Source organism: Panthera onca, chromosome D4, assembly GCF_046562875.1.
Source record: "Panthera onca isolate mPanOnc1 chromosome D4, mPanOnc1 haplotype 2, whole genome shotgun sequence".
NCBI lineage: Eukaryota > Metazoa > Chordata > Mammalia > Carnivora > Felidae > Panthera > Panthera onca.
This window is the reverse complement of record NC_138351.1, coordinates 67,918,036-68,206,393: the sequence shown is the minus strand read 5'-3', so window position 1 is coordinate 68,206,393 and position 288,358 is coordinate 67,918,036. Positions and strand designations below refer to the sequence as shown.

The 288,358-nt window shown below is 39.0% G+C and overlaps 2 long non-coding RNA genes across 3 annotated transcripts; one reads left to right on the top strand and one right to left on the bottom strand.

Moving 5' to 3' along the window:
- Window positions 1–77,607: 77,607 nt before the first annotated feature.
- LOC144614043 (uncharacterized) lies at window positions 77,608–258,772 on the bottom strand. The gene is made up of 3 exons (XR_013551576.2): window positions 258,366–258,772; window positions 90,723–90,905; window positions 77,608–77,896 (listed from the first exon to the last, which is right to left on the bottom strand). It is a non-coding gene; the product is annotated as an uncharacterized LOC144614043 (long non-coding RNA).
- On the top strand, window positions 134,252–160,223 carry LOC132663118 (uncharacterized). 2 transcript variants are annotated; one of them, XR_009602912.3, is made up of 4 exons: window positions 134,252–134,411; window positions 136,132–136,337; window positions 157,081–157,211; window positions 160,052–160,223. It is a non-coding gene; the product is annotated as an uncharacterized LOC132663118 (long non-coding RNA). The 2 variants fall into 2 exon arrangements; XR_009602913.3 differs by lacking the exons at window positions 157,081–157,211; window positions 160,052–160,223 and adding an exon at window positions 144,953–145,387 and having other exon boundaries at window positions 134,256–134,411.
- Window positions 258,773–288,358: the final 29,586 nt, after the last annotated feature.

Genomic DNA, 288,358 nt, shown 5'->3' with positions numbered 1-288,358 from the left:
TTTCTGGGGATGGGACTGAGGAATTAGTATATTTGTTATGCTCCCAGATAATTCTGATTCAGTAGGCTTGGCCTCTACTGGTTTCTGTAACTATTGCTGTGATAAAAAGTTTAGTACATCTTTAGGAGAAACAATTCCTTAGTTCTAAAACCCAGAAGGAATTTGCCACAGATGTGTCTTTATTCAGGACATTTGATTAGCACAGTAGATAAAACTGGCAGAAGTTTTGTTCCTTAGATGCAGAAATGTTTATGTGGACACATCTTCTATCTACCTGCAGTCAGCTCAAGGCCAGAACCCTAAGTATATGCCTGGTGATGGCATTTCTTCTGGGGCTACATTTAGGGCATTCAGGCTGAACTTCTAATCTATGCCCGGCAATGCACTAAGGGTGATAGCAGCCCCACTAAACACAGGCCAAAGCCCCTCCCTACAATCTCATGCAAGTTAAACCCCCTTCTAAAAAACAAACAAAAAACCAACGAACAAAAAAGTACAGGGATGATAGTATTTTTCAATACAGACAACTTAGATTTTCTCAATCTTATACAATATGTGAAACAAAAATGGCTTCAGAAAACATTACAATTTTCAATGATGAATACCACAATCCAAATACAACCTCTGTCCTTGCCTTACAAATGCAGCTTGAAGGCAAGTCAGCTAGACCTCTTTTCCAACCAGATGCCCCCACTAAGCCCCTCCTGTCTACATGAGAGAAGCTGCTGCTGTTGTCTCAAACGGGACAGCAGTGTATTTAGTAGATAGTACGTGGCAGTGGGGACACTAGACTGGGCCTTGAATTTACTAACTGCACAACCTTGAAATGTTAGGTAAACCTGATTGCCATCTGTAAAATAGAATAACAGTGACCCATCTGACAGGGTTGGAGGATCAAGAAGACAAAGGATATGGAAGGTCTAAGTAAGCAGTACAAACAGGATGTGTATTATAAGATGTGGTTCTGTGTTCCCCGGAGCTGGCAGGTAGAAGGGATTTGTCCTGCCTGAAGATATCAGACAGCACTTTCCTTCAGAAAGAAGGTTTTAACTGAGTCTTTAGGGTAGGTACAAGTTTTCTAGGAGAACAAAGGAAACATATGTGGGAATTAAAAAAAAAAATCCTGATTTCAGGAATCAGGCATGTCAATTGACATGAATGGTTTTAAATGTGCATTTTGAGGGATAGGAAGTTTAGTTAAAGAAGTGGGAGGTGACTACTAATGAAGGAGTTTGTAACTCTGTACTGAGAAGGCCTTTCCATTGAACATTCTGAAGGACCAATGGAGGCTTCATGATGGAGAACGGCATGGTCAGATTTGGATGTAGAAAGGTCACTCTGGAAATACCGATTAAGATGGCCTGGAGCAGAATGGGACTGAAGGCAAGAAGACCAACAACTGGAGGGGGTGTTGTAGGAATACCGGTAAGGAAAGGCAGGGGCAATGGTGATAGAGTGGATGCTACTATTTGAAAGATGCCAAGAAGGCAAAAAAAGGCAGGACTCAGTGACTAACTGGATGGGGCAGGTAAAGGACAAGGAGGAATCAAGGCTGTCTCCCAGGTTATAAGTACAGGTGAATGACTAAATGATTTGCACACTGACCAGGAGAGAAAGGAAAGAAGATTAGCAAATTTAAGAGTAAGTGGATGTGGGAGATAGTGAATTTGGTTTGAGACTTGTTGAGTTTAGAGTACCTATGAAAATCCAGAATGTCCAGTAGCTGTATGGACATGTATGTCTCTGATTTATTGGGGAAAAGCTCAAGGGAAAAGAATCTCATTATGTGGAAGCTAAGAGTAGTTACTCGATGTCAGGATGTTCTTAGAAGTAAGTTTGTTACTAGAAAATACAGTGGTTATTTTCAGAAATTGAACTGCTTTGAGGACCATGTTTCTTTCCTCATTAACTAAGATCTGTGCTCAGATCCACACACCCAGTGATGCTCAACCATATTCTTGAGGCTCCAAAAAAAACTCAAAGGCATTTCAGCTATGCCATGTGCAAGGTGAGATGACTCTAGACCATGGTAAAGGATCCAGACATGGTCAAGTGAGACACTGTACATGAAATTGCTGTGAAGTCCCTCAAGAAATAGGTGTTTCTTCTCTCTTTCCTGGTTTCCTAATAGAAGAGCAGCCCACAGCAATATGATTAGAAGTTGAGTAGCCCAGAGAGTCATGCCCAGCACAGCGCCTCACCTACAGTAGTTACACAATGAATGTCTGGTAAATAAACTGCTGAAATGAAGACACACATAAATCAAACAGAATAAACATCCCAACAGGGCTGGAGGAGGCTAAAAGAACTTTCGTTCCCTAGTTAGAAGTGATTTCCAAAGGTGGGGCATTCAGATTTTAGTCAATGGTGGCATTGCAACCTGGCCACATCCCCAGGTAACCACTAGGGGCACTGAGAGTGGGAAATTGAAATTTTCTTTCTTTCACCATGGAAGCTAAATAATCAAAGAAGGGGTGAGTGGGTGCGGCTTCTTTTAAACGGTGGTGAAATGCTATATCAGGTCATAAACCTGTGGGATAGTTTAGTGACTGTGTTTAAATGGATGCTTCTCATTGCCTTATGAGATCTGGAAAAGCCATAAAAATTCATGGCCTACTTGTGGCTGAGCTCTAATAAAGGAATAATCGGTGCTTTAAGCGAGGGGTAATGGGAGGTACAGTGGGAGATTTACTGGAGCAATAATGGCTGCAGAGAGAGTAAGTTTTTCATGCCAATTACGCCGACAGACAACAGAGCAAGACTTTCCTGACACACACTTGCAATCTTATTCTATTAAGTGACAAGATAGGGTCCTTAGTTCTTCCTTCTCCTGCACTTCCAGGAATCAAAGGCTTGGAGTTTTACTCAGGGCTCCTATCACCAAAGTTAGTAAATCTCCAGCAAGGTTCCTGTAGTAGACCACTAGGTAAAATGGAAAAGAACCTGGGTTTCAGATTAGGAAGAACTTCAGTTTTAATCCCAACTCCTGTCACTTACTGGGTATTTATTATTGCCCCTAATTATTCCTTCCCAATTATTCATCCCTACTCATTGCCATGGACTTCAGGTATCTCTCTGTGGGAAAAGCACTCACTCCTATCCCCTTAACTTCAAGCGTGGCCATATGACTTGCTCTCGCCAATGGAATGTGAGATGAAGTAACATATGCCACAATCCAGAAGAGTTTTAAGAGCCTCTGGGAGCGTTGGCCGTTGCTCTTTTCTCTCTTTCATGAGAATAACGTACCCCCAATCCAGACGGTTTTTCAGCCTGGGTTCTGAAATAAAGGAGACACGTGGAGCACAGCCAGAGCTGCCATCAGCCACTGTATTGGGAATGGGATACGATTAAGAATTGAAGTCTTGTTGTTCCAAGACGCTGAGACATTGGAGGTGTTTGTTACCTCAGCATAATATAATGAAAGCTGACCAATACATGGAGAGATTTTGGAAAAACACTTAACTTGACTGAGCTTTGTGTTCCCCAAAATGGTGGCAATACCCTCACTTTGCATGACTATATGTTGGTCAAATGAGATGCTAGCGCTACACACGACAGAGAAGTTGTTCAATTAATGGCGGGTATTATTCAAATTTGCTACTCAATTAGGGTGACAGAAGAAGTTAAGTTACTTTCTCAACATGAGCCCTCCTGGTTAGCTACGTTTCAATGGGGAGTCCCGGGCCAATGTGGCAATCAGTGGCAAATTAGACATTTATGACACTCTTGTTCCAGGATCAGGGAGAAAGGGCCTCTCAGATCTTTTCATTACAGCCTTCACAAGCTGTGAAAGATATAGCAGCAGGTTTGCTTTCACCCCATTACACGTCCAGTCGATGGAACGCTGCCTCTTCCTTACCTGGGGTGACAGTCAGGCAGCTGAAAGCTGGCTCCTGAGGCCCTTTGCACATGGCCACACTGCTATGAAAGTCAGGGGGGCTGTGCTCACTGCAATCACAGTAATAGTACCTCCAGTCCAGCCATTCATAGTTCATAAAGCCTCCATAGGTTTCATTTTGATTTTCACAATAGCTGTATGAGATTTTTGCTCTCTCACTCATGTATTCAACCAACAGAATGACAGCTATGTAGCCTCTGCCTCCATGGAGGTAGGTATCATTGTATTATTGCCAATTTATGAACTAGTGATTATGTTTATTCAGCAAGTATTACTTTGCATCTACAGTATGCTGGGCACTGAACAAGTCAATGAAGATACCCAAATGAACAAAGCCTAATAATCCCTACCCAAAAGGAGCTCACAGTTGCCAAGAGGAAGCAGACATGTGAACCGCCATTCTGAAATGTTATATCATAGCAGAAGTGTGACCAGAGAGACATAACCAATTGTGTGGGGGACACAAAGGAGAGAGACTGAGTCTGCCTGAAGAATCCAGGGCCTGGTTCCGAGAGAGCACTGGGAATTTCCCAGGTAGTTGAAAGTGGAACAGAACGAGCAGCAGTGGAAACAGTGTAGGGGATGGGAAGAGTGTTTTTGTGCCCAGGTGGAGCATGGGGTTGGTTAGAGTAATGAAGAGGGATGAAAGCCAGTAGGTAGGAAGAAAGTGAGTTGTAAAGAAAGTACAAAGGAATTTATCTTTATTCCATAGGTAATGGTGAGGTTTTACATAAAGTGTTATAAATAGAGAGCTATCATGATCGCATTTTTTAAAGAGACCGCTCTGTTGGAAGTAAGACTAGAATAAAGGAAACCAGTTAAGAGGTTAATTCCAAAATCCAGAGTTCTGAATTAAACTGTGTGTTCACTCCAACACCGTGTGTGTGCTATTACTGCTGGGGACTTGTACTCCTAGGGAAACGTCACTCTTATGTCCTATATCAACTCTGCCTTTCCTTTGGGAAAAGCAAGCACTTAATAAATGATCCATCCATTTAGCTAATCATATTCTTCTATTAGTGGGACAAGCACTTCCCAGATTTCTCAGCTACTCTCTATGGTTATCCCTAGGTCAGGATTATCAGGGTAATCAGCCCAGACTTGATTATCCATGGCAAACTAACATGTGCCCTGAGCACCAAAAAAGCAGAAATTAAAAAAAAAAAAAAAATGTATGTGTAGATATGTTTTTAAATCATCATAGAAAAACCAGAACTTTGTTGGATTTGGCTATACTTATTTTGTAACTTACCTTTGTTTTCAATTGCATGTAATGTGGAGAACAGTGGTGGGGGTGGAGGTGGAACATTGTAATCTTTTTAGCACTTAAGTCTTCCAAAGGTCTAGGTCTGGCGCTGATGATGCCCTCTTTTCTCTGGTTGCATTGCTGGCTGCCAGAGGCATTTCCTCCCTTGGAACTCCTTTCTAGAGAGTTTTTAGACACTGCAATGAATTGGATTCATCATTCATAGCAACCTCTCCCAGGACATCACCTCTCCCCTTAGTAAGGCTGCACAAGGGAATATGGCTAGCAACTCTCACTGCCTAATTCATCTTTAAGTTTACTTGAGCAACAGAATTGGAACCACAGTATATCAGACTCTGGTTACCCAACAGCAGTATTAAATTGGGTTCTCTACACTTTCAGCACTGGAAGGTCTTGGTGATTATCGTGGGGCAGGTTTCTTAAGATGCAGGCAAATTACTCCTAACTAGAGCAATCCCAATTATGCTTCCAAGAGGTTGTGACTGGAGGCCCTTTTCTTCCAGGGGAAGGTCAACGCCATAGAGGGAGGCTCACAGGAGTGAGCAGTTCCAGAAACAGTGAAAGTTGTTGCTGTTCCCAAAATGGTTCCCAAACACTGGGACAACCCAGCAGTCTAATCCCACTATGAAACAGAACTCAGAAAGGTCTATTCAGAATCTCTAGGTCAGGGTGGCTCAAAATCACACTTTAAGGTTTCTCCACTAATTCAGTCTTTCATCTCTGGTCACAAGCAATGAGGTTTCCAACAAAGTTGTCTGAGAAAATAAAGATATGTATTGATCATTCACTATGTGCCAGGCATATGCTAAGTATTTTATACACATTATTTCATTTACTCTTCATATCTATGGGGCATAAACTATTGTTATTATATTATTATTATTGTTATTATTATTTCTATTCAACAGATAAAATTGAGACACAGTGATCTGGGTGACTAGATCCAAGTCATATAGCAAGTAAGTTTTAGAGCCCAGGCTGCAACTTAGGAAGCGGAACTCTAATGCACCTTCCTGACCATTTTGTTAACTTCTTCTTCCTACATAAGAGCTTAACTTGATCTTTTCTTCCAATTTACAAATATTTGTAAACTGCAATCCCATCCTCAATTTGTAGGTGAGGAAACAGAGGTGAGAGAGGTTAAGTGATTTGCCTCAGTCACACAATGAGTTACAGCAGAGCTAGAACTGAGGTACAAATCATCACCTCCTTGATTTCTTAACTCGAAATCCTCACTTAACCTAAACTAGTCCTAAGATTATTTTATCCTCTCAAGGGAAAGAAAAAAATAGAGGCAAAGAGGAGGAGGGGGGAACATTTTTTTAGTTCTTTTTAAGCATCAACTAATCCGTTAGGCACTTTAAATCCAACATCCATTTATTCAAGCAACAATCTGTTGAGGTTGGTGCTACTGTTCGTATTTTCCAAATGAGAAAACAGAGGCTCACAGAAGTTAGGGAAACCTGCCCGAACTTACCCAGATAGTGAGTGATGGAGCTGAGACTCTAGACCATATCCCAGATACCCATGCCCCTCTGCCAAGAATCTAATAGTGGGCTTGCTCCTTGCAGGTGTGCATTTATTTTGTACCTGCTTTTACTAGGTCCTCAATAGGATTAAGGAATGAACTGGGTCTTGAATCAGCACAGACAATCTTCTTCCATCATTCCCTCACTAGATTGGCCACTGTGATTTAAATTGAATTTTTAAACAGTTTCCCCAAGGCGCTGGGTCAAATGGCTTCTGATGTTCTGGGAAGATTCCTCCTCCTACTTCTATTCCCTGACTTCTCACCTGGGCACAGCAGTGAGAAGCCTCACAATTTATTTAAAGGTCACCCACCAGAGAAAACATCTTCTAGACCTTGGTTTGAAATTGCTGGGTGAGCCAGGTCACACTTTCGGTACAGTGAATGTGTTAAATTATTTCCCAAGTATTTGGGGGTATAATACAGCAACAGAAGCCTCTCACCAGAAACCTTCCCCCCCAACTTTGAAATTTGTGTGTACAACAGAGAAATTTTTCTGGTTTTGATGCCCTTACACAAATTGTCAACATACTGTATCTTTTTTCACAGCTCTTTGATGTACTTGAAGGGGTTTTTTCCCTTGAACAAGAAACCACAACTCCAAATGTGTTTAAAACAGAAGCCCCTAAACATCTGAAGTTCAGTTCAGAATTCCTAAGCAGAAACTTGGCAAGAAGTCCTAACTTAAATTAGGAAAAAAAACAAAACAAAACTTCTTCCATCCATGAAGTATCAAATGTATACTTCCCAATGCAAATCAGACTTCACATCCATGTCATGCTGGCCTTCCATTTTACTCAATGCTTTTTCCCCACAGAATTTAGACTTTTGACTCATTTCAGAAGCACAATAAAGACCATTTGGATGTATCACTCTCATCTCAAACTTGACAAGCCCAAGTCTTGACCTCTAATCTTTTCTCCGCCCAATGCCTTCTGCTTTCTTCTTCATTTCCTCAAACAGCCCTAGACATAGATTCTCTTATGGGTAGAAAGTGGGCCTTAATTATCTTTACATGCTTAATACCTAGGCAGTGCTCATATACAGGCTATGCTCAATAAGTATTTGTTCAATGAACAAATTTATGAGGTGTCTCCTCTTCCCTCTCCTTCACCTATATACCATATCTCTTCAAAGTTCTTGCCTTGTAAAAGGCAAAGTTCTTGCCTTTTACAATATGAGTGCCCAAGGGCCAAATATGACCCATCTGGTCAGGGTACAGCCAATTTAAGATTTTTACGAAAAACAAACAAACAAACAAACAAACACGTAGAATCAGCCAGAAATAGAAACTAAGAGGCCAGGGGCTCCCAATAATTGTGTATCTGAGTGCAGATTAGGGTCATTCTACAAGATGTGAACCAGGAGTCATTGTCATTGACTCCAGCTATAATTTTAATCAGTACATAGTAAGTTCCTGTACAAGACCAAGATGAAGTTTGATGAATCATTCCAAAGGATTTCTTACCCAAGAATAAGTATGTACCATATCATTAACATAAACCTCTTAAGAGTAGAATCCATAAAGCCCCTTTTAAGTTCCTAACGTGTTTTGTACATGGAAGCTACTTACCAAAATACCTCACTTGAGTTACATGGCCAAGCTAATCATAAAGCCATTAGCCCTCTTCTATGCTAAAATTTATTATCAAGAAGAAATTAATCAGCTTCATTCAATTCTACAATAAATACATACCTTTACTTCTTTACCTTCAGCTATTTATCCTTTCCCTTTAACATATGTCATTAATCTTACGGTTACCACTGTGGTTCAGACTTATCTGTTCCACTAGATCAGAGGTTCTTAACCTAAGGTCTACAGTATAAAGAGAGACTACAGGCTTTCCACAAGTACAGCTAAGGGCCCAGAAGCAAGAAAGCAGCATTAATTAATTTCAAGCTGACATGAGTCTAGAGAACCTTAAGCACACTGATGAGAATAAGAAGATACTAGAAGAAAGACACACGAAGTTTACTACGAACTAGGCTTAGTTCTAGGCACTGAGGAAAAAGCAGTGAACAAAGTTCCTGCCCTTCTGGGGCTTCCATTCTGATGAGGGCAACAAATAGCTACTAAAAAATAAGTACATACCATGTCAGCTGGTCATGAGTGCTATGGAGAAGAATGAAAGAGATAAGGGAAGAGAATTCTATAAAACTGTCATTTTCTACAGGGTAGCTAGAGAAGGCTTTGCTGAGCACAGATTTGGTGGAAGTGAGAGAATTGGACATGCGATAACATCTGGGGAAGAAAAGCTTTGGGGCAGGGGAAACAACTGGTGCTAAAAATTCAGTTTAAAAACTTCAAATTATATAGGTTCTTAGAGATAATCCATTACAAACCTGTTCCCTCAACATCCCCCGCCCCCCACCAACATTACACTGATGAGGAGAGTGAGTCTTAAGAGTTTAATAGTCAACGAAAGGTCATGCTTTTAACAAGTGATGAATCAAGACTTAGACTAATGTCCCTTTATTTTCCTACCACATTTCTCTACCCACCTCATCCAGTCCTTTCCAACAGTATGTCAACATAAGGTGGGAGTGACATATATTTAGTGCTGCAACCCAGAGCTTTGGCTTCCTGTTGTAATCTACAGATGATATTAATGACTCACATGATATCCACCCCCCCCATCTGAGCCCCATCTACCTCCCTAGAATTCCTCTCACACTGTCAATAGTGACTTAGCTATAGGGCTATACATGAGGCCTTCTAAATACCCAGTTATGGAATCTTCTGCTCCCACTTCCTTCTCTGCAAGACAAAAAAAGAAAGAAATGGAGTTTCCTCCACTGAGAGAGATTTACTACCACCACACCATTAAAAAGTTTTGTTTCCCTTTCATTTATTTGCTTAGTATTTCATGAGAAGGTCTTGACTTATCCTTTTTCAATAATTGAGCTTAGCAACCAGCTTAAGACACTTCGGGATTTATTTTCAAATTTTAAAATTTATTTCTAAGAAAAGCAGAGTTGACAGAGAGCAAGAAGGGATGATCCAACTTAGCCACAAAAGTAATTTTCAGCTCTTTGCTTCTACCTTAAAAAAAGACTAGAAAGTTTGGAAAAATCCTTCCATAGCTTGATGTTTCATTTAAATTCTGAAAATGACAATCTAGCTTCAAGATTCAACCTAGTTACTACTTCCTTCAAGAAACCCTCTATGAACAAACCCACTCCCCAAATCTGTGCTCCTCCGAAATTCCATTCATACCTTTAAGATAGCACTAACCATACTGTATTCTGTTAATTGCTTTGCATGTCTCTCCTTTCCCACCAGGTTCTCGGCACCCATCACAGTGGGGAGGTAGAAAGGAAATATCTGATGCACATATATTCCAAACTAACTCAAGACACAGTCTAGCAAAAAATTTCTTTGCTGCTAATTGGTTGAGTAACCTGAAGAGAAATAGCTTGGGTGTCAATACTAGGATTCCATGCACACTGCTGGTTTATGAGGACAGCAGAATAGAGTGTTCTAAACTGAGACCGAAAATGTATGATGCTCATTTAACTATACACACATTATACCTCAAACCTGGACAAGTGAAAATAAACATTTCTTGGATCTACACCTATTTTCAAAAAAGCTCATATAGTCACTCCTTGCTCTGGATACATTTAACTATTTGGTACACCATGTAATTTTATTTAGGCCTTTTAGTGAAATAATACAGTAATGTAATGTGTGGCAAGTACCATGACAGATGGGCACCACAGTATCAGGACCCTAACTGCCTGTGAAAGACAGTGTTCCAGTGTCTATCCTCCACTCCCATAGTTTCTCCACTGCCTGTCAAATGAAATGCATTTGTGCTGTTTGTGTTTTCTGCATTGCAGTTTCCTTTCTCTATATTAACTGCTTGTGATTCCACAGCTATACAGAGCACGTGGTATATACTCCAGGGTTAACGATGTTTAATTTATTTAGGCATAGAAAGAAAATCCTGGGATGAGATATGACCCATAGCCATCACCCCTGAGGCAGTATCAAGGAAGCTGATTCAAGAGGGAGGGAGGCAAACCATAAGAGACTCTTAAGGACTGAGAATAAACTGAGGGTTGATGGGGGGTGGGGAGGAGGGGAAAGTGGGTGCTGGGCATGGAGGAGGGCACTTGTTGGGATCAGCACTGGGTGTTGTATGGAAACCAATTTGACGATAAATTATATTTTAAAAAAAAAGGAAGCTGATTCATCATCTCCAACTCTTTCTCTACTCGCTCCACCTCTCACCCTATACACTTATTAAAGGAGTCCAGCTTTAAGTAACTGTCGATTAGACACAGTGATATCCCCCTAGAGTAGCTGAAATATCCTAAATCTCTTCCATGTCATGACTCTATTGGAACATTGCTTTTGGCGTATTTGGTTTTGTCTGGCATGCTTTTTAAAGAATTCAGCCACTGGTCATGTCAAGGAACATCTGTACACCTGAGTTTTTGATCTCCAACACATAAGACACTGGAATTATATTTTTATGTCTGAGGAACATTAATCGATGATGAGCTTCATGTTGGCAAATGACTTTAAGAATACTCGGTATGAAAAATTAATATCAGAAGTTTGACTTAGGGTATTAATTGTCACTGATATTTTATCAGGGCATTTCAGACTTCTGCAAATGGAGATACAAAGAAGGAATGTCCCCGGGCAGAAGAGCAAATGATGAAGGCAGCATGGAGTACATAAGGGAGTAACAGAATTTAAACTATTCAGAACCTCAATCCATGAGTATTTTTTTGAGCACCCATTATAAGCTAGAACTTGTGCATATATAAAATCATATAATAGCACATATAAACATAGGATATAATTATGAGTTATTCTAGAGTAACTTAAAGTGTGGGAGATCCAAAGGAATGTTTGACCACCTCTCTAAAGAACTGGACTTATCCTGAGCAACATTTTCCAGGAAACTTTTGGGTGAGAGCAGAAGAATCGGGAGCTTTGACACTGACTGTGTTTACCCAAATCATCTGTCTATTTCACAAAGTTTTAAGTTTCACATTAAGCCATACTTATGTTCAAGCATTGGACTTTCCATTATCCAAGTTAAATGACATCCTTCTAGTTGTTTGAGATTTTTTTATATCTAATGTTGATATAAAACATAGTCTTTATTGTTCCTTCAAGGTTTGTGTCATCTGCAATTTTAACAAATACATCATAACCTATCTATCTCTTGACAAAAAAGATACTGGCTCAGGCCAGATCAAGGACCCGAAGCTTCACCATTTCATCAGGGATCTCCCTCCTGTTAGCCAGTGCAACACTCTTTGGGTACTATCCATTATACACCCACCAAATTGAAAGCCATCAGGCTCCATTTTCATCCTCACTTTAGGATTTTACAAAATACCTAGGTCAAATATTCTACAGTTATGTCTATAAGATTTAATAAATGGCCAAGTTTTTGTCTGCAAAATGAAATGAAGGTGATACAGCATAACGTAACATTAGGGATTATTGCTAACGCCCATGGACCACCACACTTTTTTTAATTGCTTAAAATTTTTCTTTTAATCTATTTAAAAAATCAGAACTATCTTCAAATATTCTAAAGCTTTTGGAAATCAAGCTATTAACTCGGTCACTTAGTACCTCTTTGCTCTCCACATTCCTCAAATGTGGCTGACAGCACATTCATCTGCAGTCTTGCTCAGCTCAGCCATCAGGCAGGCCTGTGGCTCCATCTGGGCAGAAGGCTCAATGTCCTTTATAGAAAGCTAATACTCCTTTGGAGTCACTTTATCTTGATTGGGCTTCCAGATCCTCCTCTTAATGTTTGTTCCTCCCTTTCCTGACTTTTTAAATTTTAAACTACTGATTTGGTAAGAAGTTGAGGGAACATTTTATAATTTATTCAGTTGAAAATTGACATCTTGCTCTTAAAAATAAATAAACAAAAGAAGAAATGACACCGAAGCTAACGTACTTAAAAAACAAAGGTGATTCAACCAATCCAGACAAAGGAACTTATTTGAGTAGAAAGATGGAAAGGGGAATGTATTTTTAGACAGAGTACTTTAATTTGCAGGAAATTCCCTCTACAGTTGGTGAGTTTGTCAATGTAACAAGAAGGGTGGAGGCCGTCCCTCCCAAGATGATCTGAGGAATAATGGTGAGCAACCAGGTAGCTGATGCAGTGCGAGAAGGCCTGTCGTTCACGCTTCTTCCTACTCAGAAGGATCTGCCCTGTTCATCTGTCAGTTCAGCAAAAGCTCTGTCTGTGACGGCCAGAAGCCTGGCGGTAAGTCAATATGTTCCCCTTGAGACAAGGAAAATTCCGCAGGTCAGACTTGCTAGGCCAGTAGACTACAAAAAGCGCCGAGTGCATACAAATGCTGTAGTAAATTAAGATAATGATATTGGCTGTTTATTGTAGATAAAACATAAATCTGTAAAAGAAGCATCTAGGAGATTCCAGCGCCCAGTGTATCAACATCAGAAAGAGCAGTTATGATTGTCAAGAAAAAAAAAAATCCAGGGCCTGACTAACATTTAGAGATATAAAGCTTTCATATCCTTCAGTCTTCTTTCCTTTGTGATTTCCACAGGATTTTCATTTCCAGAGATATTATACTACTTGCTTTCAAAGGAATTCAATATTTTCATTCAGAAAAGTAATTTCACAGAAAGTAACACAGAGTGATGTCCTGGGTATTCATTTTCAGAGCCAATCTTACAAAGTCAATTTGTGCTGCAAGGAGCTGGGGCAACATGAAAAGGTGCAAATCCTGTGTATCTGGGTTTCTATGGTCTTCTACTTCCTTCCTGTCCCCCCCATGCAGAATGCCTTGGACACCCCATAAGCATTTGAAAAGAACTGTCTGGCATTAAAAACAAAATGCGCTGCCGACTCCCTTAATAACATCACCCAGCATAACCCAAAGACATTGATCCCGAGGCCAGGACTAGATTATGGCTCCATCCCTTCTGCCCTGTAGTAAAAGTCATATCGCCATAACCATCTCAATCATTCTGTTTATTTTCTCCACGTTGTTTGAGAAATTAGAGGAGAAAGCAGCAAGTCTAAGGTGAAAGACGAGGAGATGAGTTACTTGCTCAGGCACTTCTGTGCAGATAAAAAGCTAATCCTGATAAAACCAAGACTGAAATCCTTCCAGCCCACATAAAGTCAAGGTCAGACAACATTACCCAATCAAGTTGAAAGCGGATCGGTTTTCTGAAGTGAGTCAGAGCCTGACAGAGGGACAGAGGTAGACGGAGGAAGGATGAGGGGGAAGAGCGGAGAAAGGAGGAGAAAAGCACCCGGATAGAGGTGAACAGATGGACTGACAGTGAATGGGAGACAGAGATGGAGGGGGGAAAAAGGAGTTCCTTTTCCTATTCCTGCTTCTTGACATATTTCAGGATCAAAAGGAATAAAAAAAAAAGCCTTCAAGTTTCTCATCAGACATTTGGGGTGATGGAAGCGCAAGGTCCAGCTGCCAATGGGTGTTTTTCCTAGGGTTTTTCAAGTCAGCCGCATGCCCTAACCTTGAGGACGTTGTTTATTCCTGGTGGAAAGATAAGCCAGCCAGACCCGGCCCCACCCCCCCATCAGAGCAGAGTGGGCATTACCAGTGAACAAAGAAAGAGTGCTGTACAGCAACAAGCATTTGGTTTTGATTAGAGGATATTCAGGGACTGTGCAAGTTCTATTAAAATAAGCACAAAACCATTTTAAAGGGCTTTTTCTTTTCTTTCTCTTTCCCCCCTCGGTTTATATTGTTAATCTTTCTTCCTGGACGGCTCCTCACAAATGCCTTTTGTTTTCTTGTGTGATTCTACGTGCCAGGACTCTAAGAAGGGAGGACGGAGGTCCTGTTCTGGCATGCTTTCAAGTCTCTTCCATAGGAGATGAAGGCTTGTTGCTGTGCCTTCAAGGGTATAAATTTAGAGGCCGCCAAACCATCCGGAGGTAATTCAAATGCTGGTAAATGCTGGAATCCACCCTGGCCCCCTGCTCATATGAATACCCTGGCACTTACCCCACTCAGAGGAAACGAAACCAATTTGGGAACGCGAAGAGAGAATAAACATGCAATTAAAATGGTCATTTCTCCTGGTTTCTTCCTTTAGTTCTTTTTTTAACACTGCATCCCATTCTATAATCTGATGATGAATCGGGCCTGGTTAATTATAACAACATACAAAAGATCGCTGTCTTTTCCCCCACAGTGGTTATACCAGCCTTGAATATTTTGGGGTGGGGGTGGGATGGGGTGCAGGGGGTGACAAGGAGTGGAGACAGAGGTGGATAAACTTCAAGAGAAGCCCTCATTTTGGAAGAGCCGCTATTTTTATATTGTTTGCAAACCCTTTGCCACAGTGCACATTACAGAAATGGCACTTTTCCTTTCAATTTATCTATCTTCCTCCTTTATACATAGATAGACAAATAAAAATGAATCTTTCCAAAGGCAGCATGCATGCCACTTCTATATATTCTCCAGATAGCTTATTTTTATTCAGCTTAAAGCATAACCTATCATTTGTATTCAAGATTCCATCCAGCCTCTCTCTCTCTCCAAGCAAGTCTTCAAGAAGCCCTGCTGCCCTGCTTTGTTCCAGAGACTCTGCTAAAGGCCAAAAGATGGAGATAGCACACCCATCTGGTTTGTTTTCACATCCTAAGAGAAGGGGTTGAGAGAGCCCCCTCCAGTGGAAGGAACAAGGTGGTTGGGAATAAGCGTTGCCATCTTCTCTTTGTTTGTTTGTGATCAGCTTCTTGTGCACCTCTCAGGAAGACTCTTAACATCCATGGGGAAATAACACCACTAAATGAAGCTCACCCAGCAAAAGAGAGAATCCGTGTCAGTGCTTTGAAATACTTACACTTAAAGGTTCCATTTCAGTGTCAAAAAAAAAAAAAGTAAAGGAAAAAACAGGAGCATCTCCCTTCTCTCTTCATCCATTTTGTTGCTGTTGTTCCCCTTTCCCCTTCGACATAATTTTAACAGTGTGTGAATTTTATATGTTATCAACCTTAAAGCATCTGCTAGAAAATAACAGCCAACCTGTGTATGAAATAGGAAAAGATTCCATGTCAGAGAAAAATTAAGATCTTGATGCCTCATCGTTTCCATAATATTACCATCATGCCTGGTGAATAAATACCACAGGAATACCAAACAGCGGTGAAGCAAAAATGAATATTGAAATTTATAAAATGGCCAGTGTCCAAAATAGTAATGTTCACAGGGACGTGTTTTGACATCTGAGATAACCTCTATTTGCCTTCAGAGCTGAGCATGCTTGATTTGGTGGGACTGATTCAAACAAACGCATTATTACAATGAATTTCAAACTGTTCTCTTCTTTGTTACCCCTTCAATTTTTACAATTACCAGCACCCCAAATGGAGAACAATAAGGAGCTGAAAGAACAAAATTTGACGTCACACAATTTGGGGCTAGAATCCCTGTCTATCTCTCTCCAACAATGTAGCTTTAGGAACTTGAATTAATCTTTCTGAGCTTCAGCTGGTATCTATAGAGAAACCAACAGACCCATTCGTACAGGGCAGTGATGAGGATTAAATAATAATATACATTACAGATGACATAAAAAGTAATGATAATTATCATAGCTAACATTTATTGCATACTTTAAAATGTATCAGTCACTGTTTTAAGAGTCTTACACATATTAGCTTATTAACTATGAGATAGGGTTATTGGGATGATTAAATGAGTTAATTCATGTAAATGAAGAATTATGTTTATGCCTAGCACATGGCAAATGCACTATAAATGGTCATTATAATGATAATAATGTAATCCGCACAACCTTCTAAAAATGGAATTGTGATTAGGCCTTTTACACAGGTGAGGAAACTGAGGCATGGAGCTGTGAAGTGACTTACCCAATATTACAGATTAGGAAACAGTGGAAAGATTCAAGGAGTCTACTCCCAAAGCCTATAATACCACTGTGTTACATGTAAAAGCTCTTTATGTAATATAAACTATGATATGTAGATATGTATATATGTGCTTACATGTATGTGTGTGTATATAATATATACAGAAATACACAGCTGATTTCCCACAGTAAAAAGTGAAATATTCTGAATAAGTTTCTACTACCTAGTCCAACCCCACAAGTAAGGAATTAAAGTTGTGACTGGTGCCTGGCCTGATTTATATTCTAAAATCATCATATTCCCTTCTCAGTACCCTTCCTGCCCATATTTTCCTTTCTGGCTGATGGGGGTTGTTCAGCTGGGCTTTGTTCAAGTTACAAAGCAGCAACAATTACATGAGGGAGTCCAGGAGCATGTTAACCACAAAAAAACAGTTGTCATAAACACTGTGCATCTTAATGCAGTGCTTCAGTCTTTACGTAAGATTAATTAAAGAGCAGATGTTCAGTCATACCCTGCGTTAGGTATGGTTATCTTTGAGATTCCAGCTCCTCCATTTGCTGGGTTTTAATTTGCATCATTATGCATTTTGAGCCTGGGGCATGAGTAGTCAAGTGGTAAACATTAGCTATACTGCACTGTATTTCCAAATGCACCTTCACTATTAGGCTGACTAATAGAATTCGATTCTATTTTCAGCCGAATCCTCTCAATTTTCATTTGCTTTTGACAAGTTACATGGCAGGAGGAAAGAGCAAGGGAAAATGAAGGAGAGAGGCGGCTACTGCACTGTTTGTGCACAGGCCTCAAGTCAGCAAGACAGCCCCCTTCTGTTGGGTTTTGACCATGCACACAAAATAGCCCCCAACATCACCTTCTTTTCACACAGCTGTGGCAGCTCTTAAATTTTCCCTCCCATTCTTCTCTTAGTGGTTGACACTCTAGATAGAGCAAGAGGTCTCTGCTGCGTTGTTAGGAATTGGAGGCACTTTAGTGAATTCTGATTTTCGAAAATGCAACTCCTGAAAATTGATGTCAAAAAATTTTTCAGGCCAAGATCAAAGTACGATATGAATTAATTTGTCATTATAACACAACCCCACTTGCCAGGCATTTCAGGCCAGGGTTTGGGAAAGGCAGCAGATATCTGGGTTGACAATTTCATTTAAAGGACAGAGAGCTTTCTGCTTTCTTTTCATTGGTATCTTGATTTAATGAACACACAAACAGACCATCGCCATATGCTCCAAATACCAGCTTGCTGTTCTTCAAGAAGCAGCTTGGGAAAATGCCAAGGCAAGAAGCTTGGAAGAAACTTGAAAAGGCTTCAAGACATATCTTTGTAGCCTGGGATAGCAAATGCACCAGTGATTAATTACGCTGGGGTTGGACGTGAATAGGAATGCCAATAAGGCGTTCGTAGCACTGCAATAGTGGGCATGTTGGCCTGATAATAGAATCCTTCCTGTTTTGATTTCCCAAGTTTCCTTTCTGTTGGTAACACATTCACATGCGGGTCAGAGATATAAGGTGGCAATGTCATGCTGCTTCTCATTACAGAATCATTAGATCAGGTGTGACCACAATCAAGGAAGAAGTGTCCCTAGGAAATGGGAACTCCAGAATTTGTGCCAGAGAATTCCTGTCTGAAGAGAAATCCACGACTGTGACTTCCTGTAGAAATCCTCCACTGTTTCCCCGCCCCCCCAGATATTCAAAAACAGTGTAGGGGGTGACTTTACTGTGTTGGCAACACTACTTACAGAATCTTCCCTAGATGATTTTGAGAAATGATTCTCCTCCTTCAGAATCCAGAGTTGGAGTTTGCTGAGGTTTTTAGAGTAAGAAAGGTCATTTTCTTTTGCTTTCTTAGAAGAAGATGGAGGAGGAGGGCGGGAGGAATATGAAGGCAAGGGGCTTTTTATCCAGAGCACAAAGCTTAATTGAACACTACAATGGGAAGAACTTGTCTGGATGGTAAAATTTCAAGTACCAGAACCCAGAAAAGCTCGTTTGAAAATGACAATTTCAACTCAAGTCTTGAAGCCTAGGTAATCTACTTCTAAATTCAACCTGTAGGTTTCATCCATTCATTGTAGGTATTTCCCCCTCTGATGATTGGCCCATGTGCATACTGAATGGCTTCCATTACCTACAAAACATATCCTAGAATCCTCCACCTTTCAGTATGGTCCTTTATGACCTGACCCTGACATACAAATCCAGACTCAGCTCCCATCTTTCCGCCCTACATTCCTACACCCTACATTCCACACTACTTTCCACCCTACATTCCTCTTATCACACTGCTTGTAATAGGCTCAAGGGTGCCGGCTCCTTTAACTGTGAGCTTTTGCACATTTGTTGCCTCTACCTGCAATTCCCTTCACCACACTGTCTTCCCAGGAAAAATTCTGGTTATATCCTTTACCTACCTCCTGGGATTTTGTCCCAAATTTCTAACAGTTCTATATCTTTCCTTCAGTGACCCAAGAACACCAAACATATTTCTGGCTTGACTCATCTTTCCTTCCAAATGTCCTGCAGTTTGTAATCCCCAATCCCTATCAGTGGCACTTAAGGTGCTACTAACCATAAGACCACTAAACACTCAAAATACTGATTTTGTATTTGCCCATGTGTTCCCTTCTAACACACTGGTAGCCCGTCACTGGATCATTTCTGAAGCATCTACTTCCAGAATCACTCTCATATCCAAAATCTTTACACCCTACCTAAATTGTCTCCCAGGCTTTCCCTCTCTGTTGTCTCTTCCCTACTTCAAATATTGGTTTTATTTCACATAACCTATTGTGATAATTACCTAATTGGTCTTGTTTCTTTCCAGTTTTTCTTTTTCTATCCACTTTGCCTTGAGCTACAGGATTAAATTGTTATATTTAAGTATTCATTCATTCATTTGATATGTATGAGCATATTAAGAACAGAATTCCCATATCCATTTAAAGTGTCAATCAGTGATTGGTACTTAGCCACTTTTAAATAAGTGAGTATTAAGTAAATAACTAAATGAATAAATCAATGAATAGGGCATACAATGTACTCAGAGAGAGAAGAGTTATAATATCATCAGAAGCTAAATAATAATAAAAAGATACTATAGAATACTTCAGGAAAATCTGTAATTGATTGTCAGATGAAAGATATTAAAATTCTGGGCTAATGTAATCAGGGAAACCCTTAGAAAAGGTAAGGGAGAAAAAAGAAAAATCAAGATTTACTGGGCAAATATTACACACCCAGCCCTATACTAGGTAAATTGCATACATTCTTTTATTTAACCCTCACAAAAACCCTATGAGTAAGCCTATCCTATAGATAAATCAACAGAGGTTTCTGGAGGTTAAATACCCTGCCAAAGGTCATCCAGCTAGAAAAAGTTAGAACTGAAGTTTGAAGAAAGGGATGGGTGGTTCCAACGCCTACATCCTTCCACAGGGCTAAGCTAGAAAAGAAAAGGTAGATGAGAAAACATTTCAAAGAAGACTAGATAAGCCTTGGTTATCGGTTTGACATGGCAGACCTCAGTAAAGGAAAGGTCAAAATTTATTTTCAAATTTGGATCAGAATGTCCATAGGAGGATTCCAGGAAATGTGAAAGGGGTGCCACTTTTAATCAGAAAGGAATTTACTCATAGTAAGTTTGATGAGAAACTCTTGCCACTAACTCTAGGTTGCATACATTCGGTCAAGGTCTTCATGGGTTTCACAGTACCTGCAGGAAATTGGATAAAAGTGGAAGGAAGGAAGGAAGGAAGGAAGGAAGGAAGGAAGGGGGAGGGGGAGTGGGAGGGAGAGAAAGAGAGAAAGAGAGAAAGAAAGAAAGAGAGAAAGAAAGAAAGGAAAAGAAAAGAAAGAAAGAAAAAGGAAGGAAGGAAGGAAGGAAGGAAGGAAGGAGAAAAGGAGGGAGGAAAGGAAGAAGAAAGACAGACCCTCAGAACCATGAACTCACTGAGGTGTTTTGTTTTTTGTTTTTTGGTTTTTTGGGGTTTTTTTTTTTTTTTTTTTTTTGGTGTTCCTGGTCAGATTATGGCCTGATGCAATCAGTTTCATTGGTAAAAACAAGTCTGAGGTGCAACAATGTGGATGGAGCTAGAGAGTATTACGCTAAGTGAAATAAGTCAGAGAAAGACAAATACCATACAATTTCACTCATATGTGGAATTTAAGAAACAAAACAGGTGAACATAGGGGAAGGAAAAATAAAAAGAGAGAGGGAAGCAAATCATAAGAAACTCTTAACTACAAGAGAACAAACTGAGGGTTGATGGAGGGAGGTGGATGGAGGATGGGCTAAATGAGTGATGGGGATTAAGGAAGGCACTTGTTGTGATGAGCGCTGGGTGTTATATGTAAGTGATGGATCACTAAATTCTACATCTGAAACTAATTTCATCATATATGGTAAATAACTAGAATTTAAATAAAAAAGTTGGGGGAAAAAAAAAAGAACAAGTCTGAGGAGGTTATGGGTGGTTTAGTAAGATCACTTACAGCCAGGCAGGACTTCATACTACCCTTGGGACAGTGTTCCATCCAGTATCCAAATTTTGCCTCAGGTACTTCAGATCAGCACTTCTAGAGCCCACCCCCCGCTCTTGCACCAACAAGAACCTCATTCCATTGTTAGAACAGCTGAATAGAAAACTGCCTTTATTTTATTTATTTACTTTGTTTTTTAGAATCAAAATCTATCTTCTTAGGACATTCATCTACTAGTCCTATCTCTGCTAATCATTTGAAACATAATAGCTCTTCCTATATTTCATTACAGTCTTTGTATCTCCCTACAATCTTTTCTTTTCCAGGCTAAAATGGTAGGGTTTGTTCAAAGGGACAAAGAACAAGCTCGAACACACACAAACTTACTGTGTATTTTTATCTGACCTATTAACTTTACCTTACAATTAAGGACGTTGAGTATTAATCAAGGTCAACAATATGCCCAAGCTTACAAGGTTCAGAAGCAAAGGAGCAAGAATTCAAACTCAGGTCTGTGTGATACCCAAACCCCTATTCTTTCTATTACAAATTGCTGTTTTCAACTTTCTCATTGGATATTTATTTACAGATAATCTCTTTCCCCTTCTAAATTTTAAGTAACTCAAAGAACACTTAAATATATTTAGTGACAAAAACATATTTGTAAGGAAGGAAATAATTATGTCTGATATCACCTGTAAGAAAAGTTATTACAGGGGTGCCTGGGTGGTTCAGTTGGTTAAGCATCTGACTCTTGATTTGGGTTCAGGTCATGATCTCACGGTTTGTGAGATCCAGCCCCACGTCAGACTCTGTGCTGACAGCATTGAGCCTGCTTGAGATTCTCTCTCTCCACCCACCCCTTTCTCTCTGCCCTTCCCCTGCTCATGCATGTGAACTCACTCTCTCTCTCTCTCTCACTCTCTCTCTCTCTCTCAAAATAAATAAATATTAAAAAATAAGAAAAGCTATTACATTACATTTAGCTGTGAGCCTCCCAGCACTAAAGGCAAAAAGAGAAGTAAAACTATAGATACAAAGTTTTCACCAAAGGATATTAAAAACAAAAAATAAAAACAAAAAACCCCAACCAGTTCACGAGAAGAGAGAAATGTTTTCCTGGCACTGCATTCTGAAAAGAATTCTAAAAAGCATTTATCACATAGCTGTAAGAAGAATTCATCACTTCGATGTTGAGTAAAACAACAGATGATGTCTTCAAAGTGGCTTTACAGAAGATAAAACAACAGTCTTCACACAGCTATTTCTTGTAAAGATTCTTATTAAAGCAAAGAGGAGAATACTAAATTGCCACTCGGTGATGGCAATTCTAAATGGACAAAGCCAACATAATCTACAAGCATGCATATAAGAACAGCCCCCCCCACCCCAAATTGAGGAATGGGCTCCTGTTATTGGTGCAGATTGAGTTAGAACCCTTGAGAGGTTTACCCTGCTCTGGCTGGAAGCTATATAAAAGAAATGTCCTCACATACATGCTTTGATAATCTCATTTTCTGCTGAGTTGAATGTTTCCATTACCTGGCCTTTCAGTTTGGATGTCCAAATGGTTACTTCCCGCTTTTTCTCTTTATCATATTGTCCAAGTTGCCAATTTCAACTCTTGGCACTGTGTTTCTAAGAATGGATCTTCTCCCAAAAGACCCTTCTACTTGATGAGCACTAGGACCTTCCTTCTTCAGGTTCTGCTCCAGCCAGAGAGACACAGGCAGTCTAGTAGGCACATGGTCAGCAAATCCCTTAGAGAATTTCTCAAAAAGCAATCAATTCAACTGTGCTCTGGGAGACAACTCTAGAAATCAATTCCAGACTGAGTTTTCTGGCAGCACTGAGGGTGCAGTTCCTCTGTGTGGCTGAACGAAGCAAATTCCATCGGCTTTTGATATGAGACATTCCAGTGGCACAATTGACATTCTGTTAGGGTAATTATAGAATCTGACTTATACTTTCCCAGATGAAGGGGCAAGGTAGGCTATGAAAGTACTTGCAGATACAATCAAAATTTTCTTAAAAAGAAGGTTTAGTACCACTTAAGAGCTTAAATAAATCCCTTGGCTTCAGAACATGGGAGAGATATCTGTCCCCCTCACTGCCTTTGTTTTTGTTTCAGTTGAAAAACATTAACAAAATTCTAAATAAAATCAGAAATTTACCTACAGTCCACCATCCATCCATCCCCATCAGATTCATCCTTTGTCCATGTCGAAATACAAACATAATTTTTACATTACAATTACTGCATACACATACTTTTACATTCTGTTTTGGTTTTTTCCCACTCAGCTTTATAAACACTTCTCCTATGACATGGTCACCACATGGTTTTCATAATTTTCACTTTTGATGCAGCTACACTTCCATTAAGCAACCGCATTATGATTGGATTAACCATTCTACTATAGAGAGTTAAATTATTTATATTATTTGGTCGTTACCACATGACAAATTCAAAGAAGTCATATTTTTATTTTTTATTTTTTAAGAAGTCATATTTTTAAATCAAACTATATAATACCACCTTTATATCTTGTCAAACTTATTTTCACAATGATAATTCCCATTTATACACTCAGCAGCAGCATATGAAAATATCACTTTTCCCACAGCCATGCCAAAACTGGAGAGTATAGGGTAGCACACGTGCATGTATTTAGTTAAGTGGCCGAGAAATTTGTAACAACTGTCATCATAATAGGTATAACAGCAATATTGCCAATCAAACAGCTCTCCCCTTCCTCTTGCTACAGTGCCCAGATTTTGTCCTGGTTTCTACCCCTCTTCCATGTGGTTCAGAAATAAGTACTGATTAATCAAGGACAATCTTTAAAATCCCATTTAGGTGCTAATAAGAGCTAAGAAGCCCACCCCAGAGCTTCTAGGAAGCTCTTTACTCCTATAAAGGGTTTCTTTACTCCTAGAGAAAACAAATGAAACAACTGAACATACTCGATAGTCTGTATCAAACTGGTAACATAACCATTGTATCCTGTAACTTTTGAATATACTTTTGACTATATTCTTAGTGTCATATATTATAAAAACAAAATGAACTAAGAAGAAATCTTGAAATTTACTTAGGGTTTTTTTGTTTTTGTTTTTTTTTTTAATCACAGGGATGTTGGTATTAGAGTTTTCAGTTTAGACACACACACACACACACACACACACACACACACACACACACTGTTGACCCTTGAACAACACAGGGGTTAGGGGCACCAAACTCCCCCACGGTAAAAAACCTGCACATAATTTTTGACTCCCCCAAAACTTAACTACTAATAGCCTACTGTTGACCAGAAGCCTTACCAATTATATACACAGCTGATTAACACATATTTGCATGTTACACGTATAATATGCTGTATTCTTATAATAAAGTAAGCTAGAGAAAAGAAAATGTTATTCAGAATATCATGAGAAAGAGAAAATACACATATAGTACTTTACTCTAAAAACAAAAAATCAAGGTATAAGTGGATCTGTGCAATTCAAACCCATGTTGTTTAAAGGTCAACTATATATATATATATATATATATATATATATATATATATATATATATATATACACACACACACACACACACACACACACGTGTGTGTGTGTATATATACACATATATATATATATATACACACACACACACGTATATATATATATTTCATATCTGTAATTAGAAACCAAGATGTTCACTTGGTTTCTAATGTGAACATTAGAAACTTACTTTTGTAAGTTTGTAAACTAAGGTAGTGTAATGTTGGATTTGAATTGGAAATATCAGTACAAATTTAGATTATATAGATTATAGATGTTTTCGTGTGAATATATATCCTAGCTCTTTCCTATCCAAGTGCTAACCAGGCCCGACCCTGCTTAGCTTCAGGCACGTTCAGGGTTGTATGGCCGTAGACTAGCTTTTTCCACTAAAAGATAAAAGGAATGATAAGCTGTCATCAATAAACACACCCAACAACATATCTTATGGTTTTTTTATAAATTAAAAAAAATATTTTTAATGTTTATTTTTGAGAAAGAGAGAGAGAGAGACAGAGGGTGAGCGGGGGAGGGCAGAGAGAGAGGGACACACAGAATCCGAAGAAAGCTCCAGGCTCTGAGCTGTCAGCACAGAGCCCCACACAGGGCCCGAACTCACAAACTGGGAGATCATGATCTGAGCTGAAGTCAGATGCTCAACCAACTGAGCCACTCAGGCACCCTGACATATCTTGGTTTTTAAATGCCAGTCCCGGGGCGCCTGGGTGGCGCAGTCGGTTAAGCGTCCGACTTCAGCCAGGTCACGATCTCGCGGTCTGTGAGTTCGAGCCCCGCGTCAGGCTCTGGGCTGATGGCTCGGAGCCTGGAGCCTGTTTCCGATTCTGTGTCTCCCTCTCTCTCTGCCCCTCCCCCGTTCATGCTCTGTCTCTCTCTGTCCCAAAAATAAATTAAAAACGTTGAAAAAAAAATTAAAAAAAAATAAATAAATGCCAGTCCCTACCTAAGGGAACAATGGCTTCTTACAGAAATGGCTAATCTATGTCTGGCACCAAAAAAGGACAAGATTAATCTTAGATACCTTACTGTGCAGAAAGCAAAGGAACTCTCAGAGACTAAAGGGATAATATCAAGAGCACAGAGGAACCAACTTGAAGGAGTTCCAAGTAGCAAAATCTAGGACAATTTAAGTATCGAAGAGAGTAGTCACTGTAATTGATTATAACCTACTAAATTAAAACTAAATGTATGAATCCATTGTAACATTGAAGTAAAAGCAGAAGTGCTCCTCTTTACAGAAAAACACTAATATATATGAAAGGAATGATAGAATTAGAGCCTTGCTATTTTATAACCCTCAATGCAATTAATAATCCATTCAAGTAAGTATTTTCCATGGATGCTAAAATCATTAGCTGAGGAAGAACATGATGACTAAGTATTATCCTCCTCCCTGAAATTAATTACTGAAATCTGAAGGGAATAGAATACACCTTTGTAATGGGGAGTTAGGGCTGTCATCACCTTAACCAGCTTATCAAACTTAACATCATCAATGGTAGGACCTCTTGACATTATGCCTTCTATGCTGCAACACGCAGTAGATGCCATTACCCATTAAGTTATCTAGCTGAAAACCATCTAAATCTATCCAAGGCATTAGGCCTGATATCTGGATATACAGTAAATAGAGGAAAGAGTTAGATGACCATAAGGAAACACTCCGATAAATACAGAACATGGTACTTATTACAAGGCCTGAATTCTTCAAAACATTAGTGTCTTAAAAAATAAAAAAAGTGGGGGTACTGCCTTGGATTAAAAGAGACTAAAGCCTCATAAACAAATGCAATGGCACATAATCATCGGATCCTGGATTAAAAACAAAAAAGATAGATACAAAGGATATTTGAGGGCCAATGGAGAATTTGAATCTGCATTAGGTTTGAAATGATATTATGGAATTATTGTTAGTTCCCCTTAAGTCTGATGAAAGCCTTTATGTAGGATATTATCCTTATTTTTAGGAGATACATGCTGAAATATTTAGAATGAAGTGTCATGATACCTCCAACTTAATTTCAAATGGCTTGGCAAAAAAGACTGTTCTTTCAATTTTTCTGTATTCTTGAAAATTTTCACGATAAAAAGTTCATGAAATAAAGGAGAGATGGATAAGAAAAAAATAATCTGTCTCCCTCCACGAGATGTTATCATTTCATTGCCATAATCAGGAGAACTATAGTGATATACTGAGAAGAGCACAGGGGGAAAAAAAAAGTAGAACCTGGTCCTTGATTTCTCGAGCCCCTGAATTAATCAATGTTATAGCCATCCTACCTAATGGTTCCTTATTGTATCAATTATAAATTATTTTTATTATTTAAACTAGTTGAGGTTTTGTAATTTGTAGACAAAAGTATTTTAATAGGATAAGTAGCAGACAATAAAAGCTTACCATGTGGCAGTCCCCATAATAAATGCAGTTATGTACAGTATCTTTCAACATTTTACATCCATTAGAAATAAGTACTATTGTTGTTCCCATTTTCTTCAGATTTGGAGGTCAAAGTAAAGAAAGGTAAGTCTTGTTGAAGGTCACAGAGCCATTAAGTAATCCAGCTAGAACTGAAACATAAGCATCTAGCAATACTTTTCCACTAAGAACCAGACACTTATATTGTTGCCCACTTGACATGCTCATTTGAGTCATGAATGAACTTTTTTTAAAAGTTTATTTATTTATTTTGAGAGAGAGAGAGAGAGAGAGAGCGTGCGTGAGCACAAGCGGGGGAGGGATAGGGAGAGGGGGAGAGAGAGAATCCCAAGCAGGCTCTGTGCTGTCAGCATGGAGCCCGACTAGGGGCTCAATCTCACGAACCAGGAGATCACGACCTGAGCCAAAATCAAGAGTCAGATGCTTAATCGACTGCACCACCAGGTGCCCCTGAACTTCTTGAATTTAAATTAACATGGTCTAAATAATATTCATGATTCCTCTACAAAACATGCTTCTCTACCCAATTGTGCAAGACTAAGCCATAGACATATCCCTTGCTCCCTTTGTCTTCCTACACAAAATCCTATCTATAAGAAAATCAATTCTCTTCTACGACAAACATATACCCAAAATCTGTTTTCTTTTTTGTATCCCAATTGCTACGATCTTGATTAGAAGGTTCCACTACCTCTTTATTTCTTATACAACTACAGTAAGCTCTTAACGGATCTCTATTCATTCAGTTTTGCTCCCTGCATCATTTCTCTACAACAGCCAGAGTGACCTTTCCCTGCTATGAATGATGTGATCATATCACCACCATGGTTAATGCCTCCAATAACTTACCATTAACGTTTGAATCCAAACTTATTACAATGGTCAATAAGGCCCCACAGTATCTCTCCCCTGCCTTTCTCTCCAACATCATCTGGAACTACTTTCCCCCAAGTTCCCTACACCACAGCACGCATACCTTCTTTCTGTTCCTCAAATACAAACGCAGTCTTACACTTAGGGGCTTGACACTTGATCTTCTCTACACCTGAAACCCGGTGCCCCAAATATTTTCATTATTGGATCCTTTGGGGGCATTCAAGTCTCAGCTCAAGTGTCTTTTCAGAGAGGTCTTCTCTCATCACTCAGCACACTTGATACAAAGTGCTCACAATCACTTTCAACTGACTTTGTAAAAGTTAGTAACATTTCAAATGATCTTGTTCACCCATTTTTCTTTTTTTAATGTCTCCTTTCTCTCTTTCCAACAAGTATGTAAGGTAAATGAGAACAGGAATATTGTTTGTCTTATTCACCACTTTATCCTTTGTTCCTAGAATAGTGCATGGCACATAGTAAGATGTTCAGTAAGTATCTGTTAACTGAATGAATAAATAAAATATTCAAAGGCTCTTAACAACCACACTTTGGCATCTCTCCATAAAATAATATGTATCTACCATATCGATCCAGGTTGCTTTTCCTTGAATGCATATACTCTAGTTTCTCAAAGTTTCCCTTGTAGTGTTGTAGTCAGAGAGCAACAAAGAGCAGTAATCTCTCCCACAATTTTTTTTTAACCATACAGATTATGTTTTCTTTTATTTTTTCCCTTATTACTTAGAAGATGAATATTCAAATTTTAAGTTATATAAGTTTCATAGAAAATATGTTTTCCTGATATTGCTTTAATTTTCAGCATTAAGAATAAGACACACACATACACTGACATTTATACTCAATGTATGATGAGGAAATCAGCATAGTATGATATCCTCTTACTTATTAAATCCTACTTTTTGGTAGTATATAGAATTTTTGTCCTAGGCTACTATCATTATACTAGTATTTTCACTCTGTGTATTTGCCCTTTCAAGAACCATTTAAGATATTTATATTACAGCTTTTCTTTTCTTTATTTTGATTCATCTCAGAGATATCTGGAATATATCTCCAAGTAGTTTTTCAAGAAAGATAAATGAGAAAAGTATTTCCCTTGTCTTTGCCTGCTTGAGAATGTCTTTCCATAGCTTTCATACAAATGTCATAACTTAGCTAGGCCACAAGCTTTTCTTCCATAGTTATATAGATATATCTCTACTGTTATAAAAGATAATGTGTCGGAACAGCCTGGAATTTATTCCTTTTTGGATGGCCTCTTATTTTACACAAATATTTGTGGCATTTTTGTTTTTACTTGAAATTTTAAAACATTTCGAGAATGTGTCTACATATTTATTAATTGCTTTTCATTAACTGTTTGATAACCATTAACTTATTTTGACCTAGGGTAAACATCAGCAAATATTTTCTATAAAATGCCAGATAGTAAATATTTTAGTCTTTGAGGGTCATATGGTCTGTCACAACTAGTCAACTGTGCCATTCCAGAGCTTTTCTTCACACCACCACAGTTTTCTTTCTGGGATTGCTACAAGAATGAACGAACTGAGGAGTCCATGGTGAAGAGGCTTGAGGAGGAAATGTATGTTATTTCAAGCCGCAGATGACACTAAAATCTAGCTACTGATAGCTAAGCAGGAAACTGAAGTCACTGAATAAGGAAAGGACATTCAAATGTGTTTAAAGAACCAAAGGGCAGCAACCAGTTCTAGATAGAATTTGGAAAAATGTGAATTTGAGGACAGAAAGCAGAGGGTAAGACAAATGTACAGTTAAGTGGTTCTAGGAGGCACCAGGGACAAGTGTGCTTGGATGAGGCTTTTATTCAATCTAGCTATGTTTCCATCTTAAAGGATGGGATTGTTATCCATCAATAGTCCCTGTTTAAATATCTTCAAGACCCCCATAACTTATGAGATAAAATTCAAATGACTCAGCATGAAATCAAGACTCTGACCAATCTGATCCCAACTACCTTTTTTGTAACTTAACATCTGCCTTTCTCTCCCCTCCATGCACCATATACTCCATTGAATAGCCCATTTCCTTAATGTATCAGACTTTTACAACTCCATGTGTTTTTCTTCCTCAAATATTTTTTCTTCCCCTCCTTGTCTAGAAAAATAAATCTACTTACCTTTCAACATTCAACTTTAACGTCCCCTTATAAATGAAATCTTTCCCCAATATAATATACTCAACTGTGTTAAAAAAAAAAATCCACTCCCAGTATTACCCTGGAATTACTTTAGATTTCATCTAAATCCACTCATTTAAGACAATGATTCTAACTAATGGTTTATCCTTAAGCCATTTCATTTCTTCACTTGAAATTTTAAAACATTAGTATGTCCTGGTATTTCCACAAAGCCAACTGTTTTGGGTGTTGCATAACTGACCACCTAAATATAAAAAAAAGACATGTGCTTAAGTAATACAGCGGTATTATTTATAAGAACAAATGAAAAATGCCAGCAATTTTATTCAAGAAAGTACAGAGAGTGTTTAAATAAACTGTGGTAACTTGCCACATGAAATATTATACAACCACTGAAAAACATGATTTTTAATATATATGTTTTTATATACCAAAATTTTAAAAACGGTTGCTTCCAGCTGATGAATTATAGTTGAATTTTTTTCCTTTTCACTCTTTTGCATATTTGAAATTGTTGATAACAGTATGTATGTTATTGTCTAATAGAACAAAGTATTTTTATTCACCTAATAGAACAAGGATCATAATCTGTAATATCTAAAATTCTCCATTGACCTGCTAGAAGTACTTGATTTACCTTTAAAGGCTCCAACACTTGTGTATATGTGAACATGTCTGGTCATTTATATGTTGACTCTGTTGCTCTCATCTCAAGGAGGGTGTCCTGGATTGATGAGTTTATTATTCTTGATCCGTGACTCTATGACTTCAGCAAAAAATGAGGGGGAGGAAGCTATTTTGGATTTAGGTATTCCCATTACCTGAAGTTCTTATGGCCTGTTTTATATGTTTGCTTTTTTTTTATGTAAGGGAACCTTAATCTTAGCAGTTTCCCTCTGCCCTCAGAAACATACTTGGAAATACATTGAGCAAAGCACTATACTGGATACCACTCATGTAGCACTTCAGATTCTCAGGCCCTCACCTCTATTTCTAACAATTGTTTTATCAATAAAGACGTAAGCCAGCTTCCCCCTCCCCCCAGATGGAAACTTACACTTGGACCTCTCACTTCCTGCCTTTCAGAGTTCTGAGACTCATGGGAAACTACTTGGTACTCATTCATGTACAAACCAGAGTATGGGAGGGTTAACACCTTTATGGACAATACTCCAACCGATGAGAAAGGGAATAATGTATAAATGCTCCTCCCTTTCTTCCCCCAAGTAGGTATTTCTCAATGGATTCAATAAGGGTCTCAGAAGATACTGCAGCATGAAGCAATTAGCAACTAACCAACATAGGCCAAAATAATCATACACCCTACCATGGGCTTTCTCTTCCTCCATGTTTCATGCCTCTAAACCTTACTACTACTCTCTGTGATCATATTCATTTATTAGATTTTGGATATTTTTAAAGATTTTCTATGTACAAAATTATATCATTTTCAGATAAAGACAATTTTTTGTCTTCCTTCCAAGTCTGCAGGTCTTTTATTTCCCTTTCTTGTCTTATTGAATTGTCTAGAACCTTCAGTGTAGTGTTGAATAGAAATAAAAGCAGACATCTTTGCCTAGCTCCTGATCTAATGTTTCACTGTTAAACATGTTTGCTGTGAGCTTTTCATTGTGACATTTTTTTTAACCACGTAAAATAAATGCATCTTATTGTAAGTAAATTGTGCTTCTGTAGAGTTTTTTTAAGGTAACCTGCTTAAAGAAATAAAGACAGTTTCAAACAAGCAAAAACTAAGAGATTATGTTACTAAGATACCTGCACTAAAAGAAATACTAAAAAGAATTTTTTCAGACTAAAGGCAGATGGTATCAAATGAAAATTTAGATTTAAGAAAGGAATGGAGGACATCAATATTGCTAAATATAAAAGATTGGACTTTTCTTCTCTTAATTTCCTTAAAAGATAACTAATTATTATAAACAATTGTATCATGGGGTTTACAATATACATAACTATAAATAAATGACAAAAGTAGCACACATATGTCGTCATAAATGGAATTATTTTAAATGATTCTTATATTGTATATGAGTGGCATAGCATTAACTTTAAGAACACTGTGATAAGTTAAGGATACACAACGAAAACCCTAGAGTTACCACTAAAAACATATTACACAGAGGCATGGCTAAAAGCTATTAAAGGAATTAAGATAGTATATTAGAAAAAAAAACAATTAGGGGCACCTGGGTGGCTCAGTCAGTTAAGCATCCGATTCGGCTCAGGTCACGATCTCACAGTTCGTGAGTTCAAGCCCTGTGTTGGGCTCTGTGCTGACAGCTCAGAGCCTGGAGCCTGCTTCACATTCTGTGTCTCCCTCTCTCTCTGCCCCTTCCCTGCTCATGCTCTATTTCTGTCTCAAAAATAAATATACATTAAAAAAAAATTTTTTTTTAAAGAAAAAAAACAATTAACCAAAATAAGGTAGAAAAAACTATAAAACACATGAAGCAAATAGAAAATAAATCACAAATGACAGACCTTAACATAAACATTTCAGCAATTTCATTAACTATAAATGGATAAAACATTTTAATTAGAAGGCAAAGGTTGTCAGACTGGATTTTAAAAAGTAATATATAAGTATATATAGTTTACAAGTAACAAGCTGTCAGTAAAAAAGATAGACAAGTTAAAGTAAACACATGAAAAAATATGTACATGCAAACACTGAGCATAACAAATCTTGGGTACTCAAATTCCTGTCTCAAGTTCTGCTTCTTAGAGAACCTGACCTAAGATAAGCCCCAAATTATGATATAGGGTCCATAAGTCATTCAAATGTTTTGATCTGATAATTGTACCTAGCATTCATTTGATCATAAGTAACTTATTATAGTTATTCAAAGACCACATATGTATGATTTCCTAATATTCAAGCACTTTCTGTAAGTTTGAGGCACTTTCCAAAACACTGAGCACCTTTGGACTGGCTCTTAAAGTAATGATATGATCACGTACTGTTATTAAATTACGTACCACGTCCCAGCACATCTGTATGACTGGAGAGAACTTATACAGGTCCTGAACCTTCTTCCAACTGTAATGAATTCCCAGATTGCATTTTTATCCTTTCACCATTTGATTTGGCTGTCTAACAAGGAAGTTTTGAGCAGGTGGGACTGGCACATTGCCTGCCCATGGAGACATTCTAGTCATAAATGAACTGGAGCTTTGGGATGCTATCAGAGAAAATCCCTGAGTATCTTTGCAGACAACTGGATGAAATCTTTCCCAGTTTTTCACAGGACAAGTCTCCACTGGCAAATTTTCTGTGAAACATGGACATATGACATATTCAGGTTGTCTTTCCCTAAACAAATTTGGGCTTATGACATACCTTTTCATTGGGGAAAATAGAGATAATCCTTTATCTTTGCCAAAAATTTCACCATTTCTGATGTTCTTCACTCCTTGTAGATCCAGATTTTCATCTGTTGTCACTTATCTTTAGACTAAAGTTCTCTTAGCATTTCTTATTGAACAAGTCTTTTGCCTCTCACCCAAATCATCTCAGCCTTTGCTTACCTGAAAATGACTTTATTTCACTTTCACTGGGGGAGGGGGGGCTGATTATTTTTAAATCAACTTTATTGTGGTATAATTTGTTCATATATTAGTGTTTCTAGTTGATCCTGTATGAGGACAGAACCCATGACTTATTCTGAAAGGGCAGCATAGCACAGTGGTCCAGAGCTCAAACTCAAAAGCCAAATGCCTAAATCTGAATCTCAGCTCCACAACAACCTCTAGGGCAGATAACAACCTCTCAATGCCTCAGCTTCCTCATATTCCAAATGAGAAAAATAAAAACAGTAGCTACTTCAAATAATTGCTTCAAAGATGATGTGAACTACTACATGTAAAAATCTTAGGACAATGTGTGGCACACAGGAATCACTATATAAATGTTTGCTATTATTGTTATTATTACTAATCTCTATGTCCCCAGCAACTAATAGAATGTTTATATCTTAGTAAATCCTATTTCAGGCTTTGGCCTCACTTTCCTCTCCTCCATTAACTTTTTATATCCAGATAAATATCCAAATGAATCTTTCCCACATCCCCAAGTAAGATGTGCTCTGTCCCTTCCATAACTCTTGGGATTTTTGCCTGACCCTCTTTTAAAGCACTCAGCATACTTTATGCCAGATTGTGCTTTTCAGATCTGGGTCACCCATTCATATATTTCACCACAGTCATGAAGGATGAAAAGAGCCCAGGACAAATCATCATTGAACCTAAGACACAGATACCCTGGCTGCTAACCTGCCTTTGTCTCATGCCTGAGGGCAGATATGTGGGTTTCTGCTTTGGACTCTGTATTTGAATCCTTGGGTTAATAATCAGCCTAGTACTCCAGTTCTCTGTCTACAACACCAAAACGAGACATGGCCCTTATCTCTAGTCTGGACTGCAACACTGGCAACCTGATGCTGACTCCCTGCCCCACCTCTAGGCACCACCCACCAGTGAAAACCCTTTGGCCAGATAGTACTCCTTGATATAAACATCTGATGATGAAAATAACTTGCCGAAAAAGCTTCAATGTCTTCTTTCTGAAAGAGAAGTGCACCCCTAACTTGGTACCAATGTCCTTTTTGCCCTTCCTACTTCATCTGCCACCAATCTCTTCATGTGCCTCAAATTCTAGCCACTCTGAGCTCCTTAGAGATCCTGCTACATTTTTTGAGAGATAAAGGGGAGAATAGAGAGTAGCCTGTAGCTTTATATTTGCAATACGATGTATCTATGATACCTTTATCAATATATCTATGATACCTATGATACCCTTAAAATTTACCCAATTCCTATGTATCCTTTACAACACTCACCAGTTATCACACTTAACACCAAAGACATGTTCAAAAATTTAGCTAGTGCCTATGCCTCTATTATAAATGTTCACTAGTTAGCAACTTTTCAGGTGAAAAACATGTGCAAAGGGGAGATTTAGCAATGCAGGATTTAGCAAATTAGGTGAGCTCAGGCACACCCAAAAGAGCAAAGCACGGATCAGCTATTTCTTCTTGTAGATCAATGAGCTTTCTGTGGCTATGAACCATTTCAGTGTTCTAGATCTGCAAGCCCATGACTGAGGTCAGTATATACACTTATGCTACCATGTCCAGAATCTAAACAAGTGATACTCACAGTCAGAATATTTCCTAGTTAAAAGCTATTGCTCCAAAGGTGTAAAAGAACCAAGAGAGAGTGATTACCCACAAGTCATCACATACCCAGCCCTGAGCAATACTTTCCCCTATTAAGGGAAGATATGAGTTGCCACAATTCATCATAAACCTTTATAAAATCTCTTTTCTTCAAATGTGCTCTGTTGCCAGGCACTATGTCTGACAGTTCCTCACTTTTTCAAGTGAGGGGCTCGATAATTTCTCCATTCCTGGCCTCAGCTTCAGTTAGTATAAATGAGGCAAGTCTTTAAAAAGGCATCAAGAAATGATGGCTGTCTTCTCCTCCCTAACTGCATCCCCACATCTGGCTTCCATCATGATAACAAATAAGGCTCTTGGTAGCTGAACACTCCTGGTGTGAGACCAGTGAAAATAAAATCCCATGTTTCTATGATGCCTGACACTTCAAAGTAGAGAGTGGTTATCAATAGGTTAATACATTTATTGTTAACTTGGGTTTGATTCTTCTTAACTTACGGTTGAGAGAGAAATGACAATAACAGCCATCAAAAGGAGAGCTGGGATTTATCTGCGATAAGATGCAGGAGCTGGGCACAGGCAAAGAAAAATTCTGCTGTATCAACTGGGCTGATCTGTTTACCTCACTCAGCTGGTAAAGTTTCATGTCTTCCCCTTGGCCACCATTATTAGCCAGGTGCAACAGCACTTTTGAATCACAGCTGCTTCTGCTCTCTCAGGTGTTGTGTTTGATCCAGCAGCTGATGCCTCAGAGGTTGGAAGGTGTTGGTACCTTTGTACCCCAGAGGTTGAGATTACTGCATGGAATCAATGCCATCTAGGACTATGGATAATTCTGAGATTCAATTTCACTCAATTGTCAGATATGAGCAAGTATCCCATCAATGGTAACATTTCCTTATTTGTAGGCAGAGACTCAAAAAAGAAACGTCTTCTAAACACCTACTGTGTGAGTACTGTGATGGATGGATGGATGGATGGATGGATGGATAGATAGATATAGATATAGATATATAGATATATAATTTCCTTTGACCCTCATAACAACTCGGTGAAGTCAATGGTATTAGCTCCTTATTAGAGAAGCAATATCTGAGATTCAAAAATGGTAAATAACTTGGACAAAGTCACACAGTTTCTAAGTGAAGACTTGGATTTAATTTAGGGATGTTTAATACAGTTGGATCTTAGGAACTTTAGGAACCTGTTGGGTAAAGCCTTTTGCTTGGATCTTCTGGGTATGGAGGACTCAGGGTTTCCCCTTGATGGATTTCTGGGAGGTGGTACAATTTAAGAAATAGTAAATGCAGAATGAGCAGGGGTTTGTGAACAACTGAGTCCCTCAGTTATTCCAAGCCGTCGCCCAAATCACCTCCACAGCATCTGAGCTGAACACAAAGAGGCATATGAGTGATTAAATCAAAGCAGATTTGACTGCCCATGAAATAACTGTAGACACAGTGTAGCCTGAAGATCTAGCCATCATCTCCTTTTCCTGTCTTCAGAGAAAGTATATTATCTACAAAAATTCTCTATTCTTCCTTTCCTCTTTTTTCTCTTCTTTCTTTCTTGAATTCTTCTATTATTTTTTTCTTCCTTACTTTTGCTCTAATTCATTCTTCATGAACAGATTCTTATTAAACATTCCATGTACACGGAAGTCTTCTATTTATAGTGATGAACTATGCCACTATTGCCATCCAAGAACTATCACTCTGATTTGAGTAATAAGCCATAAATGTAATACAAGATGAAAAGTATTACTTGCCTTAAGAGAAGATTGGAAATATATGTTGTGGGGTAAAAGGAGGATGGACTCAACTGGAGGATGGACTTTAAAGGATGGATGAAATAAATCAATAGGACATACACATATAAAAATAAAGGGGAAAGGAACATGGCAAAGGTTCTCTGCTAGGCAAAATAATGCCCCACACCCAAAGATATCCACATTCTGTTGATGCCCCAGATCCTGTGAATATATTAGGCTACTCAGCAAAGGGGAATTAAGGTTGCTAATCAGGTGACTTTAAAATAAGAAGATGATCTTGGGTTATCTGGGTGGATCCAAAACAGGCCTTAAAGGTGGAAGATGGAGCCAGAAGGAGAGAATCAGAGCAGGAGATGTGATTACAGAAGCAAGGTCAGAGAGAGGCTACATTTCTGGTTTTGAAAATCAAAGGAGACAGTTATGAGTCAGTACATGAGGGTAGCTTCTAGAAGCTATAAAAGGCAAGGAAATAGATTCTCTCCTAGAACCTCCAGAAGGTCCAGAAAGAAAGTGTTGCCCTGTCAACACAACACTTTGATCATAGCCCAGGGAGACCTATGGCAGACTTCTGACCTCCAGAACCAACAGATAATAAATGTTTATTGTTTTAAGCTACTAAGTTGGTAGTGATTTGTTACAACAGAAAATGGAAAACTAATACAGGAGAAATCACACAGTAGAAGGATGGAGATTTAATCTTATTTTTTATAGCACAAAGCCCACAAAGGAGGAGATGAGCCTTAGGAGGCATGCAAGAATGTAGCTAAGATGGGCAATAGTGAGCCACTGGGTTTTTAAAAAAAGAGAGATGTGATCAGATTTGCATTTAAAAATGATCATTGTGGCATTTGTGTGAAGAAGAAGTGAAGGGAGCATGTCAGCAATATCAGTTAGGAAGTTGTTGGAATAATTTAGGCAAGAGTGATGAGGCCTCAGGAAGAACAATAGAGTAGGATGAGGTTAAGAGTAGTCATTCATTCATTTACTTATTATTTCATTCATTCACATATTATTTCATTCATTCAACAAATTATTTTTGAGTGTTTGCTATGAGCCAGGCATTGTTGCAGGAGTTGAGGATATAGGTAAGTACATGGCTGATACTCTAATCCTCCCATCAGACCTTATAGTCTAATGGGTACAGAAAGACAATAAACAAATAAGTATATGTTAGGGGGTGATAAGATTTCTGAAGAAAACTGGAGTGGGTAAAAAGAACTAGAGAAGACAGGTGTGGACAAGGGACTATGCAGTGGGACTTTGGGGAAGCCCTCTCTGAGAAGTTTGAGCACAGACTTGAAAGAAGAGAAGAGAACCAAGAAATATTCTGGGGCAGAGCCTTCCTGGCAGAGAACAGAAATAGAAGTACATTTGATTTGAAAGTAAATCAAATAATAGAAGTATATATCCTTTGTAAAGTGAGGAGGCGGGTGTGGGTAGAGGAAAGTGAACAAAGATGTGTATGGTCTGAGCTGAGGTCAGAGACATGGAGCGGGGGCATCTCTTGCACAGCCTCATAGATCCTTGTGAAAGCTCTGGCTGCCAAATAAAATAAATTCATTCTGCTTTTAGGATTGATAGGACTAGGAAACTGTTCAAGCAGAGAGCCAAGAGCCACTGAATAATGACAGTCTTCTCCTATGGCTTCAGTTGTTGGATTCATCCTGAGCAAATCAGAAGTTCCCATGGCACCCACTGAAAGGAATTTCCCCCACTCAGCAGAACTTGAGAAACATGAGTTGAGCTATATGCCACCTCAGGATCACCCAAATCCAGCTGGACTACAATGTGGGTGCTTTGCATGAGAGAATTCCCATGGGTTTTCCAAGTTTTTTTTCATGAATAAAAACAAGATTAGCCAGTACATCAACAGAGAAAATTTGGATCCCCAAACAATGTACATTTGTGTGAAAAGAGACAAACCAAGAATCCAGTTCAACTTGCAACTAGAAGATATCCTACAGCAATGATGGCACCAGAGATGGTCTTGGATGTGTCTCTTAACTTTTCTAAGTCTCACTTTCCAGACTGAAGAAAGGAGTATTATTTAGTTTCCAAGAGATCATCTGGTCTCTTCAAGGACCTGTGCTTCTACCCTGAAATAAAGGCCTCAAATATATTCACTAAACAGTCAGGCATGCGGAAAAGGAGGAAAAAGCAGGAATCTTCAATCTCTAGGATTTTATGTGGCCTGGTATTCTGATATTATAGAGCAAGAAAAGAAAATCATTTTAGTGATAACAGCACAGACCTGTGTTTTAGTTTCAATTCCATTTCCTACTGCCATGTCAGCCCCTATAAATCCTGTTATAAAATAAGACAGGGTGGAAATACACAAATGCATAATAATGACTATGTGCTTTGGAATGCATTATTTCACCTCTCCGAGGCTCATATCATCATCTGTAAATTGGGGATATTAATATCTACTCAATGATATTATTGTGAGGATTAGAGAAAATGAATACCGTAAATGCTAACCAGATCCTTTACCATTTAAAGATGCAAAAATGGAAGAAAAAAGGGTATTAATGTTACTTTAAATTGAAAATTAAATGTAAGAATTCCATTAGACGTTGAAAACTACACTAATCCTGTTGAGAAATAGCACATTAAAGATACTAGCTCGGGGGAGAGGGGAAAGACAAATTCAGGTTCTCCACAGTTGCTCCTAAAGAGGTAAAGGTCTTAGATGCAAAATCTCTCAAACAGTTGACCTAAGATTTGAGGGAGAGTGCTTTCTTGTTCTCTAATCCTTAACTCCTACCCAGACTTCTTATTACCTCACCAGGATTCCCTTAACACCAATTGAGAACCACAGGCCTAAGGGGAACTCAGGGATTGTTCAATGTAACACTGATTTAATCTAGCATGTATACATCCACCAACAATCTCTGGTGAGAGAGGGGCAAAGTGGCCAGTGGGATCTGTCCCTTTGCTCTTACCTGCCCAGTTCCCTATTGCAGGCTGTGGTAGGGGGGCTGATCCCGAAGCCTACATTTCCCCAGCACCTGTGTGATCTGCCCTTGGCCAACAGGAGGCATTGGCAGGAAATGAAAGAGCAGGAGGAATAGACAAGCCAAGGTATTTCTCCCTATTTCTCTCTTTCTGCTAAAGGAAAAATCAAAAAAACAAAACACCAAACCTAGAATCAGTGATGTCCCTTCCATGGGTCCAGCTCCTACCCGGCGACCCCAGCCCCTGCGCTCTGGCAGCAGTGCCTCCATCCTCTGTCACTCCAGTTTATAGATGGAAGAAGCTTCTTTTGTTGGAAGGTGGGTTGCTTTGCTCTCCTCTGTTTGGTTTTGCAGCTTTTCTGTTACCTGTGTAAGCAGCTCTCTACATTAATTTCCCTGTGATTTTAATGCTTGGAGTGATTTCCTTCCTGGTTGGACCCTAGCTGATATACCACACTGAGAGTTGGCTGTGACCAGGACAGGTTTGGATGCGCTCAAAGTGGTCTCATAAACAGCAGCATCCCAGGGGCTGTGCCACACTCCAGGGTCTGTCTGTGGTAAAGTTGGTCCAAAAATTCACTCTTGTCAGGGATCCTTAGATAACTTAAACTCTAGGAAGTACACAAGTACACTCACACCTAAACTAGTAAGACTTTGAAAAATAAATTACAATATCCGTTTTAAAATTCTGATGAGAAATAGAATTGTCATGTGGACCAGAACAATCTCGTCAGTAGGACCCACACAGTTTCTCCCTACAAGAGACCTACATGGAAGCCTAATCACAATCAGAGGGCAATATGAAAAGACCAGAAGTAGAGGAGCTTATGTGTTTAAATGCTGAATAGCATCGGGCTCCGAAAGTCCATAGTATCCATTGCTGCATTAGAGATAGCCTTGACAATCCGTCAATGGTAACTTACTGGGAAATGCATACCAACAGGATGGATAGATTCTACCCTCATGGAGCGTACAGTAAGTCTCCACATCCAGTGGCCATTCCCTGGAGAGTACTAGAACAGGGACCACCCACATCCACCTCTGTGACTGCTTCACCTATACCTCCATGGCTGACCATCCCCAATTCCAATGAACACACTGATGCTTTGGGTCTCTGTCATCAGAAAAAAATGTCAATCATTCCTCAGTAGGAAATGGGCATGGTCTTAGGTGAGGAAGATCCCAGGATGGGGCCTCCCCAGCCTCTCCCAAGGGAGAAAGGGCTCCTGGAGAAATTACCTAAACAAGTTAATCTAAACAGCTGCCTGTTGGAAAGGCAGGCCACACGTGGCATGAAACACCATTCCCCAAGTGTAATACTGAGCAAATAGGGCCATTCCCCCTCTAGGAACCTAAAGGAACCATCAGAAGCTCAGGGTTTGTATGGTTTTTGATGACCACAGTTCAGGGCAACTGCAGAGAGACAACTTCTATTCCTGCACATATATACACACGTACACATACTTACATGCACAGTCATACACACATCCTGAAATAACAGCAGGGTCACCTCAACAGTGAAAAAAAAAAAAACACTCAGTACCATTTACCGAACAGCATCATACATGACACTCACTCATCAGAAAACTGGGACTTCTAGAAGACTAGTTATATTCCCCACATCTCTCTCCACGAGGCACCTGAAAGCAGCAGAATTTTACCACCCTCTATGCTGATCCATAATATATTAATCTGTAGTTTAAGACTCAAAAGACAATTTTACTACTTCAAGGCCAAATTTGGGGGAGGAGAGGAAAGAACACCCAGGGGCACTGGTAAACAAATTCTTTTTAAAAAAAAGTCTTTAATTTTTAGCCTTTTATAATTTCTATCACATAAATACTCCATCCATGGCTGACTTAAAGCTACCAAAGTGTCATCAACCAACTTGAAAATTTCCTTAAAATTTAACAAACTTCTCTCTCATGAAAACAAACAAGGTCTGACACACGACTGGAACACCTATCCTCCAAAATGAACCATCATCCCCCAAAATAAACCACAGCAGGAGCTCAGGAAAATCCACCTACGCTTAAAATTCACTTGTAGTTTTCTCTGCTATCTAGAGTTATGGAGAAAAATTCTCACCATTGTATGGAACTCAAGCCTATCTCATCCAGAGATTATGCTTATTTGCCTGCTTATTTATATCTTCTTTTTTCAATAAAAAACTTTAAGGTGGATTACCTAAATATATTCAATATAAAAGTAGATAAAACTGAATTTAAAGTAAGTAGATGAACAAAGTGAGACAAAGAGAAAATGAAAGTTTTAATAGTAATAGAAAATGAAATCAGGAGTGAGCTTAGCACACGAAATCTATGGTATAAGGCTTTCTGGGCCATTCAGAGTGCATGCAGAAAGTTCAGTGGGAACAGACAGACATTCTATGATGAGCCACTCACAGGAGCTCTTATGCCCAGATAACAGTGGATCCAGCCATCTGTACAAAATGATATGGCAACTGGGTCTCAGTAGGTCAGTTTGGACATTAATGTTACACCCAGGATTTCTATGGAAAGGTGCTGAATGCATCTAGTGTCCCACTCTCTGCCTGCAGAGGTACTTGGCAGTCTAATGATCTCCCATTGCCCTGTCAATTTGTCAGAATTGCTGTTCTGGAGCAAAACCCAATCTCCAGGAACAGGCTCGCTAGGGGCACTCTCTGGATGGTGAATTCATCAAGCCCCCTCCAAGTCAGACTGGCAGCCTATGAGAGCTGTGATCCAGCTCTGCACAGACAGTGCCTGTCAAGCAGAACAGTGGCCCATGTTTTCTCCAGCTGCCAATAACCCAGAAGAGCCAGAAAATCAATTCTTGGGGCATGGATGAGCAGAGAGGCCAGAGAATAAAAGAATCATTCAAAATAGACATAAATCTGGGTTTCAGTGACCTATGGTCATTGAATGCCTAGGATAGAAATTCTGGCAGGCTTTTTATGTATTTGTGATGAAGTTCTGATATTAGCTCCAACCTGGCTCCCCAGAGCCCTTGGGGAGACCCTCAAGGGTCTCCTCCATGTAGAACTCTTTCTCCGTGTTGGCTCAATTATCAGGGTCAGTTGTAAGTTCCTGCTTAATCAAAAAAAAAAAAAAAAAAAAAAAAAGCATATACCTGGCATAGGGTTTGTTATTGAGCAAAGAGTTGAATGGAAGCCTCACATCTGACTCTGCCAGGCATCCCAGGCCCCCCAAGCCTCAGTGGGATCTTTATGGCAAGGTCCTAATCTTTCTGGGGTCCAGTCTGGGTTACAGCCCACTTTCCCAAGATTATGACCATGGGGCTCCTAGGTGACTCTCACCCCCATACCCCACACCCTTGTGCTCAGTCAGGCCTGGTACATAATGAGCTTGCCAAACTCTCTGGGCTCTGTGCCTTCCTGCTTGGCTGTACTTCCAGAGCCAATCTCTGTAGCCAGGACAGTTTCCTCAATGGTCTTCATCTCATGCCAGGCCCAACCCACTTTCATGCCTTCTCTGAATCTAAATATGCAGATAAGACCCCTAGAGTGATGCTTTGGGGAAACTGCATTAATCAGGCAGTGGTCCATCAACCTTTAGGGGACCAGTTCATGGCAAAGGAACAAATATGCAATCCTGAGAATTCCATATGCTGAATATCCGTGGGAATTGGCAGAACCTGCTCAGTGGTGTATGCCCAGCCCTCAGAGAACACTTTCCCTCTCTAGTTACCATTCAGCCACATCCAGCCACAAATGTCTTATGAGCAGCGCATCAAAGCTATCCAGGCCTCAGTTAGAAGGCAAAGATTTCCTTTGGAGAAAGCTTTGGTGTTGTAAAAGAAGCAGAGGGCTTAGGACAATCAAAACTGAGTTCAAAAGACAATTCCATTTATTAGATGTGTGAATTTACATAAGAAAATGTCTCTAAATTTCAGTTTCTTCATCTGTAAAGTGGGAATAGTAAAATATCTTTCTAACTATATTGAGTCAATGTTTAAAAGAGAAAATACGTATAAAAATCCTTCATCAACTGAAAGCATAATACAATATTATGATATTTATACATGACTTCTCACAGAGATCATTAAGACTATAAAATGCAAAGTGTATTTAATAAAGTTTCAGTGGTGCCTGGGTGGCTCAGTTGGTTAAGCATCCAACTTCAGCTCAGGTCATGATCTCGCGGTTTGTCAGTTCCAGCCCACGTCAGGCTCTTTGCTTACAGCTCAGAGTCTGTAGCCTGCTTTGGATTCTGTGTCTCCCTCTCTCTGTTCCTGCCCTGCTCACACTCGGTCTCTGTCTCTCTCTTTCTTTCAAAAATAAACATTAATAATTTTTTTGAGTAAAAATAAAGTTTCAGCTTCAGCTAACTCTTCTACAGATAAAAATAATAAAATGTATTAAAAATGGTTTTTAAGAGCACTGGAGAAGAACACAAGCTGGAAGAAATTGGATGGGAGATCAATCCTTGTAAGATAGAAGGGTACTGCTGAGATGTGTGAGCTAGCAGCTTTTTACCCATGGGCATGTCCCAATCCCTGTAGCGCAGGGTGGTAGAAAACTACAGTCTTGTTGCTACCTTGAGGTTTTAGAGAACAAAGTACTTAGTTGGCAAAACTGATGAAGACGTCAGTGTTGGTGGGGCATGGAGGAAGGGGGTACTGCAGAAGAGATCCTGGAAAGGAGAGAGCTACAGAGGCAGTGCAAAAATCTGCAAATAAATCCTGTTAAAAGTATTGGTTGACTGCTGAACATGGAAAAATATAGAAGCTGAAAGCTGAAATAATTGGGTATAGATTTCAACTATTTCCTTTCCAAAGAAGACAACGCTTGGAGTGAAGTTCAGCCAAGTTAATTAAACAAATAAAAACACTCTTCAGAAAAAAAAAAAGAACAAAATCCAGAGTCTCTACAATATATCTTTCACACTGTACACATATAATAAAAAAATTACTAGACACCCAAAGAAACAAGAATGTATGACCTATATTTCAAAGAAAAGTGGTATGTTCAAGAAATTCTAAGAAATATGTCATAGTAAGTCAAGAATAGGGAAAATTAGCAAATAGCAACTACAAAAAAAGAAACAGCAAACATTGGAACTGAAACCATGAAACAGAATCCTAAAAATATCAGAGAAAATAAATAGTAAACGCAAGGACAGATGAATTAAAATTATCCAAACTAAAGAACAGAAAGGAAAATTTTTGAATAAAAATTAACAAAAAATTTAATGACCTGTGAGACAGTATCAAGCAATCTAATACAGTTATAATTGGGGTTTCAAAAAAAAGTCAAAAAGAATGGAACAGAGAAAAATGTAGTGGTCAAAAATTTCCCAAATTACTCGAGAAAGTTCAATTTACAGGTGCAAGAAGTCCAGTGAACCCCAAGCAGAATCATATGACACCATACCAAATGCTTGGATCCCAAGATAAAAAGTCTTAAAAGCAGCCAGAGAAAAAGCATACATTATGTACACAAGCATAATGGTAAGAATACTGCTAACTTCTTATCAGAAATCATGAAGCTCAAAAGGCAATGGAATGACATCTTTAAAAAGATGAAAGGGGGGCGCCTGGGTGGCGCAGTCGGTTAAGCGTCCGACTTCGGCCAGGTCACGATCTGCGGTCCGTGAGTTCGAGCCCCGCGTCAGGCTCTGGGCTGATGGCTCGGAGCCTGGAGCCTGTTTCCGATTCTGTGTCTCCCTCTCTCTCTGCCCCTCCCCCGTTCATGCTCTGTCTCTCTCTGTCCCAAAAATAAATAAAAAACGTTGAAAAAAAATATTAAAAAAAATAAATAAATAAAAAAATAAAAAGATGAAAGGATAAGAATGACAACCAAGAATTCTATACCCAGTAAAATTATTTTAAAAATATAAAGAGAAAATGAAGATATTTTCAGATGAACAAAAACTGAGAGAATTAGCAGCCACGATATTTATTTGTGCAAAATATTCTAAAAGAAGCTCTTTTGGCTAAGGGGCAATGACACCACATAGAAATTTAGACAGTTCAACAAAGAATAAGTAGCACTAAATATTGCACAAATATGAAAGAAAATTTTACCTTTCTTTTCTTCAAAAATGTGACTGTTTAAACAAAAATTATAATATTTTGTTGTGGTGTTTATAGTATATATAAATTGTAAAATGTGTATATGTTATATGTGTTTATAACACAGAGGATGATGACATCAACGTTGCAAGTTTCCTATGCTTCATGTGAAGCACTAAAAAGTTAACATTGTGCAGTTAAAGATGCATTAGTAATCACCACTTAAAAGCTGAACAATCAGTTAAAGATATGAAAAGAGGTATGGTTAAAAAGCTACTAAACTAAAATAGAATATTAAATATTGTCTGGGGCACCTGGGTGGCTCAGTCAGTTAAGCATCAGACTTCAGCTCAGGTCATGATCTTACAGTTTGTGAGTTCAAGCCCCACATCGGGCTCTGTGCTGACAGAGAGCCTGGCACCTGCTTCAGATTCTGTGTGTGTTTCTCTCTCTCTGACCCTCCCCTACTCATGTGCTGTCTCTCAAAAATAAACATTAAAAATTTTTTTTTTGAAATTGTCTGATTAACTCTAAAGCAAGGCAATAAAGGTGGAATAGAAAAACGAAAACACAGTTGTAACAAATAGCATGATCTAATTCAATAATATCAATTCTTATAGGAATATACATTAGCTAAACCCTCAAATAAAAGGCAGAAATTGGTAGATTGTATAAAAAGTCAAGACTCAACTATATGCTGTTTACAAAATACCAAGATACAGGAGTGCCTGGGTGGCTCAGTTGGTTAAGCATCTGACTTCAGCCTAAGTCACAATCTCACTATTACTGAGTTCAAGCCCAGCTTCAGGCTCTGTGCTGATAGCTGACAGCCTGAAGCCTGTTTCAGAGTCTGTGTCTTCCTCTCTCTCTCTGCCCCTCCTCCACCCACACTCTGTCTCTGTCTCTCAAAAATAAAAAAAAAAAAAAAAAAATTTTAATGCCAAGATAAAATAGAGCAAAGCAAATCCCATGACTATACCTAACTTTAAGGTGAGTGCAAAAGTACAACCTAACCATGTGCTAAGATAGTGGAAAAGCAGATATCTGTGAACATAAACTCTCTCCGTCCTGCAGATAGATACCATCAATGCTGGTAAAGAGAAGGAAAGAGCTTCAAGTCTCTTGCACACCAGACACCCACTGTGCACCCAGCTGGCTACAATCCCTAGGGTGCATTATGTCCATGGTTCCTATGCCAAGTCCAGTCCCCAATGAAATCCATTACTGAACTAAGGGTGGCATTGTCACAAACCAGTGGGGTTCAAAATAGATTGGAAATGCTGTTCTTTCTTCAGTTGCCAGAGAGATAGGTAACTGGCCCAGCCCAACCCTTAAGAATCCACCATTAGTTTTTATAACTTCCCTAAGCATTTGAAAGTGGGACTTACCCCAGCATAATCATGGGTACAGTGTTGGTGTTTTAAGAGAATTATTTTTTTAATGTGTATTTCTTTATTTGGAGAAAAAGAAAAAAAGAGAGAGAACGGGGGGGGGGGGGGTCAGAGAGAGAGGGAGAGAAAGAATCCCAAGCTGGCTCTGAACTGTCAGTGTGGAGCTCGACACTTGACATGAACTGTGAGATCATGACCTGAGCCAAAATCAAGAGCTGGAAGCTTAACTGACTGAACCACCCAGGCACCCCTTAAGAGAATTACTTTATTAATCATCTCCTCCATGACTGGTATCTCACAGAAAGAATTATATTAGTTATTTTCACAGGAAGAATTTAATATACAAAATTGTAATCCAAGTAAAAAAATTATGAACTAGGTATCTCAAAAAACAAAAAGATACACTAAGGTATCACAGAGATAGCAAACGCAAAAAGAGCTACTACCCTTAGGACAGGAGGAACAAAGGGAAAAAATAAAATGAAAATTTAGAAGTGTGGATAAGGGTCCCAAGAATGGATGAAGGTCCCACAGACCTTCAGATCTCTGAGGTTAGGGGTGCCCTCTGCTTGGCTGTGTCTGAAAAAGATGCCATGCAGCTGGTTCTTCAAGTGGTGGAAAAACTGGATTCAGCTGCTGCTGCAGAAACACCCTGTTGCTGTGGAGGTAAAGAAGGAAGCCTGAGGTGACCCACCAAAACCCCACAGGGAAAAGATTCCTGCCTTGCAGCCTGACTTTGGCTCCCCCTATTGACAAAACCTATTATGGTGCCTGGTGGCAAAGCAGAAAAGAGGTGTACAGGCTCCCAGTCGCAGCTTCACAAACCTGAGTGGAGACTGAGTTTGGAGTTGAGACAATAGTTTAATTATCTGACCCAGCTAGGCTACGGCAAGTCCAGCAGTGACTACTGGGGTGGATTTCCCAGGCAGGGAACTTGATATGGGAACTGGAGAAAAGGCTTTCCTAGAACATTTGGGAGCAGACTGAATCAAAGGGAGATTGAGTCCAAGTGAGTGTGCCAGGGCCACAAAGTGGGAAGCCAGACTGCATATTAGGACAAGAGGGACTGTGGAGCTGGTGTTGGGAGAGGAAATTGCAGAAGCCTGGTAAATTTGGGAGCATAGCAAGCCATGGGGGGTATAGATGGTAATGAAATAAGAAGACACAGAAATTTGCAGAACCTAGATGTCAAAAGTCTCTCTGGGATGGCTGTACGCTGGTGGGAAGGTCAAAGGCATGGTTTGAATAGGGTGCCATAAATTGAGACAGAGAGAAATAGCCTTTATTCATCTATTTAACAGTCAGCCTTATTTTGTGTTTTAGAGGGTAAGAGGTATATAAATAAGTCCATGTGTGCACACAGGCATGCATGCAAATGCATGCATACATGGATGTGTATCCCAGGGGATTGTTTCAGAAGAACACTGTAACACTGATGCATGGGCAATATGTATGTATTTATTATGGCTGGTGACAAGAATTGGGTCTTAATGGAGAAGGTGATTGTTATTCATGATTTCCAAATGGTTAACTAGATCCAGAGGATTTGCATTAAACTAAGTCATTCTCCTTCCATGCTTGCTGGACATGATCGATGGAAACGTCAAGTCCCATGAGATCTCTGAGCTCACATTCTCTCTCTTTCTACTAGAATTGGGGCATTTTTCCCATACCATTTTTGCTCTGAGTCTCATTTCCACAAACAGTGCTGGTGATAGGTCTACGGATTTGATCTTCAATTTCTGACTTCTTTTAAAGGGCATTGTATCTTCATCCTAAAGCAGATATTGTTCTGGCATCCAGAAAAAAAATAAGGATAGGAGACAGCAGGTGACTCTGAATGTGAAATACAAGATTTCACACAATCATGGATTTTCATGCAGAAAGTACTTCAGGGATTACTGAGTCCAGTGCTTTCAAACTCTGTTTTAAACAGAAGACCTCTTTACATTAGACTTTGGAACTGGTCATTTCTTGAGTGAATAAATGAATAAACAAGGCAAAATATGTGATGGAGGACTTTTCAAGTATGAGAAATTACAGGATCAAAGATATCAGAGTCACGATATCGTCCAGGGTTCTCTGAAATTCAATATTCTTGAAGCCAAGGTGCAAGGGAGAAAGAGGGAAAGGTGAAGAATGAACTTACTTCCCTCATTTCAACTTAATCCTATGGCTAATGGTTGAAGAACCAGTGACAGATTTTAAGCAAAGGAGATAAACAATCACATTTGAATTTCAAATATATTACTTCAAGACTGTACCAAAAAGGGGGTGGGGGTGGAAGGGACTTTGCAATAATCAAAATGAGAAATGAAAAAGCCTATACTAGAGTAGTGGAAGTGGGTAGCTAGGAATAGGAAGAACAAACTCTGGAGATATTTAGAAGGTAGTTCTAAGTGGCTGACTGAGTGGAGACAAGGCAGACAGGGACATTAGCAGAGTCTGAGATGACCTCCAGGTCTCCAGCCTATACTGCTGAGCTAATGATGGTCTTCCCTAAACTCAGGAGCCAAGGAGAAGCGGGGGTACAATCACAATGTTTGGTTTTAGATATGTTAAGTTACGCTTACTACGGGAACACTGAAGGCAAAACTAAAACATGAAAAAGCCAACATAACATACTGGTAAGCTTCTGGATGGGATGGCAATATAAACAGATTGACTGGGAGACAAGACATAAAGTAGAGGTAGCACCAAGTGTGGTCACCTAAGTTCCAGACAAATCCATTATCAAAGCCAGCAGAGATGACTAAGAGGCAAGGCCTAGCAACAAGGGAACATCTCATTGGGTTAGCACCAATGTCTACAGAATTGCCCTAGTGACCTGGACCTTCCTCCAATTCATCCTCTTTATGGGATCTTAAAGACCCAGGAGTGCATCCTCTGCTTCTGAGGAAGAATATGAGGAAAGCTCAGCTTTATCTATTCCAGTGCCTCTGCATTCCATTTCCAAGAGAGCACATAACTATTAAGCTGGAAAAGGATGTCTCCATCTCAAGGGAGATGGAGCTGTGTGGGTAGTGACTTTGGCGAGCAGTCCAACCTCAGAGGAGTGTGAATTACCACCCGCACACACAGAGTGGCTCTCCTCGACTGCCTGCCAAGGAAGGGATGGTTCTCAACCAAATCAGTCTGTGGCTGCCAAAAGCTCTTGTGAGGGCCCAGTTTTCCAGCAGGAAACGTAACCTGAATTGGAAAACATGAGTGTAAGCTGGAAAACAAACAGCTCAAAATATCTGTGTCCTGAAATGAACTGTAAGCCATTCTGTCTCCAGAACTGAATCCACTTAGTCAAAGGAGCACAGGGTTAAGGGAGCCAGCAGAAGGGAGGGAGAGAGGAAGGAAAGACCAACTGATGAAAGGAAGGAAAGAAAGAAGAAAATTTAGAACAAAAAGAACATTGAGCCTCTGCTATATGCCAGGATCTGTGCTGGGAGGTCCACATTCATTTTCCTATGAAGTCTCTCCACAATGTCATGATGCATGGAGACACTGGAGGCCCTGAGGTTAATTAACATACCTAAGATCACATCATTAGAATGCAGCAGAGCTGGAATTTGAACTCAGATTCAATGACTCCAAAATTAACATGCTTTCACTAAACTCTTTTGCACCCCAAAAGAGGGAAAGCAGAAAAGCGTTATTGGAAACTGCCTTGGAAAAGGCTTCCTGAGTCCCTGCTGGATGGAAAAAAGATTGAGGTTTTAGAAGGAGCCAGCATCAGAGAATTCCTAGTCCCTGAATTGGGGTTATAAAGAGTAGCTTGAATAATTAATAGAAAGCCTACAGGACAACTGTTCTTTCCTAGAAAACCTTCCCTTCTCATCTCCCCTTTTTCTCTGATTTTCCCTGCCCTCTGAGGCTCTGTGTGAGCCATCTGAATATGCACTTTCACATATGGTGCTTATACATGAAACTCTACAGGGTCAAAGAATTTAAGCAATTTGTCAAGCCACCTGACTGATAAATGACAGCACTGAGATTTAAATTCAGGTCTTCCAATTCTTTATTCCAAGCAATTTCTACTGCATAATAGCTGTCTCTACATGTAACTTCAACAAGGAGATGCAAGATAAACACTGACCATTAATTTGTCAATTCCAGCTGCTGGGGTATTTGAGTGACCACTAATCCATTGGTAACTTCACAGAAACACTGAGAAGGACAGGCCAGTGTTTATGAGGAAATGATTATTAAAGTATGTTAAAAACCATCAGGTTATATGCAAATAAAAGCAATAAATATCATTTAATAATGGATTCTTTTTGCTTGGTACCCAAAACTATATTTATTAGTTCAAATGTGGTCACTGGAAAATACTGCAAAGATAAAATACTCAGTTATCCATTTAAGAAATCACTGCCTTTTCTAAAGCCTGTTGTAAACATTAAATGTATTGTCCCAAGTCACAAATCTAGAAGATGGTGAAGCAGAAATACAAACCCCAGCAACTGTAGTTAAAGCCACTTCATAGCAAGCCAATGAAATAGATGACGTCATTATATATGTTTCCATTGTATAAACAAGGTAATAAGAAGTTGTGCACAGGACTCAGAACCAGTAAGCAGTGGAGCAGAGATTTTCATTCAGGTTGTTTGACCACAGGTTTGATGGAATTAACCATGATCCTACAGCTGATGCCTTACCTGATAAAGAGAAGACAGAAAAATACAGGACCAGTTTCTCTTTGGAATTTGTAAAACAGCAGAGAATTTCAAGGTGTTACTATCATTGCCCATGACATCATCAACTATCTGTTCCTTAAACCTACCCCTCTTGTCTATTTCCACTCAAAACACCTTAATTCAGGGCCATCATGCCTCCCCTAGACAGCATGTTATATCCTTCCCTTCTACAACACATTCCCCACATTGCCACAGGAGGAATCTTTTAGAAACGTGGATCTAATCATGTCACTCCTCCACTTCAAAACTCTCACTAGCTCCCTATTTTCTTTAAGAAAATGCCTAGAGCCATATTCCCAGCCTCTACTCTGCCCTGTGATGACTCTCGGATCTTGGCTCATGCTGCTTCTTCATACCCCTCACAATTTCTGTTCCTGACACACTGGACCACTTCCAGTTCTAGGATTTTGCAAGGCTGTTTCTTGCCTCTGTATCTATGCTTACAATGCTCTCTTTGGCTGGGATATTTTCTCTCCCCTTATATATGTCTGGCAAACTTCTAGCCAAGATACCCCCTCTTTAAGATCCTCTCTTTTTCAAACCCTCAGAATTCCAGTCATTCCTTGGGTTGCTTTTGAGCTAATCATATACCTCTGTTATTGTGCATGGTACTTATGTCTCCACAACCAAACTGGGGCAACCTCAAGGTAGAGACCCTATCTTAATCATCTTTGGGTTCTCAGAGCCTAGCATAAGGGTTCAATAAGTGCTTGTCAAAATGAATTTAGCTAACGTCTGTTTCTTCCTTATGAGTCCTCAATCAAGACAATAAACTGCCCCCTCAGGTAGAGAAAATGTGTTTTCCTTTACTGCTTTCCTCCCTGCCTCCCTTTCTTTCTCTCCATTTCCTCTCCTCTGCTCCTATGCACTCTGAAGAGATGAGAAACAAGAGGCTGGATGAAAAAGTACACTCAAAAGCCTTTTCCAAATACCAGTTTGTATGATTTCTTCCATGTCTGTAAGAGAGAGACAGAGAAACAGAGAGAGGGGAGAGGGTGGAGGGCATGCCACTGGCAGTGGGTAGAAGTCTCTCCACCGGGCCAAGATCTCACACTGTGTTTAATGGCAAGCCTACTTTGGGGGACGATGGAGACGGGGAGCAATAGATTGACTGCTGTGTGTACCAATTTCAAATTGCTAGCTAGACCTTTAGCTAACACTAGTGTTTCATGTTGTAAATCCAGTGTTACCACGTGAAATAGTCAGGAAGTACACCTCTGCCAGAGACAGAGTAATTTGTTATCGGCTGGAGTGAGAAGCTGACACAGTTACCTCACAGAGATGTTTTTATTCAGATGTGCAGCCTTCCCTAGATTAACCGTGACTGTCCCGTCTCCTTGGTGACATACACTCCGAGCAATAGCTCCGTGGCCACTGCTATTGCACTTTTGAGGGTAGGCCCGTACCTGCTATCCAGTTTCTGACTTTGCCATCTTAGCTGTTACATGATGACGGTAAAGGAAGGTAATCTGGAGAAGTGTGGGACTCAAAAGAGGTCTCTGTCTCTGGTCTTATCTACCTTCAATCCATCTTCCAGTGTGTTTTGCTGAAACTCCAACCTGAACGTATCATCCCTGTTCAAATTCCCTCAATGATTCCTATTGTGCTCAGGATGAAGTTCAAGCTTCTTAGAAGAGCATGTGTGCCTATGTGTAGTCTGGCCTCTGCTTACTTGTCCACTCTTGTTTCTGACTTTTGGATCCTGTAAACATCAAACTATTTGTCAGTTTCTGCACGTATTGTTTTTGTCTCTATCCCTTTGTTTAGGCAGTTCCTTCTGCCTAGAGTACCCTTTCCTATACCCTCACCTCTCACCCACTGTGCTTAGCAAACTTCTACTTATTATTTAAGGCTTAACTAAAGCATCAACTCTTCCACTTTCTTCTAACCCTCTGGATTAATTCATTTATTTCAGGCTCCCCTAGTCTTTTTACATTTTTCCACATGTGTTACACTGAGCTGGGAAAGCAGTATAGTGATTAAAAGTAGAGGAAGTACCAAAGGGAATATTAGGGTACACTGGCAATAAAGGGGACACTGTATGTAGAGTATGTAAAATCAGTTTTAAAAAATACACTAAGAAATTTATGTACCTGAAATTATAACATTCTCAGTGGTAAAATACTTTCACCAGGGCAGCCCGTTCCCACTTCTACTCCTGGTTAATAACGCAAGGTCTAAAGTGACAACACTTAGATCCCTCATACAATAGCACATACGGCCTTGGGCACATCTTATCTTACTGTGTCTAGCTCCCTCCTCTGTAAAATGGGGACAAGAAAACCAACTGCCTAGTTTTACTGCATGAGACAATACAGGTAAAAAACTTAGAACAGTAACTGGGATTAAGTAATCATTCCATAAATATTAACTGTTATTTGCTGATGAGCCTGTAGTCTTCTCTTGGGTTAAAGCTCCCTCACTAGCTTAAAAGCTCTTTGAGAATTTCTCTTGCTCACTGTTACATACACTCTGCCTAGCATAATAAGCATTTGTTGAATGAGTAAATGAATCCTATTCATCTTTGTGAGGCTAGTGCATTGCAGATTATGTGAACTGGAAATAGGTGCTCAGTAAATGTTTGTTGGATGAATGGGTGGTTGAATGAAAAAATAGTTCGTAAGAGAAGAAGAAACTTGCAAAGCTTAAAGTGACCCTAAAGAGACAGAAAATGGGATTAAAAAAAAAAAAGTAGACAAAAGTTGATAGTGAGAGTGAAGGAGAGATCCAAAGTTAGTTCTCCTTAGACTGTTCCAGAAGGTTGGGCCTAATGAAATGTAGGTCTATGGAAACTAAAGAGTCACATAAGCCAGTTGCACGACTGTAGAACCCTAGAGTTAGGGAAGGAAAATCCATCACATCATCGGCTCCAGGAAAATAGGAGCAGTGAAAAAATGCTCAAGAGAAAGATTTTCTCACACTCTAAGCCCCACATTAGGACCCGAAACATGGCTATGAAGAGGAAAATGGGGATCTGCCTGTTTCTTATTCTAGCCACTGTCTTTAAAAAAAAATTTTTTTTAATGTTTATTTATTTTTTGAGAGAGAGAGAGAGAGAGAGAGAGAGCGAGCATGAGCAGGGGAGGGGCAAGGAGAGAGGGAGACAGAATCCAAAGCGGGCTCCAGGCTCTGAGCTGTCAGCAGAGCCTGACACAGGGCTCAAACTCACCAAATGCGAGATCATGACCTGAGCCGAAGTTGGATGCTTAACCAACTTGAGCCCTCCAGGCTCTCCCAGCCACTGTCTTTTTTTTTTTTTTTTTCCAGGTTTAAAATGATTTTTAATTTTAATTTTAATTTTTTTAACATAATTTATTATCAAATTGGCTTCCATACAACACCCAGCCACTGTCTCAATGTTAGGTTTTATTTATTTATTTTTTTAAATTTGGTCAGCAAAGCTCACTCCCATAATTCTTTGCATCTAGTTCTTGAATGATGTATGACTAAAGTATGATTAGTATATGGATTACTTTCAGATTCTCCAGGGTGAGACACCTCTAAACCCAGTGAGATATTCATAAAACTCTAGATTGGAGCCGTTAGCAGAAGAGATAAAGATAATGCTTTCAAGTAACTCGAGCAACATTTAGAATTTCCTTCCAGGGGCGCCTGGGTGGCGCAGTCGGTTAAGCGTCCGACTTCAGCCAGGTCACGATCTCACGGTCCGTGAGTTCGAGCCCCGCATCAGGCTCTGGGCTGATGGCTCAGAGCCTGGAGCCCGTTTCCGATTCTGTGTCTCCCTCTCTCTGTCCCTCCCCCGTTCATGCTCTGTCTCTCTCTGTCCCAAAAGTAAATAAACGTTGAAAAAAAAAAAAATTTAAAAAAAAAAAAAAAAAAAATAGAATTTCCTTCCAAAATATCATCTCATTATTTCTTAGCCTTAATAAGTAGGAAGAATGGGCCATATCTGGGCTCTGGGTAAACTTTGCTAGATCATATGTCATCACCATGATTCCAAAGGACCTTAACAGACCGAATTCAAACCAACAAAATAAGATCCAACGTAAAAAAGTCCAAAGCGTGGTTGACATTTATATTAGACAGAAAAAAGCCTGCCCAAGCAGCTACAGTTCCAACTGTGATCCTGATGTTTCCACCCAGTGACCCAAATTCTGTCCCTTGGAGGCCAAGAGGAGTAATTTACTCTGTATATACACCACAGCCCACCAGCAAACGTGATAGCTCTCACATGCTGCCAACCCAACCCACTAAGGCTTATCTTTTCCAGAGGTAAATAACCCCAGTTCCTTCAGCTAGTCCTCACATAAGAGTTTTCTATCTCTTCTTGCAGTTTAAATCAGAAAAGAAAAGGAGCTTCTGAAATGAATTGGACTGACTGAAATAATTCCAGTATCTTTCAAATGTTCCACATCTAAAATGTGAGGAATCATTAATATATTTTGTCTGGTCATCCATTCAATGAAATACCTTCCTCCACAGTAATTTTGTTTGAACCTCATCTGCTAATGACAGGTCACTATCTTCCAAAGCACTTGTTGGAAAGAATGGACAGATGAGGTATTGTTTCTTTGGCTATTATAGAGAAACTCAAGATAACATTGGCTTTAACAAGCCAGTAGTTTATTTTTCTAAGTAGACGGTCCAAATCTGATATGGCACCTCTCATGAGGGATCCTTGTTCTATTTATCTTTCATTCTGCTGTCTTCAACATGCAGTTTCTATATCATGGTATAAGAGTATAAGGTAGATTTTTTGGCTCCTGTTGTCATATGAGTTTACATTCCCACTAGCAAGAATGAGAAAGGAGGAAAGGGGGATGTATGCCCCTTCCTTTTCAGGGTATAACCAGAACTTGACATCATAATTCCTGCTCCATTCCAGTTGATCAGAAATCAGTTATATTCCATATATTGCTCAAAGGAAGTCTTTATTCCAGACCATCATAGACCTTTAAAAAAAAAAAATCAAAGGTTCTACTACAATGAAAATGAGAGACAATTGATATTGGAGGACAACTAGCAGCTTCTGCCATACATCGTTTAAAACTTTTCCCCATATTTCGGTAAAGCTGCCTCTCTGTTGTTTTACAACTAAAATTTTTTTATTCTCTGGAGATAAAACCATCAAGGTTATGGTCTTCAAAAAATTAAATGAAAGTATCATGTAGCTTCCCCTTAATAAATCTTTACCTTGCCAAGAAAAGCAAACCTCCATTTTGTTGTTTCTTCTGTAATGTGTTTTCTGCATACATCCACATCCTCGCCACATCCTTCTTGTCTCTTTTAAATCAACATTTCTCCCATAGAGTTCTTGCCATATACCTCTAAGATCACACTTAACAATCAAATTCCACAAATATGTATTTATTACTGATATTTTCCCAAAACTATGCTAAGTATTGGCAATAACTCAAGGAAGACATGACTTTTAACCTCAAGGATTTTTTAGGTCGAGTGCCTATAACTGATCATCAGACAACTGATTCATAATGATCTTACAGTCAACCCAATCCTCCTGGGTATTTCTCACAAGAACAACAATTAAGTCATGCCTGCATCATTCTAAACTTAGATAATTGACTTTTTTACTTAATTGAGGGGTGTGATGTCCAGCTATGTTGTACTTTACCTTAGTTTTCAGCTCATTATTCCATCATTGGGAACTTGGATTGTGTTCTTGGATATTATACCACCACTCCCACTTTTATGGGTTTTGAAATTTTCCTTTGATAGACATGTTTGGAGAAATCACTGATATAGGTATTTTGTACGAATCCTATTTAGGTAGGATTCCAAGTATAACATCTATTGCTTAGAAGAAGGTAGAAAAAGAAATCATAATTTTAAAATATCAGGAATTTTTTTTCTGTGCATTCTTTCTTCTTTTGTTAAATATAGTATAAAATAATCCTGACAGAAGGAATGGTTGTGCAGGTAATTAGCCAATGCCAACTGAATTCAGCCCATAAGATTCCAAAGCCCACTGGCAAACTAGTGCCAGTGATACTCCATATTAATAGCTGGTAATGTTAGTATAACTCTAGGAATTATGTGAGTTTTACCCTCATCAACAGAGGCTTCTCCCATGCTCCATCTCCTCTTCTGAAAAGAAATGCAAATAAATGCATTGGGAATGCATCGTAGCCTGGCAAGTTCTCAAATTCTAAAACAAAAACAAAAACAAAAACAAAGTATACTTCCCCTGTTTTTGGGTCATGAATGAGGAACCAACCAGAAGTTGAAAAATTCTTATCATCAGCCATGGGCCTGCCTCTTTTCATCTGGACTCAGATTTGCAAGGTGGAGCCAAATACAAGTCTTGTTCCATTGCCTCCACTTCCTGGTGTTATCACAATCATTCCCTGCCCATGTCATCCATGTGACAGGAAAGGCAGTAGCTAAACACAGTCCCTCACACACACCCCAGAATAATTTAATAGTATCATGCAGAAGAAGGAAGGCAGCCATGATTTCACCAATGGGAGAAATCCTTTATACGTTTACATCCTCATGTGTAAATTGGTGAACCCCTTACCTGAGGGAGGGAAAAAAAGAAAAAAGATCCTTCCATCATTCTTCTTGGAGAAAAGGCAGAACACAGGAAGAGAATTAAGTTGAGGTGAGAGGTGGGGGGGGGGGGGGGAGTCAGAAAGAAAGTGGGGAGGGAGAAAGGGGGAAAGGGAGGAAAAGGGAGGGGAAGAGAGGGAGAAAGGGAGGGAGGGAGAGAGAGGGAGAGAGGGAAAGAGGGAGAGAGGGAGAGGGAGAGAGGGAGAGGGAGGGAGGGAAGGAGGGAGGGAGGGAGGGAGAGAGAGAGAGAGGGAGGGAGAGAGAGAGAGAGGGAGGGAGAGAGAGAGAGAGAGAGAGATTGACTCACAGACTAGGCAAGTGAAGAAATAATCCATTCCCTTGCTAATAAGAGAATGGGAAAGGCACTTGGCAGAGAGCATTCAGGGGAAAGTACATCCTTTCACTGCAGCTAATAAAAGCTGTACATTTTAGGTGACCTTTGCACAGTAAAAGACATAGAGAGTGAAAAGTTCCTGCAAATAGAAATAAACGCCCCATAGAAGGAAGTGACATCCCAGAGCAGACCTACTTGGAGCAACCACAGCTGAGGACACACAGTGTTCTTGACAGTGGCCTGCAATCAACCTCAAGTCCCTTGGGGCTATACCCAGTGGAACCAGGATAACTCATTCATGTTGAATACCTACTATGTACTAAGTACTGTGCAATAAAATCATCAATCCATGCTGGACCACAGCAGTGACAATTCTCTTTGCGGGCCACATTGATAGATGCCAACCAACAAAAGCAACTGAGACGGATTCCCAAGGAAAACAGGCACTTAAAGAACACTGCTTTGTCAGGGCATGTTTGGGCAGGCTGCCTGCCAGTTACATTCACAAAACATTGTTGCTACCTTTTGTTTTTTTTTTTCCTTTTTTTTTCTTTTTAACTCCCTGAAGTATATTCACAGTGTTTGTGAGAAGAAGAAACAGAAATTAGAGAATAACATTTATGGATAGTATAGAAGTACATCTCCATGACTTGAGGTTTCTGGTAGCGGCAAAGATGTATGGCAAAAATAAAACTGGATTAGAGGTCATGAGACCATTTGAGACTTTATTAATTATTAAATGAGATACTGTCTGCAAAACTCTAGCATGTGTTTTGGAGAAGAATAATTACTCAAGATATTGTAGCCATTGGTATAGTATTATTACTGTTGATTATTATTCCATGATTTCTGAGGCCATTACATATGATCCCAATTTTATAGGGGTTCATTTCCCAGGGATGAATTGGGAAAAATGAGGGAAGAGAATTCTCCTTCCTAAGCAAAAAGTATATAGAAAAAAATGCCAAGAAAAGTATAGACGACACCCTTATAACAAATACTCAGGAAAGCCAGCAATCTTTTATATCCAAGTTCAGATAAGTAAACTAAGATATCAGCATGCCTGGGCTGGGATCATGTCACACATCAAAGGAGGTGAACAGTGGACTCCAGAGTGACTTATGGGTTAGACCTTGCACCAAGAAAGGGGAGAGAAGACTAGTAGGCAGGGGGAAGAAATTTTTCAGCTTTAAACTCACTATAAGCTTCAAGCCTAGCTACCCTAACAGCAGCCTAGTCGCAGACAACAGAAGTCATTATATCTGGCTTGAGCAGAAAGATCTACATAGGGGGCAGTAAAAAGCTCACAGAACTTATTGAATGCACGGGGCAATAAAATTGAATGCTACCAAACTTGGAACTACATTGCCAGCAGAAATGTCCAACCACGCTACTGAACATCCATAGCAGACACCACCATTGTTGCTGTCAAAAGGGACCAGAAAGCAGAATTTCCACTACAGATGCCCTATGAGAAACAAATGCTTCTACCATAAGATTTGGTCTCATACATGTTTTCCAAATCTCCTAAAATTGCATGGGCTTAGTAGAATCTAGAGAACCTATAAAATCTTAACTGCAGGGTAAGGTCAGAATGTAGCTTTTAGCTTTCCAGCCCCTATCATACAGAAAAGAAGAAAGGTATGGGAAGTAGATGTTGAATAAACTAATCTGTAGCATCTACCCCACTGACATCAGATTTCGAAACTGAGTTGCTTTTTAAGGCAACTGGTTATTAAATCTGGAAATCCGTCTTCATGACAAATGGCCTGGAATTTTTCCAGGACTTGGAATGGCCTCATAAAATGAGTGTTACCATGAACTTGATGGACAGAGATCCAGAAGTGTAGAGAAAAGCATAAAATTTGTCATTTTACTGGACTCAGTAAGGCTTAAGCACAGGATCCACTGGGTATTTTCAATACTGAAAACTGCTCAGGTCGTCTGGATGGCTCAGTTGGTTAAGCATCTGACTCTAGATTTTTGGCTCAGGTCATGATTTCATGGTTCATTAGATTGAGTCCGTGTTGGGTTCTGCGCTGACAGCACGGAGTCTGCTTGAGATTCTCCCCCTTCGCTGCCCCTGCCCTGCTCATGCTCGCTCACTCTCTCTCTCAAAATAAATAAATTTTTAAAATAATTAAAAGAAAATAAAACGGCTCATGTGCCTTGCCTTTTTACTAATGGTACTCTAAAGTTGGAGGCATGGATGTAGATCAGTATACCTCAAAATAAGTCTTGCACAACACCCTCATCAATATGACTTGGGACATTTGTTAAAATAAAGGTTATTGGGCCCCATCCCAGACTCTGAAGCAGAATATCTGCATTAGTGGGAACCACTTATCTGTATTTTGATACAGGTCCCCATGCTCATAGAGTCTAGACTCAGAGTACAGTGGAAACTCCCAGTTATTCCCATAGAAATTTACCTCCAAGAACTTAGAAGGTAGGTCTAGAAATTTTGAAGTAGGAATATAGTTGGAAACTCTCTTCTGGCCTGGTGAACTTGAGGACCACAATAGAACTAAGATTGAAAATATACTGAGACTCAGTTAAAAAAAATGCATAATTTTTTGAAGTTACATTAGCATCTTGCCATATCTTAGGTACCAAAAATATATAAATCAAAATTGAATTCGTACTAATCCAAATGTTGCATGCAAAATGCCTCACTCAGTTTCAGGAATAAGGTCATGGGCTTGGAACATTGTTTACAGGTGTCTCCAAGGAGATGGCATTAAAACATTTATACCTGGTGTACCCTGTATTTATATGCAAACTAGCCTCTATGCTGTTTTCTCGTGAATTTTTTTTTTGTAGGGTTAAAAACAAGTAAGACCAACTTCTAGCACATAGAAGTATTTTCACATGGTAAATTTTATGAGAACTAGAGAAAACAAAAAAATTTGTTAATACTGCGAGTTTAAATTAGCCTTTTCCAAATCTGTTAGGAGATCTAAATCCCTCGGTATGCAACTAAAATCACTCAACATTTATTGAAAACCTACTGTGTGCCAAACTCTTTCTAGATGCTTTCTCATATGATATCTTATTTAATCTTTAGAACAGTCCTATTAAGTAATTTGAATTCTGTTTCACAGTTGAGAAAACCAAAGGACCAAGTGAGTAATGTGCCACAGAGCAAGGAAGAAATGAAGTCAGGACTTTCTGACAACAAATCCAGTGTTCCTTCCACTCTATCACTCTTCTTAATTAATACTAAATACATATTATTTAATAATTAATACTAACAACCCACTATGTCTTACAGCCAAGTACATTTTTATTAAGGACATTATCTCATTTGATCCTAGTAACAGCACTCAAGGCCTGGCAGAGAATGATGTTACCATTTCACACTGCAAAAACAGAAACCCCAGGAGATTTAGTAACTCCACATGGGTCACAAAGCTTATGGCTGCAAAGCCAGTACTTGAGCCTTATTCTTCTAATTCCAAATATATGTTCTATTTACTACCTCAGAGTTCAGGAAAGGGGAATTAAAATTCTGTGTACCTAGTTTATCATCTGCTAGACATGTTACATACATGAGTTCCAATCCTCACCACAACCCTGAAAACTAGGAAGTAGACCCATGTCACAGGAAGTATAAACAATGGCTTAAAAGGGGTTTAAGTTAATCAGTGTTGGAACGGATTCCAACCCCAAACTGTGAGATACAGATACAGTTGCACAACACACGCCCGCGCGTACTCACATACACACACACACACACACACACACACACACACACACGGTCATTCAAAGTGGAGAAGACTATGATAAAGTACAAATAGTTCTTAACAGACCTTTCTATTTGGAAACTCCTAGTTTAGATCACAAAAATGTTCTAAATCATTATCCTTAAGAATTAACATAGAACAAGCAAATGTACTCAAAAATCTCTCCATAGTATCAAAATTGTACCTGAAGGAAGAAGAAACCTGAAAGAGGAAGAAGAAGAAGTTGGGTCATTCTAAAAGCACTTGGCCATGCCTATGAATGTCTACTGCCAGGATAACTTCAAATAACTATGTCCTTCATGTCATTTACCCACAGTCATTCTTAGAGGCAATATCCTTGAGTATCAAGTTTTGAACAGACATATAAAGTCAATGAGGCCCTGTGCTCAGAACTACTTGCAAATGAATAGAAAATTGGGTAGGTAGAAGAACTTGTGTACTGAATGAAAACAGCATGCCGGCCAATACTTTCACAGACACTCTGAGAAGTACAATTGCTATAAAATGCATGAAGTTTTACCCAAGAAGGAGCAATAAAGCATTTTCCTTGTTAACCAATAGCTCAGCAGGTAAGAATAATAGTCATTGAGACTTATACATACTTTTTAACAGCATACAAAACATTTTCATACATAAAGTTCATTTGATTTTTAGATTATAAAACATTTAATCCCTTTTCTGCCTATAGTAGGCTTTCAATAAATGCTAGTTACAATGAACTAAATTGAACACAGTTAAGAATTGTTACCCTTCTTAAAAACATGAGAAAATAGATGCTCAGTAAGGTTAAGTAACTTGCCAGGTGTCAAATATAAGCTTTAAATGTTAGTAAGTTCTACTCCTTAGTGGATCTTTTAGAATCTAACTCCATATTGTTATCACAGAGTAACATTAAGTCATATGATATACGTCAAAACTGGGTATTTTTCCATTAAGGTACCTATCTATCTTACTCAGAAAACCTGGATTTGATTAATTTTGGTTTCTAGAATAGAACCCCTGAAGAATTTAAATCCGGATTTTTTTGAGTGATCCATAGGTCTGAGTACGTTGTTTTCATCAAACATCCATTATCTCATGGCCCAGATTTCCATAATTAAATGAGGTCAAATGAGAATATATGCAAACTGAAAAGTATTGTGTTAATATCAGCTGCTATCAGTGAGATGTATTTCTCTCATAAACACAGGTGACAGTGAAACAAAGAGCTTCTTTTATAACAGAAATAAAAAAAATGGTCAGAAAAAACGATGTATTATTATACATTTTGGACACAAAAATTCAAAGATAAATATAATTGGTAATATCACTTTTGTATTAGACTACACTGAAAAATGGGTTGAAAGTTTGGAGTTTGATGTTTAAAGGGACAGTCAAACGTTGCAAGCATGGAGAACGTTTAGCGATTTCAGTCCATTATGAAAATCAAAGATTTACCCAGACACAATCCTCTTAAAATATGATCATGTGGTGCTCACATTTTAAGACTCAGCTTTCTTGACGTCTTCAATCTTTAAAAGGCTGTAACTTTAAAAAGGGAGTGGGGAGGGTTAAAGGTACTTGGAATGAATATATGATATATTCGAATACAGTGGCTATTTATTGAATGTGTTCTAGGTTACAGACGACAGCAAAAAATCCATTATATCCCCACTTTATATGTGAGGAAACTGAGACTTAGACTGGCTAATACACTTGTCCAAGATGATGAAGATAATAATTAACAAAAACACAAATTAAGTTCAAGTATTCCACTGTTGTGTCCTATATTCATTTTTTCTAAACTTTTCTTTAAATTTCAAAAGGATCCTGAGAACCTTAACAGAAGACCATGGGGGAGGGGAAGAAAAAAAAAAGGTTAGAGAGGGAGGGAGCCAAAACATAAGAGACTCTTAAAAACTGAGAACTGACGGTTGATGGGGGGTGGGAAGGAGGGGAGTGTTGGTGATGGGTATTGAGGAGGGCACCTGTTGGGATGAGCAATGGGTGTTGTATGGAAACCAATTTGACAATAAATAAATAAACAAATAAACAAACAAATAAATATCAAAAGAGACCAATCTGGATAGGTCCAGAACACCAACACTAAGAGTCCTTTGCTCTTTTTATTGTTTTGTTATTAATACAATTATTTTTAACATTTGCTTCTACTTAATTTCTCAATTACCCTATTTTGCACATCTATTTAAAGATTAACACATTAAAACCAACATAACAAAGAGACTTCTGGTATTAAGATGCCTTCTTCTTTCATATATTACTCCCAAAGTAATAAGAAACATGAACAACAGGATTCAAAGTCTTTTTTTTTTTAGCAAAATTTAGAAACATCTATAATCCCAAACCACTGTATATGATTAAGAGATGTCAAGATGTGGGATTAGCTCAAGAAAAGAAGCTTGCAGGAGCAGATCTTAAACATGTCAGGGGAGTACAATCACCAAAACAGATGGTGCACTAAAAAAAGCAAAAAAACAATAATCACATCTTTGAAAAAATATGAGATGCCCAGGCCATGTAAAGTAGCAGGAAATAAGCAAGGACATAGACATTCCATTTTTACAAGAAACAGTCTATTGATGAATTGTAATGGAAGGAAAAGTCAAACACTGAGAAAGTAAAAATGTATACAGACTTAAACAACTATCACACACACACACACACACACACACACACACACACACACGGAGGAGAGAGAAAAAAGGGAGAAACAGAGAGATTTTCACTTCACTGTGAAACAGGGAGACTCCTATTCATCTGCAATAGAGATTGGTTCCTTTCTCATAAACTTCCTACACATACAATCCAAGAACTCAATAATTCATTTTATTCAAAAGTAAACTATAGTCAAGAAGAACCAAAGATTCTTTATGAAAAAGAAAGAAATGTACAAAAATTGCTTTTTCTTTCTCACAAAAAAATGCATATATAAAAAGACTCACAAGAAAATGCTGTTTACAGGCAGAGCAAAATCATGACAAAATTTATTGCAATGAATCAGAGTATTAAAAAAATCAAAGAACTCATAGTAGAGATACAAGAGCTTAGGGAATATGTGGTGAAATGACAGAAGAAAGTAAAATATAAGAGGTCAGAGCTAAGAAAAGAAGATAAAGGAAAAATAAAGGCATGAAATTAATAAATACCATTATATAAATAGTGCACAAATGCAATTATTTTACATAAAAATGAATAGGATCTTATGAAAACATAGTAAAGGGGGATGAAACTGCAAAAAGTAAACAAAACTAAATGGAAATAATTCAGTAAAATACCTTGGAGAAAAATTATATTGATGAAAAATAGACTAATGAGATCTTTCATACCTATGATCAGTGTTCCTAAAAAAGAAAACAAAATACATTTTAAAAAATGAAGATATATTAAAAGAAAATCTCCAAAAAGAAAATAATACTTGAATCCAAATATTAAAATAGTCCATTCTGGGGGTGCCTGGGTGGCTCAGTTGGTTGAGTATCCCACTTTGGCTCACATCATGATCTCATGGTTTGTGAGTTTGGGCCTGCATCACGCTCTCTGCTGTCAGTGCAGAGTCCACTTCAGATCCTCTGTCTTCCCTCTATCTCTGCCCCTCACCCACATTCTCTATCCCTCTCTCTCTCTATCTTTCTCTGTCTCTCTCTCAAAAATAAATAAACATTAAAAAAAAATTTAAATAGTCCATTCTGTCTGAGAAAAAACATATTACGGGACAAGTAACTACAAACATATCTCAATAACGTTATCACATTTCAAAACAAAAGAAACTTCAGTCAGTAGAACATCTCGGGGCTGTGAGTTCAAGCCCCATGTTGGGAGTAGAGTACTTAAAAAAAAAAAAAAAAAAAGAATAAAACATACTAAGCAAATTGCAGGTTTCTCAATGGCAATTTTCAAGAACAGAATACAGTAACACTATGTTTAAAAAATCCTAGAGGAGGCACGCCTGGGTGGCTCAGTCAGTTAAGTGTCCAACTTCAGCTCAGGTCATGATCTCATGGTTCATGAGTTCAAGCCCCACGTCAGGCTCTGTGCTGACAGCTCAGAGCCTGGAGCCTGCTTCTGGTTCTGTGTCTCCCTCTCTGACCCTCCACTGCGTGCTCTCTTTCTCTCTCTCTCTCTCTCTCTCTCTCTCTCTCTCTCTCTCTAAAAAATTAATAATAAAAACACTAAAAAATTAAAATTAAAAAAATAATTTAAGAAATCCTAGAGGAAAATTTAAATAATTTATGTATAAAGACAAGAGAAAAACATTTTGAACTTATAAAACCAAAATATATATAAATTATATAGAGAGGAAAAACCTAAGCTAATTAAGAAAAGCATTGTAAAACTATTACAAGAAGTCTGGCAGTGGTCATTGGATTCAGGTAACCACAAACCTAAGTCTAAACAATTCTAGACTTGTATAATCCGGTATATTTTACAAGGATTTTTGTAAAATCCTTTTACACTATCATAGTGTAAAATACATAATATTCTACGTATTTTGTAAATAGTAGTAAAATAGTGTAAAATAAATGTTGTAAACTATTGCAATGTAGAGATAATATAAATAGCATATACATAGCATATAAATATATAGCACATATAAATATATTACATTTATATATAAATATATGTATATATATTTAAACACCAGAAGAACCAAAAAAGAAAACTGAATAAAGGTAGGAGAATAAAGGTACTTTCATCATTGTTTAATAGATACTGTCTTTAAGAAATAGAGAATTAAGTATATTATCAAAGTTATAAGGAAGATAATAGAACTTAAAACAGATTATAAACCTGAACAATTATTTAAAAACACAGATTATTTGATAAAGAGAAAAAATAATAAAAAAACAAAAAAAATAAAACCAGATTATTTGAAAAAAAGATTTTTAAAAAGAATCATTTAAAAAGAATGCATGCTATATGGTTTTATTCAAAATTAAGACTAATGTATAAAGCTATTAATGTAAATAGGACAAGTCATATATTAGGTATAAAAAAACTAAAACTAAAACTAAGACACAAAATATAACTATATATACTATATACAGAGAAGATGTTATGTGTAAATTATATATTCAAGTAGATAACCTTATAACTTAATAATATGTATATTCATATATAATAATCTTAACAATTAATAGACAAGCCAAATAAAAATGGGCAAAGGATCTGAATAGACATTTCTCCCAACAATATATACAAATGGCTGGTAAAAGCTAAGAAATGCTTAACATCACTGGCCAATATAGGGACACCAAATTAGAACCACAGTGAGATGTCACTTCATACTCACTAGGATGGCTATTATAAAAAAGAGAGACACAAGCAAGTGTAAACAAATAGGTGGAGAAATTGAGACCCTCATACATTGCTTATGGGAATTTAAAATGATGCATCCACTTTGGAAAGAAGCTTAGCAGTTTCTCAGATGTAAACATAGGGTTACATATGATTTGAGCAATTCCACTCCTAGGTATCTACCCAAGAAAAAATGAAAACATATGTCCACAAAAAGACTTGTACACAAATGTTCATAGTAGCATTATTCCTAATAGCCAACAGTGGAAACAACCCAAATATCCATCAGCTAAAGAATAGATAAATAACATGTGGTATATACATAAAATGAATATTATTTGGCAATAAGAAAGACTGATGTACTGATACATGTACAAGATGGATAAAAGTTGAAAATATGATGTTAACTGAACGAAGCCAGTCACAAAAGACCATATACTGCATTCCATTTATATGAAATGTCAAGAATGGACAAATTCATAGAGACAGAAAGTAGTTTGGTGGTTACCTAGGCACTGGAAGTAGGGGAAGGTTGGAGAGAAATGGGGAAGTGATGCTAATGAATATATGATTTCATTTTGATGTGATGAAATGTTCTAAAATTGTGGGGATGGTTGCACAACTTTCTGAATACACTCAAAACTATTTGAAAACTTTAAATGGGTAGATTGTATGGTGTGTTAATTACATATAATAAATTGATTAAAAAAGATAAACCATTAGTTCATTTAGTTCTTAAAAACAGGATGGGGGAGGGGCGCCTGGGTGGCTCAGTCGGTTAAGCGGCCGACTTCGGCTCAGGTCATGATCTCTCAGTCTGTGAGTTCGAGCCCCGCATCGGGCTCTGTGCTGACAGCTCGGAGCCTGGAGCCTGTTTCAGATTCTGTGTCTCCCTCTCTCTGACCCTCCCCCGTTCATGCTCTGTCTCTCTCTGTCTCAAAAATAAATAAATGTTAAAAAAAAATTTAAAAAAAAAAAAAAACAGGATGGGGGAAACAGAAGTATACAAATGGAAAATTAGGATGAGGAATTGACTACAAATAGAAGAGTTTAAAAGATTATAAAAGACTATTTTGCTTGACTATACAAATTAACTTTATTTTTCTCTACTTTTTAAAATATTTTTTAACATTTATTTATTTTTGAGAGAGAGAGAGAGAGAGAGAGAGAGAGAGAGCGCGAGCGCAACCAGGGGAAGGGCAGAGAGAGGGAGACACAGAATCCGAAGCAGGCTCCAGGTTCTGAGCTGTCAGCCCAGAGACCGACGAGGGGCTTAAACTCACAAGCTGTGAGATCATGACCTGAGCCAAAATCAGACACTTAACTGACTGAGCCACCTAGGTGCCACTCAAACATATTTAAAACCAGCATAATGAAATTGGTGTGTACTTGTGCATGAATAGAGAGTTTAGAAAAAAAAATACATACAGGAATTTAGTATATAATGATGTGGTCATATAGGGATATGACGGATTAATTCAATAAATGAGTAACTTCTAGAGAAAATAAGAACTCTCCACATAAATGTTTTACATGGTACCTTACCACAAATAAATTACAGATGAATAAAGGCTTAACTATAAAAACTGAAACCACAAAATTCCACACAGAAAACATAGAACTTTTAAAATAATCTTAGAGTAGAAATATCCTCAGTATGATATGAAACCCAGAAATCATGAAAGATTGCTATGTTCTTTAAAATTTTTTGTATACTAAATAAACAATAAAGTTAAGAGACAAAAATGGGGAAGGGATAAATAACACCCGCAAAGGTTATTTTTTTGTGCATATAAAGAGAGCTTCTGAAAATCAAGAAAATGACCTACAGTCTAATATAAAAGTTGACCAAGAACACGAACATGCTCACAATAAAGGAAGTATAAAATTTCAGACATATGAAAATATGTTCAAACTCACAATAAAATAAATTCAAATTACAACTAACATGAGATAGCATTCAGCTGGAAAAAAAAATAAAACCTCTTCTAAAAATCTGTCTTTTTCAGGGGATGGGAAAATAGGGAAACTCTCCTATTTTGTTGGTAGGTATTTGGCACACAATTTGAAAATATATATTTAAAAGATACAATTTAAAAAACACAATCCTGGGGAACAAATTCTAAACTGCAAACTGCTAAACACTGCTGAGGGAAATTATGCATTGCATGAATAGATTTACCATGTTCAATGGATTAGAAAACTCTATTTTGTTAAGAGGATAGATTCCCTAAGTTGATCTATAAATTTAATGCAATGTTTTCTTTTTTTTTAATTCCAAAATTTTTGTGGAACAGCAAAGACAAAGCTAGACTAAACAAAACAATCTTGAAGCTAAAGAACTAAGTTGGGGGATTATAATCAAGACTGTATAGTATTGGCATAAAGAGAGTTAAAGAAAAATGGAGCAGAGGACCCAAAGACGGACCCATTAATAAATGGACAGTTGATTTCAATAATGATGCCAATGTAATTCAATGAGAAAAGAATGGCTTTTCAACAAGTTGCTGGAACAACTTTAAAAAGATATGGGAATATTTCACTTAGCATAATACTCTTTAGCTCCATCCACATCATTACAAATGGCAAGACTTCATTCTTTATTTTATGGCTGAATAATATTCCATTGACAAATACCACACGATTTCACTCATGTGTGGCATTTGGGAAACAAAACAAATAAGCATGGGGGGAAAAAAAAGAGAGAGAGAGGCAAACTGAGAAAAAGGCTCTTAACTATAGAGAACAAACTGATGGTTACCAGAGGGGAAATGAGTGGGGGGTGAGGGAGGGATGGATGGATGAAATAGGTAATGGATATTAAGGAATGCCCTTGTGATGAGCACAGGGTGATGTAGAAAAGTGGTGAATCACTATATTGTACACCTGAAACTAACGTAACACTGTATGTTAACTAATTGGAATGAAAAACCTTTAAAAAATATATGGGAATAAAAAGCACTTCAAAACCTCCTTCACACCATACACAAACATTAATTTGAGATGGATCACTGACCTAAATGTAAAGTCAAACTATAAGCTATCTAGAGGAAAACGTGGAGTAATAGGATTACAAACTTGGGGCATGAAAATATTTCTTAGTAAGAACACAATATACTATAATCATAAAAGAAAAAAATATTGATAAGACTAAATTTCACAAAAATAAAATCATCTATTCTTCAAAAAACATTGATGAGAAAATAAAAAAGAGAAGCCACAGACTGGGAGGAAATATTCACAAAAAATATACCTGACAAGAGACTGGTACCTAGAAAATATTTTTAAAAGCACTCAAATCAATAGCAAAAAGATAAACTTTCCCAATTTTTTAAATGGCAAAAAAAAACCTTCAACAGACATTTCACAAAAATAGAAATATATATGCCAATAAGCACATCAATAGGTACTCAACACCATTAGCTGTCAAGAAAATGCAATTTAAAACCACAGTGAGATACCATTTCATATTCACTCAAGTAAATAATATTTAAAATAACACCACCAAACATTGTTGAAAATGTGGAAAAACTTGAACTCTCACACATTGCTGGTGGGAATGTAGAAACTGTTCGGCAGTTTATAACAAAGTTAAACATACAGTTAGTCTATGACCTAGAAGTTCTATTCTACATGTTTACCCAAGAGGAATGAAAACATATACCTGCTATAAAATTTTACAAGAATGTTCTTAGCAGCTTTATTAATAATATTCTCAAATTGTAAATGACTGAAATGTCCATCAAGAAGAGAATGGGTAAAGTTGTGATATACTTATAAAATGGAATACTACCTAGTGAGTAGAAGTTTTCATACTGTATGATTCCATTTATATGAAGTTCAAGAATAGGCAAAACTCATCTACAGTTAGAACTAAGACAGTGTCTACTAGGGACATAAGGATTGACTAAAAAAGGCACAAAGGAAGCTTGAGGTGATGAAAATGCTTGACATCTTGATTAGAGTGGTGAGTAACGTGGGTATATACATTTCTCAAAACTTATCAAATTGCACACTTAATATATAAGCATTTTACTATATATAAATTTTACCTCAATAAAACAAACCAACGAAGTGAAAATATATACATATACTTTCATAGGGTTTATCCTAAAGTATAGTGTTCACTGAAATACACTGAAAACACCCTAAATATCTACAAATATCCACAACGGAACACTATGAGGTCATTAAAAAGGAGGCACTACAACTGATAAAGAATGAGCTTCAATATATGAAATATTAAGTTTAAAAGGCAAAGTACAGAACAATGCAATATGCTTATCACGTGTATTTTAAAAATGCACAGAAAATACCTAGAGGGATACAAAAGAGATCAAAAACCGTTGTCCAGGGTACCTAGAGTAGGAAAGACTTATTTTCAATATTTTGAACTGTGTATCACTGAGCATATGTAGTTATATGGTTTTTTTAAGTAATGATTTAACTATGGTTTTTAAAACTTTTGCAAAATAAAATGCACTTACATCGTTTATAGACCTGACACTGAATATGTGTCAAATGAGAGGTCACAACTAAGTATAAAGAACGTTCAAAGAGCAAGGGATGAGTTTCTACGCTGATGGAAAATCAAGGAAGACTTCACACTGGAGGGAGGATTTGTAATGGAATTTTGAAGCAAGAGTCCTATTTTGACAAGAATGAAATAGAATGAATCAGAAGCAGTATCCAAATGGAGGAACTGACACAGCAAATACAAGGCTATGGGGAACCTGGGCTGTGTTTGGAAACCGGGCACTGAAAATTATGTTTGATAAAATAAATGGCAAGCCTTAGCCTGAGTACTGAAGGCTCATTCAATATACTTTATTGATTTGGTTATAACCCTCAACCCTGTTTCTTCTACACTTACACAGCACTGACTTCTTTTCCATCAGAGAAAGAAAATCAAAAGGGATGGTCAAAGAATAGGGGAAAAAAAGAGGAAGAGGAGAGAAAGAGCTTTAGAAAAGTTAGAACGAAATGTATTGGAAGGGAAAGTGAAGCAAATTTAAAAATTGAGGAAAATAAAGGTTTTGTAGATGTTAGTTTTGCTGATTCAAACCCAGAAAAGAAATAAGAGGAGAAAGGCAGCTGCTTTCTTAGGACCTGTGGTAGGTAACCAGACACTAGGGGATATAAGGACCAAAGACCTATTAAATAACTGGTTTCCATCTGCAGTTACAAATGAAGAAAGTGGATCAGACAAACCAGGGATTAGGTTTCCAGGAGTGACAGATGAGGGCAGATAAAATCAGAGTGGAAATTAAAAGTCTTTGGTAATTAAGAAGACACCAAGATCTCAAAAAGCAAGAAACCTATAAAAGGAGGAGAATCCAACATGTGAACAAGACTTGGCAGACCAGTCTTGAATTCATTCATCCGAGCTCACCGGCCTGGCAAAAGCTGTGTCTCTTAAATGAATTAAATGAATTCAAATGAATTGTATGTACAGAGATGAGCTCGGAGACCCCGGGCTACTCGTCAGCTCATGGTTGTCAGGTTGCAGAATCCCACCTCTGTCCCAAGAGAAGGCCTATCTCAGGAACTGTGCCTTCTCTTATGTGAACATTTGTTCAAACTTAGAAAGGCCATGGGACACTCTGTCTAGTCTTTCACGTCCTTTGAAACTCGTCTCTCGGATGTGCTAGGAAGATGTCTAAAGGAATAAAATAATACATTCACTCACTGACTCAATCACTCACTCATAACAAACATCTGTTGGTTACCAATAGGTGCCTGGTACTCTGCTAAGTACTGATGAAATAAAGATAAATCAGATTAATCATCATCGAGGCAAGCCAATCTAGTGGGAGAAGAGAAATAATAGATAAAGCAGACATAAAAAAATGTTAATTATAAAATCTAGATGCTGGGGATATTTCCTTTGTTGTACATTGCTTTCAATTTTGTTGTAAATTGGAAAGCCTTTATAATAAAATGTTGAAAAAACAAATTATAAGTGACAAGTGCTATTGGCATTTAACCCAAAGTGAGGACATCATCATTTTTCTAATGCAACTTAATAGATGCAACACAGAAAGAGGTTTATGGTCTATGGTCAAGTAAGCTTGGTAAACATTGGGTTAAACATGTTTCTTTACTGCTTCATTTATTGATACCTCTAAGATGTTCTATATGCCTTAGATCAAATACGTAGAGTTTTCCAGGGTTACTGGACTCTAAGCCTTTTTTTCACTGGGCATTTCTCAGCACACATGTTTTAAGCAATGGACAATGGGAGATGCTAGATTAAGGATTAATTCCCCCGAGCTACCGCTGTCCTGCAGAAATGTAATGAGGTCACTCAGGTGGTGCCAGGTGTACTGCACATGGGGAAGCCTTTCTCAGCTCATAGTCAGAACAGGAATTTACTCTCTCATGTATAGTGATTTAAAGCACACACTCCAGTATTACAGCACCATGACCATTCATAGAAACACTGGGTGATGGCCTTCTAAGATATGAAGAACAGAAACACAAAAATGAACTGATTTAAAAACAACAACAACTTCCTTCAAACAAATACATAAGCAAAGTCTAAGAACCTTGAAAATATTTAGTGAAGAGCCTTGAAAGGAGAAAGAAGCATCTCAGTCCAGAAGGACACATAGGAGAGGAAAAGCAGAACTGGAACAATGCAAACAGCAAGGTTACTTTTTTTTTGGTTCCACTGGCTTAGAGTCTTTTCATGGAGAACTAGAGATGAATATCAGAACCCTGCAGAATTATACTTGAGTAGGACTGTGTAGTAAAAAATACATAATTCTCCACAAGAAGACATTTTCAACAAGTCCTTTTGTTCTTTTTCAAAGTCCCAAATGAAAGAACCCATCTAGGTATTGTGTAAGGTAAGCCTATGCCTGCATTGACAGGAACCTGCCAGACAATATGTGTTAAATTTTGCTGCACAGAGTGGGTATACGAAGTAAAAAGATGACTTCAGAGAATGCTCTCTTAACAAGCTGAACTTCTCTCTTGTAATGCTACGTCCTACATGATAATAGAAGTATTACAAATATCACCCTTTATTATAGTTCTTTGTTTATATTTGCACATAACTATGTGCATAGCATAGTACATGAAAATTATATGTGTATGCATTAGTCTCCCTAATCAAACAGTGGGCTCAGAAGATGGGACTGCATTTTTTTCATTTTTGTATCCCATGTGCAAATTCCGAAGGTCCTGGTACGCCGTTCTAAAGAGCTTGGATCTTATCCCAAGAGCAACTGGAAGCACTAGAGGCTTTTAAATAAGGTCAGTTTTTAATAGGACTAGATTTGCATTTAGAAAGCCCTTTGGCTGGATTGTGGAAAGTAGATTAGAGGCAAGAAGCCAGGTGGCAGGCAGGCCAGTGAGAAGGCTACTGCAGTCTCACAAGGTAAGAGATGGGGAAGGCTGAAGCCAGGGCACTGGCACAGAGAAGGGGACAGCTGGAAGCATGTCGGAGGTAGAATGGGCTGGATTGGTAACTCATGAGATGCTGGAGATAAAGAAGGTACAGCCTTAAATGACAGATGTTTCTAATTTTGGGGATGCCAGTGACTGAAAAGAGGATTCCTGAAGGGAGGACTGGGCTGGGAGAGAAAAGAAATTAACGTGTTCCTCAGAAACAGTGCTTGTTTGGAAAGCGAGGTACTGTGCTAACACAGAGAAATAGAGACAGTCTCTAACTTATCACCAGGCTAGATTCCAACTGTTTATAAATTTCAATCGCTTATAAATTGAAATCTATTTTCCCAAAGAAACAACACTATAGATCCTGATTGGACCTAAAGGCTATGGACTGTCCAGCGACCACAGAGCACAGTATCATTTCTACAAGAGAGAGGACAGTATTGTAAAAGCCCTGGGCACATGGGGGGAAAGGCTTAGGACCTAGATCCAGGTCCGCCACTGACTAGCCTCATCATCTGCCTCCTTAGTTTCTCTATCGATAAAATGAAGATTGAAAGAAATGCTCTGCTTATCTGGGAGGGTTGTTGTAAAGCTCGGGGAGACGGTTTATAGGAAAATATTTTGTATACTGTAATATGCCTTTTAAAGGTAAAATTTGAAAGCAGCCATTCAGTTATCTGATACTCCTAAGGGGTAAATGATTCTGGGTAGCTGGGTTTGAAACATGGTGGAGAGTTTACTCCTTTAAGCATGAAGGTAATTTTTTCTGAAATTCTAACCAGTTTTTAGGCATGGGAAGCTTTCCAAAATACTACTTCTGTTACAGAGCACACTGAACTGAAGACTTGTTGAGTAAATTGCACAGTTAATGTGGTGACCTTATCCTCACGTGACCACTCCTTTTCATTCTCCTCTATTCCCTTCATCTTTCACATCTCTTAAATGTGGAAGAGCCCAAGGAGTTAAGCATTAGACCTATTTACTTCTCTATCTGTGCTCACTTCCAACATGATCTCATTCAGTCCCATGGCACTAAATTCCATCCATATATTGATGACTTTCAATTTTACATCTTCAGTTTTACCACTTTCTTACGCTTCAGTATCATAAATCCTACTGCTTATTCAATGTTTTCCTTATATGTCAACTAAGTATCCCAAATTTAACATGTCCAGAATGATTCTTACCCATACTCCAACTATAAAACCCACTGCCCTCTCAGACTACCGAATGTCAATCAATGGCAGCACCAGTTGGCCGTTTGCTCTGACATCCTTGGAGTCAGCCTTGACCCCCTTTTCCTCACACTCTGTATCCAATCATCAATACTGCCTTCAAGATCAATTCACACTGTAACCGCTTCTCACCATCTCCACTGCTACCTCCCTAGCCAAACAACCATCATTTGTCCTAGAGATTATTGTAAGAGCCTCCTAATGTTCCCTCTTGTAATCTATTCCCCAATAAGCATCCAGTATGGCCATATTTGTAAAGCATGTCACTCCTTTGCTCAAAACCCTCCAAAGACTTAGAATAAAATCTGAAGTTTTTTTCATGCTCTAATAGGCTGTGGTAATCTGACCAACCTCTACTCCTAGGACACAGCATGAATCTTGGCTCAGAGCCTATGTTCATATGGTTTCCTTTCCCTGAAACTCTCCTCTGATACCTACAAGGCTCACACTCTCACTTCATCCCATTTCTCTGCTCAAATCTCATGTTATCAGAGAAACCCCTCTGCCTTCCTTCAAAAGCAGTGCCACCACCCTCCAACTCCATCATTCTCTCTTCCACTGCTGGGCTTTATTTCACTCAACAGCATTTTAACAACACCTGCACATTATTTGTGTATTTGTATATATTTCCATGGTACATGTGGTTCATGGATTGCTGCCAGTCTGCAAACTGTTACCAGTCTGCAATGAGAAAAAGAAAAAAATCCTTTAAAACTTATTTAGCAATTTGACAGATGAAGTTTATGTCTGTAGATTTAATAATAAAAAGTTAGGCCTTGTGCTTTGCATTTATTTTTTTCAAAATATCAGTCGGTAAGAGATTGGAAAATTTCAAAACAGCCCTCAAGAGATAGGAAAAGTAAAAAACAGGAAAAAAAAAAAAAAAAAAAAAACCCCAGCCCTCCACCGAAGGTTGTGCAAAAAGGGCTGGTTTACTTCACCCCCTGGATTGTGAGTTCCAAGACAGCACGATTACATTTATCAAATATTTACTAAGCATCTGCTACGTCCCTGGTCCTGTACTGATCTCTGGGGTCCAAACTTAAATAAAACATAGACAATGCCCTCTTGGAACTCACAGTTCATTGAAGGACAGAAATGCAAAAATCCAATGGCAGTAATATCAAACTCCAGCGGTGCAGACAAGATACATACCATTCAAAACTGACAAGTTTCTATATTTTCACACCTGAAAAAAAATAACCAACAGTGCAAGTGTGTAATTAACAGGGAATAAGTGCTCACAGAGAGATTTATGGGGGAGTTCCTGGGCTACACTCATATATGTCTCCCTCCCAACTCAAGTACTTTCGTGCTTCTTCCCTTAGCATCATTGTGCATATTATATATGTGTTCATTTGTTCATTGTTCACCTCAGTGGTACTCCATGGATCAGAGCCTATTTGTTACCAGGCTCAGACAAGGTAACTCACGTCCATTCTTTCTGCCATTCACACACATCGCATCCATGATCCATGTCCAGAGAGGAATTTTCTGTTTCCTGTGTTGGTCTGGCAAAGGGGAAGAGCTCCTGCTAAGTGGCAGAGGTTGTAAGCAGGATGCAGGAGGACAAATCACTGCTGAAATCCAAAAGCCTACAAACATCTGACAATGCCAGACTGTAGCTGGGAAACTTTTGTTTACTTCATGTTCTCTGGACCACAGTAAAGAAAAAAAATCACAATTCCTCCTAGTACTATCTCATGGAACAGGGTATCTCATTCCACTGAAAACGAAGTCACCTCACTCTCTCCACTGCAAGCGTTGAGGTACTTGAAGGGAGGTCACCCAGCTTCCATAAGTTTCTCCATCTCCCAAACACGCAACACACATTTGGTACAGTGCCATGCAACCTGAGGACCCTCAACAATCAGGTATTTTAACACTTGTTTAAATTCTGTTGCTTTCCAAAAAAATGATTTGAGATCATTACAATCAAAAAGATAGAAATAAGGATTTATTGATCAATTCATGTTGCATAGCCTTTTGATGATTTAATCTTCACAGTGGCCCAGGAAGGGAAGAAAGGTATGCTCATTTTACAAATGAGGAACTAGGGTAAGAGAAGCTAGCTGGAGAGACCAAGCTTCAAATCATGTTGGTCTTATTCCAGGGCTATGGACTTAAGTAGGGCCCTGGAAAGCAAAATAGGAGGAAAATATGAAAATAATAAGGACCATTAGAATAGCTACAACTACATTATAGTTGGCTACAAATGATTTTTGTTTCAAAATACCTAATAGCTAAGGCATCACAAAAAAGAAGGAGGAGGAAAAAGAGGAGAAAAAGGAGGAGGAGGAAGAGAGGAAGAAGAGAACAGAGGGAGGGAAGGGAGGAAGAGGACAAAGAGGAAGCTAATTTTCCTAACATCTATATCAGAAAAAGAGAAAGCACTAAGTTTCTCAAGGCAAAATTTCTCCTATAAAACTTTAAATAAAAGATAATAAGCTGAAGAAAAATTGTGGCTGTCAACAAATGTATCCATTTATTCAACATTTGAGTGTCTTATACATGTGGCATCAGGCCAGATGCTGAAGTTCTTGGGATATAAAGGCAAACGAGAGTTCCTGGTCTCACAGAGCTTAGACTTCTAAAACAAACACCAGGGCTATGTCTCTTCTCAATAACATTAATGTTATTTTCAAATAACAGTTCTTGAAATCAAAATATTTGAATCTCCATAATATTACGGGAATAATGATAAATGGGCTACAGTGAGATCTCTTGGTGAGTTCTTAAGCTAATAAAGCCAAAGGACATAGAATTTTGTAGGAGCTAATTTGACCCAAAGCTAAAATATAGAGCAGTGGATAGAAACCATGTCCCTTTACCCTATTTTCCACAGATAGTACATTTCACAGCCTTGCCTAATTGAGGTCATAGCCCTGACTCTTACCCATGAACAGGGTTTTCTGTGTTGCTGATGGAAGGAGAATCCATTTTGTTTTAGAAGCCAAATTAGTGGCTAGAACTGTTATCAAGCTCTGAAACTTGAGAACCCAAATCAATTTCATTTAAATGGTTTATAAGCAAATTCACACTAAAATTCCTCATTTCTCTTTTGCTACTTTAGTTCTCTCCCATCGTTACCCCAACCAAAACACACAACAGGATAAAAAATATTTTATAGTACTGCCTAAGAAATGGAGCTTTGATTGGATTAGGACATTGTGATCATTGCCTCCTTCATTTTAGGGGGATCCCTTCCCTCTATTACTCCATACTTCAGTTTACTACTGAACTAGAACTATAATCACTCATTCACTAAATAGTAAATGAGTACTTAATGTGTACCAGGCACTATACTAGTGCTAGAGATGCCTTCAGGAAGCTTACTATCTAATGGAAGAACTGGGCAAGCATGCAATTAAAATATGATAACCAAGTTTCTGTAACAGAAATGGAACTAAGCTGTGGAGCCCAAAGAGAGAACGTAGTGATGATTGTTATATATTGTACAATGATCATACCATCACAATAAAAAGCGGGATGTAGAACAGATGTTATAAAATCTTACATTTTCAACAAAAGAAAGCATGTTTATTTCCTTGTTCCCTTCCTGCCTTTATCTACGTTCAGATATAGTTGAATTCCCTAGGATGCTTATAATTTTTATTTTTATTTGTTATATATTTGGAATGTCTATGTATTGCTGTTTTATAATTATCACATAATAGCCTTCTAAATCAATTTATTATAATCTTCATATCAATTTCTCCATTGTTGGATACTTAGATTATATCTAAAATCTCTCTAGTATAAATGAACGATAGTAAATATCTTCCTTTTTCCTTTTATCATATTTCCCCCCAGGATAAGTTCACAGAAACAAAATTCCAAATTCCAAATGTCTAAACATTTTATAATTATTCCTTCACATTTGCCATATTGCTTTCTAAAGGTTTGTATTCATCTATCGTGCCACTGTTAATGGGTGTAGATAACTGCAATCTTGAGCAGTAATTTTTCCAAATTATTGGTACTTTAATAGGTATAAGAATACAAGTTCTTTGCTAAACTAGTATGGTTTAATAATTCCCAAAACTTTTTGGCTCAGTCGGTTAAGCGTCCGACTTCGGCTCAGGTCATGATCTCGCGGTTCGTGAGTTCAAGCCCCGCGTCAGGCTCTGTGCTGATGGCTCAGAGCCTGGAGCCTGTTTCAGATTCTGTGTCTCCCTCTCTCTCTGACCCTCCCCCATTCATGCTCTGTCTCTCTCTGTCTCAAAAATAAATAAAGGTTAAAAAAAAATTAAAAAAAAAAATAATTCCCAAAACTTTTATATATTCATCTTTTGAGGATCTTCAGATTTTTTAACTTGTATGTAATCTTTTCATAATTAAGATACTATTATCATGTTAGCTATAAATATTTTCTCATGATACACTGATATCCTTTTTTTTTTTTTCTTGAACAGATATTCTCAGATGGCCAAATGGGACTATCTATAACTCTGATTTAACATAATATCTCAAAACCTACATCACTCCAGAATGTAATATTCATTTCCATTTTATGTTATACTCTCTGACTAGGTTTTTAATGGTGTTTACTATTCTCTAATTAATATGTAATAATTTTTACTGTATATGTTTGGTCCAAGAAAATTTACTTAACCTCCTTGTACCCAAATATTTTTTATTTTTCCTTATTTCTTATGTAAAAAGTTGCATACAGTTTGTGTTGTAAAATGTTTTCTTTATATATTTTTCTCTTTTTTCTTTTTGGTATTTCTTTTACTATTTAAGAGGTTTTCAGGGTGCCTGGGTGGCTCATCGGTTAAGCGTCAGACTTTGGCTCAGGTCATGATCTCACAGTTTGTGGGTTCAGGCCCCACATCGGGCTCTGTGCTGACAGCTCAGAGCCTGGAGCCTGCTTCAGATTCTGTGTCTCCCTCTCTCTCTCTCTCTCTGCCCCTCTCCCACTCTGTCTCTTGCTCTCAAAAATAAATAAAACATAAATAAATAAATAAACAAACAAATAAATAAATAAATAAGAGGTTTTCCATTTTTGTTCTAAGAGCTACCATTGTATAATACTTTTTTAATCTTTTTCCTTCACTCCCTTCTATTTTGTTTTTCACCTTTAAATCTATCCCTGGGGGAACCTGGTTGGGCGAGTCCGTAAGCACCTGATCCTTGATTTCATCTCAGATCATGATCTCAGGTTATGAGATCAAGCCAAACATCAGGCTCTGTGCTGAGCATGGAACCTGCTTGAGATTCTCTCTCTCCCCTTTTGCCCCACCTTCCAGGCTCTAGATAGATAGATAGATAGATAGATAGATCGATCCTCTCTCAGATTACCTATGGTTCAATTATCAAGCTTTTTTTCTTTAATTTTGTCTTGTTTTCTTTCTCTTCTCCTGTGTTTTAGTTATGCTACTTCATAGTATTATCCTACATCAATTTTTGGCTTTAGATCTTCATCTGAAATCTACAATGAGATATATTTAATGCTCACCAATGTGCCAAACTTACCCTAGTCATAGCTCCCTTGAATGAAGTTCATCCTCTATTACGATGCCTCAGAAAGTGCTCATAAACACACTATTTCCTAAGTTCTTACATGTTTAAAACTGTTTTCCCTTAGCCTTGATTTGTAATAAGTGCAAGTTGACCGGATATAAAATCTTACACTAACACTTTATTTCCTTAAGTCCCTTGAAAAGAGTGTCCACTATTGTCTTTGTATTTTGCTGTTGAGAATAGGGATGCCCTGAATTTTTCCATTAAATGACTTGCCTTTTAATCTGGAGGCCTATATTTTAAAATGTGCTGTTAAAGGGGCACCTGGGTGGCTTAGTCGGTTAAGCATCTGACTTTGGCACAGGTCATAATATCGAGGTTTGTGAGTTTGAGTCCTATGTTGGGCTCTGGACTGACAGCTCAGAGCCTGGAGCCTGCTTCAGATTCTGTATCTCCCTCTCTCTCTGCTCCTCCCCTGCTCATGCTCTGTCTCTCTCTCACTCTCTTTCAAAAATTAATAAACATTTAAAAAATAAAATTACAAAATATAAAAAATGTGCTATTAAAGACTTTGAGCCAGAGTTGACTATTCTGGGTCAGTTTTCCCAAGTATGTAATCTGTCTTTTCAATATACAGGTTTAGGTCTTTTTTCTTAGAAAGTTTTCTTTGATTATAATTTCAAATATTTGTTCTGTTCCATTGTCTTAATTTTCTAGAAATTCCAATTATAGATATTTTGGATCTTCTTTACCTATCTTCTAGATCTATTACAATTTGTTTCTACAATTTAAACTTCTACTTGTTATTATTTTCTTGGCTCCTTTCTTTCCTTTCCATACTCCTCTTCCTATGTTTTCAGTTGAATCTATTCTCCTTAAGCACCTTGAATTTTATCTTCATTTCTGAGAAGATTTTGTCTCTTTCAAATTCTTTTTGAGTTTATTCAATAAAATCTCCTCTCTTTTTGGATATTCTGTCCATATTAATTCTGGGCTTTTGAATTTTTGATTTGAGGAAGATTTTCATATCTACTTGCTTAAGGATATTCAATTCAGGTTGGGGTAATGTGTTAAAGCTTTCCTGTGCTTCATGATTGGTTTGGGGGAGGAATTTTCTTTTCTGGTTTTCTTCTCATCTATTAGATTCCATTTCCTATTAATTTTTCAATGTCATTTATTTTCCTGACCTGCAATAATTGGTTTATGTAGGCAGAAGTGATGGCTTTAGATGCCTTACCAAATCTCCTAATTCAAGAGTACCCTCTTCTGCTAGTGAAGTTGGTTTAACAATGGTCCCTAAATCAAAGGTTACTTTTATTTGGATGTGCATAAGAGTGTGTCTTCTGATTTTATGATCATCTTTTGTTTCTGTAGTATGTTTTATTTACATAGCTTGTTCTCTTCTTTCCATTTACGACCAAGCCTCCAAGAAACATCTCCTCCCTCCAAACCATTCCCTCCTTGCCAAAAGCAGTGACTTTTCAAACTGCTGCTCTTAGTCCCATGTACTTAAAATTCTCTAATTTTTTAAATTCTCCAGTAACCAGTATTCCAATGCATATGTCTCAGACCCATTCTCAGTATTTTCCCACTAAGGGTAGCTCTTGTTCTTTATAAGGGCAATTTCATTTGATTCCACCATTGTTAGGATCCCCCACCCCAACTCTTCCTTCTTTTTGATGCAGTCTCTACCTACCTCTTCTCTAGCACAGACTTCAGAGTGTTCCTGGGCATTGGAATATTGATTTCCTTATGTATTAGTTTCCTACTGCTGCTGTGTCCTATAACACAGAAACTTGGTGGCTTAAAACAATACATAGTTCTCATCTTATTGTTCTAGAGGTCAGAAGTCCAGAGTGGGAAGCTTTGAACATTTTCCCAAGAAAAAAGACCAGATGAATTCTGGGAGCTGTGGAAATTCTGGAGATATGGAGGCTTTCATGAGCCTCTTCCTGTACTCTCCTAGTACAGGAAGCTAAAATATCCTGAATAATCACCCAAATCCTCAGAAGAGGCATAAAGAAGGAATAGAATGCATTATTTTCTTTTTTAAAAAAATTTTTTTAACGTTTATTTATTTTTGAGACAAAGAGAGACAGACCATGAACGGGGGAGGGACAGAGAAAGAGGGAGACACAGAAACGGAAGCAGGCTCCAGGCTCTGAGCCATCAGCCCACAGCCCGACGCGGGGCTCGAACTCACGGACCGCAAGATCATGACCTGAGCTGAAGTCGGACGCTTAACCGACTGAGCCACCCAGGCGCCCCAAATGCCTTATTTTCTAAAGAGCTGACAAAGATCCAAGCCTTGACTCAAAATGATCAGAGCATTTATCACCATCTAAGGTGTTATATAATTTATGTATTAACATGTATTATTATAGTCTCTTACTCTCCACTAAAATGTGAAGTTCTATAATGTTTTTGTCTATCTTAATCCCAGACGTGCCCTGACAGCCTAGAAGAGTGCCTGGAATATGGTAATTATGCACTAACACACTCACTGAATGATGATGATGGCTCTATCTTGCCCTGGTGAGCTGGTCTCATCTATCACTCTTCTCTTGTTCTCTATGCTCCAGCCATGCTTGCCTTCTGGCTGTTTCTCAAATGCATCACTCTCATTCCTCCCTCAGTCCTTTTGTGCTTGCTTTCCCTTCACCTAGAACAGGCTTTGCCCATATTTCCACATGGCTTATTTCCCTACTGCATTCAGAGAATACTTTCCAGGCCCCCCTGCTGAGTGTGTGCTCTGTTATACCATAACACTATTCACCAAATACCCATTTCCCTCTCTAAGGTTCTCTACCCAGTGGGGCAATAATAAAAGTCAGGAGCTTAATTTGCTTTCCTCAAAGAAATGTAAACAGAAGTGATGCGTGCTACCTCCAAGAAGAAGCCTTAAGAACCAGCCAATGGTTTATTGTATTTCTTTTCTCTCTGCCACCATGACAAGAAATACCCTTGATTGAGACTGCTATTAGTCTGAATCCTGCAGTAAAAATGTGGACCAGGGGTGCAGCAAACCCATGGTAGACATGTTGCAGGAGTGAGGAATAAGCTTCTTATTACAAGTTACTGATATTTGGAGCATGTTTGTTACTACATCAGAACTTATCCCTTTACCCTACATGGCATTTATCATTACCTGAAATTATAATATGCTTTTATCTGATTACTTGTTCAGGATCTCCCACTGGAATGTAAGCTCGTAAGGATAAGGACTTCGTCTTTTTTATTATACTGCCATCACTTAAAATAGTACTGTAGAAGCTCCATAAATATTCACAGAATTTACTAATGAAGCTTTATGCTTAAGGGTAGCTAGTGCTAGTGGCTCCAACATGTATCTATACTGTGCATATAGATAGATTGGAGCTGCTAGGTCTCTCTCTCAAGAGAAAGAGTATATAGAGAGAATGCTAACCCAACAGTATCTTCCCATCCCAAACTTCATGCCCCACACTGGTGTAAATGGAGTAGTGTATCTGGATAAATTCATCCCTGACAAGGGGCAGGCAAGAGAAGGTGCCCATCCCACTCTAATCCACACCAATAAGAGAAGGTATAGTTATTGTACCTGGGAGTGTCCTCCTACCTAAGATCCCCAGTTTTACTTGAGCCAAGCTCTCCTCCCTGATTTTTCCTTTTATATTGGGACATACAAATACCACATGGGGCATAGGGTATGCTATCTTTGCTTCAGTCCTGTTTTTTATTAATGGTGTTGGGGAATAAGGAAGTCTCTCTTCCTTACTTGCAACAAGGTTAGTAGTTCTCAAGGAAGTTGTCAGGATTCAAGGAAGGATGAAAGGAAGGGAGGAAAGGAAAGGAAAGGAAAGGAAAGGAAAGGAAAGGAAAGGAAAGGAAAGGACAGGAAAGGACAGGAAAGGAGAGAGAGAGAAGAAAGAGAAAGAAAGATAGAAGGCAACATCAATTTTGTTTAATCTAAACCCTAACACAAGAGAAAATCGCTTGTTTACTTAATGTAATTATAGAGGCTAAACTTATAAGGCCTCAGGAGAGACAGTGAAAAATAATCTATCCTTCCCCCCCCCCCCTTTCCCACAAAATCCCATACTCATGTTCAAAATGTTCTATACCCTCCCTTCCAAGGGACAGACATCCTCCACTGCTCACTCCCAGTGACAGGGAACCAACTCTCCCAACCAATCTTTGGAGAGTTGTGACTGCTGGAATTTTCTTCCTTGAATTTAGCTAAAATCTATGCTCCAGACTGTTTCATACATCATCCCTACCTCTAATCCCTGACACCATAATCAGTCTGATCCCTCCCTGTGGGCCAACTGTTAGGCGAACTGGAGGAATCAACTTCACTTTCCCAGAGAAAGGCACCTCTAAAAAGATACTTTATAAAATAAGTAGTAGTAAGTCATGTGAAGAAGAAAGAAACCTTGTAAAAGGCAAAGGGAATGGTACATGCTTCTGCCCAGAAACAAGTAATAGTGTGGCAAGTTCCAAGGACTGAGAGACATTTAATGTTGCAGCAATACTGTTTCTGTAGGGAAGAAAGGGGAAGGCAAGGAATAAGCCTAAAGAGGTAGGATTATAAAGGTGGTGTTTTTTTTTTTTTAATATTTATGTATTCTTGAGAGAGAGAGAGAAAGAGCGCGCAAGTGGGGGGGAAAGGCAGAGAGAGAGGATCCAAGGTAGGATCCGTGCTGACAGACAAGAGCCCAAGGCAGGGCTTGAACCCATGAACCACGAGATCATGACCTGAGCCGAAGTCGGACGCTTAACCAACTGAGCCACCCAGGCACACCTGGATTATAAAGGTATTCATAGCTACTTTTAAGAAGTTTGGATTTTATCCTATGAACACCAAGTCCTGTTTAAAGTAGAGGAGTAACTTGATATACATTTTAGGAAGATCACCTTCACCATAATGTGGAGAATAGACTAGATGAGAGTAGGATATAAGACAATTAGAAGAGACCTTTTAGGGGGGAGGAGCCAAGATGGCGGAACAGCATGGAAGCTTTTTGTGTGTCTCACGTCTGTGAAATACAGCCAGACCAACACTAAACCATCCTACACACCTAGAAAACCGATTGGAGGATTAACACAACAATCTGCACAACCTGAACCACAGAATTCAGCAGGTACGCGACATGAAGAGCTGAACTTGGGGAGCAAGAAGAAGAGACCTTTTAGGAAGCTCTTGTAGCAATTAGGGTTCAAGATGATGGTGGCCTGGACAAGGAAAATAGCAACAAGAGAGACAGAAGTTGATAGAAATAAGGATACTTGGGAGCTAGAATTGACACAACTTTTATTCTCTGTGAGAATGAAACTCTTATACAGAAATTCTCTCAGAGCCTTAGTGTATATTCTGTTGGGTCAAAAGCCTGACATTCACTCTTCAAGGCTGGTGTTTCTGTACTATTTCCTCACCTCTCTTGGGCTTCAGTTCCCTGACTACTGTTTGTTCATTCTATCCAAATCAGTCCAGATGCATTCTCCTTGGCAAAGGAAAACAAACACAGGAAGTGAGGACTCTGCTGCTCTGTCAGGGTAACATGTCCCTATCAGTATTCACATAATTGACAATGAGCCAGAATAAGACTCTATGTGGGAGGGTGATGGTTGTCAAAAAAAAATTTACAGAACACAAAAACATAAAAGTATTTTTCTTTTATATTTCAAACAATGCTTCAGCATACAGATAAAAGATTACCAGATGTTATGTAAATTTAACAGTGTTTGGGCTTCTTTCATCTCAGTTCCAGGAGACAGTAGAGGGACATGGGTATCATAGACTTGGATCTGAATCTCAACTATATTCTCTTAAAAGCAGTGTGACCTTGGACAAGTCATGTAACTTCTTTTCTCCTGTGAAAAGCAGGGTAATAAGCCAGCTCATTATAATTGAGACAACTAATGAAGATAAAATGCTGAGCGTAGTGCCTGCTGTCCAACAGTCCTCAGTAAACAGTGGGAATGGTGGTCACTGTTGATGATAACTGCAAGGTTAAGTCATTTTCAAAGATCCATTATACTTAATACCAAGAGCATAAGATTGTGCCAAGCCAAGATCTTCTTAATTTTCCTGGAGTCAACTCTAGGTAGACTGAGGTGTGTTTTCTTCGCTCTCTGAAAGTGGCCTAGTGCTTTCACAGGTGTAGCTGGTCTTGAGGACAAGCGAGCCTCAGCCCTGGCCTGCGCACCTGAGATATGTCCCAGGTGTGTCTCATGGTACCACCATGGCCTGGGCTTCTCTCTGCCTTCGTAATTGGACTGATTCTCTACTAGGACTTTAGCTATTATCCTCATCACCTTTTCCTGAACTCCTAGGTCCCCTGACCAGTTACACCATCCTTCAGCTCCCTCTCAAAAAATCACCCGCCTCTCATTTCCTTAGGGGCCCATCATCTATTTCATCTTCTAAAGCTCCAGTTTCATAGCCTTTTCCCTGGGAGAAAAAACTGGCTATGGAGTTAGCATCCACAGGTATTTAAGATGTAAGAGACCAGAGATCATAAAGCTTCAGTAAAGTAACACTGTGTTAGGAATTACCCTAACTTCATTCTAACTCTGTTCTCTTGGAGGTGACGTAATGGAGTGAAGAGCCCTAACTTGGGAATTATGCAGACGTGTTCAATTCTACTTATGAACTCTGAGACCTCCCTGAACCTATTTACTCATTTGAAAAATGAATAACAAGAGTACTTAGTACTTCATGGGCTCATTGTGAGAATTAAATAAGACATTTAACGGGCTTAGTAGATCTCTTACATATTATGCACTTAACTAAAGGAAGCTTCTCCTATTCTATGATCATGACTCCTAGAATCATTGAACAGGTGGTTAGAGTCAGTCCTCTTTTTGGGGGGTGGGGGAGAAAGAGAGAAAGAGAGAAAGAGAGAAAGAGAGAAAGAGAGAGAGAGAGAGCAAGTGGGGTAGGGCTAAAGAGAGAGGGAGAGAAAGAATTTTAAACAGGCTCCACACCCAGCTCAGAGCCTGACACAGGGCTTGATCTCACAACTGTGAGGTCATGACCAGAGTTGAAATCAAGAGTCAGACACTTAACTGACTGAGCCACCCAGGCACCCTGAATCCAGTCCTCTTAATGGCCTATAATTCACAACTCTTTTTTTATCCCCATAAGTTAAACATGATTTGACCTCTCTAAGGAAATGTCTATTAGCTTTGTCTGAAAGTTCTCTGCACCTCCATCTCTATAAAAGCTCAAAGCAAAGATATCATTGCATACTAAACTAAAACAATGGCAGGGACAACTGGGTGGCTCAGTCGGTTAAGCGTGTGACTTTCGCTCAGGTCATGATCTCGCGGGATCCTGAGTTCAAGCCCCACGTCAGGTTTTGTGCTGATAGCTCAGAGCCTGGAGCCTGCCTCAGATTCTATGTCTCCCTCTTCTCTCTGCCCTGCCCCCTCCCCTCTCAATAACAAACATTAAAAGAAAAAACTTAAAAACTATGGCAGCATGACTACAACTGTGTGCACATTACTGTTGACAAAGTACTCAATCTTCTTGGAACCTTACCACCACTCTGAGTAATAAAGAGAGCAAGGGTCATCATGCCTGCTTAGAAAGAAGACCAAGAGAGGTTAGGTGACTTGCACAAGTTCACACAGCTAGAATAAGGCAGAACCAGGACCAGAATCAAGGTCTTATAACTTCCAGTAATGTCCCTTAACTCCTAAGTTTGAACTCCTCTACCTGGAATTGGCCAACTGTTTGGCCCAGGGCTTCTGGGTTTGATGGCCTCATAGAAAGTATACAGGCCTACAGCCTGTATGCTGACCATGCTTGGCCTCCGGGTACACTGACAAAGCAGAAGAAAGAGGAGAGAAAGGAAAGGGAACAAGGAATTTCAAAACTCCAAAGACCTGAGCATGCCAACTCCTCATTCTAAATAAGAAAACCATCCCTCTCCTGAGGACACTCTGAATTCACAACAGACCCAAAAACAAAATGCAAAGGGGAAAATTAATTTAGGAGACGATTTGAAACAAGAGTATGGATTCATCATTGCTGGGTTTTACTACCATCATTAATTCATTAACATTCATTGAGCACCTACCATGTGGAAGAGTCCATACTAAATTCTGGGAATCAGAAAAGGAAAAGATGTAATTCTTATTTTGAGGACAATTAAATATACTCTGTCTGTCTGTCTCTCTCTCTCACACACACACACACACACACAAATACACACTCATTTATATTTATGAGAAATATTAATTGATATGAGCAAAGCACTATAATTTACATATAAGCACTTTATATCTTAATTAACCCTGTGAGCATAGGCCCTGTTATTATCCCTATTTTATATATGAAGAAACTGAATCTCAAAGAACTTAAGGAATTTTCCCAGGGTCTAAGTAATATAGCTAGGTCTTGAAGCCAGGCAACCAAATTCTCATATCCATGCTCTAGCCTACTCTAATGGAAGGAGACAAACTCCTAAACAAAGAAGTTCCCCCCAAATATTTCAAAGGATGACAGGTCAGTTCCACCTGGCCAGTGAGGGACCCTAGAGCTGAGGATGGAGCCCACGCACCTGAGAATGGTGTTCTCTCAGGTTACAGACTTAATAGAAGGTATGAAAGAAATTCATGAGTGGAGCTGTTGGAATTCTGTGTCAACTGTCCAGGCAGTATCATATCTCTTCTCTGAATTTTTCAAAGCACCACTTCTTAATGAATCTGCAGCAGCCCCAGCCGGGGTGATTGCAGACAGGGCACTAAAGAAAGAAAAGCAGGAGTGAGAGGGAGGGGGTTGAGACAGCATGGAGAGACACTTTAGTTTCATTCCTATTGAATCTGTTCTTTATCTTTCAAAGCTGGAACAAGCAATCCAATCCATACAGCCTTTTCCCCCCTCCAATAAATTGCATTTAAAAAAAAATCAACTGGTGCAGGATTTATTGATCTGAATTGACAGTGAACCGCACAAATTCATACAAAAGAGTTTTCTCATTACAGAGTCATTTAAAGGACTTGTTAGTTCAGAGCATTCATTGTAAAGTTCACCTACAGTATTTTTTTTTAAAAAGCCAAAAAAATGTATAAAATTGAGCCTGCGCTATGTTTTTATTTCTGTCAATTGGATTTTTTCAGCATATTCTTTCAGCCATGTTCTCTTCAATTTGGTAGACAAAACCAGAAGGCACAACCTTGGCAATTTTTTTTTCCAAGAGGCAGCAACAGAAAACCAGGAGTTTTAGCCAGTCAACACTTGAAACCGAGTGCTAGAACTGATCAAAAGCAGTCTCTATGGAAAAGTGTGGTTTTGTCTGCAGGTCCCCCTCCATGTGGAAATGAAGTAGTTTGTCATCAAGGGTGGTTTGTTGGGTTTCTCAGCCTTCATATGGAATGTCACTCTACCATCTGCTCTTCTAGCTTTTGCCAAATGTAAAGCTCTGCCCCCAGCCACATACACTAAGGCTTATCAGACAGTTTCAGTCTGATCGGTCATAGTTTGGCCCCTAACAGAAGCCTCCAAGTATGTAGAGTAGATATTCATACTACAAAAACATTCCTTTAGGCATTTTGCCACAGGGTCAAGAAACAACCAGAGGCTCCACAAACAATCACCGATTTGTCCTGAGTTGCCCTTCAATGACATTACCACTGTTTTCATGGAGGGATCCTAGCAGGAATATCCATTCTACTTATTGCTACATTTGTCAGAAGAAGAGTTAAGGACACAGACTCCAAAGTCAAGCTGCCTGGGTGTCATTTTTGGCTCTCCCACCTACTAGTTGTATGTCCTTGATGAGTTATTTAATCTCTTAGGTTAAATATATAAACATACCTACACACACACACACACACACACACACACACAAACACACACTTACAGGAGCTCCTAGTTCAATAAATGCAAGTTATTAGACTTAATCATGCTTGTAAAAGCTCTTGTGTAGGACACTGTATATTCAACTATTATATGTCTCTAATATTAGGTCCTCCATGAGTTTTTTTTAAGAATTCAATGTAAAGAGGGGCGCCTGGGTGGCTCAGTCGGTTAAGCGTCCGACTTCGGCTCAGGTCACTATCTCGCGGCCCGTGAGTTCGAGCCCCGCATCGGGCTCTGGGCAGATGGCTCAGAGCCTGGAGCCTGTTTCCGATTCTGTGCCTCCCTCTCTCTCTGCCCCTCCCCCGTTCATGCTCTGTCTCTCTCTGTCTCAAAAAAAAATAAACATTAAAAAAAAAAATTAAAAAAAAAAAATAAAAAAAAAGAATTCAATGTAAAGAAAATAGAGTATCTACCAAGCATCATAGCTTTGTCACATTGAAGAGCTCTGTAATCTAACCTAGTTCCCATTTTGCCTTTATAGAAAGGAATCTCAAATCTAAATGTGATGATAGCTTGTATTTGATTCGTCATGGCTGATATATTTATTGCACCTCCCTAATATTAGGATTTGATGCCCTGCTGTAGAATGCTTCAAGGTCATTTTGGGAAGAATCTACTTGACTGTTAGTTTCTTAGTTGCAAAGTGCCTACCATTCCTATTTGTATACACCATATCTAAGCACAGAGAACAAAATAGGTGTTCATAAATATCTATCAATTTTCATGTTTGAGAAAATTTAAGAAAACAAAAGACACTCAAAAGATAGAGCTTGAATTAGCATTAATATTGTTCAAGGGGAAATGAAAGCAATTTGTGCCTTCCTCAAAACCTCCCTGTTTACTGCAATTAAAAACATGTTTTTACTATAGAGTAAAGAGTTCAAGTAATGAGCTACTTGAGGGTCTTCATCTTATTCATCTTTCTTTTCTCACATCTAGCCTGGTGGTTAACACATTTGTGGTAAAGGTAATGAAAATATATATATAAAATTTTAAAAAATGACTATGAGTAATGGTTGGTTAGTAAACTCCCCAGAATGAAATAAAACTTACACTTCACATCAAGCACATCGCATTATAATGACTCAATGGATGCGGTTAGAATGAGTTCAAGCCATTCTTAGTTAATCTAAGAGAAAGATAAAGAGGAAGATAATAGGAAAAAGGGAGCAGGAAGCTGTCTCTGACCACATTTGTTCAGTCAATAAATATTTCTTAAGCGCCTTCAATATGCCAAGCATCGTTCTAAACACAGCATTACAAGAGTGAATGAGTCAAAGGATCTGTTCTTACAGAGCTTTGGCCCCAGTGGAGACAAAATAAACAAGGAAACAGTGGAATAAATAAGATAAGCTTGGATAATAAATGCTATGAGGAAAATGAAACTGGATTACATGATGAAGAATAACTGATATGTAAACGTGGGTAATTTTAGATAGGGAGTCTACAAAGGTCTCCTGGTCTCTATTTGAGCACTTCTTTAAAAAAATTTTTTTTAATGTTTTATTTTTTGAGACAGAGAGAGACAGAGAGTGAGCAGGGGAGGGGCAGAGAGAGAGGGAGACACAGAATCTGAAGTTTATTTATTTATTTTGAAAGAGAGAGAGAAAGAAAACAGGGGAAGGGCAGAGAGGGAGAGAGAGAATCCCAAGCAGGCTCTGCAATCATCAGTGTGGAGTTCAACGTGGGGCTGGATCCCATGAACCAGGAGATCATGATCTGAGCTGAACCTCCAGTAGTAGGAAGACACCCTCTGGACTGGCTGGAGAATAAGTGGAGCCATTACCTTGTCCCAATTCCTCTCATTGCAGTTCAGAAAAAAACCTAGAGAATGCTGACCTGGGCCAATTCCAGATCACTGGTGAATTATAGGCAGATGTGACTCAGGAACAGCCCTATGGAAGAAACGTGCAGGACAAGCCATGTGGGAAGGACATAGAGCTACTAAGCTCTTGGAGCATGTCTTTCTCGCTGCACCTCTAGGTACTTGCCACTTTAGAGTGAGTTCAGTGTGCTGTGCTGTCCACACAGGGCCCCCACATGGGGCTCAAACCCACAAATGGTGAGATCATGACCTGAGCCAAAGTCAGAGGCTTAACCGACTGAGCCACCCAGATTTTTATTTGAACAATTTTTATTATAATATCATTGGGCTATGACAATCTCTCCTACATTTATCTCTCAAATCTGCAACTGAAGTATGATAGATCATAGTCTCAAGTACCTGTAGGACTCAAAAAATTTTGCTGGATTAAAATTTTTTTAATGTTTGTTTATTTTTGAAGGGGGTAGAGGGGCAGACAGAGGAGACAGAGGATCTGAAGCAAACTCCACCAGAGAGCCTGATGTGGGGTTCGATCTCACAAACTGTGAGATCATGAGAGCTAAAGATGGACACTTACTGACTGGGCCACCCAGGTGCCCTGGATTAAAAAAATTTTAAGGAAGTATTTACTCTACTTGGAGGACACTAAAGAAGGAAAAAAAAATTTTTTTCATGGGAGGGAAAGAGGGGTTGAATCAGGACAAGCTTCAGAAGCAGGGTAAGGAAAGGCACAGAAACAGGAAATTACATACCATATTTAGGAAACAACTGTAGTTTAGGGGTAGCATGGCTGGGGTAGGTACTAGAAGGTTCATTGGTAGAGGCTGGTTGTAGCAAGGTTGTGAAAAGACATGATTGCCATGTTTGGACTTTCTCCTTCAGGCAATGTGGGAGCCGTCAGAGATTTTACAGCAAACAAGGTCTCTAGAAGGCAGAAAAATCACCCTGGCAGCTGAGAAAGAGATCAAAGAAAGGGAAAGAGAGGTGCCTGGGTGGCTCAGTCCCTTAAGTGTTCAACTTCAGCTCAGGTCATGATCTCGGAGTTCGTTGGTTCGAGCCCCGCGTCAGGCTCTGTGCTGACAGCTCAGAGCCTGAAGCCCACTTTGGATTCTGTGTCTTCCTCTCTCTGTCCCTCCTCCACTTGCACTGTGTGTCTCTCTCTCTCAAAAGTAAATAAACATTAAAGCATAGAAAGAAAGAAAGAAAGAAAGAAAGAAAGAAAGAAAGAAAGAAAGAAAGAAAGGGAAAGAGACAACAGAAGGGGAATCAAGACAAAAGTAGCTACAACGACCTAGTTGAGAAAAGAAGAGGGGCTGGGCTAGGCTGTGGCAGCATGGATAGAGGGATACTATGTAGATTCAAGAATATTAATGAAGGGCACCTGGGTGGTTCAGTCAGTTAAGTGTCTGACTCTTGATATTGGCTCAGGTCATTATCTCACAGTTCACAAGACTGAGTCCTCGTCAGGCTCTGTGCCGAGGGTGGAGCCTGCTTGGGATTCTCTCTCTGTCCCTCACCTTCTCATTCTCTCTCTCAAAATAAACAAACATATTTTTAAAAGAGATATGAAACAGAATCAATAGGATCAATAGAATCAGCTGTACCTGAACCAATTGCCTCTAGCTCAGAGGAACTGGAAAGGGTTGCTCAGCAGTTGCCAGCTCAGAGAACTTCATTTACTCATGGTTTGCCCATACGAGAGGTTGAGATACATAAAATGTGTTAAGAAAACCAATACCTTGAGCAAGTGGCAATTCTGTCAACAAATATGGAATCATTTTCCTTTCGGTTTATATGAGAGCCTGAACCAGGAAGAATCCAAAACACTTTTTGGGTCAGCAACCAGCATGGACTTTTACTCTCAGTTGGCCAGTTTGACATGGAGCCTTTTTATCTAAGAATGTCAGCCATGGAACTGTGCAGGCTAACTCCCATCTTCACAAGAAGAGTTTGTCTGCACAGCAGTGGTTTGCAACTTAATATTTTGCATAAAAATTCATGAGGTGCAGTATCCATTTCAGCTATGTTATAAAGTAGTAAAAGGAAGAAAGAGGGAGGAAAAGAAAAAGTTCAGCCCTGCACGCAGATAGGGTTCATTTTGAGTGATGATTGCGAGCCATCCTTGGAAATTACAGATGCTACTTGGTTCACTATTATTTTGCAGCATCTCCAGTAATCTTCCATGATCATTTATAACAGCATGTCTGATGACTTTCAAAACGTAACGGGAAAGGGTACTTCTGTGAAGCATGTCTACTCAAAGGAAAAATCAATCTTGGCTGCTGAGGGAGTGAACTTTGTACCACCACGATTAGACAGTTAGAGATTTCAACATATAAAAATAGGAATGGCAGGGGTCCAGTCCTCCGACGTATATGTGTGTATAATGTGTGTTCCAGTTGCTTGAACGGTTTGTGATTTCTCCTTTCATCCAAACAAAACACAACATGTGTCAAGAATCCAAATTGGCATACTCCAATAGAAAATATTCATGAACTCCTTAATAATAACTACTAATGTTTACATAATGCCTTTACAGTTTGCTAAGTACTTGTCACACACCTGAGCTGCTGATCATCAAAAAACACCTCACACTTTCCAACCTTCTTTTCTTCTCTGACAACCAGTCCTATTACCTGGAATCTTCTCCCCAAACATCTCTGCCCCTGTACTTTAAGGGTAAGCTTAAAATTTCCCTTCCTGTAGCACACTCTCAGGCTATTTTAACCCTTACAATGAAGATATATTCTATATTGTGTAATGATCTCAAAAGGCAGTGTAGTGTGGAAATTTAGCAATATTCAGCACCAGATGACTGAGGCTCAAAGGCTAGTTTTACAATTTATTAGCTGTATGACCTGGGCCCATCTTTAAACCACAAAACAGGTGTCAAATTGTTATGTACTTTGTATGATTTTTATTTTATGTAGGTCAAAAGAGATGTTATATATAAACCTGTTTTGTAATCCTAATTGATTATGTAAATATTAAGTATTAGTATCCTACTATATTTACCTCAGAGGGCTACTATGAGGACTAAGTAATTGATGTAAGCACTCAATCCAGGGCCTGGCACATAAATGCTCAATTAATGAGACTATTGGATATTATTTACTTGTTGATTTATTTAGCAGATCTGAATTAGGCACACATTATGTGCAAAACATTGTAATGGATGTAGTGCCTTGCCTCATCTTCTATATAATGCACTGTGGAGGGAAAAAACATTGTTGTAAATAAACAGGACAACATAGTGACTAGGAACAATGGCTCTAGAATCAGATCACCTAGGCTCTAAGCCTAATTCCAACTCTTTAGAACTGTGTGACCATGGGCACGTTACTTACACTGTCTGTGACTCAGTTTTCTTATCTGTAAAATGAGGAAAATGGTAGATCCTTAAATACATGTTTGTCATAAAGATTATGCAAATTAATCCATAGCAACAGCCCCAAATGGTGTTTAGCACATGGAAATTGTTCAGTAAGTGTTAGGTATTATTATACTCTTCCAGGATAACGACCTCAGAAATCGGTTTTTTTGTGTATTAGGGAAAAAAATGTAGTAAGGAATGTACTCAATTATTCATTCTTTGAATCCATCCCACTGCTCTTAATTCACCTCTCTGCCTCCATTCTTGTCCTCTCCCAATGCACCGTCGTGTTCTAACTAGTCAACCTTCTAAGACATCAAGCTGATCATGTTAAAACCTGCAATGTATCCTTAACCTGCTTACAGCTTTCCATTCCCTGGCTTCACAGTTCTCTGCAGCTCCTCTTCTACAATTTATCTCAGCCAACTCTCCAGACTGTTGTGGTTGCAGAGCCACGGAGATGACTTGGGAGAAATTAACCCATCCCCTCCAGTAATTTTCAGTGACCAAATAACTTCATTTTTAATATGGGCAACAGATAGCTTATCAATTTTGTGTCAAGATGCTAGGCAAATTCAGCTTCAAGGTAAGTTCTCTGGTTTTCTTCCAACAGATTATCTCCCTCAAACCTCTCCTATGTAAAAACTCTGAAGCCATCATGCTTAATTGCCTGCCCACTCAAGCCATTTCCTCTCACACCTCCCTATCATTTGTCCAAGCGATTTCTTTTCTCTGGGATCCCACCCCCACCATCAACAACAATGCCCATTTATCATTTCTAGACTCAACTCAATTATCTTCTCCTCTAAGAAGACTCTTAGGACTCTCCAGGCAGATTCAGTCATTCTCAACAGTTTATACTTGGTGGAATATCCCTATAATATGTCCTTCCCAAAGGAAGACTTGGCTCATTATTTTTGGCACCTTGTACAACCACATACCTACTAAATACTCAATAAGTACTAGTCTAAGTCAATATTTGGAAGATCAGATTATCCACATAGAAAGCTTTGAATAATAGAATTCTAAAAATCACAAAACTTCAATGATGTCAACAATGCTGGTCAATGTTAGATTTTTTTGTTTAGTATCTTTATAATAATAATGAAACTCTCAGGGTGCCTGGGTGGCTCAGTCGGTTAAGCGTCCGACTTCGGCTCAGGTCACAATCTCATGGTCCATGAGTTCGAGCCCCACATCGGGCTCTGTGCTGACAGCTCAGAGCCTGGAGCCTGCTTCAGATTCTGTGTCTCCCTCTCTCTCTCTGCTCCTCCCCCGTTCATGCTCCGTCTCTCTCTGTCTCAAAAATAAATAAACATTTTAAAATAATAATAATAATGAAACTCTCATGGGGCGCCTGGGTGGCTCAGTCAGTTAAGCATCCAAAGCTTGGTTTAGGTTCAGGTCATGATCTCGAGATGCATGGGATCAAGCCCCACATCTGGCTCTGCGCTGACAGCATGGAAGCTGCTTGGGATTCTCTTTCTCCTTCTCTCTCTGCCCTTTCCCCCACTCACATACACGTGCTCTTGTTCTCTCAAAATAAATAAACCTATAAAAAAAAAATGAAGCTCTCCAAAAGCCAAAATAGCCCCATTAATACATGATGTCAGTAACATTGTTATCACCATTCAAAAACACATTAGCATTCTAAAATAGTCATCTCTGTAATGGGTGCTAAGTATATGGAGATGTTAAAGTAGCCAGCTTTTCTGAACAACAACAAAAATCGAAAGGATCTAAGAAAAAGAACAATCGGTAAAAATACCTACTGAGTAGTTATGATGTTTCAAGACTGTATCTGGTACAACACATGGATTATCTCACTTTCACCTTACAAAAAGTCTGTATGCTAGATATTTTTACCTCCATTTGATAGATGAAAAAACTGTGTCTTGGAGAAGTCAAATAACTTGCCCAAAGTCACAACTAGGGAAAGGGAAATCAGAATTTGAATCTGACTGTTTTAAGAAACTATTATACTACCAATTTCAAGAATAATTTCTACCATGATGATATATAGTTTCAAGTCTCCAGGTAGGAACTCTTAGTCTGGACATATGTGAGAAGTACCAAAACATGAGCAAGAAGCATTTAAGGACTTTCCGAATTGTCTCTTAAACTCCAGCCCCTTTCTTTTTGTGAAATATTGGCTTTCTTTCGAAGGTTAGCTTCACTGATAGTTGTTCCAGATCTAAGTCATACATGCCTTCTCCACACCAAGTCATACTATACATTATTTTTTAAACACATCACCTTAGCACACCATTTCAATTGCTGATAAGACTGGGGAGATGGATTGGGGCAAAGTGGTGAAGGGCCTTGAGAATTTAACTAAAAAGTTATCTTCCTATTCTGGAGGGTCCTATTACATTGAAAGTTTCTGAGCACAGAAATGACATATACACAGCAAGATTGTAGAATATAAATCTACCAGCAGTACAGAGATAGATAAGAAAGGTAAGGAGAGTAGCTCAAAGGAAATAGTGTATTATGACCCCCCAGAAAACAAAAACAAAACACTAGAGAATTGGTAGCAGAAATGGAATAAGTGGAGAAATATTAAAAGACACTGTAAAAGTCTAGATGATGCGGAAGAAAAGCAGAAGTAGAGACAAAGATTGACTTTGATGCTGGGGTAAGGATTTTGAACTGCATTTGGACTATTTTTCCTAAGGTGATGGGAAAATAGCCAATTGCTGTGTCTGCAAATCACTGGAGTTTTGACATAGGAAGCAGGAAGATAGATGGGTCAATGGGTATCAGTTGAGTGGCTGAGATTTCTAGGAAAGTCAGGGTAGAGAAGGAATTCAAGGATAAATCCTTGAAGATGACTCCATTCAGAAGACTCAGTGATCCAGTCAACAAACGTCTGTTGAACACCAGCTATATGGCAGGCACTGTTCAGAGTCCAGAGATACAGCAGTGAGCAAAGCCTCAGGCCTCCTGCTGTTCACAATAGAGTCTGAGAAGGAATAGCCAGAGAGGTAGAGAAAAAACCAAGATGCTATAATAATCAGCTCAATAAAAAGTTTCAAAAAGGAATTTGTGGTCAACCACATCAACTTACAGTCTATCCTTCTCACTAGAAATTCAGAAAAAAATGAAACTACGCATGTTCAAGGTGTAACAACGTTGCCCAAAAGTTCTTCTCCAGACCCCATATTTGGACTATTAGAACCATCCACCAGAAAGGCTGAAAGTAGTTGAAAATAAAAAGCAGGTCTTTGAAACCTCTTTAGGATAGACTATTATAGGTTCATCAAAGTATTGTCTCTGACTACTCAAGTAAAGTCCCCAAAATGGAACAGGACACTAACCAGGAGGGGAGAAAATACACAGGCTGAAGAAATCCAAAATGTGACTTGTCTCAAGCAATTTTTATGCTTTAACAGGAATTTAATCCATATGTTCCAGATTCTTTTACATTCTAAAAAATGTCAGCACGTAAAAGCTCTTTGATGTCCAGAGATCTTTCCAATTCTTTTCACGAGACTTGTTAAGTCATATCACTTCCAAATTGGAAGTTGTGTTTTACTCAGAGTAAACAAGCTCACACACCAGCAACCCAGAGTTTGGGTCAAGGAAGAAAAGACAAAACCCTCAGTAAACATGTAGAACATAAAAATAATAATTTCCTTCCTTGACGTATGTGGTCCACATGTAAGCGGGGCATCAATCAGTTAAGCACAAAACCAGACAATAAAGCAAGTGCATAGTGTTTAAGACCAGCTGCTACAGGCAGAGACAAGGGTGTGGAGAGTGGCCAGAGAAAACACACTTGATAGTGGGACTCATGAAGTAATCACAGAGTAAATGACTTTTAAGAAATGTAAGGAAAAAATTATTTAAGCCAACACTCACCCCAGAAATTGTTTCATCCACTGAAAGCCAGAGAGAGAGAGTGCTATAAAGACCCTCCCTTCACAACAGTGCAGAGAAGGAGGCATTTTGTAATAAGAATTTCACAAAACAAGTTTTCCTGAAAGAATATTCTGCCTCTAGGATTTTCACAGATTTGTGCAATAGCAAATGAAAACAGAAATCATTGGAGAAATAGAAATCCACGAAGAAATCTTTACTGTATAGATTGAACTTAAGCAATTTCATTCATAAGGATTAAAAACTGTGACATCAGTATTGAGAATCTGCCAAGCAGCTTCTGTTTCTCCATTGAAACTGAAAACAGAAACAAACTGATGCAATTGTAAGGTTGGCTCAGCCATCTACAGAATGAGTGTGGCAAGAGGCACTGGTGATGTACCATTGTGCATTATAGTGTGTATCATTTCCTTTAGAACAATTCTTTTTTTTTATGTTTAAAAATATTTTTAATGATTATTTATTTTTGAGAGAGAGAGAGAGAGAGATGAGGGAAGGGACAGAGAGAGAAGCCCAAGCAGGCTCCACACCATCAGTACAGAGCCTGATGTGGGGCTCAAACTCACAAACCGTGAGATCATAACCTGAGCTGAAATCAAGAGTCAGACACTTAACCGACTGAGCCACCCAGGTGCCCCACAATTCTGGCTTTCTGTAGGACGCCAAGATACTATGCTTTTTCACTGGTCAATTCTGAAATTTTCTGTTTTATAGGGAAGAAATGTTTATTATTTTTAACATCCCACTACCGTCTATGGAGGGCCTAACAAATCAAGAGCCCATGTTGCCAAAACTGGTACCCAAATATTAGCTAGGACAGAGCCAAACGGCTCAGCATAAGTGGTAAAAATCTGAGGATGAGAGATCTGGGAAGGGGAAGAAAGGAGCCAGTGAGATGGGGCAAAGTCTGGGCTGGGAGAAACTTTTTTGATAATAAACATGGAAAGACTTGAGAGGATAGACATGTCTTCAAGACTTGACCTGAGTCACCTGCTGTGCACAATTCAGTATGACCCTATGATTCTATTTCAAGTAGCATCTGACAAAGGAGTGGAATGTTGTGTCAAAATGGGCAAGGAGCTAAAGAAAAGGCAAAGCAGATACTAGGGACTAGAGCCACCCAGCTTGTATCTGGAAAGAGTAACTTCTTTCCCTACCACCTGTTCCTAACCTGGGTCACGGCTCTGATAGGAAGAAAGATGCAGGGGGATATCGAATGTAGACTTCATGACCAAGGGGCTCTGTTTCTATGGACAACACTGGAACTCTTATCAATTACATTCAAACCATGGCTATCAGCTGTGATATTTAGTGATCACCAGAGTTCCTAACACACAGTAATGACTATGTGAATATTGAGAATGTTGAGGGAACGAATGAGCCAAGAAAATAATCAGTCTGTGTGAACTAACAAGGAGCAATAGAATCCACAAAGAGTTAAATCCACAGATGCAACAGAACAAAAGGAAAATAGAGTATCCGTTGCCTTGCTACTCAAAGTGTGGTTCATGGGCAGCACTGGCATCACCTGGGAGCTTGTTAGAAATGAAGAACCTCAGGCTTTACTCCAGACCTTTGAATCTCATTGTACATTTTAACATAGTTTCCAAGGGAATCATAGGCCCACTGATCTAGACCATAAACAGGACAGGCAATACGAAAGCCCCACCTGACTAAGAGGGTAATCACCACCATAATGAGGAGGCATTGGTGGTTACTCCTAGACCACCCTGTGGCAATGCCTGTATATTATTTATCTGTCACTCTGAAGGGTGAATTCTATCTGCCACAAAAACTCTCCTTTTCTCTTCACAAATGCCCAAGGAAAGAAGAACTTATTTGGATAATAAGAGAGGTAGGTAGGTATGTAGGTAGGTAGATAGATAGGGTTGTTTCCCATTCTGATATCTCAGTATACATTTGCAGTGGTCAAATCAGCAGTCTAGGAAAAAAGTACGTACTGCCAGATATATCGCTTACATTATCACTGTTAGTACTGGTAACTGTAACAACAATAAGAAGAGCTAACTGCTATCCCGCGAACATAGGCATCCAGTGGGTACAGCCACACTTCCCATGGTTTCCACATTTGATCCTCTTAAGAACCCTGTGATGTAGGTTCTTTTCTTACCCTCACGTAATCCTCCAGCACCGTGGCATGGGTATTTTTGTGCAGTTACAGATATATTACAGTGACAGATACGTAAGAAAACAGCAATTAAATCCTAAGAAGTTCCTGTATTCAAACCCAGACATCCCTGTCTCCAGTACCTGCACTTTTCCCAATAGAATGTGTGGCCCAACAATAGCCAAAGCAGATGCAAAGGCAAGCATCTCTCCTTGAGTAACAGTTCCTAGGGGCCTCTTGCTGATGGGCGGCTGCACCCACAGCACCAACCCCCAAATACTCCGAAACCAGATTCATAGGAGCTTGAAGTTGTTTTCTATGTCAGTGTACAAAGTGATGGGAATGGAAACCGCACTGAAACGATTTTGTCTTAAGATGACAGAAGCAGAGAGTGAGCTATGCACATCCTCCAGGTGTGGGCTATGATTCTCCAGCGACACATGGGACATAGCACCTACAATCTCTGGGTGCTCTTAACACCTTTGGGGACCAGTTCCTTACTCTCCTTCCCTGGAGAGTGTGCTCAGTTCTCCTTCTGTCTAAGTCTGAGGACTATAATTTCTAAGGATAAGTCTTCTTTTAGTGTCTTACTTTGTCCTAGGCAAGTGGCTCAGATTCTGGCAGTGAAGCAGAGTAGCGAAGCTGCTGATGGGGATCCTGAGGGATCAGAGGGAAAAAGGCTTGTAAGAGGCTACATCAGATGGCTTCATTCCAAATTCCTTAACTGCCCTATTTTCCTGTTTCCCTGTCTATGAAATAGGATCTATTTTACCTTAGCTGGAAGCAGTGCTAAGTACATCAATCAGAGTGGAGCCTAGTAAGTACTAAAGGAAGAAATTCTTTTTATCCAAACTTGGTTGTTTTATATTCTTTGTGTCAGAGGCACTGATTGCCCAAGACACTCACATCACTCTGAAAGGGAGTCATGCAAACTGCAGCTGGAACTCCCAACTCAGACAGTTCTGCAAGCTGGCACCAAATGCCCCTCTTGCACAACCACTAGTGTCAGTAAAAGCTTTATTAAAGAAAAAAATAGGTGTGTATTAGTTTCCTAGGGCTGCCATAACAAAATACCACAAACTGAGTGACTTAAAACAACAGAAATTTATTGTCTCAGCAGTCTGGAGGCTAGAAGTTTTAAAATCAAGGTGTCAGCAGGGGAATCCTTTATTGCATCTGGTGGTTTGCTGGCCGTCTTTGGTATTTGCTGGCTTGCAGCTACATCACTCCAAATTCTGCCTTTGGCATCTCATGATATTCTCCCTGTGTGTCTGTATCTTCACACGGCCCTCTTCTTATAAGGATGCCAGTCATACTGGATTAGGGATCCAACCTACCCTCGCGTGACCTCATCTTCACTAATTACAACTGCAATGATCCTATTTCCAAATAAGGTCACATTCTGCCATATCAGGAGTTAGGACTTCAACATTATCTGTTTTGGAGGACACAGTTCAATTCATGACAGGATAGATTCCAAATACTATGCAACACAACAGTTAATGACTCCAAACTCCCTAACATCCCCAAAGTGCATTCCCTTTCATAGGGAGTCATAGTCCTCAGACTAGCTTGAGTTCACACAGACCAGTTACTCCCCAGCCTGGTGAAGAAAGGCAGGATGATGCAAGGAGTAGGAAGAGTCTGGATGTGGGAGTCACAACAACCTGCATTCTAATGCCAGCCAGATTCAACATTTTATATGCTAGGGAGCAGAGGCAAGTCAGTTGACTTCTTTGAGCCTCCACTTCCTCATCCTTAAAATGTAGACAGTAATGAACTATAGCATTCATTATAGGTCCTCACCCATATTCCCTTGAACCTCCCACCTGCCGGCATCTTCACTTACTTGTCTAAGGATTTCTCTGTCCACAAGAGCCCCCTCTGCTCACCCATGGCGGGCCACAAGGACTGAATAATTAACATGCTCAGAGTGCAGCCCTCAACCAATGAGCAAAAGGAACCAGTGCATTAAACACCTTCGCTTCCTCACACGGTAGCTGTGACAACGCTGAGGCACCTGTCCCACACTGGTTCCCAAGTTGCCCAGCAGGATTAGCCCCCGTTGCCCACATTGTTAACTTACTTCTCAACACACCCTTAACTGGCTACCTCCCCTTCCCTGCTCACTTCCTCACTCCTTCCCAGTATTTCCTGGGACCACTTCTCAAACTACTTGTACTTGAACCTTGTCTTACAGCCTATTTCTAGGAACACCACCTTGGGGCAATGTATTTTCCTTTGCAGAATTATTAGGAGAGTAAGAAATCATATAGGTGAAAAACATGATATGTGGTAGGGGCCCAGTAAATGGGGGCTATTAAAATAAGGCATTTCGGGGCGCCTGGGTGGCTCAGTCGGTTGAGCGTCCAACTTCGGCTCAGGTCATGATCTCACGGTCCGTGAGTTCGAGCCCCGCGTCGGGCTCTGTGCCGACAGTTCGGAGCCTGGAGCCTGCTTTGGATTCTGTGTCTCCCTCTCTCTCTGACCCTCTCCCGTTCATGCTCTGTCTCTCTCTGTCTCAAAAATAGATAAATATTAAAAAAAAATTTTTTTTTAATTAAAAAAAAAAATAAGGCATTTCCATTCAAGAGGGATTATAATATTTGTGAGGGGCAATGATACAACAAACTATTGGCTGCTACTAGAAACATACTCTCTTTTTCATATATGAATGTAACTAAACCCATTTCCAACAAGGGTTAAAGTGAATTTTCTTGCAGAAAAGAATAAGAAAAGGGGAGAAAGGGAAGGAAAGGGGGGGGGAGAAAAAAGAAAAGAAAAAGAAGTTATTTTCTTTCATCTTGTTCAAATTCTGACTCCATCACTTACTAAGAGTGTGCCTTTGGAAAACTTTCTGAAGCTAATATTAACTATCATGAGAAGTTTTAAGTGGTAGAGCTGTGAATCCTCAAGAAAGATACATAATATCTCTAAGCCTCAATTTCTTCACCTGACTTGTTCAAGGTCACACAGGCATTATGGGATGGAGCCAGCAGTTGAACCCAGGCAGCCTGAATCTAAAGCCTACACATTTAGCCACAACATTATATTCCTTCCCTCATATGAAGCGCATTTAATCACCCAGCTGGGACCTGCATTTAAATCATTCAAACATGAAATTTTTAAGGAATAAGATGCCTTTGCATTGAAGTTAATGTACTTTCTGAGGTTTCTATAGCAACAAAAATCTAAAATCACCTCTGGTGGCATTACTTACAAAAGAAGAGAGAGGTTCCTGCTGACCCTTTATCAAAGAATTTGTTTCTTCAGGACAGGTCTAGCCACATGGAAGAGAATTGTGCGATGGAGTCTCAAAGATGTGATTGCTCCACTTGACTCTGAGGGTTGTACATTAATATAATCAATAAATAGTTTTGAACACTTATGTGCTGGACCAAAGACGTTAAAATATTGTTTCTTTTCTCAAGGAACTCACAGTCCAGTAGAAAAGACAAATGTATTACAAGTGCCAAGACATCACATGACCTTATTAGTGATACAGGAGAGCCAAGTGCAAAATGCAATGGGAGTCGACAAAGGTAAAAACGTAATTGGCTGGAGAATCAAGGAAATCTTCCCAAAGAGGGAAAAATTGAGTGTCTATTCTCCAGATGAAAGGCAAACCAATCATTAACAAACGCCATCTTGTTTTTCCCTCTTTCTCTATCCTGCATTCCCCATTCCCGCATTTGAGCTTCCTGGGATCACCTCCCAAATAAACTACCTGCACACAAGGGCTTGTCTCTGAGTCTGCTTCTCCAGGGGAACCCAAACTAAGATGACATCAATCAGGTTGATTCATTCAATTTCCTGGATACATAATTTACAGTTAACTCAAGGTGATGGGCCCTTCAGGATTCATTAAAGCAAGTTCATGTGCATTACAGGATTCAGAGTAAAAATCCCCAGCAAAGTGAGTGGCCCAATACTGGTCCCTGATCACTTCCCTCTTTCTTGTAGGAGCTAAACTTGAGTTCATTTTCAGTTCTTAGTGACCAAGCCAAAGCAAGAGCTCAAGAGCACATCCCCTACATCCCTGAGCATCCTCCTGTCAGGAGCCATGGGAGGCAGTCCTTCACCTTCGCTGACTGAGTTACAGGTCACTGTGGTCCCTCCGCCACCATCCCAGGATGCTCCAGGGACAGCCATTAGGAATTGTCACAGGGAATGTTTGGAGGCATTGCTCACCACACCCTCTGTGCCCTTCACATGGGGTTCTACCAAAATAGTGCTCCAAAACAGTGTTTGGGAAAGTTTTGTTTGTTTCGAATGACTGAAATACTATTCTATGTGGGTTATAACATCCACAATGCTGATCGTATTTTCCTTCTCACTTCTGCCAACACAAGCTTGGCATCAAATCTGAAGTTCACCCACAGTCAAAATCCTTTGTCACAGTAAGTGAGCTTATGTTCTTTCTGTTACCAAACTTCATATTTCACTTCTTTCCATTCTTCTGTTCTCCTCATTCTGATTTCTAGTTTATAATGTTTTATTGAAAGTGACCTCATAATCATAATCAACTGTCTCAGATCTTTTGTGGAATTCAAAGACTGTTTTGAGTCTGTTTTGAGACTGTTTTGTCTGTATATGTAAAAACTACATTCAGTAAGAGGAGCAGGACAGTGACCAGGGTAGCCAGGCTCCCCAGCACCACAGAGCTTACTTTCAGGGGGAAGAAGGTGGAATATAAATAGATTATGGGGTAAATTTCTGGCACAACAAAATTTGTCCACCAAATGGGCACTTTTTCTTTTCTGCCAAGAAAAAAGAAAAAGACTTACTATGTTTTCAATTTTGTCTTTATTACAAGGACCCTTGAACAGTGTTTAGTGCTTAATTCCTATAATTCATCTCGGGATCCTAATACAATTACCTCTTCATTTTTTCTAACTTATTGCTGATGTTTTTTCGGACTATCCTGTTTTGTATGATTTAATTTTGTAGCCCGTCATAAATTATTCTCTGCAAGAGTAAGAATACATACCTTAATAAATTGGTGCTTTCCCTTCAGCCCTGAATTGTCAGTGTCTATGTTATATGGCATTTTCCTTATAAAACAAACCAACTCAGTTCTGTAACAAGCTCCAATAACCTGCAAACCAGAGCCCAGGCTATCAGTGCTGACTTGAGGGGAGAGAGAATGGCACCCAGATAAGATAGCAGCATTCTTTCCTTGCCTACAACTGCAAGCATCTCTTCAGGGAGAGCAATTAATTCAAGTCTGGAACCCATACTCAGGTGATCAGAGAAAGAGTACCTGGAATGGTAAAAACCCTGAAAACAATGCCTTGGAAGGAACTGATGAAATGACTGGGGAAATTTAACTTGGAGAAGAAAACATTCACTAGAGAAATCCAGTCTTCAAATATCTGAAGAGGCAGTAGATTTGTTATACATGGCTCAGCGGAGCAAAGGTGGAATCACATGTGGAAGCTTCAACTATGAACAAGGAAGAACTTTTTAATAGAGAAGTGTCATGCAACCACACAAGCCTGTGACTTCCTGCACCCTATATGACTCAGACTGGCTCCTCTGCTGGCTTTTTGTTTCTTGCAACAAGATCTAGGAAACCACTCTGTGATACTTTCCTCTTTAATGATGCTTCAAGAAGTAATGAGTTCCTCATCATCAAAAGTAATCAAGCAAAAGTTGGACAAGCACTTGGTGAGGATGTTGCTGACAAAAGTTAAGTATTTCTCAGGTATCTCTCAAAGCTCTGGGATCTGAAGGTATGAGCTTCAAGAGGAGGGAAGCAAACTTCTCCCAAGAGTCTCAGTCTTTGATTAGATCAAGATGTGTTGCCTCGCTTCTCACACTCTGCATAAGCCTTCTCAATTTTGTAAGTACATTCCTCTCACCCCCTATTCCAATACATTTCTCACATGAGGTGGAACAGATGCTGGGGTAATGCTGACTAAAAATAAAAGCAAGGGGAGGAAAAAAAACCCCTATTTCACAATAAATATCTCACCAAAAATTTTATATCCTGAATGGATTTGGCAGCAAAAGAGCAGCTGCTGCCTGGTTTGTGGGTCTTCCTTCTCTCACTTTTATAACCTGATTAATATGCCAATCAGATTTTTGTAATCAGGAGCAGGGGACATTAACCTCATAAAGCACGTAAAATGAATCTTCTCTCAATAAAGAAGGATGTATTTCCTGAATTGGTCTCTTTGCTCTTTTTTTTACTTCCAACTGCATTGGGAATCCAGCCTGTTAGAGACGACCAAAAATCCTTGCCACCTGCCAGTGCTCTGGCCCTTGAAGTAGCATACTGGTATTCTCACCCTTGCTCTGATGGACCAGACAGCAGCACCACAAGGACCCTGACTGCACTAGGAGACAGTGGTACCCACTGAAGCTGTCCCAAGAGACTACAGGCCTGAAAAGGGTCTTAATACTCTCTAGATTTCTCTAGCCATCCAAACCAAATAAGGATACATTGGAAAGGTGGGTTCCAAGCGGCTACACTAATTTCTGAACCTTACTGAGTTAGGCCATCATTATGGGGCCTTCAGACCTTCACATAGAAGCAATAATTAAGCACTGTTAGGTACAAGGCACCGAGAGAACTCTAAGGATCAACAGATGTGCAGCTACTCTCAAGAAGCTTATAATCTATAGGAAAAGATATACACACCACTAAGTTTAAAAAGGCAAAATCAAAAGTGGCAGGGGATACAGAAGCATTATGGATAAAATGAATAGGAGCTCAGAGCAGAGAAATAATAGTTCTGTATCGTGGGAGAGAAGAGAGAGACATTGAAAAAGGAGGTGCATTCTGGAATAAAGTGCCATTCAGTCAGGTCTTGGAAATGAGTAAGATTTGGGCAGTTGAAGAGAGGAAGAAGGTTGTGGTAAAGGATGAGAGAGAGAAGAACCAAATGAAGGAAAAGTCATGAATAAAGACAAGGGTAGGGAAGCTCAGAACATGTGTTCTGATGGTGAAGTGAACCAATTTAAGTAAAGCATAGGGCAGAAGAGCGAAAAGAGAGGAAGGGGAACCTGGAGCCAGAGAATGGAATAGAACTTCCAGCATTTACTTTCTATAATTTTACGACAGGTCATTAATCTCTGTAGTTATCAGTCTACCCTGTTGGCCACTCAATACCGCTCATTCCTGAATATCTTCCAACTCTGCAAAAAAAAAAAAAAAAAAAAAAAAAAAAGGGCGGGGTGTACCTCAGGTCAGCTCCAGGACTGCAGACCTTGCAACATGCTGCCCCCCCCATTTGACCACTGGATACATGGGATCTATGGTTTCCTTTGAAATCATTCAGCAGTGAGTGAGTGAGTGAGTGAGTGTGTATGTGTGTGTGTGTGTGTGTGTGTGTGTGTGTGTGTGGAGTATGTATGTGTAAAGTACATTTGGCAAAATGTGGACAGTTGCTGGATCCACGTGATGGGTATATGTGTGCTCATTATTCTAATCTCCCTGCACACATTTGTTAATTATGAAACGGTTTTAAAGACAGACCTTATAAAAGGTTAAAAAAATAAATAATTAAATCCCAATTTCCAGCCTAAGAATCCTCCAAGGAACTCATTCCCAGCAGTGTCCCGCCAGGTTGTCCCAATCCCTGACTTTTGCGTATAACCAACCCCAAGTCCATGCTGTGCTCCAGCTGGGGGTGGCTGGGATCCTTGGTCACGTCTCTGTGATGCCTGCGGTACAACTGCAGAGTTAACAGGCAACAAAATATAATCATATGTGGGAGGCGAAAAGAGCAGAGCAGTTTGCCATTTGTTCATTTTCACAAGTTGTAGGCGCTTTCAATGGCAAAAATATTCATGGGGTTAAGAATCAGCTTGTTTGGTAAACTGCAATTAGCATGAACTGGGTCTCCTCAGCTTCTGGAAAAGGGATAAATATAGATGTCGATACTTTCTGTGGGAAGACAGAGCCCCAAGCTTCTATTTTAGAATCTCAGAAAAAATGTCTTTGTAAAGGGGCATCCCAGACAGGAAGGAAGGCCTTGGCTCCACATCCACTCTGAAGATGGTGGGGAAATGCCGTGTTTTGGTCTGCTGGCTCAAGAGCCCAGGGCCCAGAATGTGCCCTCGACAATCTCTGAAGGAAGCATGCTCGACAGACAGAAGGCACGGAGGTTACACATGGGCTCTGGGAGCCAGAGAGCCTGCGTGTGATCCCTGCTCTGCTGCTCATGAGCCGTGTAACTGTAGCTGAACACAAGTTAATCTGTCTGTGCCTCCGTTTCCTCATCTGTAAAATGGATACGGGATCTGGCGGCATAAAGTAAGTAGTATGTATGTATTAGCTGCCGTTATTCTTTCATCTTTCAAAAAGCAAAAAAGACATTCACATTGATCTACCAGCTAATGCACAGACTTTACTTGACTTTTGCCAGTTTTTTCACTATTGTTCTTTTTCCTGGTCCAGGATCCAATCCAGGATCCCACACTGCATTAAGTCCTCATGTCTCTTTGGGGCCTCCTCCAGTCTGGGGAAGAGTTTCTCAGTCTTTGTCTTTCATAACCTGGGCACTTTTAAAGAGAACTGCACAGTTATTCTGTGGAATGTTCCTCAGTTTTGGCTTGTTCTATGTTTTTGATGATTAAATTGAGATTATGTTATTTGGGCAAGAATATTGCAGAAGTGATGCTGTGCCCTTCTCAGTGCATCATATCAGGAGGTAGAGGACGTCAATACATCTTATCCTTGCGGGGGGGCGGGGGGGGGTGTGGAGGAGGGGGGTGATTCTAGGTTATTGATAGGTTAACATGGTGTCTGCTAAGTTTCTCCATTTGGAAAGTGACTAGTCTCCCCTGTGTAATTAGTAAGTATTTTACGGGGGAATACTTTGAGACTATGCAAATGTCCTATTTCTCAGCATACTTTTTCCTACTACCTTTAACATCTATCAATGATTCTTTCCTTCCACAATTATCAATGTGGTGCTTCCCTAATGATGATCTATTTCTATCATTTCTGTTACATTTATTAATTGGAATTCTACTTTAAAAGAGCTGTCCTTTCTCTCGCATTTATTTTTATTTTTATTTTTTTTCATGTTTTTATTCATTTTTGAGACAGAGAGCATGAGCAGGGGAGGGGTAGAGAGAGAGGGAGACACAGAAGCAGGCTCCAGTCTCTGAGCTGTCAGCACAGAGCCTGACGTGGGGCTTGAACTCATGAACCGCGAGATCATGACCTGAGCTGAAGTCAGACACTTAACCGACTGAGCCACCCAGGTGCCCCTCCTCTTGCATTTGTTGATGCAATTATTTATATACATATCACTCATGGATATTTATCCTTTAGGTTAAAATCCATTGCTTTGTTATTGTTATTGATGTTGCTTAAATCACCCATGTTTTTGGGGCATTAGGAGTTAGTTCAAGCTGGGTCCTGTGTCTCTTTAATTTCATTATAATTAAGTCAAATGTTAACATTAGGGAAAACAGTGAGGTGTATACAGGAACCCTATACTATTTTGCAACTGTTCTATAAGGCTAAAACTATTTTAAAATAAAAAGTTATTCAAAAGTTAAGAGGGACTTGAAGGAAGTATGAAGAAATCTTCTGGAGCACCGGTGATGTTCTATTTTTATCTTGTGTTGGCCCCATGGGTGTATTCAGTTAGTAAAAATTCATCAAGCTGTACTTTTATGATTTACATATTTTTCTGTGTTTGTTTTGCTTTAGCAAAAAGTTTTTAAAAGGAGATAATAGAGCTTTGTAAATATTGTTTGAAGATAATTTACCTATAAAGATATGGTAACAGAAGATAGGCAGGGATTCCTATAGAAGTAATCTTGTCAAGTTTCAAACCATCCTTGATAACCACTGGGGAAATCGTCAGTCAGGAGGAGCTAAGATCTGGGTTTCCATCTGGGTCTTCCTCAAACATCTTTTGCTGTCACTTTGTTCTCTGCTGTCTTCCAAGTCATTTGCATTTTTTAAGGTGATCCATGTTGGTTTCCATCCAGCTGGTCACCTCCTTGGACCAGAGCCAAATATTATCAGGTCTCAATTTCTCTATCTATAACTCCCTGCTGCTCCATCTGTAGGCTATAAAGACCGTCTGTTTTGCATTTTCAAAAAACTCACATTGATTTCTCCAGTTATAGATATTACTTATTGATAATTTCAATTAATTGCTCCTTCATCTCTGTTGCCACAGCCCTCTGTATACAGCTCTATTAAAACATGCATTATATTGTTTCTGTAGATTACAAACTCCTCAAAAGAAAGGATTTAGTCTCCCCCATACCCGTGTCTCCAGCAATGTATCAGGGCCTCCCCCCACAGCAACTGACTTCATCAGAGTGGGCAAAGAAGAGGACCAGGAGAGAGCGTTAACAAAATGAAATTCACAACAAAATGAAAGTCACAATCTTTTATAACCTAATATTGAAAGTAACACGCTCACATTCAAGAAGAGAGAATTACATAGGGGCAGGCGTACTAGGAAGCAAGGCTCATTGGGACCATGTCAGAAGATGCCTACCACGAATGAGATTAAAAGAAGGTAATAAAGTATTGGTAGCTTTAGAAATCTTTTATTGAAACTCTTGGTTGCTCTGCTTCTTCATTCATATTGACACCTATCTGCACCCAAATACAGCTTATTGCTTGTTTCTGTTACAAGCACATGAAAAGTGTTTTGATGGTTCAGGGTGATTGCAAACCATATAATACATTTCTCAAAAATTGTTTCCATGAATTCCCTTCTTGTTATATTACATTGTCTCTCAGCAACCCATGTTTCATCTATTCATTATTAATAATCATGTCATCAAAGATAATGATATAACAGGTTATAACTCAAAATCATAATCTATGTGTTTCAGCATATTTCTCAGTTCTTTTGCTCCCTCACTCTTAGCTGAGGGCATTTTCCCCCTACTCTGCCTTCACCAAAGCACAAATAAAGGTACAAAGAAACCCCTGATCTAAATACAAATTTTTGCATGCATGTATTTTTACTTCTGAAGACTATATTTGCCTGAGAAATAGAAATAGAAGGATGAGAAGGTAGAGGAGAGACTGAAAATGGAGAGGAAGGAGTGGAAGCAGTTAAATATGAATGAAGAAAGACCTGTCAACTTGAAAGCCAGGTTGAGACTCTGCACTGATTTCTTTTCAAGTATGGACACTCCAGTGCCCAACGTATTTGTAAGCTCCCTGAGTAGAGAGTACTCTGTATTTTACCTTTGACACCTTGTGAAGGAGCAGGATTTGAAAGGAAAACCTTGCTCCCTGAACAAAGTAGAACCCTACTAAACCAGTTGAGGATTAACCTCTATGAGCTGAGGCAGCAGTGAAAGCAATACTTGTTATCATAATAACACCAGTAGTAGTAACTACCACTTTCAAGGCATTTTCTCATCTATATTATCTGGATAGGATTATTTCTTGCTAATGCAAAGGCTGATAAGTAACTCTCCTTGAACCTGTAGCTATGCCCTCTGAAACACCTAGCATCCAAGGTCAGCACAAGTAGGAGAAAAGACAGAGGAAGTATACTGGTTCTTATTGGCTTTGACCCAAATGGATTGACATTAGTTCTGCTCACATTTCATTGGCTGGCATTAGTCTCATGCTCAGAACTTACCTACAAAAAAGGAGATTGTAGATGAGAACACGATATTTGGTGAGCACTAACCCATCATCTTATATGATCACCTAAGCATCGGTGAAGCTCTGGGAATTTAAACAACATGTCCAAGATCATGTATTAATGAGTGACTATATCCCTAATTATTTTTCTATGTTCTGCACTTACTTACATCTCAAAATCTCTTTGGCTCAGATCACATTCTTTCTGTCTTACTAATCTCTATGCTTCACAAAACCAAAATGCTGGTCAACACCACAGGTAATGTCATGCTTACCTAAGGTCACATATGCAGTTGTTAGAAACTATTCTTGTGAGCCACCAGAAAAGTCATATAATTGTCTAAATATGGTGCCATTCATTTGTGAATAGTAAAGGGCATCTGTAGCTAAAGACCCCAGTCTGTGAAAGAAATAAAAATATCCAAAGTTTCAAAGGGAAAGAAACATTTTTTTCATGAAAAAATGTTAAAACATTTTCCTGGCCCATCAATCACAATGACATAGGCTTTAATTATTCAAAAAGAAATTTTATTTCTGGAATCAAAGATTTGGATCTTTCTTCACAAGGTAAAAGTTTTGAGATATTCACTCTGCTGAGTGCTCTGTAAGATTTACTCTGACCTTATTAGAATTTAACACTCTGTAAGATAAATTGATGCCCATGCTTCAGAATAGGAAGGCTCTCTCAATCTATTTTCCAGAAAAACCATCATAAACCACAAATCAGATCATGTCACTCCTTCTGCTTAAAAAACTCCTTGGCTTCCTTGCTGGACACTTTTGGTTGACTACTCAATCTCCATTCTTTCCCCTTTTTCCTAGCTAACCAAACCTAGATTTTATTCAAGCATTAGGCAGATAATGTATTCAGGAAGAGCACATCCCTCCCAAATTCCAGGGTATGATTAAAAATACCTTATGTCAATCACTCCCCATTCAAATGCTTACTTTTCCAACCTCACTATGTAGCCAGCTAGGGACAAGCATGTGATATAGCTTTTTTCAGGGAGACATAAGGGGAAGTCATCCGGAAAATGTCCAGGAAAACTGATACAAACTCAAAAAGAGAGGTTTCCAGCACTATCTCTTCCCCTTTCTTCCTACCTTGAAAATAATTTTGTAAGAGGTGATGCAAGAGAAACAACAGGAAGATCCTGAGCTATTGCAGATATTGTTCAGATGCTGCACCAATTGGAGTGATCTCTAGACTTCTTGCTCTATGAGAAAATTAAATGTCTGTATTACTTAAGCCATTGTCAGCTGGACAGTCTGTTACTTGTGACCTAAAACATTCCTAATTGATAAACTACAAGTACCTAAAGAAGAAAAAAATGGTCTTCAAGTTCTCTATCAATCTGGTCCCAATCTACTCCTTCAGCCTCACCTTCAGCCACTGTCTTCATCTCATGAACCCATACTCCATAATGAACTAAAATCAGTTCCCTGGTTTACCATGGATCATTATGCTTCCTTGAGATTACATACATCCATCCCTCTCCCAGGACTTTTCTTCTTCCCTTCTCCATCGAAGTCTTCCTTAAAGATCTCAAGTCAAATGGCACCTCTTCCTGTATTCTCTCCTGACTCCAGCATGCAGAATTAACTTCTTCCTTCAATAATATTCCATAAAACCTTTTAAAAACCTCTAGCATGTTCTTAGTTGCTCATTTGCCTGATAGTTTACCTGCCTGCCTCTCTTACTAGACCAAAAGCTTCTTAAGGGCAGAGACTATCATTCTTTTACTTCTGCTTAGTCCACACCTAGCATAGTCCCCATGGAGGATTCCTGATAAATACTTACCAAATTAAAAAGAATCATCAGATGCCAAATTGTTGACTTTCCCCCCAGAATCGATAGGATCTTTTAAGATTAACCTGTCTATCCCCCTCATTTCACAGATGAAAAAAAAAGTGAAACCCTGCAATGACCCAGACTTTAGTGTCAGAACAGGTGTGGAACATAAACCTTCTGATGTTCAGGGCACTAAGATTTTTTTTCCATTTCTCAGTTTCTAGGCTGAAGCTATTTTTTAGTTTGACCGCTTTATTCAACTCTGGTGACATGACCTTCCCCCAGCTTTAGCTTTACCAGTCATAGAAATAATTTTCCATAAATCCTAGTTTAAGCACAAGGAAGAAGAGAGAAATGTCAGAAAGTAAAAAAGAATACATCCTAGCTTGGAAATCAATCATCTTTAGGATCACACTAACCTAGCAAGCCCTCTGCCTTACCAGAGACTTTCTGGCTTGCAATCCACATTTCCTACACTGGGCCTAGAAGCCATCCCGGACCTTCAACCAGAATGGGTGGGGTTTGTTACCTTGCATATTTCTGAATAGTCAAACTCCTCTCCTGAAAGCAGCTGAACTAAGCCCTCTGGCCTACCAACCACTATCTGATTTCCTATTTCAGACTGAAAAGAAAACACAGAAACAATAATGACACATAATCTGACATATTGTGCCTGGAGACTCCTGCTACCCCACCCACCCCACATGAGAGCACTTGGATGCTGAGTTCAACCAGATATTCTTTTACCTCTGATACTAACTCCTAGCATGCTAAGCTCACCCAAGATGAGGCAGGAAGGAGTGGTGATGGCATTCTGGAAGGGCTTTGTCTAGGATCAGTATGTATTCGTGTATTCAACAAAAATTTATATCTCTCAACATCACTAGTCATTAGAGAAATGGAAGTCAAAACCACAATGATATCACCTCACACCCATCATGATGGCTACAATCAAAAGAACAGAAAGCAAGTGTTGGCAGGGATAAGAACATAAAATGGTGTAACCATTATGGAAAATGGTACAGTGGTTCCTTAAAAGATTAAAAACAGAATTACTACATGATCCCACAATTCCACTTATAGATATATATCCAAAAAAGTTAAAGCAGGATCCCAAAGAGGTATTTGTACATCCATATTCAAGGGAGCACTATTCACAATAGCAAGAGTAGGAAGCAATCCAAAAGTCCACCAACGGGTGAATGTACTTAAAAAAAAAAAATGGTATATATATATATAATGTAATATTACATAGCCTTTAAAAAGAAGGAAATCACACCACATGCTGTAATATGGATGAACATCAAGGGCATTATGCTAAGCAAAATAAACCAGTTACAAAAGGACACATATTGTATGATTCCACTCACATGAAGGATCTAAGGTAGTCAAATTCTCAAAAACAGAAAACACAAAGGCAGTACCAAGGATTGTTTTTTACCTACTGCTTCCTCTCCATCTATACTTTCCTTCTGCAATATCATATATTTGTATGTTGGGTCTCTTGAATGTCTGCCCCTGTCACTTTTTCTTTCAAGCTTTCCTTATTTTTATCTTTTTGATTAAGTATTTGTAACACGAATGACTGGTGCCCTGCTTCACATCCACTTGGCCAATCTCTGATGCCAACTGCAGCTGCAATGGACAGTGCCATGTGTGCTCAAACTCGCCTTGTGCTGACAAGCTGTCCACTTCAACCACTGCTCACATCTTGAAATACAGAGGAATTAACGTTCCCAGGGGCACCCCTCAATTAATGGGGAATGGAAGACAGTAGTTAAATGCTCTAGACTCCTTTCCTTCAGGGGCTCAATTCCAGGAAGAATTCTGTATAGTTCTCAAGAGGTCTCAGTGGAATTGAGTCTCGTTGCCCACAGCAGAGACTTCAACAATGCATCCTCATATTGGATTTTACTCGTCCCCTGTTTTATTCTCTGTCCTATCTCACTCCGGCTGTCAGGAATCATCTCCAAAACACACTGCCTGCACCCAAGTCCTTGTCTCTGTTTCTTATTTGGAATGACTAGGTTGGAGGGGAGGGAGAAGGAGAGCCGAACCAAAGAAATGTTTTAAGATAATTCTTTTATTTATCTCTCCAGATCATTAATCTGGACCTCAACATTAATCATCCTCTCCTTTAACTCAAATAGTCTAATTTTTACCTCAAAAATTAAGTTATAGGGGCGTCTGGGTGGCTCAGTCGGTTAAGCGTCCGACTTCGGCTCAGGTCATGATCTCAGTTCGTGGGTTTGAGCCCTGCGTCTGTGCTGACAGCTCAGAGCCTGGAGCCTGTTTCAGATTCTTTGTCTCCCTCTCTCTCTGCCCCTCCCCTGTTCACGCTCTCTGTCTCAAGAATAAACAAACATTAAAAAAAAATTAAGTTATAAAGAAGGTTATATCTTTCCCCCTCTGTCATTCCCTCTGTCTCATTCAATAATCATCCATCTCCTCTCGTAGATTTATTTCACCATGTTTGTGTCCTAATTGTTCATCTGATTTCTTCTCTCCTTTACTGATTGCTGGGGCTCATCAACCCTAAATGTTAGGATATCCTCAATTAGGGGAATCTGAAAGAAGGTAAAAGCTCAAGGTATATCTTATCCTATGGACTTGTGGTTTAAGAGCAGGCTATCAGCCTCCACAGAGGCTGCTAGCAGAAGCCTCTCTACTCTCAGTTCTACCAAAACTCCTTCAACATGGAGAAAAGGAAAGAGAGCCCACTCCTTTCAACTTCCTCCTGCCCTTTTGTAGGTTAAGGAAATGCGCACACTGCCATGAATTGCTACTAGCTTTTTTCAAATGTCCAAAGATCTCTGAAAAACAGCCTCTTCCCAGAACCAACAATCTCCTTTCCTCATCTTCGATCTCTGATTATTTCTCTGGGTGACTTCCCAAAAAACAGGAGAAATCCCATCAATTTCTTTCAAAGTACCTCAGCAGAGCCTAAGGCCTTATCCATACCCAGTCACTGAAAGATCCTGGCACCTGGTTAACTCAGAAGAAATAAACGTACTTGTGGTTGGAGTGGAAGAACTAGAGATATTTTCAGGTCTCAATGTTACTAATCCCCTACTCTCAGTTATGGATGATAAGTAAGCCTTTGGACTCGATGAAGTCATCTACAGAGTGAATACAAATAAAAAGAAGCCTGGGGGCAGGGGGTTCTGGAGCATGAAAACATTTAGAGGACAAAGAGAGGGGAAAACTTGTCAAAAATAATAAATAAGATATTTATTTAAAACTGTATTTTATTAATACAGTATTTAATACAGTATAATACGTATTTAAATAAGATATTTATTAAAAACTGTATTTTATTAATAAAAATATAGAGAGGTAGCCATCACAACAGGCTAAAAGATAAAAATCATATGATCATATAAATAAATATAGAGAAAGTATTTGACAAAATCTAACACCCATCCATGATTTAAGGCTTTTTTTTTTAAAATAAACTAGAAATTAAAGGGAACTTATTCAACTTGATAAAGAATATCTACAAAAACCCTATACCTAATATCACACTCACTGATGAGACTCTAAGCTTTCCCACTAAGATCAGGTACAAGGCAAGGGATTCTCCTACCACTCCTTTTCAATACTGTACTAAAAGTCCTTGTTAGGGTAATAAGGCCAGAAAAGGAAAAGGGGTGTCTGGGTGGCTCAGTTGGTTGAGCGCCCGACTTCGGCTCAGGTCATGATCTCGCAGTTTGTGAGTTCGAGTCCTGTGTCGGGCTCTGCGCTGACAGCTCAGAGCCTGGAGCCTGCTTCGAATTCTGTGTCTCTTTCTCTCTCTGCCCCTCCCCTGCTCATACTCTGTCTTTCTCTGTCTCTCAAGAATAAAAATGTTAAAAATTTAAAAAAATAATTAAAACAAATAAAGTTTAAGAAAAGGAAAAGATACACAGATTGGAAAGAAAAACATAAAACTTTGTTTGCAGATGATATCATCTGTGTAGAAAATATAAAAGAATCTACCAAAAAAAAATACCCTCTTGGAACAAATTAGTGCAGCATAGAAGGTTAATACACAAAAGTCAACTGCTTTCTTATATACCAGCAATGAACAAATAGCATTTAAAATAAAAAACACACAACACCATTTACATTGGTAACCCCCAAAAACGAAATACTAAGGTATAAATTTAACAAAATATGTATGAGATCTATATGAAGAAAACTACAAAACTCTGATGAATGAAATAAAAGAAGAATTAAATAAGTGGAGAGGTATTCCATGTTCATGGATAGAAAGGCTCAATATTGTCAAGATGCCAATTCTTCCCAATTTTATGGATTCAACTCAATCTCAATCAAAATCCTAGCCAGTTATTCTTTTTCAGATATTGACAAACTAATTCTAAAGTTTATAGGGAAATGCAAAAGACCCAGAATAGTTAACACAATATCAAAGGAGAACAAAGTTGGAAGACTGACACTACTTGATGTCAAGACTTACTATAAAGCTACAGGAATCATGACAGCATGGTATCGGCAAAAGAATAGGCAAATAGATCAAGGAAATAGAATAGGGAGTCCAGAAATAAACCTACATAAATGTAGCCAACTGACCTTTGACAAAGTAGCAAAGGCAATAAAATGGAGCAAAGATAATCTTTTTAATAAATGGTGCTGAAACAACTAGGTATCCACATGCAAAAAGTAAATTTAGGCACAGACCTTATACCCTACACAAAAATTAACTCAAGATGGATCACAGACTTAAATGTAAAATGCAAATGTATAAAACTCCTAGAAGATAGCATAGATTAAAACATAGATTACTATTGGGTATAGTGACAACTTTTGAGATACAACATGAAAGGCATGATCCAAGCAAAAAATAATTAATAAGCTAGACTTCATTAAAATAAAAAATGCCTGCTCTGCAAAGGATAATACCTAGATAATGAGAAGACAACCCACAGTCTAGGAGAAAATATTTGCAAAGGATCCATCTGATAAAGGACTGTTATCCAAAATATATGAAAAACTTTTAAATTTCAACAATAAGAATAATCCAATTTTAAAAAGAGCCAAAGAGTTTCACAGGCACATCACCAAAGAATATATACAGAAGAAAGAAAGAAAGAAAGAAAGAAAGAAAGAAAGAAAGAAAGAAAGAAAGAAAGAAAAGATGCTCAATATCATGTCTCATTAGGGAAATGCAAATTATAACAACGAGATACCACTACACATCTATCGGAATATGCAAAATTCAAAACACTGACACCACCAAATACTGGTGAAGATGTGGAGCAACAAGAACTCTCATTCACTGCTGGTGGGAATGTGAAATGGTCCAGCCACTTTGGAAGACAGTTGACAGTTTCTTACAAAACTAAACATATTCTTACCATACAATCCTACAATTGTGCTCCTTGATATTTACCCAAAAGAGGTGAAATCTTATGTCCACACAAAAACTGAGCATGGATATTTATAGCAACTTTATTCCTAACTGCCAAAACTTAGAAGCAGCCAAGATGTCCTTCAGTAGGTGAATGAATAAATAAACTGTACTATATCCAGACAATGGAATATTGTTCAATGCCAAAAAGGAAATGAGCTATCCAGTCATGAAAAGACATAAAAAAGCTTTAAATGTATATTACTATGTAGAAGAAATCAATCTGAAAATGCTACATACATGACTCCAATTAGATGACATTCTGAAAAAGGTAAAACTATGGCAACAAGAAAAAAGATAAGTAGTTGCCAGGGGTAGAGGGAGAGATGAATAGGTGGAACACAGATGATTTTTAAGGCAATGAGACTACTCTATATGATACCATAATGGTGGATACATGTCATTACACATTTGTCCAAACCCATAGAATGTATAACACCAATAGTTAGCCTTAAGGTAAACTACAGACTTTGGGTAATTATGATGTGTCATCATCAATTAGAACAAATGTCCCAACCCTAGTGGGAGATGTTGATAATGGGGGAGGTTACACACATGGAGAGGGAGGGGGAATGTGGGAAATCTCTGTACTTTCCTCTCAAGTTTGCTATGAACCTAAAACTACTCTAAGAAATAAAATCTTAAAAAAAAAAATAGAGAGGGATAGGTAGCATTGAGAATTGTGTCAGCAAAGAGGTCCTCAGAGGACTCAATTAATACAATAAGTGACTCTTCAACCTTAGATAGTACAAGACAGAAAAGAGGAGAAACAAAACTGCAACCATCAGTGAAATTAATTCAGCTACCTTCCCTTGGCAGAAAAAGCAAGCTGCAAAGGAAATAGCTCATGCATTTAATGAATGAAGAGCACATCAGCCAAGCAACCTAGGGGACAGCGCCTGTGTCCACACAGACAAGAGAATAGTCCAGGTCCTGGATGGGGAATCCAGTCATTTGCAAGACTCAGTGAATACAGGGAAACCCCGATAAAATTGGGAGTCCAAAGATAGGAATAAAGATATCACCAAGGCCCCCTTTACCAAGGTAAAAAACACAGTACTTGTTTGAAGAGTGGGAAAATAATGAGTTTATATGGAATTCCAACTTCTATACTTCTTAGCACTACATATATAAGGTATAGCATATTTAATGTTTATTAAACTGAAGAGTCTGGTAAAGGTACTTTCTTTATATTTCAGATAATCACAGGAGAACTAGGAAAGGCAAAGATGCTACCCAAAAATATTCCATGAAAATATTTACTTGAATGAATTCATAAAAACTGTGAATGATCAGGCATGCTACAAAATAATTTTTAAAAATAGAACTTCCCAGTTTAAAATCACCTTTGCTTACCTAATTTAAAGCAATCCTTAAAACATTCCTGTGTGAAAAGTAGTCAGATATCATAAATATCCCCCATTTTATAAATGAGGAAATTAAGGTTTAGAGAAGTTCAATGACTGACTCTAGGTTACTTGCTAAGTGACAGAGCTGGGACCAAAACCCAGGGCTGGCACTGCCTCTGCCGAGGAAAGCATGGAAGGAAGGGTAATGACTTCTAATTGAAATGTCTACCAAGAGTGTGATGAGCTAGTGTGGGTAACGGCTGCCCCGACTCAGGCTGGGCCGGCATCAGGCCAAGAGCAGCCTGCTTCCCAAGCATTCCTTCACTTGTTCAAGAGATCATGAAAATTAAATTGGGCTATAACCAGGCCTTAATTCCCCACCCTTGATGTGAGGAGCCATATTTGTCTCATTAGCCTAGGTCATAAACTCCAGCAGGAGGGAGAAAAGGAGGCAGCAGATGAAAGTGAGGGAGGGAAAGGGAGACAACTGTATGAAGAGAAGGCAAGGTGGAGGAAAGCAAGAGGTTCATGAAGGACAAGTACACCTCCTTCCATTAGGGGTGCTCTCCTCCCTGGCATAATCATAATTGTATTTTAAGTACACGTAGCTGTTTGTAGTTTTCTAAACAATTGTGTGTGCTCTCTCATTTGATCCTCATTATCTTCCTGGGAGTCAGGGCTGAGAGGACCAATTCCACTTTAGCAGGAAAGGGATGAGGCTCTGAGAAACTGACAGGCTTGTCCAACTAGCAGACCCAAGGCCAGTAAAGCCTGTTTTTTTCCTCCTACTCTGTAAACAGCAGGCCACAGTCTAAATCCCCTTGAGCTACACAGGGGCAAAAGGTAGAGCTCCAGTATTCTTTTGAACATACCATGCTGCCTCTCTTGTACCTTTCAAATCACAGAAACATACTGAATGAGGATTTTTATTTCTACAGAGCAATAGGAGTTTGGGTATAATCGTTCTATTACTGAATAGTCAAAAACCCAATGGATTGTCCCTCTTCTTTGATCTATGTTGGAACATGAACAAATTGCCTTATTGATTAAGCTAATGTGGGTCAAGAGTAGGAACTTAGAATTATTTTTGTTTAGTTTACAGATATCTCTGCCATAATGGTATGAATTAGAGAAACTTGATCTAAATCAAGCATGAAAGTCTTGGCTTCAAATTACATCTTTTGGATGTTTGCCTTCCACATAAAAGAAATATAATGATTGACTATCTCCAAAGAATAAAGCTCTTCAGAGAAACAGAACAAATACACTTCTAGAAAGATAATGAAGTGCTATACAATGATATGGGCTGTCAAATACAAGAATTCAAATTTGGTCTCTACCATTTAGTGGACAGTATATCATGGATAAGACAGTAATAAAGAGCATAGATTGGGATTCAAATAGATCTAGGTCCAAATACTGGCCCTATCATCTCAGGAAAGTGATACTGGACCTCTCAAAACTTTTAATCCCACCATCTATACAGTGGGGATAATCATGCCTGTTTTACTTGATTATGCTGAACAAATGGTAACTATCACTATTAAGGCACATATATTCTTCAATGGAAATAGGTTTTATTATATCCTTTGCCTAAATGGCAAACCTTGGGACTTAAATAGCTCAGCTATACCACATAAGGTTTTTTCCAATAAAAATAATGATTGGACATCACCCCTTTTTTATTTTTTGCATTGGTACCAATTTGGTGAGTGCTTCTAAATTTACCTACCCTAGATAATAAACATAGATTATATTTCTGCTTCAAGTAGATAGAGTTCACACTATACATATGATACTAGTAAACTTCTATTGGATTGTGTTGGAAAACGATAGGACTTAGTCTATTGAAACAGGTTTCAAAGGTTTGGAAGAAAAATAAAATATTCAATAAATGTCTTTTAAAAGGAATTGTTAAGAATTTAGTTGGAAGTTTTAGTTTATGGCAAAGCATAAGCTTCCCATACCTAAGTAGTTCCACTGTAGTCTCTGAGGTTAATGCAGCATTTTATGGGATTTTTATTTGTTTTTTGTTTGTTTGTTGGTAATGAAGAGATTGGCCCATATTCATTAGGCTAAATCTTCAAAGAAAAATCAGTTTGTCAACACGCATTCAAATACAATTTTGGAATCTCCTCAAAAAAATCTTCCAATAACCAGAGGTAGTATACAACAACCTTCATGGCTGGCAGAATTTCCATGTACCTTCTAAGGAAATAATTTAAATGACCTCTACACAAACGAAATCCAAAGATGCTCAGGCCCCAAAGCTCTGATTCTTGGGAGAATTACAAAGGTATAAAAAAAGCCCCCTCTACCTACTGATCACTCAGTTATTGCATGTTGTTCTCCATTCACTGAGCTAGAACAAGATTGCTAGAACTTGTTCTAGCTGACTGTGTGTCCTTTGGAAATTCAGTTCAAATGTTACTGTTTCTTCTCTTAAAAAGAATTACTTTTTGAAGCAAAATAGTATAAAATTCCAGAGTCAGAATGCCTGGATTTGGATCTCAGATACCCACAGCTAACATATGCAAGTCAGAATTCTAAGATAGGAAGGGAGGGAGGGAGGGAGGGAGGGACAAACATATGCGCGCACACACACATATTTATGTATAAAATGGTATTTGACACATATAACAACTCTATAAAGTAGATACTTGTATTGTTCCCATTTTACAAATGAAAAAAATGAGGCACTGAAAATTTAAGAGACTTTCCCAGGATCACATAGCAACTATTAGAACTAGAATCCAACACTGGCAACCTGGGTCCATCCTGCTCTTCTCCCTCTCAAAGTCAGTTACTTACCAGATGAGTAGCTTCACATGGGCAAGGTACTCAACCTCTCTATGCCTCATCTGGTATGTGGAGATGACTATAGATCACTAACATATAGCAGACGTGTAGGATTGTTAAATGGATTAACAAAGATATTTCCTATCTTTTTCTTAGCATAGTCCTTGGCACCTAGTAAATGCTCAACAAAGACTATGCATTATTTGTAATACTATCTTCTGGGTGAGGTCAGGAACATTTTATTCATTCACTCATGTATGCTGCCGAGCAAGTCATTAAACCTCTCTGAGACTTCATTTCTTCATCTGTAAAATGGGATCATATAATATCAACATCACAGAATTATCCTGGCACACAAAAGACATTCATCAAAATACTTGATTAATTAGTGGAATCTCTTCATGCAGTATCTAACACAGTGCCACATGGAAATAAGCACTGCAATAAAAACTTCTTGATCATAGCAATCCATAATGTAAAAATGATAATATTGCCTCCTCCTCTTCCCTGGAGATCTGTGAGGATAAATGAGACAAGCTCTAGGATAGAGATTGTTAGGAGAAAGGTGCTTTATAAATCTAAGAGGTTGCTATTAATGATCATCATCATAATAATAAATTTGGTATTGGAGAAATCATAACTCATCATGCATTACTCCTCAAGGGAAGCCTATCAAGGCCTCCTTCAATGACACAGTGGCAGCTGGTGCCTGAGGCTTTGAATCTACGGAAATATGAGAGGGAAGACAGTGATGTTAACAGAGAGAAATCAGAGAGGAATTTGAGCTGGCTATGTAAAGAGGACCTTCTCTTCCATGCCCTCCTGCCTCCCTATCCTCCACACTTCTCATACCAGGTCTCCAACCAGGTCTCTGGGAACACCAGAGCTTAGGTTCTGATCTTCAATTTCACAGGCCCCAGAACTCAAACACGTCCATACATCTGAGCCTATCAGAGTCTTAAAGGCACTACCCTACAGGGAAGTCTCAGAGAACCAGGCAAGCTGGGCAGGGAGTTTCCTCATGGTAGCCTGATACAAAACTCTCTATTCAGCAAGCCACAGTTTCAGCTCCAAAGCCAAAAGATGGCCCATATTGGAGAGATGAAGACAAAACTAGTATCACATCATAAAGGCAAGAGCATACAAATCTGAACAAGAATCCAGCTACCCTGCTTAGACTCGTGTGGTAGGCTCTGTTCCCAGTAAAACAGAAGGCTCTCAGAAGGGACACGTAAGGGTTAAAGAAGATAGAGTCCATGATGTGTCTAGCAGAGCAACTGACCCAAAAGCCCTCAGGTAATGATAGCAATCATCACTGGGGTTTCTGTGCTGCTAGTATTTTTATTTTGATTATTCAAATAAAAGAATGTGTAGCAAAGCCAGGCTAAAATGAGAAAAAAGGAATAGTCCAGTCAGCTGATCAGATGAAGCTACCCCCATATGTTCCATAATTTGGTCAACAGTGTCCTTAAAGGAATTGCATCAGGCTGGACAAACTTGCCCAACTCAAGAGACACTGATACAGAGACCGGACACAAATATATTCATTATAGATTCAGATGTCCATTTCCAGTAACCAAGCTGTATCAAGTACACAAGAAACCAAATTAGCTATTGAAAGATGACTTGGTGAGCATGAGATCATAGAAAATTGGAGGGTCCAGTGGGATATTTATCCAGGTATGTCAAAGCTAAATAGATTCTCTCCTACAATAGACTCCACCTCCTAAATGATCTGAATATTGGTCACTCATGTCAAGTATGTGACATTCAGATACTTCTGTTTTACAGAAAACAGAGGCTTGGAGAGGTTGCCACACAAGCCTAAGCAGGACAGCTACATTTCTGTTCATATCTGTATACTCTTGGCCATTATGATGTGATGCTACCTAATATGTCTCCTTCCAGTGTTCAGAGCTGAAGCCTTAACTCCCCCTCCCCCAAATCCACATAGAAACTTCTCTCTATAAAGTTTTGAAGTCAACGAAACCTGGATTTGATTCCGTGATTCACCAGTGACAAGCTGTGTGACCTTGGAAACATCTCAACTTATCTGAACTTCAGTTTGCTGATCCATAAAATAGTGGTAATAGCCTACCTCATAGGCTACTGTGATGCTTAGCAAGAATGTATATAAATACTTAGCACAGTGTCTGTGTGATTATTGTTATAGTAGCTACTACTTAATTCTATTAAACCCACTCTTTCTTCAATTTCTGTGATTCTAGTCCTAAACACAAATTCTAAACACAGTGATTTACAACTGTTCTGCATCCACTCCCATGTCCACTCAATCACACAAGTATAAACACATCTCTGGGGCTGGCCATGTCCAAAGATAGTTCAATTCATTGATTCTTTAATGATTTTGAGATACTTTACCTTCAGAGGGTGACCTCATTACCTAATTCTGAGGACATCTCACTATAACTGATGTGTGCAGGGAAAAGAAGAGGCATTCTGAAGACCCAGAGGAATGCAAAGGACTGAATATTCTGCCAACACCATGCAGCTTTCGCTCCATAAACTGTAGCCATTTCTATTTTTCTGCCCAGAGCATTTTCTTCTTCCCTAAGACCAGCCCTAGTTTGAAAGGACGATTGTTTTCCCTTGCTACTCTTAGTCAAGCAGCCAGTACTAACAGGAGCGTTAGAAGGATCATCTACAGTGATGTCACATTTTACTTTGGATAAAATGTCCCAGATAGCACTTTTCCCAGTGTCTTTGAACAGTCACTCTCTATTTCCAAATGCATGTGAGCTCTCTTCAATGAAGAAACACATTAACAGCAACCTCTCTATCCCCTCTAGGTTGCTTGTAAGCCTTCCTGTGTTTTCAATCTTCATAGAGCTCCAAAATCAACTGTGTTGAGTGATGCGAATACCAGGCTTCTCATTTCAGTAAGGAGATGGCTGGATTGGAGACTGTGAAGATTAATAAAAAGAAAAAAATCTACACCTAGAAAAACCACTGGTTTGAGAAAAAAGTAGAGCATGATAAAGATGATGATTCAAAAAAAAAAAAAGAGGATGATATAAAATATTCCCTTCTTATCTAGAGTGGTGAAAAACTAGTGTAGGAGCAGGGCGATGCTGACCTGCTCTTTCATAACACTGGTGATAAGCAACAGGGATTCGGAATGGGGAGCGTGTTACAGCAAAGCACAAGGTTGGAGGTTTGGGATTCAGATCACAGAGAATGGGGTTGTTGATTTAAGTGATGTGGAGAAAATGGAGAAGGTATTGCTTAAAGCAGTAACCAATGTTGTTTATTTGGGATACGAGCTAGAGAATATTATTATGGCAGAGAAAAGAAGTTATCTCTTGTGAATTGTCTTGAATTATGGGGGGAACAAGAGAGGCTCACTGAGTATGACATTTAGAATTGCAATTTCTAAGCAGAGCACCATGTCTGATATATCATTTATTGTCTCTGTCTCTATCTTTCCAAAGCTGCATTAAGGACAGATGTGAACCTCACTTCCCTAGGTCTCCATTTTCACATTGATTTGGAGGACATTTATTTTCCCTTCTCAACAGAATCATATATTTTCCCCTCTCTGAAGGTTTAGTTCATCACTAAATATTCAGGTCTAGGAAGAGATTTTCTTTCCTCTTTGTGCATGATTTGTCTCTCTCTGGAGCTGAGCTCCTTTGGTTGAAAACAAGAATCTATACAAACAAAGGGTACAGGTGAAGAGATAGTGTGGGTGGATGAGCAGAGGGAAGGTTTCTCCAGTTGTGATGGAAATTTGCACTTGAGTCTTCCCATTTTAGCTGATTTTACAGGAAGGAAGAAACAATGCTCATCCGATCAGGTATCAGATCCTGCTGGCTTGAAGATTCAAAAGGCAGTTTCAATTACCATGCAGTGTACTCCTACTTCCCACTGAAAAAGCAGTATGCATATTGCAGATTTTCTTGGTTGCTCTTTGAAGATGAAGTTTCCACACCATCCCCCCTGCATTTCAGGTAGAAATGAACTGATTCCAGAGACAGACATTCAAATTTCAGAGAATCAATGAATTTTTTACCTGGAAAGAATCAATATACCCATTTTTTGGTAGCTGGACAAACTGAGATATCAGAAGGTACTTGACCCAGTCAAGGCAATATATTTTTACAAGTGGTTGTATGTGTATATTTATGTGTTTTCTGTAGCACTTTGGAATTCTGTTTTCAGGATGTGTGTTGGGAACCTCACACTTAGCACAGGGTCTTTGCCCTAGAAGTAGCACACAACCCTTTCTTGCATGGTCTTCCCACCTTCCCACCTGGGGAACCCACCTAGGGCTCTGTGAAGGGGTACAGGTACAGCTGCCTTCATATATCTAAATGGAAAAAGACTTTCCCTCTGTTCTCATTATTCTGCATCCCACACAAACACACTAGCCACTCCCTCCCCACTTCTTTTAATTCCTTCTGTACACTGAGCCTTCTGAAACAAAAGCCTGCAAAGTCTGTTGTCTTCTAGAAACTTCTGCTTTTAGCCCTACAGCTAAAGCTCTGGAGAAAAGAGATCATAAGACACAAATTAATATCTCAACAAATTATTCTACTACACTTGTCTTGTAGACTCCTGCCCCTGAGGCTTTGTTCATGCTGTGCCTTCTACCAGGAAAGTTCTTTCCTCTTCTCCCCTAGCTCTCCAAGTTTTGCTATCCCTCTATTGTCCAGGAAGCCCTCCTTGACCTCTTCACACAATTCCTAAGGCCTTCCGTCTTTATTATTTCATGTCTCAAACCCATGTGACTTTTTTCCAATCAGATTGTTAGTTCCCTAGGGGCTCTTTTGTGTCCCCCAGATTACCTAACATACCAGTCTAGCCAGTCACATGACTTCAGGTGAGGTTGGGTTTGCATCCTAAACAAATTATTTTTCCTCCCAAGACATCATAATAACCTCAGACTGCGGCTGGTAATATTTTTCCTCAAAAGCTTTATTAAAGCTTAATTGGTTTTTTTTTCTGATTATATAGATGACATTCTCATTGTAAAAAAGAATTCAAAACTACATAGTACGGTAACAGTGGGATGGAAAAGGTTACATGAATTCTACCTTCTTTACGTAAGGACCATTAACATGTTCTTCACCATCTTTCATATACCTGTTGATGACTCTATATGTGTATTTTTATATATACAGGATTTTACATTTTATATAAATGGGGTTATTTCATACATACTGTTTTTAAGTGGAGAATATTAAAGACCATGTGCAAAAGCATCAAGCAACATTAGTAAGTAAAAATACTAGTTTAATTGGAACTTCAATAAATAGTTTAAAATGAATAAAAAGTGTTTCCCATAAAATGTGAGGAAGAAAGGAAAGCAGAAGATGTCTCCAAGACCATTTTCCTGTCTTTAGGCACAACTTCACTGAAATATTCCACTTAAATTGGCCCAGGGGCCAAAGTAAGTGGCACAAAGAACAAATGAACATTCTAATTGGAAATTCTATACCCGACAGATTTCTTCAGCCTAAAGTGGCTTTCAGACATTGCACATATTCTCAGTTCACCAGCTGGAAGCACTGAATGGGATGGACAGAGCTATACAACTTGGGTAAAATATTTACCAAAGTCAAGACAAAGTGACCAGACTGATGTGTATCTTCTCTGGATATCTTATAGAGGAGACCCCAGCTGCTAAAACCCAGTAAAGAACTGGGGTGCTTTCGGGGTGCCTGGGTGGCTCAGTGGGTTCAGTGTCCGACTCTTCACTTCGGCTCAGGTCATGATCTCATGGAGGGTTGATGAGATCAAGCCCCATGTCGGGGCTGTCAGCACAGAGTCTGCTTGGGATTCTCTCTCTCCCTCTGTACCTCCCCCCCCCCCCCACTTGCCTGCACGCTCTCTCTCAAAATAAATAAACGTTTATTTAAAAGAAAGAACCTTAGCTTTCTTATCATGAGAAATAAACATATCTCATCTATCAGCAATGACATTAAAACCCACGTTAGAAAACTGGGAGCTATCTCCTTTTAATAGTCCTCAGTTAAAGATCAAATCCAGACCTAAAAGAAATTCTGTTTCCATGAAGAATAAATGTGATAATGGAATTCTCCCCGCGACAACACCCCACTGTCTTGGTGGTAGTGAGCTTCACATAGTCTCTCCTCCTGTCCCTTGCAGAGAGGCTAGAGTCTGTGTGCCACTCAGACAATCCATCACCACCCATTCCTGCCACCGGAAGTATGACTAATACATTATAAATGGTTCTTCTTCTGTCGACTAATCGGCTGGAACGTGATGCCTGCCATGACACGTAACAGTCCCGCTGTCCTGCTAACAGACACACAGGATGTGACCACCTCCACACAGGTGTGTATTCCTGACAGAGACTGAACAGCCGGGTGGCGGAGCCTGGCAGCAGCCTGAGCCTCTCTCATAAAAGAGTACAGACATCCAGGGCTAGGACCATGAATTTCTCATGCTATCCTATTTCCTTCAAGGCATTTGTCACTATTTAAAATTAAATTACTTACTTATTTACTTATGTCTCTCGCTCCCATTAGATGGTAAAAGAAGGGCTATGCTTTTTTCATCACTAAAATTAACTCCCTCATCTCCTTCTAGTTTCTTCTCACATCTCACTTTCTCAATAACCAATACACCAAACTTAACAGTCCTCTACACACAGTGACCTCACTTTCTCAGGAAAGTGTTTCTGGAATTCCTGACCTCACTTTATCTTGTTTTTTACTTTTCATGTTTTTTTTTTTTAAATAGCTTCTATCATCTTCTAACATTATGTATGATGAATATCACTTATTGCTTGTCTTCCTCTATGAGAATGAAAGGTATATGGAGGCTGAAATCCTGGTCTGTTTCGTTCACAGATGAATCCCAAGAACCTGGAAGAATGACTGGAACATAATAGGTATTTAACAAATATTTATTGAATAAATGAAAAGAAATTATTCGCTTTATCCTTAACTCCCTAAGAATGCCTGGAATGGAGAATCTATTGCTTTCCTATGGAAGTCTCTGAGTTTACAAATATTTCCTCCAGGGTCCAAGTACTTGCCCACCGAAATGTCTTTCACTCATCGTCCTATGTCCCTAGTTAATAGCATATAATAGGAAACAAATGTTTGATAAACTAACCAATTAATAAGTAACTGAATTCGCTGTACTCAGTGCTCAAATGATTGATAATGACTGATACTCCATGTCTGACACTCTTTTCTGACAGCCTGTTCCCCTAACATAATTAACACCAACCTATCCCATTATAGCTCAATTAAACTAACATTTCCTGAATACCTATTATATTATAGTCACTATACTAGATACTGAGGGGGACAGTCAACAATACTAACAAGTGTTTACTGAGCACTTATTTCATGCCAGAAACCATGCTAAGCACTTCACATATATAACTCATTTAATCTTAATAACCGTATGAGGCAAGGATTACTATTATGCCCATTTTACAGAGAAACTTAAACCTTAAGAGGTAACTTGTCCAAAGTCAGGCACACAGTGACCAAAACAGTAAACAGGCAAAGCCCAGATCCTCACTCAGACAGCCCTTACTCCAGAGCTCATACTCCTAAGCTCAGTGATGATCTAAAGATGAAGAGCAATCTGAAGTAATTTCTCAAGAAGTTGTATACATTGAGGAAGGAAAAAACCATCTTCAAAAGTTATAAATCTCCATTTTTTTTTTGGTCCCCAATGCCTAGTATGGAATATAGCTCGCAGTGAATAACGAATACATTTTGGCTAAAAGAATAAAGGATATTAAACAGTAAAAAGAGGCAAAACTACAAGAGAGAAACATTAATTCTAATTGGAGGAAACCTGCAAACAATCTAGGACAATGGATTTAAACCAGACCTGAAAAAATATGTAGGATTCTAAAGGATCTAGAAGGAAGTCATACTTAAAAGAGAATATATTAGTTATCTATTGCTGTGTAACAAATTACTTCAAACTTTAGTAGATCAAAACAAAAACAAACATTTATTATCCTTATAGTTTCTCTGGGTCTGGTATTCAGGAACAACCTTGCTAGGTGATTTCAACTTGGGATCTCTTGTGAGGTTGCCATTATGATGTCGGCTGGGGCTACAGTCATTTGAAGACTTGGCTGGCAAGAAGATTCTCTTTTAAGGTGACTCACTCACATGGCTAGAAAGTTGAGGCCAGTTGTTGGTGGAAGCCTCAGTCTCTCCCTACAAAGGCCTACTCCATAGGATGTATGTCTTCAACAGTGGCAACTGGCTTCACCCAGAGTGAGTGATCCAACAGGGAAAGACAAAGAGCCAGGCAGAAACTATCTTTTTAAGGAACTAGCATCGGAAATCATATAGCATCTCTTGTGCCACATTCTATTAGAGGCAAATCACTAAGTCTGACTCACATTCAAGGAAGGGGAATTAGGCTCCACCTTTTGAAGAGATGAGTGTCAAGACTTTGAAGACATATTTTAAAACCACCACAGAGGCAGCCCATAGGAGAGTACTGGGCAGGTTCCGGAATGACAAGTTATCCAATGTCCCAGTAAATGGACTTCTATAACCTGGTGACCTCTCTTATTTTTGCAATTTTCACATCACTCCATCTATTTCTTATATTTTGATCCTCTGGTCTTTTTCATTTTGCAGGGAGAATCTTTCAGCATTTCTTATTCAGTTAATCCATTCCTCCATTTAATTTAAATATAGCTCTACTCGGTGTGTTTAGCACTAGAAATATAAAAGTAAAAAAAGACATGACTCTACCATTCAAGGAGTTTGTTATCCATTTGATAATCCCAAATGCAGCCCACAGAATAATCACAAACAATATGTCAAAGGCCATAACAGAATTATATATGAAGTGCAAGGTAATACAGAGGAGACTATTTTTCTCATTAGAGGGACCTCATTACCCTATTAAGAGTTTGGACTTCATCTTCTATGCAACAAATGTTTTAAAGCAAGTGTGTGCCAAGATTCAGATCTGTATTTTAAAAAGACAATTTTGATGGCAACAGAGAGGATGCAATTGGTAGAGGGTATGTGAGCAATGGCATGTGAAATGGAGAGTTTGAAATATACTTGAGAGTTGTTTATTAGGAAGAATCGACAGGGCCTGGTGATTAATTACATAGACAGAAAAAGGTTGAGAATAACTTCTAGATTTCTAAAGAACATAGGATGGCCTCATTAACTAAGACAGGAAGAGGGTCCAGATGTGGGGAAGAAAATGAAATAAGTTCAGTTTTAAATATACTGAGTTTGCTTTGCGTTTAGTTACCTTGTGGAAGGATGTGTCACATTGGTGGTAAGAAATATGCAACTGAAGTTCCAAGAGAGAAGTCCCAGCTGGAAATATAAATTTTGGAAATACTAGCATTCCTGTGCTAGTTAAACTCATAGTATTGAAGGAGATCATCAAAAGAGCTTGTAAAGTAGAAAAGGCAGCCAAGAATGGGACCTTGGGGGATACCAACACATAAAGGGTGTTGAAGAAACAGAAGGCATAAAAAACAGTGAGAAGGAGAATCCAAGAGAAAAGATATTCAAGAGAGACTTCAGGGTCATGAAACCTACAGAAAAGATTTCCAAGGAGAGAGAATCAACAGAAGCAAAGAGAGAGGCAGAGAGAGAGAGAAGGAAGGAGAGAGGGAGGGAGATGCAGAGATATCAAATTAGAGGCAGACTAAAAATTATACTTCACGTTTGTCAACTAGGAGATTATTAATCACCTAAGCATTTGAGTAAGGTGACATGGAATGGGATCCAGCTGCAGTATGTCGAGGGGTGAAAGAGGTGAGGGAGTGAACACAAGGGTAGACTACAAAAGTCTGAAAGTGAAGAACAGCAAAAAAGATTGACTGCTATTAGTATGAGGTGGGAAAGCGATCCATATAATTCCATCTCATTAGATGGCGTTTTCAGGATTCTGTTTTATTCTCAACCTAGTCTCAAAAAAAAAAAAAAAAATTCATTCCCTCTTTGGTTCTTGCAGCTGTTTCTACAAAAGCATGTCATAAAAGGGAAGCTGCTTTAAGGGCCAAGGAGAAGACTTAGAACACACAAGATGTCAACTTCAAGACACAATGCCAGTGATTCAAGAGATCTGAACTTACCAGCCTGCTCATTACATTCAATGGACCAAATCCCTTCTCAATTTTCAACGGGATTAGCTGGTCAATAATTTATGACATTTTCAAGGTAAGAGAAGGTCACCTAATTATTAATGAAGGTAACCAAAAAAGAGGGAAGTATGTGTTTATTTGATTTATGGAAACCTTCCCTTTACTCTAGGGAGCATGAGCCTATGAATATAAAAATCTTAGATTCATGATATTTTTCATCAGGGTAATATTTTCATCATTTATCAAGACATTCACAAGAATAATTAGAATTGAACATAAATTTCCACATTAGTAGATGAATGGACAAAACCTGGAGGTCCAAACAATAAAGGAGTACCATTGAATGACATAAATTAGCTCTCTGATGGGTAAAGCTGGGCATTTTAGGAGACTTTCACCAATCTGTTATGAGAACCAATGCAGAAACAGAGGCAAACTCTAAAGAATACAAGACCCAGGTAAAGAGGTCTTACCAAGAGTCCATTCTTTTTTTCTACCTTAGTAAAAATAATATAAAAAGTATATAGGAAATATGAAAAATAGAAGGGAATACTGCTCACAATATCATAACAACTGTTATCTTTGGGTGCTTTTTAGTAACAATAGATATAACAACAGTTGATTACATTCATTTATTTCACAAATGTTTGCCAGGCATTTATCTTGTGCCAAAGACTGTTAGGGGCTGGCAAACAAAGCAAACCTGTTCCTGGCTTTATGTACCTCATATTCTAAAAGGAAAGCAGACACTAGTTCACTAAACATACACTTATTTGACCACAACTGATATGGATGACAGGAAAAAGAAGCATGGGGTATTGAGAAAGCAGTGTTGGCCAAATATCCCCAAGTTCTTTCACTTTTTGAGGACCTCTGTCCTTTACCACCTGAATAAAACAACTCAAGCTTCTTCCTGCGTTTGACTGTAAAGCCTGTCCCTGCATTGAACCCTCCTGAGAAGTCCCAGGACAGGTGATTACTAGTCATGGTTGTCTCCTATCAGTCCAAATTTCCTCTAAACCACCCCCTGGGCCTATTCTTCAGTGCATCTCATGTGCTCCAGCTCCCTCTGATTGATCTCACCATAACCATAAGAGGTTCACTCTTCAAGGCAGCATTTATAATACAAGAATAACTCTAAATGAGCCACTAATATAACTCTACTAAAATTTTAATGAGTGGAGAGGGGAGAGGAAAAAGAAGAAAATTAAAACAAAAAGTACTGTATGCCAGACATCTTTGCATCCATTATGCACCCACACAAATTGTCACAGGGTATCTCCTGTTGGAACCTTCCCTTCTCATTAGTCTCTTACCTCTTGCCATTTCTCTAAGACCTGTGTTTGTTCAGAACCAAGTCCTTCCTTCCATTTCCTCTTCTCCTCCCAATGTCAAGGCTCCTTACAAAGTACTGGTCAGAGATGCACTCTAATGAAGCCAAAAATTATTATACAGCAAAAACAAAAACACTTCTAACATTCATTTTATTATTCGGCAGAAAAGTTTACTTTTCTTAACCTACAATTCTTCATAACACTTCACATCATATTGACTTTCCTAGCAAAAGTTCCATTGCTGTGTCTTCCTAACAAAATATTAGGTTTCTCCTTGAGAATAATTCCTCAACATAGAATGTAGAAGTGGTTTTAGTTGTTTAATAGTTTTTCTTTCAGCTACAATAATTTATCAGTGGGGAAAAATGAGCTCTTTGTACACTGGAGAGTGGTGGGGTCTTGTAAATTTTAAAAGTTCATTCTGATCAGAACTTTGAGCAAAGATTTAGCCATAAAAATTTTCAACCCAGACATATTTCGTTACGAAAAAAAGCGGAAGTAATCTAAATGCCCAACAAGAGAGAATGCTTAATTATGATAAAATCATTGGATGGAATATTATGTAGCCATTCAAATTATGTTCATTTAGACTTTGGGCAATAAAGGAAAATGTGCATTGTAATAAGTTAAAAATGCAGGATTCTGAGTTTAATACAGGACTTAATATCAAATATTCAAAATGTATTTCTCTAGGCTGTGAAAAAATGGAAATTTGACTACTATGACTAGTTCTCTCTCTCCCAGTCCCGAAAGATCAACTGCATGGACACTAAATAAGAGAAAGGAAAGCAAACATTTGGGGGGAACTATCTAAATACCCTGAGAGCCCCATAAAAGCCTAAAGGATGTAACAGTCTTAGGAAGGAAGGGGCTGAGGGGGTGGAGAAATACTAGATCAGATACTCCAAGTATAGCAGAGAATAAATTGGAAGATAACTGTACATTCTGCTCCTGACTTTCCTTAAGTTGTCTTGAAAGGACTATAGTTGCCTGTTACCCTGTGAGATAAAAATCATAGTGTCAACGGGAGAGTCACAGGTAAGAACCAAAGCCGTGGTAGGGTAAAGGGCCAGGGGGAAAAGGCAGAGGTAGATCAGCAGCCTTCCCCACTCCAACCTAGGGACTGGTGGATTATAATCCAATTCAGTGGCTTTCAAAAATCTGATCTCAATCCACAGTTAAGGAATATATCCCCTGGCATATATCTTTTTATGTGTAAAGATACAGATACAGAGCTAAAACAAAAATTTCACTAAACAGTACTTAACATTTATCAACGGTGATGTACTCTGATATTTTCCTCTATATTCAATTCTACTTCATTTTTAAAACAGTGGTTGTATTCCACTAAACGTTCAGTTTGAAAACCACTGATCTATTGAGATTATTATCTCTACTCAGTACTATTTCTAGCAAATAGTTTAAGGAAGAATCCCTAATCATAAAGGTTACCTGTCCATAAAGGATAGTCAACCGTTTATCTCTCCTCCTTCCTATATTCACATGAAGGAATATAACAGAGCCTAAGAACTAACCTCTTCTCCAATATACATTAGCAGGCTGGGTAGTTAATATTCCTAGGAAAATATGAGCTCATAAACCAAAATAATTAGTCATTTAAGATGGGCAATGATTATTTTTAAAAAATAAGCAAACTGAGCATGATATGCCACATGAAGTACAATTACAGAAACATATTCATAAATATTTTAAATTAAGCATAATAAACAATCTCAAAAATAAGACAAGATATTGATTAAATGAAACAAATAAGAATTCATTAAAATAACGAAATGAAACATTAACTATGAAAAATATAGTAGTAAAGGAGTATAAAAAAATAAAATAAATTATGGAGTGGATAGTGCTGATGAACAAATTAGAAGGTGTAAGATATAATCGAGGTGATCTTCCAGAAGGCAGCGAAAGTGATAATGACATAAAAATGATAGGAAAGCAAGCAATATAGAGATGAGAACTGGAAATACTAACGCTCAGATAATAGTAATTCCAGGAAGATATGGAAAAAAACAAGGGAATATGGAAAGAAATAAAGAAAATAAAAACCTCCAGATTAAAAAAAAAAAAAAAGATGAAAAAGGAACTATGTTCAACTTCAAGGCTCAACACAGTGCCAAACAGAATACATGTAGAAAAACACACACTGAACTTCAGATCATCAAAGAGAAAGAAAATGTTACGATAGAAAGTTGTTGTTGTTGTTGTTTTTAAGATTCCAAAAAGAAGCTGGTTACAAACAAAAGAGAAAGAATCATAATGACATCACACTCTTCAAGAGCAAACACTGGATATAAGAAGACAATGGTTCATAATTTTCTTATCATGGCAGGAGAAAAAACTTTGACCAGGTTTTGTCCAGCGAAATTATCATGTAAAGGTGAGGGTGCAACAATTAATTTCTGGTCATGACAGAGTAGCAGGAATCAGATTTACCCTCCCAACTCAAACAACTGGAAAACTGGAAAACATATATGAAACATGAGTTTTCAGACACTGGACAATGAAATAGACATACTTCCAGTCAGACAAGAGAGAAATTATCACTAACGGGAATGATGTGGGCGCATCACTTACTACAAATCTTACAGAGAATAAAAGGATAATAAGCAATTACTGGGAACACATTTATGCCAACAAATATGATGTCTTAGAAAAAACAGTCAAATACCTTAAAAGACACAAACTACCAAAATTCACTCTACCTAAAAAAAAGGTTTTATTTTTGAATCATATTTTCATTGGGTTTAAGTAATCAAAGTTGACAACTTTTCTTTCATCAACAGTATATGTTGAATCCCCCCCCAAAATATATGTTGAAGTCCTATCTTTCAGCACCTGTGAATGTGACCTTATTTGGAAACAGGGTCTTTGTAAATGTACTCAACCATTACAGTGGGTGGTAATCCATCATGACAGGTGTCCTCATAAGAAGTAGAATATGCCATGTGAAAACAAAGGCAAAGAGGGGGGAAATGCTGTCATAATGGAGGCAGAAACTCAAGTGCTGCAGCTTAAATCTGAAGACTGCCAGCAAACTAGAAGCTACGGAAGAGGCAAGCGAGGATTCTTCCCTAAAAGTTTTAGAGGGAATATTGCCCTGCCAATACCTTGATTTTGGAATTTTAGCCTACAGAACTGTAAGACGGCAAATTTCTGTTATTTTAAACCACCTCGTTTGTAGTACCTTATAACACCAGCCCTAGGAAATGAATACAAATATATTAAGAGGTTGCTCCAAAGTCTTCTTATTTGCATTCAATCCAAAGAGAAATCTGCTGTCATTCTTGGGGGTTTTTTGTTCTCTCTACATAGTGTGTCCTTTTTTTCTTGCTGCTAAGATTTTCTTTTTATCACTGATTTTAGACTGATTATGATGTTCATTGGTGTCATTATCTTCATTTCTTGTGCTTCGGGTATATTGAACTTCTTGGATATGAAATTCTTATCTTAGATCAAGACAAAATCTGGTCTTGCTTTTGCAATTTTTTGGGCAGGCCAGAACCAATGCTTAGTCTAGAGATACTTATGTCCGACTAATCAGCCAAGAGCCTTCTGTGGAGTCTACTCAATGCCCCGTGAATCTTGAGGCTTTCCCACCTGGCTGGTTGGAATGGGCAGTATTCCTGGCCCGGTGTGAACATCACGCACTTTTGTTACCTCTAATTCTCTAAGTACTTCTTAATCTGGACTCACACAGTTTCCTCACAGGACATGCTTGTCAGTTTTTCTGCTGAATATTCAAAAAAGACCCTCTGTAGACCTCCAGAGTTCGCTCTGTGTGCCGCTTTCTTCTAGTACTCTATCCTACAAATTCTAGCTGCCTTGGTCTCTAAAATCGGGGAATTGGTCAGACTGCCTGGTTTCTTCCTCCCTTTGACACAGCCTGGAAACTCTCTTCTGTAGTAAGCTCAGGAAAACATAGCTCATCTTGTTTGTTCTCCATTTCATAATCACTATCCTTTGTTGTCTCATGTTCAGTGTCTTGAAAACTGTTGGTTCATACATTTTCTTCATTTTTTGTTTTAGATGGAGAGCATGTTCTGTCCCTGTTCACTCTATCTTAGACAAACATGGAAGTGCTGATCTGAATCTTTTAAAATCTTTGAGGTCATCACATACTATACTGAATTTTACCTTTACTTTCTTGAACATATGACATAGTTATAACAACTCTTTTCATGCTCTTATGTACTAATTCTATCATCTGTGTCATTTCTGAGTTGCTTTCCTATGGACTGTTTTTGCTCTTCTTTATGAATAGTACTTTTCTGCTTCTTTGCATACTTGGTAACTTTTTAATTGAATACCATACATTTTGAATTTTATCTTACTGAGTCCTGGATATTTTTGTATTCTTACAAATATTCTTGAAATTTTCTCTGGGATGCAACTAAGTTCTTTCAAAACTGTGGGATACTTTTGAGGTTTTATTCTAAGCTTTGATAAGCAAGAGCAGAGCAACATTTAGTTGAGGGCTAATCATACCCCATTTTTGAGGCAATACCCCTCTTAGTTCTTTACTTCCTATCCCATGAATTTTGAAATTTTCTTCCACTGGGCTAGTGGAAACACAAAAATATTGTTGTTCTAAGCCTGAGCTCTAAAAGATTGTTCTAATTAGCCATTTTCAACTGAAGGCAATCCCATCACAGGGAACATCTAGCAATATCTACAGTTTTGTTTTCCACAGCCGGGGGAAGGTGCTACTGGAATCTAGTGATTAGAGACAAGGGATACTGCTAAACATCCTACAACACACAGGGAAACTCCCCCCACCCCACCCCACCACAACACACACACACACATACACACACACACCCCAAATGATCTGCACCAAAACGTTAACAGTACAAATTGAGAAATCCTTTCAGATGATTTTACCCAAATTTGGGGACAGGAAAATCTCTAAACAGACAAAATCAAAAGAAGCCAAAAAAACCTAGAATGAAGAAAAATCTCTCAAAATATAATTAAAGACAAAACCATAAATAACAAAAAGATATTATATTCTTGTAAAACAAAAAGAAGAGCAGTAAGATGTAACAATTGTTAACCTATATGGACCTGATGATATCATACAACAATTAACAGACCTACTAAGAAAAGTAAAATTCACAACTTCCCCCTTTTAGGGGAAGAGTTGGGAGATTTTAAAATACTGCCCTCAAAAGCTGATAGATCAAAAAAAATCAGATATACAGAATATATAAATAATGTATTTTGAAGACATATTATTAGATGTATAGAGAGCTTTTCACATTATAAAGAATATACTTTCTTTTCAGGCACAAATTCAAACTTTACATAGATTAACCATGCACTGGACTAAAAAAAAAAAAAAAAAAAAAAAAAAAAAAAAAAAAGTCAATGAATCCCAAATAATTAGTATCATACATACCAAGAGGAAAAAAATTTTAAATCAATAATAAAGATATAATATACAAAATTCCTTGTCACCACAATCACCACAGCCTCTAGTTCTTTCAGGATCCATAGACTAAAGGGAGAAAGGATTTTCAAAAATTGAGAAACAAAGAATTGCAATTTCTCTTTGAGAACAGTCAGGGAATGCACATCCTTCCCTCTTGAGTTGCCACTGTAGTTTATCTGAGGGGGAGCTGTTCATGCTCACTTGTTTTCTGTCTGCACATAAGTGTTTTGTGCCCAGAGAACTTCTTTCATCATTCAACATATTTCCATTGGAATCACATGCACTCTCGTCCTCTAACTTCACATGCTGCATGGCAGACTCTTTCTCTCTCTGACCTCACTCCTTTTGTAGATGCCTGCATCTAGAATCTCACATGTTCCAATATATCTAGTCTGTCCATTCTCCCACATGCTGATTTTCCTCAGTGCACTCTTAGAGCCTGGCATTTGAGGTCCTAGCTCAGGGACCACCTGTGGGTCTACAGAAGAGTAACCAACTAATACTCAAACTGCCAAGGACCTGAAACCTATAGTTGTAGATATGATGATTATACAGTCTATCAGCCAAACCAAGACACTTTCAGATGACAATCCAGAATGTTTCCAAGAAACTGGAAACCTTCTTAATCACTCTAGTTAGAGACTAGTGGTAGCTGGAAAGCCTCTGTGGGTAGCATTTGATTACTCCTCAAAGATATTTTGCAAATGAAGGAAATTTCCTGGTTGGTTTTTTTTCATAATTTGATAATTTAAGCAAGAATGGACTAAAACTACAAATCTCCAAGCCAGACTAGATTATTGAGATTTTGTCAGAAGATTTCAATTAAATGGAGGTGTGATCTCTCTGAATCTGATTTTCACAGCCTTTAGACATCTGCTAAGAAACAGGATGATGTTACTTATGAGGAAAATTTAAGCAAAGAATTTTTTTGTTTGGATCAATAACTAGTGCCAAGATGATGCAGGAGGATGACAGAATCAAAAAATGTGTCTCCTCTTCCAAAGAGCCCCTCAAACCATGATTGAAATGAACTGATACACTGTGGGCTCAAATATTTCTTTGGCCCAAAGGAAAGAAGAAAGAAAGGATTGCCTCTTAATATATCCAAAGGTGGCAGGAATGAGACAGCTGCCTTGAAAGCAGTTCCACAGGCTCAGGGAAGACCTCCATAATCAACTAGCTCATGTGAGACCTAAACTCTGATGGTAAAACCGAGGAGACTTCAAGACTTCTAGAAAATGTTAATGCAATATATTAGTTTCAGTGATGCCACCCAACCCTGTGCTCCTTGGATCCAGCTGGCAATGTTCCAGTCTCTGGACATCTCTATAACCCCTCAAAGTGTCAAGGCTCTCACCATGTGCTTCACTTTGCAGCTCATTCCCCCATAGTCTCTCTTACATCTGAAGTTCTTCCCTCATACAAAGATGCGTTGAAAGTGGAGAGCCCATATCCCACCATTCAGCATCTTTGGCCACCTCCATCTGAAGTTCATGTTCAGGGACACAAGTCCCTGACAGCCTCAGTGCTAAGGACATTGTCTCCATAAGAGCTGTAGGAAATGAAAAAATATTTCTCCCACTTATCCAAATGTTACCCTCAAACATGGCTTAGAAATTCACAAGAATGTAGCTGGTTATTGACAATTCTGACCCTCCAACCAGACTGGAGTCTCTCCCTCCAAAATGGGTGAGGTTGGGGCAAGAGATACAACTTCATATCTCTAAGAAGGAAGTTCTCAAGAAGGTGGTGATTTTATTTTATTATATTTTTTTGCAGTTTTATACCTAGCAATTAGTTCTCATCCACATTAACAGTCTGTAGATTTTTGAAAGTGGTGACAAGTATATAGGTAACCAACATAAAGAGCTTGTTTGGTGAATCTTCATCCTCATTGTTTTCCAGACAACCACATATAGATATGGCAAGGAATATTCCTTATTCCTTTGGCCCAGACTCCTTTGTTGAGCCTGGTGTCAATGTGCACATCTGGTGTGCCCATATTCTTCACAGAAAATTTCTGGATTTGAGTGTCCAAGGGGCACACTTCTTGAATCCCACTCCATGGATGTGCTTATGAATGCTGATGAATGATGCTTATGAACCAACTACCTCGTTGATGGCAGAACGGTCCTTCTTCTCACCACCCTTCTTTGTGGGAGCCATTCTACTAGGCCAGGTTGGAAAGGAAAAGCGGGAGATATTGTGGGAGAGGGAAAGCAGCATGACACCAAGAAGATGGTGATTTTTGCCACTACCTGTTAGACCAGAAAAAAATAGATTCATGGATTCATTCTTGGATTATTAGCTCATGGCTTGAAAAGTTCCTGTCTTACAGTTATAAATACCAAAACCACAAGTTTATTTTATAAATATTTCTTTAATAATATCAAGAGGTTACTTATTTTAAAAACCTGGAATTTAACAATTATCAGATTATGTATCCAATCTACATACTACATGGTCTAAGTATGAAAACTTTCTCAATTATAAAATAAAGCCTTCATTAAAAAAAAAATCCTGGGAGGAGTTAAGATGGTGAGTAGTATGGGGACCCTGAGGTTGTCTCATCCCTGAAACATAGCTAAATCAACATCAAACCATTTTGAACACCTAGGAAATTGTTTTGAGGATTAATGCAATAATCTGCATAACTTGAGTGACAGATCTTCACAGGTATGTGATGAAGAGAGGTGAAGTGGGGGATAGAACAGCCACAGGACCATGGAGGGTAGGGAGCCATTTTCAGAGAGAGGACAGAGAGAGAAAAAGGGGGAGAGAGTGCAGCGCATGTGGATTCTGCAAGAAAAGCACCCTACCCCCTCCCCTCAGTACCTGAAGAGAAAGAAAGCGAAAAAGAGTAAGGAGAGGGTTTCAATTCCACCAGTTTCTTATAAGCAGTGGAGCACAGCATCTGAAGTTCTGGAGTTCATTGCCTGGCAGTGCTCCAATGAGGAAGCATGGTGAATCCGGTTTGTTTGTTTGTTTGTTTGTTTGTTTATTGGCAAATCCAGTTTACAAATATCTTAGTAAATTACAAGAAAAAGGCAATCTTATTAACAGCTTAATCTCCAGAAACCTGTGGACTCACTTTCCTGGAGCCCCAACATCACCCCTCCATAGTGATATGGGGAACAAAGGCAAGAAGGAAATGGCAGGCAAAATTAAATTTCTGTATAACCTGCAGCCCACTGACAAATACTTGAGGCTGTCAGAGTAGATATTTCTCCAGGAACTCCCTACTTTCTTCATGTTAATGCTTTGCTAGAAGGAAAAGCAAGCTTAGCTTGATAATAGCTAGGCCTCCAGTATCCTGTGAATCTTCTTTAGCTTATGAAAATCTCTTTGAAAACTTCCCCTTGACTTTACCTCCTTCAACTGCATAATATATAACCAGTCACTCTTCACAACCCCAGTGCAGCTCTTTCTGCCCATGGGTCCTGTGCCCGTGCTTTAATAAAATCACCTTTTTGCACCAAAGATGTCTTCAAGAATTGTTTCTTGGCCGTCAGGTCTGAACCACCCCCACCACCCCAAAACCTCATCACTACCACACTAGTATGGATCAACCCCAGTGAGCAAAGTAGTGCCACCAAGTAGAGAATGGAGCCATTATACCAAGCCCCACCCACTTACATCCTCCAGGCGCATCTCCAGGAGGCCAAGTCAGCCTGACAACAAGAGCAACAGGCCTCTCTCCCTCAGAAGACCAGCACAAATCCTTCCCACCCACTTAGTCTATGGATCAGTGTGTGCTACAAAGATTCAGTTCTAGGGGAAACTGGATCTAGCTTCATTTGGGTTTCATTTTGTTTGTTCACTTTTTCTTTACTTCTGTTTTTATTTATGTGGGTTTTTTTTCCCTTTCTTTTTTCTTTTTCTTTTGTAGATACAGAAAGAGCCAATTTTTTATTCTATTTTATTCTCTTTATTTTATTGTTTAAATAAAAAAAATTTTTTCATTTTAATTTTTGTCTCTTTTTTATCAAGCTTCTCATAATAAGCAGATCAAAACACACTTAGGATCTAGCTTCCTTTATTAGATTATGTATTGTTTACTTTTTAATTTTTTACTTTATTAATTTTTTTATCTTCCTCCAAAATGACAAGAGGAAGGAATTCACCCCAAAAGAAAGAACAGGAAGAAATGATGGCCAGAGATTTAATCAACACAGATATAAGTAAGAGATCTGAAATACAATTTAAAACTACAATTATAAGAATACTAGCTTGGGTTGAAAAAAGCATAGAAGACATCAGAGAATCTCTTTCTGCAGAGATAAAAGAACTAAAATCTAGTCAGGCCAAAATTAAAAATGCTATAACTGAAATGTGATCTTGAATGGATGCCATGATGGCAAGGATGGATGAACGAGAGGAGCAAATCAGTGATATAGAAGATAAAATTATGGAAAATAATGAGGCTAAAAAGAAAAGGGATACAAAGGCCAAAGATCACAATATAACACTCAGAGAACTCAGCAACATATTAAAGAGGATTAACATTCACACTTGTTGGGATGAGCAGTGAGTGTTATATGTAAGTGATGAATCACTAAATTCTATTCCTGAAATCATTATTATACTATATGTTAACTAATTTGAATTTAAATTTTAAAAAACTAAAATAAAAATTAAAAATTAAATTAAATTAAATTAAATTAAAAAGAGGAATAACATTCGAATCATAAGAGTCCCAGAAAATGGAGTGAAAAAGGGGCAGAAGATTTATGTCAGCAAATTATAGTTGAAAACTTGCCTAATCAGGAGAAGGGCACAGATATTGAAATCCAAGCAGCACAGAGAACTCCCATTAAATTCAACGAAAGCTGACCACCACCAAGGCATACCATAGTCAAATTCACAAAATACTCAAAGAAAGAAAGAATCCTGAAAGTAGCAAGGGGGAAAAAAAACGTCCTTAACCTACAAGGGAAGACAGATCAGGTTCACAGCAGATCTGTCAGCAGAAACTTGGAAGGCCAGAAAGGAGTGGCAGGATATTTTCAACATGCTAAGTAAGAAAACTATGCAGCCAAGAATTCTTTATCCAGCAAGGCTGTCATTCAGAATAAGAGGAGAGATAAAGAGTTTCCTAGACAAACAAAAACTAAAGGAGTTTGTGACCACTAAACCAGCCCTGCAAGAAATCTTAAGGAGGACTCTCTGAGTGGAGAAAACACAAAACAAATAAAGAACAAAAGCAACAAAGACTAGAAATGACCAGAGAACATCACCAGAAACACCAATTCTACAGGTAACACAGTGGAACTAAATTCTTACCTTTCAATAATCATTCTGAATGTAAAAGGACTAAAAGACACAGGGTATCAGAATGGATTAAAAACAATAACAACAACAACAACAACAACAAGATGCATCTATATGCTGCCTACAAGAGACTCGTTTTAGACCTAAAGAAACCTGCAGATTCAAAGTGAGGGAATAAAGAACCATCTATCATGCTAATGGATGTCAAAAGAAAGCCAGAGTAGCCATACTTATATCAGACACACTACACCTTAAAACAAAGACCGTAACAAGAGATGAAGGGCATTCTATCATAATTAAGGGGTCTATCCACCAAGATCTAACAACTGTAAATATGTATGCCCCAAACTTGAGACACCCATATACATAAACCAATTAATCACAAACATAAAGAAATTCATTGATAATAATACCATAATAGTAGGGGACTTTAACACCCCACTTACAACAATAGACAGATCATCTAAGCAGAAAATCAGTAAGGAAACAATGGCTTTGAATGAGATACTGAACCAGATGGACTTAACAGATATATTCAGAACATTCATCCTAAAGCAACAGAATACACATTCTTTTCAAGTGCACATGGAACATTCTCCAGAATAGATCACATACTTGGTCACAAATCAGCGCTCAACAAGTACAAAAAGATTGAGACCATACCATGCATATTGTCAGACCACAATGCTATGCAACTTGAAATCAACCACAAGAAAAAATTTAGAAAGACCACAAATCTGTGGAGATTAAATAATATCCTACTAAAGAATGAGTGGGTCAACCAAGATATTAAAGAGGACATTAAAAAGTTCATAAAAGTCAATGAAAAAGACCCAAAACCTTCAGAATGCAGCAAAGGCAGTCATAAGAGGGAAGTATATAGCAATTCAGCCCTTCATAAAGAAGGAAAAAAGGTCTCAAATATACAGCTTAACCTTACACCTAAAGGAGCTGGAAAAAGAACAGCAAATAAAACCCCAAACCAGCAGAAGAAGGGAAATAATAAAGATCAGAGCAGAAATCAAGGATATTGAAATTAAAACAAAACAAAAACAGTAGAAAAGATCAACACTAAGAGCTTCTTTGAAAGAATTCTTTGAAAGAATTAATAAAATTGATAAGCCCCTGGCCAGACTTATCAAAAAGAAAAAGGAAAGGCCCCAAGTAAAATTATGAATGAAAGAGGAGAGCTCACAACCAACACTGCAGGAAAACAAACAATTATAAGAGAATATTAGGAGCAATTATATGCCAACAAATTGGACAATCTAGAAGAAATAGATATGCTCCTAGAAACATATAAAGTACCAAAACTGAAACAGGAAGAAAGAGAAAATCTGAACATACCCATAACCAGTAAAGAAACTGAATCAGTAATTAATGATCTCCCCACAAACAAGAGTCCAGGGCCGGATGGCTTCCCAGAGGAATTCTACCAAGCATTTAAACAAGAGCTAATACCTACTCTTTTGAAATTGTTCCAAAAAATAGAAATGGAGAGAAAACTCCCAAACTCAAACTCAAATGCTGGTAAGGCCAGCATTACCTTGATTACAAAACCAAAGGACCCACTGAAAAGAAGAATTAGAAACCAATTTCCCTGATGAACATGGATGCAAAAATTCTCAACAAGATACTAGCATATCTATTCCAACAATACATTAAACAAATCATTCACCACAATCAAGTGGAATTTATTCCTGCACTGCAGGGGTAGTTCAATATCCACAAATCAATCAAAGTGATTCACCACATTAATAAAAGAAAGGATAGGAACCACATAATCTTCTCAATAGACGCAGAAAAAGCATTTGACAAAATATAGCAAACTTCTTGTAAAAACCCTCAAGAAAGTAGGGATAGAAGGAACATACCTCAACATCATAGAGGCCACATAAAGATTCACAACTAATTATCATCCTCAATGGGGAAAAACTGACAGCTTTCCCTCTAAGGTCAAGAACACGTCAGGGATGTCCACTCTCACCAAAACAAAAAGAAATAAAGGGCATCCAGATCAATAAGGAAGAAGTCAAACTTCTACTCTTTGCAGACAACATGATATTCTATGTAGAAAACCCAAAAGACTCCACAAAAAAGTTTCTAGCACTGATACATAAATTGAACAAAGTCTCAGGATATAAAATCAACCTACAAACAGAAGACCATGGGGGGGGGGGGAGGGGGGGAAAGGGAAAAAAAAAGTTAGAGAGGGAGGGAGCCAAACCATAAGAGACTCTTAAAAACTGAGAATAAACTGAGGGTTGATGGGGGTTGGGAGGGAGAAAAAGTGGGTGATGGGCATTGAGGAGGGCACCTGTTGGGATGAGCACTGGGTGTTGTATGGAAACCAATTTGACAATAAATTTCATATTTTAAAAAATCAACCTACAGAAATCTGTCACATTTCTATACACCAATAACGAAGTAGCAGAAAGAGAAATCAAGGAATCTATCTCATTTACACGATCACCAAAAATCCAAAGATACTGAGGAATAAACCTAACCAAAGAGGTAAAAGATCTGTAGGCTGAAACTACAGAAAGCTTATGAAAGAAATTGAAGAAAACACAAAAAAAATGGAAAACATCCCATGCTCATGGATCGGAAGAACAAATATTGTTAAAATGTCTATACTACCTACAGCAATCTACATACTCAATGCAATCCCTATCAAAGTAACATCAGCATTCTTCATAAAGCTAGAACAAACAATTCAAAAGTTTGTATGGAACCAGAAAAGACCCCAAATAGCCAAAGTAATGTTGAAACAGAAAACCAAAGCTGGAGGCTTCACAATTCCAGACTTTAAGCTGTATTACAAAACTGTAATCATTAAGACATATGGCACAGGCACAAAAACAGACACATAGATGAATGGAATAAAATAGAGAACCCAGAAATGGAGCCACAAATGTATGGTCAACTAACCTTCCACAAAGCAGGGAAGATTATCCAATGGAAAAAAGACAGTCTCTTCAGCAAATGGTGCTGGGAAAACTGGACAGTGACATGCAGATGAATGAACCTGGACCACTTTCTTACACCATACACAAAAACAGACTCAAAATGGATGAAAGACCTAAATGTAAGACAGAAAACCATCAAAATCCTAGAAGAGAAAACAGGCAGCAACCTCTTGAACCTTGGTCACAGCAACTTCTTACTAGACATGTCTCCACAGGCAAGGGAAACAAAAGCAAAAATGAACTATTGGGACCTCATCAAGATAAAAGCTTCTGCACAGCAAAGGAAATAATCGACAAAACTAAAAGGCAACGAATGGAATGGGAGAAGATATTTGCAAATGATACCAGATAAAGAGTTAGTATCCAAAATCTATAAAGAACTTACCAAACTCAACAACAACCCCCAAACAAACGGCCCAGTGAAGAAATGGGCAAAAGTCATGAATAGATACATTACCAAAGAATACATACAAATGGCTAACAGACACATGAAAAGATGCTCAACATCACTCATCATCAGGGAAATACAAATCAAAACCACGATGAGATACCACTTCACACCTGTCGGAATGACTAAAATGAACAACTCAGGAAACAACAGAGGATGTGAGGTGAGGATGTTGGTGGGGAGGTGGAGAGAGGGGGATCCTTTCGCACTGTTGGTGGGAATGCAAACTAGTGCAGACACTCTGGAAAACAGTATGGAGGTTCCTCAAAAAACTAAAAATAGAACTACCCTATGACCCACCAATTACACTACTAGGTATTTATTCAAAGGATACAAAAATGCTGATTTGAAGGGGTATATGTTCCCCAATATTTGTAGCAGCATTAACAATAGCCAAATTACAGAAAGAGCCCAAGGTCCATCGACTAGTGAATGAATAAAGAATATATGGTATATATAAACAATGAATTATTACTCAGCAATCAAAAAGAATGAAATCTTGCCATCCGCAACAATGTAGATAGAACTAGAGTATATTATGCTAAGTGAAGTAAGTCAATCAGAGAAAGACGGGTATCATATGGTTTTACTCATATGTAATTTAAGAAACAAAACAGATGAATTAGGGGAAGGGAAAAAATAAAATAAGATTAAAAACAGACAGGGAGGTAAACCATAAGAGACTCTTAAATACAGAAAACAAACTGAGGACTGCTGGAGAGGAGGTAGGTGGGGGCGATAGGTTAAATAGGTGATAGGCATTAAGGAGGGCACTTGTTGAGATGAGCACTGGGTGTTATATAGAAGTGATGAATCACTAAATTCTACTGAAACCAATACTACACTGCATGCTAACTAACTTAAATTTAAATAAATAATAAAATAATAAACAATAAAAATCCCATATATTGGAAAACTAAACAAAATGGCATTAAATAGCCCTTGAGTTTAAAGATTAGAAATTAAGAAATACTTAGAATTTAATGGAAATGAAATATAATATGCCCAATATGTCAATATTTATGAACACAACTAGAGAAATATCTAGAAATATACAGGCTGAGTGAGATACATTTTGTCAGTAAAAACATAATGATTTAAGGGGGAAAAAAAAGCTAAGCTTTTAACTTAAGAAGTTAGGAAAAAAGCCCCAACAGAACACGTATTCAAAGAAACACAAATGTAGTAAATAATAAAAGGTAAGTGCAGGGGCGCCTGGGTGGCTCAGTCGGTTAGGGATCCTGCTTCGGCTCAGGTCAGGATCTCGCGGTCCCTGAGTTCAAGCCCCCCCCCCCCCCCCCCCCCCCCCCCCCGTCGGGCTCTGTGCTGACAGCTCAGAGCCTGGAGCCTGTTTCAGATTCTGTGTCTCTCTCTCTGACCCTCCCCCGTTCATGCTCAGTCTCTCCCAGTCTCAAAATATAAATAAACATTAAAAAAAAAAATTTTTTTTAAAAAGGTAAGTGCATAAATCAATAAAATAGATAAGAAATAGGGGAAAGATGAGCTTAACAAAACTAAATCTGCTTCTTAGAAAAATTTTTGGAAGATAGTCCTTTAGCAAGATTGAGCAAGGCAAGAAGGGGAGGATACACATAACCAAATATAAAAGTAAAAAGAAATAACTATAGATACAATTTTTAAAAACTAGTAAAAATGTAAAATAATATTATGAACAACTACCCATTAAGTAATTCGAAATCTAAACAAATGAATACATTCCTGCAAAAAATAAAGTCATAAAATGCCAAAACGGGTACAAGAAAAAAAAACAGAATACTTGGCCAGACTAATAAACATAAAGAAGTTAAAATAACAAGGAAGTTAAACAGACCTCTCTACTGAAAAAACTCTAGTCTCACAAAGCCTTATTGGTGATCTACCAAATTTTCAAGAAATTGATAATTCAAGTCTTATACAAACTGTTCCCGTGATAAAAATGTCGAGATTATTTTATAAGACTAGCATCATGTTGATTCCCAAACAAAACAAATTTGTTGCCATAATCATAGTTAGCATTTAGGTATAACTTACTATGTGCTAGGTATTTTTCTAAGTGTTTTCCATATTTTAACTCATTATTTACAAATACCATTTATAAGTTAGGTATCGTAAACATTAACCCCATTTTCTAGATGAAAAAAAATAATAATAATGCCAGAAAGGTTTACTGCTTCCTCAGATCACACAGCTAGTAAGTGGCCAAACTAGAAGTGGAAGCTAGGTAGTTTGTTTCCAAAGTCTATACTCTTAAGCACTATGTCATATTTTTCCTAAAGAAAGAAATCAGTGGCCAAATTAATTTCATAGAAGCAAAAACATTAGCTAGCAATACCTAATAGCATATGTAAAACAAAATATATCAGGGGCAGGTAAGGCTTATCCCAAGAATGCAAAAATGGTTCAGTATCAAAAAACATCTCAAGGTAACTTAACACATTAATAGACTAGATGAGAAAAAATTTTGATACAGCGAAAAACAAAGTTTCTCACCTATTTATGACAAAAACTCTTAGCAAACTAGAAATTACAGGGAACTTCATTACTATGGAAACATATCTGTAAACTCATCATCTATGTTTTTCTTATTAGATAAAATATAAGAACATAAACAAAACAAAAATTGGTTTTCACCATTTGCCATCATCTTAGGTCATACCCAACACAATAGTAAAATAAGAGGGAAAAAATAACAGATGTCAGGGCTGCAAAGAAATAAAGTCAACAATACTTGAAAATAGTGTAATCATCTACATAGAAGAGAAATACAAGGAAATAATCAAGCTATTAATATAATTATAAGAGTTCAATGAGGTCAGTAAATATAAGGTAAATAAATATAAATAGGATTTTTCTTTCCCAGTAATTGCTAAACATAAAATGTTATCAAATATAAAATGCCATTTAAAATAGCAAGAAAAGTTATAATTATCTAAGAATTTACTTAAGTATATAAAAATATCAATTTCTCCCAAAATAGCCTAAAAATTAAATTCCAAACTGTATTTCAGTTAGGTCTTTAAAGAACTCAATTTATTCTAAAATTTATATGAGAGAAAAAATGCCAATGATTAGTTAAGCTAAGTTTGAAAAAGCTAAATAAAGAGTAGAAATTTGCTTTTCAGATATTAAGATCTACACAAAGCCTCTGTAACAAAATTAATACCTAACAAGAACAAATAAACCAGTGGAAGATAGTAGACAGTTCTGAAACAGATCTATGAATTTATGGTAACCTGATATATAATAAAGGTAGCGCTACAAAGCAGTATTAAAAGGCCTAATTATAGATGGTATTTAGAAATAACGAGCCTAGTATATGAAAAAAATATTAAAAACTAGACACCTAACTTTACACCATATACAACACTATTTGCAGATGGATTAAAGATGTAGATGAAAAAGATATAACAATGTGATTGATACAAATAATGTAGAATACTTGTCTACCCACAGTAGGAAAGAACATCGAAAACAAAACTGAAAGTTTAATCCATAAGGCAGAAAAAAATTATAGATTTTATTACAAAAAAAAATGTGGACATCCATTTAATGAAGAATACCCATAATAATGTTAACAGACATAGGACAGATGGAAGAAAATATTTTTATTGGCTAAAAACAGGATACTAGTATCTGGAATTCATAGGATTCAGAAGGAATTTCAAAAATCAATAATGAAAGAATAGGAAATCTAGCCACAATATGGGACAAAGATATTAACTGGAAATATGCAGAAGAGGAATTCTAACAGGTTAACAAACATATGAAAATATACTCAAACTCATTTGTATTTATGGAAATGCATATTAAAACAATGAGGGATATTAAAGAGGGGACATCACTACAGATCACATGGGCATTAAAAGGATAACAAAGAAATACCGTGAACTCAAGACCCACTAATTTGATAACCTAGATGAAATGGACCAATTTCTTGAAAGATAAAATTTACTGAAACTCACACAAGAAGATTATGTCATTATACATTTGTCCAAACCCATAGAATGCATAACACCAATAGTTAACTATAAACTTTGGGTGATTATGATGTGCCATCGTAGGTTCATGAATTGTAACAAATATACTACTCTCATGGGGGATACTGTTATTGAGGAGGCTATGCATGTGAGGGGTCAGGGAGAATATGGGAACATTCTGTAGCTTCACTTCATTTAAGGTTCACTTCACTGTGAACCTTAAATCGTTCTGAAAGTCTTAATATGTTTTTAAAAAGCTAATCAATAAAAGGACCCAAAAACTAAAAATTAGAAAGGTTGCTAATATTAGAATGAATGTAGTAATACAGGTCACCTCCTACAATGGTGTAAGGAAGGTTGGCCAGGTACAACCATTCTCGTGTGCAAGCTATCAGTCCTTCAATTAAATGCACGTATATCCTTTGGCTCAGAAATCCCACTCCTGAGTTCATATCTCAGAAAAAGAATCACACAGATTGACATGAGAACATGTTCAAGTTATTTCACTGAGTTATTCTTAACAGTGGTGAATTGGAAACAATCTAGCTAGCTGTCCCTCACACCTCAAGAAGAAATGAGTAAAATGTATTCGTTGCATATTATGGAATACTAAGCATTATTTAGAAGCTACAAACCATATACACACAAAACAACATGGAGAGATCTAAAAACACAATTCTGAGTGAAAAGTAAGAGAAAACCTTGCAAGGACCATCGTTGATGATTGATCATCCATGAGTTTAGGAGTACAATTAATTCAACACTGCACAACACAAAGCCTAAATAGTCAAGTGCAGATTTTTAAACACGTTTTTGTATTTATATATGGTTGATATATATTTTTATATATGAAACATCTATATTTTATATGTATTTTAATATATATATAATTGAATATTACACAGCCAATTAAAAAAGCTGTTGTTTTTTATGTGTTGATGAATGATCTCCAAAATATACTAAGTATAATATGTAAGATATTAAATGAAGTATATAGCATGATACTTGTATGTTATATATGTTTATACTTATGTATACATATGTACACATGTATATTATAAATATGTGTGTACTTATATACATATGAATATATATAGTATACACATATACTTTATACACCCAGAAGAAAAGAAAAATAAGAAACTGGTACCTGTGTTTGCCTCTGGGATGGAAAACTGGGGCGGCTAAAGGGCAGGGATAGGAAAAAGACTACTTTTACTCTATGCCCTTTTGTAACTTTTGAATTTTGTACTGTTTGCATCTATTTCTTAAATGAATACTCAAAATCATTACAAAAACGAAACTAAAATATGTGCATATACTGAGAGAAAACACTACAATCATTTGTCTATATGTCTTTCCTTCCAGGCTGAGCCAAGGGGTCAGTCAAACTCATCTTTACATCTCCTAAACGGCTCCTGCCACATAACAGGTTCTCAACAAATGTTGAAAGAAAGGAAGGGAACGACAAAAGGAAGAAGTAAATTAAAATGTGATGGGTGAGATGTAGATGGTTATTAGTTCCTTTTTAACACTTTCCTATAATTCTCGCTTTCAAAATTAATATTGTTTTAATCAAAACCATGACTGGTGTCAGTGTGGAGTACAGAAGTGCAAATGGAGGCTAATAGTTGAGAGACTATTCTAATAGTTCAGACAGGAGATTCTGCATGGCCTAACGTGGGTGCTGCCAATGAACCAAAGGCTCTTGCCAGACTCTTTCCTCTGACACTTACTTGATGGTGCCTTCTCCACCACTATGATTCAGGTACCCTTAGGCAGAGTGAATAGAGAGAGCTGACCCGATGCCATCAGAATCAATAGTACACTAAATGATAAGCTGAACCCACCAGAGTGGTTTCTTGCTCTTTTTTAGCCAAAGCTTGAGGTTGTTGCTGGGCATAAGGAAGTAGGAAAGGAAAGGTAAATTGAATATAGCTCAGGATCACCAGGTGCCCAACATCCACGTACTCTAACACTGGGCTCTCCCATCTGTCCCTATGGTGGTCCTGGGTCTGTTCTTAATGGATCCCAGTCTTTAAACATTCATTTGACCTCCCTCTCCTCCAGGTCTTTTTCTTTCCAATTTCTTAACCCTCAGTCCCATCTTCACTTTCTAGCTGTTCTCCAAGGCTTCACCTTTTTAAGTACCTTTTATGTGTTAAATATTGGACTCTGTTGCTGGGCTCCAGTGAATGTTGCTTAAAACACAAAAGGTTAAGCAGAGAGCAACTGTATTGATTAAACATCCATTTTCTCTCCTTTTGTTTTTGTAAGAGCCCTTGATGTTGTCTCTGATTGACAGCCCCACCTGCACACCTCTGGCCCCAGATTCCCCTTGGTAATGTCACTGAGAGCTACAGAGCACCTCACCCACTCCACACAAGCCACAGATCCTTCATGTACAGCTTTCAAAGTAAAAAATGAAAAAGAAAGAAAGAGAAAGGTAGCTTTTCTCTTTTTTCCTTTCTTTCTCCATTCCTTAGACATATTTTATTTCCAGAAGTCCCTGTTGAATGAAGAAAAGTAAAACGGGGAGAAGAGAAAGCTTTCAGCACTGACCCCTCCCTTTTATTCGAATTTCTTCAGCTAGCAAGCCTTTGAATATGCTTTCAAGAAGGTGACAACCTTGTTAAATTAGCTTTTCCTTCTTGCCTCTCACAGTGTGAATGACCTAAAGAATCCTTCCTGCAAGACTAACAAAATTACACCCATTAGCAAACTCGGCATGAGAGGCTTGGTATGATGGTGGCTTTGCCCTGTTGTCGGTTCATGATAATGACTACATCAGCTGGCTTTGACTCTCCTCTGCTCTTCCCTAAAAGTGTAATATTGCAAATAATAGGGCATCACATTGCCATTAGAGAAGAGGATAAGCCTCCCAAGTATAGAAGCCAAATGTCCAGTTACTAATATGTACCCAACAATAAATGAGGTCAACCAACTATAAAAATTCATCTCCTTCCCCAAAAAGCTCTATTTACACAACCAAGTGAAGCCTATTCATAAGAACAGGGTCATTCATAAGGATGATCACTACAGTTGGCAGGACTAACTAGAGTGACCAATGGTATAGGGCACTGTCTTAGTAACTTGAACCCCTATATGGTTCCTTCACCAGGTTTTACTCCCATCCTCACCTCTGAGAGTTCAGTTTATACCTTTACAGAGAGAAAGTCTAACTTGGATCAGATTCTGAATTACTGTCAGTAGAATTTATCTAGACAAAAGCTGTGGGACAAAGAAATGAGGTGCAAAGCTCGATGGCTGCCTCTCTCCTCCTATATTTAGCAAGACCCAAACCTCAAACAGGAACCAACCCAATGGCCCAGGAATGTGATGGAACCAGTTTTATCAATTTGCAAAAGCTGACAACTTAATTTTCAGGAATTTTGCAAGCCAGTTGTTAATCACGCTATTATTAGAAATTAAATTATATAAAATTATCATTAAGTTATATTAGAAACAAGGGTAATAAATATTCAAAACTCATCCCTTCCTAATTACTTTACTACATTTTGTGTTTCTGCACTTGCTGTGCTGATAATTTTACTATTATCTATACTCTTGCCATTATTTACATCTATTCACTCTGTATGGTTGAAATACTATTGTGCATCTACTCCATGTTCAGTGATATCACACTGATAGCTTGAAATCGGCCATGGTGGGAGTATTTATAGCACAGAAATTGGCAATGCTACAAATCAGAGCTTGATTTATTGTTCTACTGATTGTCCAGACCAGGCCTCAGTGATCGGTGGCTCAACAGACAAATCCAGTCCTTACTTTTGTATTGCCCACAAGCTAAAAGTGATCTTTACATTTTTAAAGGTTATAAAGGTCTCATCATAAAAGAACAAGAAAGAAGAGGAAGAGGAGGGAAAAAAAGAAGGGGAGGAAGGGGAGGAAGGGGAGGAAGAGGAGAAGGGGAGAAGATGCAGAGATTCAAAAGGGTCTGATAGTAAATATACTAGGATTTGTGAGCTTTACACTCTGTTACAGTTACTCAATTCTGCCACGGTAGTGCAATGGTAGTCACTGGGTGTGGCTATGCCTCAGTAAAATGTTATTTTCAAAAGTAGGTGGTGGATTAGATTTGATTCACAGGCCAACCTCTGATCCCCACTCAGGAAAGCAATCTTAAAGAATCAATTGCCTATATAAATTGACAACAAAGGGTGCCGTATACTTTCTGATTTGTAAATTTGTGTTATACACAAATCTTTATGTTAGTAAAATTTATAATAAACATAACACACACATACATTTTTATTGGCAAGCTGGTTGTTAAACACTTAACCACCGTACCACTGCTCACTGCCCACTTCCTTCACAGAAAGATGAAGTCCATGTTCTTCAGGAGCTCACAATCCAGTGTGAAAGGCCAATAAACAAAAGATGAATGGCACAAGGCAGAGAAATGGGTGCAGAAAACACAAAGGACCCAAGTGTTCTGGGGCAAAGAGAATGAAGAAACCAATGTTCACTATTCCAGGTAAATCCACAGAGAGAAGCTGACTAAATCCATACAGCAACCCCATGAAGTACATGTTAATTGTGTCTATATCATATATGGGCAACTGAGATGCAGAAATTTAGTTAATATGCCCCCGTCATAAACCTGATAGAGGCAGAACTAAAATTCAAAGCCAGGGCTGGTTTGATGCCAAAGTCCTTGTTCTTTCACTCCACTCCCGATTAATCCCTTGTTTATAAAAATAGTGTAATCATATTCATACCTTGATTCACTGCAAAATGTCTCTCCCATACTCTTTCCTAATAGGTTCTCCTCTCTCCAGTACCTCTGCCATATGAGTTTATTATTGCCCTCAAAGTCAAAAAGTAAATGTCAGTTAAAAGTTTTAAAAGAACATGCGTCAACGCAGCTCTAGGGTGGTAACAGTAGTAAGTTGAACTGTGACCAAACTAAAAACACCGGCATTAATTAACATTAACATGTGCAAGTGTTTTTTTCTTTAAGGTAACAGTGAGCTCTTTGAGAATAGCAATCCACCATTCTTTCCACAGTGTCTCACAGAGGGCTGGTCATTCAGGAGAATCTATATCAAAGCACTTGAGTGACTAGGGAACCTGAGATAGGAACTACCGAGTCATAGCCTTAGCACACTCAACATGCATATTACCCACTGGTCTTTCGGTAGGACAGTTCTTATCTCTAGAGGGACAGGGAAACTAAAAAAGCTAAACTACCTGAATCCCCATCTTAGCTCTAGCAGGAGCCTGTTGGATGCAGTCAATACATTTATCAGTTCACAGAGATCTAAAGAAAATCAACACTTTCTTAAATGTATAGGGAAGATTTCACAATCTCCCTTCAAAATTTCTTCTTGAGCAGAGATTCTTAAATTTTGATGTGAATCAGAGTCATCTAGGGAGCTTGTTAAAAGTATCTTTTCCTGGTCCACTCCCACATGGTCTGATTTAGTAGATCTCCAACCAGAAATGCACACTCCTGGTTAAGAATCTTCTAGAGTTTTTCAATCACTATAGTGAGTAATTTTTTCCATCACGCCTAACAAATTGATATGCTACAGGTCCACACTCTTTAATTCGCAATTCTGAAATTCAAAAGCTCTGAAATCTAAACACCTTCACATAATTCATCTAGCCTTAAAACCTGTTGTAAACTTAATTCATTGGGGGCAAAATCTGACCTGAACTCACTAGAAACTTTTTAAAATCTTGGTTATCTAGCTCTGTGTAGACATGTATACATTATGCTGCAGAAACATGAATGTGATGATTACAAGGCGCCACTCTAGAACCTCTAGGCATATCACAAAATCTAAAGTGCATGCTCCATGTTACTTTCCACAAATCATAAACATCTGATGTATGAAATATATTTGGCTCCAAGCATTTCAGACAGATAGAAGGCTATGGACCAAAATGAAATCCCTTGTAATTTGGTTACTTCTAAAAGATGGGGGATATAGGGGGATGAAGGAAGCAAATTTACCAACATTTATCTTTGAGCTGCCTCAGTTTTCCCCAGGTGCTTGATCTTCAGAAAGCAAGAGGCTGAAACGCAACAAATCGAGGTGAACACAAGCTTCCTGGCCACCTGTCTTTGGAAGTCCCATCATCTCTAGGACTACACTCCAATATCCTATTACTCTAATTCAGACAAGACCAATTCATTCTTTTTGATGTTCATGAAAACATTCAAGACATTATAAGTCCATGGATATTTTAAAAGTTTCCATTAGTCTAAACCCCTATTATCCAGTCTCTTTTCCCAGGGCAGACCCTGGGAAGAATACTGGGAAACAGGACAGATAATAAAGTTAGGTTCCAGGGACTGAAGTATAATCAAGCCAGCAGAATTCTCAAAAAAAAAAAAAAAAAAAAAAAACCATAAAATAAAACAAGAAGGGTGTGAGGGTCAAACCAAAAGAAGATGTCCAGACATTGGAGGCTGAGTAAATGCAAACTAATTAGCATGACCGTCAAAATCTTGCATTACTTTGTCGGTGCCGCCCTCTCCAATGTTCTGTCTCTTCACATCTTCACTCCATTGCTCTTAACTGATACACTTCACTGGAAAACCATCCCTCCAGTCCACCCCCACCAAAAATAAAACCAGTTGTACATGTTTATGGTTGATGTAAACTGAAGATTAATCTGGACAAAAGGAGCCATCCCAATATGAGGAAATCTAGAGGCTGATTAATCAAGAACTTATTACCTGAAGATGTTTCCAGCACCCAGACAGTAAAAATCTCAATGAAGAAAAATACAGGAAAAAGTCAAGGGAAGAGAAACATGCAGGAAGAATTAGGTAGAGAGGAAAAGGAAAAGGTAAGCAAAATGAAATCAATCTAGAAATATTTTATGAGTGCCCATTTTTTGGTAAGCATACAAAAAGTAAGAGCTGGACCTTTGGAAAACTTAGAATTATAATAACAATCCCCTACTTTTTTCTATAGATTTTTTCAGGGACTATAGAGACCAAAGAATTTGCACACAAATTACAATGCCAATTATTCAGAGTGATAAATTTTATAGTTATGTATGTATGTTTATTAATAAATATCACATGGCCAACTAACATGCTGGAGAAAATTATAAACAATGATCTGTTTTAAATACTGAAAATATTCTAAATATATGAGCAGACTTAATTCCAGGTGAATATCCCCATCATCTTCAGTTGCTTAGTCAGCCAAGCAAAGACACATTAGGCAGCAAAGGGCTTATATTTAAGACCTAGCTACTCTCCTATTATCTCTGTGACTTTTGGCATGATGCCCAACTTCTCTGGTCCTGAATTTCTACAATTGTAAAATGGGGACGATAATAACACTTACCTCACAGTGTTGCTGTGAATGCCAAATGAAGCAATATAATAGCTCCAAGATGCCAGAGTGTGAAAAATATTTCAGTTTGTAGCAAAATGGGAGAATGATGCACGGGTTTTTGATGAAGCTATTTATTCAATTAACATGACTACCCTTTATTTGGATATTATACTTTTCCTACTTTCCTAGTGTTAAAATCATCGTTGTGTTATTAAACCAAAGAGCTAGCAAAGGTCCGGCTCTTTCTGTAAGGTTTCAATAAATGGCTATTGTTTTTGTTTTGCTGTTTGGTTGTTTTCCTCAGTTGGCAAAATAAACAGTAGGCAATTCAATGTTACTTCTGCAAATGGTTTCTCAACTATTGCAGATCTTTGAAACTCAAAAGCCAGAGTACCACTAACATAATACATGGATGACAGAGGTCCCTATATTGGCCTAAGCTACAGTCACAGAAAGAATCAGTTGTGTTTGAAGTAGGGACAACCAGAATACCTTCTTATTTGCTTTAAGAACTAAGAAATTCAGAGGGGGAAAAAATTAATAAGAGATGAGAAATAGTCCCCTCAGGCACATTGGTTAATGATCAATGGTTGAAGTCAGAGAGTGATTCCAAGGTCAGCATGCTATCTGTCCCTTGAATGTATCTTTTCTTCAATAATGTCTGTGATGGTTAATTGTATGTATACATTTCACTGGGCTAAGGGATGCCCAGATTGCTGCTAAAACATTATTTCTAGATGCATCTGTGAGGGTGTCTCCAGAAAAGATTTGAATCCATAGACTGAGCAAAGAAGATCACCCTCACCAGTGCAGGTGGGCAACATTCGGTATGTTGAGAACCCAAACAGAACAAAAAGACAGAGGAAGGGAAAATTCACTCACTTTGCTAGAGTTGGAACATTTCATCTTCCCTCAGACATCAGAGCTCTTGGCTCTTGGACATTATGACTGGGGCTGGGGTTTATAACATTGGATCCCTTGGTTCCTAGTCCTTTGGGTTTGAGACTGGAACTAGACTACTTGTTTTCCTGGGTCTCCAGCTTGTAGATGGCATATGGTGAGACTTCTTAGCTTCCATAATCACATAAGCCAATCTCTCATAATCAATCTATCTATCTTTCCTCCTTCCTTCCTTCCTTTCCATCTATCCATCCATCCTATTAGTTCTGACTCTCTGGAGAACCTCAACTAATATAAGGTCTCACTGCAACTTTCAGGAGGGCTATTAAAACTGTTTTCACTAAACTTTGTAAGCCACTGGGGAAGGGGGAAGGTAGTACTGCCTTAGGGCTTGATGAATGGAGTTCGCACAAAATAAGGAGTTTCCCCCTACTTGGGTGGCCTTACCACAAAGATACCAGACAGCAGGGTCACTATGCTTAGGCAGTGTCAGTAGTGACCAGAAACACTGGTAACTCTGGGAGCATAATGAGACTGGGCCCTCAATATAAGCTCCTTTAGTGGCAGGCACCAGTAGCCATGGCAACAGAGAGGCACCTTAACAATGCATCTTTTCAGGTGGCAAACCCCAAACTTCACCAAAATAAATGAAACCTGGAGAGGAGGAAAATGGACAACACCAAACAGTAGCTAAGAGATTTGTGAGGACCTATGTAGGACCCCACAAAGGATCCCAGAAATACAAAGGGACCAGGGAACAGTGGCAGCAAGCAGGTAGGGGACACAGAAAAGAGAGGTAGGGTCAGTACCTGGAAAGTACTATTTGTTACTGTTAGGTGCACTGGGGGAAACCATGCTTACTCTGTCTCCAGCTGTGTGACCATGGCTGAATCCCTAAACATTTCAGAGCCCTAATTTCCTCACCTGGAAAATGGAGTGACAACAGATACTAATAACTAGCTCACAAAATAATTTTAAGAATTAAACAGGAGAGCATATTTGAAAGTGTTTCTTAAATGCTAACGTGCTATGTAAATATTAGTGTCAACATATAACAGTGGACTATTATGTAACATTTGGTGCTGGGATCCCCTCAGGATTTAACCTGTAGTATATCCACTCCAGAAATCATAGCTGAAAGCATGTCTTCCAGGAGAAAGAATGAGGAAAGAATGATCTAACTTAATTATAAAATGGGATGGAGGTGAAAACCCAACCAGTTACACTTGGAGGGCCAATAAGCCATCAAAGTAGGGCAGAATTTTTCAGGAAGGGGAGAAATATATTATGCATATCATGGTTACATAGATATCATTTATTCCCTGTAAAACTCTAAGGAAGAGATTGTCACTCCTATATCTGCAGATAAGGCAAATGAGACTCAGGTTAAATAGCATACTGAAGACCACATAGCAAATAGAAGGCAAGGCATGACATTTTCAATCCAGACATTTCTGGATCTAAATCAGATAGCATTTCCTTCTTTTGCTTTTGCTGTTCTTTCTTTTTCTTTTTCTTCTTTGAGTAAACAGAGAATCCATAATCATAGCAATCATGACCAAAATAAGATGACAAATAAGTCACTAAATATGTTGCATCAAGCCCCATGCCTTCCCCATTTTTCAAGACCAATTCAAATATTTTTGCATATCCAGTAGCCAGCTTTGGCTCCCCATAAAAGTTTCTTCCAGATATGCTTATACTTGAACACTTTCTAAAAATCTTATTTTGGGTGGTAAATCATTTTATTTGTTTTGCAGTATCCTGAAAGTACTATAGCAAGATTACTCAGATAAAAAATAAAATCCCTTCATTATGTGTAAATGCAACACATGTACCTTACATAAGGAAAAAACTTAAATTCAAAGCACATGAACTGAGAATGAAGTAGGAAGTAAGGATGGCAACCCAGCACAAGGAAAACCAGGAGCTTGTGGCTTTCTGCTCTAGAACATCATCATGCCAATGGGATGATGCAGGACACCATCATGCCAATGGGATGATGTGACAGTATACCATTGTTCAGCTCTTTGTGAAATGGGGTATCCAGGGAAGCACATGTGGTAGTAATAGAAAAGATGCAATTCTCTTTGGCTGCTTTTCAAGCTTCACTATTCAGATAATTTGGGGACTTTTTTTTTTTTACTTTGAGAAATTCTCCCAGGACTGGACTGATTATAAGATGAGGATATGTCTTGAATTCTGCCAACAGAGAAAACTTGGCTGAACTAGATGTTTTATTTTTTAAGTTGTGTGCACTTTTGCTAAGGACAGATCTGTTTCCTCCCAATCAACCTTCTCTTTTCAGAAAACAAACTCAGATGCTGCCTTGAAAGACTTTAAATCTTCCTTTCACAGGATGAAGGACCTTCAATGTTCTTCCCAAATAAACCCCCCAGTGCTCATTGTCAAGATGCCAAGCCAAATGTTGAAGACAATCTCATTTCTGTAGCCTATAGTGCCCTAAATTAATGGGATAAATTTCTTCCAATGAGTTAAAAACCCTAAGCAGTTCATTTATTGTTTGCAGTTCATTAAATTGTGTCTGTCTGCTGTGGTCCCTGGGTTCATGCTCAAGGACAAATAGTAACCAAAATGAAGAACCTACAACTTGTTCTTACCAAAGCCAAAAAGGCTTTAGAGAAGAAGCAAAATTATGATAAGACTTACATGAAACTAAGCCCACACAAAGACGCTTTGGGAGCAAGGAAGATGAGCAAAACAATTAGGTATGAGTGAAGCAGGTTACCACATCCTGATCCACATCTGTAAAATAGGGATAAAGATAGCTCCATCCTAGGATTGATGCAAAATAACTATTGTGAAATTTCCTGGCTCTATTGGAGGCACCAAGTGATGCTCAATTATTGCTGATTTCTTTCTTTCTTTTTCTTTCTTTTTTTTTAAATCTGTCTCACAGGGTTAATGTGAAGAGTGAATGAGATCACTGGGTGGGAGTTTTATTTACATGTGAGATATAAGAAAAAAGGAATTTAAAGAACAAGAGTCCACCCCAGAGAACTCTCCAGGGTCCAGATCTGAGTATTTCCCAGATCTTTGTAGACAGATTCAAATTGCTGGCAGTCTCCTCAAGGACAGAAAAAAGCCAGAGCCATGCCCTTACATATAGCCTTATCAGAGAACTTGAGGGAAATCAATGGAAAGAATCCCAAAATCATAGGCTTTGCCACCCACTCATCTAACAAATATTTATTGAATACCTACCATTTGTCAGATGCTGTTCTAGAAGCTATGAATAAAAGCAGTGAACAAATGATTCAAGCTTATTTTTCAGTAAAGAAAGACAAAATATTTAAATGAGCACAAAAAATACTATGATGGAGCAAAAACAAGGTAGAAAAGGATTGGCAAAGTTTGAGTTTTGTGGCTTTCCAATAGGGAGATTAGGGAACCTCTCACAGATGTAAAGATCTGAAAGGAATTGAGCCAAAGGATATTGGAGAGAGATCCAGGAGGGGCCTATAAACTCCCTAAGGCAAGAGACTTCCTGTTAAGTCCAAGGACTTGCAAGGCACCAAGTCTGCCTGGAGTAGAGGGATCAAAGAAAAAAGTTCAGAGGAAGTAAGGTCAGACACGGGGCCAGATCATGGATGAGGATGACCTCATAAGGAGTTTGGCTTTTATTGATAAGGAGTGGGAAGTCACTGGAGGGTTCTGTGCAGAGGAGTGAGTTTCTAACCTCCACTTTAACAGAATAACTCTGGTTGTTGTTTTTAAGAGGAAGTTAAAGGCAAAAGCAAGAAGATAAATTGGAGAAGCTTCACACAGTGGCTGCACAAGTTTGCATTCCCACCAACAGTTCACAAGGTTTCATTTCCTTTTTCTCCACATCCTCACCAATACTTGCTATTTCTTGTGTTTTTCTTTTAACTATTCTGACAGATGTAAAGCAATACCTCATTATGGTTTTGATTTGCACTTCCCTAATGATTAGTGTTGAGCATCTTTTCATGTGTCTGTTGGCCATTTGTATTTCTTTTTTGGAAAAAAATTTATTCAGGTCCTCTGCCCATTTTTTAATTGGATTATTTGGTGGTTTTTTGGTGTGTTGAGTTGTAAAATTTTTTATATATATACTTTGGGATATCAACCCCCTAATCGAATATGTCATTTGCAAATATCTTCTTCCATTCAGTAGGTTGCCTTTTTGTTTTGTTGATGGTTTCCTTCAGCGTGTAAAATCGAAGTGTCCATCGATAGATGAATGGATAAAAAAGATATGGTATGTGTATACACACATGCGCACACACACACACACACACACACACACTGGAATATTACTTGTCCATAAAAAAAAGAATGAAATCTTGCCATTTGCAACAACATGGATAGACCTACAAGATATAATGTTAAGTGAAATAAGTCAGGGAAAGACAAATACCAAATTATTTCACTCATATGTGAAATTTAAGAAACAAAATGAACAAACAAAAGAGAGAAAAAAAATCAGGGATTGAAATATTGACAACTGGTGGTTGCCAGAGGGGGGGGGTGAGTGGGGGATGGATTAAATAAAGGGGGTTAGGAGTACACTTGATAAGCACTGAGAAATGTAAAGGATTGTTAAATCATTATATTGTACACCTGAAAATAATATAACACTGTATGTTATTTATACTTGAATAAAGAGTCAATTAGAGTAATTAATTAATTTTAAAAAGAAGATAAATTGGGAGTCTATTGCCATTTGCCACTGATAGAAAAGCTAGAGCATAAAGGAATGATTTATTTGCTTAACATTACAACAGAATCTCTGGAAGAATTGGTGAAAAAGACATGCCTATGGTAGAATTCTAAACTGATTTCATCAACTAAAAATCCACCATCATTCCAAAAATGGTGAGGAGAGGGAGGAAACTCTGCACAAAAGTCCATCATTTAATTCTAGGTTACTGTTTGCTCCTGAGATAGCACATATTTGTTTTCTATGTGTAGGTAATCTATTTAACCTACTAGATCTTTTGAAACAGATACACCTTTGTAAGAGTGGAAATTTACCCTCAAGTTTTTGGTATTAAACGCTGTATAATGTTTTTCACACATCAAAGTATCCTGACTAAAAAGAAAACACAAATCTCCTCCAATGGTGGGTGATCTGATCTGTTTCCAATTGACTAAGTTCTCAAAGATGTAAAAACTGAGAATGGAGGAGCCAAATTCATCATTGGTAGAAACAAAGCTTGGACAGCCTGAATAGTTGAACTATTCTGCCGTGCAGATGGAATACAGTGTGCACGGAATCCTAGTTTAGAGAAAGGCAGTCTCAGAGACCGAATAACTTTTTTCCAGTTTGAAAGGCCTCAGAAACAATCAAAATGCAGATGTATTAGGTAACTCACTTAAAAGTTAAAACTTGGGAGCACAAGACAGTCACGGTTGGGAAATTGTTTAGGCAAGAAGTGCAGGAAAGAGAAAGGTTCAATAATGAGGATTTCACTATATGGGAAACCAAGAGAGTTTCACCTCTCAGGAGAATGGGGACTACTTTGAAGAGAGTCCAATCTGAACCTGATGGTAGTGCTAGAGAAACTAGTAGGAAAAGGCCTCTTGTTTCCTCCATGACTAGGAATGCCTTCAGGGAGAGCTCGCTTTTGTGGCTGAGGTTATACCATGCTAAAGAGGAGTGTGAAGCTTAAGAGAGCTGACAGTTAAAGTCTGATATTTTTATCAAGCTGAAGTGATACCTGAACTCCCTGCTCATACCCAGAATTCCTTTATCTGGTCACAAAAGTATTTTTAGACCACCAATGGCTGACAAAACAGATACAATGGTTTTCTTTCTGTGGAAGAAAGATACCAGTAACAAGTAACGCATAAGTCTCAATGACCTGAGGGCACTGACGGCTAAATCATAAAATATTTGATGGGTTTGGAGGTAAAGATGATGGTGCAGGTTACCAACAATGGAAAGAGGTAAGTATAATATAGAAAAGTAAAAAGAGTAGATGCAGTTGACCCTTGAACAACACGGGTTTGTTTAGAATGAGCAGGTCCACTTACACACCGATTTTTTTCAAAAAATACAGTATTTACTTTTAACATTTATTTTCAATAAATACAGTATAAATACACGTACAGCACAGTACTATAAATGTACTTTCTCATCCTTATGATTTTCTTAACATTTCTGTAGCTTATTGTATTGTAAGAATATAGTATATAATATACATATAACATACAAAGTATGTTTTAATTGACTCCTTATGTTATTGATAAGGCTTCTGGTCAACAGTAGACTATTAGTTAAGTTTTAGGAGAGTCAAAAGTTATATGCAGATTTCCCACTGCGGTGTGGGGAGTCTGTGCCCCTAACCTCAGTGTTGTGCAAGATTCAACTGTACTTCAGTCTACAGTTTGGCTCTATGGATTAGAAACATAGATCTGCTACTCATTAGTTTTATGACCTTAAATAAATTACTAAACTACTCTGAATCAATTTGTTCAACCGTATAATGGTAATAATAACAGCGGACAGTAATTGTGATGCATAGAGCACATAGATCGTACTAAGTCTAATTCCTTCTTTCACCTTAGTACATATAGAGATTTGATCATAATATAGTCAAAGATTAAAATTACAGAATTTCAAATGACTATGCAACTGGGTTAACTGCCATAGCTGATTTTATTATAAATAACTTCACCTTGGGTCCCCTATTAATCCAATATTAAGTTAACCATAAAATTTCCCACAATTCATTAATTCAATAAACATTTATTGAAATTACACTACAGACCACATATCACATGAAACACTGTAAGAGGTTAAAAGAACAATGTTGTTGTTTCTGGCTTCTTTTTATAAACCCACAGCCTACAGGCATATGAACAAATAATCAGTACACTGTGATAGTCATGACCACAGAAGAATGAAGTATGAGAGTTCAGAAGAAGGAGCAAGTAGTTCTACCCAGGGAAATACTTACTGCCTACGTTTATTGACTATTTACTACCCACCAAACAATATTTTAAATACTCTACATGTGCCAACTCAATAAGCATCACAATAAGACAATGAAATAGTTACTATAATTATTTCCATTTTGCATGTCAGGAAACTGAGGCATAGGGAGGTCAAATCTCTTGTCAACGGTCACATCTAACAAGATCAGACCCATAATTTGAATCAAGCATGGTAGCCCCAAGACCACACTTCAAACCCTACAGTGTACCTAGGACATTGATGGATGCCTCATAGAAAAGGTGGCACTGCCTTTTGCCAAGGCCACAGTCCATGGAGACAATGCTAGAGAAGAATGTTGTGGGTCAGCTGGAACTCTTCGAGATAGCACTTTTGTAGTAGAAGCAGTGTTTAAGGCTGGATGAAAAATGTGCCATCTGGATTACATTCTGAGATTGATTTAGATGAGTCAAAAGTTATAGTAGATGACCTACTGACACTCCTATGATATTCCCTAAATCTCTGTAAAAAATCCTGGCTATGACTGAAAAAAAAAAATTCCAACTACAATGTACTTCCCATGCTGCTATTTCAAGTAATCATTCGCTTTTATACATACATTTTTGTGGGAACTAAAAGGCTTGAAGATGTGGGGTTGTCATTCTTTCACTCACATTCTACTACTGATTTTAAGAAATAAAAAGATGTGTTATTTTAACTTAAAAAAAAAAAGAAAAAGAAAAAGAAAAGGTGGCACTGGAAACAGATCTTGTAGAATAAGCAGTTTGCAAGCCAGAGAAGGGAGGATCGGGAAGGTTAATGTACAACCAGGATACAGAAGCTCAGTGTTTGAAGATAACTGGGCAGTATATATAGCCAAATGAGGAAAACATACCAAAAACTGGCAGAAGCCAAGGCTAATAAAGCTGCGTATTAAATTAGCCTCCCTAACATTCCCTCCCAGCTATTCGATTAAACTTGGGTTCCTGTCAATGGCCCTTCTCGGGGCTCCAAAGCCAATCTTCTATCTTCCTCTTTGGTCCCCTTTAATTCTACAGCTAGCCTTGTTGCTCATCAGAACAAATATACCATGAGGAATAATCATGGAACTATCCACCTTGGATAAACAATGTGCTTACACCACCTCACATCTGTCAGAATGGCTAAAATTAGTGACTCACAAAACAACAAATGTTGGCAAGGATGAGGAGAAAAGGGAACCCTTTTGCACTGTTGGTGGGAATGCAAACTGGTGCAGCCACTCTGGAAAATAGTATGAAGGTTCCTCAAAAAATTAAAAACAGAACAACCCTACAACCCAGCAAATGCATTACTAGGTATTTATCCCAAGGATACAAAAATGTTGATTTGAAGGGGCACATGCACCCCAATGTTTATAGCAGCCTTATGAACAAAGCCAAATTATGGAAAGAGCCCAAATGTCCATCGACTGATAAATCGATGAAGAAGATGTAGTGTACGTACATACAATGGAATACTACTCAGCAATGCAAAGAATGAAATCTTGCCATTTGAAACAATGTGGATGAACTAGAGGTTATTATGCTGAGCAAAATAAATCAGAGAAAGACAGGTATCATATGACTTAACTCATGAAGAATTTGAGAAATACAATGGATGAACATAGGGGAAGAGAAGGAAAAATAAGATAAAAACAGGGAGGCAAACCATAAGAGACTCTTAAATACAGAGAACTGAGAGTTGCTGGAGAACCAGTGGGTAGGGGAACAGGTGATGAGCATTAAGGAAGGCACTTTTCAGGATGAGCACTGAGTATCTGTCATATGTAAGACATCAATCACTTGGTTCTACTCCTGAAGCCATCACTGCACTGTATGTTAATTAACTTGAATTTAAATCAATCAATCACCAACCGTTAGGTGTTATTTGGATAACTACCTAACACTGAGTATTTAAAAACGATCCCAAGTATTTGGCCATATGTTTATAAAGGCCATATTTTTGCCGTATCAGAAGAGGCTACACCATAATTTATTTATTATCTAAATGGAAAACCATTACCCAATTTTCCATGGACTTTGTGAGGGGTGAAAAGGAGAAGCAAATAAGGGAAATACTCTGCTTAATGAACTTTGGAAGCCCAAGATTGTAGGAGATTCCTAGAGAGGAAACTCCAAGGAAATAAGCATTAGTTTCTTCCCAATGTATCTGCATCAGGTACTGTTTGCCCTTTACTAAATCTCTGCCAACAAAGATAATGGGAATGCAAGGAAACAAGAACTATGTGAGGCAAAATGTTCAGGACTGTTGGCTAAATCACATGCCTGGAAAACACCCAACATGGCCTAATATCACTCTTTGCTCATATGACATCGTGGTGAGAACATCTATTCTGGGAAGCCCTGAAAAATATAGACTACTTACTAAAACAACTTGCTCTCAAAGAAAGATAGGGAACTGAGGGAGCAACTCAAAAGATCACTGAGATGGGCTAGATGGGTGATGAGTATTAAGGAGGGTACTTGTTGTGATGGGCACTGGGTGTTGTTGTATCTAAGTGATGAATCACTGCATTCAACTTCTGAAACCAATATTGCACTCTATATTAACTAAAATTTAAATTTTAAAAAGATAATTGACATTGAGAGAAGTGTTTTTAATTCATAGTAGATAATGCTCAAATTGGTTTTATATGCTGAGGAGGATTCAGGGGGCGGGGGAGGGGGGGGCGGTGCAGGGAATGGGAGTTAAAGACACAAGACAAAATGAGGCTAAGAGATCTATGAATGCCATGGGAATGCAAGCTGGTGCAGCCACTCTGGAAAACAGTATGGAGCTTCCTCAAAAAACTAAAACTAGAACTGTCCTACGACCCAGCAATTGTGCTACTAGGCATTTATCCAAGGGATACAGGTGTGCTGTTTCCAAGGGACACCTGCACCCCCATGTTTATAGCAGCACTACCAACAATAGCCAAAGTATGGAAAGAGTCCAAATGGCCATCGATGGATGAATGGATAAAGATGTGGTATATATACACAATGGAGTATTACTCAGCAATCAAAAACAATGAAATTTTGCCATTTGCAATTATGTGGATGGAACTGGAGGGTATTATGCTAAGTAAAATTAGAGAAAGACAAAAATCCTATGACTTCACTCATATGAGGACTTTAAGAGACAAAACAGATGAACATAAGGGAAGGGAAACAAAAATAATATGAAAACAGGGAGGGGGACAAAACAGAAGAGATTCATAAATATGGAGAATAAACAGAGAGTTACTGGAGGGGTTGTGGGAGGGGGGATGGGCTAAATGGGTAAGGGGCACTAAGGAATCTACTCCTGAAATCATTGTTGCACTATATGCTAATTAATTTGGATGTAAATTTTAAAAAATAAAAAATAAAACAAGTTAAAAAAAAAAAAAAGAGATCTAGCAACGCCATAGAAAGAATGGCTTAAAACTGGTGATTGAAGACGTTATACGGAAATGGAGTGAGAAAACTTCCCCTGATATGGTAAAAAAGAGAAAAAGATGCACCTTCAGAAGGTGAAGGAAAGACTACTGAGAGCTGTTTCCTTATGGTCTTGTCTGCTCAGTACACATCCTTGCTTTTGCCCCTTGTCTCACTCCCAATGTCCACCCACCACCTAGTCCTGTTGATCCTGCCTCCAAAGTGTATCTATAATAAAGCCACATCTCCATTTCCAGTGCCACCGCTGAATTCCAAGCCACAATGATCCCTAGCCTAGATCCCTGCAAGAGCTTTCCAGGTGTTTACCTACTTCCTCTATTCTCCATGCAGCTGCCAGAGAGGGATTGCATAAGTGAGAATTGATTCCAGCTCCCCCATGGCTCCATGAATACAATAAAAATCCCTTTTCTGCCAAGCACTCTTAGATCCTCTGTCCGAGCTCTCCTGTCTAGCTCAATTTTATGTCATTCTCTCCCCCTTTTTGTGATCCAATAATTTTGATCTTCTCTCCATTTTTCAAATAAACCATGCTCCTTATTACTCAGGTCATTCTGAATGCTACTTGCTCTCACCTAAACGCTCTTTCCTGGCCCTTTCATTTATTTCTGTCTGTGTGGAGGGTTCCTTCTCTTTCCTGAAGCCTCATGCCAAATGCCTTCTTTTCAAAAAAAGTCCTCAATGATCAGCTTGTCCAAGGAAATACCCATCACTACTCTAAAGCAGGGATCTGACAGTTAAGATGGTAGACCAAGGAAACTGCCTAATTTCAAGTCTCTGCTTCATCACTTGTATGACCCCAAGCAAGTAACTTCATTGTTCTCCACTATGTGGGAATAATATGTAACAGTTATTCAGAGGCTGATTGTGACAATTAAATGAATCAACAAGCATAAGAAAATTACAGTGCCTGGTCCTTTAAGTGTTCAATAATGACTTACTTCCCTCAAACATTTTAATTTGTACTTCAGTGTTTCATGTTTACTTACTATGTTCACACATCAAACATTTGTTTCATGTTTACTGTGTGTCATACTTACTGTTCACCTACTATTTCATAAGGCAGAGAACTGATTCATCCACTATTTCCAGGAGGGCAGAGAAGTGGCCCATATCCCTAGTACCTATAACAATGCCAGCTGCTCAGTCAATATTTGAGGAATAGAAGAATGAATGAATTGATATTGTACCTAACTAAGTGTGTAGGGTCTAAGAAAGCCCACACTGCTGTTGAGAAAAAAGCTGAACTAATTAACCATAGTGATCTAGCTAGGTAAGAATGCCTGAGAGGCCAAGAAAGGTCCAAAAGAGAACAGAGTGGTTCCCAAGACTGAAGCCATCGTAAGGATCCACAGGAGGCTGATTGATGGTGAGAGGATGGGAAGCTGTGGTAGTAAATGAAGAATCTCAGTCTTGGGCAAAGGTGAAATCAAAATGCAGTTATTACTACCCTAGTGACCATGGTTAGAGGGCAGATAAGAGTGACCAGAGTTGAGAAAACCAAGAAAGGGAGAGGACTAATGTAGGAGAAGAGTTACTATTACAAAGTTAAATTCCGTGTGTATCAGGTGGAAGGAAATCAGGAAGTAAAACGCCAAGCAAAGTGCTAAAGTCACTGAGGAGAGAAGAAGAAGTAACAGGTCAGTTAGTGATAGCAATGAGGATAGGAAAGAAATGGCCCAAGTGGCAACTCTGAATTTCCACAGAAGTGGAAACCTTGAGTTCTCACAAAGATTGAGGAGCGTTGGTAGAAAAATCATCCAAAGCTGCAAGGAGAGTGAAAAAATTGCCAGCACTCCTCAGTCTCACGAAATGCGAACATCCTGAAGTAGAAATGACACATGAGACAATCCAGAGAAATGTATTAGTGAAAGGGGCAGACAGAATGTGGAGAGTGTTTGGTTCGTAGATGGATCTGATCAATGTCACCGTTGAAGAGAATCTAAGATGGTGTGAGAGTCAGACTGCCTGAATTTTGCCCTCTGCTCTAAAAGGGATGGGGAGCCACAGGCTCATCTTTAAAATAAGCCAGACACCATTTTTGGTAGAATGTGATGCATCTGCCCCAAGGCAGAGAACCACCTTAAGCTTGCTCAATGTCTCTCTCAATCTCAAATCTCTTTCCCCATTTTCCTCTGGCCCAGAGGTGACACAAATGTCCTGCTACAAATTGACTGAAGCATCCTTCCTATAGGCCTCCCCAGCAGATATCAGAAGTGAAAGGGCAGAAATCAAGTCCATATTTAGGAAGGAGAAAGCACCAGAGGCTACTGACACAGCATCATGACTCCCTAGAGGAAATCTCAGGCTACAATTTGTCTAAGCAGATGCAGAAATTTGCCATTTTTCTCATCCTTCCTCACGTGCACTACTTGACAGCCTCTTCAGATCCGAGCCAAGACTGCAGCCTGCACTGGCCAGATCATGGGGAATACTTGGGAGAAATACTAGTGCTCAGCTCTCCCTCATTTTGAGCACTAGGTCAGGTGAATTACTTCAAATACATGCAAGGCCCTTCTGTTTCCATGGTAACTGCTCTAAGAACCGTAACAATGTCAATCACAGAAATGGTGAAATCATAACTTGAACCCATCTTGCTGACAAAGATATCTTGAGAAGTAGCCACTGCTCAGTATCAGACTTCTGCCTCTCATTTGGGGAAGAATGTTTTGTTTACATCCAATCAGTTATGGGAATAAGGGGAAATGGTGGTTAGTCATTTTCCTTCTGCTTCGCTGGGTCTACCTCTGTCTGTATTTTGCTGATATGCTTGTAACTCATTTTCCCTGCTTGAAATTCTAGATGGAACAATTCGTTTTTCCACCTCGTTCCTGCATAGGTGTAAACACTTGAAGACAAAATATTGATTTTTTTTCCATGCACTTAAAAAAAAATGAAGAACACCTTGTTCATTTTCATTACATTGTACCAGTTGTTTTAATTTCTTAATGTCTATTTTGATGAAGCAACCTCACAGTATCTCCAGATGAAGTTCTAATCCTGAGGTGCTAAAGTAAGATCCAGTGCCTTTTGCCTGCCCTGAGAAGTGGGGCAAATAGCTCAGATGACCTATTCTCGCATAAAGAGAGAAGTTAAGGAGTAATTCTCATTTCCTCCCTTTCTATTTGTGCGAAATCTACCCTCTGGATTCTCAAGTGATCTCCCCTAGAAATCAAGGAGTAAAATCATAACATCTAGAACCTACATGATAATTCCCACCAAAAAGGTATTTTGGCACATTAACATTCAAGATTCGTTGGCTATTTTATTTGCTTGGTTTTTTTTTTTTTTGGTTTTTTTTTTTTTAATTTTTTTTTAACGTTTATTTATTTTTGAGACAGAGAGAGACAGAGCATGAACGGGGGAGGAGCAGAGAGAGAGGGAGACACAGAATCGGAAGCGGGCTCTAGGCTCTGGGCCATCAGCCCAGACCCCGACGCGGGGCTCGAACTCACGGACCGTGAGATCGTGACCTGAGCTGAAGTCGGACACTCAACCGACTGAGCCACCCAGGCGCCCCATTGCTTGGTTTTATTTTTTAATGTAAATTTTAGGACACTCTTGCCCTGAATCATATTTTTATCTTCCCTTTGTACTATAAAAAATTTCAAAGCAAGAATATTTCTGTGAGTTTATTAGACCCTTCAGTTTGGATACTGAATTGTTACAAAACCAATATTTTTTACATTTTTCTTCTTAATAACATTCTTTGACCCAGAGAGAACTAAAAAATAAGCTATTTGATGTCTAAAATTGCAGAGATAAACTGACATTGTGTTCTGAAGGTGTCTTTTCATGAGAAAAATGGAATTTTTAAAAAATGTAATCAAGTTATACACAGCCCCTCACCCTCAGGTCATCAGTTCAGATTTGTGTGAGGTTGAAAGTTGCACAAAGTTGTGGTGGTTGTAGACTCTCAGTGCCCTCTGAGAAATGAGTTGGAGGTCCCAGAGGAGGTCACTGCTTTGTAGTCACCACCCTATGATTGATACCCACAGGCTCATTGAGGAATAACAATTTCAACAGAAGCCCATAGATTTGGCCTAAGACTCCTAAGTTGGTCCTATGCACCTTCATGTTCACAAATGTATGTTCTCAAATGTAAGCTCTGTGAGAAATAGAAGTCACTTTTTTTTTTTTTTTTTTTTTTTTTAAGTAACTCTGGAAAGCCTCTGCTCAATATCCTGCCTGATTAATGCAGCTGAGGTGGTAACAATCTGAGGAGGATGAAGCCCAGAGAGGAAGAAAAGGAAGAGGAGGACAAAGAAAAGCAGGAGAATGAAAATAAACTAACAATGGGAGAGGATAAGGATGAAAAGAGGTAGAGAAATTAAAGAAAAAGGGGGAAAAAGAAAAGAGAAAAAGTAAGTGGTGAGAGAAAGGAGAAATGAAGGAACAGAAGAGTGAAATTCTGTCATGGTAGAAACCTTTCTATTCCAATAGGGCTGTTGTTTGTTTTATCATTATTTTTATGACAGGGATCTTTTTGTATAGAAATTTCACTTTTACAAATGCTAATTTTGGCCAAAAATCCAGACTTCAGAATCACCATCCAAAGAAGGAAGTCACTGGCGAAGATTATTTTGCATTCCAATCCCACAGAGAAAGTATCCCTCATCTGAAAGAGAAGTTACAAGAACCCAGAGTAGGATAGTCCAACTGTGTGCTCTAGCCCCAGGAAAGAAGCTTCACATTAATGGGGTATAGGGAGAAGACTGGATGTAAGATTCCTATTACCAAAACTGGACATGTGTGGACCACGTTCCCATCAAGGAAGCAGTAATTTAAAGATTGGTTCTTGATCAATCTGAAGTCCTCTTTGTTTGGCAAATTGATATTAATAAATTACTTTGAGGAGAAACAGTGCCTGCATTATCTACCTCAAGAACTTAAGACAAAGAATATATTTTAGGTTATAAACAATATAAACTCATTACAGAGAAGTGAGAATCAAACAAAAATGTATATAAAGCAATAGTAAACAGTGTTCTAAAGGTGACAGGAACATGGAGTGAAATATGACAGAGCATGGGATTTGGACTTCACAGTGTCAATAATTCTTTCAAAAGAATGAATTGAACTGAATTCAATTCCTCTGTCCTTATCATTGTAGGGGATTTTCACTCCGCTCTTTATGAGACAAACCTGGGAGATGGATCTGGAGCAAACTCTTTTAGTTTCTCCTAAAACCATTTGACTAATTTTTGATCATTTGTGAAACTAAGTTGGTTGGTGACAGTCTGTCATCCTATGCCTATAATTTTATCAGAACATGGGGTCAGTGAATTAAAAAGGCTACTATTGTCTAGGATGTCTCTTCTCTTCTACTTTTCTTGGACTTGCCTGTGTTTAGATGGACTGTGCTCTAAATGTACCTTCAAACTCCAGAGAGGGTAAAAGGTTCGTGGGCACCAACTCTGTGTAGCATGGAGGAAGCTAATCACTTCCCAACTTCTCCACCTACTTGTAATAAGTTAGTAAGTTGCCTCTACTGCTCTCCATTCTAGATGGAAAACAGGAGACCTTACCCCATTCTCCAATCTAGTTGTTAGAGAATCCTGCATTTGAGAAGAGAAGGAGGTTTACTTGACATTTCCCTGACACCACTCATAAAACTGACACTCGGATTGCTTTTTATTTCACTTTTTTTTCCCCTAGAGGAGAGAAAAAGTAAATGGCATCTCTATCCTTTGACAATAAAATAATAAAGGTTGCCACTCACTGAGTACTTATAACATCAGTTTTACATATTACATGCTTTACACACATGCTTCTAATTCTAACAACTCTGTAAGGTAGATGTTATTATCCTCTTTCCTCAAGAGGCCAAAAAAGGTTAAGTAACATGCCCAAAGTCATATGGCTATGCAAAATATGAACCAGGACTTAAAATTCAATTTTGTGGCTCTCTGAAATCCTTAGTTTCAATAAATAATAAATGTCTCCCAAATATCCCTATTTCTCTCAAAAACTAACCATAGGACTTATGATCAAATTGAAGTTTTGACAGAAGTGTTTTGTCATTTCTCCCTTTCAAATATCACAATGATATAAAAGTACAAAAAGACATAACACTGAATGACAAGAGAATGGCTAAGAAGGTGACAGCAACAAAATTTTGGAAAGTAGAAAGCATATGCTAAAGAAGTAGCTGACTTATCAGACCCACAAAGGTTGAATCCTAAACTGATTAGGAGGGTGGCCCAGAAATAAGCCTGTGCATGTGGAAGAACTTGAGGAAACTTAGGAATTTGTGGCTCAATGCACTTTTGAAAGTTGGAATGCACATGAGACTGAAATAAGAGATTTAGCTGGAAGTCTGGATTAGAATCTGTATTTGGGTGGTGATCTCTCTTCCTCCCATCCCAGCAAACAACCAGATGTATACTCTATGAAGAAACTCAACCAGGGACTCTGGTCTTGGGGTCTTTACGCAGAGCTGAAGGATGGGAGTTCTAGTGTCTTGCTCTTTGAGCAAACAGCCCCACATCACCAGACACTTGAGGGAAAGCTTCTGGTGTGAAAGAGACCAAAACATCAAAAAGTAAAAGGATCTCAGAGGAAAGAAAAATAATGCAGAAGAGAGAAGAATGTCTCCAAACACTAACCTCTACACAGAAACAAGGATAAGGATAGAGTATGTATCTGTTTTTAAAAGATTCAATCTGCCTAAAATGAAAGCTTTTGAAATTAAAAATAAGTGAAGAGGAATAAAATCAATAGAAGGGTTGGAAGGTAACACTGAAAATCTCTCTCAGAAAGTATAAATAAAAAGAGATGGAAACTAGGGGGAAGAGAGGAGCAAATTAGAGGCACAGATTGGAAGTTCTAGGAAAGAGAAAAGAGAAACCAGAGGAGAGAAAATTCAGAATCATTTTTCCCTTTTCTTGAAAAATAGCACAAAATTACAGCCAAATGGCTCCACTGTCCTGTCCTGCAGATTCTCAGATGCCAGACAGCCTTCCTCCCTTTTGTTCCATCTCCGTCTCCTTTAGGTAAAACTGGTAGTGTTTCAGCTGGTAGAATCCTATGTCTAGGTATGCCTTCTGCTGAAGTGGCCTGTAAAATTCATGGTTCACATGCATACTGATTTCCTTATCAAGTGGTGTTTCAACCACACCCTTCAGAAGTTTTCTAATTTTTTTTTGTTTGTGTGTGTGTGTTTGCAACATGAATATGCTGAGAATTTTTCTAATCTTCAAGTTCCTGTTCCTTTCACTTAACAATTTCTTCTCTAATTCCTCTTTCTCCTCTCACATTTTATTATAACAATCAGGAGGACCCAGGATGCATCTTCAACATTAGAAATCTTCTCAATTAAATATCTTATTTCATCGCTCACTAAGTTCTACTCTCCAAAAACCAACGGAACATAAGTTTTTTACCACTTTATGACAAGGATCACATTTCCTCCAGTTACCAATAACATGTTCTTAATTTCCACCCGATATCTCACCAAAATGACCTTTAACATCCATATTTCTTTTTTTTTTTTAACATTTATTTATTTTTGAGACAGAGAGAGACAGAGCATGAACAGGGGAGGGGCAGAGAGAGAGGGAGACACAGAATCTGAAACAGGTTCCAGGCTCTGAGCGGTCAGCACAGAGCCCGACGTGGGGCTCGAACTCACGGACCGCGAGATCATGACCTGAGCCGGAGTCGGACGTTTAACCGACCGAGCCACCCAGGCGCCCCTAACACCCATATTTCTACCAACGTTCTGATCATAATCATTCATTACACATTCTCTAAGAAAGTGAAGGCTTTCTCTCCAGCTGTCCTCTTTTCTTTCTGAGTCCTCACCAGAAACACCTTTAACATCCATATTTCTACCAACAGTCTGTTCATGGCAATCTAGACTTTTTCTAGCTGAACCTCAAACCTCTTCCAGCTTCTACGTATCACTCAGTTCCAAAGCTGCTTCCATATTTTTAGGTATTTGTTACAGTGGCACCTCACTTCTTGTTTCCAATACCCATCTTATTCATCTCAGGCTACCATAACAAAATACCACAGACTGGATGACTTACACAACATAAATTTATTTTCTCACAGTTCTGGAGGCTACAAGTCCCAGATCTGGCAGGGTTGGTTTCTGTGAAATCTCTCTTCCTGGCTTGCAGATGGCCAACTTCTCATTATGTCCTCACTTGGCAGAGAGAGAGAGAAACTTCTTCTTATAAGGCCACCAGTTCTGTTGGATTACGGCTGCATCTGAGGAGTTCACTTAACCTTAATTACTAACAAAAACTATCTCCAAGTTATAGTCATATTGGGGATTAGGGCTTTAACATAAAGTCTGGGGGGGGGGGGGGGACGTACAGTTCAGTCCATAGTAGAGGACAGAAGTGTGCAAGAGGAATGATAGACAGACAGACAGCTCTGATAGATTATCTGAGCAATTTGAACATAAAAGGAAGAGATACATTCACTTGGCAAAGAGTTTAGGGATGAATTAGTGATATGTGCACAGAAAACTAATTAAACAGAAGTTTGGATCATTACTAAATCCAGGGAAGTACAAAAAACCTATACTTCCCCCTGTCCCCCAAAAGAGAAATTTAATCATAATACACTACATGATGCAGGCATACATAACGCTTATTTAGTCATAATTGTGTAAACACTGAATTTGTCTTTAGATCTCAAATGCAGTTGGTCGAGTTAACCATACTCCTCAATCCCTGGCTCACCAGATTGGACTTGGTGCAGCCCCCTCTCTTATTTGTGTATTCCCCTTATTTCCATTTCTCCCATATGCAAACACCCTGATATGTTTGAAGTGTATCATTTATGCATTCTTTTAAAATGTGGTTTGTATTATCTGCATATACTTTTCATTTACACAAGTTGTATTTTACTAAATATCTTACTCTTTTTCTTAACTTTTTCATTCAACACTATTTTTTAGATCTATGCATATTGCAGGGTGTACATTTAATTCACTGCTCCTAATTCACAAGTATTTCTTAATGTCTAGCCACCATATGTACTTATCTGCTCTGTTACTGATCAACAACTATACTGTTTACAACTTCCTGCTACCACAAACAAGGAGGGAATTTCTGTAGGACACACATCTTAGAGTGTGACAGAGTCGACTAAGGAGTAACAGAGAGCCCTCCAGAATTGCTAACCTGGTCCACATGTCCACTAGTGGTACTTTGCAGGTCATCAATTGCCACATGCCTGCCAACCTTTTGTACTTCCAGCTTTCCAATTATGGCCAATCTTAGAGGTGTAAAGCAGTATTTTAATATTTTCATTTTTCTAATCACCAATTAGTTAAAGTATCTCTTCATCTGATTATTAACCTTGTGGGTTTTTCTCTTTTTTGAATTACCTGTTGGTACTTTTGCCCATGTTTTTACTACTTTCTATCTCTTCTGATTTTTCCTTTTATAGTCTAGAACTTGGGTCTCTTTTAACTTGGAAAACTATGCAGATAAGAACACAAGACCATTAATAATTCCATGAAAACCAAAAGTTTCACAGGAAATTTAATCAAACTTATTACATGACTCAGATGTAAATACTGTTTGCATAGTCATAATGATATGAACCAGTGCATTTTAATCTAACAATAATTACTACCAGAAAGATTGAAAGAGGATAAGTGAGTGGAGGGAAAGATGTAAAGATAAAAGCTAAATCTCATCTTTTATGTTAGGAAGACAATAGATAATCCCTACGGATTGAATTGCACCCCTAAACCACCCACCCCAGGCCAAAAAGCTATGTTGAAGTCCTAACTCCTAGCACCTCAGAATGTGACCTTATTTGAAAATATAGTCTTGATAGACGTAATCAAGTAAAAGTGAGGTCATTAAGTGGGGCTTTAATCCAGTATGACTCGTATTCAGGAGGAATTTGGACACAGAAATAAACATTCACAGAGAGAAGACTGTGTGAAGATACAGGGAGAAATGTCATGTGAAGATGAAGGCAGAGATCAAGGTGGTGCAACTACAGGCTAAGCAAGGAACTCCAAGGATTATCAGCAAACCATTATAAACTAAGACATATGGAACAGCTTCTCCCTCAAAGCCCTCAGAAGAAACCAACCTTGCTGACACCATGATCTCAGACCTCTAGCCTCCAGACTACAGAACAAATTTCTGATGTTTCAGTCATCAAATTGTGGCATTTTGTTATAGCAGCCCTAGGAAATCAATACAAATAGCTAGCCAGCTACATAGACAGACAGACAGACAAAGAAATGGCAGTGCATACATGATGTTCTAAACATGGAGGCAGCCATAAATGTAACTGATTGCCTCTGGGAAGTGGGAATGGGAATAAGGGATGGGGGTGGAAGGAAGCAGGAGATTACTGTTTTCCATTTTAAGTCATGTAAAACTACTTGACTTTATGTGTATTTATAACTTTTATAAAATATACCTTTAAAAGGCCATCTTGCCATGCTTTAAGGAAGATCGGTTTCTATAATTTTACTTTCACAGCATCAAAGAAGACTTGCTCTACCAAGAAAATGCTTGTCTTTAAGTTTCAAAGTGCATTGTCTTAGGGCTTCATGGTCTTGTATAATATTGAACTAGTTTCGGATTGGGGCTTAAATCCCAGTTATTACTAGTTGGCAACAGCATTTACATTTCAAGAGTTTGGATGGTAAGCAGCAGAGCATTATGGAAATACAAACTTCAGAGAGAGACCGAAAGGGTCTAAGTCCAAATGCCCCTGCTTATTAAGTTGCATGGCCTAAGGCAAGTCAGTTTAAACCTCAGTACCTCAATTTCTTCATCTGTACAATTGGATAGGAAGACAGTACTTCGTGAGGATTTTAATTAGAACACTTAGCACAATGCCAGGCTCCTGATAAGCACTCGATAAAAGATAGCTATATGGTTACGATATCCATATTAAGAAGGCTTTCCATTCTTTGCAACTATTATCTTCAGTCACTAGTCCCTTCTACTCCCCAATCCTTCAATCTTGATTTAAATCATTAGTCAATTTTGTTCTCTGGTTACATGATAATGTAGGACAAAATCTGGTTTTAAGTCCCACATCTGCAACTTACTCGACCTCTGATAAGTTACTTAAATTTTCTCAATCTTGAGTTCCTCATCTATAAAGCAGGTTAAATAATATCTATCATCATGACTGGGTGAAATATTGAACACGCAAGTGCCTGATGCAAGAGCTAGCAGAGCGTAGATGCTCAGTATGTGATGGCACAGGGCAAGCTGATAGGCAAGTCCATTTCCCAGCACATAAAATTAAGTAGAATTATATAAACACAACACCCCATATTCTTTAGCTATTCCATAAAAACATTTTGTGGATATTTAAAAGCCAGATCCACTCTTCAAGAGGATACTTGAGAGACAGGAGTTGTAGATAGAGATATCCATGAATATCCAATGCCTCTGCTTCATAAAATGCCAGAGAATTTGATTTACACAGCACTCTAAGCAGAGCAAATTGTCCAGGTTATTTTAATTGAATTAATTTCCAATGAAATATAAAACTTTGCCAATGCATGACAGTCTATCCAAATGCAAGGTCATATGAACAAGATGTACTATTTAAGAAATCCGTGGTAAACTTTAGACAAACACATTTTTGTTAAAGTATTGCCCACATTTCAAAAATAATTCAACTTATAAAACCTGAAATTTACAAAACACCTAAACCTCCCACCACAGAAGGATTCTCAGCCTCCTCAATGAATTCCATCAGTGACCTGATTTACAAAAATCTACCTTGCACATAAATCTTGAGGAACAAAACCATTGCCCAAACTATTGTTCACAGTTAAAACAAGATTTCTCCTGCTTTGATGCCCATTATCAGAGTGAGTAGGGCCTGAGTTTAAATCACCATGTCCCTGCCAGAACAGTCTTGTTCCCTCTTGTCCTCATCACTGCTGTGGTGTCCTGTCAGGGAGAAGATGTAGGGCTCTCTGAATAGTTGAGTTCAGCAATCTTCTAAAATGCTGATGCAGCTCCCTTGGCTAAGTGAACACAATATTTCTGTGACAACCCTCCATAATCCAAGGAGCGGCTCTCTTAGGTCAGCAGAGGTGATAGTGGTTCCCTGTCAACCAGGAGAGATCACTCCAAGTTTTCATTCGTAACTGAGAAGAATTATTCCCTTTTTTGTTTGGAGAAAATCCACACCTGGCACAAAGCACTGAAAGGCACCACTGCAGTCTATTTTCCCTTATGTCTCATCCATGCCTAGGACTGCATCTCCACACATGGGCTTGATGGCTCATAATACAATATGGTTAAGTCATATTCGAATTTGTTCTGATGTTCTTGTCCATCAGACTAATCGAACTTACACTGGCCCATCAAAATAATAACAAAGATACAGACGGTCCTTTTTGGTTTATAAAGCACCGTAATATACTTTATATCACTGGTTCTTTTCAGAAATAATATTAATATTGTCATCTTCATAGTACAGATAGGGAAATGAGCTTTTGAACAAAGTCCTTTTTGTTGATGAGCCTCTCCAAATGCTGCATCCAGATGAAGATGTTTGAGGAGATATGAGCAAAGCAGAGCAAGGCCATGTGTCTCCCGTCAAGGTACATCCAGGTTCCAGTCACTCCTACATCAACCACCGAAGCCCAGTGAAAGTCCTGATCTTGCCCACATAATACAAGCATACAGGTCTACTTAGGAAGGAGGCAGGCAACAACCAGCAGCAGAGGGCTGTCAAAACTTTGAAAGTTCAGGAGACACACAGGTCTTCTGTGTGAAATGGGTTGCACTTTAATTACAAGAAGAAAGGAACACTTACCACATGGCAGGCACTATATTTATTGATGGCCATGCATTATCTCATTTAATTCTCAAAACAAACCAATGTGTTACTAGCTATTATCATCCCCATTTTCAAATGAGGAGTGCATTCGTCAGGGTTCTCCAGAGAAACAGAACCAATATGATATATATAAAAACATACTTATCACGAGGGATTGGCTCATACTATTGTGAAGACTGAGAAGTTCACGATCCACCATCTGTAAGCTGGAGGCCCAGGAAAGCCAGTGGTGTAGCTCCAGTCCAAACCAGAAGGCCTGAGAACCAGGGAGCCAATGGTGTAAGTCCTGGGCATATGTGAAGGCCCAAGAACCAGGAGCACTGATGTGTGAGTGCAGAAGATGGACACCTCAGCTCAAGCAAAATAGGAAATCTGCCTTTCCTCTACATTTCTGTTTTATTCAGGCCCTCAACAGACTGGATGATGCACACCTGCTTTGGGAGGGCGATCTTCTTCATTCAGTCTGTAGATTCAAATGCTCGTCTCTTCCAGAGACACCCTCACAGACACACCCAGAAATAATGGCTTATCAGTTGTCTAGGCATCTTGTAATTGACACAGATAATTAACCATCACATGGAAACAGAGATTAAACTGCTTACTCAGGTAGCTGATGCCATACCAGGGCTCCAAATCTCTCTTCTTTACTGTTCCCACCACTACCCAATCCGTCTCATTTCCCTTCTAAAAACACGATGTCCACAAATGGCTCTTGACAGCCCTTTGATACCCCAAGCCAAAGCTGATGTGTCCTTATACTTGGAAATCAGGAGTTCTCAGAGGAAATTGGGAGCATCTGTCCATCACCATTTAATAATCACAAAATCAACAGTCCATTGCAATGCTATTGTCTGGTATTTCATTTTAATCAAATCAGCTTTTTGTAGCACAAAATATTTCTAAGGATAGATGGATTTTGAGAACATTTTATTTTCCACTCACAGGTCTCAAAATCCACCTTATATTTAGTTTATTTAACATCTTGAAGCTAGATGCGCCTGCCAATGTGCTAAAGACTTAAAACTGAACAAAACAGCTCCTGTTATAAGGGAGCTGCACTGAGAGGTGACAGGCAGGAGGCAACCAACTGCAATACCATACATGCAACATTAATAGTATAAACCAAGTGCTCTGGTGACAAAGAATAAGGAAAAAGCAAAGTAGTCATTGCAGATCTCAGGGCTATGACTTGAAGGTGGTAGTATTTGAGCTGGGCTTTAAAGGTTGAATAGGAATCTACCATGGACTTAAGGGCATTCCAGGCAGAGGCACAGTCAAGGAATGACTGTATCATAAGAGATGCTAGACCCATGGTGGAGGGCATAAATTCATGATGATAATGAGATTTGTGTAGTATCTCACAATCTATCTGGAATTTTTACCTGCATTTTCACTCTATATTTAAATTAATCTTGTAGAGTTGTTACTATTTTCTACTCTTTTCAGAAGGTAAGGGAGGTTAGGCCCAAGTCCTCACAGGCGGAGCTAGAAACTCTATGGTCTCAGGACTCTAAATTCCATACTCTAACACTCTAAAAAAAAAAAAAAAAAAAAAAAATCAGATTGCCATGAGGAGGTTGGAAAGCACAGGGAAGAAGCCAGGGAAGATCTCTCTGACATGTTGAAACTGAATTAAATTCTATGCCCTTAGTTGTTGGTGCTCTGGAGAGAGGAGCAAAGGGTCAGCACCCACCCACCATAAGCCAGTCCTCCTAACCTTTCCTTCAAAATTCTCTCCAAATCCATGGTGCCTCTCTCAAGAGTGGTAGTAGCTGGGAATGAAATGATGGAATCTGATGTAGATGGAGGAAAAAAGGCTGAACTCAATTTCAGTATTTCCTACCTTTGTTCCTTCATCCCTTTAATTTACTCATCCAAAGTTTGTTCCAGCAAAGTTTAATTATGTGTCTATGTATTAACTTGTATACTGCCTGATCCCAAAGAATTTGAAATCATTCTATGTGTGGTAAACCATCCATTTAAAATCGAAAGGAGGGAGGAAGGGAGAGGGGAGGAGAAAAGGAAGGGAAGGAAGAAAGGTAGAAAGAGAGAGAGAAACTGCATTAGAATATGAGAAGGGTGCCCAGGTGGCTCAGTGGTTGAATATCCCACTCTTGATTTCAGCTTAGGTCATGATCTCATTGTTGTGGGTTCAAGCCTGACATCAGACACGCTGAGCGTGCAGCCTGCTCTCTGTCCCTCTCTGCGCCTCCCCCACTCACACTTGCTCTCTTAAAATAAACATTAAAAGAAAAAGTATTTGAGAGACAAACCAAGGGAAAAATAGGATATTGGTTAAGTGGGCAATGGAATCTCTACCACAGCTCTATTTAAGCTGTAAATTTTGCTCCAAGCTTCCTGGTAGACAAAGCAAAATCAGAAACCTAATGTGTGCTATATCCTTTTATTCATTAGAAGAAAACATATAATCTCCCCAGAAGCTAGTATTTCCTAGTAATTAACTCTAAAATATTTTTTTTTCTTATGGAGTGTCTACAGGTGTCTCTGAGAAATGTGCTGAAAGGTATCAACAGTGAGATTTCCTTCGTACCGTAAACGCAGTGAAGGGTTTCGCCAGGCAGGTCAGAACGTCTTAGCCTCCATCAGTACACATTTCTTCCTGTTTCTCAGAATGTGCCCCCCTGGCATGCTCTCTCACCCTTGCTCTCGCGCGCTCTCTCTCTCACTGGGAGCTCCAACTTGCCTCACAGGGCATTTCACATTGGATGCCTGCTTTTCTCCCACTTGTCGGCAACATATTTTTCAAATTAGCACTTGGGAGCTTTGAGGGAAACCCTGACATTGTTGAGAAGAGAGTGAGAGGCCAACAAAAAAAGAGAGAGAGGTCTGCTTTTTTCTCAGCTTGTTATAAATTTGCAATACAAGCAAAGAAAAATAAACACCCAGATTCTGCAACTGATATAGAAGTTCCCTGGCTTGACGTGGTACCAAAGTTCGGTCTTCCCCCAGACCCTCTGCTGGATACAAGCAGGAAGCCGTTGCTCATTCTGAAGGGGTATGGCCCAGCCTCCTTTCCCACCCTCTTCCTTGTCTTCATTACCATGTTTCCCTGTGGATGGAGAAGTGGAAGGACAATACATGAATAGAATACCCTGTTCAGGAAGCCACATGAGTTCCTGGTTTGTGAGAAATGTTTGCGTCTGAAGCCGCACTTTTAACTCAGTGAGAAGCCTCCTGTCTCCTGTCAGAGGGAGAGGAGGGGAGGGGAGGGGAGCTCAAGAGGCCCAGCTGATCTTCATTAGCAAATAGGCCAAGCTGCGCTCCTGCCAAGACCTTCCGCCTGGCCCCGTTCCTGCCCCTTGTGAGGACTGTTCCCATCTTGACTAAGGACTAAAAAGGGGAAAAGGGCAAAAAGAAAGGTTTTCTCTGACAAGAAGCTGGAAATAGATTAAGAGAAGGGATTTCTTCATCTTGATTAGGGAGGTTGCACTTAGGGTCCAGTAGAGTAGAGCGGGGGAGGGATTTTGTGGCTAAAGGATCCCTGTTTGAATCCTGCCTCAGGCAATCGCCTATAATGTCTTGGGCAAGTACTTTTACCTCTTTGAACCCCATCTCCCTTCTCCATAAAAAGGGGATAATGCCTTGATGGCTGTAGAAATTGAGAGGATATTCATGAACGTGCTTTAACTGCTCAACTGCTCGGCACTATGCAATTCTAGTCACTATGCAAATTATAGTCATTACTAGCGTAGGAAAACGTTCTGTCTCATAACCCCCAGCAGTTGACAACAGAAGATCTCGTTTCCAGACACCCCCAGCCCAGGTCCTCTGGTGCTCATGTTTACTGGCTGGGCCTCAGTAACGTTTACTATCTGAGCCTCAGTTTCCTGCAGTGAAAATATTGACAAAGGAAGTCACCTCAGAGCACAAGGCTGTCATGAGAATCAAGCAACACTAAACATCAGGAAGTACTTTGACAACTGTAAAATGCTAGACAAATATTAGTTGTTAATATCATTAAGGAGCAGCCTAAAGGCCTGAGCTCTGGTGCCAGCTTTGCATGTGTCTTTACCCTTGGCGCCTTCTCAGTTGAATTTATCACACTCTCCTACAAGCTGTCTTTTCCCACTGACAATTATTTAATTCCTTTCTCAACAACCAAGTTCCCTGAGTGGAGCCCCAGAATCCATGGGGAAAATATGTATATTCCTTTTTTGGAAAACTTATACTAGGCAAGGCAGAGAATAAACCAAGATGGCTAAAGGAAGATAAAGTAAAATTAAAGAATTTGGATCTTGAGGTCGCAAGATTTGTTTCTAATGCCCAGTGCTGGCTGAGTGATCCTGGGTGAGTCTCTTGGCTCCCCCGAGCTTTAGTTTCTTTTTCTAAGAACAGGTCTGATAATAATGCGCTTGCAGTGAGGATTAAATGAAATAACGTCTACTCACGGTGTTGTATCAGTAGAGTCATTATCTAAAAGGAAATTATATTCTGACAAGACAGCTACTTAGCAAATAGCTGCTATGTGCCAGGAACTCTGTATGTGTTATTGCGTCTAGTCCTCACACTATTAGACTGACATTATCCCCATTTTACAGATGAAAAGACTCAGGAAGTTTAGGAAAATAAGTGGTAGAGAAAGGGTTGGATCCCAGGTTTGATTCCAAAGCTCATGTTCTTTCTACTACCTATTGGATTTCTTTCTATAAACTAATATCAGCAATAATACAACTTCCCAGGATTCACTTACTAGCATAAGAGTGAACTTCTAGGATGCTATGTGTTCACAGTAGACTTTCACTACATGTTTTCTTACTTGGCTTCCCAAGGAAGCAGACCTCCAGGCAAGGATGTTAGTATAAGTAGTTTGAGAGTAATCCCATGAAACACCAGTAGGGGAGTGGAGACTTGAGATAGTCACTAAAAGGTTTATTGCCAGACAAGGAGTTCTATTCCACTGGGGAAAGGTCAAGAAATTTACCAAAGAACTGGCATGATGAATTAATAGGCTCCAATCCTTCTTATCACATGATTTTATACATATTAAGAGACATGAGGCAGACTAGATTATTGTTCCAACTTTAATTCCCTACCCAATAACAGGATTATAAAACTATACCCTTTGCCATGTAACTTTGCAGTGCCTCTCACTTTGGGTCAGGTGTATCTCCTCACTTGACTTGAACATGTGACTTGCTTTGGTCAATGGAATCGTAGCAGATAGGACACAAGCGAAGATTTGTAATACGGTTGCTTATTGGGGTTCGCACTCTTACACTTTATGCCAAAGTTATCCTGAGGGTCACAAAAAAAGGGAAGAGAAGAGAAGAAAAAAGAAAAAGAGAAAGAAAAAGAGAAAAAGGAAAAGAGAAAGAAAAAGAAAAAGAATTTGCTAAGCCCAACCTAAATCCGCCAACCCTAACCAGTCACGGACACATGAGTAAACCCAGCTCAACTACCCAGCTGAGCCCAGCCGAATATAGCTGAGTTGACCCAGCGACATAGGAGCTAAAAACATGCTTATTGTATAATGCTGAGACTTCTGTGGTTATTAAATGTTCTGAAGCAAAAGATAACTGCTACACAATTTGTACTTCATTGTTCTATGCTAGCAGCTAACATTCATTCAAAAAAATTAGTTCATCAGACATTTCATAAGTGGCTGCTTTGGGTCACCATCTGAAATTATTTATTTAGTAGTCCTTATTATCCTTCACTGAACTGTGAACTTCATGAAGTCAGGAACTTTGTCTTGTTCATCCTTATATCCTAAGTGCCCAGCACAGTGTTTGTCATAGAATGGTGTTCAATAAGTATTTGTTAACTGAATGAATTTCAGCTATTGTGCTATATATCGAATATATTCAAATGGCATTCTATTTATCCTCAATTTATCGGAGTAGACAAATGTACACAACTGTAATTGAGTCCCCTTACATTAGGAAAGCATAGAAGAATAAATAATTCTAAGTGGAGAAATGATAGAAAACTTTTGAAATAATGACATTGGAGTCACTGTTGACTCAGGATGAATAGAAATTTTCCTGATGGAGGTGAGAAGAGAGCCTTTCCAATCAAAAGGGACAGTATGAACAAAGGTATAGAAATGTAAAGAATACCCAGAGTGGCAGAAGCATAGGATGCGTGTATAGGGGAACAATGAGTGGGGCTCAGCCGTAAATGACATGCACTTTGTCCTCTAGGGAACAGTGAACTGTGGAAAAATTTTAATCATAACATTAACTGAATCCTTTCTTTCACAAAGCTCTTTAGATAGCCATGTGGAAGAATAATTAGATTTATTACAACTTCTAAAGAAATCTGCCTCCTGTTACCATCCTTCCCTAAGTCTTCCTTAATGCAATACATATATGCACACCAGGAGCTCTGAGATACAAGTTACACATTTCCTTTAAGTCTCCTCCTTCTTTTCTGTCCCTTGACCCCTAAGCCCTGAGTTTTCTCCACCCCCACACTAACACCTAAGATATGGGCCCCACCCCCAAGGCACATCTTATACCTATACAAAAAAAGCAGGCCTATTTAAATCAATCCAAAACATGACTTTAGGCATCAACAGTACTGCACACACTTGGGGATCTTCCAGAACAGCTAAGACTGAAAAGATTTAAAGGTGGATGAGGCAACCCCCACCTGCAAGACACTGGCGGGGGGGGGGGGGGGGGGGGGGGGCGGTGCGGGGAATATCCACATGTAAAAGGCATAGGAGTAAGAATCTCTCCCACTGGGCATCTATTTCCTAACTTTTGAATCTCCTATGATGTTAGACTAAGGACACTTAGCACACCCTAAAGAATGTGAAATCCATAAATCATAAGTGCAAGGGGCTTGTTAAAATCATATGTAGTGGAAGAGATCTGTTATACAGTCAACATTAATATCATCAGTATTTACTAAGCCTTCTTTCATCATGATGATAAGCTGGGCAACACAGTGCTACATGTGGTCACTGATCTTCAACTTAATAACCAAACTCCCACTTACTTATGGAGCATATCTGTGACCCATTATATCTTGGGAGGTAAAGTACTATGCAATGACACAGCACATGCTGGGAATAGTCATTTTTAATATATACCATTATATATTATATATTGAAACATAGTTAAAAGTATCAAAAATCAGGCAGTTGTGTAGAAAACAATCTCACTTCAGCCTGTATCACTGGAAGTTGATAAAAGACCAATACCCAATGGTATTTGGACCAGGATATCTTAAAAACAATGTGTCCCCCAGGTCTAGAAGTGAGAAAGGGTTTATCTATACCCAAGAAGACAATAAGACCAAAGCCAACCCATGTACTGTGCACACACAAATACATAAGAAGCATTCCCTTATTTGCAGATGAACAAAAGATAAGTCCAATAAAGAGCATGTGAAATAAAACTACAACCAGAGGGAAGGATAGAGTCATCCTGATACCAAAGGAGATGCAATATCCTTAAAAAACATTATGTGAATTAAAAGGGAATTTCATATGATAATGAATTTCCAATGGAATTCAAGATATTATAATTATTTTTTATAGAAGTCATACCAAAAATATGAAATACTAAAAGAAAAGGAAAGAAAGGAGAAGTAAAAGGATAATAGGATGAGACACAAGACAATTAGCCAAGTATAAGCAGGAGTCAGGATAAAATTAATAACACAAAAAATAACAGGTAACAGGGAAGATCCAGAGAAAGGGGAACCCTCTTGCACTGTTGGTAGGAATGTGGAGAAAGAGAGGATGTGGAGAAAGAGAGGATGTGGAGAAAGAGGATCTCTTTTGTACTGCTGGTGGGAATGCAAACTGGTGCAGCTACTCTGGAGAACAGTATGGAAGTTTCTCAATAAACTAAAAATAGAACTACCCTACAATCCAGCATTGCACTATTAGGTATTTGCCCAAAGGATATACAAAAATACAGATTCAGGGCACCTGGGGGGCTCAGTCCATTGAGCATCCGACTTTTGATTTAGGCTCAGGTCATGATCTCTCGGTTCATGGGTTCAAACCCCGCATTGGGGCTCTTCGCTGACAGTGTGGAGCCTGCTTGGGATCCTCTGTCTCCTCCCTCTCTCTCTCTCTCTCTCTCTCTCTGCCCCTCCCTGGCTCACACTTGCTCTCTCTCAAAAATAAATAAACCCTAAAAAAAAATTACAGATTCAAAGGAGTACATGCACCCCAATGTTTATAGTAGCATTATCAACAATAGCCAAACTACGGAGAGAGACCAAATGTCCATCAACTGATGAATGCATCAAGAAGGTGTGGTATATATGAAACAATGGGATATTACTCAGCCACCAAAAATAATGAAATCTTGCCATGTGCAACAATGTGAATGGAGTTAGGATATATTATGTTAAGCAAAATAAGTCAATCAGAGAAAGACAAATACCATATAATTTCACTCATATGTGGAATTTAAGAAACAAAACAGATGAACATACAGGAAGAGGGAGAATGAGAAGAGATGGGGAAAAAAAAAAAACACGAGAAACTCTTAATGTTACAGAACAAATTGTGGGTTGATGGAGGGAGGTGGATGGGAGATGGGTTAGACGGGTGATGGGTACTAAGGGGGACACTTGTTGTGATGAGTCCTGGGTGTTGTATGTAAGTGATGAATCACAGAATTCTCCTGAAACCAACATTTCACTGTATGTTAACTAAAATTTAAATTAAAAAAAAAAAGTCTTAATTAAAAAAAATTTTAAAAGCAGGAGCCACACACAATTAGAAAATTAGTAACAGAAATGATATCTCCATTAGAAATAGAATTGGCATTGTAAAACTTCATCACATACTTACAGAGGGAAAATGGAGGTTCCTAAAAACTCAAAGAGAAAAAAAATTATTTGGTACATAACAAAAAAGCAATCTAATAATAGACGATTCTAGGAATCTTAAGAAAAAATAATCAAAGATATAACTGAAGAAAACTTCAGAGCTTAAAAAAAAATGGACTGTTGTTTGAATAATTGATCCACTAAAAATAATAAAAGCAAGACTAAATCCAGATATCTGGAACTTTTGTGAATTAAAGGAGAAAATCCTAAAAACATCCAAGAGAAAGAAAGTAGTTATCTTGAAAGGAACAAATTTCAAGTTGGCCTCAGATTCTTACTCTGGAACATCAAAATGGCAAAAGATATTAAAGCAATATCTACAAAGATTTGAAGGAAAAATACTGTAATATGAGTATTATGAACACAATTCTTCATTTGAGATTCTTATCCTGTGTTGTATGTAATATGGGAAGAGCCTAAACGATCTCCTACCATACATCTCTCTACTTCTAGTCTATCTTCCACATTTTTTTATTGATCCTGCTTCCTTGCTAAAAATGTTTCAGAACTATGGGATTTTTTTAAAGTGTAGTAAAATGTTAATAATGGAATCTAGGTGGTGAGGATAGAGGTGCTCACTCTTAAACTTTTTCAACTTTACCGTATGATTGATTCACTTTGTATAGTTGAAAAAAGAAAAGGAAATCTTTCAAATCAAAGTAATTGTCTACTGGATAGAATCCAAATTGCCTGGCATGCAAACCTCTTCAGTCTAACCCCAACTTACCTCTCCAGTAGCATCCTCTACCCATTATTCTCATCCATTTTCCTATTCCAGTCACCATGAACCCTCAGCTGTTCCTGAAATGCACACTATTCTTTCAAGACCTTTTTACCTATACTCTTCCCTTGCCTCCCCAGCTAGGATTGCCCTCCCCCAGCTTTTCTCCCTGTTTACTGCTATTCATCTTCAAAGACCAGAGCAAACATTACATCTCCATGAGAAGTAGTCAACTACTCCTCTAGTCCTCCCAGGATTCTTGGTTTATACTTCTCTTGGGGCACACATCACCTTGTGCCATATTTGTTTGTATTCCTATCACTTCACTGCAACATGAGTGGGTATCCTGAGGATGGGAGCAGTGCCTTTCATCTCTGTCTGCATCTCTGTAGCACAGGCCAGAATCTTAGAACAGGTGTCCACAAAGGACCCCAGGGTATGTGAGGAGGGCAGGGGTCCAAAGATGAGTTTTGTTTGAGACTTAGGTTAGGTAAAACCTAAAACAAGTTAGGTTTTACAGTGACAGGCAGTACAAAATGAAAATGCACCTTCTCTTGCTCACAAATTAAGAATTTCAAGATCATGACAGCAGAGCATTAAACCAAGTGCAGACCCCTATAAAGTATAGGGCTCTGTGCAATTATACAAGTGGCATACCCATAAACTACTCCCCAGGACCCTGGTAACCCACAGATATCAAGCTGACTGGGGCTTCCTGAGTTGTAGAGACTCAGTTTCCTTGAGTATCAGCAGTAGCTGTCTGCCTGTCCATGGTGATATACAGACAGAGATGGAAACACCTAAGTGGGAGCTTGCTAAGTTTCATATCTCCCCTACATTATCATCCTGAGACTCTATATGGCTTAAAAAATGTCTTTAGCAACACATATGTGAATCTGATGTCTAAGTCCGAGTAGTTTCTTATTCTGCCAGCAGAACCACAGCGCTATACTGTCCATAAGCTATATTGTGGCACTTGTATTGCAACACAGTAATGATGATTAGTCTATGATCAGGCCCCACTACGTATCTCCTGTTTGATAAGACTTAAGAAGAAATGAGCACAGTGTCCATGAGAAGATAAGACATTTTCATGCCAGTCAGGCTTCTCATTCAAGAATATAGAACATGTTGGGGGCACCTGGATGGCTCAGTTTGTTAAACAAACTGACTCTTGATTTCGGCTCAGGTCATGATCTCATGGTTGTGAGATCAAGCCCGCATCAGGCTCCACGCTAGGCATGGAGATTCTCTCTCTCTCCCTCTGCCCCTCCCCTGCTCACACTCAAAACAAAACAAAACAAACAAAATAATGTATACAGAATATGCTATATCTGTTTATCCAAATATTCTTTATATTGTTCCATACAGTTTGTTAAATACTTCTTCCATGCTGTAAAATTGTTACTATTTTTATAGTTGTTGTTGTAGGTGTAAGTTCAATATTTTTTCTATTATTTTGCCAAATATTTTGTTACATACAGAAAACTATACTTTTTATATATTTGTCATACATATTACTAAACTCATTACTTCTAAGAGTTTTACAGTTGATGTGCTCAGGCTTTTCTAGAAATTAAATATATGCAAATAGTGAGGTCTTCGCGTCTTCCTTTACAATAAATAGTCTTATTTCTGTTTGATGTCCCATTGTGTGGCCCTTAACTTCCAGAACAAAGTCATAAAAATATCTTGTTCCTGACTTTGGTGGCAATGAGTCTAATGTTTCATCATTAAGTATCAGTGCTTATTTTTAAATGATTCATTTTTGGCACAGTGAAAAAGAAACTACTCTTAAGATTTAAGTTTCTTAAGGTTTATATTTTTAAATCTGGAATAGCATGTTATAAAATGCCTTTTCACTATCTACCAAGATTATCATATAGCTCTTTGTTCTTTCACTTAGAGTTATGATGTATTATATTAATCAATTTCCTTCCATCCTGGAATTAATGAAAGAACTACCTTCATTTTCCCAGGATAAACCATGCTTAGTTGTGATGGATGATTCTTTTGATGTATTATCGTATTCAGTTTGCTACCATTTTATTTAGGAGTTTTGTATCAATTCATTAGAGAATGGTTTACAGTTTTCTTTTGTATATTATCAGTATTATGCCGCTCCAAAAATTTCACAAGATTTATATTGTGCATTGACCATATTGGAGAATTAAATGTGACACAGAAATCTCCATGTCCATATTTTCACTTCTTTGGTAGGGAAACTAATCACTGTAAATTCCCCCAAAGATGGAATATTACTTCAAATTTAACTAACTAACTAACTAACAGAATGGGAGAATTTGTAGGCCCCTGTAAGTTAGACAGTGGATAGTTCATAGGATTAATAACAAAGCTAGAAGACCAAGCCCATAAACCAATGGAAACTGTGCATACTGGACTACAGCCAGTATCTTGTCATTAGCACTGACAATGCTGTCATTGGACCCCAGATGCCACTCCCACCATTCCAGAATATTCTAAACTGTCCCTGCTTCTTTGCTCCATACATTTAGATTCAAAATCCTGGAATGGTGGCTTGCACTACTTGCACAAGGCCCAGTTTGTGAGTCCAAGGAAAGCAATTATATGGCCATTTCAGTTTATGTTACGAGACATGGGTCATACCTCTTATGAGAAGTTGCACAAACATATGGAGAGAGTCTGGAAGAAAGGTCACCTCCCTTACAACAAAAACTGTTTCTTACATAAAGAATTCCCTTATTTTCTACGCAATAGATAAAATGTATCTGTCATTTTAAACTCTGAAATAACTTACCACTAAAACAATCTGATTCCAGAGCATTTTATCAATAATTCTATAATAACATTACCTATTTTTTTTCATAATTACTGGTATGTTTCAAGTGCTCATATCTGCTATATTCACAGATGAGTAAAACATGGCCATTGCCTTCAAGGAACTTACAACAATACTACTGCAATCCTAGTTCTCTTTGTACTCTAGCATCAAGCAGAATGCCTGCCACACCGTTGGCTCTTAGAAAAAGTTTTCTCAGAGAATGATTTCCAAGATGCAAATTTTTTAAGAGGTTCATTTAAAATGCTGTTGTGTTTGTTTGGGGAGAGATTACTGATTTAGTGACTGCATTAAGATTCTTCTACAGAAATCAAACCCAGCAATTAGATAACTAGACTGGGCATTAAGGGTGATCCATGCGAGATAAGTGAGACCAGTAAGTCTATGAATTATAGAGAAACTGGAGAAGCCAAGAGTAGGTAACACTGTCCTCCTCAAAAATGGGCTATTTGAATATAACGACAAGGCAAAAATAGTGAAAGTTATACACAAAATACAATAAAAAATTGTTTTAAAAATTGCTGAGCATTGTTCATGAGAACCACAGAAGAAATACAACTGTAATAGTCCAATCTGAGTTACACCATCTAATTTCACAAGCATAAGGAGTGACTGCTAAAGGCAAGTCCCTCCGCCATTTGTCAGAGCAAACATGTTGAGTTTTGGAACCATCAAAAACTAAACCATCCAATTCAGCCAATCCTTCAGATGAAAATTATATTCTGGTAATCATAAGAATCCCTTTAGAAGTGAGCATATGTTTACACAAGATACCATTATGGCCCTGTTTTCTTAACCAGGGATTCCTAACCCAGGCACCTGAATAAGGATGCAAGGCCAGAATTAGGCAGGAAGTGACCATTTCAGAAACCTCTGGCTAACTATGGGGCATGGGAGTGTTTTCTTAAGGCTTTCTTTTACTGCTGCTTTTAAACTTTTTTTTTTTTTTTTTTAGCTGGTCCAGAAGGAAAATTACAAGGTAGAATGAAAAAGAGATGAAAACTCCCAGCAAAATGATGACATGTCAGTCCTTTTAAAAGACGCTTGGAGGACTCTTTACAATGGCCCGTGTTGATTTTTAAGCATCCAAAATGTGCAAATCGCTGCATTATTTTTCATCATACCAGAAAGTGTTTGCATTTTTATTTCTGTAGGGCAGGGGCAGATGGATTCCTAGAAAAGAAGCTGGCACCATGCCATCTCTCAGAAGCTGATGTGTGTAGGGATCCAGACTCTGGGCAGGAAGGTGACTAGTAAGTGTATCATGTTATTCTTTGCAAACAGCTTTTTTGACATCCATCATCCCACCAAAACCCTACAAGGTAAGTAATTAAGATTACAACCCAACAACTAAGAAAATTCAAAAAGAGTAAGTGACTTCCCAAACATCAGTTCATTGTAACAAGATTTGGCATCAATATTGATGCAACCAATTGATTTGGCTAATGTGATCACCCAGGCAAGTGTCACCTTCCCCTATCACTCCTCTTTTGAGGCTCCACAAATGATCACACCTTCCCAACTAAAAAAACCACCCTTTACTAAAAGAAAAGTATATTACAGCTCCCACAGAAAACTCCAAAATAGATTTGGGAGTCCCCTTAATGTGGGTGTGAACTGTGACTTGCTTCTAAGCCATAGAATCCTTCAAAGGAGATAAGATGTCAACCTCATGATTACATTATTTTATGTAAAACTCCATTCTGCTAGCCAACTCACTCTGCCTTTCCTCCTGGACTTAAAGAAGGAAGCTGCTATGCTGTGAACTACATATGGAAAAGGACAATTGGCAGGGAACTGCAGGTAACCTCTAGGACCTTTGGGTGGCCTCCAGCCACTAGCCAATAAGAAACCAAGGCCCCCAGCCCCACAAAGAAATGAACTCTGCCAACAATGTGACAAAGCTTGGAAGTATATTCTTTTGCAGTCAAGACTCCAGATAAGAACAGAGCTTGGCAGTTACCCTGACTGAACCCTCTAAGACTCTCGGCAGAGGACCCAACTCAGCCATGCCTGGACTTCTGACCTACAGACACTAAGATAATAAAGGTGTGTTGTTTAAAGCAACCAAGACTAGACAACTAATGCAAGAAAAACTGGCCTTGAAGCCAGGTTATCCTATCATAAACTTTATTTCTTCAGTTACACAGGTTAGAAACATTTAACTAGAATAAGCTTATAAAATATGAACCTACCTGAGGCAACAAGTTCAGCAGCCCAGTAACATGACAGTCCCTGCACTAAGGCAGCTACACTCATTGGCCATCTCTCTATGAGCATGAAAAACGTATGTTAACAGAATCTCATTCAACTTGCTCCTCCCTCTACCTAGAGATATCCTGGCATTATGGACAAGGCTTAAGCAAATAAGGGGTAAAAAAAAAAAAAAAAAAAAAAAAAAGAAAAAAAAATAGGACTTATGTGGGACACATGGGTGGCTCAGTCAGTTAAGTGTCCCACTCTTGATTTCGGCAAAGGTCATGATCTCATGGTTTGTGGGATTGGGCCTCATGTCAGGGTCTGTACTGACAGGGCAGAGTCTGCTTGGGATTTTCTCTCTGCCCCTCTCCTGTGCATGCTTGCGTGCTCGCTCTTTCTCTCTCTCTAAATAAATAAATAAACTTAAAAATAGGACTTATGTGAACATGTCATATCACCTCCCCTGACTCCATTTTACTCCTCTTTAAACCAGGGGACATCATAACATACTATACAGCAACTCAGAAAGGTTTAAAGCTACAATACATACATGACATGTGTTAATAATAAATGAAAGCTATTATTATTACATCATCTATATGATCTTCCCCATTTTTTAGACAAAAAATCAGAATGACATATCCAAGGCCATACACCTATTAATCAGTGAAACTGGGGGGAAAAAGCTGAGGTCATCTGGTTCTAGTTTCAGAGCTTTTCCTACTGCATTTCCCCTCTGATTTTTGAAAAATGTCCAAAACACAATTTAGTTTACGTTAATTTGAAAAATAAATATATATTTCATTGCGCTCTTTGAGAAAGGCTGCTGTGTAATGAAATACAATATTTGAGCTACTTCAAATCCTTTGTGGACTAGGTTAGAAGTACATTTCCAGGGAAGATGGGAATCCTTAGTTTAAATAATTACACCTAAAAATAACTGCTACAATTAAGCAGCTCCTTAGCATCAACTTTTTGGGTTTTGGCAGAGACCATTGAGTTTCCCTTGAATTTTTCCATCCTAGTTACAAAACAGGATTAATTGAATCACTATGACCAAGTTCCTCTTGCAACTCTGGCAAAGACTGCTACCATAGACATACAACACAGCTGTAACAGTATTAAGTCTTTACCCATAAATCCCCAAGAGACCACCAATTTTCACAGATTGGTAATAGTCAACACATCCTAATTTAACAATAATGACAACAACAAAAAGTCTGCTGTTCTGAAATTAACACAACCACAGACTTATTCACCAAAATGAAATTTGTCTCTTGAATTCAGCATCATACTCCTCTCTTTTCTAGCCTGTCCAAGCGCAAAGGTAGGTGAGAGGTTCTGATCTCTCTATGTTGCCTAAGAAAGTCTAGCAAAGCATCAGATAGGGATTTGGACCGCACCTTCTTTCAGGACCCATGCAGCCCTAGGAGCCCACGATTCAAATGTGCATTTTGCTATTCCAAGATACAAACCATATGAGTTGATGGAGGAAATTGGATTGATAACAAAATGCATAGTTCTAGTTGAGCACTGCCGCTTTGAGACACACAGCTAGAGAACTTTGCTAAAGGCACTTATGTACCAGTTTAACTAGAGGCACACAAGTACTACTATTTATCACCTTAAGAAGGAAGGATAATGGGGCGCCTGGGTGGCTCAGTCGGTTGAGCGTCCGACTTCGGCTCAGGTCATGATCTCACGGTTCGTGGGTTCGAGCCCCGCGTCGGGCTCTGTGCTGACAGCTCAGAGCCTGGAGCCTGTTTCCGATTCTGTGTCTCCCTCTCTCTCGGCCCCTCCCCCACTTGCACTCTGTCTCTCTCTGTCTCAAAAATAAATAAACATTAAAAAAAAAAAAAAGGAAGGAAGGATAAGAAGGGTAGAGCCACCAAACCAGGCAGAAACAGAGATGTCCAAAGACAAACTAAAAGCATTTCTAAGGTTTAAAGTAATCTAGAAATGAGACACTAGCCCATTAAATAATAAACATTAGATGAAAGGGCAACGATATTAGACTAAGAAAAAGTTCTCATAAATACTAATACCTTAATTAACAGTAAATGGCATTATTAGAATATATTCCCAGGAGAGAAAAGGTAAGGGGAGCCACCAGGCCTCCTAGGAAAGCTTGCAGGGAAGTGGAGATGGAAGGAAAGAAAAGGAGAAAAGATTTGGAACAATTATGCTGCATCTGTTTCTTACACATCAGCGGGGGGTACTTTTCCCTAAATCAGTCGAACAGTCAGTGATGTGAAAGATGAAGACTCGTTAGGCAGCCTGCAGACAGCACCTGAAATGGTTTGTCAAATAGTCGTGTCTCTGAAAATCAACAAGGAACCAGGAAGTAATGCTTCTTTTCGAGTGAGAAAAGGCAAAAGCAATCTAGAGCCAAAACAGGCTGCCAGGCTTTTATACAAGCTCATTAGGGCTCCACTCTGCCTAAAAATGACAAAGACAGAAAATGCCAGAGAAACAAAAACTAAGGCAGTAACAAAGAAAGAAATATTTATTGAATATATATGACCAATATTGCATATATTTACTGAATGCCTACTAGGTGCCCAGTACTGCATATCATCACTTTTTCCTTCACAGCCTTCCAGCAAGATAGTATTATTCTACTTTTAGGCATAATAAAACTAAGGCTCATGCTCACAAAAGATAATTTGCTCAAAGTTGTTTTTTGGTTTTTGGGTTGTTTTTTTTTTCGGCAACTAGATTCAAAGGCAGATATGTCCAACTCCATACCCAAACCTCTTAAACACAGCAAGCCTATTTTCCAGAAAGTACAAAACACTAAGGCTAGTGTCCGTTAATGAAAGAGCCTGAGCAAAAGTTTTTCAGAGATCAGTAAAGAAAATAATTGTAGACCTGTGAATTCAAAGCTGATTGTGGATTCAAAAATTCATGCTTCTCACAAGTCAGGAAGCCTGGAGGGGCTACGGTTCAACCAGGAATGAAGGGAGAAAAGTAAGCCTTTCTGGGCCACATCTATTTATATGTCTTCCATTCTCTGCAATAGGAACTTTGGTGATGCACTAGTACAAATATTCCTGGGTAGGTCTTCCCAATGCCTACCAAGTATCCCTGCTTAAAAGGAAAACACTGCAGGCATCCTTCCAGGCCAGGAGCCCAGTTTCTCAGACCAGATGAATTGCCTGCTGGATGGATTTAGGACTCTCCTCACTGCCTAGAAAAGGCTGAAAGTAAGTAACACTGCTTGAACAAGAGAATTCTCAGAGCTCCTCTTAACCCTGATTTTATAATTCGGTATCCAGTGAGGAAAAGGGCTTTTATTTAACAGGTATTTAATGACCCCTACTAAGTGCTAAGCGTTAGGTTTCATTTCACTCATCCACATGAACTCAGTCACAGAGAAATCCATGGAATCCCTCAAGTCCTCTTACCCATCTCCCATGCAAAGAAGGAGGCTGCTCTTCAACCTAAGTCAACAATTACTTCCTGCAGTCAAGACACCGTGGAGGATACCATGAAGCACAAGCATGGCCCCTGTTCTCCAGGAGGCGTAAGATGATGCAGCATGTAAATGGAGGGCTCCTTGCACATTTGTAAAAGAAGCCCTATCAGCTCAGTTTCTGTCTTCCTTAGCATTTCCACTACCAGCACCTCCACTTGGTGCTAGGCCTCCCTGGGGTTCCAGATGACACAGAGAAGAAAGAGCAAAGACTAGTCCGGTTCATGGTCTTTTCAGAATTCTTATTGGCTTCATTACCTCTTTGCCATGATACTGGCAGGTCACGTCAGGCCAGGTTTCTAGGGGCACTTGGGGAGCTCAGTTAAGCATCCAACTTTAGTTCAGGTCATGATCTCACGACTCCTGAGTTCGAGCCCTGCATCCAGCTCTGTGCTGACAACTCAGAGGCTAGAGCCTGCTTTGGATTCTGTGTCTCTGTCTCTCTGCCCCTCCCTGACTCCTGCTCCTGCTTTGTCTCTCTCTCTCTTTCTCTCTCTCAAAAATAAACACTAAAAAAAAATTTTTTTAAAGGCTTCCAGGAGTTAAAACTCACTCCCCACCACACTATACCATAACCACAACAATTTTTTCCATCTCCTTAACTCAGCATCATAAAAGTCAAGCATGATAAACATAGGGTATGTTTTTCAAGAGAAATTGTAGAATTGAGAGCCCTTAGCAGAGGTGTCTGTCCTCAGTGATAACATCTAGTGATCTTAGCTTCTTTTGAATGGCATCTTTATAAGACCCCTCCCCCACCCCCCTGAAAAGTCCCAGACTAAACTAGTACAGTAGATATATACTGTCAAAGCCATTTCAGGGTTTGTCATTATTATTATTATTGTTATTTTCCTTCCCATCATCATCACTAGTCACAGGCTGTATGAGAGGCTTCTGGCCTAAGCCCAGATACTTGCCCAAAACCTTGGCCTATCTGACTAGGTCCCAGACATGGCAAAGTGCTTGCCACCCGCTTTCTCCAGTAAGGTTCAAACTGTTCTCTTTATCCCCGGCCGTGGAATGTATTCCCAGTTCCGCTATAAACCACACACAACACACTCTGCTATCAAAAGCCGCCCTGAATTGGACCTGCTCGGCTTCTCAGCTCTTTAAGTCTGACTTGTGCCGCTAAAACAAACCCAGTGCGGTGTGCCACCCACTGGCAGCCAGACACGTGTGTGCGAAGGGAACAGGTCTCAGGGCTCTGACCAAGTGAAGAAGAATATTTTTTTCAAAGCTCATATATACAGCCAAGGAAAGAGCCTGCATTACATCAGGGAAGAAACTCCAGAGAAGCAGTTTAGGTCTCTGCTCTAAGGTTACACTGAAGCAATAAACAGGCAAAGAACCAAGAGGTCAAAAACCAAGAATATTAGGTACAGGTCAGGAAGTAAGGTACAAAATGGCCTAAAGTAAGCAGTTCTGGCCAAAGACTATGGAATGCCATCTCCATGAGGACAGAGATTTTGTTTCTTTTGTTCCCTTATGTAAGCCTGCACCTGCAAGGTCCTCCAATATTCACCGAGTGAGTAAATGGATGTATCATCGGGGCGCAGAATACCTCTTTTATACAGAGCTGGCTTATGGCATCGGAAGACTGGGAAGAACACAGACCTCAAAATGCAAAGGATTTGAAGAAGTAGACACTAATCCCCCCAGGGATCAACCCAAAATACCTCTCCAGTCAATACAGTGAACTACTAGCTTGAAGCTCTCGTCTCCATGGTTTGGGGTCCCTCCTCTGGTGTACTTCCCTCTATCAACACACTTGTTACACTGCAGTGTAATCTTCCACTTCTCTACCCTCCTTACTGAATGTGACACCAGCACATAATAAGAATTCAGGAATGCTGTTAAGTAACCCTACCCTGAGGACTCTCCCACAGAGATGAGTGGGCAAAGAAAGAACAGAAGAATATAGAAAGAGAAAATAATATAGTTTGGTTGTTTGGGCCTTATGTTTCCTAGAAATGTGGGCTTCTGTTTTCACCCAAAGATAATACGATAAATTGAGAACAAGAAAATAACCAAAAGGATTTGACTCTCGATTTCTAGACATACCAGGATGGCAAGGGAACTTAAAACAAACTTAAAATTTTTAAATGATAAGAATAGTAATAATGGCTGACATGAAGAGAAGAGGTAAGGGTATTAATCAATGAGGAGCCAGACCTGAATCAGCAGAACAATGTGTCTGCCATGACAGCTGACATGACAGTCAGCATCAGCTGCAAAGATAACATATACACTCAGAACAAGGGGGAAACACCCCTGCCTACCTCTACACTGGTCAGGCCACACCTTGCATGGTGGCTGCTCTCAGCTTTGGACCCTGTATTCTAGGAAGAGAATGGAACACTCAGATGTGTTCAGTTGAAAGTACCCCTAAGATAAGCAGACTGAAACTTATGGCACAAAAGGACCTGTCAAAGAAACCATTTGGCCTGGAGATGGCTTAAAGTGGCATGTCAAAAGCCCTAGTAAACTAGAAACTAGGCTCAAGGAGGTTAAGTTAATCAAAATCATACAGTGACTTGGTGGTAGAGACGGACTCAAACTCAAGTCCTATCATTCTAACCCCCAAAACCATTATGCTTCAAATGGACAGGTCCTGATGTCTTAGAAAAATCTCTCTATACGTCTCAAGTCTCCATCAACACAAGGATGAAGGTACATCACTTCAGCCAATGATGCTTTGAAGATTTCAGTATTACACATACATTAAATGAAGCAAAGGAGATCTGAATGCCCTTAGCAACTAGGGAAAATCTTCTCACAAAGTCAGGGAGTTGACACCTACATGTAGTGACATACCTTTAGCCAGACTATCCTGAGATGTGCAATAATGGAGACTGCATCATAATCACGTTTATCAAAGTCTGACAAAGGTGATATCTGGAACCTCTGTATTCATTCAGCAGATATTTTTGGGCACCTACTCAAGCCAATCTCCATGCCGAGTGCTGGGTACACAGTCGTTAGTAAAATATCAATCCAGCAGAAGAGACAAGCATTGATCAATAAACCACTAGCAAGTTACATATAATTACCAACTGTGATAAATATAATGAAGGCAAATAACTAGATATTATAAGAGAAAATAACAGGAAGGTGGGGCTTATTAAACAGTGCAAACACTACATAACCCTCAATGCTGCTCTCTCCAGGAAAAGCTATGTTTTAGAACAGGGTTTGCCATACAGCCAAAATAGAGGACTTGCATGCTCAGGCATGCCTTCAGAAAACACTGTAGAGCTTCCATGTAAAAGTCTACCACAAGTGAAACAGAGACAATGATGAGCATCAGGAAAGGCACTCCCCGAGCATATGTTGCCACCTGGGAATAAAAAAATCTAAAAGAAACTCTCTTAGTTGAGCTTAAGAAAGCAAAAAGGAAATGGAAAGCAGGCAGGAAGTAACTTTTAACACACACTATAACTTTTAACACCTAACACTGTGCACTAGTCATAGTAACAGAACTTACAACATGTGTCCACACAAACACTTGTAAATGGATGTTCTGCAAAGCTTTAGTCATAATATCGCAGCACTGGAAACAAACTGTTCATCAACAGGTGAACAGATAAATAAACTGTGGTATATTTGTGAAAAGGAATAGTCAGCAATAAAAAAGAACGTACTAATGACATACACAATGATACTGATGAATCTTAGACATTATGCAAAGTGAAAGAAACAAGATACAAAAAGGACATATATGGTCTCATTTATATGAAACACCAAATAGACAAAACTAATAAGTAGTGATATAAACCAAGTCGATATTTGCCCCTGGGTAGGGGTAGGCAGGAGAGGCAGGAGGAAGAGATTGACTGGAAAGAAAGAGACATTAAGAGAACTATCTGAGAAGGTAGGGATGTTTTGTATCTGTACTGAGGCAATAATTAGTAAGCTGTATACTAGCATGCATAAATTTCACTGTATACAAAATACACCTCAATGTTAATTTTTTTTGTTTCCTCACTCTTTCAATTTTGCACAATGTTCTTCTAGAAACTGAAACAAGTTCCTTAGAGGAAAGGACGTCAACACAATTACAGTTGCTATATCTGAAATTACTCCACCATGCTGGCATTTAATTAATGGTCAATCCTTACCAATGTCCAGCCCATTGCCTGAAAACTTGAAAGCATCCTCTTCTTTCCTGACAGGAAGCAGCCAGCTCCAGCACCCATGGTGGCATTTCTTTCAGGGGACCTGCCAAGCTTTTATTCATACAGACCCACCCTGCCAGGTCAGAACACCCCAGCTTGTCCCTGAGACCAGGACCCCTTTGGGAAACTGCATTATAAGGTCAAGGCCTATACCCTATGAAACCCATTGTTCTACTTACATAGCAAAAGTTGTTGAGGACATCATTCACCATTTCATTCTGTTCCCGGTACAAACAAGAGAAATTATTCTCTGGTCTTAGTCCCAGGATTAACTATGCTAAATCGTTTTTTCACTTAATGGATACTAGGAGTCCTCCTTTTGAATTAGCTGTTTTTAATTAGCTACTTAGAAATTAAACATGTGCCGGGCACCTGAGTGGCTCACTCAGTTGAGCATCTGACTCTTGATTTCAGCTCAGGTCATGATCTCACCGTTTGTGTGTTCAAGCCCCTGGATGGGCTCTGTGCTGCCAGCAAAGAGCCTACTTAGGATTCTCTCTCTCTCTCTCTGCCCCTCCCCTGCTCACACTCTCTCTCTCTCTGCCCCTCCCCTGCTCACTCTCTCTCTCTCTCTCAGAATCAATAAACTTAAAAAATAGATATTTAAAAAGAGAGAGAGAAATTAAGCATGTGCCCCACCCTCAGCAAATGTGCAAAAGTTTAAGGCACACATTTTTTTTTTCTTTTTCTTTTTATTTATTTATTTTTTCAATATATGAAATTTATTGTCAAATTGGTTTCCATACAACACCCAGTGCTCATCCCAAAAGGAAGGCACACATTTTATTCATTAACCTTACCTAGGTTTCAAACTTATTTCCTTGTCATGATTTTCCTTTTGCCCTAATTTTCTCAATTACTTTTTAAATACATAGACTGAGAAGTTTTAGGTTCACAGCAAAATTGAGTAGAAAGTAGAGAATTCCCAAATATTCCCTTCCTCCATACATACACAGTATCCCCCGTTATCAACATCAGTATCACCCAAAATCCATAGTTTACCTTAGGGTTCATTCGTGATGCTGTATGTTCTATGGCTTTGAATGAATGTGTAATGACACACAGTCACCAATACAGTGTCATACAGAATAGTTTCACTGACCTACATATCACCTGGGCTCCACCCCACTGATAGTAAAATTACCGATCTCCATAGTTTTACTTCTTCCAAAAATGTCACATGGTTGGAGTCATACAGTATGTAGCCTTTTGGATTGGCTTCTTTCACTTAATAATGTGCATTGGAAACCTTTTCATGGCTTCATAGCTCCTGTCTTTTTAGCACTGAATAATATTCCATTGTCTGCACGTACCATGTTCATTTATCCATTCATCCACTGAAGGATAGCTTGGTTTGGCAATGATGAATAGAGCTGCTATAAACATCTGTGTATAGGTATGTGTGTGAACATAAGGTTTGACTAATACCAAATTCCTTTGGATAAACACCAAGGAGTTCAATTGCTGGACTGTATGGTAAGCGTACATTTAGTTTTGTAAGAAATCTCCAAACTGTCTTCTGACTGCATCATTCTGCATTCCCATTAGTAATCAATGAGAGTTCCTGTTGCTCTACATCTTATCCAGCATTTGGTGTTGCCAGTGGTTTGGATGTTAGCCATTCTAAATGTGTAGTAGTATCTCATTGTTTTAGTTTGTGACTCCCTATGTTATAGGATGTTGAGCATCTTTGCATACACTTATTTGCCATCTGTATATCTTCTTTGATTAGATGTCTATTCAGACTTTTTGCCCATTTTTTAATTAGTTGGTTTCTTAATGTTGAGTTTTAAGAGTTACTTGTTTATTTTTGGATAACAGTCCTTTATCAGATAATGTTGTGTTGCATATATTTTCTTCCAATCTGTGGCTTGGAATCTTCTCCTCTTTATGGAAATACTTTTGTAGTGCATATTTTTTAAAGTCGCCCTGATCTTTTGGGGGGGACAAATGAGTATATTGGTAGTTTTACACAGACTGTAAATATGAACAGAATTACAAAGGTTGTATCATTGGCCATTTTCAATTTCTTCTATTGTGTGTTTTATCTTATTTTGGCTCATTGATTGCCTGGCAGGGCCTCAGTTTCTTCTTCTGTAAAGTGAGAGAGCTGAATTAGAGGATGCCCAGAGTTCTTTAGTGCTCTCATTAGATATCAATTGCACAGCCAATAGAAGCCAGAACCTCAGCTCATATAGGAACAGACAGAAAGAGACCCATACCATAAGCAATCTGAAAAATCGATTTAACATGCTGTCATAAAGTGAGATGCCTAATGACTCTGTCTAACCTTCACCAGTATCTCTGTGAGGAGATATGCAAAACAATGGATATCATTTGATCCGCTTCTTGCAGAAGTATCTGGGATGGAAATCCTCCCTAGTGCTGAGCTGTTGTTGATGATAAAGCAGAAGAAACACCAATACGCAGGGTTACAAATGAATGTAGGGAGGACTGGAAAAAAGGGAAGTGAAAATACCTCATAAACCTATACCTGGAAATGATTTTTAAAAAAAAAGGCAAATTAAGAAGTATTTAAAGCCCATGGAATCTTAGCACCACTGATTTCTTCCTGGGTGTTATTAGCTATACCTTTTTAAAAAAACAGATGAAGAAACAGGTTTAGAGAGAGTAAGTGACCCACCTAAGACTACACAAGAAGGGCCACAAGAAGACTACACAGAAGAGGCAGGTTTCAACTCTTCCAATTTCAGATCCAGGGTTCTTTCCACCCCACATTCTGCCCTGCTGTGATTGGCTCATTTTTACCTCTTTCTTGGGTAAATCTCTCACTTCCTATGCCCATTTTCATTCTTCCTCTTCAATTCCAGATGCTGGCCAATTTTATAGGGCTTTATGGACACATTTCAGATGACTAAGCTCAGGAGAGACTATAAATACCACAGATGTCAGGAGGAGGAATTGAAACCAGCCTGAACAGGTTGGAATGCAGAGCAGAAGCCAATATGGTGAAGTTTTATAGGTTTAATATAACAACCTGAATGAAGTGTGCCCTAATATCTGCCGTGTACTGCCTTGTATCTCCATGTTTCATGCTGCTCCCCTGTCTAGAATGCCCCTCCAACCTAGCCTACCTAGCCAGGATCTGCTATCCATCCTGCCATTCCTAGCTGAATCATCTTCTCCTCTTTGAAGCCTCACCTGGGACATCCAGGCAGAACAGTCAGATCTTTATTTTGTGCCACAACTGTCCCTAGAACACACTTTTACTGATGCACTGACCTCAGAGTACTGTATACTTGAGTGTGTAGAGGCCTCTGTGGAAGCCGAAAGTATTCTCATAAGAATCCTGTGTACATCATAATTATTTGCTTACCTCTCTCTGCAAGACCCTGGAGAGCAGGATCGGGGTCTCATTCACATCTATATCCCCAGCCAGCACTAGACCAAGTATATAAGTGTCTATGCCAGGCAGTAGTCTAGTGAACAAGACAAAGTGCCTATGCTTGCGGTCCTTAAGTTCCAGTAGAGGGAAGTAGGTAATACACATCAAGGCAAAGCAGAAGAATAAGAACATTTCAGATAGCCATGAGTTCTAGGAGAAAAATAAACAGGGTTATTAGGGTTAACTTTGCTCAAGAAAGGTCTCTGAAAGAGGTAACCTTTGAGCTAAGGCTTGAATGAGGCATAAGAGCAAGCCATGGGAAAATCTGGGGAAAGACCATTCCAGTAAGAAGAGCAGCAGTGCCAACCAAATTACTGAGACTTGAAAAAGCATAGCACATTCAAGGCACATTCAAGAATCAAATCTTGGGAAGCTCAGAATCATACCTCAATCTTTCATAGAGGCAGCAGTGGAGGAAGAGAGGAGAAAATGACAAATATTTCTTGAATGCCTTCCAGATCCTAGAACTTTGCATAAGTGATCTCACATAATCCTTACAACCACAAATTATCCCCATTCTCCTGGTAAGGAAACTGAGGCTCAGGGCAGAAGTGCGGCACAAGCCAGATCTGACTGAACCTTGCCTTGGCTCTTCCTGTCACACCACCCTGTCACCGGACACCAGGGGTCTCCTGATGTGGCGGAAGAAATGAGAGAAGAGCTCAACTCATTCTAATGCCAGGTGGAAAGACACAAGCACCACAGAGATGTGCAGACCGAAAGCTGTTGGTATTTCAGGACGTGAACAAGCAGAGCCCATCTTTCCTGCTTCTGCCCATCTGTCATTGCCGCAGCATGCCATGGGCACCCACAGAAGTCCTTCAAATACATATTCTGAGCATCATGGGAAGGATCCAGTTTGAAAAGAAAGCTGACTGTGAAAGCGGAGCTGCAGATAATTCTCTAAGCTCTTTCCCCTAATTGTGGCACGCACAGCCAGCCAGAGAAACAAAGACTTGGGCTCTCTGTTGATTCTCTGTCGCCTCATCTGAAGTCTAGGTATTTATTTTAATTCAGAACTTCTTTCCCTTTAAAGGAAAAATCAAAGAGTCCCTGAAGAGATTCTCCTGCTATGATTTCAATTTCCATTTCCTCCGAAATGGATGTCAAAGGCAAAAGCCCCGGGATCCTTATGACAGTCCATTTTGGGTTTCTAATTTTAACAAGGAAACCATAATCTGGTGATCTAACCCCTGACGAAGAAGGCAAAAAGGAATGAAAATCAAATTGAGGAATCGACCAAAAACAAAACAAAACAAAACAAAACAAAACGGTCTGAGCAAAACTACATTCATGGAAATAAAAATCTCCTGAGGCTCTAAGCTAATAGGAGCAGCTGGTGAAGACCACCAAAGACAAGAGAGTGAGAATGGCTTCCAGTGAGAGAAAGCTGAGTGGCTTCTCTAGGACAATGGAGCAGACATTAGCATTCCAATGAACCAGCACAAAGAGACCAAGGCCAAGCCAGGGACAGAGGCCCCTTCCCTCCACTTCCTTTTTAAGGTCCATTTGTATCTCTGCGCAGCCTTCCCACAAAATAGGTTGGTTTCTTACACGTTATCTTCTTGCGTATTTTTCAATAGAAGTGTGTTTTCTGGCTTCATCTAGCTAGAAATGAATCGCTCCTCTGCTTGGTATTTGGGCAGAATATGGCCCCGACATCTAAACACACACTTGTTGTCAGAACTTTGCTGCCTCCTTTTCCCTTTCTTTTAATAAAAGTTTGGATTCCACTGAGTGTTCTTCTACTCTTAAGCTCCAAACATTTCAAACAGCACAAAAGATATGACAAGATGAAAGGAAGTGTCCACAAATAGACAGCTAGACAACTAGTTAGCAGCTGTCTGCTTTTCTTCAGGTTTTTTTTTTTTTTTTTTTTCTGCAGGGGGGAAAAAGTTTATTTTCCATTCTTGAAGGAGGCTGACTACAGGCTGTCTCTCCTGCTCTCCCTTGTTCTCTCTCTCTCTCCCCCTCTCTCCTCCTCCTCCTCCCTCTCTCACTGGCCATTTTCCAAGCCCGTTTAGTGTTAGAAGGGGAAAAACACTTACCATGCCATGTGTAACCCTGACCTTTAGAACTCATTGTCCTTCTGGGGCAACGTGTGGAGAGCTGCGGTGTTTAAGTGGAATTGCTCATTCTCCATCTTTTATAGTCCAATGTTTGCAATTTAATGAGGTTTTGGTGTTCCATCCAGTAAGGGCATTTCTTTAACAAAAGGAACCCAAAGCACGGGTTTTGATTTTAAAACCTGCCCTGGCTTCATGGAGCTGGTCTAAATCTATTTCGGATCCGGATCAACTGAGGTTTAATTTCACCGTATTCCTCTTCTCCCCTGACAGGCCTGGAAGGGCATTATTCTTTACTTCTTGGTTTTAATAGCAGCTGCGCTGCAAGTGGCTCCCCTCTTTTCTCTCTCTTCATTGCCTCAGCAGACCTGAAGCTCATGAGCTGAAGGTCCTGCAGCACAAAGGCGAGGTCTGCAGCAGCTGAACCAGCTCCCCACTGCTATTCCAGGTCCTCTCTCAGATGGGCAGCTGACGTTGCAGCAGCAGGAGATTTCCTTCAAGGCTGGAAGTGTGCACCTCGGCTCACACCTCGCTCTGAAGCGCTGCGCTGTTACTCCACCCTGCCCGGTAAACACCGCCACAGGGCCCGCCCGTTGGCCTGACAAACCAGATTCGCCCCCCACCCCTTTCTCATGAGCAGCACAGTCTACTAGTCCAAGAACAGGTGATTGGTCAGTTCTTGTTCTTCTCTCACCTACCACAGCAAATCCATCTCTCCTGATGTCACTTCTCTCTGCTGACCACCTCTCAAATGTATACCTGTTCCCGCCCAGCGTCCACTGGTGCCCATCTCCAACAGACGTGACAGCCTGAGGTCTCATTTTCTTCACTGCAGCAGGAAAGGTTTTTAAATTACTATTATGAGCACCATCATCACCATCCCCCAATGATTCTCTCCTGCTTCCACATCAACTCCAGACCCAGACTAGGTTCTTGGGCTCCTCTATACATCTCCAAAACTGTTTCCACCATCACTCACCCCCTGGGTGACCTAGTAACCTAACAATTCTCAGGCTTCCATGATTTCTTCAGGCTGACCCCTCTGCTGGGATGCCCTCGCCTCAATGCAGCCTGAACAACATCTCTGTTTGCTCCGCGAAAACTTTCCCTGACCCTGGTTGCGGTTAATGGTCCTGCCCCTATGGTCCCACAGCACCGCAGACACACCCCTACCGGGGCACAGGGCTGTCAGCCACTTACTGGCATAAGCCTCGTTCCTCATGCTTCCGCATTCTGGCCAGAGAGGGAAAAGCATATGCATCTCTCTCCCCCAGTCTAGTCCGGGAATAGGCATTAATAAATGAAAACTGATGGGTGGATTAACTAATTAAGGGAACATTTACTTAAGCCAAGTCAGAGGTTTCTGCAGTCCTATCAGCCATGGTAAGAAAAGGGACCAAGAGGTCCTCTTCATGAAAGCTCACATAAGACAGTTTGTCTGTCTAGGGCTGACTGTCCATAGGGCATAGGATGGTACATAAAGTGCTATGGGTAGGGGGATCCATCTGTCTCTGCCCTCTAGGTATGCTAGGAGACAGGCTCCTTGTGACAGGCTTAACACTTCCGTATTACGGAGAGGCAGCCTGGGCTTAGCAGAAGACAACTTGGAATGGCGTCCAAAGGCCTGGATCATCTGCCATTCACTTGCTTTGTACCTTGGGGAAGTCACATAACCTCTCTGAGTCTTCGTCTGTTAAACAGGGTGATACTATCCATTCTGCCGGTTTCACATTCTGGGCAGGAGTAAAAGCACCTTGCAAACCGAGGGTGATACAAACTGCCATCCGTACTTACTTTTTCAAAGGTTTATCCTCTGGTCAGCTTAGAAAATATACCTGAATTTTTAAAAAGTGTGCCCCCTAGACATGTTCTCCCATTAAAATCTTGAACATGAACTTACAAGCAAGTACCATATAAGATACACCGGTAGGTAGAAAATAATTATTTTGGAGTAGTAATCAGTGTGTACTTCCTTCACAATGGAATTTGAATTCACAGTGGAATTCATGGAATTTCTTCACTGTTCCTCCAAAGACAACTGCCTCACCGTATGTCCAGATGCCTAGATGTGAGTCACCTAATGCTCAGACGTAAATAAAGGGGACCCTTGAGAAACCAGAAAACCAAGAAGGGAGATTTTATACATTGAATTCAAAGCCACTGGCCCAGGTGTAAGACACATTTAGAGCATACTTTCAGAGGGACTTGTTCTCCCACTAAAGACTTGAGGGGTTGAGAAAAAGAAGAGGAGGAATCACATGGACAGAAAGAGAGTGAGATGGAGAGATGGCAGGCATCTGCCTGGGCAGGCACCATCCATCATCATCATCAACCTGGGAGCTGAGTGGAAACCTGGCTCACTCATTGTTGCCTCCTGACAACTACCAATCAATAGCAACCAGCACATGACCCAGGAGTTGCTCAGGAGAAAAGAGGTTCATCTCATCTTTGCCCTGAGAGTTTGCCCAGCCCCTCATCTAATCCACTCCATGTCAAAAATGAAAATGGTCACTTGTAGGGCCCTACACACACACACACACACACACACACACACACACACACACACACACACACACACCTCTACCCAGTGCATACAAAACATGAGAAACTAAACTGATAAATCAAGGCAAATTTTTAGGGGAAAAAATGGCCTTAAATACAATAGAATATTTGCTCTGAAGATTTGACTTCAAATAATATCCAGGTCTTACCTGAAGTAGTCATTGTAATAAAAATTCTCCAGGTGCATCATCTTTATTTATTAAAAGTGTTTGACACATTTTGCTGCTATCGAGGAGCACTCATGGAGCCAGATGATCCTGGGTTTGGAATGGTTAAACACTGACCCCCACTGAGTTGGTGAAGAAGAGAGGGATGTCAGGTGGTGTTACACAGACAGTGTCTGAGCATCCGTGTTTCTGCCCAACAGGGATCTGCTTTTTATTCATACACTGATCTTTCTGGCAAGAAGTGAGCAGGATTAAGACTCCCTCACATTTTTGCATCAAGAACTGAGCACAATGACGGCTGACCAAAGCCTGGATGGAGCAGGAAGATGGGGAAAAGGCAGAGGGAGCAGAGCCCGCAAATAAATATACAGCCTAAATCCTAAGGGAGTAGAGGGAATGCAGCAGGCACACAGGCATGCCTGTTGTAGAGTCCGTTAGACCATTCATTTCTGCACACCCTTATGCTCCAGGCATAGTGCCCTGTGGGAACGGAAGTTAACACCATCAACAGACCTCCTGCCCTCTTAGAGGTTACTATCAACTACAAGAGAAATAATTACCTAGGCAATTACAAGACAGTGGTGTTAGTGCTATGATAGGGAAAGAAAGCTTCCATGTAGTGTCTCTATTATGGAAACACCCCGGAGATGAACTTTAGATATAGTCAAGGGTTGAGAGTGGCATTTAAGAAGGTGACTGTCAGAAGTCACTTTTAAGCAAAGGACTTAGCTTAAAGGATGAGTAAGTTTTCTAGGTAAACAGGGTATAATGTGTGAATCAGGGAGTTGGAATAGAGTTCTCAACCTAGAGAACCAAGAGAAAAGGCACATGCACAGATATATTTTGTCTGGCCCACCAAGTTTTGTGGATTTATTGTTGTTCTTAATTAAGGCCAACAAACAAGACTTCCCATTAACGTTCAGATTTCTGATTTCTCCTGAAATTCTCTCAAGGTAACAACTGGCTGGAATTGAGTAGTGATGTTCCCTTTAAACGGGGCCTGGTCTACCCCAGTCCTCACCACTTCCTCTTGTGCCCCTAACACTGAGGCCTAAGTCAGCTGCCATTTATCGAGCTTGTGATGTTGTCTTTCTAAGGAGAGTTCAAGAAAAATGCTTCCTACATCCATGTTGCTACCAAAAGTAGAAAAGGTAGGATAGAACAAGGGAGATGTGTTTCATCCAGCTCTTTGCCCTCAGTAGTATGGCCAGAACAGCCCTCGTCCCATTTGAGTGTTGAGGCCCTGGTCGAGACCTGCATAAGGGTAGGAACAATGTCTTCCTCACCAGGAACAATGCCTGGCACTTAGTAGAGGAGAAATAAATGTTTTTTGAGTGCATCAAAAGGATACCATGGTTTTCTTGCAAGAAACAACACATCTGATTCAGGGAATTGGGGGGAAAAATAGGGTGAACATAAAGGAGCAAGGAGGAGCCTATAAAGGTTAGAGAGATGAGTTAAGGCCGTATCAGGAAGGTCTGATCAGACTTTCAAGAGATTAGGCTTTATTTATCCTAAAGGCAACGGGAACTTTTTGAAGCATTTTAAGTCTGGGAGTGGATGTGACTAGATTTAGGTTTAGAAAGTCTCTCAGCACTAAAAAATGGAGAACATTAGAGTCTGGTCTAGAGAGCCACCACAATGGTCAAGGTGACCCACAATGACCTCCTGAATGGACGGTGGTGGTGGGGCAGTGGGTAGTTTTTAGGTGATAGAATCACCAGGATCAGGTGATACTCTGACGGTCCATAGAGGAGGAAGAGCGTCAGACGGAGGTCCTGTGGGTGGAATCACCCAGTGCTGGAAACCAACAGGACTTCCACAAACTTGTTGAATCTTGATGAGTCCACTTTCCCTGGTCTCTTTTGTCTTTTAATCCCTTGCCTTTCTGGAGGCTGGGCTACTGTTTCAGCTAGAGTTTGCCAGATAAAACACAGGGTGCCCGGTTAAACTTGAATTTCAGATAAACAACAAAAGTTTTTAAAATCTAAGCATGTTCCATGAAACATCTGTATTTTTATCTGCTAAATCTGGCAATCCTAGTTTCAGCCCAGTCCTCCATCCAGGGCTCCCTGCTGTTATCCAACGCATGTGCCAGAAGTGGGGATTTGAGGCGGCATTTTCTTACCACAGGGCAGCAATCTGCGAGTGCTGTTCTAGAGTACAAATAAATTGAGCCATTTTTCTGTAATATATTCCTATGGTTCATCAAATTTTGGTGTAAAGAAACTATTACCACACTCCACCAATGAAATTCCTGAAAGAACTCAGGGATTAGCCATAAGGCAAAGGTAATGAACCAAATTCATAGCACAGAGTAGGACAAGAAAAGAGCAGGGGTAGAACAAAGAAAACCACCCTATTGTGGGTCAGACTACAGATTCCGAGGTCCTCATGGAGTCTTAGCATGAACACACAAGAGGGATGTAATTATAGATACTGTTTCATTCCTTAATCTTCATACTTCTACCTATTTCCAAAAGCGCTATGTTGACTATGTAATACTTTTATAACCAAATTTTTAAAAATCAGTGAACATTATTTTAAAAGGAAAAGTAAGCAAGCTATTTGACATTTTTGCTACGAAACTTTTAGGATTTCTCTTCAGAACTTTGAGAGCGGTTGGCACCATTTGAGTTTATGGGACAGATGCATTTGTAGCAAAACTGGTGGAGGGGACATGGCGACTGAGTAAGCGGTCATAAGCCTCAAGCGCTTGCTCTTAAGGAGTGGCACTTAGTAATGAAGAAGCGACTTGTGCTAAAATGTCTAAAACCTTAGGGGAACCCTATCAACATGCCTCATCTTTTTAGCAGAACCTTCACCATCTGATGCCCCATGCACTCAAAGTGACGACCCAGAAAAAGTAAAAGATAAAATGGTATGTTTTCTTTGTTACAATGCCAATTTGCATTTCTCTCTCTTTTTTTTAACCCACACATGAATTCCAATGGGTGCAAGCTATTCTTTTCAGGGAGGAGGGGGGAAAGAGGTAATCATGACAAATTATCCTTTTTCCAAGTTATCATCATCTTGCTCTGTCTCTGTCAAATTGTTCCTCAAACACAGCAGCCTGCAAGCCCTGCTCACCCTCCCCTCTCGTGTGCTATTTATACCTTTTGGATCAAACCAGCACTTCTGCATATCTCAGCCATTTCAGGGACTGTGATGATGAACTGCACTGCTTCCAGTCTTTTCCATCAGAGTTGCTCGTGGTCACGTCCCTGAATATCGTTAAGGACAATGCGTTCCACAATCACTTCCATCTAAATCTGTCGATAATTATGATAGAGGGGGATAGGCTAAGCTTCACCCAGGAAGGGATGGTTCATTTTTCAAGCCTATGTGTTGCTGCCACGTTATCTGTAAGCAGTAACACAACCTTGGTCCACAACTTTGCAAAGTGGACATGAGCTTCTTTTTTTCTTTTTTTAAATTCCCTCAGGAGACATCACTATTTCCCCTAAGAAAAGATTGCTCTTTATCCTTAAGCAGTTTTCTTTCCTTCACAGCTGTTTGTTAGCTCTTGGTTTCTTTTGTTCCACTGGGTACTCATGGAAAAGAAACACAATATCCAAGGTGGTGGAGGACTAAAGAGAGGGAGGGAAAGAATGGACAAACAAGAAAGGGTACTACCAAGAAGAGAGAAAATGCAGGGAACGTGTGAAATGAAAGAGCCGCTGATATTCTTTCCTGGAACAATCAGCTTAGCAGGACATTGCAGCTGTTCCTTTCCAACTATCTTTCTGGATGGAAAAGATGTTAGAGTGTCTGCAGTTTTTAAACTTCCCTTTAATGGTTTACAAGCTTCCTTACCATGGGCTCATTTCTCCTTCTGTTTCACCCCCTTTCTTCAGTCAGCATCCTAGGAGTTTATATCTGAAGTATTTAATATTACTAGATGTGGGTGGTTATGTTCAACACAGATTACTGATGCTACCAAATCAAGAGGTTTTAAAGTGAAAATGACACTTTTGTAAAACTGGAAGTATGGGATAAGAGGTGGAAGGAAAGGCACACATTTTTTTTTTTTTTTTAAGAACTCAAAGTCCACTTTCTCCAACCCACCAGGAGTGCACATATTTGGAAAATTTGAGGGAATTTACAGTGTTTACTGGAAACTTGTTGGATTCTAGACAACAAATGAAGCTATGTTCCACTCATCTTCCCACTTGGGTTTAGGAAAATGTATAGGACAGAGCTTCACGCTGGCCAGCATTTCCCTGAACTCTGAAACAAGGAATGCAGTAAGTGGCCAGTTTGGACCTCCATGACCTCAAAGGAAAAATGAGCTTTTCCACTTAATTCCTACCCGATGTGGAAGAGCAGAAAGCATACAGGACGCAGAATCAGGGGACCTGGAGTGAGTTTTGCCTCTTCATGGATACGGTTAAGTCTGTTTTCTCACCCTTAGTATCTGCACAATAACTAGGAATCTATATGCATTTAATGACAGGGATCGAAAAGCACCAGGCAAACTGACAAGCGCCCCGTGTGTTGGTTATTGACACTGACTGCCCCGGCTGAAGTGAAGGATCAGCTCCAATATCTTCCTCATCATCCTTGCCGTTTGCTTCCACAACTCAGAGGTTTCTTTTGCCCTCTGAGTGTGTTCAAGCCATTTAAAAGGGCCAAGTTAGGAGCACCTGGTTGGCTCAGTCAGTTAAGCAGCTGACTTTGGCTCAGGTCATGATCTCGCAGCTAGTGAGTTCGAGTCCCACATCGGGCTCTGTGCTGGCAGCTCGGAGCCCGGAGCCTGCTTCGGATTCTGTGTCACCCTCTCTCTGCCCCTCCCCTGCTCACGCTCTGTCTCTCTCAGTCTCTCAAAAATAAACAAACATTTAAAAAATTTTCCATTTTTTTTAATAAGAGTAAGAACAAACCCTCCCTTTACCCAGCAAGTGTCAGTATGGCTGGACTCTGGTTAATTCCAGCACGCAATCTAGAATGAACGGTGATACAGAATTGGCAATGGTAGGTGGCAAAGGTAGGTTCCGCCTACCTTCAGGATAAAATTCAAGCCCTTTAGCAATACCCACAAGGCCCCTGGTGGTCTGGCCACAGATGACCTGTCAAATCCTCCCACACGCCAGCTAGGCCCATCTCTCTGCACTTCCTTTGGATGTCCATGCCTTTCTCCTTACTCTTCCCTACCCCACATACATGCTTCCCACCTCCATTGTGCATTGGTGGTATAGTGGTGAGCATAACTGCCTTCCGACTCCATTCCATTTGCCCACCTGGCTACATCTTACTCACCTGGGCATCTCCACTCAAGTGTCCCCTCCAACCCTGACACCCAGTTAGATCCACATACTCCTCCTCTCTACCCTTCACAGTCTGCCTAATGCATTCCCACTGATAACAAATCAAACACAGGAGCAAGTTACCACTACATATACTACTAGACTCTGACCTGAAAGCCAGCATCGACTTCTCCTCATGCATGATATGGAATATAGTGTCCACAAAGTAGTAGCTGCCAATAAACGCTGACTAGATAAATGAGCAGAAACAGAAAAGGCAGGAAAATAATAATTGCAGTAATGATACTAATACCCCATAATCGTGCAGATCTTTAGCATTTTAAAAACACTTTTAGGTGTGCCTAGGTGGCTCAGTCAATTGAGTATCCGACTCTTGATTTCAGCTCAGGTCCTGGGATGGAGCCCCACATCAAGCTAAGCTGAGCATGGAGCCTGCTTAAGACTCTCTCTCACTCTCTCGCTCTCTCCCTCTTCCTCCTTCCCTCCCTCCCTCCCCCACATGTTCCAGTCTCATACTAAGGCAGGAATAATCTTCCTCACACATAACTATCCCCAAAGTCCTTTGAATCCTTAATCTCCAGCTTCTCAGTCCCCTGAATGCTCTCTGTTTTCACCTCACGTCCACTCAAATGCAGGACTGAAACCTTTTCAGGGTCCTTCCAAAGATGACCAGTGAGAAAGGTCAACTTCACTGAAGATCTGTGGAGACTCTGGGGGAGGAGACCGGCTACATCTTCCCCAGAACAAACCACTTAAGAATCCAGATTCAACACTTGTCTCCTCCAGTGTCTTTTCTGGGCCAGGCCACCCCTATGTTTTCTTTCTCCCCAAACTTTCCCCTGAGCAGTGCCAAATGTGTCTGGCTTCTCTCTTCTCTCTTACCACAGACACACCCAAAACTTCCCATTCCTCCTAAGGTCTTAAGCATGTAGATCTTAAGCATGAAGTCCAAATATGAGAAGACATAGGAAGGGATATTAGTTTGGGGTCAGGCAGATCTAATTAGACTCCCAATATCTGTCACTTGCTCTGTAAACTTTAGGTAAGTTACCTTGTTTCTCAGAGCCTCATTTTTTACACCTTTCAGATGAGGTAATAGTCATCTCAACAAAGTTTATATAAGGATTAGGGAAAAACATACATAAGTCATAAAACACATAATAGGCATGTAATAAATGAAACTAAAGGGAACTTTGATGCTCTTGCTGCCACTGCTACCACAGATCTATCATGTTTGCTATAAGGAAACAAGTTTCTTGGATATGAATTATGTTCTCTGACCACTGAGGTCACTGTGATGTGTTACCATTTATCTGATCAAGACCTATGAAGAAGGCTACTCCCCTGTAGCTAATATAGGGATATCACTACAGCTGAGGCCACCTATAGAAGAAAGTGGTCTCAGAAAACAAAAATGATGAGGTGAATTCTAGGTAGGTAGGAAATAGAGCTCCATTTCTCTTTCTGGATCCAACATCAAGAAGGAAAAATATCATGGGGCGCCTGGGTGGCTCAGTCGGTTAAGCGGCCGACTTCGGCTCAGGTCATCATCTCGCGGTCCATAAGTTCGAGCCCCGCGTTGGGCTCTGTGCTGACAGCTCAGAGCCTGGAGCCTGTTTCGGATTCTGTGTCTCCCTCTCTCTCTGCCCCTCCCCTGTTCATGCTCTGTCTCTTCCTGTCTCAAAAATAAATAAAATGTTAAAAAAAAATTTTTAAAATAAAAATAAAAAAAAAAGAAGGAAAAATGTCAGTAGCTATTCTCTTAAAATGTGGATGACAGAAGTGTGTTCCCTCTGTGAAGGAGGAAAGACAACTAGGAAGGCAGAGAGCCCTGTCAGGACCTCAAGCTAGAAACGTATAATTTAAATGAAGATCTAGATTTATATCTTATCTTTATTTTCCCATTGCCACCTCTAAACAAGGCTTACTGAACAACTCAGACAAGTGGCTAAGTCTTTTACCCATGTAGTTACCCCAAATGTTACAGGCAAAAGGTGCTCTTTTGAAAAGGGCAGCATCATAGTGGCAGCAATAATACTTGAGAAGCTCCATCAGGAAAGTAAATCATGGGGGTAAAGACAGATTTCTTGATTCATTTGCCCTCTCCTTTCATGGAATTCTAATTACAGTGTCAACTTGGAGATTTTATTTTTATTAGAAATGTGGCATTTCCATATACAAGTGGTAATCAAGTCCTGTGACTTCTTAGGGAATTCAGGGAATTTCTTGCTGTTATGTTCCTCCTGGGCAACCCTGATTTACAGAACCATAAAAGCATATGGAATAGTTGAACCAAGAGATAAAGTAAGAATTCAGTGCTTAGAACCTAACACTGACAAAACCTTGAGCCAAACACAAATTTACAGAGACCCCCCCACAGAACAAAATGCCATTTCATCCTGGTTATCCTCAGACATCATCCAAGATGGAGTCCAAGAAGAGGACACGACATTCCGATTGATGTCAGGATAGGTTAGAGCTTTTTAATGTAAGCTGAGCCTTCAAAGAGCTTTCACTAGCATTGCTCTTACTTGTCTGTGGCCAGTTCCCTCTCTATTCTCTTCGGTGACTACTCCAAACCCCTCCTCAAGCCCTCTATCTTCCCTACATCCCTTCCCATCAGATAATCTCACAAAAAAATTATCTCATGGACAAGACATGTTATCTAGTCTGGAATCCCTTATCCTCTGTCCTCTACACTAACAACCATCTTACACCCAAATTCTTCTGACTTTCTCCCTCCAATATCCAAGGAAGAGAGGTTCTTCCTTCTAACTTCTTCCTTTCCATCAACTATTCTTCAACTTCTGCTGGTTTAAATCCTTTCTCTCTACTGGATCCTTCCACCACTACTAAGAAACATAAACAATTACCTCCTAACTTTAATACTCTCTCCCATTCTGCTACACCCATATCCCTATATAGTGATACTATAATAGTGATACTATTGCCCTCTCCTTCCGTTTTTTCCCCCAAAGGCAAGAATCTAGGAGTTGCCCACTTTCAATGTACTCAGACTATCATTGACTTCTCAATTCAACCCCCTAAATGCTCTCACCAAGAATACCTGTGAGCTCCACATCGCACAACCCAATAAACACTTTTTGATCTTCAACCCTGTGCCCCCCACCTCCCCCCCTTGCCCCTAGCACCACCACAAGTTCAATTATCTAGTTCTTTGTTATTTAAGGAAATCTTGTGGATTAATTTACTCTAGAACCAAGTCACTGTTTTTTTCCTATAGATATTAAGCAAGAAGAAAACTCAAGCACGAACATATTCTCTAAATTCAAACAGAACCTTGCATGTTTGGATTCACGTTCACAGTAGTAACACTTCCAGGTATGTCACATGCACTGTGGTTACACACTGGATAGTAAGACAAGAGGAGTGTGACTAGGAAGGGAAGATGGTGGAGCTGAAAGAATCCTAGACCAGGAAGAGAGCCATTTGGGTTCTATTCTCTGCTATTAACTCACTTGACCAAGTTCTTGCTTCCATCACCTCATCTGAATAATAACGGGGTTGAATTAGATGATCTAAGGGCACTTCCTGCACTGAATGGCTAAAATTCTATTTTTCTGAAGCTTAAAAAGATTTGACATATGGGGTATAGATGAAGGTCACAGATTTCAAGAGGCTGAGGAACTGTGAAACTAATCTGTAGTAAGGATACTGAAGTTCCCAAAAAAGTCAACTTTGGATAGGATACAAGCAAAGGCTGTGATTCAGGGTGAGATGATCAATAAAGATGAGAGCAATTTGGAAGTCACCAAATTTCCAGGCCAAATCTAGTGGAGAGCAACGTGAATGGAGTCACAGATTACAAAAGCCAAGAGGCTGATGAGAAACTGTGAAGGGTAACAAAAAAGCAACAGAAAAGGCCGAAGACTATATAGAAATCTCTCCATTCCCTGGAGCCACTAGAAAATAGGCAGAGTAATCTTCACTGGACAAAACTGCAAAGACTTACGACTTACTGTCCAAGATCATCCAGTTTTCAGGTAAGGTGAAGACGTTTCTGATTTATTATATATATATATATACTATGACATATATATATGTACATATGACATATATATGTATATTATATATATATGTATATATGACAAATATTCATAGAGTTCCTACTGTTAATAAGACAAAAGTGGTTCCAGTCATGTGAGATACCTTCTGGAAGAGAACAAACTATAGTTACAATGATGCCAAGTGCACCCTGAGTAAGGCTGGGGCATAGCTTCATAGAGTAAAGCAGTCAAGGCTTACTCCTCTGGTGACAGTTTTCTATATTCTGGAAGGATAAGAAGTTTGACTGTGCCTGAGGTTGATAAAACTGAAAGGGGCATGAGCTGGCTGCAAAGTTCCAAGGAAATTTGCTCCTTTTAGTGATGTTACAAACTTGCCTCCACATTGTGACAGCTTAGCTGAACATCCTTTTACAACTGAGCTTTTACCCCAAGGCTCTTCTCATGTTTCAGTCGATTTGGTTCCATGTCCTAGTCCCTACCCCACTTGCCTCATTTCACCCAGAGACTTCCTTGCCTACCAAAAAGTCCTTCAATATACAGTATTTTGTTCTCTGTTCTGGGTCATTACAGGGCCGGCGAACTAGAACTTCAGGTTTTCATCATTCTTAGCAACACACACATTTACTTAAGACCTGCATATTCTAGGCTTTGTGCTTAGTGCAGATGGTTGGCTTAGTCCTTGGGTCACACAGCATTTTGAGTATCAAAAGGCTGAAGAAGACTGAAATTGGACGCATCAAAGACTTAGAACCAAATTAGCTCCTAAGAAAAACAGGGTGGTGTATTAGTTGGCTTTTGCTACAACAACAAAAGACCCCCAAAATCTCAGCTGTTTATGACAACAAACACTTAATTCTTGCCCTCATTACCTGAGGGCCAAAGATTGGTTCTACTGGCCTGTGTTGGCTTCTGCTGGGCTTGCCCGAGCTCTAGTGTGTTCCACTGGGCTCCACTGAGCTCCACACATTCTCTCCTTCTGAGACCCAAGCACAAAGAGCAATCATCTTTGGGGCATGCTGTTCTTATGCCAAAGCGCAGACACTCAAGTTGTAGGACCGAGCAATGCAAGTTCATGTACAAGTTCTATGTAGACATGGTTTATATCACATCTGCTCACAATCCATTGTCCAAAGCAAGTTACACGGCCAAGTTCAAAGTTAATGAGGCACAAAAGTATATTCCGGCAACATAAAAGTACGGGAAGGGAACAGGGGCAGGGAATGGGAAACAAATTATGTTAATAAATATTACAACCTGACACAGGCGGTATAATAGGAAGAAAAGGGAATTTGGAGTACAAACACTGCAAATCAGGTTGTTGCTTTAATTATTTACTATGTGAAATTGGGACACAATTTTACCTCTTTGAATCTTAGTCTCTACATCTGTAAAATGGAGATAATGATGGTCATCTAAATTAATTCACATGGTTATTGTGAGGATCAATTTACTTGATAGCATCAGGTACTTTAAAAGTTTACTTTTTTATGGGGTGCCTGGGTGGCTCAGTCAGTTAAGTATCTGACTCCTGATTTCAGCTCAGGTCATGATCTCACAGTTTGTGAGATCGAACCCCTCATCGACTCTGTGCTGACAGTGTAGAGCCTAGCTGGGATCCTCTCGCTCCCTCTATCTCTGCCCCTCCTCACTCGCACTTTCTCCCTCTTTCTCTCTCGGTCTCTCTCTCCAAAATAATTTATTATAAAAATAAAGTTAAAAAATGTTTATTAATAATAGCCAGCTACAGGGAAGAAAGTATAGTAAAAATGTCTCCAGAACGTAAACATATAAATAAACACGTAAGGAATTCTATTCAGTCAAGAGAAGATTCTCTTGTGTTCGGCTATAAGAGATACCAGATCTGAAATTTGTAAGAGTCATCTACACTCACCATAACCACTATCAGAATAGTTTTATAAAGGTTACACTGACATTTGAAATATACACAAATTGTGTTCCTAATAATAACAATAATAGTACTCATGACGCATTTTGAAGTTTGTAAAATCCTTTTGTTTTATTCATAATGACACTGAGTCTCAGAAAAGTTAAGTAATTTGCTTAATACTCCACAGCTTAATAAGACAGGGATGCTTACGTTAGATTTAGGTAAAGCAGCTTTCATAGTTTTTCATAGAACTAGTAAAAAGATTTCTCAGACACATATATAAATACATAGACAAACTGATGCATGTAATAAATAAAAGTGAAACTCCCCATGCTACACAGCTCATGAAAATGATTAGTGTATGTGTATAAAATTTTCATTGTTTTAGAATGAAAAACCTGACAGAAAGGCCAGAGAAATGTAGCCCCAATCACACAGCAGTATCTGAAAATTCACAACATCCAACTTTGCAATCAGGAGGTTTGCTCCCAGGCAGATGGCAAACAAGACTTCATTTTGCAAGGTGATACGGGCAAGTAGGCACAGGGAAAGTAGGGGATACACACACATGCGCACGCACACACAGATGAGATCCCCCAAACCCTTAGGCCCTAAATGTACAAACACACAGGCAAAATACTCACAAATCAAAGGAAGTGGCACTTGCCTGGAGATACTTCCTGGGATACACAGTCTGCCTTTTATTTCACCAATACACCACTTTGTAAAATTATAGCATTCATGAGATTCCTAACTCAATGTGAGTCCAAAAAACTCATAAGAGGGTGGGAAGTCTTAGTTGCCACCTTTCATAGACTGGTGGGGCTTAGGGTTACCAGGGGGCAGATTGTAGGCTGGAGCTAAGAGGAAAATTCAAAGGAAGTTTCTCCCTCACTGGCCCCTTGTTCAGCAGGTGGATTTAAGGGGATTTGCGCTGGGAATATTGCATCTACTCTGTCATTTTAACCAAGAACCTCACCTTTTTTTATTTCCTAAACCATCACCATAACATCCTTACTGGCATCTGAGTCCCTAATCTCACACCCTTCCATTCCATCTCTTAAACGATAACCAGAGTGATCTTTAAATGCCCATTTGACCATGTCACACCTCTTAATAAAAAGAAAAAAGAAAAAAAAAACCTCCAATAAATCAAAGCTGCCTGGAGGATAAAGGCTAAATCCCTCAGTGCTAAATCTAAAGTTCTTCATCCTTTGGCTCCATTCTGCATCTCCCCCTCAACCACGCAATTCAGCCACACCAGGTTAATTTCAGGACATACTCCTATGCATACCATATTCTCTCATGCCCCCATGCCTTTATTCAAGTTGGACTTTTTACTTGAAATGCCCTTTCCCCTTGTCCATTAGGCAAACTCTTATAATGCTTCAAAGCTTCAGCTCAAATGTCACCTGGTCTGGACATCACCTCACCACCCCATCCCCAAGAATTTTAGTTGTTATGTTTGCAACGTGCTCCTACAGGTTCATGCTGACCTTTCTCTTGGCACTGTCTTCCATATACTACAATCGCCTCTTGTCTGTCACCCCCACTAGACTGTGATGGCAGGGATTATGGTCTTATGCACCTATACATCCCCCGTTTGTGTATCGGGGCAGCGGGGGATGGGGGGGGGGGAGACAAAAAATAGATGTTCGGTACAGGTTTGTTGAAAAGAGCCCATGGAGCATTTAAGAAACTTCAAAAGTACATTGTATTATCCTGTATTGGGAAATGCATATATGATGTATTGTGCTCACTTTCTAACTATATTAAATACCAGGGGAACAAATTGCTAGAGTGGTAAAGTGATCTCACCTATTTGCTTCCAAACATTGGCCCATGGGCCCCATCCTATCTCTGATACAGTTTTCACTAGGTCATAACAAAATAAGAACAAAGTAATACAGTAAGATTTGCTACAATTATTCCTTTTTTTTTTTTTTTTGGTGTTAGTCTTTGTTTTGTTTCAATGATATAAATGAAACAGTAGTAAGTAGCAGTTTTATTTGGGTTTTGCTTATTTGTTTATGTCCTCAGTTAGCAATCTAAAAATAAGCAAGTCAATATTGGTCTTTATAACAATCAGGGTCTCAGCAGGAAACAGAATTCACCCCAGATGGTTCAAATAAAGAGACTTTAATAAAAGGACTACTCACAGAGCTTGGAGAGTAGGGAGATAAACAAGGACAGCGAGAGGTCCAGAAGGGTCAAGGGGAGGAAACAGTGTCAGTGTAGGTTGTGGGGAGCTAGATCCAGGGAGAAAAGGCCACCCAGAAGAAGCCATAGCTATGGATGGACATTATTATTTTTGAGCACCCAAAAGGAAAACAGAATCCTGAATTCTAGATTAATTCCTTCTAGTCATTACCTGGGTGACCTTAAGCAAATTCCTTAACTCCTCTGAACTACACTTTCTTTATTTGTGAAGTGGAAATAATAAACTCAATTCTACCAAACCTCCAGGTTATTGTAAGAGTGAAAGAGGCAACATGTATGAAAGGGCTTGTAGGCTTCAAAGTCCTGTGCATTATTTAAGTAATACTTATATAGGCCTCACTGTGTGCCAGGCTCTGTTCTAAGGTCTTAACAAGTAATAATCCCAGCCATCCTTTGTGCAGGTTTCCTCCATATATGGTGAGCATATCTTTTCCTCACAAGGGCAAAAAAACGCTTGAAGGATGAAGGTTACCCTCATCTTCACCATCAGTGTTGTAACAGGGTGCAATTTCATTTACTCTGAAACAAGAATGGTACACTAACCTTTACATACCATGCCAAGAGGTTTTAGTATAGCTTGATACTTTTATTCGAAATAAAACTGGTGGATAAATGGATAAAGAAAATATGGTGTATAAGCATACACATAATAGAATATTATCCAGCCTTTTAAAAAGGATAGCCTTCCATTTGCCACAACATGGATGAGTCTGAAGGACATTATACTAAGTGAAATAAGCCATACACAGAAAAGCAAATAATGCAGGATCCCACTTATATGTGGATCTTTTTTTTAAGGGGGGGGGGGAAGCTAAACTCACAGTAACAAAGAGTAGACTGATGGTTGACAGAGGGGAAGGTGGTCATGAAGAGTTATTGTATAATGGGTAGAAAGTTCAGTTTGTACGATGAAAAGAGGGGCACCTGGGTGGCTCAGTTGGTTAAGCGTCCGACTTTGGTTCAGGTCATGATCTCACGGCTTGTGAGTTCGAGCCCCTGTGTCAGGCTCTGTGCTGACAGCTCAGAGCCTGGAGCCTGTTCTGGGTTCTGTCTCCCTTTCTCTCTGCCCCTCCCCTGATCACACTCTGTCTCTGTCTCAAAAATAAATAAACAATAAAAAAAAAAAAATTAAGATGAAAAGAGTTCTAGGGATGGATGGTAGTGATGTTTGCACAACAATATGATAGTGCTTAACATCACTGAGCTGTATAATAAAAAATGGTCAAGATAGCAAGTTTTGTGTTTTGTGTATTTTACCCCAAAATAACAATAAAAATAAACTTTTAAAATGAAAATCCACAAAATAAGTCTGAAATTTTCCATATTTTCACGTATTTGGCTAGTTAGGGAAAATAAGAAGTGGCATCTGTACCCCATGACTAGGAATGCCCAAATGTGAGTCCACTCCCAGCCTAAAGCCAGTGTACATGCACAGACAAGGCTCACTTTCTTTACATTGCTGAAATCCACAGGTGTGCTTAGACAAAATAGTTTCCCAATGCTTTTCTGAAGTCAGCAAGCATGCCCTGCCCACTACACTCTCCAGCTGCCTTGCCAAAGCCAGCAAGCCTGTGCAAACTACACTGGGGACACCCCTCGATCACCTAGCCCTACTGGCCAAGAGGACTGGCATTCCAGAGCTCCATGGGACTGTAACAACTGGAAAGACAACTCTTGGCAGGCCACCATTCTCAGGGAAGCAGAATGAAACACAACCCAATTTTCCTATGAAAAAGACTTATTTACTTAGCCTGGAGCTTCAGCCTGAGGAACAGACATCAGGTTTCCCACTTGTCTAGAGGGTGAAGAGGCACACCCAGGAAACAGAAGCAGGGACCCCCTTGGTCTCCCTACAGTTTATCAAGATGTCCTAGAAAGGAGCTTACACACTCACTTGGAGCCCCAATTTTTGCAACTGTCGCCTAGGGGACACCTCCAGATCTCCGGGTGTGAAGTCCAGTAGGGATTACAATTGTGGACCCACAGAAGTGTATATATTTGCATACTTTGAAAGCTGCTACCTGGGGGTCTGGTTTCCAATCAGCCTGAAACTAGGTGCTAATTGAGATTCCTCCCTTTGGATCTTTGACAAGTCCTGGCACACTCTCAACAACAGAAACTTATCAAGAATAAATCAGGTGGTTTAGACAATCACAAAGGTTTGAGAGACAACCAAGGGCAAATGTAAACAAGAAGGATCATCATTTACACAAGTCCATGCCTTTAAGACAGAGAGGTAGCTGCTTCACCTAATACATGGAAACAAACACAGACTCAAGTAAAATAAGGAGATAGAGAAATACGTTCCAAATGAAAGAACCAGACAAAACCTCAGGAAAAGACCTTAATTATATGGAGTTAAGTAATGTACCTGACAAAGAATTCCAAGTAACAGTTGTAAAAATGTTCACTGAACTTGGGAGAAGAATGGATAAATACAGTGAAAACTTCAGGAAATATAAAAAAGCGCCTAATAGTAGTCACAGAGATGAAGAAAACAACAAATGCATTGAAAAATACACTAAAATGGTTCAACAGCAGACTGGATGAAGTAGAAGTACAGATCAGCAAGCTGGAAGATAAAGCAATGGAATCCACCCACAGCAGCAAAAAGAAAAAAGGAATTTTTAAAAATGAAGATAACTTAAGAGATCTCTAGACGCATTGAGCAGAATAACATTTGAATTATAGGGTTCTCAGAAGGAAAAGAGAGAGAAAGGAACATAAAACTTACCTGAAGAAATAATAGTTAAAATTTTTCCTAACTTAGGGAAGGAAACAGATATCCAAGTCCAGGAAACCCAGAAAGTTCCAAATAAAATGAACCCAAAGACAGCCACACCAAGACAAAATATAAATAAAATTATGTCAGTAGTTACAAACAGAGAATCTTAAAAAAAAAAACAAGAGAAAAACAAATTTTTACATACAAGGGAAATCCCACAAGGCAATCAGCAGATTTCTCAGCAGAAACTTTGTGGACAAGAAGGGAGAGACAAGACATATTCAAAGTGCTAAAAGGAAAACACTTCCAACCAAGAAAACTCTATCCAGCAAGATTATCATTCACATCTGAAGACTGATAAAGAGTTTTCCAAAGAAGCAAAAAGCTAAAGTGTTTAGCATTACTAAACTAGCCTTACAAGAACTATTAAAAGGACCTCTCTAAGCTGAAAAGAAATGGCACTAATAACAAGATAACAAAAGTTAAAATCTCACTGGGAAAGGTAAATATATAGTAAAGGTAGTGAATTAATCACTTATAAAGCTACTAAGAAGATTAAAAGACAAAGTGGTAAAATTAACTAAAGCTATAATAATTAGTTAAGGGATACCTAAAATAAAAAGATGTAAAAAGTGACATCCAAAACATAAAACACGGGGAATATGGTTTAAAATGTAGAGTTTTGGGGGCACCTGGGTGGCTCAGTCTATTAAGCACCCAAGTTTGACTCAGGTCATAATCTCACGGCTTGTGGGTTCAACCCCCACTTCAGGCTCTGGGCTGACAGCTCAGAGCCTGGAGCCTGCTTCAGATTATGTGTCTCACTCTCGCTCTGCCCCTCCCCTGCTTGTTCTCTGTCTCTGTCTCTCTCTCTCAAAAATAAATATTACAAAAAATATTTTTAATGTAGAGTTTTGGAATGTGTTCAAATTTAAGTTTCTATCAATTTAAAAGAGACTGTCATATACATAGAATATATGTGAACATCACAGTAACTACAAAGCAAAGAATTACAGTAAATCCACAAAAGAAAAGGAGGAAGGAATCTAAGTAACACCAAAGAAAGTCATCAAACCACAACAGAGAAAAAGAAGAAGGAACAAAGAGGAACTATAAAAATAGGCAGAAAACAATTGGCAAGATGGCAATAAGTACTTATCTATTAATAGTTATTTACAATGTAAATTAACTAAATTCTTCAATCAAAAGACTTAGAGTGCTTGAATGGATTAAAAGAGGAAAAAAGATCCATATACTGCCATATACACACTCAGAAGTAAAGACACATACAGACTGAAAGTGAAAAGACGGAAAAAGATAATCCATGCAAAAGGAAACAAAGAGAAAGCTGGTGTAGCCATACTCATTTTGGAGAAAATAGACTTTAAAATAAAGAGTGTAGGGGCTCCTGGGTGGCTCAGTCAGTTAAGCATCCAACTTTGGCTCAGGTCATGATATTACAGCCTGTGAGTTCAAGCCCCACAGCATGGAGCCTGGAGCCTGGAGCCTGCTTCGGATTCTGTGTCTCCCTCTCTCTGTCCTTCCCCTGCTTGTACTCTGTCTCTCCCTCTCTCAAAAATAAACATTTTTAAAAATTAGAATAAAACAAAGACTGTAATAAAAGACAAAAAGGGGCACTAAATAATGATAAAGGGTCAATCCATCAAGAAGATATAACTTTTATAAATATATATGCAGGCAACATAGGAGAATCAAAATATATAAAGCAAATATTAACAGAGAAATTGACAGCAAAACAATAGTAAGGGAATTCAACACTGTACTTACATCAATAGACAGAAAATCAATAAGGAAATGACAACCTCAAATGGCACAGTAAACCAGATAGACTTAATAGATGTATATAGAACATTCCATCCAAAAGCAGAATATACATTCTTCTCAACTGCACATGGAGAATTCTCCAGGAAAGATCAGATTTTAGGCAACAAAACAAATCTCGATAAATTCAAGAAGACTGAAATTATATCAAGCATCTTTTCTAACCACAATGGTATGAAACTTGAAATCAATTACGAGAAGAAAACTGGAAGAAAAAAAAAAGTCTACAAATATATGGAGCTTAAACAACACGTTATGAACAACTACTGGGTCATAGAAAAAATTAAAGAAGTCAAAAAATACCTACAAACAAATGAAAACAGAAATAGAACACACCAAAATCTATGGGATGAAGCAACAGAAGTTCTAAGAAAGAAGTTCAGAGACACCTGGGTGGCTCATTCGGTTGAGCGACTGACTTCAGCTCAGGTCATGATCTCACAATTTGTGAGTTTGAGCCTCGTGTCAGGCTCTGTGCTGACAGCTCCGAGCTGGAGCCTGCTTCAGATTCTGTATCACCCTCTCTTCCTCGTGCTCTGTCTCTCAAAAATAAATAAACGATAAAATTTTTTTTTTAAAAAAGAAAGAAGGTCATAGCAATACAGGCCTACCTCAAGACACAGGAGAAATTTCAAATAAATAATTTAACTCTACAACTAAAGAAACTAGGAAAAAAAGAACAAACAGAGCCAAAGTTAGTAAAAAGAAGGAAATAATAAAGAACAAAGCAGAAATAAATGAAATAGAGACTAAAAAGACAATGAAAAGATCTATAAAGAGCCGATTCTTTGAAAAAAAAATAAGTTTGACCAACATTTGACTGGACTGAACAGAAAAAGAGAAGTTTCAGATAAACAGAATCAGAAAAAGAATTTACAACTGAAACTACAAAAATACAAAGGATCACAAGAGACTATATGAACAATTATATGCCAACAAATTGGACAACTTAGAAGAAATACAAAATTCCTAGAAATTTACAATCTTCCAAACCTGAATTATAAAGAAATAGAAAATATGAATAGACCAATTACTAGTAAGGAGATTGAATCAGTAATCAAAACTCTCCCAAGAAACAAAAGTCCAGGACCTGATGGTTTCACTAGTGAATTCTACCAAACATTCAAAGATTTAAAGCTTATTCTTCTCAAAGTCTTCCAAAAAATTGAAGAGGTAAAGCCTCCAAACTCATTTTACAAGTCCAGCATTACCCCAATACCAAACACAGAGAAGGACACTACATTAAAAAAGAGGAGTATAGGCTACTAACCCTGCTGAACATAGATGTAAAAATTCTCAACAAAATATTAGCAAACCAAACTCAAAAATGCATTAAGAGTATCATACATCATGATCAAGTGGTATTTATTCGAGGGAAGCAAGGATGGTTCAACATTGGTGAATCAATCAAAATTAAAGATCAGTCAATCAAAATTAAAATCATATGATCATCTCAATAGATGCAAAAAAAGCATTTGACAAAATTCAACATACATTTATAATAAAAACTCTCAACAAAGTGGGGCTAGAGGGAACATATCACAACATAACAAAGGCAATATATGACATACCCACAGTTAATATATTCAATGGTTAAAAAGCTGAAAGATTTCCTCTAAGATCAGTAATAAGACAAGAATGCCCACAAATCCCACTTTTATTCAACATAGTCCTAGCCATAGCAATTAGGCAAGGAAAAGAAATTAAAAATCATACAAATTGGAAAGGAAAAAGTAAAACTGTCACTATATGCAAAAGACATGATGCTAGATGTAAAACACCCTAAAGACTCCACCAAAAAACCGTTGGAACTAATAAATTCAGGAAAGTTGTAGAATATGAAATTAATATGCAAAAATATGTTGCATTTCTATACACTAATAATGAACTACCCAAAAGAGAAATCAAGAATATAATCCCATTTATAATCACATTCAAAAGAATAAATTTAACCAAGGGGATGAAAGACCTATACACTGAAAACTATGATGTTGATGAAAGCAACTGAAGACACAAATAAATGGAAAAATACTCCATGCTCATAGATTAGAAGAATTCATATTGTTAAAATGTCCATACTCTCAAAATTAATCTTTAGATTTAATACAATCCCTATGAAAATCCCAATGACATTTTTCACAGAACTAGAACAAATAATTCTAAAGTCTGTATGGAACCACAAGAGAACTTGAATAGACAAAACAATCTTGAGAAAGAAGGAAAATGCTAGAAGTATCACAATCCCTGGTCTCAAACTATACTATAAAGCTACAGTAATCAAAGCAGTATGGTATTGAATAAAAACAGATATATTTATCAATAGAACAGAATAGACAGCCCTAGAAATAACCCCACACCTCTTTTATCAATTATTTACAACAAATAAGGTAAGGATATAAAGTGGAAAAAGGATGGTCTCTTCAATAAATGGTGCTGGGAAAACTAAATTGCCCCATGCAAAGGAAAGAAAATGGACCACTATGTTACACCATACACAAAAATCAACCCAAAACTGATTAAAAACTTGAATGTAAGCCCTGAAGCCATAAAACTAGGAAGAAAACATGAACAGTAATCTCCTTGACATCAATTTTAGCAACGTTTCTTTGGATCTGATTCCAAAGGCAGGGAAACAAAAGCAAAAATAAACAAATGGGACTACACCAAACTAAAAGGCTTCTATACAACAAAGGAAACCATCAACCATCAACAAAATACAAAGACAAACTACTAAATGGAAGAAGATATTTGCAAATCACACACCTGATAAGGGGTCAGTGTCAAAATATAAAGAACTCCTATAACTCAATAACAAAAAAACAAACAATTCTATTTAATACTGGGAAGAGGATTTGAATAGACATCTTTTTCAAAGAAGACATACAGATGGCCAATAGACACATAAAGGATGCTCAACATCACTAGTCATTAGGGAAATGCAAATAAAAACCACAATGACATTATTACCTTATATCTGTCCAAACAGCTATTATCAACAAAACAGGAAATAACAAGTGCTGGTGAGAATGTGCACCACTGGTAGGAACGTAAACTGGTGCAGCCACTGTGGAATAAAGTATGGAGTTTCCTCAAAAATTTTAAAAAAGAACTACCATGTGATGCAATAATTCCACTACTGGGTATCTATTGAAAGAAAAGAAAAACACAAATTTGAAAAGATATATGCACCCCTATATTCATTACAGCATTATTTACAATAGCTAAGAAAAGTAAACAATTTAAGTATCCATCCACTGATGAATAAATAAGACATGATATATACACACCCACACACCCACAATGGAATACTACTCAGCCATTAAAGAAAAAAAAATGAAATCTTACCATTTTTGACAACATGGATGGACCTTGAAGGTATTATGCTAAGTGAAGTATGTCAGACAGACAAATACCACATGATTTCACTCATATGTGGAAACTAAAAAATAAAACAAACAAAAACAAAACAAAACACAGACTCATAGATACAGGGAAGAGACTGGGTCTTTGCCAGAGGGAAGAGGGGGTTGCAGGAGGTGCACAAATTGGGCAAACAGAATTAAGAAGTACATACTTCCAGTTATAAAATAAAAATAAGTAATAGGGATGTAACATACAGCATGGGGAACATAGTCAATAACATTGTATCAACTTTGTAGAGTCACACATGGTAACTGGAACTATTATGGAGACAATTTTACAATGTATAAAAATGACGAGGGGCGCCTGGGTGGCTCAGTCGGTTAAGCATCCGACTTCGGCTCAGGTCACAATCTCGCGGTATGTGAGTTCGAGCCCCGCGTCAGGCTCTGTGCTGACTGCTCAGAGCCTGGAGCCTGTTTCAGATTCTGTGTCTCCCTCTCTCTCTGACCCTCCCCCGTTCATGCTCTGTCTCTCTCTGTCTCAAAAATAAATAAACGTTAAAAAAAATTTTTTAAAAATGACGAATTATGTTGTACACCTAAAACTAAAATTGTATGTTAGTTATACTTCAATAAATTTTTCGAGCATTAGCATATTATATACACATTAAAAAAAAGAACCAATGCCAGACTATGGACATATTATTATTATTATTATTATCATCATCACTATTGTATTAGTCAACCAATACTCTCCTCAGAACATAACAGATTTTCATGGCATTCCTCCAGCTTGTTTTTCCAAATACTCTGAAAAATAATAATCATGAACACCATAATTGTTTCCATCAACAACCGATCATTAATGTGTTCCACTACCTATTCTTTCTTTGCCAGTTGGCTGACCATGACCACCTACAGCTTTGCACTAGGGGACATGCTAGAAGAGTTGTTTGCTCCAAGACTGTTCTGAACACCCTTCCTTGTGCCTGGAGCCCTCATAAAACATGACAATAAATCATCACAGAGAATTCCCATTGGAGATTTTGTAGGCCATGGCTGGAGGTCAAAAGTCTTTGAGTTCAGTTACATATTATCATTACAGACTATCTTTCATCCTAGAGATGCACAAATCCCAAACAGCAATATGGTAGCAGAAAGACAGGCATCAAAGCCAGAGAGACTGGAATTCAAATCCCATCTCCCCACTTTGGGTAAGTCAACTTAATGTGTCTGAGCCTCAATAAAGTAGCAAAATAATATCTGCCTTATAAGATTGTTGTAAAAATAATTTATATAGAGCACCTGGCCCAGTGCCTAGCATATAGCAGGTGCTCACTAAATAAGTATGATGATGACAGTGATGAGGATAGCTTATGATGTCCCTAACCAGAAGGGGTGGCTGTGGATGAAGACATCTGAAGTGGATGAATGTAAGAATTGGCTTTCTCTCCAGACAGGAATCGATGCTGATCAATGCTCCTCAGCTGTAGTGGACAGCTACTGTTTCTCGGCCCAAGCACTCCTCCTTCTCTCTAAGCCTTTTTAATGAGGATGGTGCCTACTCTTTCTCCAAACACCTACGTTAGTGGGGTTGGATAGTCATACTTTCCCACCACACTTCATACCTCATTGCAGGCTACCAAAGGGACTGCGTGATCCAGCCAGAATAATCCCAGTCCAGCCCCAGAATTTTCCAAATTGGAATTAAGAGTCTTTTCTGCCCCAGAGTCCGAACTAAGAAGATATGGCCTAGGATCTGCCTGTACCCAGATTTATACAACCATAATTTAGACCTGTACAGTGCCCTTGAGGAACTACGACCTCTACAGTGAGTATCTCAAAGTGGTGCCTTAATTGCTCTAAAAACTTCAGTGTTAACTTGTCTCTCTTCCAGGAGTCCATGAGCTCCCCAAAATCCTTTTTTATCTACATTTACCACACACTAAGGGCTCAAGGAATGTTTGCTGAAATAAATTTAAATAAGCATCTGGAACAAAAGAAAGCTATGAAACATTTAATATAAAACTCACATACTCTTCACAGACACAGAATGATTTCATTTACCCTTACCCACCCACCCCCATTTAACTGAATATAAAACATGTAGAAATCACACTATTTAGCCACAAAGTAGTTACACTATGGCCCCCCCAAAAGGGTCTAATGAGTTTATAAGTCAGTAACAAGGGCATTTTTATTTTTCCCCCTCTCCTTTGTAAGAGCATCTCCTCACTTGTAAGGGAGAAGGAAGATAAACAGCAGACTCTGACGCTTTTGAAGCTGAGCTATCAACAAAGGATCTCCTAAATCAATTCACCACCAGAAACAGAATGCAGGCAGTTCTCAGAAATGTCTCACAAAGAAGCACAGAGAAAGGCTCTCTGAAGGCGGAAGCAGGAGATGTTTCCACCCCAGGGACGGAAATCGAGCACGGCAGTATTGCCTTGCCTGAAAACTTCTCCTCAGGGTCAGCAGAGCCTCGCAGTTCCACGGCCATTTCAGCACAGGCCATCCAAAGAGGGTGAAATGCTTTCCCCAGGTCACATGGGTGAGTCTTCTTTCCAGACACGAAATTCAGATTTCCCAGCTCCTCTTCCCTGGACTCCCACCCCCCTCTGCCAGCACCAGGCCTACCACGCAGTGACCGCCAGCAGAAAACAAGGAGCATTGAAGAGGACCAAGCTGGGCATCTGCCAGCACCATCTGCAAATTCCACAGACCCAGAGGACAGAGGCAGCCTCAAACACCACTGAATCTAAAGCACAGGGATGTCAGAGAGAAATGGACATAGGCTGGACCTCCCTGGGGCCAGAGTCTGAGGGTGCTCAGTGTGTCTACTCAGTTTTGGATCCAAAAATATGATTTTGCCCATGTATCCAAAACTAATTGGGCTCTTAAGAACTCACATTCCAATTAATCTCACAAAAGGCTGGTATATAAAACAAAATGGATTTTTTTCTTCTTAGTAGACTTTATTGTTTTAGAGCAGTTTTAGATTCACAGCAAAATTGAGTGGAATAAAATGGCCATTTTTAAATTTATAATTGGGATCAATAAACATACTTTGAGCTTCTACTATGGGCCATGTGCTGGATGGAAATGCGGCAAATAACATTGCACTGTCCTAACACCAAGTTGTATACAGTGGAGGAAAAGGGAAAAATAGATGATTATAGGATAGGCTAGTAAACATGAGGCAAAGGTAAGAAAAAAATGTTATAATAACACAGAACAGAGGCTCCTAATGCACGATGAGGGATCAGGGAAATCATCTGGGAGATTAATGCCTGTGTTGGGTTTTGAAGAATGCACAGGGGTTTTCCAAGTGAGTCCCTGTGGTTACCTTCTCTGAATCCAGAAGCCCTCCATTGTCCACCTCTAAAGTTCTCCCCCAATTTTTCACTTTCTTCCTATTTCTCCTGTCTTTATTATAAATTCAACCTCTTTTTAGCCCTTTTAGGTGAACAGTTTCCAAACTTTAATTTTGGTTTCTACCCCAGGTGCTGTCTATCTTGTCACTCTTCTCTGTCCTACCTTTTGGAACATTCAGATGTGTCATTTCCTATGGCATTACACACAAGCCCAGGGCTCCATGACCCTCACCGGCTTGGTAGAAAATGGGAAGATCAGACCATTACAGGCAGAGGGAGCTGACCTACAATGACAAAATGGCAACTATCAAGAGTCTGTCCTACCCACATCCCCAAACCAGGTATAATCAGATGTCTAAGGACACCAACTCCAAACCCAGGGAATTTAAAATCCTAAGAATAAGTCCTCTGGGTTGTAGCCAAAACCCCATGAAGTACAACATTACCTCAAACTGGAAGGTAACAGGAGAGTTGATTCTCAACACACCCTAAAGACACACAGATCTTAATTTGATTTGAACATTTTAATGTTCATTAAGTGAACAGAACTAAGGACCACCCCTGACACTCTTTTCTTATGGAGACAGCCAAGTTCAGCCATTTCTGCACTGATGTGTATAACTGCCCCTCTCAGAAGAGGACCTTCTTACAAATGTTAAGGACCTCCCACCATCATGCCCTACCCTTCCAACACAATTAAAATGAGGCATTTCAGTAACAATCCTGGTAGACTCCTCCTCGTTCCTTCTCATTTTCCTCTAGAATGAAGTTGATTCTCAAAGCCAGCCTGAGCCTCAGGTAATGTATCAGTAAACAAAACTGAGTTGTTCCATGAATCAGTTTCCTCTCTCCATCTGGACTGTAAGGTCCAAGAGGGAAAAAGTCACATCTTCAGATTTTGTGTGTGTGTACTAATAATAGACATGATGCTATGCAACGTGGGGCAAGTCACTTAACCTCTCTGCAAACTGGAGGAAATGGAACCAACCTCAGATGGTCATTGGAAACATTATATAAAGTAATGTATGGACAATCCCCGGCATTGCACATAATAAGTACTCAAAACATGTTTGTTGTTATTAGTATTATAATTAATTACCTCATAGTTACTTCATCAATTAAGTAGTAATAAGGTAGGTGCCTCATTGGGTTATATAGTAAGTAAATGAGACAATGCACGTAAGAAACCAGTATGGTGCCTGGCACACACAAGATTCTTTTATAAATGGAGGCAATACTAATGCACTGAGTGACTGCATCTTGGCTTGAACTCTCAAGAGTCTTAGTCTATACTTTGAAGATCTGAAACAAATCAGTCTTTTATTTCGTAAAAATTCACTCCACAGAGTAGGTAGTGAGGGGCAGAAGGCAAAATGGAAAGCTATGCTCCATGAATTGCATCTTTATTCAGTCTTTCATCCTTTGATTCACTAGACATTATTGAGCACCTACTAAGTGTCAAGGTGTAACTTAGTGATGTGATGTTATTTCTTTGTGGCAACAACTTGAAATATCAAGCTCCTTTTTTCTGAGTTATCTGTAACCCAAATTATTGAAGGCTAGATCTAGTGAAGACTTTGCAGAGTGGGACAGACATGGGTTAGAGTGCCAGAAGAAGTAACATCCTAAGATAAAAAACAAGTGGAGAGGGAGAAAACAGAAGGGAAGTATGTTAGTTTCCTAGGGCTGCCATAACAAATTACCACAAACTGGTGACTTAAAACAACAGATGCATTCTCTCATAATCCTGGAACATAGAAGTCCAAAATCAGAAGGGCCGTAATCCCTCTAAAGGCAGCAGGGGAGAATCCTTCTTTCCTTCCCTTCTGGTCTCTTCCTAGCTTCTGATGCCTCCCAGAAATCCCTGCCATTCCTTGGCTTATAGCTGTATCACTCCAATGTTCCTTTGTCTTTATGTGGACATCTTCCCTGTGTGTGGCCTCTCCTCTTCCCATAAAGACACCAATCACTGGTTTTAGGGCCCACCTCAATCCAATGTAACCTCCTCTTAACTAACTATATGTGCAAAAAAAAAAAAAAAAAAAAAAGAAAAGAAAAAGAAAAAGACCCTATTTCCAAATAAGATCACGTTCACCAGGGGTTAAGACTTGAACATATCTTTTGGGGGACAGAATTCAATCCATTACAGAGGTTATCTTCAGAGCAAAAGCACAGTTTGGTGGTTTAGGGGATCATACTTTGGCACTCGGTCTCACCCCCTCTCCTTCCCCTCCCATCTCCAGCCATGGAAAAGGTGCTTAACCTGGTCCCTCTGAATCTGAGTGTGGCCAAGAGGCTTCACAGTATCTCTAGTATGTAAGGTAAAGACGCTCTTCTCCCTGGCATTTCTGGGGACCCTCAGAGGTGCCCTACCCAGTGCTGCCATACAGCGCTGTGGTAGTGTTCACTTAGGTATACAGAGTTATCAGCAACCTGCCACAAGAGGGTTGTGTATCTGAGCAGGGGACACATCCCCCAAAAGGGGAATGGTACCACCACTGACGAGGACTGCAGAGAGATGCCACAAGTCAGGGCAAAGATACCACTGCTAGAGAGCCCACTGGAAAGTCATTTATCCAGCTGTTCATTTATCTGTCCATTCATCCATCCCTCTATGCATTTATAGCATAGAGGCTCTGGAGCCAGGCTTCCTGAGTTGAACCCTGACTCCACAGCTTACTGGATGTGTGATTTGAACAAAGCACTTCATTCCTTTAAGTCTCAATTTTCTCATTATGTCAAATGGGAATAATATTAATTACCACATTGGCTTGGTAGGGGGGAAAACAACCCCTGACTATAGTGCCTGGCACGGAGTAAACATCAACACACGTTAGCGGCTATTATGATGAAGAAGATGATGATGATGGTGACAACACACAGTAGGAAACCTGCACAAAGGTGGGGAGTAGAGACACATACACGTAGCTGCAGATAGAGTATATGGGCAGGGGCTACTGTTTCTGCTCTGCTGGGCTTTTGAAGGGAAGAAGATATGCTGCCCCATCACTTCCAGTGCCCAGTTTTTTTTAATGTTAATTTGCGGGGGGGAGGGGCAGAGAAAGAGAGGGAGGCAGAAGATCAGAAGTGGGCTCTGTGCTGACAGAACAGAGTCCGATGCAGGGCTTGAACTCACAAACCAAGAGATCATGATGTGAGTCAAAGTCGGCCGCTTAACTGACTGAGCCACCCAGCCCCCCTTCTAGTGCCCAGTTTACATGGGTCAGCTGCACACCTACAATTAAATCTGGAAGGGATTTGGGGAGCCCCTCATTTTCAGCAGCCATCGTATTTACCATCCTTCCCCAGGTTTGTTCCTTCAGTCACTTGTCAATGTGTCACTTCTCTTCAACCTTCCCTCTAATGCATTTGCTAAAAAACAATTTCCAAACTCTCCTTGTTACCAGGAGAGACACTGAGAAAGAGCTAGAAAAGCTACAGCCTCTCTTTGATGAGTCAAAGCTTCTAGCATTTCCCTTTCTTGACACTCTGCCTTTGACTGACATTGGGGCCTGTTTATAAATCTTTAACATGAGCCAGTGATCCTTTTCCAAAACCTCAAAGTGCAGACCAGAATCAACCTTTGAATTGATTACAGTGGATTGTTTTGGTTGCACATTCTCAGGAGTTTTAATGAGCAATCTTTCAAGGATTGGCGGTAGGAGGAAGGATGTGAGGGAATAAGGGCTTCCCAGGCGCTCACACCCACTCCTACTGTCCTGCTTAGATTATTTTCTTCTCTCTGCTACCTCTGGAGCCACCAGTTTACTCTCTTCTCCATTTTTTCCCCAGGTCAAGTAGTGTTTCTGCTCATGCCAAATGACATTCGAATTGGCAAAATTAAGGAAGGGCACTGGAAGAAAGACCTAAAATCCTAAGTGATTTCAACAACCCCATTGTCCAAAACTGCCAGAATATCAAGATACTATGTACATGAGAAAAAAAAAAAATAGAGAAAAGCAAATTATTTCTAGATGATCTACACATTTGGTACATACACAGCTGATGTCCCCTTGTGTCACACTGGAAACCACCGAAAACATCAGATGCTAAGTTATGAAAGTAACAGAAATTCAAGGTGGTCACAGCCCCTCACAATGCGCGATAACAAGTAACTATCTCTAATAAGATGCATCCTCTGGCATCAGGCCTTGAGCCTGCTGAGCTCTTAGCAGCTCATCCTGCCCAGCAGGGCCTTTCCAGACTGAAGGTGATACAGTCTACACCTGCAAGGGCAGGGTCACCTCTGGCAGTCACCCTGGCCTCTCGAAATGGCTAAGCTCAGACTTGGCCTCTTTCCGTGGAGACAAGAAACTACACAAATCTTTCCGCTTGGTCACACCCAAGGGACAGAGGCTGGAACACAAACTTGCTCAGAGACAGGCCAGCCAGACAAATTAACTAACAGGCATGGAGAGCAGAGGCCAGGGCCACCCGTGTAAGCAACCTGCGATTAGGCAGGCTCCTGACACATCAGAGCAGAGGGACCACAGCCCAAGGGGCAGGCCCATGTGCCCTGGCAGGCCCGAATTTGCCCTGTCAGCCCGCAGCCTGGGCAAGGCCTCTGCTTCCACTAACTTAAGCAGAGCTGGAGGAATCGTAGGCACCTTCCCCACTGCTGGGAGTAATTGAGCAATAGCCTCCCAGCAGGCTGAATCGCGATGTGTTCCCTGGGAAATTATATACTTTTAACCTCTAAAACAATATAATTTGAAGGTGAATGTATTTTTCCTCAATAGTTACAGGGCCTCTTATTTTCTTACAGGTGGGAGGTTATTTTGCTACCTCTACATATATATTTAAAGAGATACCTACAATGAATTAACCTCCAAATGTAAGTTTTGGTAGAGAAGTGCTTAGAATGCCTCTGAAAGTAACATTTCTATACAGGATTTCATTTTCAGTTAATCCAGTTTCCCAACCAAAGTATATATGCCTGCCATTATTCACCTATACTATCACTTTCCATGACAAGAGACTCCTTCCAGACGAAAAGTAGACTGGAAAAAGTTATACTCACCACCCCCTTCATTCCTCATAGCATCCATTCAATCATTCCATCACTGAGCTAGTCAAACATCCCATATCAGTCAGGCTTCTCAGGAAAAACAGAAGCAATAGGATAGGACAGATATATAAATAAATGTATTATGAGGAACAAGCTTGTGATTGTGGATGCTGAGGAATCCCACAATCTGCCATATGCAAGCTGCAGACCAACTCAGGAAGGCCAATACTATAAGTTCCAGGCCAACTCTAAAGGTCTTAGAACCAGGAGCACCAATGGTATATATAAGTCCCAGTCTGAGGGCAAAAGACTAACTACCCAGCTCAATCAGTCAGGCAGAGAGAGAATTCTCCCTTCCTCTGCCTTTTTGTTCTATTCAGACCCTCAATGGATTGGATGATGCTCACCTACACTGGGGTAGGTGATCTGAACGGACTCCACAGATTCAAGAGCTAATCTTTCCTGGAAACACCCTCATAGACACACCCAGGTATAATGTGTGACTAGATACTTGGGCATCCCATGGCCCAAATAAACTAACACTTAAGATTAAGTTGACACTGGGGTGCCTGCGTGGCTCAGTCAGTAAGTGACTCTTGACTTTGGCTCAGGTCATGATCTCACGGTTCGTGGGCTCAAACCCCATGTCGGACTCTGCACTGACAGCATGGAGCCTGCTCATGCTTGCTCTCTATCTCAAAATAAATAAATAAATTGTTAAAAAAAAGTTGACACTTAAAATTAATCATTATAGTTAATACAGCCAGTTTCCCATTGAAATGGCTCTGTGTCCATTCTTATTGAGTTCCAATGTCCCTACAGTAAGGCAAGACTCTTCCATTCTCATTATGGGATCACTGTGTCATTTCCAGTTAGGTCTCCTGGATTCCAGTAGCTCTTCCATATTATGCTTTCCTACACATAGCAGCCAAGGTCATCCTCTTTCGGTGCTACTCTTGCCAGGTCACTGCTCAAAAATCTTCAACACCTTTTGTCCTACTACAACATCCACAGCCAACACTCTCTGTGTCACCTTCACGATTATCCCACAAGCAAGCCCCACCTTGCCTGCCCCACTGCATTCTTGAAACTCTCCAGCATGTACTTACCATTCCTACCAAACCCATGCCTCTTAGGCCGACAAACACACCAAACTCATTCATATCTTAGACCTCCATACCTTCAACCCTCAACCCATTCCCATCATTTGGAATTCTCTTTCATATTCTCACTCTGTGACGCAACTCTAACCATCCTCAAAAGACTTTCATAATTACACCATGCTCTTCTGCTCTCCCACAACTACATATATATGGTCTATGTCAAGTAAGGTGCTTCATTATTGACTGCCACCAGGTCATTGCTTATGTTCTTTTACAAACAGTGTCCTAATTTTTCAAAATTGCAAGAATTTGGATGTCATAAGTCATCTGTATCATTTTGGGATGAATTCTAGAACAGATTAGCAAATAGGCAGCTTATGCAGACTTGGAAAGAAATGAAAAGATGCCATGTTGTCAACCTAAGCCCAGCAAAAACAAGTCACACACCAGACTGGCTTTGTGTTCAGGGACTTTACAAAGGTGAAAATCGGAAAATGGAATAAATGCAATGCTCTTGAATTTCATCACTATTTATTTTTTTTTTTAACGTTTATTTATTTTTGAGACAGAGAGAGACAGAGCATGAATGGGGGAGGGGCAGAGACAGAGGGAGACACAGAATCGGAAGCAGGCTCCAGGCTTTGAGCCATCAGCCCAGAGCCCGACACGGGGCTCGAGCTCACGGACCGCGAGATCGTGACCTGAGCTGAAGTCGGACGCTTAACCGACTGAGCTACCCAGGCGCCCCTCATCACTATTTAACAAAAGCTCTCCTTACCACAAATTTAAGAGCAACAATAATAAGCTTGATGAACTTTCTAGATGATGAAATGACCACAACTAAAGGATGTCAATTATTGCAAAGTTATCAACTAGCAAGGAGAGCAGCAGTGGTATGCTCACAGGTCCACCCTAAGAACATGTTTGTCAATGGCAGGATGGTAGTAATTACTGCACTCTGAGGAAAACAAAAAAAAAAAACGACTTGAAGGAAAAAAAGAATGACCAAATAAAGTTAAGTTTTTTTCTGAACTAATTAGAAAAAGGGCCAACACTGGCAATAAAGCATTCAATAGGGACAAATTTAAGGTGTTTCATCCAGGTGCAACATGACAGGTAGGGGATCCATGTCACTGAAGATTTCAGATAGAAGTTGTTTTTTCATGAAGCTGTTTTTTCATTAAGATGTCATATAGAATATCTGATCTCTAGGAGATGCCAAAAAACCCTCCCAACTCTGAGATCGTAATATTTTATGATTCCGTGTATCTCTATCTTGCACCCCAACTAGATTAGAAATCCATTGGCACAGATATCATGGTGTAATGAAAAGAACAAGGAATTTAGAGTAAGATAAGCATAAATTCAAAGTAAGTTCTTACACTTACTGGATGGATAACTTCTGTTTCTTCATCTACAAACTAGAAATTGTGTAAGATAGGAGAGTTGGGCCAGATAATGCTCCATGCACATGGCCCCATCCAGTGCCTGGCACATAGTAGGTGTTGAATAAACGTTAATTATAAATCTTTCTCTACATCCTATACAGTTGACAGAGTATTAGGAACATAACAGGATCTCTGTAAGAAATAATTCAGTTCTTTGATTTTGAGGGACAGCCTGGAGACGTTACTTATTTGATGGAAAAGAATAAAGGCATACCAGGAGCGGAAATGGCAGGGGAAAAGGCATGGAGGTGGTAATGAGGAATATGGCATATGCTGAGAATGGTGAGGACTCTGACCCACCAGGACTGGAGGCTGGAGACAAGGTTAGATTGGTAAGATAGGACAGAGGGTATGAAACTTGAGATACCTCAGTCAAATCATAGGAAATGGATGCCTTGTGATTCTACTATGATAACCTAGCCCTTATACTCTCTCTTGGGCATAGTTCAACAACATTATATATTGATTAGAATCAAGAATCTTTCTCAATGTCTGAGAGCACTGGTGTACCAAATAGAGTTCACAAGAGATGCCTCTTCCAACAGCAACCAGATAATTTAATTCTCATTCTCATTTTTCTGCTTTTCTTTCAAGAGCCATGGATTACTGTCTTGAACTAGGGTGCCCCCTTGTACTCATGACACCTTTCTAGCTGGCAGAGAGCCTGAAGGCCTATTTCACCAGTTCTATTCATTCTTTTCTAACACTAACATATTTGACATGAATATGAGTAGGTGGAAAACATAATTTTTCCAACTGAAGTTCACTAGCAAGCCTCTAGGAGAGTCACTTTAGACAGCATCATTTGGACACATGAATTTGAATATAATTTACAGATTACTTCCAGAGACTTTACAGTTGCTTATCTCTCAGGCAGCTGTGAGAATAGACAGAAGTCACAGAGGGGTATGCAGCTCATAGAAGGGGAAAATATTAAATCTTAAAGTGACTGATACAGCAATCAATAGTTCAACTTTCCTTGTGCAAGAAAGAAGAGATTACAAGAAAAAGGCAGACTGCAGAGATGTTGAATTCCCACGAACATGTACGGAAATGGGGGGGAAGAGGAAACTCCTAATTATATATTACAAACTCAAACCTCTTTGGCACTAAATGTGTTATTTTTAAATGTTAAAAAAAATCATAGGCATTAAAAACTTTTTTTTTTAATCAAAGTTTCAGTAGCACAATTCTAGCATGTTCCTAGAGTTACAGAAGAGAAACAATGCATAGTTAAGCTTCTTATGAGGATAGGTTTTCACTTTTTTTTTTTTTTTTTAATTCATCAGTAAGTATTCAGTAACTATACTCTGTGAGGCTAGCAGACCACACTCACCCACTAAACCCCACCACCGCACACACTCTTATATAAATATACAAGAACACTTGGTCCAGTTCTGAAGCGGTTTTACCATCAGTTTAGGGGTAGAAACAGATAAAAAGCTATACAAATACCATGCATTTACCTCTCCAACCCAGACTTTGAGGTGTTTCTGGAGTTTCAGAAACAGATTCTAGGTGAGCTGGAGAAACCAAAGGAAATTTCAGAGAGAAAAATGTTAAGGCATCTGGGCTTTTGAAGCAGATGGCAAAGGAGGACAGGTTTACAGAGAAATGAAGAAGCTGTTTGGCCAAAAGAAAAGGGCACATTTAAATGAAATACATTTTTAAGCTCATCAGGTAACCCACCATCCCCATATAGGCTTTCCCAGAAATTCTATTCTGCCTACTATTCCTATCTAATAGACTAAGCATGTGCATCACCTCTCCATCTACTGAGTCCTACTGATATATAGATATGACAGAAAAAAATGTTTTCTTGACCAAGTCAAATATAAGAAAAGGAGACAATTGTCATCAGAAATATTAAGGAAATCCAAAAAATATAGAGCTGCTAAGATAAGATCAATAAAGAATAAGAGTTGAGAAAACTCTTGCCCAAAAGACAGAGTGGTCCTTCCCAAGAGTACAACAGAGCCTGAGTGGGCAGACAGTTCATCATCAAGGTAATAAACTACAAAACAAGAATAGGAATCATAATGTTAATCAGACCTTTGCTCTGTCCCCAGGCTTATAGAGCTTATGAGACTAGCAGCAGCATTTTATGCACCTAAGGTAAAGCATAACAACTTCTCCCTGGGAATAAAAGGAATGTGACTGGGAAAGCAAGTTAGTGTAGGAAGTAGGTAGGGCCTGAAAGAGTTTGAATAAATGACTGTAGACTTGCACATTAGACCAGATGGAAGGGAGATATAGAAGGTATTAGCTCCACCTAGGCATGAAATAAAAGAGTGCTAACCCCAGAGTAAATTTCTATTACTTTGGAGATTGTCAGGGTGAGGGTCCCCAACCTACTCAATTCATCCTTGTTCAAGGATTCTATGGGAAAAAATCTGCCTAGCCACCCACCTTTATTGGAGCCCAAAGACCTTCACGGTAGACACCTATTGAGGAAACAGACATTTTAAAGCTGCAGAGTTTTTAAATAAGTTCTCCATATGAATCAAACCACTCCTTCATTTACAATGAGGATCACAAGACATTTGACAAAATTGATTTTCATTAAAAAGATGAACTAACGTGACATCAAAAGAAATAGAAATGATTAAGGAAAATGAAAGCAATTTTTAAAATGTTCTAATATGTGCTTTCAGAGACATCAGAGTTGAATACACACCAAAATAAATGAATAAGTAAATTGTAATTGCTATGAAATCATATTGCAAGAAAAATTCCTGGAACTGAAAAAAGATTACCAAAAAAAAATTTTTTAATCAACGTATGGAATAGGAATTAACAGTTGAAGATTGGATAGATAGGGTAAGTCCCCATTAAAAAAAGCAAAAAACGGGGGTATTCACTTTCGAATGTCCCCTCTCTGTAAAGAGAGCTTTCTTACTATTCTTCCTTTCTAATTTTATATTCTGATAAACTTTTGCCTACTGCTCAAAAAAATAAAATAAAAAATGAAAAGAGATAGAAAACATGAGGCTGTGGAAGACAGAGCCCGGAAGTCTACATATATCTAATGAAATTCTAAAAGTAAAAATTAAAGAAGAGAAAGTAGTCAAATAAATAATGGGGTTGGGGGGTAAAAATCCCAGAGGTAAATAAATCTTTATAATGAAAAGACCTACCAAATTAAAAGCAAAATGAATAGGAACAGCATACATCTAAACAAATTTCTGAGAAATTTCAGAACTATAAGAGTAAAGACAAAGTCCTAAAAATTATCTTAAAGAAGAAAGGTAACCTATAAAGTAACAAGATCACAATGACAGCATACTTCAATAGCCATTCCCTTAAAGTTGTGAGGGAAGTGTTTGAAATTGAAATTCTATACCCAGCCAAACTATCAGTCAACTGGGAACTCAAACTCAAGACATTTTTAAGACATACAAAGGCTTTTAAATGTTATGCCCTTATATTCCATTTGAAAAAAATTCCTAATGAGAGGTTCCAGTAAAATAAAAATGTCATGTAAGAAGAAAATGAGATAAGATAAACATATGAAGAAAAAACAGCTGAGCATGGCCCAGAAGGAAAGACAGCTCCAAAGAAATCAAGACAGAAACCTCTGGTCCCTGTGGCTTAGGATCTCTTGTGAGTGATTTAGGATTACATTTCCTTCTCTTTGGATCCAGTTACCTAACAGTTGAGTTATGTAAATATTATTATTCTTTGGTTAATATCTAGAATTAACTTGTAGGTAAAGCACTATTAAAGACAATTACAGTGACAGAACAGAAAGTAGATATTATAAAACTTGACATCATAAAAATAAATACAACAAAGATCAGGAGACGGTAGATGTAGAAGTAAATGTAAGTATACTAAATAGTGGGAATTCCATATATAATAACTAAACGTAAGCCGACAAACAGAAAAGAGAGAATCTGTAAATGCATAAAGCTAACCATTAGAATTATGTATCTCAGGAGGTAAAGAAGAGAGGAAAGGTAGACAACACTAAAAATGACCAAATACCTCAAATTTACATAATAGAATGTCAAGAGAGACTTTCAAAACATAAAATCCTGCTATTTAGAATTTCCACGGTGGCCACAGAAAAACTAAAATCAAAAATTTTAATTTCAGAGAAATACATACAAAAGGTATGGGGAGTGGGTCACGTAGAACAAAGATTTTTGCTTTTCATTTTAAACTTGGGTAGTTTGAATGATTTCTCTGTTTGCTATATGCAGGTTTTATTTTAGTTTTTAAATTAATGTTTAAAATTTTAGAGGAAAAAAGTTGTATTCCCCCAGTCTGTCAAATGAGTAGTGCCTCCAAGGTCAGCTGGGTTATTTGGGGTTTTAGGAATTTAATATAGCAGCTAAGGCTGAGAAGTAAGGCTAGGGATCCCAGATTTGACGTTCAAAAATGTTAGACATAAGATACACAACGGGGCCAGACCAAGACTGAAACGGAATGTAAAGAAATAAACACAAAAAATCACTAATTCACTCATTCATTTCTTTACACCCTCATTCCCCATTTATTTTTTTGGGCTCTTTTCCCAACTTATAGATCATTCCCTCTCTCATTCACTCATTCAGAGGTTACTCAGAAAATATAAAGAAAGCTCTCTGCCTTCAAGGTATTTAAAAATCTACCTGGAAATAAAGCAGTAACCTAAGTACGCTTTGAAAGCTCAGAGTCATTCTGAGGAGATACATCAGCATGGGCTAATGGCTTATGAATGGCAACAAACGTACTGGGTCTTGATGAATGAATAAGCTCCAACCCAGAGGAAGCAATTTGTGCTTACTTCATTTTATGTTTCATACTCCTAAAGTTTCATGCCACCCCTTAAGACATTGAGAAGAGGGACCATGAGTAACCTTCTTCAAACCACAGTTAAGAATCCATAGATCCAAAACAGAGCAGGCAATTAGTCCACAGAAGAAAACAAGACTTCTTTGAACCATGAAGAAACTTCCATTACCCACTGAAGTACTTGCTTAAGCTGGGTCCGGGCCCTCCTAAGGGAGATGAATTACTGAGTATGATAAACATCCATCTTCCCAGAACTGTCCTGATTTTAGCACTGAGAGTCCTATGCCCCAACCCAGTCCTAGGCAAACTGGGACAGTAGTCACCCTTGAGTCAGCACTAAGTTCTCAGCACTTCCACAGACTTAGGTCATTTGATTTATACAATAGATGTTGCTGAGATTCAAGATATTTGTATCTCCATTTTCTAGATGACAAAACTGAGGCAGTAAGAGGTCCAATGATTGCTAAAGGTTATATAAAGAAAGCAGCAAAACCAGGATTCAATCCCAGATCTGTTTGCTTTCATCGAGGGTGACCTCCAACAACCCCACTCCACGCCCTGTGTTTCTCTGCACAGATGGACATGAGAACAGAGGCAGTGGGGCAAGCACACTGAAGAATTCAGATTCTCTGCACACAGAGTGACGGAAAAGGGAACAGTAGACCTTGAATTCATTGGTGACCTCCTCTAACCCACTGAGCTAGGCAGCCCAGTTATAAGGAGGAAGAGGAAGCAACATCTACATGGAGTATTCAAGATCTCAGAGAACTGTTGGCAGGTTCTCATGACATTTCCATTTAATAAGATAGTTTTTCCCTAAATTGAGATAATTAGCTTGGCTCCCTATTTTCTATAGTGTATATAGTATGTCATTCCTTGATACTAATAATAGTAATAATAATAATAAAAATAATGTACCACTTCAGTAGGTCACTATAGATTTGGGTTTTGTTTTAGGTACAGAGTCTGTAAAATAAAGAAAAAGAAGAAAGCTGGGAAAAATGAGGCAAGAGGGAAGAAGAGAGTGACAGAAATACTGGGAAAGGTAGATAAAGGAAGGAAAGGACGAACAAGAGCTAGACCTGCATGGTGAGAAACGAGAACAGATAAATGAAAAACGACAGCACGGAAAGTCATGGAGAGCTCAATTAATTAGTTATTGTCCATTTCCTTGAGAGATCTCTAACAAATCTGTCCTTGTCAGTGACAGGAAATCTTTTTGAATTCTTTGTAAAGGATATTAATGGTGGTGGTAAGCTTTAGCACCCCAACACGGTGACGGTGATGCAGAAAGGTGGTGGGAGTCCGGTCAGACCAGGCACTGGCCTTGGTGCAGGAGCAACCCCTCTCCACTGCACACAAAGAGCACTTCTCCAGCCTACAGACTGTCAACCTTCTATCCTTGACTGGTACATCAGGAGGCTGACATTTAATACCCTAAGGATATAGATGTTTGAAAGCTGGTTATTGTAACAAAGGAAGCCATCCAAACTCTGCAAGACCAAATGGATCAGATAAAGCTGACACAGAGATAAATCTGTTTTACATCCATTCTTACACAAGTTTTGCTAATCTATGTAGTTATAGCTTTCCCACTGAAGGGGAAAAAATAACCCACCACATGTCGGCAAGTCCACATCACGTTCCTATTTTTAATCTCCAAGGTACAACAATCTAGGCAAAGACCATTTTTATGCTGACTTTTGCATGAACTCCATTAACGTAGGATGACACAGGAAGAAAATGAGAAAGGAGGATAAGAGAGAGTAGGGAGGGGGATAAAGAGAAGGGGAGAGGATTTCATCTTGAATGGCGGTATAAATGCAGATCTTTTTTTCTAAATGAATGAATTCTGCTCCATCATTGACACAGGATCGCTTCTCTCCCAGTCAGTCAGACACCTACTCTTCATTAGCCAGTATTTATGCTGCCAGATTGGACTTTCATATGGGAGCCTGAAGCACGGATGGTACAGATGGCAGGAAAGCTCTCATGAGATTGATAACGATGAAGAAAGATGCCACATTAAGTCAGAAGGTGCCACTGTTAACATCCCAGCTCAGAGGAGAATATTTCTAGCTAGCACTCCCCTCCAAGGGCTGTTTTTCTTCTGGCTTCAAGGAAAATGCATTCCCCTCCCCAAAAGCTCTCGGCCCCACCCTCTTGCTGGCAAGTGAGTGCTACATTTGCTTTAGTCTCTTTTGTGTGTCTACTCATTTTGCCGCAAATACTTAACCTTTACTTTCCAAAGGTGGTTGGGACCCTAGCATTGCAGGGGAACTGGGGGGAGAGGTGAGGGAGGGAGAAGGCATTTTAGTCCACACTTCCTTTAACAAAGGCACCACTATAAGAGGTTCTGTGCAGGAAACCTGAATGGTATTTATTGTTTCCATTCGGGCCTTCATTGCATCTGCTGCCTTTCAGAGACAGACGCTGCGTTCATAAAACCAGGGCCCTGTCTCAAAAGCCTTGGAGAAAAGGCAATCTCTAGGGTGCAGGATTGAGGGTTTAATGGGAAAGTCAACACCACTGGAAGATGTGCACGGCCAGGCATCTGCTGCTGGGATGGAGGAAGAGAGCCTTCTAACTACCCATTCTCAGGGGAGGGACTAGGATTCATTTGTACCTTCAGCTGCCGGCCAGGCAAGGTGCTTCTTCAAGAAAAACACAGGTCCTCATCTATGAGGTTTGAGCTTTTCCACTGTAAAGATTTACAAAATCCACCCCATTTCAGCAACAAAGACCAACATCTTGTCCCAATTTTTAACCTCCATGGTCCTGATCATTGATTTTTTTAATTTTTTTTTTCAACGTTTTTTATTTATTTTGGGACAGAGAGAGACAGAGCATGAACGGGGGAGGGGCAGAGAGAGAGGGAGACACAGAATCGGAAACAGGCTCCAGGCTCCGAGCCATCAGCCCAGAGCCTGACGCGGGGCTCGAACTCACGGACCGCGAGATCGTGACCTGGCTGAAGTCGGACGCTTAACCGACTGCGCCACCCAGGCGCCCCATGATCATTGATTTTTATCTCACCAGAAATGTATCTTTGGCCTCAAAGCAAGGAATGAGTTCTCTGGTTCCTCCTGACATCCCAGCCTCCCTAGATGGCAACCTGACACCAGGCCAAGAAATAAGTCTGAGGGAAAGTTCTCCAGCCAGCAGTGCAATCAGGGAACATTTCCCCTGTTTCATAGAGTTACCCAGAAACCAAACCAACAGGCAAAATGTGACATAATGGGTCTTGCAAACTTAGCAAGTTTGGAAAAATTTGGCAGCCCTTGCCCAACCAGAGTGACACAGTATCAGAGTCCATTCTAGAAAACACAGGCTGGGAAACAAAGGGAGGCCACATCAAGGGCCCCCTGTGCAGCAATCACAAATTCATGTCGCTGTGTAAGCATTTAATTAGCTTCCCCGGTTTATAGAAACCCTGGTCAATTTAAGACACTCTAGGCGGCTCCTCCCAGACCACACCAACCCCCCTGGAAGCTTGGACCTAGCATGCCTACTGCCTGGGAAGGAGATTTGGAGAGTCTTAATTGAAGGGAATTCCTATTTTTATGTCTATATGATGTACCATCAGCATTTCCTCCCCTACAAAAATACACAGAGGGGCAACTAGTCCAAATAACTGGTTTAAATCTGTAAATTACAGCACTGCTTCAAGGAACTTTTAAGGTCGTTTTGTGTCTACGGAAAAGTTAGATGGCATCATAAAATTTTTAGAGCTAATGTAATCTTTATACAGTGAATTCATCTCAACTGATGAGATGTATTTGAGGCCCTACCTTCCCTCCTTTTCTCTTGACTGTCCTTGAGTCCTGAGAGAGAATTACTGCTCCAGTAGCATCATGACCTGACTACACAAAATCTTCCTCCCTCTAGGAATCCAGGTTTCAGGACCTAAGTCTTCATTTCACTCCCCTCCACCAAGAGAAGAAGGCATTGCTAAATATGGTTAATTTTCTGAGTTGGTCGCATTTCTGCTGTGGGGTCTGATCCTCTCTTACTTCTCCTGTGTGTATTTCTTCTTGGAGCTTCGGTCTTCAGTGACCTTCTCGTACTGTTTCATTAAATGCCCTCCGCCTCGGTAAATTACAGTACTTTGAAGCCTTGGAGTTTAGCATATAAAAAAGCAAGAGCCTCTGTATACTGCCCTGGGATAAGGTGTGATGAAAATCCCATACAAGCTGAACTGTACTTCCTAATCAAATGGGTGTAACAGATGGCTGCTGGAGCAAACCATCACAATGGAAATATCTGCAGTTCTCATGGTAACGGAATCTGCCAGGTCTGAGGGATTTGCTGTTTTTCAGGACATCTGAGCTGCAATCTCTTTCGAGCTGTCTAGCAGTCTCCGTCTCGCTCTCTCTCACTCTCTCAGCATGATGGAGATAGAGTTGAAAGGTGGAGCCCGATTTTGCATTCCAGCTGTGATTAAAGACACAGGCACACATCCTGGGAGATAATGCGCTGCATATTCATTATGCTATCTAGAACCTTTTTAGCTACTGGGACACGACTGTCATACAATTACAATATGCCTTCTTCAGGAGTAAAGGGGGGTTGGGATGGAGAAGATCAGAGAACAACAGAGAGGGAGAATACGAGGAATTAAGATGCATGAGACGTATCTTGTAATAAAGATATGGAGCAATATTAAAACTAGCAGTTGTTTCCATTTCATGGCAACATGTCAAGATGACTTAACATAGAAGGATAAAACATCTGGCCTGGGGGAAAATAATACATGATGTCGAATTTCCAAATCATAACATAGACTATGTGGAAGAAAAATAACAGATAAGCAACTGTGTACCTTCCCAATAAGTGAAAGCATGTGGAAGATTTCCTTATACTCTGCAATCGGAAAAGGAGAGCCATCTCATAAGGTGGAGGTTAGTATATAGACACTGAGCTTTCATTATAAATTGAAGGTTTGGGTTTAAACCCGTAGGACTACATTACAAAGGGTTTTTTTATTATTTTTTTCCTCATACTATTCAGAACTTTCGTATTTTACAGCAGTGTTCGGAAAGGGGGAAAATAATCAGTCACAATTCTATTTTATTAAAGTCTTTTCCTCCAAATCCCTATCGATTTAAAGAAATAAGGAAAAGTATACTGTCTTCTTTGCTATAGTACCTGCTAGCAAACACACACGTGCATACGCACACACACACATGCACACACACACACACACAGGGTTGATTCACAGCTGCCTGGTCCCTTGGGTATTTGAGCTTGAAGATCAGACAACATATAAGAATTCAGCCATGACTCAAAATGGAAACAAAGAAGGCCATTCTTAGCAGACCCAGCAATGTGAAATGAAAAACTACAGGCTGTAGGCTGGAGCCCCCTAGCACGCTTACCCACCCATTGTCCTTGAGGGCACTACTGTTAAATACATATGACAGCCAAAGAGATGAGGAGAATAGTTTCCAGAAAGCAATGATTGGATCTCCCTTTTCATGAGGTAGAATAGGCAGAACTATGTAAGCCTCTAAGTAGCACTTGAGAACAGGTCCTGTAAGGCAGCATTGTCTCCCTCTCGTATGGTGCCTGAAGAACATATTATATTATATAACCTTTCTCCAAGCCCGCCCTGCTCTGACAGAGACCCTCTTCCTTTAGAACCCTGTTAATAACAACTTGTGGATGACAATCTCCGTCTTAACAAGCCGGATTAGTTAGTTTAAAGCAATGAACTGAGGCCATTTGTGCAGATGCTAATCAAAAAAGAAAAAAGGGGAAAAATTATAAAAGACCCATGTGCCTCCATCTCTTGTAAGTACAATATAGATAAAGAGAAGGGTGTCCCAGGGCCACATCTGTGAGCTGACCTCTAAGACACGCAAAGGTCTTTGGGGCTCGGGGGTTATAAAAGGAGGGAAGAGGGTTTATATCAGGCCAGTAGCAGACAACAGTGACTCTGGAAGGTCAATTATCAGGGAACTGTCTGAAGCCTTTTTTTCTTAGAAATTGTTCTCTAGTTGCATCCCACAAGGTCTTTGCTTTTTCATAGACACTTCTGTAGCACAGAGCCCGGCACATGGCAAAGATGTACATTAAATGTTGGATGGATGGAGGGCCAATGGACAGAGGAATACCAGTATACAAGGAAAGATTCAAAATGTCAAAATGCCAGAACAAACAAATCCCACCAATCTCTTTCCACTCCACACCAAGAACATAAAATTGTATTAAACATAATAGCACATTTGGAAAAATACTCAGTCTTCAGAGATCGATGGCAAGATTGATTATTAACATTCAACCATGACTGGCACTTTAAGATACACACACAAAAAGGAAAAGCTACTCAGCTGATGATTCAGACTCAGAATATCACAGAAAATTTAAGCCCATTAAAAAAAAATAATCTGTCACTTCATCAGCTTCTCTGACAGATCGTTTTTTTTTTTCTATACCACAACTAGGAAACTGACTCATGAAGGAAGGAATGCTGAGTTTCCTTTAAAAAGTCTGAAAATAACATACACCCTATTACATATTGGATCTGAGTGTGCAATCAGCGTGAGAGAGAAAAACAAATTGTGAGGGAGAACAGCATCTCTCACATTACACACACACACTAAGTTTCCACTGGCTTCTAAAATTTTTACTGCCCTTCGGAGTACATGTTGTTGTTTTAGGAATTCTCTAAACCAAATGTTTGCTGGAATGCTAACCTCCTAAGAAGCTCAGGATGTCCTGCCGAGATCATTCAGTTAGAAGACATTCAACTGTCCTACATGTTAGAGGAGATTAAGTTTGAGATTTGAAATTATTCTTAAAGAGTAAAACACAAAAGTTGTTTCTCTGAGCAACATTCATCTCTAACACTCATCACAAAAGGTATTTTTACACAAGAAGTTTGTAATCTACCTCAAAAAGATACAGATGTAACTCCAAAATGCTTCTTCTATAATTTATAGATATTTCAAATAAAAAAAATTAATCCTTTTATATATATTCAGCCCCTATGGCCTCTCAGCCACAGAGGGTGTTGGGGACGGGGGGGGGGGGGGGGGGGGGTGTTGTTTTGGTATACTGCCAATGATTGTCGCATTTTCTTGCATCCCTGCCACCTGGAGCTGAGGAATGGAATTTTCTGGTTGCTATTCCAAGTTTTAGAATCAAATTTGTTTCAGACCTTACCTAATTCCCTTATGTTTCAAAGCCCATGTAGGACAGTTAGACCTGTTCTTTCAGAGAAGCCCACCTTCTCCAGAACAGATCCTCACTCATTGAACTGGAATATTTTATTGCAATGGAGTTTGAGGCTACACCTACTGCACATGACACACTTTGCAAAGGCCCCAGGGGACTACAAATAGGAGCCAGTACCTTCTTGTCCTCAAGGAGTTTACAATCAAGCTGGGACAGTTAAGATTACCAATGGTTACAATGTAAGGCAGGACAACATGACATCATAAAAGCAGCATAACCTAAGCACTCTGCAGAGTCAAAAGAGGGTTTATAAAAGGCTCTAAGAAAAAGGAAAATTTGATGAGCCTTGAAGGGTTATATTTAAGATTTTAACAGGAGCATGGATGAGGATGTTCCAAATGCAGGACATACCATGAGCACTGGTACAGAAAAGTGTGCATACTAATTTGGTCACACTGGAGAGACTTGTTTGTCTGCAAAGAGGAAGATAGAGGGAAATTTAGGGGCGGGGGCATGGGGAGGGCATGTTAGAGGAGATAATATCTGATCCCAGGAGCATGGGGGAATTACTGATCATTTTTGAGCAAAGCAGGATCCTAACTGGAAATCGCAGCCTCACTAGGCTCATGAAGCACCTTGCTTTGTAAGAATTCCAAGGACACTCTAAGCAATTAATGGTCCCAAGGGGCCATTACCATCAGGAAATCCAGGGGGCACCCACTTTGCATGAAGCATACTTTCTGAAAGTATGAACCTTTAAGAGTCAAAATAAAAAGTTCGAAAGCCTGTCCTCTTCTGTATGTCTTTGGAAATAAATAAACCTTTCTATTTCAATATTTGGCATCGTGACAAGACCTAAGAGGAACTAGAGAGATAATTAATAAGGGCATGAGGGGAAAGTGCAATTAAAAATGGCAAAGACTACTCCATAAATAAGTGCTTCATACTGAGAAAGATTATTACTGCGATCTCCAGCTTCAAACCTGAAATCAAATCACTCTGAATGGATAATTTGAGCATTATTGGGGGAGGTGGGGGGAGCCATGATGGTTCCTCGCCTCTAAATTACAGGAGAAACAAGATTTTATTCTGACCTCACCTTTCTGTCAGTTTAAATCAACAAAATAATCACAGCTTAGTCCCAGTTGGCATAACTCTCCATAACCTCAAGTTTTAATGTCATCCTTCAGTTTCTTAGCCAGGAGAGGAGGTTAGATTGAGAATACCTCAAGAAGAGTCTTTCCCAGAGAACTTAAAAAAAAGTTTCCTAGGAAACGAGGAAGGCAAACTCCCTTTATCTGAATAAGGCCCTTTGTCAGAAATAAAATCTAGCCGGAGCAAATCTGAAAGCTCAAGCCCCATCAGGCCTGGAGATGTTTGAAACCTCTGGCCCAGTTTACAGAGTCTGCTTAAAGAGGTTTCCCATCTAAAAAGCAGTCCACACGTTTGTCACTCATTGGAGAACTTTCGGCTTCTGCCTTTTTGAACAGAATGATTCAAAACTGAATCATTTCCTGCAATTTAATTTCATAGCTGAATGCAAAGTATAAGAAGATAAGGTCACAGGAACACGGATCTATCTCCAGAAAACGATCACACTCCCTGGGCTGCTGTAAGTGGAGATTTAATTGGACACAGTAGGTTTTGCTATTGTTGCAACATGGAAATAAATTATTTTATTTAAACAGCCAATGGCCACAGCCAGCTCAGCAGCCACAATGGTCAGAAAAATATTGGACTTCCAATTATTGCTTGATGGAGACAAGTGCTTGCACTGATTTCAGATGGTTATGAATTGCTCCGTGCTTTTATCAACATCATCAACACCATCCTGCCTTGTTTTTGTCTAGTAATCTTAGGAAAGGACAATGACCAGAGAGGAAAACCACTATTCATGTTCTCATTACCTCCAGTCAAGAAAGTCCATTGAAATAAAAATGAGTTGGGGCACCTGGGTGGCTCAGTCAATTAAGTATCCAACTTTGGCTCAGATCATCTCACAGTTTTTGAGTTTGAGCCCTGCATCGGGCTCTGTGCTGACAGCTCAGAGCCTGGATCCTGCTCCAGATTCTGTGCCTCCTCTCTCTGCCCCTCCCCCACTTGCTCGTGTGTGTGTGTGTGTGTGTGTGTGTGTGTGTGTGTGTGTGTGCGCGCGCGCGCGCGCGCGCTCTCTCTCTCTCCCCCCCCCCACAAAATAAACAAACATTTAAAAAAAAGAAGAAATAAAAATAAGCAGCTCTTGACTATCACGGCTGCTCAAAAACACTTGGCTCCCCTTCCTTCACGTCAGGCGTTGGCAAATTACACCCATGATCCAAATCTAGCTTACTGCTTATTTTTGTTAATAAAGCTTTATTGAAAGATAACCACACTCATTCATTTACATATTGTCTGTGGCTGCTTTTGCACTGTAATGGCAGTTCAGTAGTTAATGATAGACATCCACGTGGCCTGCAGAGCTTAAAATATTTGCTAGTTAACCCCTCAGTTTACAAATCCCTGCTCTAAAAGACCATCAACATTATCATCATCATCCCTTCCATTTGCAGAGGGCATGGGGTGCCAGAGGGTTTTTAATACACTTTGCTTGATCACACCTTTCCGACGCACAGATGGAGACAAATGCGGTGCCCAAAGACACCTCAGACCAGTGTCATTTCTCTATGAGAGATTCTGACTTGGCACTGCCCCCTCATGGGACGCTTGGAGTAAGGATTGTTGCTTCGTGCATGGGGAGTGAGGACCAGTGCTCGGCTTTCAACAAGATTAAAAGACAATGGGCTTGACCCATAAATTGGGGTGATCCATCAGAAAGTGGTGGTGAGGTTGTTAGACTTGGAAATTGCTTATTAAACCACCGTATGTTAATATATTTATATTACATATACATATGTAGTATGATATTCTCATCCATCTGGAGTGGAAATATGTAAATGAAGAAACATAAAAGTTGAGAACATTAACCTAATTGGACTCTTAGAAACTACAGTAGGAGAATAGTATATTAAAAATAATTTAGAGTTCAAATTGAAACCTGAGTTCAAATCCAGACACCCATTAACTATCCATCTCTGGGAAAATTTCTTACCCTAAGCTTTAATATCTTCATCTGCAAAATAAAAGTGTTAACAGATACACTTTTCAGGGTTGCAGTAAGAACTGAATGAGATAATTCCTGAAAGATGCCTGGCACATTGCAGTAAATGCTCACGAAATGGCAAAGGTAATGATCATTACTGTGTTTGGCTTCAACTAAGAAGGCAGGAGAGTTCTTTCCCAAGGCTGATTTAAATTTCCTTAGTAAATAGGGCTAATACTCCCAAAATGATTTAAATCTGTATTCAACTTGCTTCTAATATTATGCTTAAAAATATTATACCTTTTATTTTCACATTGCTTCTATTCCCAAAGCTTTTTCAAATGAACTCAGTCTCTCTCCGCGTCTATGGTATAAGGCCCATTTTACAGATGAAGAAAGTAGTTATACCTAGCGTCCTGCAGTTAATGAATTAAGCTGAGACCCTGTCTCATCTGCCTTATGGCCCAGAGCACTTAGTACTACCTTGGACTTTATGTAATGGTTTTTTAAAAGTCAAGCTCAACATCCACAGGAAGGCAAAGGCTCCAGTTAGAAAGCTACACTTGAAAGAATGAGAGCAAGGGCAGAAGGCCCTGGAGAAACGAAGATCCTCAAGAGAGCAAGAATCTAACCAAAGGATGATTCTGCTTCAGAATTCAGACAAATGCAGTGTGCCTTTAAAAAGGACCATGTCTATACTTCTATATTGCTTACTATCTGAAGCTAAGCCAGAGGGATGTACATAGTGAGATCTTTGTCTCATTTCAGGAAGGATACAGGATAAAGATTCTGTGCCAGTAATCTTCCTTGGATTAATGGTTTCTCTTTTATCTTCTGTATTTCTGCTCAGATGTCTTTTCTCTGAATGAGTCAGAGGAATGCAAATGCTGGGCGCAGTCCGCCTGAAATATTTAAATCTAGTTTTGCAATGTTTTGCAGGTTTGGAGAGGAAAATTACACACACACACACACACACACACACACACACACACACACACGATGAAGGAATGGCAGATGAGAATTACAGATATATCAGCCAGCGATACAAAAATGTGGTATTTCAATTTGACAACAAACTCATTTTTCTTTTTCCATTTCTTTGTTTCTCCAGATCAACATTTAGATGCTTGATGTGAGTGGAAGGAATCTGCAACATTCTTTTGTGAGACTCGGAATCTCATCAAGAATGTATCTGACTACACGGAAAACTGATTTTCTTTTGGCTTCTAGATGACAAGCCTTCATTATGCAATGAGCATGTCCCTGGAGAAAGCACTCTCTACACACTGATAGAAAGAAGTTGGGACAGGTTGGGTGGTTGGGCATGATTTGTGTGCATTTTCCTGATCCTTTTTTTTTTTTTAATACACTCTGAACTCTTTATTTTCATGTTCAGTCATAGACTTGCAGGCAGTGTCTCACTATTGTGACTAAGAGAGCTTCCTCTAAAAGGAAACCTGAATGGCATTAATATTCAAATCCTCTGGCTTGGTCTGCAGTGGCCTGATGGAGCTTGCACAGAGCTCCTGTGCCGCAAGGGAACAAATCTTGGGAAATGCAGCTGAGTAAATTGGGATTTAGCTTCCGTCCCCATGTGCAGTACTTAACACGAAACCCTTATAATGAAAGGTCTCCTCCAAAGGCTTTTATTGCTGCAAGAAAGAGTCCCTACCATGTGAACCCAAGGACAGAGGGAGGCTTTCTTATTTTCCTTTCCACCTCATGTGAAAGAATAATCTCATGCCTTCAGGACAAAGGCTTCTTTAAACAACAAAGTAAAATGCTTTCAACGTCCATGAGCATCTCCCAACATCAATGAGATGGCTATTCACAGATGAAAAGGGGGGGGGGGGGGAGGGAATGTTAGGCATGAACAATTGGTCAATACGGCATTACCCTCGAAAACCAGAAAGCCAGAATTTGAAATGTGAAACATCTCCCACTCCTATTAAATTAGGATTGATGAGTTCCCAGGGATATTCAACTTCCTTTGACTTTACTTAAATGATTTATAACCCTTCTGCATCATGGTTTCTAAATCTCCTCCAAGCATGCACCTGAACTAAGGTTGGGAAGGCTTGGCACAAGTGCACAAAATTATACTTTTTCTCAAAATATTTTCCTAAATTGGTCTGTGGAGTTCAATTCTGCATCCACAAAGCATCTAGAATGTGTCAGGTGCTATCTAGGTACCAGGGATCAGAGATGAGGAAGGCATGGCCCTTGCCCCCAAAGAGCTCATGTCCAGTAGAGAGAGAAACCAATACCTGGACTGTAATACAACGAGAGCTAGAGCAGAGACAACTAAAGAGAAGGGACCACCCGGAAGGAAAGGTATCCATTTTTTTTTAAGATTTCTTTCTTTAAAGGTCATTTGAGTTAAGGCTTAAAGATATTAACCATCGGAGAGGTGGACAAAAGAAACAGGCCTAGAGTGAGGTCACAATCTCTAGACAAGCAAATAAATATAGCTTGAAATACAACTACCTCCAGGAACACAAAAGTATGTTGACTTTGCCAAGTCAGATTTGTTGGGTTTCTATTACCCATGCTTTCTATTGATCAAGAATTGATTTATGTCACCCAAGGGCCGACTTCAGAAGGTTACATGTTATGAGAAAGGTCAGACTTCAGTCTCTCCAAGTGAGATTTTAGTGGGCACAGCTTCTGCCCGGCCGCCATCTCTCCAATTCACTCCCTCTCCAGAAAACCGCTCAAAGAATAAAATTCTCAGAGGTCTCTGGCAGCTGCAAACATAAGTACAGGTCCTCTTTGGACCCCATTCAGTCCATCGGTGAACTACCAATTCTCGGTACCCAAATGAGAAGTCAAAGGCAGGGCAGAGTACCCAGGTTGCAAGAAAAAGCCCCTTTTTCAAAGAGGTTCAACCAGTCTCTGACTAGCATGAGGATACATCCTGCCTGGTACAAGCATGCAAACCACACTCTGAAACAACTAGCCATTTATTTTCCCTTGGATAGACTTCAAACGCTTCACTCATCCTATGTGTGTTCTCCAGAACTGAATAATCAAGGTATATATTAGAGATCATATATGTGTGTGTGTGCATATATATATAAGAATCTATATACATACAGAATATATATAGAAGAATCTCAGTTTCAGTGGCTATAACTTACCCACAGAGTCCTCTTAGTGAATCAAAATGCGGTTCACCAAAATGCCTTTGCTCTCCTAACACCAGAATTCAAACCAAGATCTACAAAGAGAGATTTTATATCTAAAGACACATCCCAGCCCACCAAATTAACTCTCTCTGGCAGGGGGAAGCAGGTTGCTGAGAAGGGTTTTTTAAATGCTCATTTAAATGAGACGCAGACTAATTTACTCTCTTAAATGATTTCGAGGTACTGAATGGCAAAATGTGAAAAATGACTAAGTCCACTCATGCATCAGACAGGATAATTCTGGCAAAGTTGGTGCTGACAGCATTAAAAAACAATGATGGAAGAGTCTGGCCTTGTTGTTGTCATTTTAATTGTCACTGTGAGTGACGAAAAATGCATTTCCTTCTCCAACATACTTATCTCCCAGCTTTGTAATACCTTAACTGGGCCTGTGTCACTTGAGAGTGTGATAAAAAATAAAAAGGAAAAGAAGTGGGTGTGTGAACATGTGAGAGAAAGAGGGAAAGGGATAGAGAGGAAGAGCAAAGGGGCGAGGACAGAGACAGAAAGAGACCAAGTGAGAGAATCAGAAAAACAAGGAGACAAAGACAGAGAGAAAAATGATAGACAAACAAGGATTCTTTCAGATGGCTCTTCCTGAATATCAAACAAAGAACACTGTTAGTAATCTCATGGAAAAGGCTAGTTTTTGCAAATCAAGAAACCTGCAATGTTTCCAAGATCCACTCTGAGTTTTCAGGCAAGATAGCCCAGAATTTCTTGTTAAAAGCTTAAGGGCTCAATTTATGCTAAGCATTCAAGGAAATGTCTCATCCAAACAGGATATCGTTTTTCATATTAAAGAAGCAAACCGATCTCAGAGCATAAATGTTATTATTCACAGTCGCAAAGGAAAATGGCATTTACTTTCTCTTTCTTCATAGGGATGGAAGGAGGAGGCTCTCCCTTCTTTGGGGCCAGAAGAAGGTTCAGAAATCCTGTTTCTTCTCCTAAAAGAAATACATTTATGTCTCTCAACCCCAATAGGTAAGTCCACAAGCCTCCTCCATGGCATCAATTGCTTTCATGGGCCAGTATACAGTATGTGCATGTTGCTTTTCAAAATATGTTTGGGAGAAAGAATCAAAGCTAATTTCAGTGTGTGAAAAGCTAGCAGATTCCATTAGTGATTGTGACTTCACTTCAAAGTGATAAGGCTGCTGGATGCAGGTTCTCAGAACTGAATGTCCAAATGGGAATTTATGATGTAGAACTTCAGTCTTATCAACCATAGGCTTCAACACACACACAAAAGAAGAAATACATATTTTTTTCCCTCGCAGAAATTTTAAAGTTATCCCAGTGAACCAGTTGTGCATTCTTTTCTCATCTCCACCCCCATCATTTTTTCTTCTTCAAAACATGTTAGAATGAGGGAGGGAGTCATTGGGATCATTATTTCTGTTTTTCACATTGATGGATCTGAAAGAGTGCACTTTATGTGAACTCGCACTGCCCCTTCTACAGATGACCACAGCAAAATCCCAGAAGCAATTCAAATGGGAAGAGACTATAGCCCACCTCTCTGAATTGCCTTTAAAAAGTCTGTATCTGGTAATATTCTTAATTATTTTGGTCCCAAGCCCCATGAAGTCATCTCACCTTTTGGAGAGCAAGCCCAACTAGAGCTTTGAAAAAGATATGGTCAATGATACTTAATGGTTTTCATTACATTCAAGATGCACCCAACCCATAAAGGAGCGTAAGACTACTCATTATGTCCAAAGAAAAAAATCGTATGCACTGTTAAATTCTATCAAAATGGAGCACACTTTATGAGAAAGTTTGTTATGAAACATTTAGTGTTTTCACCTATAAAACTGGGTGGTCTCCATTTAATGGTATGTAATTTTTGTTTTTTACAGGATAAGATCTACATTACTCAGAATATGAAGAGTTAATAGCTGGGCCCACTGGTTTCATTAAAAAAAAAAAAAAAAAAAAAAAAAAAAAAAAAGTTGGGTTTCATGCCAATTAAACATGATCTCAGGCAGAGTAATACCTTTCCCTGTTTGAGGTCCAGGAAAAGGAAAGCAGAGTCACTGAGAGTGATACTGGAATCCCTCCTTGTTTGATTTGGCCACAAGTTCTTCAGCAGCTATTGTCCGCTATGTGTTCAGACACAAGTTGCTATGGTCAGTGGAAGAAAATACAAAGATACAGAGTGAAGCAAAAGATAACTAATGTTTACTGAGTGCCTACTAGATGTGCCAGGCACAGCTGATTATCTCTTTTAATCCTCACAGCTACCCTATGAGATAGATATTCCAATACCCATTTTACAGATGATAACACCAAAGCTCTAAGACTCGCCCACAATCTGATAAATGGTAGGTGGTGGAACTGAGAATAAACTCAGACTCATCCCATCTGATTCCAAAGCCCATGTTCCAAAAGGTTTTCTAGCAATGGTTTTCAAACTCTTTCAGTGTTTTAGTAGTTCCTCAAATGTTTGACTTTTAAATATATTTTAAAATATTTTAAAACTATAATAAAAAAACAAGAAGTATATTTAAGTGTTATATACTCAATGATAACCCTTTGGAGACTACCAGGATATTAACCAGTTTTCTCATTAGCTGACTTTAAGATAAAATGTTTACATAATTTAATATTTAAAATACATTCCTACCACTAAAATACTGCTTTTATCAATTTCATATAGTGAATTTTGCATAGAATTTGCATAGAATAAAAAACAGGTTTGAAATTACTGCTTTAGGGCATACATTCTCAAGTGGGTTGGCAATATAACTCCCAAGGAATGAAATTTGGTTCTTGAGGGCCAAAAAATCTCATGTACTACAGTGGGTTTTCCATGAATACATAAACAAGATCCAGTATTTCTGTGGTATTAAGATTTCATGGCGGGGGGGGGGGGGGGGGAGGGGCGGGGGGGATTAAGGGGAAAAAAAAGTCTCAAAAGATTCTTTATGGGAGAGAGAATGAAAAAAAGGTTGAGAAACACTGCTCTAGGGAATTAAAAACGTCAGAGAATTTGAAACAGAGAAGAGGGACGGCTTGGTCCTTATTCAGCCTGAGCAGCCCACCTAACTTGAATTCTAACTGTGGGGAGTTTTCCTTGGAGAATCAGCCTGGCTTGTTTGCAACTTTAGTATTTTTTATCCATAAAAGACTTTTATGAGCTCCAATCCTTTGCTTCTGAGAGAAGACTCAGTGACCTGAGCCAGATCTCTCATTTCACAGAAGGTAAAACTGAGGTCTGGAAAAGAGAAGTATTTTCCCAAGGACACAGAACGATTTGAGGCAGTCAGAACCCAAAGTTGGAATGGCACCCTACATAGGATAGGCACTCAGAAAGTGGGGATAAATGAAGGGATGAATGACGTTAACAGATTTCATTGGGATGATCAGATATAAGAATTTTTTAAACCAACTGTATGCAGACTGCCCATTCCATTTCACCAATTGATAGAGAAAAAGAAAAAAAAGTGAAACGCACCACCTAAATGCCCCTGGTGATTGGAGACGTCTGGGAGTCACCTCCCACCTCACAGAGCCAGCTGAAATGGAACAGTGTTGGCAGACAACGCAAGTGAGTTCTTCCTCAAGCTGACCCAACCGCACATCTTTCCTTTGTTTGTTTGCTTTCTTTAAAGCTCTTACAATACTCCTAGCATAGTACCATCTGCTGAAGCAGGATGAACAGGTAGCTTTAAAATGATGATAGCTCTGGGAAATGATAATCACTAGGTCATAGAAAGCTGCACTGCAGTGTATAAATAAGATAAGTAAAAGTGCTGAGGACTGCATGTTTGCTTTAATAAAATGTGTTTTCCCTTTTTGTGAAGAATGCCTTTCTCGAATGCCTGGGGAGAGAAGCTGAACTATAGACCAGAAATACACAGACAGTTCCAGAATCTGGCAATGAGGGTGGGATCAGAGGGGAGAGGGATGAAATATTACTTACTTACTGAGACACAAAAGGAAAAGAGTTGGACCAGAGCCTTTGTGTTGAATTGCTGAAGCAATGGAATGAGATCAGAACTTCCAGGTCTAATTCCAAAGCTCCCTTTGGTAAAGGCAATATGCTGCAGTGAAAAGAGTAGAGGCTTGGGTTACAGCACAGCTCTCCATTCACTCTGTGACCTTGGGAAACTCAATCTCTCTGAATCTTGATTTTTCTCTTATGTGAAAAGGGGATAGTATCTCATAGGGATGTCCTAAGTTTACATAGAAAAGGTACGCCAAGAACCAACCGTAATAACAGATATACCTTTGGCATTAACTAAAGAATAGTAGTGATAAGGATGCATATGCTCAAGATGGTGATGGTGGTGGATGATGATGATGAGGAGGAGGAGGAGGAGGAGGATTCACGGGCCTTTTCTAGAAAGTAGCTACATGTACACACTGAATCCTGAAGATCACAAGTAGCTTAGAAGTTACCATGCCCTGCCAGATATGCCATTGGAAAGCATAATTCACAGAGTAAAAATTCCCTCTACAAAGTATTTCAGTGAGCAAAGTATTTAAGTCTTAAAAATATGGGCAGCTTCTGAATTTTGCAAATATATTCTCTTATTGGGCTTTCTGCAAATACAAATCATTTTTACTGACATCCTTTCATAGCATCTCCATACCAGCAATGTCAGGTTGCCAGGAAAGGTACAAGATGCCCATTTAATAGACAAGAAAACCTGAGGCCTCAGGAGGCTTTAGTCATTTGGTCACCAACCCAGTGTTGCACAGACAGCTGCTAACAAGTCCAAAAGCCTGGTTGTCTGCTTCCTGTCCCAATGGTACAGTGAGCCAACTATTTAAAAATGTCTACCTGGAAACAAATGAGGAACTTATCCAAGCCAAGTGCATTTGTGCTCTCTCTGCATCCTAATGTGTGGAACCTGTCCATCATCTGATTCCTTCCACCTGAATCAGCATGGCATTCTCTTTAGTCATCTACTTACTTCTGTGTCCCTCACTCCTGACCCAAAGTAGAAAATCCATGAGAGACTTATGAAAGAAACTTTCCCCTTAAGAACCAATACTGTGAGAGGTCTATCAAACCAGATAGATACGCAAATGGCACCATCTTACCATTGTATGATTGCCAACGGAACAAGACTAAGAAAGTTCTGTAAGTCTTTGCTGTACCCCAGGGTACTAGAGAGAACTGACTCCAGTCAGCAAGATGTCAACCCTGCCAGGGGTACTCTCTTTCTCTACCTTCAAACATAACTCTGAGAATACACATGATGTATCCAGCTTTCTTCACTCCAGTTCCATCCTCTTTGAAGTGTATCAGACTACCACCTATATCAATTAGAAATCTTTTGATGACCACAGCAGAAAATTCAATTCAAATCTTAAACAACAGAGTGATTTTTCTTTCTCTTCTCTCTTTTTTCTTTTGTCTGTTTACATAACTATACAGTTCAGAGAGAAGTCTGGTTTCATATCTCAGGGTAAAGTTCTCCCCACAAGGTGCCCCTTAACAACTACAGGTTCTTCTCTGGTGGTAGAGGACTCAGATCCTGACATTACCCAGCTTCCGTGAGAACTGCCTCTGCGGTTCCACTGCAGGTGGTGAGCTTCACTATGATTGGACTAGCTTAAGTTATGTGCCCATCCCTGAACCAATCCTAACAAGCACAAGGAAGAGATACTTTAGTTAGTTGAGACTAATCAGAGCCCGCTACTAGAGTCAGGGGTGAGGTCAATCCCACCCGGTCTACATAAATGACTATGGTAGAGAGGTGCTTTCTCAAAGAAAATTCAGGGTGCTGTTATCAGGAAAGAGAGATCATGGACACTGGACAGGAAACCCACAATGACATGCAATCTTTTATTCTACAAATATCCTTTGAATTCCTATCATGTGCAATTGCACTGCGATGCAGGAAGTAGATTTTAATAAAGGAAAGACCAATGTCTGCCTATGCAGAACTCTGTCTAATGTATCTGAGCCCAATGGTGGAGAGTTAAGTGCCTTCACTGCTGACAGTATCTTCAACCACTTCCCAATCTGAGCCTATAACATACTCAAATTGTTCTTTTTTCCTGACAGAGTCTGAACCAGGCTGGTGAAAGACATACAACAGACTGGTGAATTCAAATTGCTTTCCATTTGCAACTACAATCATAGAATCGTGTCTTATACAGTAGAAAAGGTAGTGCGGTATATCAGTTAAGAGCACAGGCTCTGGAGTCACCTCTGGAGTATGCATCTTAAGTCGGCTGCCCCCTAGTTGTGTCACCTCGGGCAAATTATGACTTTTCTGTGCTTCAGGTTCTTTATCTACAAAAATAGTGATAATTATAGTCACCTAAAGGTGTATTTTGAGATTCAACTGAGCTAATATACGGGTGGGCTAACTTTTGCTACGGAAGATCGGATAGTAAATATTCTAGGCACTGTGGCCATGCATTCCCTGCGGCAATACTCTACTCTGCTGTCATAGTGTGAAAGCAGCAATGGATGATACGTGGACAAATGGACACAACTATGTTCCAGTAAAATTCTATTTACATAAACAGGTGGCGCCTAGATTTGCCTGGCACCAAAAGCCAATATGGTAGCTATTATTACAAATTCACAGCAAATAACTTTTAGCTTTGTTTCTTATTCTCTTTCACATACTGTCCCTCCCTCTCAATGGACTCTACCCACCTTTCCTGGACAATCTGATTATAGATTATTTCAAATATATATACATTAGCTGTTGGTCTTTATTTATTGACTTAGAGACATAAAAGATCAAGAAAACGCTCTACTCCTCTAATTGGATTACCCTTCACATGTTTAAACTGTCTTGTCCATATGACTTAAAATGAAAACACTCAGCAAAAACCTTGGCACGTTGTACAGGACCTAGTGCTGGAATGATTCATAGCAAGTAAAGAATAATAACTGTTATTATTTGCTATAAATAAGCTCTCAGCCTCATTAGTGAATGTTCACTTGCAGACACTTACTCCCATCGAAATGATTTCCTTATGTTACAAGCCACCCCTCAAGTTTCCTCCTCTACACCACACTCCAGGTCCAGAAATCACTGCTCAGATTCCATGGTGCTCAGTCATGCTGAGATGTCTCAAGAGACACAAAAACAACACTGGAGTTAAAAGTTAATCCTTCCTGCTGGGCTAATAATTAGGTAAAACCAGTTTGAAGCAAGGGGAAATCAGTGGGTCTGGAGTTCAGAATGAATTAGTGAGGAAGGAGGCAAAATAAGGAATTACAGAGTTGGAATACAACTGCCAGGAACTCTACCTTCTGCTGGGTCGAAAGGGGAGGTGACAAGGAAACCCATTCAGGAGCCTTAACTTACAATCAGCAAGGAATCCTCAAACTCAGAATCAGATCCCCATCTCTCAGAAGGCTTTTTAATAAATCCAATGAATAACACTGCTGTTTATTGGTGAAACAGAGACCACTTAAAACTTGATACATTATAAAAAGCCTCCCCCTGAGCACTTCTGCCAGCAGCCTCACTATTTTATACCAAGGCATCGTCTAAATTCAGCATCTCCCCCCAAATTTGTATGATAAAAGAGAAACTCTACATTTCATTTGTTCATAGTGTGAGGATGGCTGCAACCCCCAATCAATATGCACCAATCAATAGGCATATTACCCAGAACACCAAGTGATAAACCTGGCAAAAACAAGAAGGAAAAGAAAAGCAGACAACTTCTCTTATTGGCACAAAATCATACCGTCATACTATGTGTTTCAGTAGAGAAGTATGTGGGTGAGCCCATTCATGGCCCTGGATTTTGTTGCTAGGAAAAGCGTCAGTGGAGATGGGAATATACCATGTATTGGGGCAAAAATGTATCCATATCTCTGGGAATAAAGATGCTCCCATCCATCGTACCACCTTGTACAGACCTAAACACATACCCAAAGGCACTCAGTGTAGCTAGTCTGAAACATACCAAGGCCAAGATTAGGTTTGTGAAGGGTCAATTACCGCAGATTTGTTGGCCATGCTGCTGGTGCCACCTGCAGCCTGAAAACCTGGGAGATGTACACTCAATTAGCCACAAAACCTTAGGCCCCTTTCCATACTTCCACTGCAAAAAGAGCTCCTAGTATCATCCAAATACATACCAGTCTCTCCCATCCCTCCATCTCCCCAGGACTAGAATTGAGAATTTTAGTGGAAGGAGCTAAAAAAAATTCACAAGTCCAAATAGCCTACGGAAAACTGCATGGGATTTAAATAAGATGGGGTCAGGTGTGCCTTTCAATGCAGTCTTTACTAACTGTAGTACTCTGGGCAAGTTACCATGGTTTTCTTCAACTGTAAAACAGTAATAATGATATCTAACTCCCAGTGTTGCTGTATGAACTAGAAAAACATATATTAAGTATTTAATATATTTTAAGGACTCAAAAGATAAGTTATTTTTTTCTGGAAATACAAGTTATATGGGCTTGAAGTCTAATTTTTTTCCCTATCTCCCTCCCTCTGCCTTGCTGTCTGCTCCTCCCTGTGTTGGTACATCTTTTGGGCATCTCAGGAATCACAGGAAAAGCAAGGGCCTGGAAGACACAAGAAGAAAGAGGAGGACAAACAAAAGGAGAAGAAGAGAGTAAGGACCAACAGCAACAGGTAATATCTACAGCACTTACGAAGTGTCAGACATTGTTCTAAGCTATTCATATTAATTACCTCATTTAGTATTCATAGGTGGTACTTATGAATATCGAAGAAGATGTATAAAAGGGACAGGTCATTTAGTATTCATAGGGTGGTACAGGGTGGTACTGTAATTATCCCCATTATACAGATAAGAAAACTGAGGCACAGGGTGGAGAGTATGGGATTTGCCCAAAGCTACACAGTAAGTTCCAGAGCCAGGATACAAACCCAGGCAGAAATAGCCCCAGAATGTGCAGTAGTGACAACTGCTTGTAGGACCCAAAGAAGCAAATGGAACCTACTCAATTGAAGACATTAGACAGATTTAAAGGGTAGACACTCCTCTTCTTCCTAGAGGCACTAGACATAATTTTTAATATAAAACAGGTAATCCATGGGCTTAAGGATTCTGTCCTGACACGAAGAATACAGAAATGGTTGTGCTAATACATTCACTAGTTCAGAAAGGTGCCCAGATAAACTTGTACCCTCTGCCATCTGTACCTCTTCAGATCAACTAATTCCAAATCATTGTGGAAACTGAGGAAGCTTGGCAGCAAGTTGGTTCCTGTCTTCCCTCCCATGTCCTCTTTAGTCTTTAGCAACAGAGAGGCATATGGTTCAGTGTTACTGTTTGAGTGGTACCTATGAATATTGAAGATGTATAAAAGGGACAGGTCAAGGCATCTTCACTGTCTGATCCTCAAGGGTGGAAATATAGCCAGACATCCTGGCCAAAAACAGAGGGAGACTTGGTTCAGATGTCAGGTTTTCTAGGTTCCCTCACAGAGAAGGTTTCTTGTTATTGTTGTTGTTGTGGTCATCGTCACAAGTGCACAAGTGTACAGGGTTAAAAGCAAGCATATTTCCAGGTGTTCAGCAATCCTCCAATCTGAAAAACCCCACAGAATTTAAATACAATCTTAGGTTAACAAGCTGTGACTAAATGCTAGGTTCTGTACCAATTCTATAGTACAAATAATATGAATCCAAAATGTATGAAGACTGAGGATAGGAAACTCCATGGGTGGCACAAAAGAAGCTTCCCACTTCTGGGGACAACCAGGGAAATCTTACCGGAGTTGACCACTAAAGACCAACTCTTCCTCCTCAGGAAGAAGAATAGAATGAATAGAAATTTGGGGCTACAGTGTGGACAAAGGGCAGGATACAGGCATTTCTAACACAGCGCTGCTGGGAATTATTCAGGAGGAAATAGAAAGAGCAGTGGGGAATTCTGTTAAACAGAGAAGGACCAGAATCAACCCAGTTATTCTTTCCTCTTAACCTTCCATGCTCCTGTGCCCTCTGGGGTCTTCAAATGTTCAAAATGGACTCTCAGGATATCAGTGAGTCAAAGCCTGATACTTGAGATCCTTGCATATCTCCAAATTTATCAGAGTTCTATAAGACCTCCATGGGTTAATGTTTTGGTTATGTTGCTGAGGCATCTCAGTAGCTTCAATGTGACCATGAGCTATGAAAGCCACAGTAAGCAAGCAAACTGGCCACCTAGCTGCTTAGATTCCAGGCCATTCAAAGCCAATTGCCAAGGGCAGTATAAGAAAGGAAGCTTATTTATGTGAATTAAATGCTAACCACTTTCTTGTCTTCTCCCCCTCCCTTCCTCTCTCTTACCCCACCCACTGGCTCTGGGGACAGCCATGTTGTCAGCAGCCCTATAGAGAGAGGCCCATGTGGCAAGGAATGGAAGCCTCCTGCCAAAAGCCTCCTGCCAACAGTAAGTGAACTTAGAAATAGATTTTCCAGCCCCAGTCAAATCTTTAGCACTGCAGCTTTGTCTGACAGCTTGATTGCAACCTCGTGAGAGGCTCTGAGTCAGAAACATCCATCTAAGTAGCTCCCAAATTCCTAACCCTCAGAATCCACATGAAATAATAAATGTTTCTGGTTTTCAGTTTCTAAGTATTCAGGTAATTTTTTATACAACAATGGATAACACAAATACTTGGGTAAGTCATATAGCTGAACTACAACAGTATGTCTGTTTCCCAAACCTATGCCCTTGCCATTGTGCCGTTCTGCCAAGTCTATAGTAGTTCTGCACTCCATAACTAATGGCTTCTGTTCTGGCTTCAAAAGAAACAAATCCAATCAAGCTAGCTCAAGTAAACTGAGGATTAATAAAGGAAACACTAAGCAAATCACAGACCTCTAAAGATAGGAAACAGAGTTTTGCTTTTAAAGGAGTGCCCAACAACTCATCCACCTATAAATAACATCTATAAAGATGGAAGGAAAAAAAAACAAACCATTGTGGGCTCCAGGAACTCAAAAAAAGCAGGCATATTTTGGAAGGCAGTCAAAATTGTAGCAAGAAACCAGCGCTGAGTGAATTCCAGTTTTTTTCAGGTATGCCCTGAAGGCAGCCAGAATCATGGCCAAGATGGCATGGCTGAAATTCCAAGAAAAGGTCTGCTACTATTCTGGCTAGAGGAACCAGCTGGAAAAGTCCAGGAAAACTGCACAATCAGAGAGTAAAGAAAGAAGAGAGTCAGGAAAAAGGAATATCAAATTCTGTGCTTAAGTAAAGCCTAAGTTTCTGCCTGATCCCTAAACCATGTATCAGTGGGCCTAATGGAAAGCAGCTAGTAGTTAAGGCTTAAAGAACTGAGCTCAGGTCTTAAATTCCACTCATCATCAGCATTACAATTTTCAGTTTAAGTCAAACCAAGTTCATTCCCTGCAAAAACAAAACATCAATACTCTCTAGAGCAATATAGCAAAATCCAGAGTCTGTACAATATAATATTCACAATGTCCAGTATAATGTAAAAATACTCAACACACAAAAAATGTGGCTCACTCTCAAGAGAAATTGTAAACAATAGATGCCAACTTCAAGATAGTCCATATAGTCACTTATGAGGGAAGAATTTTAAAGAATTTTAAAATAGAAGAATTTTAAAATAGCTATTATAGGGGCGTCTGAGTGGCTCAATCAGCATCCAACTTCGGCTCAGATCATGATCTCACAGTTCGCGAGTTCGAGCCCCACGTCGGGCTCTGGGCTGACAGCTCAGAGCCTGGAGCCTGCTTCAGATTCTGTGTCTCCCTCTGTCTGCCCCTCCGCTGCTCGCACTCTGTCTCTTGCATTGTCTCAAAAATAAATAAACATTAAAAACAAAAAACTTTTAATAGCTATTATAGGGGCACCTGGGTGGCTCAGTCGGTTAGGCGTCTGACTTCTGCTCAGATCATGATCTCAGGGTTCATGAGTTTGAGCCCCACATCGGGCTCTGTGCTGACAGCTACGAGCCTGGAGCCTGCTTCATTCAGATCTTGTGGCTCCCTCTCTCTCTCTGCCCCTCCCTCGCTTGCATTCTCTCTCTCTCTCAAAAATAAATAAACTTAAAAAAAATGTTAAATAAAATAACTATTATAAGTATACTCAGTGAGGTCAAGGAAAATACACTCATAATGAACAAGAGAAACTTCAGCAGAGAAGTAGAAAATATTTTTTAAGTGGAAATGTTAGAACTGAAACACAAAACATCTGAAATTAAAAATTCAATAGATGAGCCTAATGGCAAATTTAGGGATGAAAGGAAACAGTGAATTTGAAGATGAATCAATAGAAATCACTCAATTTGAATAAGAGAGATAGAAAAAAGTTGAAAAATTTTAACAAACCCTCAGGGACCTGTGAAATAACTTCAAAATGTATCACTGAGAGAAAGAATAGGGCAGGAAAATATTTTTAAAGAAAAAGAAATACCAGAAACCATCCTAAATTTGTGAAAGACATAAATTCATAGATTCAGGAAGTTCAAAAAATCTTAAACAGAATTAATTTAGAGAAATCCATGCCTTAGCACATTATAGTCAAACTGTTGACCAGCAAAGATAAAGAGAAAAAAATTTCAAACAAAGAACAACATTACATTATGTGTAAGAAAACAAGAGAGAAGTTACTATAGACTTCACCAAAACCACGGAGGCTAGGAAACAGTGGAACATCTCTTATGTTAAAAGAAAATAACTGCCAGTGTGGAATTTCAAATTAAGCAAAATACCCATCAAGAATTAAGTGAAATAAAGACACTTTCAGATTTAAAAAAAAAACAAACAAACAGGAATTTGTCACCACCAGACTTGTACTAAATGTACATTGGAAAAATTAAGATAAATAAATAAAGATTGAGGGAAATGATACCAAAGGGAATCTTGGATTTTCAGGAATGAATGAAGAGCATTGTATACAAATAATATATAGATATATGTAAATATAAAAGGCTTTTAAATTTTTTGTTGAATACATATGACTATTCACAGGAAAAAGTACAGCATCGTCTTGTGGGATTTATAACACATGTAGGTATGATATAAAAACAGCTATAACTTAAGAGTATGGTAGGATAGAGAGTAAATGAACCTATGCATTACAATACTCTCTTTTTATTACTTTTTTTTTTTAGACATTTAGGGTTTATTTAGACATTTATTGTTGTTTACTGTTTGCACTACTGAATAATGCTGTGACGACAATCATTGTTATTAAAGTTTACTTCTATTGTTTCAGACTATTTACATAGGTTTGAGTCCTAAGAGTAGAATTATTCAGGCCCATGTAAGATAATTTTAAAGATCTTTTTATTACTTAACACTACATACACTATGCATAGTTAAGAGTGGATAGACCAAATTTTTTTTAAGTGATCAGGAGTATAATTATAAACCAATAAATAACTGAAATGGAAGTTAAAATATTAAAATAATCCAAAAGAGAGCAGGATGGGAGAAAGGGGGGAAATGGGTTAAAACACACACACGTGCGCGCGCGCGCGCCCACACACACAAATAAAATGGTAGACCTAAATCTAGCCATATCAATAATTACATTAAATGTTAATGAGTTAAACATTTCAATTAAAAGCCACAAATCATCAGAATTAAAAAACCAAGACCCAATTAAATGCTATCCATAAGTGACATGTTTTTAAATATAAAATGTTTAAAAGTAAACACAAAAAAAGACACACCATGTAAAAAAGAATAACCAAAGTACAGCTGAAATGGCTATAATAATACCAGATAAAATAGATTTCAAGAGTATTACCAAAAAAAATGAAGAACATTTCATAATAAAAGAGCCAATTGATCAGAAAAAGCATAGACATCATAAATGGGCATGTGCCAAATAAATACAGCCTTAAAATACAAGAGTTGAACACTGACAACATGAAAGGAAGATATAGATGATGCTTCAATCACAGTGAGAAAATTTAACACCTCTCTTTCAGCAAATGACAGAAAAGTTAGACAAAACCAGTAAATACATAGAATAGAATAACTGGACCTATCATTGATTTATACCTAATTTGTATTTATAAAACATTACACCCAACAACTGCACAATACACATTTTCAAGTGTATATTGTAAATTCACCAAGATAAACCATTATGTTAAACCATCATGCAAGCTTCAATAATTTCAAAGTACTGAAGTCCTACAAAGAATGTTCTTTGGATACTAAAATATTAAGTTATAAATCAATAACAACAATATAGCTAAGGTGATCACAAATGTCTGGAAATCAGACAACAGCTTTCTTAATAACCCAAGGGTCAAAAAAGAAATTAGAAAAGAATTAGAAAATATTTGAAATGGAATGATATTCGTGGGGTGAGGCTAATGCAGTAGTTGGAGGAAAAATTATGGTTTTAAACACTTCTTAGAGAAACAACAGGAATCATCTACAATTAGTGACCTCTGGAAAAAGGAGAACAAAGTAAGTAAGCCAAGGCAAGTAAAAGGAAATATAAAATTAAGAGCAAAAAACAATAAAACAGAAAAAATAAATAGAATTAATAAAGCCAAAAGCTTCCTCTATGATAAGGATAAACAAAATTCCTAAAGCTCTAGCTGGACTGAATTGGAAGTGGAGTGGGGAAGAGGACACAAATGACCAATATTGGGAATAAAAAAGAGGTTACAACTATATAGATATTACACATATTAAAATGCTAAGAATTACAGTTTTATGTTGAAAAATTGACAACTTAATAAAATATATTCCTTGAAAGCTAGTGAAGTACCATCAAGAAGAAATGGATAACTTGACAGCTATTAAGAAAATGAGTCTTTGCTAAAAATCCTTCCCATGAAGAAAATCTCTAGTCACCCTAGTGACTTCTACCAGACATAAAAGAAAGAAAATCATACTAATTATACAAAAATTCCTACAGAAAATAGAAGAAGAGAATGACATCATCTTGATGCTAATCCATACTGAGATATTACAATCAAAGAAAAACTATAGATCCATATGCTTCAGGAACACAGATGCAGAAACTCTTAGCAAACTTCCAGCAAATCAAACCCAGCAATATATCAAAAGAATAATACATCGTGACTAAGTAAAGTTTATGCCAGTAATGCAAGGTAAAAAGAAACCAATGCGATTCACCATATTAACAAAATAAAGGAGAAAAATTACATGCAGAAAAACTCACTTGTCAAAACCACACCCATTCATGATAAAAATTCTGAGGCAAACTATGAATAGAAGGAAACTTCCTCTATGTGGTAAAGACATCTAGAAAAAAAACTTTAAAGCCAGTATCATACTTACTGGTGAAATAATGAATGTTTTCCTCTTAAGATCAGGAAGAAAGTAAGGATGCCTGCTGTCACTAGTTCTACTCAACACTGCTGGTGTTAGCCATTGCAATACATTGACAAAAATAAAAAAAATCAGAAAAGAAATAAAACTGTCTCTATTTTCAGAGGATATGATTATTTCTGTAGAAAATCTTCAATAAGATACAAAACTACTAGAACTAATGAGTGAATATAGGAAGATCTCAGGATATGGAATTAAAACTTTAAAATCAAAACCGAAAATCAAAAAATTGAAAACCTGATAATCAAAATTAATTGAATTTTATACCAACAGCAAACAACTGGAATACAAATTTTTCAAATTTCATTTATAATAGCACCAAAAAATGGTAATATCCAACAAAAGCCATATAGGACACCTACACCAAAATATACAGAATATTACATTTGGTACATCCAAATTTACCTATGGTTTCAACATAATGCCAATTTAAATACCAGCAGAACTTTAATATAAAATTAGAAGGTGATTATAGGGGCGCCTGGGTGGCTCAGTCGGTTAAGCGGCCGACTTCAGCTCAGGTCATGATCTCGCGGTCCGTGAGTTCGAGCCCCGTGTCGGGCCCTGTGCTGACAGCTCAGAGCCTGGAGTCTGTTTCAGATTCTGTGCCTTCCTCTCTCTGACCCTCCCCCGTTCATGCTCTGTCTCTCCCTGTCTCAAAAATAAATAAAACGTTAAAAAAAAAAAAAAAAAAAAAGGTGATTATAAAATATACGTATATAAATTCACTTAGAATATAAAAACCATTTTTGAAAAAGAACAAAGTTGGCATTCTTACACTGATTTCAAATAGAGTTACTCTGAAAACACAGTCACCAAGACAATAATACAAAAGGATAAACATGTAGTTCAATTTGTACAGAATATGGAATCAAGAAGAAGATTCATACCATGGTCAATTTTCAACAAAAATACTGTGACAATTTAATGCAGAAAGAAAATTTTTTACCAAACTGCTGAAACAACTACATATGCATAAGTGGGAAAAGAAACATGGACCCTTCTCTAATACCATAAACAAAAATTAATTAAAATTTCCATATATCTAGATGTGATGCAAACAAGAGAAACAAAGGAGAAAAATACTTGCAGCCCTGTGGTAAGGAATAATTACTTACAACAAAACCCCACAAACTATTAAAAGAAATCGGTAAATTGGATCTTATCAAAATTTAAAACTTTTGCTCACCAAAAGACAGTCTTAAGATATGAAGAGATAAGCTACATAGTAGAAAATATTTGCATTATGAGAAAGAACTAGTATTTGAAATTCATAAAGAACTATAACAACTCAATAATAAGAAAAATGACGATTAAATTGTAGACAACAAGCTTGAGTAGACACTTCACAAAAGAATGCAAACAAATGGATGGTCCACACATGGGGAAGAAACTGCTCAAATGACAAGTAATCACAGAAATCCAAATTAAAATCAGTAATAGCCACTTTCTGGAGGCAGCAATGACAGAGGAAGAGCTACCTTGTGCTTATCAAAGACCTCAGTGAATGTTCACTGCCCAGTTCTATGGTGTGATCTTGACAAGACTCTCACAATGTTGCCTCTGGGTCCACTTCTCCAGCACACATTCTCCATCCCAGCAATTCCATAACAACCCAATTTTCTACTGAAATCTTCCAAAGTTAGTTTCTTTTACATTAAATTAAGAACCACGTCTCAATCAAAAAGCTGCTTTCCAAAAATTATTTACTTAGAAAACTAAAGAAATTCAGACAGCATCCATTTTAATTTTTAGAGAAAATAAGGACAACATTAAGCAAGTAAAAGTTGAGAATATCCAGTGCCAGATGCAATAAAAAACAAGTGAAATATAGGCAGAGACATAAAGATAAGCTTGCGGAGATGAGAAGGCAACAAAAAATGACAAAACAGAGCCAAAATCTGCATTAGAAGCAAAATACATAACCGTAGACACTGTAGAAAATCAGTGGTATAAAAATTCGTGGCATAAGAACAAATTTCAAAAGTCCTTTAAGAATGCAAAGGACAGAAAAGAAAACAAAGAGAGAGAAGATACAGAGGGTAGGGACTAGAAATGAAATCTACACACAATATTTCTAAAAATAAGACAAGACAAATAGAAAAGAAGAAAAAAATCAAAGATTTAAAGGGAGGGAGGAAAACTGGGCAACACTGAAGAAAAATTTGTATCTACTGAACAAAAGGATTTGTTAAGTATTAGTCAAAACTGATAAAAAGAGACCAACAGGAAAAAAAAATTGTCCAACAGACAATACAGTGTGAAATGTTAATAAAATCCTAGTCAACAGCTTAAGTGGAATTTTATTGAAATTTGTTAAAATAACTCTAAAGTTCACCCAAAATATAAAACTGATAGAAATAACTAAAAAGTTTAGAGAAGGAAAAAAAAAAAAAAAAATGAAGTAGTACCTGCCAATAGTAAATCTACCAAAGTAAAGCATACCACAGAGCTACAACAATCAAGTGTGTGAGAGGTGTTTTTAAAATCAGAGAAACATAATATGATACCCAGAAGTAAAACTCTAGTAGGTAAAAGAAAAAATAATAAGGAATGATAACAACATCACAAAAAGTAGGAAAACAAAGAATTAGTCAAGAAATTAACCAGGTTTAGGAAAAAATCCAGTTAGCTCTTTACATCATGCCTTATTAAAAAAATAAAATTCAGATGGATGAAAGAGCTAAGGGTAAAAAATGAACTCAGAAAATATTAAGAAGAGGGGTGCCTGGGTAGCTCGGTCGGTTAAGTATCCAACTTAGGCTCAGGTCATGATCTCAAAGCCCCTCCCTCATTCACACTCTGTCTCTCTCTCTCTGGTTCTCTCAAAAATAAATAAACATTAAAAAAGAAAAGATGTTAAGAAGAAAAATATATATGAATATATGTTTGCTTTTGGGTTAAAGGAAACTTTTACATTCTTCTCATAAAAGCAATGGAGGCATTCTCCAGGGTAAGTGGGCTAAAATGCCCATATAATAATTCAAATCTTGCAGTGTATATTTTTAAAGTAGAAATAGGATTAAAAGGTAAATATAAAACTAGAAGATTTAATACCCTTAATAAATAAGAGCTCTTATAAATCAATATAAGAACTGCCCCAATAGAAACATAGACAAAAGGCACACATAAATTAAAAGCAATAAACTAAGTGATTAACAAATAGAATAAAACATCTCCTATCACAAGGAATCAAAGAAATATAAATTTAAAACAATGAAACATATTTAAGCATCAATTTAGCCTTATTATTTCCTTCCTAACACTTACTGCAATTCGATTACCTATTTATCATCTGCCTGCTAAACATTAATCTCCTTGAGGGCAAGGTCTTTCTACAACTATGTTTTTAGCACTGAACCCAATGCCTGGCATGGATGGTTGATCAGTACATGTTTATTCCGTGATTAACAGATTTACTTTTTCATCATTACTAATTTATTAACAAACACTTTCATGGCACTAAATGCCTGGCATAGTTCTGTGCTATACAAATATCAACACATCATTCTGAGAGCAAGTTACTAAAGTCTATTTTTATCACCAGTTTACAGACTGAAAGACTAAGGAGCAGATTCATGAGACAACTAATCCAAAGTCATTCAGCTGGTAAATAACAGAATGAGGGCTCAAGCCAAGGCATTTTGATTCCAGTCTCCATGCTCTTAAGCACTATACTCTCAATCCAATAGAACATAGTATATCATATGGATTAACATATGATCCTTTTCAGCAACCTCATCTGTGATCTCGGGTAATTTCAAGAAAATCTTAGTGACCATAAATGACTCATGTTGTTAGGTATAGACCAACCATTTTAGCAAATTTTTAAGAGGTATTTATAGCTCTCTAGTCACTTCATTACTTCATTGGTTGCACCTGTGTTTGTGTGTGTGCACCTTATTTTTTAATTTTCAATAAACTTATGTTAGAACAGCTTTAGATTTACAGAAAAATTGTGAAGATATACCACACACCATTGGTATGGCAAATTTGTGCAAATGATTACTATTGATACATTGTTATTATCTAAAGTTCATAATTTGTTCAGATTTCCTTAGTCTTACCTAACGGCCTTTTCCCCATCCAGGATACATTACATTTAGTTGTCATGTCTCCTTAAGCTTTTCTTGACTATGATAGCTTCACACGCTTTACTTGTTTTCAATGACTTTGACAGTTTTGAGAAGTACTGGTCAGGAATTTTGTAAAATTTCCTTTTAATGGGATTTGCCTGATGAATGATTATACAGTACTGGGTTCAAGGATTTAGAATAACAGATTTAGTTTTAATGATTGTGACCAAGACTGACAAAGGTGCATTAAGAAGAGCATTCTCATATAGTGTGAAAGTAAAACCTACTACACCTTCCTTAGAAATAATTTTAGCAAGGGGCACCTGGGTGGCTCAGTCAGTTAAGTGTCCAGCTTTGGCTCAGGTCATAATCTCGCAGTTCATGTTGGGCTCTGTGCTGACAGCTCAGAGCCTAGAGCCTTCTTCACATTCTGTGTCTCCCTCTTTCTCTTCCCCTTCCCCATTCATGCTCTGTCTCTCTCAAAAATAAACATTCAAAAAAAAATTTTTAGTAATTTTAGCAGTATGATGATCATTAATACAACCAAGTGATTTCATTTCTAGGATCACTAAAAACATAATCAGAGATGAGGGCCAGGACTCAGCTCTCTGATCTATACATAAGAGGAATTGGAATAAATACATCTATTTTAAGACCCATAAATAGGAAAAAAAAAACCTAGAAGAAGTTCTTCAAAAGTCACAGTGTTTCTCCCTAGGTAATGTATTATCGGTTTTAAATTCTGGATGTTTTTAAATTTTCCTACCATGAACACATATTTACCATCAGAGAAACAACATGACTTTTTTTTTTTTTTTTTTTTTTTTTTTTTAAAGAAAATCACGTTAAGTACATACTTTAGCCCTGAATACTCTCTGCATGACAGTGCTGAGGTAACAGGCTGCCATCTCCTGCATTCACGATGCTTGAACTCTGCCACAGATCGGCCCAGTTATCTGGACCCAAGCCCTCTCCGGGACACACAGGCCAGGGGTCTTTCTA